Here is a 288,358-nt window from a genome sequence, read left to right as displayed (position 1 = left end):
TGTAGCCATGTATGGAAGTGAAACATGGACGATAAATAGTTTGGACAAGAAGAGAATAGAAGCTTTTGAAATGTGGTGCTACAGAAGAATGCTGAAGATTAGATGGGTATATCACATAACTACTGATGAAGTATTGAATAGAATAGGGGAGTAGAGGAGTATGTGGCACAACTTGACAAAAAGAAGGGACCGGTTAGTAGGACATGTTCTGAGGCATCAATGGATCACAAATTTACCATTGGAGGGCAGTGTGGACAGTAAAAATCGTAGAGGGAGACCAAGAGATGAATTCACTAAGGAGATTCAGAAGGATGTGGGTTGCAGTAAGTACTGGGAGATGAAGAGGCTTGCACAGGGTAGGGTAGTATGGAGAGCTGCATCAAACCAGTCTCAGGACTGAAGACCACAACAACAACAACACATGACAACAACCAGCTATCCACCAGAATGAATTGGAACCACCAAATTGTGCCAAGAACAAAGTTGACAAGCGAGTGGGACAATATGAGGCTGAGCACAATATGCTTGATTTCAATCATTCCTTCTCTACCCAAGACATATGGATCCTCTCCTCCACCATCGGGTGGGCATTATCTTTGCAAAACATTCTTCACTCCTGTAACCCTCCTGCCCTGAATTTCTATTAACACACTGTGCCCCCACCTTCCACCCAACAGTTTCCACCTTATCTGTCCTACACTCCCCTCTCAACTCGTGTTTCCACATCACATTCATTATGAGTTGCTCCCAACCAGCTCCAGCAACTGTGAATCACATGCTAGTCCTTGCACCTGTCCCCCCCCCCCCCCCCTCCTGGATTCCCAACCAGCTAACCAGCAACCTCCCTCCAAGCCACTAGCTACCCATCCCCAACCCTCTTCCTGCCTCCTCTCTCTATCCACGCCATCCTAGTCCACCTGATAAACTTAATACCAGCATTGATCTTCCTGCCAGTACGGGAGGAGGTATGTGTGTGTGCGTGTGTGTGTGTTTGTGTGTGTGTGTGTGTGTGTGTGTGTGTGTGTGTGTGTGTGTGTGTGTGTGTGTGTGTGTGTGTGTGTTATGTCTGAACACTTTAGCTAATATTCGGAAAAATTTCAAACTGTGTTTTATAACTGGCAGGGAATGAAAACAGAGAGCAGAAATTTGGCAAAAAAATAACATAAACAGCCTTAAAAACACTTTCATTTGGTTTGTTCTTTGTTTACATTCTGGAATGAGTTATTTCATTAAAAATATACACATTTTTTAAAGATTTGTGAAGATTAAATACCTTTTGGTTTGGACTTATTATTTTGTTAGGTTAACACTGAATAGGCATTCACTCTTCATCTTTAAAAATTCTTTGAGGTTTGTCTTGCTCTTGCCAGGTGGATTGATTTGGCATACTGGGATTTATACTGGCAAAAGTATCTTTTCAATAGCAAATTATCTGTTTACTGCAATGTCACAAATGGGAAGGCAATGATCAATTTTAATGCATGAAAGGGATACAATCCCTCTTGAGGAGACACTGCCTTAAAGTAGATACTGCCAATGCAGGTAAGAGGGTTTGTGTGTTTCATTGGATCAGAGGGCCATACCAGCAGTAGTGTGGCTAATGGTAGGGTCTCCCATGCCGGATAGGCCTCTTGCAGAGGAGCCAGATGAAGTATGTCTCACCACATCTCATCTTTTCCTTTATCTGATCCCGAGCTATCTTTTCTTGACATGGGTAGATAGTGTAGTGGGGAACTCAGCCATAGTTAAGGCAGTCTCTCTAGGGAAGCAAAACCCTGATGAAATATCCTGGTACTCCAGGTTGGTCGTACAGCAGGTGGTGGGGAGGGAGGGGGTAGTTGGCAGTGTCATCCCACCCCAGAAACAACAGGCTTTGCTATGTTCCCAAACAAACAAAAAATCTGAAACAGCATTGATTCTGGTTAAGAACAAGGAATCTGATTTGTTGAACATGGAATGTACAGTGGTCAGATGGAAGAACTGAGAATATAATTAAATAAATTGGAGTACCAAAAATTCATATCCTGGGTAAACAAAAAAGAATGGATTTGGACAAGAAGTAATTGGAGACTATATTCTGGTTTGGAGTGGAGTGGAAAAAACCGAAAGAGCAAAATTGGAGTAGCAGTTCTTAGAAGAAGAAAATTGAAACAAGGGATAATCAATTGGAAGAAAGTGAATAAACAGATAATCAATGTAACAATGAAAATTCATGGAATAAAACTGGAATGAACTGAGCTATATGGCCCTAACAGAGATGTACCTAATTGGAAGAAGAGGGACGTCTTCGATGACTTACAAAAAGTGGTTAATGAATGACCAAAAGGTTGTGAATTGTTAGTCATGGGGACTTGAATCGATGGATTAGAAAAAAATTAACTGCCAATGCACCAGTGGCCTCACCAGTGGCAAGACGGGTTCCCATCAGACACCAAAACTTAGCACTGTCAGGCTTGGCAATCACTTGGGTGGCTCACCATTCAACTCTACCAGGGACTGTAGACTAGCAGGGTGCACTCAGCCCTTGTGATACCAATCGAGGAGCTATTTAATTGAGAGGTAGTGACACTTATCTCGAAAACTGACATGGCTGGGAGAGCAGTGTGCTGACCAGTTGGATAATCTTGTATGGACAACGTTTTTAACCCTCAACAAATAAGTGAGAAAGCATATTCTAAGGGTCACATTTGTGGATTGGGAAAAAGTATATGATTCTGCACCCATAAATGTACTATGGAAGCAATGAGCTATATAAGTGTAGAAGTGCAACAAATATTCCTAATTAAGAGAATATACTGCCAATTATATGAAATAGTAAAGTGAAAGTTGAGTGGGATATTGCAAACATGGAAAGGACTTAGAACTGTAGTATGTTGGTGTCCCTGTTTAAAATATACCTGCAGTGTATATTGAAATGGTGTAATCAGTCATGTAGAGGTATGAGAATTCCTTTTGAGCCTGGTACTATCTGCTCATTATTATTTGCCAATGAGCAAGTACTGATGGCACAAAGCAGAGAGGATGTCAAATTTAGGATAAAGAAGTTAATGGAAGCATTTGAACAAGATGGACTTAGAATAAACACAAGCAAAACAAAATATCTAGTAGTGGGCAGGGATGGAAGGGATATAGTACTGCCACGAGGAACTATTAAAACTGTAAAGCAGTTTAAGTACTTAGGATCAATTATCTATTCTTCAGGAAGCTGTGAAACAGACATGGAGATTGGAACCAGTAGGCAAGAGGAGCAATAAAAAAGCTAAATGGAGGTCTGTGGAGCCACGCAATATCAAAAGAAACAAAGAAGAGGATTCTGCAGAGAGAAGAGGGAAGTATACTAATATATGGTGCAGAAGCATGGATTCTGGGGGAGTGGAAGAGAAGTAGAGTACAGGCAACAGAGAGGAGAAGAAATAAGAAAATTTTGGAGATAATTGATATGGCACAACCAGTCACATACAGAATTGAGAATAGAGCTCTTCAATGGTATGGTCATGTGCAGAGAATGGAGCAAGGATGATGGTCAAAAACAATTCTACAATGGCCGCTGCTGGGAAGGAGGTTGCATGGGTGGCCATGAGTAACATGGAGACTGGAAGTAGTTGGAATTATGGAAAAGGAGATCTGAAAGAGGAAGACTGCCATGATCATGAAAACTGTCAATGGCAATACAGGACAACTGGTGAAGAGTGGATGAGCTCCTAGCAACAAAAATAGCAAGTAAGAGGGATATGATTACTACAGGCAGCTACAGTTAAAAGTGTGGACTATAAGCGGTGTGCTGCAGAGTTAGAAGCAAGTGTTATGTCATAGTTTGACAATTGGAAATCTGCAAAACTCAGTCAGTGGGAGTTAGGAAAAATAACATTTTTTTCATTAACACTATCTCCAAATTCAGTTTCTACAATGGTCCTACATTTTTCACCCTGTGTCTTGATTACATCCCCACACTATGCACAGGACATTCTTATCAGGCCAACATCTACACATACTACCTGACAGGTCATTCGTTAACAGTTTTCACCCAACACTACATGACAAAAAAAACAGGGAAAACTGATATTCTCCTTGAAAGGATCATCTCATACCCTGTAATATAACCAACACATATTTGTACATCTGTATATGAAACTACTCAATTCCGGAAAAGCAATTTGTGAATTCATAACTAAATGACTTCGTTACTTCAACAACAGCAATGTGGAAAAAGACAGATCACTGCTTACTGTAAAGAGGACACGTTAAGTTGCAGGCTTACATAAAGCATTTGGCCACAGCCTTCATCAGTAAAAGAGAAATACACATCATACACACTCAAAATCAAGCACACCACACATGACTGCCAATTCCAGCATCTTTGGACAGAATGCAACTATCACATAGGATGCCAGCCTCAGTCTGGCGGGGCAGGGTAGGGGAAGGGGTAGTAGTGTACAGGTAGGGAGAAAGATGAACCTGTCCGGTGTTAATGTAGAAGGAAATTTCAGTACTTTTAGATTTTAGAATGCAGTTTTGTTTAAGTCACTATTTTATTCTTCAGAATGGGCCTAATGCTTTTTTTGTAATATATAAATTCCTCTTGTGTTTCTCCTGTAAGAGTTTTCCTACAATGTAATTCCATACTGTAATTATGGTTGAAAAAGACCATGGTTCAGTGAGTACAGGAAATGTTTATTGACATAATGTGCAAGTTATTTCTTAGTAAATATTATAGCACTTAGTTTATCCTCAAGGATATCTTCACTCTGGATCTATGGAATGAAAAGTTAATACATCTAACTGAATGAGGAGGACATCAGTAAATATAGGAAACATAAGGAAATACTTGAAAGAGGCATATTTATTTCAACATATAATACAATACACTGGCTCATACAGAATGAGAAAATGATAAATCTAAAAAGTAATTTTCATTATGTTCCCTAATAAACAAAGGAAGGACACACAGACATATTTATAGATGAAACAAGATTGGACCAATGTAAAACTTTTTGTAATTGTGTTAGACAATGTGCTCCAATGGAGACTAAATGTAGACATATGTAAATTAATACTTGTTCCATAGATCATGAAATGTTTTATACATTATAAAAATGTGTATGTGTGAAATTTGGTACACATACTACTCATTTTCTGAAAAAAGTATTGTGGGGGCCAGAACCACCTAGCTCCATAGGGGTGAGGGTGAGATTGAAAGCAGTTGGTAACATTTGACACCTAGACTGCCCTGCACCAGTGGTGTGTTGTGTGAGTGTAAGATAACTAACCTGATTTTTGTCATTCCTTCTTCTTTGCCTGTTTGGTAGCACACTAGTCTGTAGTCATCAAACAGAAAACCTTATGAACAGTAGATGGAGTTTATTTGATAATGTGTGCCACACTTCAGTCTGTAATTGCATTTTGAACACATTTTAAAATTTTATGTCAAACTGTTGAGACAATGGTGAGTTTCTTAGCTATGCAACACAAGTAGCACATAAATCAGGTTATGGCATCTAGCAATAGTCCATAGCAGATTTATTAGATTAATTATACTGTATTATTGAAGCACTGATTTTAGAAACGTTCTCCAATTCTCAATAGTTGCTGTACAAGTCATAAATACAAAATTGTTGAGTGTGGCTCAGAACACAGCTCACGTTTACATCAAGCATCACTGTAAACACAGTGTCTTGTAGAAATCCACCCACACAATTTACAGATAATCGTTTCATTCAGTCCAGTCTTTAATGAAGATTACAATATGCAACAATCAGTCATACCATTGAAATGATGGTCAAACCTCTATGTTTCTATTTTCTTTTCAATGGCACTTAAATATTTCATTCACTTTGCAATGTAATGTGCTCAATGAAATAAAAAAGTTTATGTGGGTGTTGTAAATCAGTAATGAATAATACTTAAGCTCTACTAGTTGTTCTGGAGATTTTGCTAAGCACAGAATTCACATTTTAGGTCTATACAGCATGTAATACAAAATAAGCTCAAGATATGCTGCGAAACTTTTCACAACATTTCATTTCATAGAGCAACACTGATGTTTCACCACAGAAGTGAAAATAACAGTGAGACCCACCTCTGATAACTCAGTTACTTATATACATATCATGGCAGTTGGAACATTGTTTATAGTGTTGATTTTATAGGTTACAATTAAAATTCAGCACATCTTATTAATTTAACATACAGTTGGATATATTACAATTGCTACCATTCAATCAAAACAGACCATTCAGTCAAAAAAAAGAAGATATCACATGAATTTACATGAAAAATGCAAGAAAAACAATGCTTTTTTTGTTTTTGTCAATTACACTATAAATGTCTGCAGCTCATGGTCTCGCGGTAGTGTTCTCACTTCCCGAGCACGGGGTTCCGGGTTCGATTCCCAGTGGGGTCAGAGATTTTCACCTGTCCCAAGATAACTGGTTGTTGTTGTGTCGTCTTCATCATCATCATTCATTGCCACTATGGTTGGAGGAAGGCAATGGCAAACCACCTCCAGTAGGACCTTGCCTAGTTCGGCAGTGCAGGTCTCCCGCATCGATCTCCTACACTCTGTCAAGGAGTATGGGACTTTATCATCATCATCCTCATCACACTATAAATAAATTAGGTGCAGGATTCCTATTATACTTTAAGCTTGACTGAATAGATATTTCTATCAGTATTACCAGAAGCTCTGATGTTTAAACAGAATGTATGTTTTAGTCATTTGTTTATAGTTTCTGACTGTCAGTAAGTTATACAGTTTCATAATTATTATGAAAATTAGTGAATATCATTTAATAAGTAGCTCATACAGATAAACAGTAGCTGTCCACAAGATACGTTAAACTTTGTTTGAGGTATTTTGGCTCATAATTGAAGATGAGCAACCTCTAAGGACATGATTTCATGATCTACTAATAAAAATATAATGTGAGAATTTCAGATTTTCCTACCAGTTGACCGAGTTCTATAGAGCTGGTGCATTGCTATTTCAAGATCATATACTTTACATATCACTCACAAGCTAGGGATTACTGGTATGAACATTGTGTGTATAATATAATTATATATTCTTACTGAAGTTTAGGTGATTACACATCCTAATTGAACTAGAAGTTGTTTTAGCATATGGTACGAAACCATGCAGTATGCTATCTAAACTGATCTGCTGTCTTTCATTAACAGCCCCCACCCCCTTGCCCTTGAAGCATACTGGACATCTACAGAATGGGAAAAACACTTCCGGGCAATCCATGAAACAGGTAACAGCTAATAAGTAAATACTGTAGTGTAGAGAATACAACTTTGACATAGCATATACAGATGAAGCAAAATATGAAGTATTATACAGTTAACCTACAGTGTATGTTGCTTAGATTCAGACAAATTTCAATTTGAATTTCCTGCCATATTGTAGTTCCACCAGAGTTCATGATTGACATTCTTGAAAGCCATAGGCATCTAGTAAACAGTCAGAACTTCATAATGGCCAAGATGTTTGGACAAGTGTGGAGTTCAACCAAAGAGCTGTGATTATTAAAAGTCTTTGTACTGGGCATTAAACCACTGAAATAGCTTGAGTCTTCAGGTACCCAAAATCAACTGTTTACAATATTGTGGCCAAGTATAATGCTTCAGAGAAGTCTGGGAAAGGTTCCACTAACCCAGTGAGGAAACCTCATTTGAGGAAATGCATGTGACAAACTGTGGTGGCCATCAAAAAATCTCAGGTGCTGATTTTGGAGGATCCAGGGCAATCACTGAGAAAATTGGCATCGGTATTGAATGTCAAGAAGCAAACAGCATGTCAGATGGCAGAGGACTTCATACTAGCCATTTAGTTCAAACTTGGCTCTCAGATGATGTTGACATGTTTTGGTCAAAGGAGTTCTGGCCCCCGATACCCTGCATTTGAACCCACTCAATTACTGTGTTTGGAACCAGTAAGGTGAGGTACCCAACTGTTGCATTTGTGCACCACGATCACTATCAAAGCAGCATTCTTGAATATGGATAATGCTGTTTTAAAGAGTTCATGCAATCACATTCTATCGGCTGTACAGCCGACAGATTCAATCGGCTGTACTGAGCTGAGGTAAGTACTGGCCAGCCCCTCTATCTCTTTGTTAGTGAAAATCCTTTTACATTTAATTAGCTGTTTCTTTCAAGAGTAACAGATTTAAGCACCACATCCTGTATAATGAATATCTTAGTATTACAAGGAACATACAAATAAAACTAGACATGTATGGTATTGTCCTTCAACAACCATTCTCTCCCTTCGCTTCTAACATATTATATGTTTTACAGTCCTGGAAAAATCACAATTTCTGTCAACCCAAGCACTAACATAGATCAACATATCTCTTTATACATGATTAACAACACAATAAATGAAAAACTAAGGTAGGAAAAATACCAAAAATACATAAAAATTAAATGAACCTCAGTGTCTTCAACAATCCTATACAGAAAAAAGATAATATGAACTCAGTAATGTTAATGCATTTCATTCAAAATTTTGTGTTTATCCCAACAATTATCAGTCTCATACGTAGTGAAGTAAGAAGTGTTATACTGTCTAATGCAATGGTAAGTGCCATTTTCAGTGTTAATAATTCAATAACATTCCATCTGGTCTTTATAACATAGCTTTTTTTGTCATAAATTCTTTTTCAATAAATATGCTTATTCAAATATAGTATGCAGACAAACTATACACATTCCACAAACTGCATACATTTTGCTTCCACTTCTATTGTCCTTTAAAACAACAGTATAGTGACCAACACATCCAGTATTAATATTCTGTGGTGATAGGAAACATATTCTGAAAGACTTGGTTAGTATCCACACTGAATAAAAATGACTTGTACAAATATCCCAATGTAGTACGGATTGCAACCCTCTGATAAAAGGTAAATTAGCAATCATACTTCCTGTATCAGCTTCACATAATTGTATACAAAATTGTATCTGCCATTTATGAAGTGCAAAAATAGTAATTGCATAGCTTAGTCATGTGTTAACTTTCGTACTGAGGTTTCTTTTTTTTATGAGTGGTGTTAGATGCAATAAAAAATTGTAATATCTGAATTTTAAGTTAGTATACTGTGTGTGTGAAAAAGAACTCCCTAGTTTTAATGTGTCCTAGAATCTGTACAAAGTGACATACACTATTCTAGTTTGTGGTGCTTGATTCTTCAACTCTCCAAGTTTGGCTCCCCTGTAGTTGGCAGGTTTGCTTGACCTAGCGATGGCGTTTTTTTTTTCCTCTGTTCCCTCTGCTCATTCCAGGCATGAATGCAGTACAGTGCTGAGCAACTCAGCAACAATGTGTACTCTGCAATAGATAGTGCAGTGTGTTATTTGGCTTGTAAAAACTGAGTCAGTTATAGCAGTGCAACAATCAGTGTGGTGATGAGCTACCCATAGCAAAAACTATCCATCATTCACTACAGTCTTTCAAGGAAACCCGTAGTGTCTAAAAGAAAATCACCATGTAGGCTGAGAACCTCTGAGCCATGTGAACCATGTTTCATGTGTTCAAAGCCTGAAGAAGTCATTGGCCAGACTTAGTCTACAATTATGAGTGCCTAAAGGTACTGTGTATGATGTGTGTGAAAATCTTTAAGTTATGCTCCTACAAATTGCAACTGTTACACGAATTAAAACTTACTGATAAAATCGAAAGGTATGGATCCCACACTGAAGTCTGCTAACATTAAACAAAACTTGAAGAAATTCTCTTTCATGATGTGTACTCATTGATGTAATTTTTCATTAATTTCCTCATTAAATTTATACTTAAAACTAGGAAGTTCTTTTTCAAACAGCCTGTATATTATGAACCTCAGATACATTTCTGACTGACAGTCATACTGCTTATTGTCTTTTGTAATGATGAGTCAAAGCAGTTCATTCATGTTTCCCACAGACCATAACAATATCCTCCATTTACAAGGTGCACAATTGTAACCTGTTAGTTCAGTCATGTATTCTGATCTCTCAGTGTAAAGTAACAAAATCAGTGCGACTATTTTTTGTCAGTTAATCATATCATATCATAGTGTGACAAGGTTAATAAAAAATTGTATAATAATTCATTAAGTATGTAGTACTGCAAGTGGATATACTTATGCTTTCATATATGCCAGTACAAGTTGTGCACACCGTCATTCAACTAAGAGAATCTGTGTGCAATTCATACAATGAATCTAGGCTACACAAAAATCCCTCCAACAATTAATGACAGATTTATTCAAAAATGGTTCAAATGGCTCTGAGTACTTTGGGACTTAACTTCTGAAGTCATCAGTCGCATAGAACTTAGAACTAGTTAAACCTTACTAACCTAAGGACATCACACACATCTATGCCCGAGGCAGGATTCGAACCTGTGACCGTAGTGTTCAGGCGGTTCCAGACTTCAGTGCCTAGAACTGCCCAGCCACTGTGGCTGGCGCAGATTTATTGATTGCAGCCATAGGAGACATTGAAAAATGCTGGACTTGTTCATTCATTCTGCAGTTAAAATCATGTGACATGTTGGGAATCAAACATTAGAGTTAACTTGTAACTATGCACAAAACTCTTTTTACATGCATGGTTGATACAAAATATAAAAACCATAATCAAACAATAATGAAACAGAACACACATATTACAAAAAACACAGCTATTCTGGTGTCTGGTGCAGTGTTTGTAAACACACACACATGGTATACACAACACATTACTTTGCAACAACATGATGTTGCCACAATATGGGTCATGAAAGTCATGAAAGTTTACAAAAACTTAAGGTAGCAAATCACCTACTACTTTCCCGTCACTCATAATCAATACAGTGACAGGTATATTAGGCTGGTGCACAAATTCACATCATTTTTGTTTTGCATGTTGGTGTTAAGGCTGATACAGATTAATTTATTGATTGTCATTTTTTATTTGTAGTTCACTGTTCCTGTTTGAGTTTAAAATTGTCATTTTATCTTTTGGAGAGTGATTGGAGCTGTGGATCCTAGAAAACTGAGTGCCAAGTGGAGAAATCTCAACATTTTTGACATATTCTTCCATTTTTTGAGTTCAATAGAGGAGTGAAAGCAACAGAAGCAGTCAGAAACATTTGCACTGCATATGGGGGTAATGTCATTGGGCTGAGCATGTCAATAAAATGGTTTTCTCATTTTAAGGAGGATCATTTTGACATTAATGACTCTCACACTCAGGAAGACCTTTGGCTTCTGATGAAGACCACTTAAACACATTAAAGTACAAAGATCTACATCAGAGTACTTGAGAACTGGCAAATGTGATGAACTGTGATTATTCTAACATTGTGCAACATTTGCATGTAATGGGGAAATTTCAAAACCTAGGTGAATGGGTACTGCACGCTCTAAGCCAAAATAAAAAAAAAAAACAGCAGGTGGCCTTATGTGCACCTCTGCTTGCTCATCATCAATTGGCTTGTGAACAATACTGACCATTGCTATCTTGTACCATTACTGGTGATGAGAAATGGTGTCTTTATGCTAATGTAAGGAAAAGAAAGGAATGCTTGAGTCAAAACGAATCAGAACTCCCCATTCAAAGACCAATGTGCACCCACAAAACATAATTTCATGCATCTGGTGGAACAGCAACACTGTGATGTACAACAGATTTCTTCCCTGAGGTGTAATCATCACTGCTGACATTGTCAACAACCCTGAGATGCCCTGCAAATGCAGTCCATGAACAACCATCAGGAAAATTGGCCGAAGTGATGCTACTCCATTATAATGCCCATCCTCATTCTTGAACAATAGGAAGTTCAGGATAGAATGTAACAAAGCTATGAAAAGGATAGTTACTACTCATCATATAGAAGAGATGCTGGGTCGCAGGTAGCCACAACACAAAGACTGCCACAAAATAAGCTTTCAGCCAACAAGGCCATTGTCAAAATAGAGAACACACACACACACACACACACACACACACACACACACACACACACACACACCGGGCCACAGTCTCTGGCAGCTGAAGCCACACTATGAACAGCAGCATGTGATGGGAGAGGCATCCAGGTAAGGGTAAGGAAGAGGCTGGGGTGGAATAGCAGGGTAAGGATGGGAGACCATTAAGTGCTGCTTGGAGAGCACACAGGGATGAGATAGAGAGCTAGAGAGAGGATAGGGCAGCTAGGCACAGTCAGAAGGTTAGATGGAGGGTGGGGGAGAGATGGGGAGGGGGAGGGGGGAGGTATCATAAAAGGAGAGAAGTAAAGAGACTGGGTGTGTGGGTGGAATAGAGGGCTGCGTAGTGCTGGAAAGGGAACAGGGAAGGGGTTAGATGGGTAAGGAAAATGACTAATGAAGGTTGAGGCCAGGAAGGTTATGGTAACGAAGGATATAATGCAGGGAGAGTTCCCACCTGCACCAGTCAGGAAAGCTGATGTTGGTGGGAATGATCCACATGGCACCAGCTGTGAACCAATCAGTTAAATGAAGGACATTGTGTTGGGCAATGTGCTCATCAACAGGGTGGTCTAGTTGATTTTTGGCCACAGCTTGTCAGTGGCCATTCATGCAGACAGACAGTTTGTTGGTTGTCATGCCCACATAGAATGCAGCACAGTCATTGCTGCCTTGCTTTTAGATCACATGACTGGTTTCACAGGTAGCTCTGCCTTTGATGGGATTGGTGATGTTTGTGACTGACTGGAATGTTTAGTGGTGGTAGGATGTAGGGTCTATTACAGGGATATGAGCCACGAGGCAAGGGGTTGGGAGAAGTGGTTGTCTATGGATGAATGAGGATATTGTGTAGGTTTGGTGTGCAGTGGAATATCTTGGTGTGGGGGGGGGGGGGAGAGGGGGGGGGAGGTTGGTGGATAGGACATTTGTCATTTCAGGAGACGACGAGAGGTGTGAAACCCTGGTGGAGAATGTAATTCAGTTACTCCTGTCCTGGGTGGTGCTGAGTCACAAGGGGAATGCTCTCCTGCCGTTGGATGCTGGGACTTTGGGAGGTGATGGGTGACTGGAAAGATAAGGCACAGGACATATATTTTTGTACAATGCTGGGAAGTAATTATGATCTGTAAAGGCCTCAGTGAGACCCTTGGAGTCTACTGAGAGAGACTAATCATCACTGTGTGATGAAGAAAGCTGGGATCTTTATACTTCCTCTCTTGTTTTGTCATCCACCTCCTTACATTCATTTTTTTCATTTTTGCTATAATCTGCATTTTCATAAAAGAGAAAGGTTAGTCCTGTCTCTTAAGCAAAGCCAGTTCTAATTTTGTGCTTAGTTTTGTGTATGTAATCAATTTCCTAATTTATTTTGACTACTCCTGATTAATATCTTTTGTTATAGGGTGAAATTAGTAATTGTTTTGTGACTTAGATTCTAATAACCATTAGAAAACATATTAGTAAAGCCAGTCCTTAATTAATTCTAAAATAATTACCTGGTTTTTCAAAAGTATTGTTTGCATAATGATATCTGTTAATTTCATTAGTTAAACAAATAATTTGGCCTAACCTTTGTGATAGAAGGAACTATTAAAAAGGAGGAATTTTTTATATATTCAGTTAATTAAATGAGTTTGTTTTAATTGTAATTTCTTTAAATTGAACATCAAACAATGTATAGTTCAGTACTTATTATTGTAAGGATATATAAAGGCCCTATTCTTGATCATGAGACAGTCAGTCCACGGCCGATTTTCAGATGGGAGGTCTTTATCAATTAGAGTAATGCATCAACAGAACAGTGGAATTAGTGTAGCACCAATAGCAAAAGCCAATCGGCAGATGGGTTTCATGGCCACAGTATGGCTTTAGCAAATCAGCAAGTGGGTTCAATGGAAGGAGACATTGAGTACAGGAGCAGCCAATCTTCATGCAGGTGGATGCAACTGACTGGGATAAACAATACTCATCACTGAGAGAATTACAACTTGTAGCAGCTGTGCAGACAATGAATCAAGATGACAGCGGAGCAGGAGTCGAGTGAATAAAAGTAATGTAATTCATAGCAAAAGCCATTTTATATTAAGTGACACATAATAAGTGGCCTTAACAAACAAGAAGTGTGATAGGGGGAGATTAATAACAAAGCTGTGATTAATAACAAAGCTGTAGAGGTTATGTTTTTAAATGAACATAAAGACTTAATGGGAACTGATTCAGTAGATGATAGTGGTTATAAATCAGACATGAATGTAACTTTGAATGATGGGGCAAAAGTCCTACTGTAGATAAGATGGTAAAAACTTCATCTACATTGTGTGGTGATGTGAGCAAAATGGACGAAAACAGTACTGAAGTGGGTGAAATCATTGACACTAATGGGGAGGAATCTAGTAGTGAAAGTCTGCATGGGCAAAAGTTTCTGGTAGACAGAAAATTGGAAGTGATTTAAGGCAAATTATAAGTAGTATGAGTTTGAAAGAAGTTATTACTAGCTTAAAGGATAAGATGAAGAAAAAAAATTAAAAAGAATATTAAGGTAGTAAGCTCTAGACTTTCAGAATTAAATAAGAAGGTTGAGGCCATAGTTAAAGACTGTGATGAAAAGATAAGAAAATTAGTGTATAATACTAATGAGAAATTAATATTAATGAGTGGTAAATGTATAGAAGAGAGAAAGAAACTTTGTGATGACTATAGCATCAGGGTGGATGCTTCCGAGAAACAATTTGAAGATGAAGTAAACGCAGCCAGGAAATTTTGTGCTGAAAATAGAGTTAAGCTTGAGAACCAAATCAATCAGATTAAAAATTATTTAGAAATGGAGGTAAAAACCAAGTGTGCGGCAGTGGTAGAGGGATAAGTGTAAAAAGTAAATAAAGATCCAGAATGAGATTTTCACTCTGCAGCGGAGTGTGCGCTGATATGAAACTTCCTGGCAGATTAAAACTGTGTGCCCGACCGAGACTCGAACTCGGGACCTTTGCCTTTCGCGGGCAAGTGCTCTACCATCTGAGCTACCGAAGCACGACTCACGCCCGGTACTCACAGCTTTACTTCTGCCAGTATCTCGTCTCCTACCTTCCAAACTTTACAGAAGCTCTTCTGCGAACCTTGCAGAACTAGCACTCCTGAAAGAAAGGATATAGCGGAGACATGGCTTAGCCACAGCCTGGATGATGTTTCCAGAATGAGATTTTCACTCTGCAGTGGAGTGTACGCTGATATGAAACTTCCTGGCAGATTAAAACTGTGTGCCCGACCGAGACTCGAACTCGGGACCTTTGCCTTTCGCGGGCAAGTGCTCTACCATCTGAGCTACCGAAGCACGACTCACGCCCGGTACTCACAGCTTTACTTCTGCCAGTATCTCGTCTCCTACCTTCCAAACTTTACAGAAGCTCTTCTGCGAACCTTGCAGAACTAGCACTCCTGAAAGAAAGGATATAGCGGAGACATGGCTTAGCCACAGCCTGGATGATGTTTCCAGAATGAGATTTTCACTCTGCAGCGGAGTGTGCGCTGATATGAAACTTCCTGGCAGATTAAAACTGTGTGCCCGACCGAGACTCGAACTCGGGACCTTTGCCTTTCGCGGGCAAGTGCTCTACCATCTGAGCTACCGAAGCACGACTCACGCCCGGTACTCACAGCTTTACTTCTGCCAGTATCTCGTCTCCTACCTTCCAAACTTTACAGAAGCTCTTCTGCGAACCTTGCAGAACTAGCACTCCTGAAAGAAAGGATATAGCGGAGACATGGCTTAGCCACAGCCTGGATGATGTTTCCAGAATGAGATTTTCACTCTGCAGCGGAGTGTGCGCTGATATGAAACTTCCTGGCAGATTAAAACTGTGTGCCCGACCGAGACTCGAACTCGGGACCTTTGCCTTTCGCGGGCAAGTGCTCTACCATCTGAGCTACCGAAGCACGACTCACGCCCGGTACTCACAGCTTTACTTCTGCCAGTATCTCGTCTCCTACCTTCCAAACTTTACAGAAGTTCTTCTGCGAACCTTGCAGAACTAGCACTCCTGAAAGAAAGGATATAGCGGAGACATGGCTTAGCTGTGGCTCAGATGGTAGAGCACTTGCCCGCGAAAGGCAAAGGTCCCGAGTTCGAGTCTCGGTCGGGCACACAGTTTTAATCTGCCAGGAAGTTTCATATCAGCGCACACTCCGCTGCAGAGTGAAAATCTCATTCTGGAAACATCATCCAGGCTGTGGCTAAGCCATGTCTCCGCTATATCCTTTCTTTCAGGAGTGCTAGTTCTGCAAGGTTCGCAGAAGAGCTTCTGTAAAGTTTGGAAGGTAGGAGACGAGATACTGGCAGAAGTAAAGCTGTGAGTACCGGGCGTGAGTCGTGCTTCGGTAGCTCAGATGGTAGAGCACTTGCCCGCGAAAGGCAAAGGTCGCGAGTTCGAGTCTCGGTCGGGCACACAGTTTTAATCTGCCAGGAAGTTTCATATCAGCGCACACTCCGCTGCAGAGTGAAAATCTCATTCTGGAAACATCATCCAGGCTGTGGCTAAGCCATGTCTCCGCTATATCCTTTCTTTCAGGAGTGCTAGTTCTGCAAGGTTCGCAGAAGAGCTTCTGTAAAGTTTGGAAGGTAGGAGACGAGATACTGGCAGAAGTAAAGCTGTGAGTACCGGGCGTGAGTCGTGCTTCGGTAGCTCAGATGGTAGAGCACTTGCCCGCGAAAGGCAAAGGTCCCGAGTTCGAGTCTCGGTCGGGCACACAGTTTTAATCTGCCAGGAAGTTTCATATCAGCGCACACTCCGCTGCAGAGTGAAAATCTCATTCTGGAAACATCATCCAGGCTGTGGCTAAGCCATGTCTCCGCTATATCCTTTCTTTCAGGAGTGCTAGTTCTGCAAGGTTCGCAGAAGAGCTTCTGTAAAGTTTGGAAGGTAGGAGACGAGATACTGGCAGAAGTAAAGCTGTGAGTACCGGGCGTGAGTCGTGCTTCGGTAGCTCAGATGGTAGAGCACTTGCCCGCGAAAGGCAAAGGTCCCGAGTTCGAGTCTCGGTCGGGCACACAGTTTTAATCTGCCAGGAAGTTTCATATCAGCGCACACTCCGCTGCAGAGTGAAAATCTCATTCTGGAAACATCATCCAGGCTGTGGCTAAGCCATGTCTCCGCTATATCCTTTCTTTCAGGAGTGCTAGTTCTGCAAGGTTCGCAGAAGAGCTTCTGTAAAGTTTGGAAGGTAGGAGACGAGATACTGGCAGAAGTAAAGCTGTGAGTACCGGGCGTGAGTCGTGCTTCGGTAGCTCAGATGGTAGAGCACTTGCCCGTGAAAGGCAAAGGTCCCGAGTTCGAGTCTCGGTCGGGCACACAGTTTTAATCTGCCAGGAAGTTTCATATCAGCGCACACTCCGCTGCAGAGTGAAAATCTCATTCTGGAAACATCATCCAGGCTGTGGCTAAGCCATGTCTCCGCTATATCCTTTCTTTCAGGAGTGCTAGTTCTGCAAGGTTCGCAGAAGAGCTTCTGTAAAGTTTGGAAGGTAGGAGACGAGATACTGGCAGAAGTAAAGCTGTGAGTACCGGGCGTGAGTCGTGCTTCGGTAGCTCAGATGGTAGAGCACTTGCCCGCGAAAGGCAAAGGTCCCGAGTTCGAGTCTCGGTCGGGCACACAGTTTTAATCTGCCAGGAAGTTTCATATCAGCGCACACTCCGCTGCAGAGTGAAAATCTCATTCTGGAAACATCATCCAGGCTGTGGCTAAGCCATGTCTCCGCTATATCCTTTCTTTCAGGAGTGCTAGTTCTGCAAGGTTCGCAGAAGAGCTTCTGTAAAGTTTGGAAGGTAGGAGACGAGATACTGGCAGAAGTAAAGCTGTGAGTACCGGGCGTGAGTCGTGCTTCGGTAGCTCAGATGGTAGAGCACTTGCCCGCGAAAGGCAAAGGTCCCGAGTTCGAGTCTCGGTCGGGGACACAGTTTTAATCTGCCAGGAAGTTTCATATCAGCGCACACTCCGCTGCAGAGTGAAAATCTCATTCTGGAAACATCATCCAGGCTGTGGCTAAGCCATGTCTCCGCTATATCCTTTCTTTCAGGAGTGCTAGTTCTGCAAGGTTCGCAGAAGAGCTTCTGTAAAGTTTGGAAGGTAGGAGACGAGATACTGGCAGAAGTAAAGCTGTGAGTACCGGGCGTGAGTCGTGCTTCGGTAGCTCAGATGGTAGAGCACTTGCCCGTGAAAGGCAAAGGTCCCGAGTTCGAGTCTCGGTCGGGCACACAGTTTTAATCTGCCAGGAAGTTTCATATCAGCGCACACTCCGCTGCAGAGTGAAAATCTCATTCTGGAAACATCATCCAGGCTGTGGCTAAGCCATGTCTCCGCTATATCCTTTCTTTCAGGAGTGCTAGTTCTGCAAGGTTCGCAGAAGAGCTTCTGTAAAGTTTGGAAGGTAGGAGACGAGATACTGGCAGAAGTAAAGCTGTGAGTACCGGGCGTGAGTCGTGCTTCGGTAGCTCAGATGGTAGAGCACTTGCCCGCGAAAGGCAAAGGTCCCGAGTTCGAGTCTCGGTCGGGCACACAGTTTTAATCTGCCAGGAAGTTTCATATCAGCGCACACTCCGCTGCAGAGTGAAAATCTCATTCTGGAAACATCATCCAGGCTGTGGCTAAGCCATGTCTCCGCTATATCCTTTCTTTCAGGAGTGCTAGTTCTGCAAGGTTCGCAGAAGAGCTTCTGTAAAGTTTGGAAGGTAGGAGACGAGATACTGGCAGAAGTAAAGCTGTGAGTACCGGGCGTGAGTCGTGCTTCGGTAGCTCAGATGGTAGAGCACTTGCCCGCGAAAGGCAAAGGTCCCGAGTTCGAGTCTCGGTCGGGCACACAGTTTTAATCTGCCAGGAAGTTTCATATCAGCGCACACTCCGCTGCAGAGTGAAAATCTCATTCTGGAAACATCATCCAGGCTGTGGCTAAGCCATGTCTCCGCTATATCCTTTCTTTCAGGAGTGCTAGTTCTGCAAGGTTCGCAGAAGAGCTTCTGTAAAGTTTGGAAGGTAGGAGACGAGATACTGGCAGAAGTAAAGCTGTGAGTACCGAGCGTGAGTCGTGCTTCGGTAGCTCAGATGGTAGAGCACTTGCCCGCGAAAGGCAAAGGTCCCGAGTTCGAGTCTCGGTCGGGCACACAGTTTTAATCTGCCAGGAAGTTTCAGTAAATAAAGATGTTGATTCAAAATAATCTAAAAGTCTGTAGTGTTCCAGAAAAGCCCTTCATTTGTTAGTTGTAAGAAATTTAATAATTTTGAACCTTATGGGGAAGTGAATCCACTAGATTTCATTAGGGAATATAATGATGTTCCTGAAACATGTAATGACGAAAAGAAAAAGGTCATTTGTAAGAGATGTTTTGAAAGGGGAAGCTTATGGATGGGCAGTTCAGATAGCTGATAGTTGTACTTCATGGCATATCTTTAAGAAATAGTTGTAGATGAGTATTGGTCCAAAGAGAAGCAGCAGATAGTTTTGAGTGAAGTTTTTGAGGAGAGAGATTTAACTCTAGGAACGGCACTGTGAAGGTTTCTGTCAGCTTTGGATAAATAAACTGAAATATTTGGACAAAGTGCTAGAGAGTGAATCAATAATTATGGGTTTAGAAACTAAGTTGCCTCGGAAAGTTAGAGAATTGCTTTTACCGGCCCCTAGGAGTAATATTAGTGATTTTTTTTAATTATGTTGATAAGTAGTGATCTTTTTAATTATGTTAATAAGTGGAGAGGATGATGCCCTCAGTGGAAGATCATAGGAGGAATTTTGATGACAATAATCAATCAGGGAGAGAATTTCAGGCAAATAGGGTGAACAGAAATAATTACAGTAGAATTCAAAGAATGGTTTGGTGGAGGATAGCCAGAACGGGCATGGAAATTGTAGGAAAAATTCAAGTAACAGAAATGGAGGAAATGGTTTTAATTCTGGATCAAATCATTTAAACTAGATAATGATCCAGTTTTGACTCGCACTAGAGCTGATAGTGCTGAAGAGTCACGTGTATATAAATGTGGTGTAACCACAGGCAAGGGTAGTGTAAATGATAGTAGTAAGACAAGTGTAAATTCTAATTCTAGTGAGATGTTGAATGATGGTGCATGTAGCATCTGTAAAAAGAGAGGAGGAAGTTACTATAATAAAACTAAGTGATGAAACAGAGTGTGTTGCTGTTGCTCAGGATGTCCAAAGTATCAACATGGATGGTAAATTTTTAAGAGGACAAAGGAATTCAGCTGCTTTGCTTTGTGGTCTAATACTGGAAACAAGGATCAACTATGTTCAAAATCGGGTATCTGCCAGTTGTTTGCGTCGTTCTGTCACAATATTTCAATAGTGTACCTCACTATCTTCATCAGGTGCTACCTGAAGATAGTGAGGCACACTAACAAAATATTGTGACAGAATGATGCAAACAACTGGCAGATACCCGATTTTGAACATGTCAACATATCGCCAGGAAAGTTTCAAGATTTACAAGGATCAACTAATTAGCCAAGTATCTGAGGACAATGAAAGTGACAGTGGGTCTGATTCTGACAGTAGTGGTAATGATGATAGCAGTGATGAATCCAGTAGTGATGGGGAGAGGTATTTGAAATTATGATTGATAATGATGGCAATGTGTTAAGTAAAGAAAGAAATAAAGGAGAATAATATTAGGTGTAATGAAGTGTCAGAGTCTGAGAATGGTACTGAGGAAGAGGACCATGCTATCTGTCATTTGACTGTGTTTGATAATTGTTTTGGTAAGGAGGATGATAGTTTTTTCAGGGAAAGGATTAATGAGGATTTGTTGCATCAAGGTCACATGGTAAGTAAAAAGGACATGTGGGATCCTGTAATGGAAGTGTACAAAGTATACATGTTAAGTGTTTAATGGACAATGGTAGTGATATGAATGGCATTTTGTAATCATTCTTTGAGTCTATTAAGAACACCGAGGGTATAGGAGTGATGCATGTTGATGGAATAAAAATTTTTGGTACTACTGGTAAGCTATCAAAGCGTGTGGAACAAGAGGTACTATTAACTGTGGGATTGGCAGGACAGCTGTTGGAGTGCAATTTCTTGGTGATTCAAAATCTCAGCATTGATTTAATATTTGGGACTAATTTCTTGTGCAAATGGTGTATAAATATTGATTTTGCTTGTGGTAAGTTTAGTTTTAAGTGCAACAGAAGTAGATACAAAGTATAATTTTTGGAAGGTATGGACAAGAGTGTGCAAACTGAATTAGATTTGCCTTTAAGTGTTTTGGCCACTGGCCAGGTTACTGAGGAAGAAGAGGAGGAGAGAGTAAGATTGGAAATAATAAAGAGAGTTGAGGATATTGAAGGTATTACAAATAATCAAAGGTAGGAATTAAAAGATATTCTCCAGAGCAACTGTTAGGCATTTTCATACAGGCCAGGGTTGCTAAAAGATATTGACTGCAAATTAAAATTTAAGGATCATAAACCATTTTTCAAGAAACATTATATTATTCTGTTTCAAAAAAAGGAAGCAATGAGAAAAGAAATCAAAGTGATGGTCTCATGGAGGATTATTGAAAGATCAACCAGCAGGTATAATAACCCACTTTTGGTTGTAATGACGAAGAAGAACGTTGGTGTCAGGTTAGTTCTCGGTGCCAGGAAGTTAAATGAATAGTAGTAGAAGAGAGTGAGAGACCAGCTAACATTGATGAAATTTTGCAAAAGTTCCATGGATTTGAATTTCTAACTTCTTTTGATATGACTTGTGACTATTAGAATATCAGTTTGGCCAAGGAATCTAGACCATGTACTGTATTTTTCCATGAAGGGTAATGTTACCAATACTGTATTATGCCATTTGGTCTGAACTTGTCTGTGTGTGTGTTTATTAGAGCTATTGATAGGGTGCTAGGTGAGATATTAACCAATGAAATCATGGTATATGTAGATGATATCCTAGTAGAGAGTGCAGAATGGTTCAAGTACTGTAAGATTCTGAACGAAGTACTAAGGGGAGGTATGAAACTAGAATTAAGTAAATCTGAAATTGTAAAGAAGGAATTTCCATTTTCGGCTCACAGGATTAATGAGGAAGATAAACAACCTGAAGCAGAAAAGCTTGCTGGTATTGTGAATATCCCACCACCAAAGAACAAGAAGGATCTTAAAGTTTTGTTTGGCTTGTTTGGCTTCTAATGAAAGTTCATATCAGATCAGTCATTTAACTGTCCTCGCCTTCATAATTTGTTGAAAAAAATGTGGTGTGGAATTGAACAGAGGAGTGTGAAGTGGCATTTCAGAGTTTGAAAAAGGAATTGATAAACAATAAGATGTTAGGACATCCAGATATTTCACTGCTCTTCTATGTGAGTACTGATGCAAGTTTTTGTGGTTTGGGGATAGAAATTTTCCAGTTAGTACCTCCTGAGATAGGGTTTGAATACATAACTATTGCTTTTGCTAGAAGAACATTACAGCCACTTTAAATATTTGCTTTCACATAATACCATAGTGTAAATGTATCATGAGGCTTTGAGTTACCTTCAGGAGTGCAGGCTCAAACACACTAGGTTAACTGGATGCACTTTGTATTTGTAACAATTGGATTTGAAGGTAAGATATGTAAAAGGAGAAGACAATATTATGGCTGATGCATTATCTAGCATGACAGCAGGGAAGAACGACACTGGCAGTAGTGAGAACCATGACAAACAAGTAATGTTGTTTTATTTGCTGGGAGTGAAGGATAAGAAACTTATTAGGAAAATTTGTAAGCAAATGAGAAAGGAGCAGAATTGGGATCCAAATTTAAGGTTCATTAAGCAGTAATACAATTCAAACAACATGCCAAAGGTAAAACAGTACTATACTACACATAAAGGGTTGTTGTTCAGGAGGAAAAATTTGAATGAGCAGGACTGGAAGTTAGGGTTTCCTGACCAACACTTTGATAAATTTATTGACTACTTGCATGAGAGTTATGGACATTATGGGACCAGGAAAACAGTAGCTAAGATACAGGAGACAGTAATATTTAACAACTTGTTAAGAAGGGTTAAGCAGAGACTAGAAAAGTGAGAAAAATGTCAGAGAGTGAAGACAACTGGTGCCATCAAAAGGCTTAATGCATTCTATTCTTCCTAGCGAACGTAAAGAGCTTATAGCATTTGATCTTCTATGAATTTTGCCTGCATCCACAGGAGGTTTTTGTTGTTTTGGAGACATTCTCAAAATATGTAAAATTGTAACTGATTAAGACAACAAATATTAATACTGTAATTGAGAAGACGACATCTGAAAAGTTTTGCAATAAAGGGGCACCAAAATCATTTCTGTCTGACAATGGTCCATAGTTTGTTTTTGAGAGGTTTGAACACTGTGGCAATACACAAGATAAAACACACAATGATTTTCACCTATTTCCACAAGGCAACATGAGTGAAAGGGTTATGAAGGAGACTAATGGACTGTGCAGGACTTATTGTAGTAAGAAATACACTGCTTGGGTGGGTCATATTGGACATTCTGAAAATATCAACAACTTATGGAACAAATCAACATGATATGCCCTATGTGAGTTTATGTTCAACAAGAGACTCAGCAACATCATCAGAAAAGACATGGATTGCCCTCAGATAAGTGAAGGATAAAAAGAAAAATCTAGAATAGTAAATGATGAGATAACGAAATTTTTCCATTTGTACATGGCCCTCCCAGAGTGGTACCTATTGCCCATGACAACTCTTATAAATTGGCTTACACAAAGACTGACAGAATTTTTGAATCAAAGAAAATTGTTGACCTGAAACCCTATGTATCACCAACTAGATGTTTGAATATCAACCCAAGACAGTTCAAAACTTTTCTGGGTTTGGGGTAGTATTTATTTTGTTAGGAGAATGGTGTGTGCATTTAAACAGAAGTAAGACCTACAAACAAGTAGGGGGTTCAACATTCTGTGTTGGATTCTTTAACTGATTACCCCAATTGTTTGTCCCATTTTTAGTGTTCCCTGAGGCAGTGAAACTCTTCTCCTATCCTGTCTGTAGTTTATAAGTGAATCAGAGACATTCTGTCTTCGACCTTCATGTGATTTTGTACAGGAGGATACTTTGGTAAGTAAATTGGTGTTATGGTTAAAGAATTTCTCTCAAAGAGGTAATGTAAACAGAAAATGAAAGGTGTTAGCATATGTGGAGGAGAAGGTGCAGATTATTTAAAAATTATAATTGAGATATCTCTCCCCCATGAACCATGGACCTTGTCATTGGTGGGGAGGCTTGTGTGCCTCAGTGATACTGATAGCTGTACCGCAGGTGTGACCACAATAAGGGGTATCTATTGAGAGGCCAGACAAACGTGTGGTTCCTGAAGAGGGGCAGCAGCCTTTTCCGTACTTGCAGGGGCAACAGTCTGGATGATTGGCTGATCTCGCCTTGTAACACTAACCAAAATAGCCTTTCTGTGCTGGTACTGTGAACGGCTGAAAGCAAGAGGAAACTACAGCCATAATTTTTCCCAAGGGCATGCCGCTTTATTGTATGGTTAAATGATGACAGCGTCCTCTTGGGTAAAATATTCCGGAGGTAAAATAGACCCTTATTCAGATCTCTGGCTGGGGACTACTCAGGAGGATGTTGTTATCAGGAGAAAGAAAACTGGTGTTCTACGGATCGGAGTGTGGAATGTCAGATCCCTTAATCAGGCACGTGGGTTACAAAATTTAAAAAGGGAAATGGATAGGTTAAAGTTAGATATAGAGGGAACTAGTGAAGTTCAGTGGCAGGAGGAACAAGAGTTCTGGTCACGTGAACACAGGGTTGTAAATACAAAATCAAATAGGGGTAATGCAGGAGTAGGTTTAATAATGAATAAAAAAATAGAAGTGTGGGTAAGCTATTACAAACAGCATAGTGAATGCATTATTGTGGCCAAGATAGACACGAAGCCCATGCCTACTAAAGTACTACAAGTTTATATGCCAACTAGCTCTTCAGATGATGAAGAAATTGATGAAATGTATGATGAGATGAAAGAAATTATTCAGATAGTGAAGGGAGATGAAAATTTAATAGTCATGGGTGACTGGAACCCATTAGTAGGAAAAGAAAGAGAAGGAAATGTAGTAGGTGAATATGGAATGAGAGTAAGGAATTAAAGAGGAATTTTGCAGAGACCATAACTCGATTGTAGCTAACACTTGGTTCATGAATCATAAAAGAACGTTGTATACATGGAAGAAGCCTGTACATACTGGAAGGTCTCAGACAGATTATATAATGGTAAGACAGAGATTTAGGAACCAGGCTTTAAATCATAAGACATTTCCAGGTGCAGATGTGGACTCTGACCACAATCTATTGGTTATGAACTATAAATTAAAACTGAAGAAACTGCAAAAAGGTAGAAATTTGAGGAGATTGTAGAGAGCTCCAGGGAGACTATTAAGCAACAATTGATGAGAATGGGGGAAAGATGAAATATTGAAGGTAACAGAGGATCAAGTAGGTAAAAAGACAAGGGTTATTAGAAATCCTTGGGTAACAGAAGAGATATTGAATTTAATTGATGAAAGGAGACAATATAAAAATGTAGTAAATGACTCAGGCAAAAAGAAATACAAACATCTCAAACATGAGATCAACAGGAAATGCAAAATGGCTAAGCAGGCATGGCTAGAGAACAAATGTAAGAATGTAGAGAATTATATCACTAGGGGTAAGATAGATACTGCCTACAGGAAACTTAAAGAGACCTTAAGAGAAAAGAGAACTACTTTCATGAATATCAAGAGCTCAGATGGAAACCCAGTTCTAAGCAAAGAAGGGAAAGCAGAAAGGTGGAAGGTTCTATACAAGGGTATAGAAATGGAATAGAATGTAGATGAAGATGAAACAGGAGATATGTTACTGTCAGAAGAGCTTGACAGAGCACTGAAAGACCTAAGTCGAAGCAATCCCCCGGGAGTAAAAAATATTCCATTAGAACAACTGATAGCCTTGGAAGAGACAGACCTAGCAAAACTCTACCATCTTGTGAGCAAGATGTATGAGACAGGCAAAATACCATCAGAGTTAAAGAAGAATATAATAATTCCAGTCCCAAAGAAACCAGGTATTGAGAGATGTGAAAATTACCAAACAGTTTAATAAGCCACAGCTGCAAAATACTAACATGAATTCTATACTGACAAATGGAAAAAAACTGGTAGTAGCTGAACTTGGGGAAGTTTGGATTCCTTAGAAATGTTGGAACACATGAGGCAATACTGACCATAGAACTTATCTCAGAAAACAGATTAAGGAAAGGCAAACCTATGTTTCTAGCATTTGTAGACTTAGAGTAAGCTTTTGACAACATTGACTGGAATACTCTCTTTCAAATTCTGAAGGTGGCAGGGGTAAAATACAGGGAGCGAAAGGCTATTTACAATTTGTACAGAAACCAGATGGCAGTTATAAGAGTCCAGGGGCATGAAAGGAAAGCAATGGTTGGGAAGGGAGTGACACAGGGTTGTAGTCTATCCCTGTTGTTATTCAATCTGTATATTGAGCAAGCAGTAAAGGAAACAAAAGAAAAATTCGGAGTAGGAATTAAAATCATGGAGAATAAATAAAAACTTGCCAGTGACATTGTAATTCTGTCAGAGACAGCAAAGGACCTGGAAGAGCAACTGAATGGAATGGATAGTGTCTTGAAAGGAAGGTATAAGATGAACATCAACAAAAGCAAAACAAATATAATGGAATGTATTCAAATTAAGTCAGGTGATGCTGAGGGAATTAGATTAGGGAATGAGACACTTAAAGTAGTAAAGGAATTTTGCTATTTGGGGAGCCAAATAACTAATGATGGTCGAAGTAGAGAAGATGTAAAATGTAGAGTGTCAATGGCAAGCCAAGTGTTTCTGAAGAAGAGAATTTTGTTAGCATCGAGAATAGATTTAAGTGTTAGGAAGTTGTTTGTGAAAGTATTTGTATGGAGTGTAGCCCTGTATGGAAGTAAAACATGGATGATAAATAGTTTGGACAAGAAGAGAATAGAAGCTTTTGAAATGTGGTGCTACAGAAGAATGCTGAAGATTAGGTGGGTAGATCACATAACTAATGAGGAAGTACTGAATAGGATTGTGGAGACGAGAAGTTTGTGGCACAACTTGCCTAGAAGAAGGGATCGGTTGGTAGGACATGTTCTGAGGCATCAAGGGATCACCAATTTGGTATTGGAGGGCAGCGTGAAGGGTAAAAATCATAGAGGGAGACCAAGAGATGAATACACCAAACAGATACAGAAGGATGTAGGTTGCATTAGCTACTGGGAGATGAAGAAGCTTGCACAGGATAGAGTAACATGGAAAACTGCATCAAACCAGTCTCAGGACTGATGACCACAACAACAACAAATTTAAGATGTAAACACAAATTAAGAAATAACTTCAGGCCTAGAGGAAATACTAGACAAGCACCTTGTGATCTAAAAACACTGTTTCACAGAAGGCAGATTTGTAAAATTCTGCTACAGCTGTCGGTATATTTGAAACAAAATATTTAGTTAAAAACTACTGACCAAATTTGCCTACTTAGTGAGCTTCAAGTCAATCTTTATGTTCGTTCATATATAGCATTAACAGATCTTACAGTGTCATAAAAGGAACAGGACATCAGAGACAACTCCAGCAGCATCAGAATTTCATAAACCACACTAAAATGCTTCATTTCACTCTAATTGCACATTTCCATGTCAGGATGCACTCTGAAGTACCTGATATTCAGCTTTTCTATTTGGTTTTCATGATACCAGTTTTCTTGGCGGTCCACTACTGTATTCTCATGTTTGGTTCTTTATTATGGTATAATGTCATTCGTTCCAGAAAATGAAAATTTTCACTTGAAGTTGAAATTAGTTGAAAGTAGCCAATAGTGCAGAATGAAACACTTTGTATTGAATAAACTAACTGTCTCAGCGGAAAAAAATTAATAGAAGCAAATTTCTCAACATAACTGTTCAAAATAGTTTCATTAACACGTAAGTGGTTGATTGCTAATAACTTGGAAATAATATAAAATCAGAAAATTGAAACTAATATCTTTTTTGGTGTTTCATGTGTATGAGAATGTATATTAATTCACTTGATGGCTTCTGGTCACAGAAATCTGTTTTGTCTTCGTTTGACGTGGGAGCTGTAAATGAAGAGACCAGCAATATCACAAAACATGTACAGGGTCACGTGGAGAAGGACTCCCCCCCCCCCCCCCCCCCACACTATAGCTCAGCTTGCTCTGCACGTATGCAGATCTGGCGCTTGGGCACACCAGAAAAATTTTTCCGGGTTGCATCTGGCTACTTGCTGCTACTGCTCATATGGCAAACAGCCACACTTCAAGTAGCCAGAAACAGGACAAGGCACTGCTCATATGAGAATTCAGCTCTGCGCATATGCACAAGCGTACTGGCATCTGCTCAAACAAACCTATAGACACCACCATAATGGTGAATCGAAACTGAAATTCAGTTAGCCAGTGAGAGGATGACAATGATTGACACCATTTTTGATGAGACAGCAGCCAGCCAAAAGAGCTGTGCAGTAAACAATGCTGTGATTGGACGCAGTAGTTGGAAGGAGGAGTAACAAGAAAACAGTAGTTGTTGATGACAGCAACAACCAATGCTGAGACAATACATGGTAAAAGTGTTTCGTATTAAGTGCTCATCTGATATTGACCAAATGAGTGACAGAAAGGGTCACAGTGATTGCATGAGTGAAGAGAACTGTAAGAAAATAATCGATGTGTTGACAGAAATGGATAAATGGAGGGAAAGAATTAACATTAACATTTGTAGCAAAAGTGATCTTGACAATTTTAGGCTTAAATGGAAGAAAGTTCTGGCAGTATTAGCAACAGTTTTGATAATATGAGTAATAAATTAGATTCAGAGCTAGTTAGCACACAGAATAAAATTGTTGAATTGGAGCAACATTTGAGATTACCATTAGATATGAGGTAGAAGTTTGGGTTGGTTACACCAAACAATACTCCCATTTTCCAATAGTTCATTTATTAAACTCTTTACACAAGCAAGGCTTACACAGAACTAACTTGGCTGCACTGCATAAAGATAATGTTTAGCTTAGTTCAAAGACGATATTCAGATTGATTCTGGTGTCAACCTCATCAGCGCCACATAGCCCCCCCTCCTCCCCTGCAGTATGGAGTACTCTTGAGAAGTGGTGGGGAGTGGGGGGAGGTGACTATGGCGTCGGCAGGGGTGGTCTGTGGAAGCTGGACCACAATCAGCTCGATAGTGTCGTCGGGGAGCAATGTTGGTAGATGTAATGAAGGAAGGTTTGGCCACCGAACCTGGAAGTCATTGAAGTGCGCCGGGCGTCGTACTGGGTGTGCTGGACATGCGGCGACAGGTGGGTAGAACAGAGCAACGGCGATGATGTCTCCAGAGGGCGTGGCGAACATACGAAGCATGTCCAGGTCGGCATCGAGCGAGAGGGGAACACATTTCACCAGGTGGCACGGAATGGAGGAGGTTGTGTCATGAGCACTGGATGAAGGGAAACACACGAAGAACAGTGTATCATCAAGTAGTATTATAGAGATGTCATGGATTATGTCCGGGGGACAGGCACAAACATCTCGAGCGAGGGCACGTTCAAGATGGGCGGGGGGGGGGGGGGGGGTGAGAAAGCCTGACAAGGCGAAGCAGGCGACGGGAGCGAGGTCGAAGGAACCGGCGAAGGGTCCGGCGGAAAAGGCATGATCGTAGGTAAGTTCGATGTGGGGAGCATGTGGTCATTCGACGCAGTACGTGAGACAGGAGTAGAGGGCGAGGTCGGAGAAGATATCGATGATTGGAGCTGGAAGTCTCTCGATTGAGTGTGTAAGTCCGACGTGGAGGGAGTGGGCAGAGTGTTGTGAGCATGACAGTGAGTGGCGTGGTAGTGGCCTGAAGGGGGGTAGAAGTGGGCTCGACATGAGCAGGCTTGAGTCTATTGGGAGAGACTGTAACAGCTGAATCTTTTATCTGGATGTCATAGGTGTTGGCCGAGCGCTAGAGAACTCGATACGGGCCGGTATATGGAGGTTGGAGTGGAGCATAGACAGTGCCGGGGGGTCTCATCCGAGATGTGGAGGAGGCCCTACCGGCTGCGATAGAGAGCACTGGGTGCACCCGACTGCAAATTGTTGCTCATGTTGGCACCAATGACTCTTGCCGTCTGGGTTCAGAGGTCATCCTCAGTTCGTACAGGCGGTTGTCGGAGTTGGTGAAGGCGGAAAGCCTCGCTCGCGGGGTGGAATCAGAGCTAACTATTTGTAGTATCGTTCCGAGAACCGATCGCGGTCCTCTGGTTTGGAGCCGAGTGGAAGGCTTAAACCAGAGGCTCAGACGATTCTGCGGAGAGCTGGGGTGCAAATTTCTCGACCTCCGCTATCGGGTGGAGAAATGTAGGGTTCCCCTGAATAGGTCAGGCGTGCACTACACGCCGGAAGCGGCTACGAGGGTAGCGGAGTACGTGTGGAGTGCACATGGGGTTTTTTTAGGTTAGAGAATTCCCTCCCTAGGCCCGACAAGACGCCTCCTGAGACGCGGCAAGGCAGGAGTAGGCAAAATGCAACAAGGAATAACAATATTAATGTGCTAATAGTAAACTGCAGGAACGTCTATAGAAAGGTCCCAGAACTGCTCTCATTAATAAACGGTCACAACGCCCATATAGTACTAGGAACAGAAAGTTGGCTGAAACCAGACGTAAACAGTAATGAAATCCTAAACTCTGATTGGAATGTATACCGCAGAGATAAGCTGGAGAGTGAAGGGGGAGGCGTGTTTATAGCGATAAGAAGTGCAATAGTATCGAAGGAAATTGACGGAGATTCGAATTGTGAAATGATTTGGGTGAAGGTCACGGTTAAAGCAGGCTCAGACATGGTAATTGGATGTCTCCATAGGCCCCCGGGCTCAGCAGCTGTTGTGGCTCAGCACCTGAAGAATAATTTGGAAAATATTTCGAGTAGATTTCCCCACCATGTTATAGTTCTGGGTGGAGATTTTAATTTGCCGGATATAGACTGGGAAACTCAAACGTTCATAACGGGTGGCAGGGACAAAGAATCCAGTGAAATATTTTTAAGTGATTTATCTGAAAACCACCTTGAGCAGTTAAACAGAAAACCGACTCGTGGCGATAACATATTAGACCTTCTGGTGACAAACAGACCCGAACTATTTGAATCAGTTAATGCAGAACAGGGAATCAGCGATCATAAAGTGGTTACTGCATCGATGATTTCAGCCGTAAATAGAAATATTAAAAAAGGTAGGAAGATTTTTCTGTTTAGCAAAAGTGACAAAAAGCAGATTACAGAGTACCTGACGGCTCAACACAAAAGTTTTGTCTCAAGTGCAGATAGTGTTGAGGATCAGTGGACAAAGCTCAAAACCATGGTACAATATGCGTTAGATGAGTATGTGCCAAGCAAGATCGTGAGAGATGGGAAAGAGCCACCGTGGTACAACAACCGAGTTAGAAAACTTCTGCGGAAGCAAAGGGAACTTCACAGCAAACATAAACATAGCCAAAGCCTTGCAGACAAACAAAAATTACGCGAAGCTAAATGTAGTGTGAGGAGGGCTATGCGAGAGGCTTTCAATGAATTCGAAAGTAAAGTTATATGTACTGACTTGGCAGAAAATCCTAAGAAATTTTGGTCCTATGTCAAAGCGGTAGGTGGATCAAAACAAAATGTCCAGACACTCTGTGACCAAAATGGTACTGAAACAGAGGATGACAGACTAAAGGCCGAAATACTAAATGTCTTCTTCCAAAGCTGTTTCACAGAGGAAGATTGCACTGTGTTTCCTTCTCTAGATTGTCGCACAGTTGACAAAATGGTAGATATCGAAGTAGACGACAGGGAGATAGAGAAACAATTAAAATCGCTCAAAAGAGGAAAGGCCGCTGGTCCTGATGGGATACCAGTTCGATTTTACACAGAGTACGCGAGGAACTTGCCCCCCTTCTTGCAGCGGTGTACCGTAGGTCTCTAGAAGAGCGAAACGTTCCAAAGGATTGGATAAGGGCACAGGTCATCCACGTTTTCAATAAGGGACGTCGAACACATGTGCACAACTATAGACCTATATCTCTAACGTCGATCAGTTGTAGAATTTTGGAACACGTATTATGTTCGAGAATAATGTGTTTTCTGGAGACTAGAAATCTACTCTGTAGGAATCAGCATGGGTTTCGAAAAAGACGGTCGTGTGAAACCCAGCTCGCGCTATTCGTCCACGAGACTCAGAGGGCCATAGACACGGGTTCACAAGTAGATGCTGTGTTTCTTGACTTCCGCAAGGCGTTCGATACAGTTCCCCACAGTCGTTTAATGAACAAAGTAAGAGCATACGGACTATCAGATCAATTGTGTGATTGGATTGAGGAGTTCCTAGATAACAGAACGCAGCATGTCATTCTCAATGGAGAGAAGTCTTCCGAAGTATTGACACGTAATCAGCATGGCTTCAGAAAACATCGCTCTTGTGCAACGCAGCTAGCTCTTTATTCGCACGAAGTAATGGCCGCTATCGACAGGGGATCTCAAGTTGATTCCGTATTTCTAGATTTCCGGAAAGCTTTTGACACCGTTCCTCATAAGCGACTTCTAATCAAGCTGCGGAGCTATGGGGTATCGTCTCAGTTGTGCGACTGGATTCGTGATTTCCTGTCAGGAAGGTCGCACTTCGTAGTAATAGACGGCAAATCATCGAGTAAAACTGAAGTGATATCAGGTGTTCCCCAGGGAAGCGTCCTGGGACCTCTACTGTTCCTGATCTATATAAATGACCTGGGTGACAATCTGAGCAGTTCTCTTAGACTGTTCGCAGATGATGCTGTAATTTACCGTCTGGTAAGGTCATCCGAAGACCAGTACCAGTTGCAAAGCGATTTAGAAAAGATTGCTGTATGGTGTGTCAGGTGGCAGTTGACGCTAAATAACGAAAAGTGTGAGATGATCCACATGAGTTCCAAAAGAAATCCGTTGGAATTCGATTACTCGATAAATAGTACAATTCTCAAGGCTGTCAATTCAACTAAGTACCTGGGTGTTAAAATTACGAACAACTTCAGTTGGAAGGACCACATAGATAATATTGTCGGGAAGGCGAGCCAAAGGTTGCATTTCATTGGCAGGACACTTAGAAGATGCAACAAGTCCACTAAAGAGACAGCTTACACTACACTCGTTCGTCCTCTGTTAGAATATTGCTGCGCGGTGTGGGATCCTTACCAGGTGGGATTGACGGAGGACATCGAAAGGGTGCAAAAAAGGGCAGCTCGTTTTGTATTATCACGTTATAGGGGAGAGAGTGTGGCAGATATGATACACGAGTTGGGATGGAAGTCATTACAGCATAGACGTTTTTCGTCGCGGCGAGACCTTTTTACGAAATTTCAGTCACCAACTTTCTCTTCCGAATGCGAAAATATTTTGTTGAGCCCAACATACATAGGTAGGAATGATCATCAAAATAAAATAAGAGAAATCAGAGCTCGAACAGAAAGGTTTAGGTGTTCCTTTTTCCCGCTCGCTATTCGGGAGTGGAATAGTAGAGAGATAGTATGATTGTGGTTCGATGAACCCTCTGCCAAGCACTTAAATGTGAATTGCAGTGTAGTCATGTAGATGTAGATGAAGTAAGAGTGATTTCAGGTGTGCCGCAGGGGAGTGTCATAGGACCGTTGCTATTCACAATATACATAAATGACCTGGTGGATGACATCGGAAGTTCACTGAGGCTTTTTGCAGATGATGCTGTGGTGTATCGAGAGGTTGCAACAATGGAAAATTGTACTGAAATGCAGGAGGATCTGCAGCGAATTGACGCATGGTGCACGGAATGGCAATTGAATCTCAATGTAGACAAGTGTAATGTGATGCGAATACATAGAAAGATAGGTCCCTTACCATTTAGCTAGAAAATAGCAGGTGAGCAACTGGAAGCAGTTAATTCCATAAATTATCTGGGAGTACGCATTAGGAGTGATTTAAAATGGAATGATCATATAAAGTTGATCGTCGGTAAAGCAGATGCCAGACTGAGATTCATTGGAAGAATCCTAAGGAAATGCAATCCGACAACAAAGGAAGTAGGTTACAGTACGCTTGTTCGCCCAATGCTTGAATACTGCTCAGCAGTGTGGGATCCGCACCAGGTAGGGTTGATAGAAGAGATAGAGAAGATCCAACGGAGAGCAGCGCGCTTCGTTACAGGATCATTTAGTAATTGCGAAAGGGTTACGGAGATGATAGATAAACTCCAGTGGAAGACTCTGCAGGAGAGACGCTCAGTAGCTCGGTACGGGCTTTTGTTAAAGTTTCGAGAACATACCTTCACCGAAGAGTCAAGCAGTATATTGCTCCCTCCTACGTATATCTCGCGAAGAGACCATGAGGATAAAATCAGAGAGATTAGAGCCCACACAGAAGCATACCGACAATCCTTCTTTCCACGTACAATACGAGACTGGAATAGAAGGGAGAACTGATAGAGGTACTCAGGGTACCCTCCGCCACACACCGTCAGGTGGCTTGCGGAGTACGGATGTAGATGTAGATGTAGATGTCATCTCGGAGCATGACGTACTCGCAATTGTCCAGAGATTTCGGGACGTGAACCTTAGGGTGGGAATGGCTGGCGGGCAGAGGGATGTAGAGGTTGATGAAGTGGCGTCTGACACAGTCCATAAAGGAAGGTAAGCCAGACTGAGGGAGAGAAGAGAAAGTGCTCACAAGTTCGCCAGGGAGAATAATGTTCTGGCCGTATACGAACTGGGCTGTTGTGCCTCTGAGGTCTTCCTTATAGATTGCACAAATGCCGAGTAGCACAAGGGGAAGGGCCTCTGTCCATAGAGAGCCATGGCATCGAAGAGCTGCCTTGAAAGTACGGTGCCAATGCTCAAGTAGCCCGCTACTTTGCGGGTGATATGCTGTTGTATGGATGCGCTGGATGCTGCAAATGTTACAAATTTCATTGAACAGGGCTGACTCAAATTGTCTGCCCTGGTCAGTCGTGATGATAGCTGGACATGCGAAACGTGATACCCATGACTCGACGATAGCTCAAGCAACAGTTTCTGTCGTAGTATTGGGGAGGATGACAGCCTCGACCTAGCGAGTTGTTCGGTGGATAGACGAGAGAACATAACGAAAGCCATTAGAGGGGTGGTGAGGGCCGACAATGTCAATATGAATATGCTGGAAACGCCCAAGAGGGATCGAAAAGGCGCTGATGGGGGACTGAAGTGTGCATGTGTACTTTTCAGCGTTTGCACGCGACGCAGGAGCGTGCCCATTGCTGGCAGTCCTTGTTGACATTTCTCCACACAAAGCGCTCCGCTACGAGGCTGGCGGATGCACGAACACCGAAGTGGGCTAAATTATGCAGTGCGTTGTAGACAGCTCGACGGAGCATGATTGGGATGAGGGGGCGTAACGTCCCCGTACTGTTGTCGCACCAGATCTCACCGGAAATGCTAGGGAACGTGGTGCCGACGAAGTAGAGTCTGAAACCAGGTTTTGTGTCTCCTCGTCGGCGGGTTGGAGGTTAGGTAGATCAGAGAGGTCTAAGAGCGAATGAACGGCGTCGAATCGTGAAAGGAAATCAGCAACTATATTGTCAGCACCCTTTATGTGTCTGACATTGGTGGTGAACTGAGATATGAAGTCCATGTATCTGAAGCGGCGAGGAGGCGTGTCAACTGGCGGGTTTGTAATGGCCGCAGCCAGGTGTTTGTGGTCTGTTAAAACATAGAAAGAACTTCCCTCAAAATCAGTCTTAAAATGCTTGATCGCTTCGTAGACCGAGAGCAACTCCCTGTCAAACGCGGAATATTTCTGTAGTGCATTGGTGAGCTTGCGCGAGAAGAACTGCAGAGGCGAAGTTTGGCCATCGACTGTCTGGCTAAGGACAGCGCCGATGGCAGTATCTCTTGAGTCTGTGGTGATGAAAAGCTGCGCATTGGGATGAGGATGCGCGATGGTGCAGGCCTCGGCAAGAAGATTTTTGAGGACACTGAAAGAGGCAGTCATGGAACGGGCCAAGGTCCAGAAGTCTTGGTGCCTGCCAAGGCATCTGTCAGTGGAGCCTGAATCTCGGCAGCCCAAGGTAGATGTCGGCCATAATAATTAGCCATCCCCAGAAAGCACCGGAGCTCTTTGAATGACGATGGTCTGGGTAGGTTTAGTATTGTTTGTACTTTCTCAGAGGGCGGTGAAATGCCGTCGACAGAGACCCGAAAACCAAGAAAAGTGACAGCGGGTTGATGTAGCTGCAATTTGTCCTGGTTGGTCTTGATGCCTGCTGCCGCGAGAGTGTTCATAACAGTTTGCACATGTCGAATGTTGTCCTCGACGGAGGAGCTGGACACAAGAATGTCATCAAGAAATTTTAGTTCCAATAGCACTTCGTTGATGAAGCGTTGCCAGGTCTGGATTGCGTTTTTCGGCCTGAAGGGTATGAATCGAAACTGAAATAACCCGATTGGGATGGTGATTGCTGTCTTCTCCATGTCTTCAGGAGCCATGGGGATCTGGTGGTAGGCCCATTTGCAATGAATGACAGAGAACGTGGTCGAACTGGCGAGGGAACTGGTAAAGTCGGCAATGTTGGGTATGTGGTAGGTGTCCATAATTTTTCGTGCATTTAGTCGACGGTAGTCTTCGCATATGCGCCAGGACCCGTCTTTCTTGGGTGTCATATGAATTGGCGTAGAGCAGCTACTGGCAGAGGGTTCAATGACGCCGGAGCTTAGAAGTTCAGAAATCTGCTTTTTAAAATCGGAGAGGCGCTAGGGAAAAAGTCGACGTGATTTACTGGAGATCGGGCGACCTGGCGTGAGGCGAAGCTTGTGAACCGTGCCGTTGGTGACTACAGAAATGTTTCCGGCGGCATGGGAGGCGGCTTTTTTTAAAATGAGTGGCGGGCGGGGCAGGTGAGGAGTGGTCATGGTGTTCGGAGCCACTCGCCGGATCCGACGGATTCCGAGGCGCGAAGTGTCCCAGGAGTCAATGTGACAAGATGGCCGCCGGCCCGAAGCAGTGGCACCGTGGTCGGGTGAGCTCGGTAGAGCTCATGTAGCATTTGTGAGTCCATTGTCCGAGGGTGCGGCCTGTGGCACCACAGTCGCAGACGAAGCGCTAATTGTCCGAGGGTGCGGCCTGTGGCACGACAGTCGCAGACGAAGCACTATGTGCGACTGCGTTGTTTGTGTTGTCAGTGATGGTCGCACGGCGGCGCGCAGAAGCCGAAGTTGCATAGTTTGAGGTGCTGTCCGCGAGGGGAGTGGTAGAAGCTGCCAGTTCGGGAACACATGACACTCATTGCGCATGTGCACTCGTGTCCATCCGAGTGTCAAATGCTGCCGTGTTAGGGGGTGTGGTCCTGTGGAACTATCAGTACACGTTATGGTAGACTTGATAGCACAGTTGTGAGGGGTAGCGGGAGGTAAGCTCACGGAGACTCAATTGCTGGGACTACAAGCAGATCCGGTGCATTTACTGACCTTGCTTTGTCCTTGCTGCAGTGTCTGTAATTCTTTTGCTGCGTCGGAGAGCTGGAGATGAGTTACATGGAGCCAGAGGGAGAGCGTAAGTGAGCGACGTTTTCGAGCTCGACAAGGCACTTACGTGTGGTTTCTTATAATGTCGTCGACAGAGACGAGCATGTACGGATGAGATGAGCCTGGATCGATTTATCATGGGGGGTTTGCTCGACAGAGCACAGGGGAAGGGAGTCTTTGACAGGTGATCAAACATAGTGTTTCGCACTAGGTCCGTTGAAAGTTTGTGGTGTCGCAAGAAGTCAATGCCAGGTATAGGTTCGTCAATTTTGCACACTAAAAGAGTCCACTCGAGTTTACAATTTGCAGAGAGTGAAACGACGTGTGAAGTTGAACCCGAGCATTGTAGTTTAGTTGAATTCATGACTTGTGGTGAAGTATGATGAGGGCAGATGTTCGATAATGCTAAGGACTTGGGCAGCAGTGAAACATTGGCGCCTGTATCCACTAGGACAAGGTATCCCGACAAAATGTCTTTAATGTAAAGTTGTCCACAATTATCCGGTTGTTCCCAGACAGAATGTAGCACTAGGGGGGGAGGGGGGCTGTCATGTTGTGCGCAGGAGGCATTTGGAAAGTATCAGGGTGGCTGCAGTTCCGTGCCGCCTCACCAAACCGTGCGTGGAAGTAACAGCCGAGGTTCAGTGGTCGCAGCAGGTTCAGTTGCAGGGGGAGGTGTGACCGTATTGCTCACAAACCCTGCCTCACAGACATACTACATTTACCCCACCCTCCAAAACTCACTCCCATTACCATACAGAATCCATTACTGAAATAGACCTGAAACACAGTCATGAATCTTTCCTCCAAAAACATTACTCCCATAGAAATATCAGTTGTTTCCCAAGGTCTCACCTTTTGTCCAATTCCCAGATTCAGTCATGCAGGGCTTGTTAAAGACCTCACCTTCTCCCAGTCCCTACAGTGGAAACACATTCTTCCCACCAAACCTGCCAATCAGGCATAAGCAGTGTGAACCCTGCCTGACTCCGTTCACTCCTCCATCCAACCATGATCCACCCCCACTGCCCTCAAATCACCTCCTATTAACTTTCTAGAATTTCTTAATCTCAAACTCTGCCTCACCATCATTTCCCAAATCCCTCAACATGCAGACAAACCTTACACCCACAGAAAGAATCGCAATCCACCAGCTAAAAACTCATCTCGACCTTATAACCCTACCTGCTGACAAAGGCTCCGCCACTGTTGTCTTGAACCACAAGGATTATGTGACAGGTTCATCCACCTACAAACCCTGCCACAGTGACCCCATTCCAGAAACCCAGCACGATCTCCAGTCTCTTGTCAAATCCCAAGAAACTCCCCTGGGAGTCAACCTCTCTCCTCACCCCAACCATTCCCCACACTCCCATCTTCTACCTGCTTCCTAAAGTTCATAAACCAATCCACCCAGGACACTCAATGTGGATGGTTACTGTGCTCCCTCTGAGAGAATCTCTTCTCTTGTAGATCAACACATTTAGCCTATTACCTGCAACCTACCCTCCTATACAAAAAATACTAACCATTTCCTCCACCAACTGTCCACAGGTCCCGTTCCTTTACCACACAGTGCTCTGCTTATCACTAGTGATGGCACCTCCCTTTACACTAACATCCCTAATGCTCATGGCCTTACCACCATTGAACACTACCTTTCTCATTGCCAAATGGAATCCAAATCAACAACATTAGTCATAGTCGCCATGACCAACTACACTCCTGGAAATGTAAAAAAGAACACATTGACACCGGTGTGTCAGACCCACCATACTTGCTCCGGACACTGCGAGAGGGCTGTACAAGCAATGATCACATGCACGGCACAGTGGACACACCAGGAACCGTGGTGTTGGCCGTCGAATGGCGCTAGCTGCGCAGCATTTGTGCACCGCCGCCGTCAGTGTTAGTCAGTTTGCCATGGCATACGGAGCTCCATCGCAGTCTTTAACACTGGTAGCATGCCGCGACAGCGTGGACGTGAACCGCATGTGCAGTTGATGGACTTTGAGCGAGGGCGTATAGTGGGCATGCGGGAGGCCTGGTGGACGTACCACCGAATTGCTCAACACGTGGGACGTGAGGTTTCCACAGTACATCGATGTTGTCGCCAGTGGTCGGCGGAAGGTGCACGTGCCCGTCGACCTGGGACCAGACCGCAGCGATGCACGGATGCACGCCAAGACCGTAGGATCCTAAGCAGTGCCGTAGGGGACCGCACCGCCACTTCCCAGCAAATTAGGAACACTGTTGCTCCTGGGGTATCGGCGAGGACCATTCGCAACCGTCTCCATGAAGCTGGGCTACGGTCCCGCACACCGTTAGGCCGTCTTCCGCTCACGCCCCAACATCGTGCAGCCCGCCTCCAGTGGTGTCGCGACAGGTGTGAATGGAGGGACGAATGGAGACGTGTCGTCTTCAGCGATGAGAGTCGCTTCTGCCTTGGTGCCAATGATGGTCGTATGCGTGTTTGGCACCGTGCAGGTGAGCGCCACAATCAGGACTGCATACGACCGAGGCACACAGGGCCAACACCCGGCATCATGGTGTGGGGAGAGATCTCCTACACTGGCCGTACACCTCTGGTGATCGTCGAGGGGACACTGAATAGTGCACGGTACATCCAAACCGTCATCGAACCCATCATTCTACCATTCCTAGACTGGCAAGGAAACTTGCTGTTCCAACAGGACAATGCACGTCCGCATGTATCCCGTGTCACCCAACGTGCTCTAGAAGGTGTAAGTCAACTACCATGGCCAGCAAGATCTCCGGATCTGTCCCCCATTTAGCATGTTTGGGACTGTATGAAGCGTCGTCTCACGCGGTCTGCACGTCCAGCACGAACGCTGGTCCAACTGAGGCGCCAGGTGGAAATGGCATGGCAAGCTGTTCCACAGGACTACATCCAGCATCTCTACGATCGTCTCCATGGGAGAATAGCAGCCTGCATTGCTGCAAAAGGTGGATATACACTGTACTAGTGCCGACATTGTGCATGCTCTGTTGCCTGTGTCTATGTACCTGTGGTTCTGTCAGTGTGATCATGTGAGGTATCTAACCCCAGGAATGTGTCAATAAAGTTTCCCCTTCCTGGGACAATGAATTCACGGTGTTCTTGTATCAATATCCAGGAGTGTACATCCTCATCCATAGTTACTTATCCTATGAAGGCATTTCTTTCTAAACATTCAGAATTCTAAACCCCCTGGTCATTGATGACATCTTCATGATCTGGATAGAGGATCAGACACCCTATCCACATTCCTCCAGAACCTCAACACCTTCTTCCCACATCTGCTTCACCTGGTCCTACTCAACCCAACAAGCCACCTTCCCCAATGTTGACCTCCACCTAAAGAATGACTATGTCACTACCTCTGCCCATATCAGATCTAATAAGCACCAGCAATACCTCCACTTCAACAGCTGACAACCTTTCCATACCAAGAAGTCCCTTCCATACAACCTAGCCACCTGTGGCCACCGCATCTACAATTGTGACATTCACCTGCTTTATTTCTTCGTTGATAGGCCTCAGAGTTGATGTACTGCATTGTTATACTGGCTGAAAAATGGGTGGTGGAAGTTCAATACTGACTACTGTAAATGCCGTAGCTGACAGTTGCAAAGTTGCATTTCACAGTCCTTTACTTTCAGTTCACAACCCCCAATATTGCACAGTTATATGGCCAGTTCACTATTGGTTAACTTTTGTTAAGCCTCATTAATAGTTTGCAGGTGAACATCAGCACACTGCTACAACAGTTTGCTGTTGAACATCCATGAGCAGTAAATACCTAACCAAACAGTTCAATATTTCTCAAATAAATTGAACAGACACAAATGGCCTATTGGTGTTACACTAATTCCACTGTTCAGTTGACGCAATTACTCTAATTGATACAGACCTCCTGTCTGAAAATCTGCTCTGGACTGACTGTCTTGTGACCAAAAATCAGGCCTTTATATATTCTCCCAATAATAAGTACTGAAACTACACTTTGTCTGATGGTTCATTTACAGAAATTACAATTAGAACAGAACTCATTCACTTAACTGAATATGTCAAAAATTTCTCCTCTTTACTAGTTCCTTCTATCACAAAGGTTAGGCTGAATTAATTGTTTAAATAATGAAATTAACTGATATAGTTACACAAACAGTACTTTTGACAAACCAGGTAATTATTTTGAAATTAAGGGATGCCTTTGCTAATATGTTTTCTAGTGGTGGCAAATAAATACTAAAAGAATCCTAGCATTTCTTATTCCAAATGTTTATGACTGGTACATAATTTATATTTGTTTATAAGTTAACAATAGAATCTAAGTCTTGAAAAAATTACTAACTTTACCCTATAACAAAAGATATTAACCAGAAATAGTAAAAATAAATGAGGAAATTGATTCCATACACAAAACCGAGCACTAAATTGGACCTGGTGGTATATTTCGTAAGAAAGATGGCCAACCATTTATGCTCATGTATGTTAAAGGGAATTAGACAAAAATGAAAAAAAAACGAATATTAGGAGGCAGATGCCAAAACAAGAGAGGAAGTCACATTATCCCTCTCCCCCCCCCCCCCCCCCCCCCAAAAAAAAAAAATTGGGTTGACCAGACAGCTATTGCAAAGAGCTAACAGGCAATTCAATGACTACCAGTGACCCCAGAAAGTGGGATTCACATTCTACACACAAAAGAATAGTAAATAAGAAATCTCCTTATCAAAATCTACAGTACACATGTTTTTCAAATTTTTACTTATTTGAACTGGACTTTTGAAAATCCCCATACAACATATTTACATATAGTGTATTGTCCAATGGCACAAAATATCCACAAGTTATATTTTCAATAAAAATGAGGTATCTTCATTGTAAGTGATGTCCTTCTTGAATAAACAAGGTTACATTCTAAGGTCTGTATCCCTTTTACAAGTCCTGTCTTGCTTCAAAGAACAAATGAACATGGGTTGCAAAAAGTTAAATTGCTCTCTGCCTTGCAGTTCATTTTTAGACAGCAATTTCATTTTTTCAATGTTCAGTATTTTGCACAAGCACTTTCACTATTTTAATGAGCATTAACACACTTTCTCACCAATTTGTCCACATCTTCAACAGGTCCAAGTGGCAGTTAGTAAGGAAATGCACTGCTATTAGTTCCCTTGGAGGTGGTTCTCTTCCACCACCGTACATGAAAAATTAGACAAAATATCATATTTTAGTACACTTACTTCTACTTCTAATTAAGTATAAGGAAAAAATGTTTCACAAAAATGGCAAATGATAGTCATTACTTCACAAATAAATACATTACATAGTTCTCATAAAATCACAATAATTAGCACTAAAATTGACTATAGTACAAAAGGTTGGGTGACAAGTAAAAATTTAAAGTGAAGTACACATTACACTACAACACATTATTCTGCATATGTTGTCTCAGACTGGTTAAACTTGAAAGAATTGGGTTTCTTTCCCATTTGCAAAATCTCTAAAATGCAAGTCCTGGTTTGAAATTCACACCATTTATGGACTCATATCTTAATGTCCAAAATATGTACATTACCTCTAACTAAAGCTCAAGATGTGCAGTAGCATAGATTTACGAATCATTGCATTATAAAAAAAGAAGAGAGTCACCATCACATAACTAAATTACTACTCAGATCAAAATTAAGGGGAAGGAAGTTTTACCAAATAATTGCTGTACTTCTCCACTCAGCTCTTAGTACTACCCTCATTTGACCAGAAATTTAAATCCTCACAAAATGTTACCAAACATGGAGAGCTGCATCAAACCAGTCTCTAGACTGAAGACCACAACAATAACAATTAACTTTTGAAAGAATCAGCTCATGCGTGAAATTAGTATGATTGGATGCAGCAAAGGAGGCAATATGCAATAAAAACCAGCTCGAATACTAGGCCTTAACATTAATTGTGGTATAACAGAAGTGTTTGTGTTCAGTGCGATCAGTATATAGAGAAAACTACTTACCTATAAAAGTGTGTCATGGTACAACCTCTTCTAACATTACGAAAATACAACTTTAAACATAGTTGGCTGGAGTAATGTGTGTGGAAAGAATAAGCAGTATTTACATGTTTATCACCCTCCAGGCTAGAATCTCAAGAAATTTGATGGAATGAAGTAAAATAATAGTTTTTCTGAGTGATAATTTTGTCTGCTCAGTAATGAGAGCTAATTTGCCTTAGCATAAGGATCTGTTAGTGTTGAATTTTTTTTCAGTAGAATCAATTTTTGCATTGGATAACCAGAACAGGTGTTTATTTATTTATTTATTTATTAGATAATGAAATAATTATGAAATAATAAAATAATTAGCTTCTTCATCTCCCAGTACCTACTGCAAACTACATCCTTCTGAATCTGTTCAGTGTATTCATCTATTGGTCTACCTCTACAATTTTGACCCTTCACACTGCCCTCCAATACTAAATAGGTGACTCCTTGATGCCTCAGAACATGTGCTACCAACTGATCCCTTATACTAGTCAAGTTGTGCCACAAATTTTTCTTCTCGCCAATTCTATTCAATACCTCCTCATTAGTTATGTGATCTACCCATCTAATCTTTATCATTCTTCTGTAGCATCACATTTCGAAAGCTTCTATTCTGCTCTTGTCTAAACTATTTATCATCCACATTTCACTTCCATACATGACTACATTCCATAAAATACTTTCGGAAATGACTTCCTAACACTTAAATCTATACTTGATGTTAACAAATTTCTCTTCTTCAGAAACGCTTTCCTTGCCATTGCCAGACTACATTTTAAATCCTCTTTACTTCAACCATCATCAGTTATTTTGCTCCCCCAAATAGAAAATCTAATTTACTACTTTGAGTGTCTCATTTCCTAAACTAATTCCCACAGCATCAACCTGATTTAATTTGACTACATTCCATTATCCTCGTTTTGCTTTTGTTGATGTTCATCTTATATCCTCCTTTCAAGACACTGTCCATTCCATTCACTTGCTCTTCCAGGTCCTTTGCTGTCTCTGACAGAATTAAAATGTCACTGGCAAGTTTTTATTTATTCTCCATGATTTTAATTCCTACTCCAAATTTTTATTTTGTTTCGTTTACTGCTTGCTCAATATACAGATTGAATAACAACAGGGATAGACTACAACCCTGTGTCACTCCCTTCCCAACCACTGCTTCCATTTCATGGTCATCGACTCTTATAACTGCCATCTGGTTTCTGCACAAATTGTAAATACCCTTTTGCTCCCTGTGTTTAACCCTCCCACCTTCAGTATTCCAGTCAATGTTGTCAAAAGCTTGCTCTTAGTCTACAAATGCTAGAAACATAGGTTTGCCTTTCCTTAATATATTTTCTGAGATAATTTCTATGGTCAGTATTGCCTCACATGTTCAAACATTTCTAAGAAATCCAAACTTCCCCAAGTTCAGCTTCTACCAGTTTTTCCATTCATCTGTAAAGAATTCATTTTAGTATTTTGCAGCTGTGGCTTATTAAATTGTTTGGTAATTTTCACATCTATCAATACCTGCTTTCTTTGGGAATGGAATTATTATATTCTTCTTGAACTCTGATGGTATTTCACCTGTCTCATACATCTTGCTCACAAGATGGTAGAGTTTTGTTAGGCCTGGCTCTTCCAAGGCTATCAGTAGTTCTAATGGAACTGTCCATTCCATTCAACTGCTCTTCCAAGTCCTTTGCTGTCTCTGACAGAATAACAATGTCATCGGCAAACCTCAAAGTTTTTATTTCTGCTCTGTGGGTTCCTTCACTGCTTGCTCAATATAGAGATTGAATAACATCAAGGAGAGGCTACAACCCTGTCTCACTCCCTTCCCAACCACTGTTTCCCTTTGATGTCCCTCGACTCTTATAACTGCCATCTGGTTTCTGTACAAATTGGAAATAGCTTTTCGCTCCCTGTATTTTACCCCTGTCACCTTCAGAGTTTGGAAGAGAGTATTCCAGTCAACATTGTCAAAAGCTTTCTCTAAGTCTACAAATGCTAGAAACGTAGGTTTGCCTTTCCTTAATCTAGCTTCTAAGGTAAGTCGTAGGGTCAGTATTGCCTCACGTGTTCCGATATTTCTAAGGAATCCAAACTGATCTTCCCCGAGGTCAGCTTTTACCAGTTTTTCCATTCGTCTGTAAAGAATTTGCGTTAGTATTTTGCAGCCATGACTTATTAAACTGATAGTTCGGAAATTTCACATCTGTCAACACCTGCTTTCTTTGGGATTGGAATTATTATATTCTTCTTAAAGTCTGAGGGTATTTCGCCTGTCTCATACATTTTGCTCACCAGATGGTAGAGTTTTGTCAGGACTGGCTCTCCCAAGGCTGTCAGTAGTCCTAATGGAATGTTGACTACTCCCGAGGCCTTGTTTCGACTCAGGTCTTTCAGTGCTCTGTCAAACTCTTCACGCAGTATCATATCTCCCATTTAATTTTCATCTACATCCTCTTCCATTTCCATAATATTGTCCTCCAGTACATTGCCCTTGTATAGACCCTCTATATACTCCTTCCACCTTTTTGCTTTCCCTTCTTTGCTTAGAACTGGGATTCCATCTGAACTCTTGATATTCATACAAGTGGTTCTCTGTTCTCCAAAGGTCTCTTTAATTTTACTGCAGGCTGTATCTATCTTACCCCTAGTGAGATAAGCCTCAACATCCTTACATTTGTCCTCTAGCCATCCCTGCTTGCACTTCCTGTCGATGTCCTTTTTCAGACGTTTGTATTCCTTTTTGCCTGCTTCATTTACTGCATTTTTATACTTTCTCCTTTTATCAATTAAATTCAGTATTTACTCTGTTACCCAAGGATTTCTACTAGCCCTTGTCTTTTTACCTACTTGATCCTCTGCTGCCTTCACTACTTCATCCCTCAAAGCTACCCATTCTTCTTCTACTGTATTTCTTTCCCCCATTCTTGTCAATTGTTCCCTTATGCTCTCCCTGAAACTCTGTACAACCTCTGGTTTAGTCAGTTTATCCAGGTCCCATTTCCTTAAATTACCACCTTTTTCTAGTTTCTTCAGTTTTAATCTACTGTTCATAACCAACAGATTGTGGTCAGAGTCCACATCTGCCCCTGGAAATGTCTTACAATTTAAAACCTGGTTCCTAAATCTCTGACTTACCATTATATAATCTATCTGAAACGTGTCAGTATCTCCAGGCTTCTTCCATGTATACAGCCTTCTTTCATTATTCTTGAACCAAGTGTTAGCTATGATTAAGTTATGCTCTGTGCAAAATTCTACCAGGCGGCTTCCCCTAAGTTATGGTCTGTGCACAATTCTTACAGGCGGCTTCCCTTTTCATTTCTTAGCCCCAATCCATATTCACCTACTATGTTTCCTTCTCTCCGTTTTCCTACTGACGAATTCCAGTCACCCATGACTATCAAATTTTCGTCTCCCTGCACTATCTGAATAACTTCTTTTATTTCATCATACATTTCTTCAATTTCTTCATCATCTGCAGAGCTAGTCACCATATTAACTTGTACTACTGTTGTAGGCATGGGCTTTGTATCTATCTGGGACACAATAATGCGTTCACTATGCTGTTTTGTAGTAGCTTAGCCGCATTCCTATTTTCCTATTCATTATTAAACCTACTCCTGCGTTATCCCTATTTGATTTTGTGTTTATAACCCTGTAGTCACTTGACCAGAAGTCTTGTTCCTCTTGCCACCGAACTTCACTAATTCCCACTATATCTACCTTTAACCTATCCATTTCCCTTTTTAAATTTTCTAACCTACCTGCCCGATTAAGGGATCTAACATTACAAGCTCCAGTTTTCTTTCTCCTGATAACGATGCCCTCCTGAGCAGTCCCTGCCTGGAGATCTGAATGGGGGACTATTTTACCTCTGGAATATTTTACCGAAGAGGACGCTATCATCATTTAATCATACAGAAAAGCTTCATGCCCTCGGGAAGAAAAATTACGGCTGTAGTTTCCCCTTGCTTTCAGCCATTCGCAGTACCAGCACAGCAAGGCCGTTTTGCTTAGTGTTACAAGGCCAGATCAGTCAATCATCCAGACTGTTGCCCCTGCAACTACTGAAAAGTCTGCTGTCCCTCTTCAGGAACCACACGTTTGTCTGGCGTCTCAACAGATACCCCTCCGTTGTGGTTGCACCTACGGTACGGCTATCTGTATCGCTGAGACACACAAGCCTCCCAACCAATGGCAAGGTCCATGGTTCATGGGGCAGGATCTTAAATTTATACAATGCTAAATTGTAGAATGGCAGCATATCATGTTTTATCGTTTTAACTCCAAACATGGCTTTATATTTATTCCTAGAGTATAAAATAAACTGTCAGTTGCACAGTTTCTTTGTCTCACCGACAACCTTGTTAATTTTTTACACATCTTGAAGTAGTCATGAAATTTATTGTCCTTTATTCTGGTGTAAGCTACACAAGAACCAATGTCTTTTTCTTTTTCTTTCTCTTTTTTTCAAGTTATTTATATTCTATCTTACTAGCTTTTTGCAATGCTGTGTAGATGTTAACCTGATTGGAAATTCTACATAACAATATTGCAGAGTACGAATTAAAAAAAAAAGGAAATCTGTCAAAGTCATCACATAGCAAAATGCTATGGTACTTTGAGCTTAGGAGTCTAGTTTTAAATGAATAATACACCAAGAACTGCTTCCTTATTTGCATTCCTTATCTGGGTACAGTTGATAAAACAATTGCGCCAGCTACAACTCTCTAGGTCCTCTCAACAACATACCACAGGGCTTCACATGGTCATGTGATGCCTCACCATGCACAGAATTCCACACAGAAATGCGATGAAAAGCATATAAGCAGAGCAAGCACCATGCACAGGATGCCTACGTTATCATAGCTGTGCATGCGCAGTACAGCCTGTTGTCTGGAGCTGTCTGGAAACTGCTCAAGTGAACCTTATTCATTATTTGTTGATGTAGTGTTTCAGTTAACCTTTGTAATTAGCATTCTGTACACTATTCCATTCACTGTCTAACCACAGTGTTGTTTCACTTGTATCACATGAGATATTTATGTTGTTCACTGCCACTATAACCCCCCCCCCCCCCCCCCCCGCGCCCTCCCTCCCCATTGTTACATTTGATGTAGGCCACAAACCCCCCCCCAATGCCACATTTGATCTAGGCTTCACTGACTGCAGATTCACAGATTCTGCTACATCCTTAAATGTGTAAGTTTATCTTGACTGTTTCAGACTGGAGCAGTTCCCCACCTACAAAGGCAGTGCTGGAAGAAAACCAACCTGATTTTTTCCTCCCTTTAATTGGTCTCTTCAGTAGCACACTGATCTGTTCTCATGAAACTGAAGACCTTAGTGAATAGTAGATGCTGTTTATTTAATAATAACCCACAATAACATTCAAATTTGTACAGTACACCAATGGAAGTTAGTTTGAAATTAGAACCAGCACAACACGCAAGCCATGCTATTATGTACAGGGACATGGTGAGCACTTTCTTGCATATTACCTTAGGAATTAACCAAAAAAGATGTCCACCAACAAGGAATTAAGATTTTTTATGGCCTCGCCAGAAAAAGAAGACCAAGCAGACACTAGTGGTAAAAGTGAACAGGCAAGAAAGAAGGTCCTATGTCAACATGAAGAGAAAATAACAGAGCCAAAGAAAGTAGCAAATACCTTCAACGCTATTTTACAAAAATCAAACGTAAGTGGGCAACGAATCAGTAAGATTATGCCAAGTAACCAAAATACAACAACATCACCACTTAAGATCAGCAGCTCTGATACCTCATTCTATCTGTAACCAACAAATTAAGAAGAAATCATGACCATCATAAAAACACTAAAAACAAAACAGTTCTCAGGAGTACTGGGTATACTGTGGTGGTATGCCACATAATGTGGAAACATAATATTGAAGAATTTCACAAATTTAAGAAAACTTATGTCATAACGAAATAAATATTATTGCAGGAAAATAACAAAGACTATGTAATCAACTAATATTATCTGTGAAGGTTATTGTAATCTCTGTTCCTTTTGCCATACGGGAGTAGCCGAGCGGTCTAAGGTGCTGCAGTCATGGACTATACAGCTGGTCTCGGCAAAGGTTCGAGTCCTCCCTCAGGCATGGGTGTGCACGTTTGTCCTTAGGATAGTTTAGGTTATGTAGTGTGTAAACTTAGGGGCTGATGGCCTTAGCAGTTGAGTCTCATAAGATTTCACACACATTTGAACATTTTCTGTTCCTTTTGAAAAAGGATCGACATACTTCTCTTTTGTTTCTCGGTTGTATAAGAGGCAATTTGTGCCGAGGCACAAAAACGTGTAAGTTTCATGTAATATTTAGACTAAATATAATTAAATATTGCTTAAATGTGTCAGTAATGTTTTACTGTAACAACTCCTCTATATTAACGATTTATAAAAATTTTATAAGGGAACACTGGCAAAGAAGTCAACACCATTGTTCTAAATGATAACGGCCTAGAATCATAATAAATATTGTAATATTTGCTAATTTTCACAAATAATTAAAAATAAATCTAAATGTCGGAGATTTCTCATGTTTAGTGGTTCTTCTTCTGAAACAGTAAAATCATGTAGGGCCCCTGTGAACACACAGAAGTGGCGAAACATGATGTGACATCAACTTGACTAATGTCTGAAGTACTACTGGAGGGAATTGACACAATGAGCCCTGCAGGGCTGTCCATAAATCCGTAAGAGCATGAGGAGATGGAGATCTCCTCTGATCAGCACATTGTAAGGCATCCCAGATATGCTCCATAATGCTCATGTCTGGGGAGTCTGGTGGCCAGCGGAAGTGTTTAAACCCAGAAGAGTGTTCCTGGAGCCACTCTGTAGCTATTCTGGATATATGAGGTGTCGCAATGTCCTGCTGGAATTGCCTGTCAGAATGCACAACGGACATGAATGGATGCAAGTGATCAGAAAGGATGCTTTCATATGTGTCACCTGTCCGAGTTGTATCCAGACATTCCAGGGGTTCCATATCACTCCAACTGCACATGTCCCACAGCATTACAGAGTCTCCACCAGCTTGAACAGTCTCCTGCTGACATGCAGAGTTCATGGATTCATGAGTTTGTCTCCAAACCCGTACAAGTCCATCTGCTCGATATAACTTGAAACAAGACTTGTCTGACCAGGCAACAAGTTTCCAGTTATTAGCAGTCCAATGTTGGTGTTGATGGGCCCAAGGTGTAAAGCTTTGTGTTGTTCAGTCATCAAGGATACACAATGTGCCTTTGGCTCCAAAAGCTCATTTCGATGATATTTCATTGAATTATACACACTCTGTCGTTTGTTGTTTCTTTGGTGCTCCGGTGTATATGAAACCATAGTACTCATACAGCAGTATGCGACTGAAAATTTCACACTCTTCCTCAAAAATGAAGAAGCACACACTCACAACACAAGCAAAAAATGGTCCCATATGCGCCATAGAAAAATTATTCTTTGGAAAATTTGAGTTCTGCACCTTGGAAAAAAGATATTCAGGATACTACCAAGTAACATACAATAAATAAGCAACATAGCAGGGTTCAAAGCTGCAGTAAACTTGTATCTAATTGATCACTGCTTCTACAGTCTGAAAGAGTATCTTGATAAATAATAATGTGTCAGTGTGACTGATAATGTACCAGCCTTATCCATTGACATCATAGTAACATTGTAACCACTGAACAAATACAAATAATATGCCAATAATACATAGTGTAACTGCTGGAGATTAGTAATGTTAAAATGATAAAAACAGTGTTGTGTTAAATGATGTCCAACATCTTATGTACATTCTATGTAGTAACAAGGTATCGTGGACAAATAAATAAATAAATAGATCACTGCCAGATATAACTTATAGTATAAATTATTGGAATAGATTTTAAAATTTTTACATTGATACCCACCTTAAGTATGTTTTGCAAGTACTGAAATACTTGGGTCAAACAAAAGTTTTGAAGTTAAGATATGGAAGGGATAAAAATATTGATTCTTAGATTGTTTTGTAGATGCAGATTGTAAGTATACATGAGGCTGTCACTGAGATTAAATTAATCCTGGATATTTTGAACTTTTTTGATGCAACATCTGATGAGTCTTTTGAAATACACGAAGACAACTCAAGAACAGTCAGTATTGCTAGATATGGTAACCTTCTATAAATTCGAAGTATATTGAAGTACACTACTGTTTTGTGAATGAATGTTGTATGAATGAAATTATAGACATTTGTAAAATAAAACCATGTCACACATTTTTACCAAATTTTTGAGCAAGTATAGATTTGTAAAATTTCGAGAAATGTTGGGTGTAATTTGATTTGCAATATAGATGTAAGGAATCGTGTTCGAACGTGGTATATTTATATCGAGAGTATTAAAAATATCGAGAAACTTCTCAACTATGAGTATATTCACTGAAGCGCCAAAGAAATTAGTTTAGGCGTGCGTATTTAAACACAGAGATGTAAACAGGCAGAACACGGGACTACGGCCGGCAACGCCTATATAAGAAGGCAAGTGTCTGGCGCAGTTGTTACATCGGTTAGCCTACTGCTGCTACAATGGCGGACTATCAAGATTTAAGTGAGTCTGAACGTTGTGTTATAGTCGGCGCACGAGCGATGGGACACAGCATCCCCGTGGTAGCAATGAAGTGGGGATTTTCTGGTACGACTCTTTCACGAGTGTACCGTGAATATCAGGAGTCGGCTAAAAATCAAATCTCCGACATCGTCGCGGCCACAAAAGGATTCTGCAAGAACGGGGCCAACGGCGACTGAAGAGAATCATTCAACGTGACAGATATGCAAGCGTTCCGCAGATTGCTGCAGATTTCAACGCTCGGCCATCAACAACTGTCAGTGTGCGAACCATTCAACGAAACATCATCGATATGGGCTATCGAAGCTGAAAGCCCACTCATGTACCTTTGATGACTGCACGATACAAAGCTTTACGCCCCGCATGGACCTGTCGACACTGACATTGGACTGTTGATGACTGGAAACATGTTGCGTGCTTGGACGAGTCTTATTTCAAATGTTTCGAGCGGAGGAACGTGTACGTGTACATCATGAACCCATGGACCCGGCAGGAGACTGTTCAAGCTGGTGGAGGCTCTGTAATAGCGTAGGAGTCTGCAGTTCGAATGAAACGGGTCCTCTGATACGTCTAGATACGACTCTAACAGGTAAGACGTACGCAAGCATCTTGTCTGATCACTTGCATCCATTCAAGTCCGTTGTGCATTCCGTCGGACTCGGGCAATTTCAGCAAGACAATGCGACACACCTCACGACCAGAATTGCTACAGAGTGGCTCAAGGAACACTCCTCTGAGTTTAAACACTTCCGCTGACCACCAATCTCCCCAGAAATGAACATTATTGAGCATATCTGGGATGCCCTGCAATGTGCTGTTCAGAAGATATCTCCACCTCCTCGTACTCTTACCGATTTATGGACAGCCCTGCAGGATTCGTGCTGTCATTTCCCTCCAGCACTACTTCAGAACTTAGTCTAGTAAATGCCACGCCATGTTGCGGCACTTCTGCGTTCTTGTGGGGGTCCTGCATGATATTAGGCAGATGTACCAGTTTCTTTGGCTCTTCAGTGTATAATGTTTATGGCACCACAATTAATTCAGTGGGAGTGTTCACGGTGTAAATATTGATAAACATCGTGTTTATCTTGTCGTTTATAAATATTCTTAACGCAATGTTGCGCAGTAGGCGACGTCCTTGATGGAACGTCTAGTGGGATCATTCTCAACCTGACTGGGCGACCTTGGTTACAGTCTCTCATCTAGCGGACAGACCTGACCTAAGGTACTATTGGACAGCGTGAGGTCCGTCTACCGCAAGCGGTTGCATACCTACAGGCTCATTGGATCATCCTCCAGTTGCAAATAAACACCCAGGCACACTTGATAGTGGCACATCCCACGGCGCATCTCCCGTCGGTGAAACACTGGTCGTCCACAATTTCTCGTCAAACAAAAGCCTTCCGTGGCTGAGAATATCCCACTCCAGATGATTCCACCTCAGAAAAATCTGAGGTAGTCTCTATGAACCGAACACAGGTCTTTCGCATCTGTTGCTAGCGATACAATCAGCTACACTGATTATGGTGTAATGAAATGTACAATTGGAGGACTGAATGGTGCGAAGTTGTGTTTAACGATGTATAAGATTACGTTATTTACATCCCGTCTTACTTGCATACTTCGCAAAATATCTTACAATGAATTTACTCTGTCTGCCGCTATCATTTCCCCTCTTTCCCGCTTGAGTCACGAACTGTGCGCAGGAAGTGCGATTGCTGGTAAACCTCCGTGTGAGCTCCAATCGCTCACATAATATTTTACCGTGTTTTTACTCGAGATGTATGTGAAGTGGAGCAATATATTGTTTGATGCTTCTAGGATGCTCACGGAATGTTAACAGAAAGTATGCCGTGATGTATAACACCTTTCTTGAGGGACTGGACACTGAGACTTGAGTTGGCATGCTCATGACACGTTCGAGTTTACTAAACAAATCCGTGATGAAACGTTCTGCTCTTCTATGGATTTTCCCTTTCTGTTCTATCTGACGGGGGACCCTGACTCGCAAGCAATATCTAAGTAATCGCCAAACGAGGATTTTGTGAACCTTCTGAGGATTATTCCGATTCATATCAGTCTGCACCTGCCTTTCTTACGAATAGTTTTATATGGTTGTTCCAGTTTGAAATGGTAGGTATGCATTTTCCTGGAAATTCATGATGCCTGTGATTGCTTCCAGTTATGGTTGACAATTGTGTACACTTACTGTAGCAATAACAGGGTTATTGTCCAACTTAAATCTCACACCATTGTAAATATGCGTGATACAGACTATATTAGTGTCAGTAAAGCTGAGAAACAGCTGAAACCACTAAAACCGAACAAAGCCCCAATGCCCGGTAGAATCCTCGTCAGATTCTATACCGAATTTGTGGCTGTGTTCGCCCCTCTTTTAATCATAATTTACTGCAGACACACCTCACGACCAGAATTGCTACAGAGTGGCTCAAGGAACACTCTTCTAAGTTTAAACACTTCCGCTGACCAACAATCTCCCCAGAAATGAACGTTATTGAGCATATCTGGGATGCCCTGCAATGTGCTGTTCAGAAGATATCTCCACCTCCTCGTACTCTTACCGATTTATGGACAGCCCTGCAGGATTCGTGCTGTCATTTCCCTCCAGCACTACTTCAGACCTTAGTCTAGTAAATGCCACGTCATGTTGAGGCACTTCTGCGTTCTTGTGGGGGTCCTGCATGATATTAGGCAGATGTACCAGTTTCTTTGGCTCTTCAGTGTATGATGTTTATGGCACCACAATTAATTCAGTGGGAGTGTTCACGGTGTAAATATTGAAAAACATCGTGTTTATCTTGTCGTTTACAAATATTCTTAACGCAATGTTGCGCAGTAGGCGACGTCCTTGATGGAACGTCTAGTGGGATCATTCTCAACCTGACTGGGCGACCTTGGTTACAGTCTCTCATCTAGCGGACAGACCTGACCGAAGGTACTATTGGACAGCGTGAGGTCCGTCTACCGCAAGCGGTTGCATACCTACAGGCTCATTGGATCATCCTCCAGTTGCAAATAAACACCCCGGCACACTTGATAGTGGCACATCCCACAGCGCATCTCCCGTCGGTGAAACACTGGTCGTCCACAATTTCTCGTCAAACAAAAGCCTTCCGTGGCTGAGAATATCCCACTCCAGATAATTCCACATCAGAAAATCCTGAGGTGGTCTCTATGAACCGAACACAGGACAAAAAACTACTTCTAGTAGGTGGAAGAAAGCACCGTCCACGTCCGTCCACAAGAAGGGTAACTGAAGTGACCAACAAAACTACCGTCCAGTATCTCCGATATCCATTTGCTGTACAACCTTAGAACGTATTCTGAGCTCAAATTTAATGAGGTATCTCGAACAGAATGACCTCCTTAATGCCAACCAGTATGGATTCCTAAAACAATCATCCAGTGAAACCCAACACGCATTTTTCCCACATGTTATCATGAAAGCCATGGAACAAGGCACTCAGGCAGATGCAGTGTTTCTCGATTTACCAGAAGCACTTGACTCAGTACGGCAGCTATGCTTAGTATCAAAAGTACGATGGTACGGGCTATCAAGGGAAATTGTGACTGGATTGATTATTTTTTAGTGATGAGCACACGGCACGTTATTTTCAATGGGGAGTCATCTATAGAAGTAAAGATAATAACGCTTTTTGCCCCAGGGAGTTTGTTGGGACACTTGCTGTTCATGTTGTATAGTAATGGTTTTGCATAAAATATTAATAGTGATAACAGAAATTTTGCAGATGATGCAGTTTTCTATAATGAAATTTTGTCCGAAAGAAGCTTCACCAATATTAAGGCGAATCTTAATAAGATTTCAAAGTTCTGCAAAAATGGGCAACTTGCTTTTAATTTTCAGAAATGGTAATCTGCGCGCTTCACAAACCGTAAAAAATAGTATCCTATGATTATAGTATCAACGAGTCAAAACTGGAATCGGTAAACTCATATAAATACCTGGGTGTATCATTCTGCAGTGATCTGAAATGGAAAGAACAATAAGGCTCATTTGGAGCTAAGGAACGTGGCAGATTTCGGTTAATTGGTGCAGTACTTGGGAAATACAACCGTCCTACAAAGGATATTGCTTACAAATCACTCATACCACCCATGCTAAAATATTTCTCACATGTGTGGGACGTGTATCAAGCAGGACTAACGGAGGTTATTGAACGTATACAAATAAGGGCAGCACGAATGGCCACAGGTTTGTCTGACCCTTGGGAGAGGGTCACAGAGATGCTAAAGAAACGGAAACTTACAAAGTTCCTAGAACCAAATTTAAATGATGTATCTAGGACTACACTACAGCTCCCTACATACCGCTCCAATATGGATCGCGAGGACAAGATTAGAGTATTAGAAGAGAGCCATTTAATCAGTTATTCTTCCCGCGCCTCATGCGTTAATGGAACAGGAAGAAGCCCTAATAACTGGTTCAATGGGAAGTACCCTCTGCCATGCACTTTACAATGGTTTACAGAGTATGGATGTAGATGTTTCCTGCTATTTATGCACAATACATAACATTTGTTTATGTGGAGGGTTACCTGAGAATCCCTATATCAAGTATCGGTGTTCTGCAGGTCTTTGCCGGCCGGTGTGGTCGAGTGGTTCTAGGCGCTTCAGTCTGGAACCGCGCGATCGCTACGGTCGCAGGTTCGAATCCCGCCTCGGGCATGTATGTGTGTGATGTCCTTAGGTTGGTTGGGTTTAAGTAGTTCTAAGTTCTAGGAAACTAATGACCTCAGTCCCATAGTGCTCAGCGCCATTTGAACTACTTTTTTTGCAGGTCTTTCAGCATTTCACTACATTGTCCACCATTGTGAATTCTCTATAAACCCTCTTGTGGTACGTCCGAAATTAGTTTTACTTAGTTAAGGACGAGGTGCTGTGTCTATTGGCTAAGAACTCCACAGTCCAGTCACAAACCTGATATGATACTTCGTATGTCCGTATTTTGTTCATTAGGTGATACTGCGGACCTTTACTGAACACCTTCTGGAAGTGAAGAAACGCGGCATCAACTTAGGCACCGGCATCTCCTTCCTTCTGGATCTCACTGACGAACGAAGCGAGCTGGTTTCACACGACCGTTGTTTTTGGAACCCATGTTAGTTCCCATAGAGGATATTTTCGGTCTCTAGAAAGATCATAACAAGGAAGCATACAACTTGTTCCAAAATTATATACCATTCCGGCATCATGACGTTATCCAGGTCGATTGCAAGGGTAGCATTGACCATGAAAGAGGCAATAGTTGGAATGTGTGAGGACCAACTCAGGGCATCATAGTGTTCTCCATAACCTGAATTTGGGGAACACTATACAAAGCGTATGTAACAGCAAAAACATTGGCTATTGGCAATCAAGCTAAAGTACTGTACAGCAATGGTAGTAATGGAATACAATATTCCAGTTTTTCCGTTTACATCGAGAACATGCAGAAGAGGAAGCAACGCTTCAAAAATTAATTTAAATTGGTCGTGTGGTATTGTAGACTATTTCAACAAGGTACAAATACTTTTATGCAAGTGGGCATAACCAGCCGACACAAAACTACCTCACCTGGAATATACATGAGACAGAAGAAATACGCTCAGATTTCAAGTAGAATGTAATAATTCATAGTGCACGTAAGACAGGTGGGAGCATATCACTAAATCATCAGCTTAGTAACTCATAGTTGCAAGATGCTGATACGTATTATTTGCAGAAGAACGGAAAAAATTGGTAGAAAATTACCACGAGGAATATCAGTATGGGTTCCGGAGAAATAAATTAAGAAAAGACGACTGAAGAGAGACAACACTACAATTATAGTATTCGTATCTGTAGATTTAGGGTAATCTTTCGACAGCGTTGTGTGAAACACACACTTTCAAGTTCTAAAGATAGTAGGGGTGAAACACATAGAGTAAAAGAGTTGTCTACGAATTCAGACAGGCATGTAGCCTACTCCCGACATTATTCAACCTGTACATCGAGCAAGGAGTAAAGGAGACCAAACACAAGTTTGGAAAAGGAATTAAATATTAAGCAGAAGAAATTAAAACTCGTAAGAGCAGTTGAACAGAATGGACAGAATTGAAAAGAGGGTTATTTATTTATTACTTACTTATTTATTAAAATTAAGATATGAACCCATCACCTTGGTAACTATGGTGGGTCATTTGTTACTAAGAACTATTAGCAAAGCTACAGAAATGGTCTCTTGTCTTTTCCTTCAGCCTCTCTCTGTGCTGTTATTTGTCCTCTCTTTATTTACTTAACTGCTTGCTAATTAGAAAAAAGAAATATGATTCATAAAATTTGGAAACAGAAAGTAAGTATCACTAAGTTCAAGAAGAAAATAATAGACGACAGGAGAGATTTATTTAGAAAAAGAGATCCCTTTACTTGGCTATTTCATGTGGAGGACTTTGGTTAACTCTTCGTGTGTGTCTGTGTGTGTGTGTGAGAGAGAGAGAGGGAGAGAGAGAGAGAGATTAGCTCTATGTGGTTTCTGCATGAGGTATGACACTCTTATTTGTTACTGGAATTCCTTTCTCAATTTGCCCCTGCTGTAAGTGGGAGAGGGTCTTCAAAATGGTAACCTCAAACCTCATCACATACAAGAGCACTTCTTGTCTATGTGTGCATTATTGTTTGTATAGTGAAGTCTTACACTGAATACCTGTTTAATTATGTGCAATATTAAAAAGTTTACATATTTTAGAGTTCGCATTGTGTACAGTTTACATGTAACATAGTTACGTCGTTAAAGAAAATGAACCAAAGAAAATGAAAATAAAGAAAACTTCGTACAAAAAAGAAAATTTGTTGTTTTATTTCTTATTACTAACTTGTTTCTACTTCCGTGCGTGTACTTCTCGCAATGTTATTGCGGTCATGTGATCTGTTACTATGCTGTGTGTCTATCTGTAATTAGTGATACTGGTGTGTTCGTGTTATAGCGTGTATGTTGGTAGGGAGAATAGCTGTAGCTATCTCTGGGGTCTCTGTCGTCTCTCCTCGTAGGAGTCTGAATTAATTGCGCCAACTATTATTGTTCCCTAGCAGGTCACTCATACACCTGCTGATCTCCTATCCCAGCCATCGACAATAGGTATTTCGTTGCTTCGTAAAGAATTGATTATAGGGATAGCAAGGAAGTGCACGCAACTACTGGGAGGGAATTAGTTGCGTTGGTTCTGTGTCAGAAGGCACTCTCCCAGTTCGCCCCTTGACAGGTTTCCTCGGAAGGATGGTAGTGACCTGTGGCCACCAGTGGGCGCAGTGAAAGAAGACTCAGAATTAGTTATTTATATCCATACCCCCCCCCCCCCCCCCCCAAGAACCATGGACCTTGCCGTTGGTGGGGACGCTTGCGCGCCTCAGCGATACAGACATCCGTACCGTAGGTGCAACCACAACGGAGGGGTATCTGTTGAGAGGCCAGACAAACGTGTGGTTCCTGAAGAGGGGCAGCAGCCTTTTCAGTAGTTGCAGGGGCAACAGTCTGGATGATTGAATGATCTGGCCTTGTAACACTAACCAAAACAGCCTTGCTGTGCTGCTACTGCGAACGGCTGAAAGCAAGGGGAAACTAAGGCCGTTATTTTTCCCGAGGGCATGGAGCTTTACTGTATGATTAAATTAAGATGGCGCCCTCTTGGGTAAAATATTCCGGAGGTAAAATAGTCCCCCATTCGGATCTCCGGGTGGGGATTACTCAAGAGGACGTCGTTATTACGAGAAAGAAAACTGGCGTTTTACGGATCGGAGCTTGGAATGTCAGATCCCTTAATCGGGCAGGTAGGTTAGAAAATTTAAAAAGAGAAATGGAAAGGCTAAAGTTAGATATAGTGAAAATTAGTGAAGTTCGGTGGCAGCAAGAACAATACTTCTGGTCAGGTGAATACAGGGTTATAAATACCAAATCAAATAGGGGTAATGCAGGAGTCGGTTTAATAATGAATAAAAAATAGGAGTGCGGGTAAGCTACTACAAACAGCATAGTGAATGCATTATTGTGGCCAAGATAGACAGGAAGCCTACGACTACTACAGTAGTACAAGTTTATATGCCAACTAGCTCTGCAGATGAAGAAGAAAAAGAAGAAATGTATGATGACATAAAAGAAATTATTCAGCTAGTGAAGGGAGACGAAAATTTAATAGTCATGGGTGACTGGAATTCGGTAGTACGAAAAGGGAGAGAAGGAAACGTAGTAGGTGAATATGGATTGGGGGAGAGAAAAGAAAGAGGAAGCTGAATGATAAAATTTTGCACAGAGCACAACTTAATCATAGCTAACACTTGGTTCAAGAATCATAAAAGAAGGTTGTATACATGGAAGAAGTCTGGAGATACTGATAGGTTTCAGATAGATTACATAATGGTAAGACAGAGATTTAGGAACCAGGTTTTAAATTGTAAGACATTTCCATGGGCAGATGTGGACTTTGTGGACAATGTATTGGCTATGAACTGTAGATTAAAACTGAAGAAACTGCAAAAAGGTGGGAATTTAAAGTGATGAGACCTGGATAAACTGAAAGAACCAGAAGTTGTACAGAGTTTCAGGGAGAGCATAAGGAAACAATTGACAGGAATGGGGGAAAGAAATACAGTAGAAGAAGATTGGGTAGCTTTGAGAGATGAAGTAGTGAAGGCAGCAGTGGACCTAGTAGGTAAAAAGACAAGGGCTAGTAGAAATCTTTGGGTAACAAAAGAAATACTGAATTTAATTGATGAAAGGAGAAAATATAAAAATTGCAGTAAATGCAGCAGGCAAAAAGGAATACAAACGTCTCAAAAATGAGATTGACAGTAAGTGCAAAATGGCTAAGCAGGGATGGCTAGAGGACAAATGTAAGGATGTAGAGGGTCATCTCACTAGGAGTAAGATAGATACTGCCTACAGGAAAATTAAAGAGACCTTTGGAGAACAGAGAACCATTTGAATGAATATCAAAAGCTCAGATGGAAACCCAGTTCTAAGCAAAGAAGGGAAAGCAGAAAGGTGGAGGGAGCACATAGAGGGCCTATGCAAGGGCAATGTACTTGAGGACAATATTATAGGAATGGAAGAGGATGTAGATGAAGATCAAATGGGAGATATGATACAGGGTGAAGAGTTTGACAAAGCACTGAAAGAGCTAAGTCGAAACAAGGCCCCAGGAGCTGACAACATTCCATTAGAACTACTGACAATCTTGGAAGAGCCAGTCCTGACAAAACTCTACCATCTGGTGAGCAAGACGTATGAGACAGGCGAAATACCCCCAGACTTTAAGAAGAATATAATAATTCCGATCCCAAAGAAAGCAGGTGCTGACAGATGTGAAAATTACTGAAGAATCAGTTTAATAAGTCACGGACACAAAATACTAACGCGTATTCTCTGCAGACGAATGGAAAAACTGGTAGAAGCCGAACTCGGGGAAGATCAGTTTGGATTCCGTAGAAATTTTGGAACACGTGAGGCAATACTGACCCTACGACTTATCTTAGAAGCTAGATTAAAGAAAGGCAAATCTACTTTTCTAGCATCTGTAGACTTAGAGAAAGCTTTTGACAATGTTGACTGGAATACTCTCTTTCAAATTCTGAAGGTGGCAGGGGTAAAATACAGGGAGCGAAAAGCTATTTACAATTTGTACAGAAACCAGATGGCAGTTATAAGAGTCGAGGGGCACGAAACGAAAGCAGTGGTTGGGAAGGGAGTGAGATAGGGTTGTCGCCTATCCCAGATGTTATTCAATCTGTATATTGAGAAAGCAGTGAAGGAAACAAAAGAAAAAATCAGAATAGGTATTAAAATCCACGGAGAAGAAATAAAAACTTTAAGGTTAGCCTATGAGACTGTAATTCTGTCAGAGACAGCAAAGGATTTGGAAGAGCAGTTGAACGGAATGGACAGCGTCATGAAAGGAGGGTATAAGATGAACATCAACAAAAGCAAAACGAGGATAATGGAATGTAGTCGAATTAAGTCTGGTGATGCTGAGAGAATTAGATTAGGAAATGAGACACTTAAAGTAGTGAAGGAGTTTTACTATTTGGGGAGCAAAATAACTGATGATGGTCGAAGTAGAGAGGATATCAAATGTATACTGGCAATGGCAAGGAAAGCGTTTCTGAAGAAGAGAAATTTGTTAACATCGCGTATTGATTTAAGTGTCAGGAAGTCGTTTCTGAAAGTATTTGTATGGAGCATAGCCATGTATGGAAGCGAAACATGGACGATAACTACTTTGGACAAGAAGAGAATAGAAGCTTTCGAAATGTGCTGCTACAGAAAAATGCTGAAGATTAGATGGGCAAACCAAATAACTAATGAGGAGATATTGAATAGGGATGGGGAGAAGAGAAGTTTGTGGCACAACTTAACTAGAAGAAGGGATCGGTTGGTAGGACATGTTCTGAGACATCAAGGGATCATCAATTTAGTATTGGAGGGCATCGTGGAGGGTAAAAATTGTAGAGGGAGACCAAGAGATGAATACACTAAACCGATTCAGAAGGATGTAGGTTGCAGTAGGCACTGGGAGATGAAGAAGTTTCCACAGGATAGAGTTGCATGGAGAGCTGCATCAAACCAGTCTCAGGACTGAAGACCACTGAAGACCACAACAACAACAACATCTATAAAAATACAGGTAGCGTCTTGACTCGTGGTTGGCATCGTCGGTCAATGCCCGTTGAGTAATTTCGCCTTAAATGGCCTTAAACTTGCTCAACGCAGCTGACACCATACACTTTCTCCACCCGGCTGCTGCACTGGCACCGCTTGCGGTGGCCCCGGCTCTGGCTGTACCGTGGCACCATGGCAGTGAGTGATGGCAGCATGTGTACTGAATTGTTACTATGCTGTGTGTTCATCTGTATTTTGTGATATTGGTGTGTTCATGCTGTAGCGTGTGTATTGGTTGGGAGAAAGGCTGTAGCACCAACTTGGGAGGTACTCTGTCCCCTCCCGCTCACCGCCCTTCTTTGTCATCCGTTATACCACGATGGTAGTTGCCGTGTAACCATGAAGTTTGACGATATTAAACTGCCACCCAGGTAGGCCCTATTCAGTCCTCCGGAATGTCAGAAACGCTAGTGTCCTGACTCTGATGAGACAGAATGACCTCCAGGTCCTCCCATCAGGGACAGAGGCAGAATATGGTATTGAGCTCCGCAACTGGTGATTATGGCGAGGTAAGCCATCTCTCCCAGTAGCGGCTGTTGTCCGTAGAGTGCATGAAATCTACAACAGACTTGTGTCAGACGTCACTTCGGTGCAATCAGGTAATTGAGTGCGAACGTCATGTACGCCGTCGATCCATCTAACCAACTGCCTTATGAGCTAAGCAGCTGGGGTATTTATGGAGCGAAGTAGTGGCTAATGTTCACCCGACATCATGCGTCATGACTGCCTAGGACTTACTATTATGAAGGTATAAGCGGTTTCCGTTGTGCTGTACTTGTTTAACGAGTTTGTTCTAGCATAGAACTGTTTTTTAAGAGCTCTTGGTACCGTTTGTTGCAGTCGCTTTAGCCTTTCGTTTGTCACATATGAAGGTGACACGAGCCTGTTTGGCTGCTCCGACCCACCACACTGTGCTGAAGTCTGCTTCCTGGCTCACCAGAAACACGGATATTGTTTCTTGCCTTGGCCCAATCTTATTGGAGAAGTGTTTGCATTGCGGCTATCTCGATTTGACATTGCTGTAATGTAGCGAGATAGCTTCGCTCGTGGACTTCACTGCCCTGTAGAAGGTTGGCAAGCAACATGCCCCTAAAAAAAAAAAAAAAAAAAAAAAAAAAAAAAAAAAAAAAAAAAGATCGGAATTTTTTGGAAAAACAAAAGAAATCTTAATCTTTAACATAATAATCTTGACTTAGTTACAAAATTTTTTATCAACTTAAATTATGTTACATTTTCTCTTCCCCTTTCTGGTACATCCCACTCCAGAGGAATCTTATGTTTGGGCTTTAACTCTGCTTTCGTTATTTTACTCTTGAGTAAAAGATAAACTGCAGAAATGACTGCTAGTACTGCGATTATGCTACTCTGATGCTACCTGCGTTCTCCTTTGGCCCACGGTGATATTCCTGAACATGTTTCAACATTCGATTGGCAGAAATTTGTCCCTTTTCTACATCAGTCAGTTTCTCTCTGCTCTGTAATACTGTAGCATCTACTGAGTAATTTAGAAAGGAAATATTCTGAATAGGTAAAACGCTGAAGTGATTTTCTGGCCAGTACAATGTCGGTTGTACACTAGTAATTACTTTAATACCCATGATGGTTGGTGGTAGGTGATAGTCTACTCCTGCTATATCGCATTTAGTTCCGTTGATTACTATACGGCTAAGCTGTAATTCTACTCTTGTCATTCCTATAAAAGTCTTCTTTATATAACAGTTCACTATTACCGTTTACGGCTTCTATACAGCATAAATCCAATGACTTACGAGTCGCTGAAAATGTGTCCATAACCTCACAACTACCTTCTTACAATCTGGTGCATTCATATTTCCCAAGAATAATTGTACTTTACACGATCGGTTATCTGTTTGAACTACACGTGCGGGACAAATAGCAGTAGTTAGATTAATACACATACCAAGATCTTCCACTGATAGAACTACGTGCACTTTGCCTCGTTTAATACAAGTAATCCTTCATTAACCAAAGATTTAATCCATCTGTTAATACGACTCCATCAAACTGAATATGCAGGAATCGTTTAACACTCACTATATTTCATCTAGGCGTCTCATCTCCTAGAGGAAATAATCTGTATGTACTTCCTTCCTCTTTTTTAAAAACATGTGGGGTTACAGCAAAAAATCTATTACCTATATTCCTAAGTATATTGCATGTACGACATCTAGGCGTCATCCTCGCCATCACCTAGAGGAAATAATTTGTATGTACTCCCTTCCTCCTTAAAAAAGTAGGAATACAACAAAAATGCCTTTATTACCTGTATTCTTAAATATACTGCATGAATCGATGAAAAAAAAAAGAAAAAATCCTACTATTACCCATGTATCTCTATCGCCGCAACTATGTATTCATCGGTCTCAACCTATAAAGACTATTCTGCGATATTTATTTACTCTTTTGCTTCTTAATTCCAATATGTGGCATCTCCGCTGATACTTGAGGAAGGAAATCTATCGCCCATTGAAAAGCTTTAATTTTATTTATATGACTGTGGAAGTTCGTCCTGGTAATTGTAACTTTACATTTACAGGCTTTCTTACCTCGACCCCTTGGCAAGGACCCTGAAACTTCGCCAAAAACTTTTTTGTCTTACCCTTGCGAGTGTAAGTGTTTTTAAGTAATACCCATTGTCCTACCCAATACTGAGATAAATTCCTCTTACTTAAGCCCACACGCTCTTGACATTTTAACGCTTTTATATTAGCCCATTTTATCTTTTGCAGGACTTCCTTTAGAGTTTTTGCGAATACCTTAACGGTCCACCATATTTTCTACACTTTGGATGTATCACATCAAACGGAGAAGGCATTTTACGTCCAAGTACCGCCTCATAAGGTGATAACCCTGCTCTGTGTGAATTTTTGAATTGTAGATGCAAGTTACAAAATCTAAATATACATCCCAGGCTAGGTGTTGAGAATTAATGTAATGGCTTAGCGTATGACATATAGTCCAATGAACTCTTTCTGTATGACCATTTGCCTGTGGGTGGAAAAGATTTGTACATAATTTACCAACTTTCAGTAAGTGACACAACTGCTTAATGAGGTCGGATATAAAATTTGTGTCCTGGTCCATAATAATCATTTGTGGCATCCAAAATTTAAGTATTCAATAATTTACCATAACGTGAGCTACTGTGCTTGCTTTCAGATCAGGTACTGCTACTATTGCTAGATATGTTCAGAAGTGATCGATAATTGTTAACACATACTTGGTACCCTACTGATTAATGTAAAATGGCATCAAAATATCGGTTCCTATCATTTGGAATGTATAGCCACACTGTGGTAGTCTTTGTTGTTGCATCTTTTGATAGCATAAACTAGCACATTGTGCACATGGAGTACAGTTCTTGATGTACTGTTGCATATCAGTGCATCTTGGCCTCCACCAGAAGCTTTCTGATACTCTTATATCTCTTGTTCTCTTACTCCCATGACCTGATAACATAAGATCTTGTGCTTGCCGCAGTACTTCTGTCTGCAAAGCTGCTGGAACTACAGCACGTGGTCCACACTTGGTTGATCTGCACAAAACCCCATGTTGTGTGACAAACTGTGGCTGTCTTCAATACACTTGACAATCTCTATCGTTTGCTTGTGCTTCCTTCGGATTTTTTAGATTAGATCCAGAGACTTTCAATGCTCCAATCTTCCTACTAAGTGTGTCTACATTTTTTGTGTGTAACACCTGGTTTGTGAATCACATCATATTGAAATTCACTTTGTTTCAAAGCCCACCTTGTTAGATGACTTGAAGGATCTTTTAGGGCTAGTAGCCACTTTAAATCTGCGTGGTCAGTAATCACTGTGAACATACATCCATATAGACGACATCTAAAATAAGAAATACCACATATTAATGGTAACATCTCCTTTTCAATGGAGAGTAATTTTGTTCGGCCTTATTAAAACCAATAAAATTCATATACAACTGTGTGTTCTTTCACATCAATGATTTTGATTCGCCCTTAAGGCCGCGCCCAAAGCTATACCACTTGCATCACATGACAATGTGAATTCTTTGCTGAAATCTGGAAAAATCAAAACTGGATCTGAAATTAATATATCTTTTCAATTTTGAAATGCTGTCTGACACTCATGTGTCCGTTACCTTTGCACAGTAATTTTGTTACTGGTTGTGCCATTTGAGCAAACCCTTCACATATTTCCTACAGTTATTTGCTAATACAAGGAGAGATTGTAATTGTTTAACTGCCTAAGGTACCGGAAACTCGTGTACCACTGACGTAAGGCATGGATCTGTCCTTACTCCATCTTGGATTATTACATGCTCCAGATAGTTTACTTGTGACTGTGCAAAGTGATACCAATGTTAAGCCTAAGTCGAGCATTTCTCAGTCTGTCAAATACCATCTCCAAATGCTGTACAAGCCCTTCGAGGTTTTCTGCGAGTATAATTATATCATTGTTTGGTTTTAAATATCTGAGGACTCCATCTAATAAACGTTGCAATGTAGCTGGTGGGTTTCTCAGCCTAAAAATTATCCTACAATATTCATAGCGATCAGAAGTTGTGGTAAATGCAGTTTTGTGTCTATCCTCAGGGTGTACGACAATTTGATGATATCCACTTCTTAAAACTAGAGCTGAAAAGAAATTGCACTAACCCAAATTATCTAGCATGTCAGTAATATTAGGGATTGGGTATGCATCTGTTACTGTTTCTTTCATTTAAGAATCGGTAGTTGCAATAAAACCAAGATTTCTTTGTTCCATTTAGTGACTTTTTACCCACAATCATGATACTCGCTGACCATGGACTATTACTCTCTATGTTCTATAATCCCATATCATAGCTGCTGATTCGCCATTTCCTCTACAAAAAACTGTAAACGCTTAGGTAGCCGACACTGTTTTCTAAATACTGGCAGATGATTGCCTGTTGGTGTTCTATGTTGCGTGATTGGTGTAGCAGATAACACTCCTTATGGATTGAACAAATCCTTCTACCATATTAACAGTGGTTCTATTAATGCCTTATGTTTAGCTTGAAGGCAACGCAGGAATATCGCAATTCGCTCTGTTGTACCATGTACCCTGGAGCCCTCAATATCTTCCTTTCCGAGAACCTCCAACATGGCTATCAGTAATCGCTTTGGAAGACTCACTTCATCACCCACAAAATTATCGAGGCTTAATGGCACCATAACCTGACCATTAACATTCCTTGTACGCGTTATACATCTATGTACATAACAATGGTGCTCCAACAAGTAGAGTTACCAGACGTCCGCATTTACACGGACATGTCCTCATTTTCGACGTGAAATGTAGCGTCCGCACACATTTTTGCGATTTCTGTTAGCGTCCGCATTTTTTGGTTTTTGGAATGAAGATCTTTTCATTTTTGTTTTCCTGTCGTATCGTCAACAATTTATGTACATTTTACTCATTGAATTGCATCATTTGTTGCCGGCCGGGGTGGCCGAGCGGTTCTAGGTGGTACAGTCTGGAACCGTGTGAACGCTACGGTCGCAGGTTCGAATCCTGCCTCGGGCATGGATGTGTGTGATGTCCTTAGGTTAGTTAGGTTTAAGTAGTTATAAGTTCTAGGGGACTAATCACCTCAGAAATTAAGTCCCATAGTGCTCAGAGCCATTTGAACCATTTGAACCCATCATTTGTTACTAGCTTAAATTCGATCTGTTACACTCAAAAAATCGAAAATACCTATTTGTGTTGCATACAAATTATGTATCTTTCACCTTCGAGATAGCTGCTTAGACCATAGGTAGTATCTATGGTCAAAGCATAGCTGTGGTTGTCTGTGTGCTGTTTATTTTTGTGTGACAAACGTGTTTTTAGCGAACTTGTTGATCATCCAGCTGCATCTTTACTTTCCATATGCATCTTATTGGGTAAGTTTCGTTAATTTAAAAATATAGCTTATGGCACTGAATTATAGTTAAGTTTTGAATGTGAAGACTTTTTCATGGTTTAGCTGAACAATACGTTTTGATCATTCTTTGTTTAACTTTTGTTTAAGATAATTTCTCATCATGCCAAAGAGGAAGTGTACCTTTACGGATAAACTCAGAGAAAAATATCCGAGCTTTCGTCCTGGAAGAGTTCAATGGGAAGCAGAATGTATGGTTTGTTGCCTAAGGACCTATGTATCTATAGCAAATCACGGCACCAGCGATCTGGAGGTGCATATGAAAACAGAAAAACATAAGAAGTGTGTTACATGTGCAAGTTCGTCAGGTAAAGTGAGTAATTTTTTTACAAAACCAATTGCTGAACTGGACATCAAGTAAGTGCTGCTGAAGGAAGTCTTGCTTACTATACTGTGTTTCACCACAGCAGTTACAAATCTATGGACTGTACCAGCGGACTGTTGAGAGAAATTTTCCATGACTCGTCTACATCATCAAAAATCTCGTGTGGACGTACCAAAGCTGAAGTAATAGCGAATTCAGTTATAGCACCTCATTCACTAGAATGCATCATGAAAGATCTGGAGTGCATTCCTTTTGTTGGTGTCTCGACAGATGCTAGCAACCATGGGAATACTAGAACGATCCCCATTGTAGTTCATTACTTTGATCACAGGAATGGAGGACTGCAAATTAAACTTCTAAATATAGAAAGTAGACCAAATGAAACTGCAGAAACTATTTCAATATATATCACTGATATGCTTAACTAGTTTAAAATTGAGGACAAACGTGTGGCGTTTGGTGCTGATAATTGCAACACAGTGTTTGGTGGCATTAAAAGATGTGATGGAAGTAATGTATTTGCTAATCTAAAGAAAGTACTTAACAAGGTATTGGTTGGAGTGAGATGTCCTGCTCTTGTTCTTAATAACTGCATTCAGCACAGAACTGACCTCCTTCAAATTGACTTACAAGGATTAATAATGAAAATATATAATCATTTTTCGATATACACTGTCCGTGTAGAGTCACTAAATAAATTTTGTGATTTTGTCGAAATAAAGTACCAACAGCATCTCAGTCATAGCAAGACTCGATGGCTGTCACTATTTCCAGCCATTTAGAGATTTACAGAGATGTTTCCCGCTCTGAAATCCTTCTTTCTGTCACAAAACAAACCTCCAACAGTGCTAAAGAATATTTTTATGGACCCTATTGATGAGCTATATCTATGGCATATCCAGTCTTCAGTTGCAATTTTACGTAATTATATAAGTATCTTAGAAAAGGAAGAAACCTTCCTTATCGATGTCATGAATGTACTGTATTCGTGGTGTTCTTCAGCACAGAAAAGATGAAAATTTTATACCTTTCAGTGTGAAAGAAAGATTGTTTCAAATGGAATATGATGGTTATGCTTTGAAGGTGCAGGATTTTAAGTGCCATGTTGGTACCCTCTGTGAAGAATCTTTGGAGTACCTGAATATGTGGATGGAACCATTTTGCGAATTTTCTTGTTTTAAGTGGCTCGATTTTTCAGATATATCGTGGTCTTACGTGGAAGAATCAATCAAATTTTTGTTGAATGAATATATTAAAATTGACGATGTTTTAAGTGGCTCGATTTTTCAGATATATCGTGGTCTTACGTGGAAGAATCAATCAAATTTTTGTTGAATGAATATATTAAAATTGACGATGCTTTGATCAGTTTCCCAGTTTAAAAAAAAAAAAAAATTCATAGCCACTTATGATGGAAAATCAGAACCGGCCCATAAGAAGTGGTGAAGTATTTTGAGTCGTGTAGCAGTGAGGAACAGTTTAGTGAGTTAATAAAAAATGCACAATTCTTCTTTGCGTTGCCAGCCCATAATGCTTGTGTGGAGAGGTTGTTCTCCTTAATAGAGGCACAGTGGAAAAAGGAGAGAAATAGACTCACTACTGACACTGTAAAGGGGATTGCAGTGGTGAAATTTAATTTCAGAAATCTGAATTGCAAGAACTTTTTTAAATATTTGTGTCAAGAAAGGAACTTTTAAAAAAGATTCAATCAAATGAAAAGTACGTAGGTGTGTGAGATGTGTGTAATGTTTTTATTTTTTGCTTCTGTAATAAACTTAAGAAATAGAAAATGTCCTCTTTTTTCATCCTAAAATATGGAAAATGTCCTCTTTTTGACATTACGAAATATGGTAACCCTACTTAAAAGATGTCATTACTTTTGGTGGTTTTACGAAGCACACTAAACCCCGTGGAATGTTATAGCCGACTGGTACCCTGATTAGCTTTTCTGTACCTACTGGTACTCTGTCAAGGAAAACAACTTTTAATGCAATTATACACAGTTTATTCTATGTCCCGTTGTTATGGGTGCACCTTATGATAAAAAACATTTGCAATTGTTGTTCCCATCAAGTTCAATTGTCCGGTGCAAAACGTTGATTCTAGCATGACGCCTAGTCAGAAAATCTAAACCAAGAGTGGCAGCGACGCTTTGTGTATTGCCATATTGCGTGCAACCTACTCGTGTACCTTGGCTGTTGTATAGTCTGTTCTTATCCATGAGATCCAGACTGACAACCGGTACGTGCACCCCTGTAGCTCCAAAAATTCATATTGTTTCCCTTTCAAACAAGCCACCAGCGAACAATCCGCCTCTGAATGCGCAATGAATACACTTTTATTTAATGGAACGCTTCTCAGCGAAAGGAAGATTCTAGCTGCCGTTTACCGATCGCTTTTTTACCATTATAGTTAGATTGTTTCCTTGACCTGCACTCCTGAGAAGCTGCGGCTGGCGACACTGCGCTTTAAAATGACTCTTCCTTCCGCGGCTAAAACATTCTTTGTTCGACTCAAACATTTTCTGATCACTCCGAAACTTAGTAGCACTATCTTTTTCTGGCAGACAGTTAGCTACTTGTAGCGCTGCTGTCACATCTTGCGGATTTTCCATTCTCACGCAGCGAGAAAATTCTGGAGAACTCCATCTTAGGAACTCATCCAGCGCCATGCAAGCAGTATTTCGTTTTCTGTACCGTTGCTTTAAGCCATTTTCCAAGTCTGTAAATGTGGTTACTTTACTTAAAAGCTCATGATACGTGATGCACCTTTTAGCATCATCCGACAAGCTCAGTTTGGCCATCTGCAATGATGTATGTTCAGACCAGTTGGACAAGCTCCCTATAGTTAACACATCCTGAATAAAATTAGTGACACCCTCCGATTTTTTGCCAGAAAAAAGGGAAATAAGACTAGTGGCTACAGGATCCACGGATGGAGAAGGTACTGCCAGTTTTGATTTAACTTCACTACGAACTGATTGTAAAGGATCTCCTATTTGATTACGTAACAGCTGTGCCTTTTGCTCGTTCTGTTCTTTTAATAATTTAACCTGTCAGAGCTGGTACCGTGTCTGCTATAGTACCTGCTCACGAATGTGACATATTTGCGCGGTTTCCTTTTCTATCACGTTGTTGTTGTGGTCTTCAGTCCAGAGACTGGTTTGATGCAGCTCTCCATGCTACTCTATCCTGTGCAAGCTTCTGCATCTCCCAGTACCTCTTTCAACCTACATCCTTCTGAATCTGTTTAGTGTATTCATCTCTTGCTCTCCCTGTACCATTTTGTAGTCAGAGTCCACATCTACCCCTGGAAATGTCTTACAATTGAAATCCTGGTTCCTAAATCTCTGTCCATTATATAGTCTATCTGATACCTTCTAATATCTCCAGGATTCTTCAATGTACACAACTTTCTTTTATGATTCTTGAGCGAAGTGTTAGCTATGATTAAGATATGCTCTGTGAAAAATTCTACCAGACGGCTTCCTCTTTCATTTCTTACCCCCAATCCATATTCACCTACTACATTTCCTTCTCTCCCTTTTCCTACTCTCGAATTCCAGTCACCCATGACTATTAAATTTTCGTCTCCCTTCACTAACTGAATAATTTATTTTATCTCATCATACATTTCATCAATTTCTTCATCATCTGCAGAGCTAGTTGGCATTTAAACTTGTACTACTGTGCAAGGCGTGGGCTTCGTGTCTATCTTGGCCACAATAAGGCGTTCACTGTGCTGTTAGTAGTAGCTTATCCGAGCTCCAATTTTTTTATTCATTATTAAACCTACTCCTGCATTACCCCTATTTGATTTTGTATTTATAACCCTGTATTAACCTGACCAAAAGTCTTGTTCCTCCTGCCACCGAACTTCATTAACTCCCACTATATCTAACTTTAACCTATCCATTTCCCATTTTAAATTTTCCAACCTACCTAGCCGATTAAGGGATCTGACATTCCATGCTCCGATGCGTTGGAACACCAGTTTTCTTTCTCCTGATAACAACGCCCTCCTGAGCAGTCCCTGCCTGGTGATCCGAATGGGGGACTATTTTACCTCCGTAATATTTTACCCAAGAGGACGCTATCATCATTTAATCATACAGAAAAGCCGCATGCCCTCGGGAAGAAAAATTACGGCTGTAGTTTCCCCTTGCTTTCAGCCGTTTGCAGTACCAGCACAGCAAGGCCGTTTTGCTTAGTGTTACAAGGCCAGATCAGTCAATCTTCCAGACATTTGCCCTTGCAACTACTGAAAAGGCTGCTGCCCCTCTTCAGGACCCACACGTTTGTCTGGCCTCTCAACAGATACCCCTCCTTGGTAGTTACACCTATGGTACGGCCATCTGTATCGCTGAGGCACGCAAGCCTCCCTACCAACGGCAAGGTCCATGGTTCATAGGTTACTAGTAGTGGTGAAATGCCTCAATAGTTGTTGATATCCGTTCTGTCACCTTTTTTGAGCAGGTGGTGGATAAGTGCACACTTCCAATCATCAGGTTATTCTTCTATTGACCAAATTTCTTTGATAACTTCCGTGAGCTCCTCATGTGATTTAGGGTCTAAATTTTTCAGTAGTTCTGCTAATATGTTGTGATCACCAGCCGCTTTGTTGTTTCTGATGTGGATGTGCTTGAGGATTTCTTCTGTTGAGGGTGCTATTGAGCCTTGGTTGGAGTGTGCCGGTTTAATAAGTGGGAGTCTTTCTGTGGGTTCTGGACTATTTAATAAATCGGCGAAGTAAACTATGAGTTCTTTGCAGTTTTCTTCATTAGTAACTACTAATTTTCGACTTTGCTTTTTAAAGTAGGGATTTTGTGCCGTGTATCCTCATATCCTATTTGCAAATATCCTGTAGGAATCTCTTATATTGTAATTCCGAAAGTCACTCTCCAGTTGTTCCAGTTGTTCGTTTAGGTTTCTTCTCTTGGTTTGTCTGATGGTTTTGGCTGTTCATTTCTGTACCTTGAAGAAATGTTGTTGTGTTTCTGGCGTTTTCTTGCTGCTGTATTTGTGGAAGGCCAATGTGAGTGCTTTAAGGGCGTTTTCACAGTTGTCGTTCCATCATGCATGTTTTTCCTTTTTTCTCAGCAGTAGTAGTTCCTGGGCTTTACGAATAATCTTGTTTTTCAGTTCTTCCCATGTGTTTGCTTCTTCTTTTTCCCACTCGTCCGTTATGATTGTTTTGTGGAGACTGTTTGCGTCGAATCTCTGCAGGTGCGATTTCTTGGGATTGTACTTTTGTGGAGCGAATTTTACTTTGACTCGTGTAAGGTAGTAGTCTGAATCAATACTGGCATCTCTTCGGACTTATACATCATGAATTTCTCTTTGCTGTGTGTGGACGATCGCTACATGGTCAATCTGGAATTCCCCAAGTTCTTGAATAGGAGAGTGCCAAGTTTTTTGCTTTCTGGGATGCTTTCGTAAAGATGTCGACATTATCTTCAGGTTGAATTGTTGGCAGAGATCAACTGTTCGCCTTCCATTTTTGGTGGTAAATTTGTGCGCAGGATATCTGCCTATAGTCTTCCTGTGTACTTTTTCTCTGCCCAGTTGTGCATTAAAGTCACCAAGGAGTAAGATGGTGTTCTTCTTAGGGATCTTCGCCATAGTCTCCTCCAGTTAGTTTCAGATATTCTCCACTTCGGTAGGATTTTTCTTGTTGGTTGGGGCGTGAGCGCTGACAAGTGTATAATTTTTGTTGGCGCACTGTATGCGTGCCGTCACGAGTCTGTTGTTGACGGGAGTGACTTCCTTGACAGAGTTTATGATCTTCTTGTGTGAAAGCATCACCATTCCCAGCAAGGGGGTACATTTGCCAGTTTGTCTATCAGTTTTGCTCTTGAATATGCAGTAGTTACCAGAATCTGTGGTATCATCGTCAGTATACCGTGTTTCCTGTAGTGCTAGTAATAGGACTTTTTGTCAGTCGAGTTCTGTAGTAAGACTGAGTAGCTTTCCAGTTTGTATTAGTTTATTTATACTTAGTGTGCCAATGAATGTTGGTATTTTAGGGGATAGTTTGCCAGAGAACTCCGACTTTCTCTGAGTTCGTGGTTGCCCGGGTCCCCCACAATCCGAATGCCGGGTTGCCGCCTGGCGATTGGTGGATTAGTTACCATCAATGCCGCGTGGGACTAGCCGAGCGGTCTAGGGGCGCTGCAGTCACGAACTGTGAGGCAGGTCCCGGCGGAGGTTCGCGTCCTCCCTCGGGCATGGATGTGTGTGTTTGTCCTTAGGATAATTTAGGTTAAGTAGTGTGTAAGCTTAGGGACTGGTGGCCTTAGCAGTTAAGTCCCATAACATTTCACACACATTTGAAGATTTTTTTTTGTTACCACCAATGGTAATGCTGTTGTTGCTCTCACGAACCGCTTATTGTTAAATTTTGCCCAGGTAGGCTGGTAGTGTAGAAACAGGGATTCTTAGTTCCTGGAGTAGTTTCTACAGCTGCACCCACTGGATGAACAGGCACTGACCAAATTGGTTTCCACAACAGACGCCGCTTGGATTTTAAGGGGAGGATTCTTCCGCCTTCTCTGCCTTCGCCATCAAAGCCGTTGATCCCATTCACCTGTACCCTGGTAAGGGGCCCTTACAAGGTATTACCAGCCGGGCCAGCTGGACGAAGGTTTTATTACGAGGTGTTACTCCTCCCCCTCTTCCTGTCTCGATCGGGCTTGGGACGAACTTTGGTGGAGTTTATATGCATATACAGAATACTGTCACTGCTATTTTTTTAGATATCTTTGCCATCGACGATAATGTACGTTCACTGTATCAAGCTTTGGTTGTTTGAAGGCTCGTTGACAGTTAAATAACGTGACTTTCACGTGAAGGGTAGTAACGAATATTGAATCAAACTTCGTTAAAATACATTTGAACACAAAAAAAGATGCACCACGAAGGAATTATACGAATATGGCGGAAATCTGTGCTGTGATGTACATTTGAACACAAAAAAAGATGCACCACGAAGGAATTATACGAATATGGCGGAAATCTGTGCTGTGATGTACATGTACCGACTAACAAATAGTTAATAGATGTCTGTCCTCGGTGGCTGCGTGGTCAGCGCGACAGACTGTCAATCCTAAGGGCCCGGGTTCGATTCCCGGCTGGGTCGGAGATTTTCTTCTGTCAGGGACTGGGTGTTGTGTTGTCCTAATCTTCATTATTTCATCCCCAACGACGCGCAAGTCGCCGAAGTGGCGTGAAATCGAAACACTTGGCCACGGCGAACGGTGTGTCCTACGGGAGGCCCTAGTCACACGACGTTTACAAATTTCAGAAAAATTCAGTGATATATTCAAGAGGCAGATCTTTGCAAATAGAGCAAGTCAATAACGCGTTGGTACAACTCTGGCCATTATGGAAACAGTTATGCAGCTTGGCGTTGATTGATAAGGTTGTTGAATGTTTCCTGATGAATATCGTGCCAAATTCCGTCCAAGTGGTGCGTTAGATAGTGAAGATCCCGAGTTGGCTGGAGGGCCCTGCCCGTAATGCGGCAAACGATCTCAACTGGGCGCAGACCCGGCAACCTTGCTGGCAAAGGCAGACTTTGGCAAGCGCGAAGACAAGCAGTAGGAACTGTCGCCATTTGCGGACGCATTATTTTACTGAAACGTAAATTTAGATTGCCACGAAGTGCAAGAAAATGAGGCGTAGGATATGGTCGACGAACCGCTGTGCTGTAAGCGTGCCGTCGATGACACCCAAAAGGACCCTGCTGTGAATTGAAATGGCACCCCAGATCATCACTACTGGTTGTCAGGCTGTAAGGCGGGAGACAATCGGGTTGGTAACCCACTGCCCTCCGGGGTGTCACCAGACACACCTTCAGCCTGAAATCTCGTTAATTGGAGTTGTGTTGTCTTCAGTGATGACTCCCGCTTCTAACTCACCTCCGATGATCAGCGCTTTGCCTATAGACAATGTGAGCACAATTTCCCGATGCATTCATCTTTAACACATAAATTCACCAACCAATTCAATATGATATCAAAGTGTTAGCTATAGCACCTGACAGACACTTGACAATTAACAATGAAAGTATCATAAAAGTACAAAACACGAGATTCCGTACCATTAAATCTTACTACACTGACCGCGAAAACAGCAAGAGGAAGTCTATGTTCTTAAAAAATCTTTTGTTTCTGAAAGAAAAACGAATGTGGCTTTTACACAGACATTGGTTTTACCTTTCATAGTTATAGTCTCTGAATTTTCTTTAACACTTGCTAATTAAACATTCAAATTACATACTATGCGTAACACAATAGTTTTTAATAGGTTGAAAGTTCTTCACATTTTTCAGATTTATTTAATGGGCGGCTTGCTAAACTTGTATAAGTCTAAAATGCTGAATCTTCATAGCGTTTCATGATATCTGAAGCACTAGGAGCCAAAACCTAAGACGGGCATAATCATTCCTTAGCCCACTAGTTAATTCTTATAAACATAAATTACTTAAACGAGTTTTTCCTCGTTTCTGTATGTACAACACGTTAATTATTTCAGAAAAATTAATATTTTATGTCCATACACTTTCTACATAGGTTTATAAGTCTAGTCTTCATATTTGTTCAACGAATCATTGTAAGATGTCATTCTTGAAGATTTCCAAACGTATTGAGAATTTCATGAAGTTTCGGCATTGCAGCCGGATGACATCGACATCTTGCCACGATGTTTAAGCCGATACTCATCCAGCCGTCTTCAAGTGAGTGTTTCACACCTAGTTTTTTTCTGTCCGTTCTTTACTAAATTCCATTCCCCATCTCGGGTGGGCCGGCAGCTGAATAGGTGTTGCTCTTCAACTGAGAGACAGTAAGTACATAACAGGAAGACATTTAAAACAATGGATAGAAGAAAACATGGCGGAACATAGATATAAAAAGGAGGAACATTATGGGACAGAGCTTACAGAAGGGGGTGACTATAAAAATGGAGGTAAAAATTTAAAGAAGTATATTATACAAAAACCACACACTGTAACGGTTAAAAGGACACAAGATGAAGTACGGAAGGAGGATAAAGTCAACCACACAACTAAAACTATAGCACTTGGCGCAACTGTAGATTGACACCGAACACAACACACATAGCACACTGATGATGCAGAAACAAACTGAGTGGATCTGTCAGGGGTAATGATACGAGGGAGAAGGGAAAATGGGAGGAAGGGGTGGTGCTAGAGGGGAGGAGAGAAGTGGAGACAGGGTGAGGCACGTCGAAGGGCCTGGAGAGGACAGGAGAAGAAAGCAACCGAGGAGGGAGTGAAGAGACACAGTAGGGGGGGGGGGAAGAGGTGAAACCACTCTGGGGGAAGGTGGGGAGGGGAAGAGAGGATGCCCTGGGGAGGGAGGGGGAACAAGGTAGGCAGGGTAGGTGTAACAGTGAAGTTCCTCATCCAGGATGAGGAGGTGCTGGAAATTGCCCTGATGCAGGAGATGAAGAGTGTTGAGGTGGAGAGAGGGGGGATACATCGACAGAGGAGCAACAATGGGTGGGGGTGGAGAAGAAGGAGGACACCAGGGGGTAGAGGGGTGGATGAGATCAAGCCTGTGGACACTGTAAAGGATGAAGAGAAGTTGGAGGAAAAGGAGGGGGGGGGGGATGAGGTCGTGCAGGAGCCATGTGAGGGATGGAAGGCGGATACAGAACTCAAGGTGGAGCGCATGGCATTCAAAGATTTGGATGGACTTATAAAATGGAAATTTGTGGTAAGGTCTTGTGGGACCAAACTGCTGAGGTCACCAGTCCCTAATCCTATACACTGCTTAATCTAACTTATGCTATGGACACACACCCCTGCCTGGGGGAGGACTCGAACCTTCGACAGCGGGAGCTGCCCGGACTGTGACAAGGCACCTCAGACCACGCGGCTACCCAACGAGCCCAATGGCCTTATAAAAAAAGGGGGTGGGGCTGGAGATCCAGGAAATACTGACATAACAGAGGATAGGATGGATGAGGGGTTTGTAGGTATGGAGGATGGTGGAAGGATGCAATCCCCATGTCCAGCTGGACAGGAGTTTCAGGAAGTGGAGCCAGGTATGGTCTTTCTGCTGGATGGTCAGGAAATGAGAGTTCCAGGTGAGGTGGCGGTCGAGGGTGAGGCCAAGGTATCTCAGAGTGGGGGTGAGCTGATGGGACAACAATAAATCGTTAGGTAAAAATCATGGAGACAGTAGGAGTGGGTGGTGTGGCCTATGTAGATTGCCTGGGTCTTGGTGGGGTTGAGAGAAAGGAACCACTGGTAGCACCAAGTGGTGAACTGGTCAAGGTGGGTTTGGAGGATGCATTGGGGCCGTTGAAGGGTAGGATAGAGAGCCAGGAATGTGGTGTCATCGGCATACCAGAGGAGGTGTACAGGTGGGGGTGGCTTGGGTATATCAGCAAAGTACAAGAGATATAGGAGAGGGGAGAGGACAGAGCCTCAGGGGATGCCGGCGGTGGTATAAAAGATAGAAGAGTTGATATTGTAGTGGGTGACATAGGAAGGACGATGTGAGAGTAAGGAGGCGACCAGATGGACAAAATTGATAGGCAGAGTGTACGTTTGGAGTTTAAAGAGGAGACTGGGATACCGTACGCAGTCGTAAGTATTCTGGAGGTCGAGGGAAAGAAAAATGGCAGAGTGACGGGAGTTTAGTTGGAGGGATAGAAGGTGGACGAGATTAAGGTTGGGTCTTCGGTGGAGAAGGAGAGTTGGAAGCTACATTGGGTAAGGGGGAGTAGGTAGTGCTGATTAAGGTGGCTAAGGATGTGAGGGAGAGGATGGATTCGAAGGCCTCACTGAATACGGAGGTGAGGGAAATGGGACGATAGGAAGAGGCAGTGGAAGGTTTGTTGGGAAGGGCGCGGGAAGTCTTCCACAGGTCGTGATAAAAGTCGGCGGAGGTTACACCTGGTGCAGGTTGCGAAATTTATACTGAAAATTAGCATGGGGGCACATGCGCAACGGCATCTTATCGCTGCAGTGTCCTCTTCTAATGTTGCTACATCTGAGTTGCACTGGTCATGCTTAATGGTGATATTGCATGAATGTCGTCTGTCGGAATGCAGGTTTGTGGAGTTAAAAATCAGGTGTCAGCATGGTAAAAATCAGCCCAGGATCTACGATACCGCGGCAAACACTTGATAGTGGTGCACCCTCCCCCCTCCCACTCGAGCGTTTGAGATAGGACGTCAAAATTTAAAAAAAGAAAAAGATTTTTAGAAATTATTTTTATTTTGTAGAGCACATCTTTCTGAAGAGGCTGATATGAAAAGCATATATACCCGGTGAAATGCACGACATGGGGTCCTAAGTGTGCCAAAGTGCAGCGTTACGTCTCTTCACATAGCATGGAATTCGAGCTTCTGGACAGTACCTCTCGTGCTCCAAGGCGGCCGGCTTCACATCCTACAATTAATACTTGGTGGGCTTATTTACGACCGTGAGAATAAGAACTCTTCAGAAAATTTGTACTCGTGGTTGCCTGTTAGCTAATAACTTTCTGTTCTGCGTGACATAAAATTGAATATTGGAAACATAAAACCAGTAAAGGCAAGAGACGATCAAACCACTACACATTTCTTCAAACCTTAGGTCCCAGAATTTTTTCTATGTAACCTTATACAGCATTACACCCTCGTGCTTTCCCTTCTGCGAAAGAATCTGTTACCTCCTCAAAGTACGTGAAACATTTTGCTACATGAAAACCCAAAATGTTGTTGTCTAATACTGAAAAAGCTGTTACTACGAATATTACCAAAGACTGGTGTTCAAATGGGCCTGAGCACTATGGGATTTATCATCTGAGGTCCCGTAGAACTTAGAACTACTTAAACCTAACTAACCTGAGGACGACACACACAACCATGCCCGAGAGAGGACTCGAACCTCCAACTGGGGAGGTCACTGTGTGCTAGATAAAATGAAATAGTCCTTTCTAATACAGCACGCCAAATAAACGAGACTGTTTTGGCACAAATGGTCATTTTTATCTGCTTCATTTGCATAAATAAAACGACAGAATATAACTGACGAAGTATCAATATCAAATGCCTATTAGGCCTGCTATAAGAAAAAAGTTTCATGTTAGGAAACAATTCCACATTTCGTTCATACGCTCCTGTTTCTCAAGCATGAAATCGGAAAGTAGTAGTGGTATTAAAAATTTTATATACATCTACATCTACATCTACATCCATACTCCGCAAGCCACCAGACAGTGTGTGGCGGAGTGTACCCTGAGTACCTCTATCGGTTCTCCCATCTATTCCAGTCTCGTATTGTACGTGGAAAGAAGGATTGTCGGTATGCTTCTGTGTGGGCTCTAATCTCTCTGATTTTATCCTCATTGTCTCTTCGCGAGATATACGTAGGAGGGAGCAATATACTGCTTCATTCTTCGGTGAAGGTATGTTCTCGAAACTTTAACAAAAGCCCGTACCGAGCTACTGAGCGTCTCTTCTGCAGAGTCTTCCACTGGAGTTTATCTATCATCTCCGTAACGCTTTCGCGATTACTAAATGATCCTGTAACGAAGCGCGCTGCTCTCCGTTGGATCTTCTCTATCTCTTCTATCAACCCTATCTGGTGCGGATCCTACACTGCTGAGCAGTATTCAAGCAGTGGGCGCACAAGCGTAGTGTAACCTACTTCCTTTGTTGTCGGATTGCATTTCCTTAGGATTCTTCCAATGAATCTCAGTCTGGCATCTGCTTTACCGACGATCAGCTTTATATGTTCATTCCATTTTAAATCACTCCTAATGCGTACTCCCAGATAATTTATGGAATTAACTGCTTCCAGTTGCTCACCTGCTATTTTGTAGCTAAATGATAAGGGACCTATCTTTCTATGTATTCGCATCACATTACACTTGTCTACATTGAGATTCAATTGCCATTCCGTGCACCATGCGTCAATTCACTGCAGATCCACCTGCATTTCAGTACAATTTTCCATTGTTGCAACCTCTCCATACACCACAGCATCATCTGCAAAAAGTCTCAGTGAACTTCCGATGTCATCCACCAGGTCATTTATGTATATTGTGAATAGCAACGGTCCTATGACACTCCCCTGCGGCACACCTGAAATCACTCTTACTTCGGAAGACTTCTCTACATTGCGAATGACATGCTGCGTTCTGTTATCTAGGAACTCTTCAATCCAATCACACAATTGATCTGATAGTCCGTATGCTCTTACTTTGTTCATTAAACGACTGTGGGGAACTGTGTCAAACGCCTTGCGGAAGTCAAGAAAGAGCGGCATCTACCTGTGAACCCGTGTCTAAGGCCCTCTGAGTCCGTGGACGAATAGCGCGAGCTGGGTTTCACACGACCATCTTATTCGAAACCCATGCTGATTCCTACAGAGTAGATTTCTAGTCTCCAGAAAAGACATTATACTCGAACATAATTTGGAATCGTCATATTATTCCATATAATTTGCGTGATGTCCCCGTTCATTTTCCTTCCTCGTTCTAACAAACAATCTTGTCATCACTAATTATTTAACTATTCCTCCTACAGTCAAAACTTATTCTCCGGTTAAAATCGCTAACCCTGCCAGAATCACAGGTTCAGTCATGACGCGTTTATTCTCCGGTTAGGTGTTATTGAGTGTTCGTACAACGCGCCTTCCACGCTATTCCGAGGACAGGATTTAAGCGGCTGCTGTAGAACTGGCCATTAGTGGTGTAGCGATCTGTTAAAAATTATCTGTCAACGGTTCATTTTCTTGCATACGCCATGAAGGCAATACGTTAATTTTTGACCTGTTATTCTTGATAGTCGTTTATTTCCACTCCAGTAGTTTGAACCTTATGCAGCATTACAGCTAAGTCTTAGGATAAAATTAAAACCATATGGTCAGTCGTAAAGGAAGTGGCTGGTCTGCAGAGACAGGTCGAGGATATAGAATAAGTGCGTAGTGGGAATGTCCGTGTTACTGATAAGTCGCATGTATGTAAAGTATTTAATAATCACTTTCTGAATATAACAGCTGAAGTGAATGGAAACCTAGTCCCAACAAGGCATCATATAGCGCTCTTAGAAAAAAGTGTTCCGAGACTGTCACCTGAAATGCTCCTCCATGATACTGACAAGAGGGAGATTGAGTTAATAATTAAATCACTATAGACCAAGGACTCTCATGGATATGACGGGGTATCTAGCAGAATACTGAAGTATTGTTCTATGTATGTTAGCCCAGTACTTAGCCATATCTGTAACTTTTCCTTTAGGAGTGGTCGGTTTCCTGACCGATTAAAGTACTCGGTAGTGAAGCCACTTTATAAAAAGGGAGACAGGGATAATATTGACAATTATAGACCTATTTCTATGCAATCGGTGTTTGCTAAAGTTATCGAGAAGGTTGTATATACAAGGTTACTGGAGCACTTAAATTCACATAATTTGCTGTCAAATGTTCAGTTTGGTTTTAGAAATGGTTTAACAACTGTGTGGTTTTGGACGGATTAAATAAAAGGTTGCGAACGCAAGGTGTTTTCTTTGATTTAACGAAGGCTTTTGACTGTGTTGACCACAAAATATTACTGCAGAAGTTGGACCATTATGGAGTAAGGGGAGTAGCTCACAATTGGTTCGCCTCTTACTATAAGAACAGAAAGCAGAAGGTAATTCTCCGCAATATTGAGAGTGGTAGTGATGTTCAGTCGCAATGGGGCACTGTTAAGTGGGGCGTTCCCCAAGGGTCGGTGCTGGGGCCACTGCTGTTTCTTATTTATATAAATGATATGCCTTCTAGTATTACAGGTGATTCAAAAATATTTCTGTTCGCTGATGACACCAGTTTGGTAGTGAAGGATCTTGTGTGTAATATTGAAACAGTATCAAATAATGTAGTACATGAAATAAGTTCATGGCTTGTGGAAAATAATTTGATGCTAAATCACAGTAAGACTCAGTTTTTACAGTTTCTAACTCACAATTCAACAAGAACCGATATTTTGATCCGACAGAATGGGCGTATTATAGGCGAAACGGAACAGTTCAAGTTCCCAGGTGTTCGGATAGATAGTAAGCTGTTGTGGAAAGCCCATATCGAGGATCTTGTTCAGAAACTAAATGCTGCTTTATTTACCATTAGAACAGTATCTGAAATAAGCGACACTTCAACAGGAAATAGTAGTCTACTTCGCATATTTTCATACGCTTATGTCGAAAGGTATTATTTTTTGGGGTAATTCTTCTGATTCAAAAAGGGTATTTTCGGCTCAAAAACGGGCTGTTCGAGCTATATGTGGTGTAAGTTCGAGAACCTCTTGTCGACCCCTATTCAATAGTCTGGGAATTCTGACATTGGCCTCACAGTATATATTTTCTTTAATGTCGTTTGTTGTTAGCAATATTATTTATTTATTTATTTTAGCCTATTCCCAAGAGTTAGCAGCTTTCACTCAGTTAATACTAGGCAGAAAACCAATCTGCATGTGGAATGCACTTCCTTGACTCTTGTGCAGAAAGGAGTGCAGTATTCTGATGCATCCATTTTCAATAAGCTACCTCAAGAACTCAAAAATCTTAGCAGTAGCCCAAACTCTTTTAAGTCTAAACTGAATAGTTTCGTCATGGCTCACTCCTTCTATTCTGTCGAGGAGCTCCTGGAAGAGCTGAAAAATTAAGCATATTCCAGTGTTACATTGTTGATTTTCTTTATTTAAACGTACGGCTTGTCACCTGAATATGTTTTTTTATATTTCATTTTATCTGTTTCTAATATCGTGTTATATTTCATGTATTGACTCGTTCCATGACCATGGAGACTTCTCATTAATTTGGCCCCACGGAACAATAAATAAATAAATAAAATAAAAAACCTATGGATTGCGCTAATAATTATAACAATGCTCATCATTCACACACCCAATCAACGACTTAAGCAAACAGCGATTGGCATTCACCTGTTCGGGTTTATTTGGCTCAGCTCGTATAGCCCCATCACGAACACTAGGCACGCATTCAAAAATTAACGTATGAGTCGTTCACAAATCAACTTAGAATGCGTTCAAAAATGTTCGAAAACCAAGGGATGCGTTTCAAAATCATACGAACAATAGATAGACTAACGTGCGCCGGCTGCTAGGCGTTTTTTCAAACAAAGTTTTTTCCTTCAATGATATGAATTTGGTGCTCCTCGAATTTGCCGCCCGAGATACATACACCAAATTCCCCTCCCCCCCCCCTTTCAGATTCGGGCCTGGTAAAATTCTGTCGTTAGGCATGCCATTAGGCTTCAATTTTTTTTTTTTTTCATTCTGAAGATATTAATGGAATTAGTGGGTCCACGCCTTATCCAGCCGAAAGTCGACATCACAATTAATAAGATCTTCCGGCAAAAGTATTTCCGCAGATTCCTTCAAAACTGCATTCTGGAAGGAATTCGCCGGGGCCAAGGTTTCCTTGGCAGAATACTCCATAAAATGTCCTGTGGAGATATAACGCTCTGCTACGGTAGACTTACAGTAACGCCAGTGCGGCAAAGCCTATATTTGTCAGACCACGTTCACCGAACGTGTAAGTAGCGTTGAACATGATCGTCACACGCTCCATTCGCAGCCCAGTAACGTTGACATAGTCAAGCGTTGCATCTCCACCGGACATTCTATGGATTATTCTGCTACGGAAATCTTGGGCCAGGTGAGATCCTTCTGGAATTCAGTTAACACGGAATCTCTGCAAACATGTTTAGCTGACATCTTGTTAACGGTGATGGCGGGTTTCAGCCGGATGATGCACATAACTCAGTGATACATTTAACACCTTCGGAAGGAGAATACTTCACGCCTAATCACACGTCTAGCGACAGTTAATAATATTGTGTTGACTCGCGAATTTTAAGTGAGGCGCCTTGCCGTGGTTCGCGCGCCTCCCTGTATCGGAGGTTCGAATCCTCCCTCGGACATGATGTGTGTGTGTTGTCGTTTGCGTAAGTTAGTTTAAGTTATATATGACCTCAGCAGTTTGGTCCCATAGAACTTACAACAAATTCCCAAAAATTTACGAGAATTCTAAGGGCAATAATCGAAGACAGCTCTAATCCAACAGACCACGATGTAACGGTAATATATGCGCATATATCTTTTACCTCTTCTTTTAAGAGTGTGAGATCAACTGAGGAAAAGACTATACAGCCAAATTTCTGTGACGCACGAGATTTCACTTTCTGGAAATAACTATCCTGGCTCTTTATTTTCGCGACCCTGAAAGTTTGGAACATCGCCAATTTTATTCGAACTGGGGAGTCGGACTTCGTTTATTACGTGAAAAGCAGGTTCTTGGTCATTAGTACAATTTATATTTGTCTCGGTGAAAAGCCCGCAATGTCAGCTAAGCAAAAACCGCCCAAGCCGGTTATTCCTGTTCAAAAATAAGACTCACGCGCAGTTCCAACACAAAACCTGTCTGTAACATGAATGCACTTAGTAGTGCCAAACAAAAGAAAATGACACGATGTTTGAACAAAAATGAGTGATTATTCTCACTTAAAAACATTCTACTTACATAAATAAAGTCGTTTTGATAGATCGTAGCTAGGCGGTGGAAAGGTAAAGAAGAAAGTGAGAAGTGAAGTATGTCAGATAAAAGGCGCATAACTTCATTATTCAACGTATTGCTGCAAATTTTAAGCGTTATGATTTTATGTGTCATATACATGAGTCTTTTGGCCGGCCGAAGTGGCCGAGCGGGTTCGAATCCTGCCTCGGGCATGGATATGTGTGATGTAATTAGGTTAGTTAGGTTTAAGTAGTTCTAAGTTCTAGGAGATTGATGACCACAGCAGTTAAGTCCCATAGTGCTCAGAGCCATTTTTGAACCATGAATCCTTTCTTCATCATAAATAATACACTTCATAATGAGACAATTATACACTCATGTGACAAAAGTCATGGGGATAGCGATATGCACATATACAAATGGTTGTAGTATAGTCTACACAAGGGTGGTGAGGTAGCAGGGCTGTCATTTGTACTCAGGTGATTCATGTGAAAAGGTTTCCGACGTGATTATGGCTGCACGACGGAAATTAACAGACTTTGAACTAGGGATGGTAGTTGCAGCTAGACGCATGGGGCATTACATTTCGGAAAACTTCAGGGAATTCAGTATTCTGAGATTCACAGTGAGAAGAGTGTGCCGAGAATACTAAATTTAGGGCATTATCTCTCACCTCAGACAACGCAGTGGCCGACGGTCTCCACTTAACTACCGAGAACAGCACCGTTTGCATAGAGTTCTCAGTGTTAACAGACGATCAGCACAGCGTGAAATAACCGCAGAAATCAACGTGGGAAGTACGACGAACGTAAAAGTTAGGTCAGTGCGGCCAAATCTGGCGTTAATGGGCTGTGGCAGCAGACGACCGACGCGAGTTGGAGCCTACACACCAGAAAACCGTGGTCTGGTCAGATGAGTGCGGTTTCAGTTGGTAAAAGTTGGTAGTAGGGTTCGAGTAAGGCTCAGAACCCACGAAGGCATCAACTCAAGTTGTCAACAAGGCACTTTGCACGCTGGGGGTGGCTCCATGATGATGTGGGCTGTGTTTACATGTAATGGACTGGGTCTACTGGGCCAACTGAAGTGATCATTGACTCGAAATGGTTATGTTCTACTATTTGGAGACAATTTGTAGCCATTCATTGACTTCATGTTCCCAGACAACGATGGAATTGTTATGGATGACAATGTGCCACGTGGTTTGTGACTGGTTTGAAGAAAATTCTGGACAGTTCCAGATGGCCCGACATGAATCACATCTAACGCTTGAGAGACATAATCGAGAGGACATATCGTCTCACAGTCCTGCAACGGCAACACTTTTGGAACTACGGTGGGCTATACGGGCAGCATGGCTGAATATTTCCGCAGGGGACTTCCATTGCACGTCGAATTGCTGTACTTCGTTGGGAAAAAGGAGGTCTCACACGATATTATATAATATGACTTTTGTCACCTCATTGTATAAGATCCTGGAAATAAAAATTTTTCTAAAAGAGAAAAAAAAGAAAAATGTTAATATGTCGTTATAATCTCAATGCCAATGGTACCACGTTTTTATTAGGTCGCTTTCTTGTCTGTCTGTATGTTGGATACAAATTTTGCAGTTAATTTTAAACTAACTTCCCCATGAGCTAGAGACTTCAATGGTTCAAATGGTTCTAATGGCTCTGAGCACTATGGGACTTAACATCTATGGTCATCAGCCCCCTAGAACTTAGAACTACTTAAACCTAACTAACCGAAGGACATCACACAACACCCAGTCATCACGAGGCAGAGAAAATCCCTGACCCCGCCGGGAATCGAACCCGGGCGCGGGAAGCGAGAACGCCACCACATGACCACGAGTTGCGGACTTCAGTCGTTCAACATAGGTCATAACTGGATGACATCCAATGTTAACTCGCTCTTTTGTGTCATATGAGGTGGACAGTACTTTGTGTACGACAGCCTTTTCCGCCTTCTCCTGTTCAAGTTGCGAATGGTTCACAGGTAGAACAATTGCTGGTGAGACTCCGTGTGAAGTAGAATATCTCTAATTTTTACCTTCTCGGTCTTCCTGTGAAATGTATGTAGGAGGAAGCAACATATTGGTAGAATCAACTCAAGATAAACTGAAATAAATGTGAAAATTTCCACGTGTCTCTCTTATAATTTCATCAAAATCTTTTAATTAGTTTAAAAAATGATTTTTAAATATAAAACTTTTTAAATCGGACTAAAAACAATAAAATAATTTCTCCTAGCCCCATATAGCTTCCTAACCCCATATACATAGTCCTGAAAATTTGATACTGCGAATTTTTGGTAGCTATTAAAATGTTTCTGAGACTTAAAACGAAATACTTAAGGCGCATGCAATGCATAAATGGTGTAAGAAAAGATCGCCTCCTTACTATTACGCTTCTTAGTTGTTGATACGTGAATGGTCACCTCCTTACTATCTCTTGCATCCGCTCTAACTTTTACGTTTTAAATATTACAAGTATTTTCATAACTATCAAAAATTTGCACTCACAAATTTTCATGATTATTTTTATGATATTGGGAATTTATATAGGGTAGGGAGGATTATTTTATACTTTTCATTCATATTTAAAAAGGTGCTGTATTAAAAATTCATTTCTATTTAAATAATTATTTTGTATAAAATTAGAGACGTGTACCAGTAGCCTCCGGTGCGAAACACTCACCTGAAGATAGCCGAATGGTTATGAACCGAAATATCGAGGCAAGATGTAGAATCCAGAAACTTTACGGAATATACTGCGCGACAAGGGATGCTTTTACTGAATCGTACAATGAAGTCTATTCCTGTTCCACCTACGACTGGAGCGTGGGGAGAGTGACCGCATCCACGCCTCTGTGACGGCCTAATCACAACTGCTCGATCCCTACGGTACTGTTACGTGGCGGGCTGAAGAACATCCCTGGATTCTGTGCTGAAAGACTGGTCTTGGAGTTCTCCAAGCACGTGCAGCGTCTCGCTTCGATTTCTGACGGTTAAGATTTTTCAACATTCTGTCAGACTCTCTCATTAGTCAAACAAGCTTTTTACTAACCATAGTCTATTGTTAATAGTGCCAAACTGGATAGCCATGTATGACTAATTTAATATTTTTATTTTGGACAAAGTACACTCAGCTTTTGCAACAGTCGTACATGTAGCCAGTGCCAGGGTAACTCGACATCAGCTTTACTAAGTCTTGTACACCATATATTCTTTGTATCTGTATCTAAAACATATTCTTATAGATATTTTGTGTTCTGGAAAGAAAACAGAATTGACATGAGAAAATGCCACTGGAAGCGTTAAGTGCTTCGTTTTTAATACGAATATGTTCTTTACAGGCAGATGTGAGAAAAGGTTATACGCGTTTATAACGAACATCGTTCTTCAGAACCAGGTATTTAGTTGCGAACAAATGTTGTCAATAATAGGATAAAAAACGTTTCATCGAGTTCAGTTACCGGCTTTGAGAGCCTATCGCTCTCTGAAGCTCTATTTTACTGCTTCATTTCGTTGGTTCGGCAATTTACTCTCCATAGTTCGGCGGTTTACACACTATAGTTCGGCAGTTTACACTCGGTTCTCCATTTTTCATTCGTATTAAATCTTTAGTAAACAAGTTTGTCGCATTTTTCTTTGATGCTACTTATTTTTTACAGCAACCGATCGAGGTGGCGTAGTGGTACGACATTGGACTTGCATTCGAGGAAAACGTCGGAATCATTCATCTGATAAGGATACAGCCACATTCATTAACCATCCTTCCCCTACCCGAGTTTGAGCTCCGCCTATACTGACCTCGTCATAGGTGAAAAATTAAACCCTAATCTTCCATTTTTATTTTTGACAGTGCCGTTCTTAAGAAGCCATGTGCAGCTGCAGCGTCCGTCTCTCAGATTGTGAAGCATCACTCATTATTTATTTATTTCTTCTTGTTTCTCCTCAATTAATAAATGATGTGATAATGCATAATAACAGACAGTATGTTTATTTATAAGAAAACGAAAGTATCTAGCGAAAGGTAATAGTTGTTAAACATGCAAAGAATCTGTTTCAGACATCGATACTTTCAGTAACTGCATACGTGGTGAATGTAAAGCCACTGAGAAAAAATTGAAGGACGAGTAGTCTTTTGCCTCTTGTTCTTAGGAGCTCAAGTTGAGTAGATTGAATTTCTGTAGTTCTTAAATTTTTGGTCGATAAATGCTATTTAAGTGTACCTATTGTGTCGACTCCATCACTGATTCAAGCTACTACCTTGTGGCGTAGTCATTTATTACATTTACTTTGTGATTTTTGTATGTTTAAGGGAAAACGCCAGCGAGGATTTCGGTGGATTGTTCGGACACGAACGATCGATCATTATTTATTTTTCTTTTGAAGTTCCAGAACCCCCTGAGATATTTAATCCGATCATTTTTCTGCTGTCTATATTCTATAGACGGTATTAGGCGAGTCTGATCAGTTACAGTTTCCTAAAAATGATGCCTGTCACCCTTCTACTGATTTGATACAACAAAAATGACAGAGAAGAGAAATATAAGGGTACACTACAATAAGGTAATCCGGCCAACAGAACTAAAGGAATTTCGATATGCTGTACTTAGCAAGGTCACCAATATTACACTATAATTGTTAAATTAATTTCGCACCTTTGAGAAACCTATATAATCGCCTCATTACTGAGATACGAGGTAACGCCACAACCATAACACCTTAAATGGTACATTAATTCTTTCTAGTTGTTTATATTAAATCTAAAAATGATAATTCACTGTTTAAGGTCAATTCCAGAATAAGTTCGCTACATTTCTTACTTTTACAAATTACTTTTGCCATGAATGTCTCTTTATGAGTATAGACAGTTTCTTATCAACCACCCTAATGCATGGCTTTGGTGTCTAGCGTTATCTTATAAGAACTCAGGAAGAAATTTTTGAATCCCACGACAATAGCATGTAACGATCAAAACTTTGTAGATGATCTCAAATACTTATCAGAGTGGGGCTGTTTCCTCATTAGCATCTTAGCGCCTACAGCGTCTTTAAGAACTACATTTAAACGTTGATGCAATTCTGTTTTGCTCATCACTGTGTAGACCATTCATGACGGATGCTTCATGAAAGTCTTGACCGAAACATTTACTGACTTCTGGCCCTTTTCGTTCCATCTATTCAGGTAACTATTTTTCGTATCCTAATGCAGATTGCTATTTCATCTGGATAAGGAAGGTAAATGATTCGCATGTCTTTACGTCAGAAAGATTTATAAATGTATTTCATTACTGTAACATAATGAAAGACGTCTTTTGGTGATCGGTTTTACTAAATTTTTCGGTTTTACCTCCCTCCGTGCCTCAATATATGAAAACGGAATCCATGTAGGATCGGTTTGTTGACCCTTTGACCGTTTGTCTGTATGTCTGTCGGAATGTCAAGAACCCTTTTTCTCAGGAACTAGAAGACGGACTGTGGCCGATCGGCGGTGTAAAAATTTTAAGCTTCTAAGTCAGTGCAGTAAAAAGATACGATCGTTTATGTCACATACGCAGATAAGCCACCTGCTTAATAACGTGTTGTACACCTTTGGGACGCGATGTAGCACTGTTTTGCATGATATGGGTTCAACAAGTCGCTGGTAGGCTTATGGCAGGTATATGGCATCACATGTCTACGCGCAGGTCACACTATTCCCGTAAATTACGGGCCGGTGGTTTGTGGATGTGAAGCTGGCTCCAGATAGTGTCCCAGATGTGTTACGTTGTGTTCAGACGTCAACATCAGTTCAGTATCATACTCTTTACGCCACTGTAGCACTTGGATGGCCCTGTGAGATGAACAGTTGTGCTGCTGGAAGATGCCACCGCCGTTGGGGAAGACTTTAAGCATGAAGCGATGCAGGTGGTTTGCTATAATCATCACGTGCTCCAAAGCCGTCATTGTGCCTTCGATTACTACCACAGGTCCCAGGGAAGCTCAGGTGAATGTCTCTCATAGCATAATTCTGTCGCCACAGCCCTGTGTCCATGGTACGGTGCATGTTTCGAACAACCGTTTGCCTGTCATGACCATCGATCTAATGTAACAATAAACGTGATTCATTCGACATTTGTCAAAGTCGCTCGTATCAGAGGATTTCCCCATTTGCGACCAGTGTCGTCACTAGAATGATTCGCCATTCGTCTTTGCTCCGTTCATATGCTTTCCTCGGAGCATTACGGGCCCGAAAGGCCACCAGGCGTTATTCAATCTCGTGCTGCAGAGTGGTCACAATGTTGCGGCTCGTCAGTGTACTTTGATACGCGGAAACTCTCTTCAAAATCTACAAGGGGTATCACCCGTCCACCTAGAATCATGAAATTTGGCAGGAAGCAAGGTTTAACGTCACAAGTAAACGAAAAATCTAGTAATTGTTAATTTGTAATGGTATAACAAGAAAAATACTTGTTGTAATTTTTTATGTGTTTAATTGTTTGTCTGCCCGTCTGTTTAGACCAGGGCCGGCCAGAAATTCTGCACGCGTGCGGTGCTCTTGCACATGTGCAACTTCCGGGTCACAGCGTGCACGCCGCAGCCGTCAGCGTTCATGTAGTGCATGTTTCTACTCACAGAAGTCGCTCCTCTGTTACACATAATGCGTTATCGACACCTCGTATGTGTATCACAACCTGGGCTGTAACTGTAAGATCTGTTGCTTCATCGAGCGCAACAGAGAAAGCGACAAAGTATTTAGCCTTATTTATTAGCTGCCTGTGCAGATCGCCGCCCATAGCACTGATACGTCTTGTCACTGTTTGTTTGGATCGACTGATTTCTTGAAACCTGCGAACGTTCGTGGAACACACAAGTTCTGCAGCATCAGCTAGACACCCTTTCACAAACTCCCCTTTGGAAAAGTGTTTCTTAATGCGATTTTTAAACTTACTCGCAGTGAAGATTTAATGTGGTTGTCATTCTGCAAAATTGAAAACAGTACATTGTACAGCGTACAGTAAAACAGACATAAATGTAACACAAGAAACTAAGAGTTCAAGAAGTATCAGTTACTTTGACGTACAGTAAAATCGAGTTGATGTGTCTCATCCATTTTCTGAAGGACTTGCCGTTCTTTACTGTTGAGTACACTACACTCGTCTTTGTGATATGTACTGTGATGTCTTTCAATTGAAAACTTACGCTGGACGCCTATTATTCGGCGGCACAGCAAACACTGTGAGTTTTCACCAACGACTACAAAAAAAGAATTGCAGTTCCCAGTCATTTTTAAATGACTGACAACATAGATCTCCCGTCCTTTGCTTTTTCACAGTACTTGGCATTTCTCAGTACTGCTCTGTTAAGGTCACGGTCACCAAGGGTAAACGAGACTGGATATGTTGTGCTCTTGCTTGTACCACAGGGAAGTGGAGCCGCCGCCGTTCATTTAGGACACATGTCTAATAACAGATGTCGCTGTCGTTCGCTGTCGCACACGTGCGCACATGTGCAGCACTTCTGCACGTCTGCACACTGTGCAGCGTTTGGCCGGCCCTGGTTTAGACCCTTTTTCTCTGGAACAATTGACGTACCAAGTACAAATTTATGTCACATATTAAGGGTTATCAAATGAATTCTCAATTGTGAATAAGGTCTACCATCAGCTGTAGAATCGAATGACAACAATGAAATTTGTATCGGACCGGGACTCGAACACGGATTTCCTGGTTATCGCGAGCAGTCGCCTTACCTTTTTTTAAATCTCATTTGTCCTTTATTGTTCGTTCTGTTTGTTCAGAGTGGACGTACGGTGATACTTGTTCAAGCTCATCATTGATCCATTAACTCAGTTTTTTTAAAGGGCAGCTAACCCTTTGAATGAACACGATGAGCTACCGTAGCGGCTCCTTTTGGCTATCCGTGCATGACTCACTGCCAAACTTCCATATGTCGTCAACGAAGCGTTTACGACCTGTACTCGTACATCCTTTATGTATATTCCCGTACAGGTCAGACGTTGTATTTGAAAGTCGCTTGCCCGGTATCGGCTGATAAATACGATGTTGCAGTGCCTGTGTTATTGTGAGTACGATGAAAAGTTCCTTTGGGCATGCATGCGTTTCCAAAAGATCTTTGCATCGTTATCAGAATAACACAAGCACTGCAATATCGTATTAAGGTTGATGGTCACTTGGTGGTGTAAAAATTTTGAGTTTCTAAGTCAATTCAGTCAAAAGATACGGTTATTTGTGTCAAGCATTTTGATACTCGAAAGCTCACTCGTCGAAACCTGTAGGGTACTTCCCATTGATCTAGAATCATAAAATTTAGTAAGATGCGATGTTTCACAGTACAAGTAAAGGGAAAAATCCAATTTCTTTTTCTTTTTTTGCAGTTACATCAAACGAAACTGACGAAAAATGATGGAAGAAAGTTGGGAGTATAACAAAAGGGTGACAATGGTTTCTATGGACATAGAAAAGGCACATGCGTCAGTTAACAGGGAAAGACTCTGGGAAGAAATGAAGAAGATAGGTATAGAAGATGGATACATTAATTTAATAAAGACAGTATACAGAGGACACAATTGTAGAATTAGAACACCACTGGAAAACTCTGAATATTTCGAAATAAGACAAGGACTTAAGCAAGGAAGTATTCCATCTCCTGCGCTTTTTAATGTTGAGATGGAGGGAATGAGTAGGGCAGCGAAAAATATAGTAAAAGAAAAAGGCAAAAAGATGATTTTTGCAGATGATATGGTAATATGGGGTGATAAAAAACTTGATGTGTGGAAGGAAATAATGAAAAGGTATGGATTGAAAATAAATAAAGATAAGAATGAAGTAATGGTATCTGGAAGAGAGAATGGGATCAACGGAAATATTACCTTGAATGGAGAACCCCTCAAAGTGGTAGAAAGTTTCAGTTATTTAGGGAGTGAAATATCTAGGGATGGAAGAATAACTAGCGAAATTAATAGGAGGTTACAGAAGTAAGGCAATTTCTACCAAACAATAAAACACCTGATTTGGAATAAGGAAGTTTCAGAAAAAGCAAAACTCCTTATGTATAAGAATTATTACTTCCCTGTTGTCACCTATGATGGAGAAACATGGACGATGACAGAAAAGCACTGGAGGAGACTATAAGCACGAGGAATGAAATTTCTCAGAGCAGTTAAGTGAAAAACAAGAACGGACAGAGTAAGGAATGTAGAGATTAGAAAGGACCTTAAACAAGAAAGTATGAGGGAAGAAATTGAAAAAAAAAAAAAGAGATTAAGATGGTATGGAAATGTTAAGATGATGCATGGCAGAGACTCCCCAAAATTGTGGCAGAACTAAAGATGGATAGGAAAAGACCTAGAAGGCACCCAAGAACACGATGGAAAATGGGAGTGAGAATATCTGTGGAAAGGAGCGGTGTGACCTGGCAGCAAGTGGAGGAAGAAAAGTGGTGGGAGGACCGAGCCAAATGGAGAGGACTCGTCATCACCCAGGCTCGGCAGTAACTGAAGCGGGATCCGGATATAGATAGGTCAAAAGAAAAACTACATCTACATCTACATTTATACTCCGCAAGCCACCCGACAGTGTGTGGCGGAGGGCACTTTTCGTGCCGCTGTCATTATCTGCATTTCCTATTCCAGTCGCGGATGGTGCGCGGGAAGAACGACTGCCGGAAAGCCTCCGTGCGCGCTCGAATCTCCCTAGTTTTACTTTCGTGATCTCGTCGGGAGGTATAAGTGGGGGGAAGCAATATTTTCTATACCTCATCCAGGAACGCACACTCTCGAAACCTGGACAGCAAGCTACACCACGATGCAGATCGCCTCTCTTGCAGAGTCTGCCACTTGAGTTTGCTAAACATCTCCATAACGCTATCACGCTTACCAGATAACCCTGTGACGAAACGCGCCGCTCTTCTTTGGGTCTTCTCTATCTCCTCTGTCAACTCGACCTGGTACGGATCCCACACTGATGAGCAATACTCAAGTATAGGTCGAACGAGTGTTTTGTGAGCCACCTCCTTTGTTGATGGGCTACATTTTCCAAGGACTCTCCCAATGAATCTCAGCCTGGCACTCGCCTTACCAACAATTAATCTTATATGATCATTCCACTTCAAATCGTTCCGTACGCATACTCCCAGATATTTTACAGAAGTAACTGCTACCAGTGTTTGCTCCGCTATCATACAATCATACAATAAAGGATCCTTCTTTCAATGTCATCTTTTCTTATCAGACTTCAAACTTGAAATTAAAAAATTCTCGAACTTCTTCGAATCCCTGGGACAGACATCTTGCCACGATCAGTGTCGAGGCAAAAATCGTCAGCATCCTAGATTTCCGGAACGGACTAACTGTCTGTAGACGTAATTAAGTTTGTACGGAGCTCTCACTGCGCGAGTCCTACTCGCACATAGCCAGTTTTTAAAATTTTACTCATCACACACTCGGGGGGAACTGGCCCAGTCGTTTCGGCGCAGTTACGTCCCTGTTATTAGCTCTGGATAATTTCCTCAATCGTCCGGTCGTTATTTTCTTCGTGTACTGTTAAGAGTACAACATACCACGTTGTGACGCAATTCCCTACGGGTAACGGTCGTCTGCAGCGGCCCACGCACTTACATAGCATCAGTTTAGGACAAGGCGCTCGGTGAGCAACACTAATCTGTCCGTCCCCAGTCAGAAGAATCTTAAGAAAACTGAACTGCAGCAAGAACGCGGAACAGCAGTAGCAGTCAGAAGGTAAGCCATCAATGAACAAACCTCTGAGTTCCTCCTATCCGTGGCTTAGAAAATTAAGACGTCAACTCGAATGCACCTGCCTGCGGACGCATAACATAAATTCTCACAGGCATGTATATTTAATGAATACGGAGATCTTCCACACTGCAGTTATATTCAGTGTAATTTGACTTTGCAGACCATTCCTCCAGACTGTTTATCAAGGTCTGTCTGAGGACATTTGTGCTGGAGAAGCACGAATTTTATAAATCTTTCAACCACCGCAAAATCGGTATACTACGAGTTAGACATTCTCCCGAAGCTTGCGTGCAAATTGAGATCTTTATTCATTCATATTGTTTGAAGTGGAGTGAGTGGTCATGCTGTCTTGAAGCACACGTTTTATATGCATGTTTCATTAAAAAAAAAGCATTTTTTAAGAATTTCTAACGGTTACCTCAAACATTAAAATGTCTAATGAAATGTTCTTGGGCTTCCACCCAAGCGGTAGCTTTGAAATTCGGCGCCGTTCCGATGAGCGTCACTCTCATCATTTTCTTCTCCAGAAACTGATGACAGCGACAGACAGTTCATCGAAACGTCGCGGAATTTCAGCGGAACCGCTCATATGGAAGCCCGAGAAGATTTCAGCAGCAGTGTACCCCAGGAAAGCCCACATTCACATATTAAACTGTATTATTGTCAGCAAACTAATTTGCCTGCTAAATCACAGGTGAATTATAAACGGAATGAAATGTGATTTGAAATCGTTTTTATGCTTACGCGTTATTAAATAATATCAGCGATATCGTCTTTGTGCCAGAGCATTTCGTATTCCCAATCCCAGCACAGTGCGCCTATGTTTCATGGTTCCTAGTCTATCCAGTTCGGAACCAGTGGGCGTCACTGGATTTAGAGAAGCTAATATGCTGATTCTTCTCGCTGCCAACTTCAGCGTCAAATGTTGCTGTACGCAGTAGGGCTCTTTAGAGCAGAGCAGTCATTGCCTATGCTGTGTCTCATTTCGTTAGTAAGCAATTTACAGCATTAAGTACAATTTTCTTACGCCACTGTGTAAACTTTGATCTCTCACAGTAAGTATTATTCGTTCTCTGTATAAAGACTCTTGTATCTAAGCTACCGCGAATAGCTGTTTCGATCGAACTCGAAAATCTGTGTGTAAATCCGGACAGATATTAACTCGTTTACAGTCGCTGTCAATCATAACTATCAATACTGTATGTAAAGAGCACCCTCATTGGAGTTATCAACACTTAGTTACTTTCATGTTCCACGGATCATTTTGCGCGATAAATCGTAACGAAGCGGAATGAGTCATTTTACTTTCCCATCGCAAATTACTTCGTGCACATGCTTACATGCTAGACTTTTTTTTTTTAAAAAAAAGAACAACTTTATACGGATGTGAGTTACAAATTCCTTTCCCACACACCAACTTTTATAAAGTAGAGTAATAGAAATTCTTCTGCGGAATGGAGAGAGTTGCCATGAATAAACTCTCTGTTTTTTTTCTTTTCTTTCTCAAATTTTACTTTTCTGTCTGTCAGATATTTTATATCACTGAGTAAGTGGTGAAAGGTTTTTCCTGCAGAATTGTACAACCCTTTTTGAGCTAAAGACAACATTTACGTGCAGTAACGAATGTAATTTTTTCGTCTGGTATTGTAATAATCTACATCATTGTTACTTTTGAACCGCAATGGGTTATTTATAGCAGAGGGAATAAAAATACCGCGACGTGTGAAAACACACTTGACCACTTAGAAAAAAAAATCCTGAGTTAATAACGACTATCAAAACGGATACAGTGATTAGTGATCGGCCGATGTGGCCGAGCGGTTCTAGGCGCTTCAGTCTGGAATCGCGCGACCGCTACGGTCGCAGGTTCAAATCCTGCCACGGGCATGGATATGTGTGATGTCCTTAGGTTAGTTAGGTTTAAGTAGTTCTAAGGTCTAGAGGACTGATGACCTCAGATGTTAAGTCCCATAGTGCTCAGAGCCATTTGAACCATTTGAACAGGGATTAGTGAACACAGAGCTGTCGTAGCGAGACTGAATATTGTAACCCCCAAACCTCCAAAAATAAAAGAAAAATATATCCATTCAGAAAAGCAGATAAAAATTCACTTGATGCCTTCCTGAGAGACAATCTCCACTCCTTCCAAATTAACAATATGTGTAGACCAGATGTGGCTTAAATTCAAAGAAATAGCATCGGCAGCAGTTGAGAGATTTATACCAAATAAATTAACAAACGACGGAGATGATCCTCCTTGGTACATAAAACGCGTCAGAGGACGGTTGCAGAAACAACGAAACAAACATGCCAAATTTAAACAGACGCAAAATCCCCATTACTGGAGATGTTTACAGAAACTCGAAATGTAGCGCGGACTTCAATGCAAGATGCGTATAATAGATTCCACAAGGAAACTGTCTCGGAACCTAAATGAAAATCTAAAGACATTCTGGACATATGTGAAGTATGTTAGCGCCAAGACACAATCAATGCCTTCTGGGTGCAAGAGCAACGGAGACAGTGCTGCCAAAACAGAGATACAGAACACAGCCTTCCGAAACTCCTTCACCAAAGAAGACGAAGTAAATATTCCAGAATTCGAATCAAGAACAGCTACCAATATGAGTAACTTAGAAGTAGATAACCTCGTAATAGTGAAGAAACTTAAATCACTTAATATAAGCAAGTCTTCTGGTCCAGACTGTATACCAATTAAGATCCTCTCAGAGTGTGCTAACGAAATAGCTCCATTCTTAGCTATCATATAAAACCGTTCGGTCGACGAAACATCCGTACCCAGAGACTGTAAAGTTGCGCAGATCACACCAGTATTCACTAAAGGTACTATGAGTACTCCACTAAATTACAGACCCATATCATTAACGTCGATATGCAGCAGGATTTTGAAACATATATTGGGTTCGAACATCATGAATTACCTCGAAGAAAAATGTCTATTGACACATGGTCAACATGGATTTGGAAAACATCGTTCTTGTGAAACACAACTAGCTCTTTACGCGCATAAAGTCTTGAGTGCTATTGACAAGCGGTTTCCGACTGATTCCGTATTTCTGGATTTCCGGAAGGCTTCTGTCACTGTAATACACAAGCGGCTTGTAGTGAACTTGAGTGCTTACGGAATATCCACTAAGTGATGTGACTGGATTCCTGATTTTCTGACAGTGGGGCCACATTTCGCAGTAATTGACGTAAAGTCATCGAGTAAAACAGAAATTACTTGTGGCGTTCCTCAAGGTAGTGTTATAGGCTTTTTGCTGTTCCTTATCTATGTAAACGATTTGGGAGATAATCTGAGCAGCCGTCTTAGGTTGTTTGCAGATGACGCTTTTGTTTATCGACTAATAAAGCCATCAGAAGATCAAAACAAATTGTAAAACGATTTAGAAGAGATATCTGTATGGTGCAAAAATTATCAGTTGACCCTAAATAACGAAAAGTTTGAGGACATCTACATGAGTGCTAAAAGGATCCGTTAAACTTCGGTTACACGAAGGATCACTCAAATCTAAATGCCGCAAACTCAACTAAATACCTAGGAATTAGAATTACGAACAACTTAAATTGTAAGCAACACATAGAAAACGTTGTGGGCAAGGCTAACTAAAGACTGCGTTTTATTGCCGGACAGTTGGATAATGTAACATATCTACTAAGCAGACTGCCTACACTACGCTTCTGCGTTCTCTTTTAGAATACTGCTGCGCGGTGTGGGACCCTTACCAGATAGGACTGACGGAGTACATCGAGAAAGTTCTAAGAAGGGCAGCACGTTTTGTACTATCGCGAAATATAGGAGAGAGTCACTGAAATGACACAGGATTGGGGTAGACATCATTAAAACAAACGCGTTTTTCGTTGCGGAGGAATCTTCTCATGAGATTCCAATCACCAACTTTCTCCTTCGAACTAATGGAAATCAGAGCTCGCACGGATAGATATAGGTGTTCGTTCTTTCCGCTCGCTATATGATATTGTAACAATAGAGAATTGTGAAGATAGTTCGATGAGCCCTCTGCCAGGCACTCAAATGTGATTTGCAGACTATCTATGTAGATGAAGATGTAGAAGCAGTAGTCGGAATGCCAAATTCCTACACTAAATGATCGTGTGTGAGCGCCATATATTATTCCTACAGCATGTTTTTGAACAAGAAAGTCTTTCTTTTCAAAGGTGAGTTACCCAAGAACATTATTCCATATGACGTTATTGGATGAAAATATGCAAAATATGTCGACTTACTGATCTGTTTATCCCCAAGATTTCAAATGTCTCTTAGAGCAAATGTGTGTGAAATAAGTCTTTTTATGAGTTCCAAAATGTGATTTTTCCAGTTTAACTTCTGATCTAAATTTTGAACTTTCACCCCATTTAATATTTCTTCACCACATGTTACACTTATCATTAATATAATACGTCTAGCTATCCAGAATTGAATGATCTGTGTTTTTTAAAACTGAGAGTAAAACAACTTGCTCAAAACCAGTCAATGATACTTTTAAGAACTTTGTTTACTATTTCTTCTGTTTCTGTATGCATACTTGGATATATTACAATGCTAACGTCATCTACAAAAAAACTATTTGTGCTTTTTGCATATTATACGGATGTTTGTTTACATATATGATGAACAATAGTGGACCTAAGTTTGAGTCCGGGGGAGCCTCATACGTGACCTTCTCCGAGTCAGAATTACGTCCCCATACTACATTGGTTGAATTACTAAGTACAACTTATCCATTCGTTAGCTACATCATCAATCCAATAAAAGTTCAATTTGTCTAGGAGATTACTATGATTCGCACAGTCATATGTGTTATATAGGTCGCAGAAAATACTAACCAGCGCTGTTTTTTTTAATGCTTGGAAAGTCTGGTGAGTGAACATGTAAATGGCATTCTCAGCAGAGCAACTCTTCTGAAATCCAAACTATGCTTTTTTGAGGATATTATTGTTGTTCAGGTGAGATATTATTCCAGAATGCATCAACTCCTTAAAAATTATTAAATGATGTCGGCAGTGAAACAGGTCAGTAGTTGTTGACATTTCTCATATCATATTTCTTACAAACAGTGGTTTGACTACAGTGTCCTTTTCTGTAGAAAAATACCTTGAGTTAGTGATGCATTACATATTTCAGATAAGACAGACTTATTATATGGGAAAAATCATTAGTACCACCATCAAAACCTGATGAACTTTTATTTTTCTTGTTACTCAATCGTCCAATATTTTCGTGAAATAGGCTAACCTTACTTTTCTATGCATTCTTCAACATTTTGTTGGAGCTCTTCTGTTATTTTGACCGCAGGTTCGAATCCTACCTCGGGCATGGATGTCTGTCATGTCCTTAGGTTAGTTAGGTTTAAGTAGTTCTAATTTCTAGGGAACTGATGACCACAGATGTTAAGCCTCATAGTGCTCAGAGGCACTTGAACCATTTTGTTACTTTGACCTGAAAACGGGGTATCTGAAACCTGATAAATTAAAACCATTTCAAAATTCACTATGTGTAATATTTCTGTGATCTTTAACTCTGTCTTCTTTCGTTTAGTGATATACAGACGCACTAAACACAGCGTCACCTGCCAGTTAAAACTGGCTACATGATTCACATTTTTTAAGTCAGAAAGACTTCCAAAACAAACTTCGATTGTTTTAATATTGTCATATACTGCACTTTAGTGATTATTTTACATATTTTTCCTCGTTTTTTTTCTTTTATTTGGCTCTGTTTCCCCGCCTGGTCATGTACGCTCCCGTATCAAATGGTCAAATGGCTCTGAGCACTATCCGACTGAACTTCTAAGGTCATAAGTCGCCTAGAACTTAGAACTAATTAAACCGAACTAACCTAAGGACATAACACACGTCCATGCCCGAGGCAGGATTCGAACCTGCGACCATAGCGGTCCCTCAGTTTCAGACTGTAGCTCCTAGAACCGGCCCCCGTTTCCACACACACCAAAAAAAAGGTTTGCATCACCTCGGTTCCGAGGGTTGCGGAACCTGTACAGAAAATTGAAACAGAGATCAACATAAATATCATTTCCGCCCTTTTTATTGCTCATGAATACCACATATTGCATATAGTACCACCATACACCCACACCTTCGGAGGTGGTGGTGCAGATTGCTGTACACACCGGTACCGCTAAAACCCAGTTGCACGTCCTCTTGCATTGATGCATGCCTGTAATTGTGGAATACTATCCACAGTCCATCAAGGCACTGTTGGTCCAGAATGCCCCACTCCGCCACGGCGATTCGGCGTAGATCCCTCAGATTGGCTGGTGGGTCACGTCGTCCCTTTTCAATCTATTCCAGACATGTTCGATAGCCTTTAATGTCTGGAGAATATGCTGGTCACTCTAGTCGAGCGATGTCATTGTCCTGAAGGAAGTAATTCACAAGATGTGCACGATGGGGGCGCGAATTTTCGTCCATGAAGACGAATGCCTCGCCAATATGCTGCCGATATGGTTGCACTATCAGTCGGAGGATGGCATTCACGTATCGTATAGCCGTTACTGCGCCTTCCATGACCACCAGCAGCGTACGACGGCCCCACATAATGCCACCCCAGAACAGCAGGGAACATCCAGCTTGATGCTCTTGCTGGACAGTGTGTCTAAGGTGTTCACTCTAACCGGGTAGCCTCCAAACACGTCTCCGTCGGTTTGCTGATTGAAGGCACATGTGACACTCATCGGTGAAGAGAACGTAACGCCAATCCTGAGTGGTCCTTTTGGCAAGTTGTTGGGTTCATCTGTACTGCGCTGCATGGTGTTGCTGCAGAGAAAGACCTCGCCATGGACGTCGGGAGTGAAGTTACGCATCATGCAGCATATTACGCAGTTTGAGTCGTAACGTGACGTCCTGTGGCTGCACGAAAAGCATTATTCAACATGGTGGCGTTGCTGTCGGGGTACCTACGAGCTATAATTCGGAGGTAGCGGTTATCCAATGCAGTAGTAGCCCTTGGGTGGCATGAGCGAAGCATCGACATTTCCTGTCTCTCTGTATCTCTTCCATGTCCGAACAACATTCGTTTAGTTCACTCCGAGACGCCTGGACACTTCCCTTGTTGAGAGCCCTTCCTGGCACAAAGTAACAATGCAGACGCCATCGAACCGCGTCTAGCATGGTTGAACTACAGACAAAACGATCCATGTACCTCCTTCCTGGTGGAATGACTGGAACTGATCGGCTGTCGGACCCCCTCCGTCTAATAGGCTCTGCTCATGTATGGTTGTTTACATATTTGGGTGGGTTTAGTGACATCTCTGTACATTAAAAGGGACTGTGTCAGTGATACAACATCCACAGTGAACGTCTGTCTTTAGGAGTTCTGGGGACTGGGGTGATGCAAAACTTTTTTTGATTTGTGTATTATAAATTGAATTATTAGGAAATGTTTGATGAAACTATGTTATATGTAGCCTTGTACGAAAAAAAATGGATGCTAAATAGCTCAGACAAAAGAAATCATAAATTTTTGTAATGTGACGCTACAGGAGAATGCTGAGAATTTGTTTGCTAGATCGAAGGACTAATGAAAAAGGCGCTGAATCGAATCGGAAATAAAAGAAATTTGTGGCACAAGCAGAGTAGAAGAAGGAATCAGTTGGTAGGTCAAATTCTGAGGCATCAAGGAATCGTCGATTTGGCAATAGAGGGGAATGTGCTGGGTGGAACTTACAGAGAGAAACAACGGCTTCAAAGCCGTACGCAGGTTGAAACAGATGAAAGCTGCAGTAGTTATGGAGTGAAGAAGAAGAGGTTTGCACTGAACAGACTAGCGTGGAGAGCAGCAACAAACCGTTCTCAGCACTGAAGACCACAAAAACAACAAAGAAAACTTCCCGTCCGTGGTGCTTATGGCTGACAGTTGTACCGTCTGCCGCCGCAAGGGAATTTTAATGTCTGCCAGTAAGTGGTCTTCGCACGGGCCAGCAGTTTCACTGTTTAACTGTACTTCGCAAGTACCGCAAGCGGCGCCTAAAGCTAAGGAGCCCCGTGTTGAAAGTGTGGGAACAGGTTCGATTATCCATACGGCCTCGAAATACCAAAAGTTTGTCAGGTAGATGAGTGGTCGTTCGAAGAGAGAGATTTACGTCATCATGGCGCACTTTGCCCCCAATACGGCTTCTCACTAAAGTCGTACCAGTTAAATTAATTCTAGATAAATAAAACACGACAGTATAGTAGCACAAATAACATCCAGGCAGAATGACCTCCACAGAACCCAATGACGTCAATGCAAATTAGATATCCAGACGCTGGACGCGAACTACCACCGGCTCCAGCCGGCCAGACAACTAATTCAAATTAAGCTGTGCATACCGAATGACGTCAACAAGACAAAATAATGTAACACATATGTAAAGTGGGCGCGCCTGCTATACAAGGCAAACAGGCATCACCCAGCTGAGAACGGCAATCGTTAAACAACATGGATTCCAGCAACTGTACGCCGTTGTTATTTGGACAGTTGTAGCGGAAACACAGCTTCCCTCACGCAGCGTTTTGGACAACAGACAAAGATCACACTTAAAATACGTATGACTTGGTTTAAAGAGAAAGCGTTTTTAAACAAGCACAGACTAAAACCATAGACTGGACGAAAAATAATCAAATTTCATCGACCCTGAGACATATTAAAGAAAGATGCGATGAGCGATATCATGTGCAACATGAATAGTAAGCACGACAGCCGAAAATTGTAATGGAGTGTAAATATTACAGTACGATGTTGAGAAGTGAATCAATTGAAGACCCTGTAACCTAACCACATTTCTCGTATATTAAAGACACATGTACCTGGAGTTCTGTAATTTGCAGAAAAGGCGTCAATTCCAAATAATTTGCGACGACAGAATGCTGATAAGTGTACTAATGAAAGTTATGATGCCAATGAAACACGATGCCCTAGTAACGATCGAAAACACAAATTATGTGTAATTGTCTAAAATGGCCGGCCCCTGGTGGCCGAGCGGGTCTAGGCGCTCAGTCTGGAACCGCGTGACCGCTACGGTCTCAGGTTCGAATCCTGCTTCTGACATGGATGTGTGTGATGTTCTTAGGTTAGTTAGGTTTAAGTAGTTCTAAGTTCTAGGGGACTGATGACCTGAGATGTTAAGTCCCATAGTGCTCAGACCCATTTGAGCAATTTTGTAAAATGATTTCAATTATCTAACGTGAATGTTATAATTTACGAACATGAAATTTAGCATACAAGTAGTTGTTGATGAAATAATACTGTCAGCACACCGTTTAATGACAGAAGTTATTAACCTAATTATGTTCGCTCGAAACAGAATTTAAGAAACAATTACTGAAATTTATGTAAGCGACGACGGTCAGTTCACTCGTGAGAGCACAGATGAAGATACAAGTTCTTATAAAATGCCTGAAAGCTAACCAGTTCGACACCGAATGCCGGCCGGTGTGGCCGAGCGATTCTAGACGCTTCAGTCTGGAACCGCGCGGCCGCTACCGTCGCAGGTTCGAATCCTGCTTCTGACATGGATGTGTGTGCTGTCATTAGGTTAGTTAGGTTTAAGTAGTTCTAAGTTGTAGGGGACTGATGACCTCACCGAATATTTTACACCTGCTCAAACTCAAAAGTAACTTACTAAGTGAAACACGTGAGGCGATGATAACTGAGACATTTTACTTCACTATAATTTTCACTGTCTCACTAAGCAATTCTTCCTAATATACAAAGTGCGTCACCAGAAATGTAACACCTGAACATTGATTACGTCACAATTAGCAATAACAGGAACAGACAACGGCGAATGTATAAAAGCCAAGACTCCACCGTGTAGTTATAATTAAGGTCCAGTGTGGGCTGTGATTATTGTATGGCTGTGAAAATTCATAGATACCCTAAAGCATAAATGTGCAACAGATTTACTCTTGGAAAAACGTGGATTGCTGTTGTTGCGACCAGGTGCAAATATGGCACTGCCCACTGTTCGTATGACAGCATGACAACCACACCTTCACTTGACAAGCTATAACATGAGGCTATCGAGAAGAGAGAACGTGCGCTGTTAGTGAAACTGTTTTATGTGAGCGCCAGCAATTTCAGTGCTCAACTGGGAGAGTACCGGCGATTGAAAGATTTGATCTTCGTTGATCCATAGTTGAAATGGAGGACAGTGGAACGTCAGCTGGTAGGCCTATGGTTCAAATGGCTCTGAGCACTATGGGACTTAGCTAAGATCATCACTCCCCTAGAACTTAGAACTACTTAAACCTAACTAACCTGAGGACATCACACACATCCATGCCCGAGGCAGGATACGAACATGCGACCGTAGCGGTCGCGTGGTTCCAGACTATAGCGCCCAGACCGCTCGTCCACCTCGGCCGGCTCAGCTGGTATAAATTTATATTAAAAGTTAATAAATTCCTCCAGCTGTATTTAAGGTGTCGATTTTATTTTGGCAACTAGTTTCAACGTTGTAACAACGTCATCTTCAGGCCCTATGTGTTGACATGTTGACCCAACGACTTCGTCAGTTACGACTACAGTGAGCACAGGACCATCTGGTTTCGACCGTCGATCAATGGAAACGTGTCGACTCTTCGGGCGAATCACATTTTTGCCTCCACAAACGCCGCCATCGAGATGAACTGATGCTCGAAACGTGCGGCTCTCATGGGCACATGTTGGTGGGAGCAGTGTTATGCTGCGGGAGACATTCTCCTGCGCTTGCATGAGATCTGCGGTAGTAATCGAAGACACGCTGACAGCTGCCAACCGCCTGCATCCCTTAACGCTTGATGTCGTCCTCGACGGCGATGTCATATTTCGGCAGTGTAACTGTCCGTGTCTCGGAGCCAGAACCGTGATACAGTGTTTTGATGAACACTATAGTGAACTCACTTTAACGTATCGGCGACCAAATTCGACTGATGTAAATCCTATGCAACCCATCTCGGTCGCTATCATGTGCCATCACCGGGTAAACTAGCGGCCCGATATTTACGCGAATTACATGACGTGTGCGTAGACATCTAATGCGAAATACTTCCACAAACTTACCAACAAACTGTCGGATCCCTGACATATTTCGTTCCGTAGACGGACAAACAAGCGATTAAGCAGGCGGTCATAGTGTTTTGCCTCAGCCGGCCTCTGTGACCGAGCGTTCTAGGCGCTTCAGTCCGGAACCGCAGGTTCTAATCCTGCCTTGGGTATGGATGTGTGTGATATCCTTAGGTTAATTAGGTTTAAGTAGTTCTAAGTCTAGGGGACTGATGACCTCAGATTTTAAGTCCCATAGTGCTTAGAGCCATTTTTTGTTTTGCCTCATCCATGCAAGTGTGGACTAGACATTTGCGAAACAATAGGTCTGAATGTTTCGCTTCTGGTTGTATTTTTGCTTTAATACTCTCATAACAGAAGGGGCTGTACTTGGTTATTTGATCATACCATCTACATGTGTGTCCCACTGAAGATTCTGCTGTATCCAAGGACCCAAAAATTTTATACGACACTGATTTATCATTGTTTGACCACATAGTTCACTGTGAGGAGGTAATGGAGTTCTATTGTGGACTGAGTGTCTATCCTGAGCAACAGTTTTCTACTTCGTACAAGATTATAATTAGTGTTATTTCAAGTCCATTTTCAATAGCTGCTACGATACTTACATGTGCAACCTATTTTATCGTATATATAATACGATGTGTATGAACGCTACACTTATTGCATAAACAAGGCCCCGAAAATATAGGACGATTTCGACAAAACGTAAATACTAAACCTCCTACCAAAGCAACTGGTATAAGGCGTCGCTTTCAAAACGAGATAAACACAGGAACAGAGGAAGGGGTGTCGAAAGTCGGGAACCTCTTTGCAGGACAAAGAGCTGACCACTGCTGGCGTCACAGATCTGAGCCATTAGTACCAAAACGGTGAATGTGTTTAGGCATTCAGACCTGTGTTGACAGTGGAACCTATTACATTGAGCGCATACCTAAATAGTACAAAGAGTGGTGTCGTAAGACGAAATGGAAATTAGGGTTTAACGCTAGGCGATGATGAAGTCTTTATAGAGACTGAACATAGGCTCAGAGAGCACAAGAGTTGCAGAGAAAAGAGGCTGTGTAGTTTTCCAGGTAGCCCTGGTCGACATTTGTCTTGAGCGATTTAAGAAACTACGGAGAATTTAAGCTTATCAACTAATGAGAGAGGGGGAATTAATATTTCGTCTGATAATGTGAGTGAGCGGTAGACATCCCTCATCATGCAGAAACGATTCGTGCGCCCGTGCAATATTTCTGCATCCATTCACGCGGAAAATAAAGATGAAAACAGCCCGTCCTAGCACTGGGCATCATTTTTCTAAAACAGCTGCACTGTCCGCCAGACAAATTTCTCTGAACGGAGAGCATAAAAACCGTTTATTCATTATTTTATTTAGACGTTCGATAAGGTTTCAGCGTTTCGCTACTGCTCTTTACCAAATACACAGACGAAATTGTACGGTAATGGAATACGAAACTATTCAATTTCACATACGTTTTTAACCAACAAGATTGTATAATGACGGTGCTATTTGCAGACAGTCAAGTTCTAATCTCTGGCAGTGAAGATGGACTGTATAAAGCTCCCTACTAACTGCACAGAGTATGTCAGCTGCATAACTTGCCATTATCAATACAACAACATCCATGGCTTGATGTGTAAAATCTCAGCAAGAGCAAAAATAATGATTAAAAATTTTAGGAACAATGCTAACGTACAGAGGAGGTCTAGATTAAAAATACAAAATTGAAAAGTTCTGTAATGTAAACGGTTATATTAGAAATCTCTCCAAAATAAATTAAGAGCAGAAACTTATGGTATATTTTGTTAAGTTGTGTACGATAACAACACTGTTGTATGAGAGTTAGTGTTGGATAACGAAGAAAAGATAAAATAAAAATAGAGGTCAATGAAATGAATTTCCTCAAGAACACAAAAGGATGTGGCAGTCAAATGGAAACGAAACAGAGGAGAAGAAAACTACGTTCGCTGTTTATTATTTCAAAAGCTATCGCCATAGCTATAACTACATTTATCCTACCCGTAAGACCAGACGTTCAGTGACTTCATGGAAAACTTTTTGCCATTGCCTACGGAACCTTGATCGTATCCATGCGTGCGCCTCTTCGTCCGAAGCAAACCGACGGCCACGAATTTTTTTTCGCGGCTCCAAAAATATGGAAAATATGGAAAACGCGTAGACATCGGGACTGTATGACGAATGTGAAGGGCTTCTCAGTGGAACTTCTGCATCGTAGTCCAAACAGTCTCGGCACCATGTAGGCTGGCATTTTCTTGGCAGGTTGTTTCGACCAGGCTGCAAGTTCTGGTGGGAAGCCGTTATTCATCCTCCACACAGTCCCAAACTCTCCCCGTGCAATTTCAGTATTTATGGAGACTCGAAGAAAGACATTCGTTGCCGTCGAAGAGGTGCACGTAGGCAGCGGTTAACATTTTTCCATCAAGTCATTGAACATCTATAGTGGGGTAAATATACGAGTATTAGTCGCTATGGCTTTTATATCTGGAATAATAAACAGTTTACTTACTTTTTTCATCTGTTTGGTACTCCCTTGACTGTCCCTTACAGGTACTAGGAAGGAAAAAAAAGATACAAATGGCTCTGAGCACTATGGGACATTAAGGTTATCAGTCCTCTAGAACTTAGAGCTACATAAACCTAACTAACCTAAGTACATCACACACATCCATGCCCGATCCAGGATTCGAACCTACGACCGTAGCGGTTGCGCGGTTCAAGACCGTAGCGCCTAGAACCGCTCGGCCACCCCGGCCGGCTACTGGGAAGGAATTTGAAACATTTACTATAAAAGAAAAGACTGATGATGGAAGGAAAACATGGATATCCCACCTAGTGCGAATGGAGGAGTCGAGATTACCACTACATTCTTTGGCACTATACTCCGCGAGGTAAAACATGCATTGGAGAACAGCAAAAACCGAATGTAGCTGCAATAGGCTGAGCAAAGCGTAACGTATGACAGAAGAAGAAGACCACGATCGTCAGCGGAAATTTGTCCAGGGGGAGAGCAGGGGTGGAGGGCAAGACTCCGCAACCATAAGTTAGCCATACAATTGTTTCAATGCTTTCAGCCACGCAATGCTACACCTGGCTAAACGAGAAGTTCAGCTGAATCACGGGAAATCACTTCTACAAGTCTGTGACAATTCTGAGATAAATAAGGGTCTATATTTCAGATTACAGATTACAGAGCACAATGACGAACACCTATGTATGTGACACGCAAAACATACCCGAAAAGAAGTCGCACAAATAACAGATCAGTGTTCAACTTAAAATACGATGGACGCCAAGTTGCGCCTTCCTCGTGTTGTCTGCAGATAGGTACATGGAATCGGAATAGCCTCTACAGAACTGAACATTCGTAGCGTCCAGCAGCCAAAAGCACTGATCTTAACAGTGTAGACAGCTCAAGGAGAAAATAAATATGCAACTATTACAAAAAGTTTCATAGCGACATGACGATGCAAAATTTAGTGCAGACTAAACACTGTTTCTCAAATGACTTGTGGAATAGGCAGCTCTGAAGAAGAGCGCAGAATCCACGCCTTCCGTGACCAGGCAGGCTTACGGGGAGAATACGACAAATGCCATAACCCGATTTCCCAGAATCGTCGCTCAGTGCAACAAAATGAGCGAGCACGTGTCTCTTCTTACCCGTAATTACTCGAATATTTCTGAGAAATTGACGGTCAAAGTTTTCGAGGTAGTTTCCACGTACTTTACGTGCCTTTTACAGCGCGCTGCCCTCACGCTCAAGGGTGGCACAGTGGTTAGCATTGCGGCTATTTTTAATTTTACGCCCCTTGTTCGAAAACCGATTATTACTTTTTTGTTTTCCATTTGTATATCCATTACTATACGAATGTTGTCCAGTGTATAGTTGGCCTTATTCGTCTACTAACTATATAACGGATGAATGAATTAAAAGAAAACGAACGAGAAAATTATTTGAAATTGTTCTCGATGAAATCCGGGTAGTGTATCCGTGTTCATGATGTATGCGAAACCAAGGAAGTACCCCTTTTTGTAAATGAGTGAATCAGTTTACTGCCAGTTGGAAAAAGATGGCAAAAAGAGAACCCACATTACACAACAATTATATATCATGTATCTGCTAAGATTATCTTAAGTACAAGTTATAAGAAATCAAGGATTTTATTTTTTGTATATTTGTTGACCTTGGCTTTTTTAGCCATAATGTTTCACGACGTTACATGTATACAGGATCACGACAGATGTCTCTAACTCCTTTTTAATAGAAATTAATTAAAAAAGTTATGTTCTTGTGTATAAATAGCAATTTTTTAATTTTTCTTGTGTTTTTACTCTTGCGAGTTATCGCCATGTATCTAGATTTTAATATTTAACACACGTAAGAAATAAGATTACAAAGACTGAATGCAGTTGTACAATATCAATTCTTCTGCATTTTCTATTTACAAATTCCTGAATAACGTTGTGAGTATCTATGTTACGTAAAGTTTTCCCTTCCGTCAATATTACATTCGAGTTGGACAATCTTTCAAGTAATTTTTCATTAATTATAATTCACAAAAGATCTTTCTGTGCTTGCTGATGTGACTGACATCGTTATTAAAATTCGTCATGGAATTTTGCTATTAGGGTACATATCTATTAAATTATTTAAAAGTATAATTTCCAGAATTTTTATCTCGCCATTATCGAAACCTTTAAAAAGGGACTGATATGACAAAATTTCTTTGCAAAAACCTGAAGCATCTATATCTGACAAAGAACCGTTCCCAGAAAGTCTTTCCTTTACATGACTGCACTTAATCTCAAGCTGAGTTTCACTAATAAATTAAAAAAAATGTTGTTGTGACTAAATAATGAATCAAATCTTTCTTTTACTGACATTAGAGCCTGGTCTTAAATGAAAAAGTAGACATTAACCTCGAAAGAGGTTTTGGTGTCCATTTGAGGTGTCTGGTCTTCATGTTCATAACCAAAAGTTTTCATAAGTTTTCGGCGCCTGGGGGTGCTGCAAGTTTCAAACTCAGTGTCTGTTTCTAATTTTGCAGCAATTTCTCTGGCATTATTTACCGCTTTCTCAAATTTTTCGTCAGTCAGACAGCCGATCAAAAAGTTTTTATATCTGCTGAGTCTTCTAAGGGGACATGCATGTTCTCATTAATAGACTGAAGAATTTTACTAACACACTTTACTTTTGTCAGTACACCATTCCATACATAAAGTGGGCAAATAAGTGAAAACGCACAGACGGTAATTTAAAGTAGCTGCGCTTCAACAATTAGATTTAGGCTATAGCCGGCACACCGTACATAAAAAGCCCGCGGATTCAGCTCCCACAATCGCTTTGGCAAACCATTATTTCTATCGGAATTCTTGAAACACTGTCGTAGCCCTCCGCCCTTAAATTACTTATATCCAGATTATGTATTGGTAGCTCCTTCTGTAATAAAATGAGTGAAACCGGATACAGCAGCATCAAAAATTGGACAAAGTGCTAAGAAGTGCTCTCTTATCTCCAACAGTCGTAAGTGTTTGGTGAAACTGATGATCCAATTATAACACTAATTTGTTCCACATTGAATAATCGGGAGTACAGTCAAGTATAATTGAAAAATATTTATTAGTTCGGCATAAATTGAAAATCTGACTTTGGGTTTGGGTTTCAAGTACAGAAATTATTTCATTTTGAATTCTGTCTGCGAGATATGTCGCCATATTCGCGAGACTTCTATCATGCATCACGCGTCTCTTGTGTTCGTTAGTATTTGGATCGAATTTCCCATATCCATTGTTCCACTCAAATAATTTTCTACTCTTTCCAAGAAACGCCATGTTTTGTGAACTCAAAAATTGAATCGCATACATAAACCATTTAATAACATTGTACCAGCGCTTCTTTTCAGCGTCTACAAGTTTATGATGCGCGCTGTCGACAGTTGCTTAGTTTTTAAAAGACTTATTCAGCGCAGTCCATTTTTATAATGACTGAAATGTGAAGAACTTTTGCGTCCCAGTTCAAATATAATGCTAAATGTTTCCAGTCACTGATCCCTCACAAAATTGATTATTTTTGTTTCAGAGAGCTTACACCAAAAGCAGAAAACAGCAATTTTCGAATCTGAATGGAGTAGCCATTCTCTGTGATACTTCTCGCCGTTCCTAAATGCCCTTCCTAATAGTAAGTTGATAACCTTTGATCTGAAGTGTCACACAGATAATCATGCTTTCTGATTTGTTTGGCTGGTTTTTCTATTAAATACCGCACTATTTCAGAATTTAAAACTGCAGTCCGAAGTCCAGAATCATCTTTAGAAATACTTGGTATCAATCTTGGTATGCTTTAGACAATGGTCTTTGCTGTGGCGTTTGTGTGCTTGTACTACCCGCGTACATCATTTTCACGACGTTGACATCTTAGTTATCGTCTTCGTCAGCAGTCAGAAAATCTGAAATATTAAAAAACAATTTTTCTCTATACTTTTTAAATAATTCATTGCGGTGAAGTTGATAGGACCAAAAAATGTGGCCCCGTACCAAGTGTGACAAAATATTTTTGAACAATTTACGAAAAAACCACTCTAGCTCTTATCTGAAGATTGGATCTAAATTGTTAGACCCATTCTTACTGAGTATTTTAAGAAAGACAAAGAAACAGAAAGTATTTACAGCACTCATAACGTATGCGTGACAGACCAAAGCTGATAAATGGCGAAGGGGCTCCACCCGCATTTGAGAAAACCGCTTTCAATCCCCAGACCAGCCACAAAATTTGGCTTATCCGTGGTTTTCTCTGTTATTTTAAGCAAATGTGGTGATGGGACAATGAAACGGCTACGCACACTCCTTCTTTTACAATAAACACTTCTGCAAGACATACTGATGTCCATGTCGTGTGAATATGAACATCCCATCTCTAGTCGTTGAAGGTGTTCTGTTTTTTTTTGAACATGAGTGTATTTATTCAGTTTATCAGTACAATGCTGCTGTAAGACGCAGTGGACCAGCAGCTATAATATAAACAGCACACAGAGTAAAAGGTTTTGTGAAAGCGTTTTATAGATAGCTCATATTCGTGTGTTATACATATATGATATCAATTTATTTCTCAATTAACATACACAACACGACTTCACCATACTAGTATGCCCCTAGACTAGGCTTGTCCTACCTAGCTGGGACCTCGTCGGGAATGCTCTGAATGGGGGAGTAAAAATGAAGTAATTTTTTTAAAAATATAATTACTTTTTATTTATAACACTATTATATGGATCTTGTTGCTGCAGAAGTAGTTGGTACACCATATTTTTCGGAATATTTCAGCATTTTCATTAAGTCCTTTTTTCCCTTTTACGTAAATATAAACTCCATACAAGTGAGTTTGTAGTTAAACTGGCACTGTAAGATTGAACCCAAAGTCTCTGGCAGCAGTCGATTTCTTTCATCAGTCCACTGGGCCGACACCAGCGAAAATGCTCTTTCCACAGTGACGTCCTATGCGGGAATAGAAAACAAACACTCGCATAACACATCTGTGTTCAGGATCTTCAGTTCCCTTAAGAAAGTAAATCCACCTTTGATCTAAACAGTTGTTCAGATACATATATTCCTGGAAACAATTGTCGCCTGACATATTCACGCCATTTTTATTCAGGTATACAATAGTGTTTCCAATCATCACTCAAAGTGAGGTTTCAGATAGCGTCATCCAATTCAATACTTCATATTTATTAAAAGAAATAACCCATTTCTCTAAGTAATAAAATGTATGGAAAACAGGGTGATTTTTTCCACCGTGTAAAAACTCTAGGGACTGATAGATGAGTGGATACGAAACAAAAGAGGTCTAATGATGTCAGGAAATGAATGGTTTCCAAGTTACACACAATTTATTCAGTAATACTTTGTTACAGAGACTGTGGTCTAATAAGCTCTGTACCATGCAGCCACAGTTACAATATGATACTGTTCCTCATAGTCACTTCTCTTGCTGACTCACCTTGTAGTGGATGTGATACAGCGTTGTACACAATGGTTCCGTATAAGAATCGAGAGCTTTCCGACATGCTGTTAGTTACGAAAAGGTAAATGGCATCGGGCGGCGAGCACCAAGGTTGTATCAGGAGACCCATCACCTCCGACAAAAACCTCAGCATTCAATGTTTGCCACAGTGTTTCTCTTTTGTCCGAGAGAGGGTCGTTTCAGGACGCAGGGTATTATGAAGGACATACCCGAAATGTTCGGACATCAGATTTGGAGGAAGATATGATTAACACTGTGGAAGGCGACCCCTATGTCAGTACCAGGCAGTTAGTCCGCCAGTATGGGGTAAGCCAGACGACCGTGCAGAACATTTTCCATGAGAATTGTTGCTACCCTTATTACTTACAGCGCTTGCAAGGCTTAACCAGAGACAGACTTTCCACATCGGGAGCAGTTTGTCACTGGTTTCTTCAGCAGGCAACCACGATTGCGGGATCTGTATTATCCATTCTATTCACCCTTACACGGAGTGGTATCATCAGCTTTCGTAACAGTCACCTCATGGTAGGGTGACAACGAATCATCAGCATCAGTGCAGTTGGAATTTGTGGGCCGGTATAATTAGCGACCGTGTGTTGGAACCAGTTTTCCTTCCACGTCGCCTAACAGGCCGGAACTATCGGCGTTTTTTGCTGGTGACTCTGTCTCCCTTGCTGGAAGAAGTACCATTGATGATTCGAATGGTTTTGTAGCTACTACATGACGGTGCCATAGCTCACTTCGCCGTTAACGTCCGGACGCATCTCAGTCGTGTCTTCCCTGGTCGGTGGATGGGGCTAGGATGTCCAATTGCACGACCTGCTCGTTCACCGGATCTCAACCCGTGCGATTTTTGGTTATGGGGGTAATCTCAAAAGTATTGTGTATGCAGAGCCGAATCCAGATGTGGAGACACTGGAGCAGTGTATTGATGCTGCCTTTGGCAAGGTTCGGATGCAGCCTCCCCCATGTAAACGTGTGAGACAGAACATGCTACGGCGCACTGAGCCACGTGGAAACAACTTTCAACACATACTGTAACTGTGGCTACATGGTACGCGCGTATTAGACTGCAGTCTCTGTAAAAATGTATAACGGAATAAATGGTCTCTAGCACGGAAACTGTGCATTTCTGGACATAAGTTCATTAGATCTTATTTTTCCGTATCCTCTCATCGATCAGTCCCTAGAGTTTTTACATGGTGGAAAGAAGAGCCCTGTAGAAAGCAATTGTCTCTTCTTCAAATTTCGAAATCAGATTAATTGTTTCTCGGTTAGGATTATCGTTCTTTAATTTGCTCAAATTAATTTCGGTTTGCATGCCAATAAAATAGGTAGTCTTCCATCCATTCAGACGTCTCTAAGTGTGGATTAATGTATTTCTTATTTCAATTGTCGAGACTTTAATCATTTCCACATTTTTATATATTTTTCAAATAGAGCCAAGTTCGACTGGAAACATGAAGTAAATATTAATGACCGAATACTGAAAAAAAACTGAAGTTATTTTAGGTGGCCCCTAAGCGGAGTCAAAAAATTGTTGCAGTGAAACCAAGAGTTTAAGATTTCTCTCACTTGCAAGCATTGACGATAGCCATCTTGTTTTTGAGTGAGATAAAACAGTCTGATAATGGACGTCAACTCTTTCAGCTTCTCTGTCCTTACCATGTATAATGAGAAATAATTACTTATTTCCATGACGATTATTTCAGTGACGACAGTTAAAAGACTCATGGTGCGCTTGATATCTTGATATACGAGTAGTATTGTGGAGAATATGCACAGGGCATCCAATTCCTTCTACATTTTTTTCCAAGTTCTTCTTTAATTTGGTGAAACTCATTCCGCTGGCCGTGTCGATGAAGCCTCCGAAGTTAATACTCATACTGTCTCTACAAAAAGCGATTAATTTGTCTAATGGGATTTGCAGCTGTCTTAAAGTGTCTAGACAAATCTTTCCAATTGTCTCCAATGTTTCGTTACTCAGCGAATCAAACTACAACACCTTCTGATGGATTCCTTCAGTTTCAGTTAAGTATTAACCAACAAGAGGGAACATCTTTTCAGCCTTTTGGTTCGATGTGTCGGTGCCAATGCCATAAAATGAAACTTCTTGTAACTGTTTCATGCATTCGGACACAGTGTGTGGTGCGAGAGCATTTTTAACAATCGCTATAGCTTTGGTCCTGGCTGTAGACTGCTTTGCGACGACTTTGGAGTCAGGATACACTGCGGAATTCAGTTTTACGGTACAGTCGAGAGAACTGAAGGATTGATGATGCTTGACAACTTTATAATCTGTTATCAGTTCTGCAGCGAAAACGAGCAGACCTCCCTGGGCATCTTCTTTCATCATGTATGTAGAAATGGGCTTTGATATCGATGCTACCACGAATCTATTAGTATAATTCTTCGTAGAAACGTGATGCCTCACATCTGCCTTACTTTCGTGAATTACTGAGATAAAACAGCTACAAATCTCACACAACGCTTCCTGATCCGTACAGCCTTTGTTGACAAAAGACCACTCATTTGAGTTATCATCCGAAAAGTGGCACTTCCTCTTTCCATTCTTAGGCATTTGCGTAAGCTATGATAAGACGGTAAACAGTCGACAATAACAGTTCAGTCATCGAAGTACACGTCATTATACTTCACGCTCCATATATCCGCAGTAAACACTTGAAATATTACTCTCTAGCCCTTGTTTAGAAAGAATTGTCTTATCAGATCGCTATTCAAATGCGACCTGCCCGATTCTTCCCGTACTGCTGGAGAAGTCTGGTGTTTTCTGGAATGGTTCAAAAATGGTTCAAATGGCTCTGAGCAATATGGGACTCAACTGCTGGGGCTATTAGTCCCCTAGAACTTAGAACTACTTAAACCTAACTAACCTAAGGACATCGCACAATACCCAGTCATCACGAGGCAGAGAAAATCCCTGACCCCGCCGGGAATCGAACCCGGTTTTCTGGAATGATGGCGCTAGATCTAGAAGGTGCTTGCATCGTCGATACAGGATACGCAACATGCAACGCTTTCCCTGAGAGGATCTTGTCAACTAAACTTGTTGACATAGATAAAACTCACTGTGACTGCATTTACACGTTGCGCAAACAGATGGCGTTCAGTACTTGACCCAAACTCGTAATAGTGTTTCGCAAAGTCGGGACAAAATTGGGCCTCGTCGTGACAAAAAGGTCCATAATGGTGATGGTCCCGATATATCGCGACATATGGCAAACCTGTCCTAGACCTGCAATTAAACTGCGCGAGTCACCAAAAAGCCAGCCATTATATTAATTATCTCGAGTCATCACAAATCGATTCTCTTACTCAATAAATAACTAACCAATCATACCCTACGTACAATAACAAACTAAAAAGTACAATGTATTTTCCCTGTTTTGTTTAGTAAAAAAGGGGTCGTACCAGTGCTGTACAAATAAAACTGTGAACTGCCTTGTCTCTAAATTTAATCCAGAAAAATCACCCGTAACATCAGCAGAAGCCAAATAATTGGTTTTGCGAGTTTTTACCTGTTTGAATTTCTGTTTGCGTGGACACCATCAGCGAACTATTAAATCGAAACTGGAAAAGGCATTGCTTCGAGATTACCATAAGAAACAGTTTGTTTAATCAAATTTTGTTGCGTGAAAGCTGTGATCTAAGATGAGCGGTGCAGCTGAAACGCATTCAATTAATAATTGTTTTCATATGACAAAATATCGTGAGTTTAGCCACACATAAATACATTTTATTGAAAACACTGGTAATTTTAAAGAAGGTAGTCAAGGCAATATACACCGATCAAGGTATAGCGTTTTATGTGTCCTAGATTTTCACTTAGTTTAGGAACTTTTTGGTTTTAAATTAAAAACTGTGAATGCCATAGTACTGTTCACACGTAGCTCACTACACTTATTAATTTATACCACAAAACCGCCAAATCTAAGTGGAACACGTGGACATGTAACTCACCTTACCCCGTTACATTATATGTATCGCTTTGATCGCATTCTTCAAGAACACACAAAAAAAAATGGATATGAGCATATGGCATCGTTGTCCGGGAGGCCCCATCCGGGAAATTCGGCCGCCAAGTGGAAGTTTTATTTCAGTCGACTCCACATTGGGTGACTTGCTCGCCGGTGATGAGGATGAATGATGATGAGGACAACGAAACACCCAGTCCCCGAGTGGAGAAAATCTCCAACCCGGCCGGGAAACGAACCCGGGTCGCTTGCATGGGAGGCGAGCACGTTACCACCCAGATAAGCTGGCACAGATTCCCAAAAACAGTAAAGGACAGTAAAAATGCAATCCCTTAATGTTAGAAGAACACTACGAGACCAATCGTTTCATTGTGCTTGTATTTACGCCTGGTTGATTGAGAGGATCGAAGAGAGCTCCCGCCAACGTTTCGTGAGAGTAATTAAAACTTAAACAGTACAGCTACATTATCATGAAACAGAGTAAACACTTATCACTGAATAGAGTAATTTTTGATGTCTCCACAACATGGTTTATGATTCCCAAAGGATTTGAAAAATTGTTTGGAAGTGGATGGTGAAGTTTTATGATAATTACTAGTTTTTGTTGAATTTCTATCTTGTTCCTCTTCTCTTTTTTTTCTTCGCGTGATTTTTGTGGCCTGATAAGTTCTTTTTCTTATCTTAATCGCACATTTTCATTGATTAGTGAGAACCCACAATTCAATTACACTTATTGGAGGTTTAGCCAGTCTGGCGGTGGCTGCGTTCACACCAAGGGTGCCTGGTTCAACTTCACCCTTTCTCCAATTTTTATTAAATAATATGATCTGACTTCTGTTGTCGACCACCGAAGCTGTGCGCATTTGAAACGCGCAAAACGGCCACCAGTGGCTTCAGTGTCGGAAACATTTGGAACCTGCCGGAACGCCTCTTACCCATTGCTCTGAAGCGTTAGAGCCTACAGTGCAGCAGTTTTCATTTAATATCATATTTATTATCACAAACAACGTCATGTGAGCGTAACTGTCTCAGTTCGTCAGTCATCTCAAGAGCATGCAGTTGGTTCTAACATTAATGTTCAGAAATCAGTATTACTAGGGTTTGAAATTTATAGCACAGGAACTGATCAGTGCAAGACACGCACACCCGTGATTTGGCAGTACTGGAAAACAAACAAGATGACATTCCCAACAAATGGTTGATCATCTCCTGTCGCTCACTGAAAGAAATGGGAAATGAATTCTAGCCTAAGTCTTGTAACAATTTCAGTTGTATCTTCGTCGTGCCGAAGTAAATCATAGCGATAACCACTGTTCGTTTTTCTGATGATACGTAACGTGACGAATGCAATAATCACTGGGGAATAAACGTATTGAAAAAAACACAGATTGTAATAGTATTTTGTTGCTGGGGTGAAGGAAGTAACTAGAGGGGCACCTGAGACCTGTGAGTGAAGACGTGCACAGGGAGATGCTGTCATAACCCAGGCTCGATGCTGTCAACCCGCATTAGGGTACTGCTCGACGCTAAGCACTTCTTGTACCGATCGACTGCTGCTGTTCAGATTTCGCACGCCAGCAGGGTAAATTTGTGAACACGTATTATAGAGATGTTCCTATTCATATGAGGTACTCAGTAGTAGCAAGTAAAACAACACTACACAACAGCTTCGCCACGGAAGTGCGGTGCTACAACTGGTCGGTCAGTGGCGTTGGAAACAATGGTAATTAAGTAGTCCGTAAAGAACCGACGTGCGGGCCCACTGGACAACTATTCTTGCAACAGTTGTAATACGTGTACATAGAAATAGTGCATTTTTAACTTGATATTACATACAGTACACAGGAATAATGATTGATTATACCCCTACGCGAATCATGCCATTCGCAGATATTTCATTTCATTAAAAGGAGTCGGCAGTTTTAGCCAGCCACAGTCGGGGGCACCTCGTGGCGTCCGTGAATACTAGGTGCCTGCGTGCCCAGCACACACAGCACGGGTGACTGTTGAGTAACAACAATATTTTGGCGTCATTCACATATTTAATTTGAAATGTAATTTGTCTGATAAATATTCAATGTAGAACAAACTGTGCACTGCCTAATTGCAACAGTCTGCAGTATCAAAATACACAGGTATCCAAAATTAAAGCAGCAAACCGAAATTTTGCAACGTTGCGTGCGTTTTGTCACAAAGCATCATAAAAAGAGGTTAGTAAAGTAGGAACAATATAAAGAATACAGAACGTAAACCACTGCAAGATGCATAACGGTGGACAAAAATGTTCTTCCTTTTCTCTTCAACTTAACGGATATACACTCACATTCCAACAACTGGTTAATACTCTCAGTGTGGGTTATGCCCACCTCTGGCAGCAACACAGGCCTAACAAATGACAAAGCATGCTGTGAACGATGTCATCAGTCTCATGTTGAGGCAATAACGCCCATTCTTTCTGCAGCGCTGCTCGCAACTCTTGAAGAGTGGTTGGTGGATGCAACATCTCTCTCTAGTGCATCCCAGACATGCTCCATGGGATTCACATAGGACGATCGAATAGGCCACACCATGCATGCAATATCTTCCGTTTCCAGAAAAACGTCAACCACCTGTGCTGTATGAGATACAGTATTACTGCCCAACAATACGAAGTCTAGGCCCGCAGTACCTCGCAAAAACCGCACATGATGTCCAAAGATCTCGTCACTGTACCTGAGAGTAGTTAAACCTTACAGATTTAACCGTACAGTTTCATGAAGAGGTGTTCGGGTGGTCAACATAATCACTGCCCACACTATTAGAGATTATCCTCGATATCAGTCTCTTTAAACAATGGTTGACTCCCGAAATCGTGTTCCACGTTCGCTCCAGATGCGAATCTGTCAAGTATCACTCTTCAGAGCAAATCGGGACTCGTCTGTAAAACGAACACTCGTCCACTGTTCGACCGTCCGGGTGGCATCTTGACAGTGCCACACTAGACGTCCGTTCTATGAAGACGCGTCAGAGGTACAAATACAGCTGGTCTCCTACAATAAAGGCCACTCTGTTGAGCATTAGTGCACCGTTGACCTGTCGCCAAGTCGGATGCCAGTTGCCCTGCAGTACTACGGCGATACCGTCGCGCCCTTACAGCCAGATAACGGTTCTCTCTTTCTGAGATTACACGTCGTCAGCCCCTTCCTGATCTTCGGGATACAGTTTCGATCTCTATAAACTGTCTCTATATCCGAAAAACAACACAACTATTCACATTAAGCCATCGGGCTTCCATTCCTCCGACGCAGAGAGCCTCTTAGGCGTCTTCTGTGTGCCATACTGCACCGTCTGTGACTGTGTACTGAGCGATTGCCGATGTGGAACTATCCGGCAAACATTATCCAGTTTGATACGTGTCCTGACGTCATCGTTGGCGTGATTGTCCATTGATTGGAATGCCATCTTCCGCGCAGAACACAATCGTACGGACATCTGCCGACAGTTTGTATGAATATATCATGAATTAGACACAGGGCAGGGAAATGCTCCGACGTAGCTTCAATTTTGGACACTAGTGTATATTGACTGTATCGTCGTCGTAAAAGTTTGAAATAATTTTCAGGTTCTGTAAATATCTTACGGTAAAATTTTAGTTGGTAATACCGAGTGTGAGAGTTTGCGCGAAGAAGAGCACTCGCCAAGGAAGAGGCAATAAGAGCAACAGGCCAGTAAATAAATGAAATGAAATGATGGTATGGTTTTTATGGCCGGGAGTCCTTACCTGGGAAAGTTCGGGCGCCGAGTGGCAAGTCTTTTCGGTTTACGCCACAATGGGTGGCTTGCGTGTCGATGACGAGAGCAACACAACACTCTGATCTCGACAGGAGAAAATCACTCATCTAAGGAGGCGGACAATACAAACACAGCAACCATAACATAAGTGTATACCAGTGCCGGGAAAAGGAGAAACTTGAAACAACAAAAAAGCACTTGCACAAACCATTGTCTTCGTTTAGAGTGGCCATGACTCCCAACCTCCAAATACGTGGCAACTAACATTTCGACGTTCGGATGACAGGGCGTCTGTAACCGTCTACTGGCTTTCGAGAGAAGACTAACTGCACCAGATACACTCTCTGAAGCATTCGCTCAGATCCCACAGGCGTATTTCATTGGTCTACATACGAGGTCTGTTCAAAAAGTTCCGGAACTTCGTCCATAAAATGTTTCTAGGGTTTCCTGTTACTCATTGTGCATAGTCCCCTTCGAAATACTCTCTTCCACAATTGTTACACCGTAGAAAACGCCGTTTCCACTTCCCGAAGCATTTTTGGTACGCCTCTTGCTGGATCGCGCGAACCGCCGTCTGCGAATTTTCTTTTATCTCGTCTATCGTTGCAAATCTTCGTCTTTCAACGGGGTTTTCAGCTTTGAAAATAAAAAAGTAAAAAATCAGCAGGAGGCAGGTCTGGAGAGCACGGAGGATGAGGCAGCACAGTGATTTCGTTTTTTGTGCAGTAGTCACGCACCAAAAGGGAGTAATGTGCTGGTGCGTTATCGTGATGCAAGAGCCATGAATTGTCTCACGACATTCCAGGCCGTTTCCTTCTCATATTTTCTCGCAGGCGTCGCAATACGTCCCGGTAGTACCATTGATTAACAGTTTGTCCCTGTGGCACTAATTCTTCAAGTTAAAGAAAACTATCAGCATTTGACTTGAACTGACGAGCTTTTTTTGGTATCGAAGAACCTTTCCCGACCCACTAAGAAGACTGACTCTTGATCTCAACATCGCAACCGTAGACCCACTTCTCATCACTTTTTTTTTTTTTTTTTTTTGAGTCATCTGTCTCCTGACTGGTTTGATGCCACCCGCCACGAATTTCTCTCCTGTGCCAACCTCTTCATCTTAGAGGAGCACTTGTAACCCACGTTCTCAATTATCTGCTGGATGTATTCCAATAATCTAGTACTGTGAAAGTCATTTCCTGATGTCTTAACAGATGTCCTATCATCCTGTACCTTCTCCTTGTCAGTGTTTCCCACATGTTCCTTTCCGCTCCGAGTCTAAGCAGAACCTCCTCGTTCCCTACCTTCTCAGTCCACCTAATTTTCAACACTCATCTGTGGCACTACATCTCAAATACTTCGATCCTCTTCTGTTCCGGTTTTCCCACAGTCCATGTTTCGCTACCAGACAATGCTGAGCTCAAGACGTACATTTTCAAAAATTTCTTCCTCAAATAAAGGGGTATGTTTGACGCTACTAGACTTCTCTTGGACAGAAATGCTCTTTTGGCAGTGCCAGTCTGCTAGCTATTTCTCTACAGTTCAATTCTCGAACCACGTTCGGGAAAAACAGACACTTAATCTTTCTGTGCCATCTCTGATTTCTCCACTTTTATTATGATGATCATTTCTCCATATGTTGATGAGCAGCAATAAAATATTTTTACACCATGACGAGAAAGTTGGTGACTGAAATTTCAGAAGAGAAGATCCTGCCGCAACGAAAAAGACCTTTATTATAAGGACTGCCACACCAAATAGCGTTTGAAACCAGTGGCACTCTATCCACTATTTCGCGAAAATATAAAACCAGCTGTATTTCTTTGAACTTTTTTGGTGTCCTCCGTCTACATCTATATACATACTCTTCAATCCACCATACGGTGCGCGGTGGAGGGCACCTCGTACCACAACTAGCATCTTCTCTCCCTGTTCCACTTCCAAACAGAACGAGGGAAAAATGACTGCCTATATGCCTGTGTACGAGCCCTCATCTCTCTTATCTTATCTTTGTGGTCTTTCCGCGAAATGGAAGTTGGTGGCAGTAAAATTGTACTGCAATCAGCCTCAAATGCTGGTTCTCTAAATTTCCTCAGTAGCGATTCACGAAAAGAACGCCTCCTTTCCTCTAGAGACTCCCACCCGAGTTCCTGAAGCATTTCCGTAACACTCACGTGATGATCAAACAAATCTAACAGCCTGCCTCTGAATTGCTTCTATGTCCTCCCTCAATCTGACCTGATAGGGATCCCAAACGCTCGAGCAGTACTCAAGAATAGCTCGTATTAGTGTTTTATAAGCGGTCTCCTTTACAGATGAACCACATCTTCCCAAAATTCTACCAGTGAACCGAAGACGACTATCCACCTTCCCCACAACTGCTATTATATGCTTGTCTCACTTCATATCGCTCTGCAATGTTACGCCCAAATATTTAATCGACGTGACTGTTTCAAGCGCTACACTACTAATGGAGTATTCAAACATTACAGGATTCTTTTACCTATTCATCTACATTAATTTACATTTATCTATATTTAGAGTTAGCTGCCGTTCTTTACACCAACCACAAATCCTGTCCAAGTCATCTTGTATCCTCCGACAGTCACTCAATGACGACACCTTTCCGTACACCATAGCATCATCAGCAAACGGCCGCACATTGCTATCCACCCTATACTTCCCCAAACGGCAGTATGTTTGTACGATCCTCCTGCGTGAAAGATTTCTCAAATGCTAAATTTAAAATTTCAGCTTTCGTTTTGCTGTCTTCCGTTGCCAGGCCAGACTGATCAGTGAGTGACTGGATGGAAGCCTTCGACCCGCTTACCGATCTTACGTAAGACCAGAATTTCCTTGGGTTTTCAGCAAGATCTTTTGCTAAGGTATGACGGTGGTAGTGGTTAAATGCTTCGTGCATCGCTCTTTTTACAGCAGCACGAATCTCTATTAACTTTTGCCTGTCCTCATTCTCCCGATCTTTCTTAGACCGCGAGTGCAACTGCCTTTGCTTCCTAAGCATTCTCCGAATTGCGCTGTTAAACCACGGTGGGATTTTTCCGTCCGTAACCCACTTTTTCGGCACATACTTGTCCAATGCGTTATTTACAATGTGTTTAAAATTTGCCCATAATTCTTCCACGTCCATCGTACCGGAAGTAAATGAAGTCGATTCATTTACAAAGTGGGATGCTAACAACTGCTTATCTGCTCTCTCTAGTAAGAATACTCTCCTAGCCTTCTTGACCGACTTTTTAACTTTCGTAACCATAGTCGTAACGACAACATCGTGATCACTAATCCCTGTCTCAACACTGACACCGTCCATGAGGTCTCGTCTGTTAGTGGCTACCAGATCTAAAATATTTCCATTACGCGTTGGCTGTCGATTTAGCTGCTCAAGACAGTTTTCGGATAATGTGTTCCAAAATAATTCACACGACGGCTTGTCTGTACCACCTGTAATGAATCCATAGACATCCCAGTCTATACTAGGTAGGTTGAAGTCGCCTCCGACTAATATAGCATGATCCGGGTACTTCTGCGATACAGAATGTAGACTCCCTTTGAATGATTCTAGAACTGTCACGGTGGAACCTGGTGGCCGGTAATAACACCCCACAATTAACTTTATTTCCTCTAGACTTGTTAAACGTGTCCAGATAACTTCACAATCACACTCTACTTCGACCTCAGTAGACACAATGTTTCTGGCAACTGCAATGAAGACACCACCTCCTACGGTGTCTAATGTCTTTCCGATTCACGTTCCAACCCTCACTAAATATTTCAGAACTTCATATTTCAGGGTTCAGCCAGGTCTCAGTCCCGAGAATAATTTGCGCGCCGCACGCTTCCTGGAGGGCAGTAAATTCACGAACTTTATTCCGAACACTCTTCGTCAATCGTATCTGATGCTGATCCCACGCCAGACAGCAGTACTCCACAAGAGGACGGACAAGCGTATTGTAAACAGGCTCTTTAGCAGACCTGCTCTAGGTGCTCTGCCAACGAATCACAGTCTTCTGTTCGCTTTCCTTTCGACGTTATCTATGTGTCGTTCCAAGTTATTTTATTCGTAATTGTAAATTTAAGTATTTAGTTGAATTTATAGCCTTTAGATTTGTGTGATTTATCGTATAACTGCAATTTAGCGGGTTCCTTTTCTTCCTAATGTACATGAATTCACACTTTTCATAATTTAGAGTAAACTGCCAATTTTCGCACCATACAGATATCTTGTCTAAATCATTTTGGAGTTGGATTTAGTTATCTGATGACTTTACAAGACGGTAAATAACACCATCATCTGTAGACAACCTGAGAGTGCCGCTCAGATTGTCACCTAAATCGTTTGCGTACAGCATGAACATCACAGGGCCCATAAACACTTCCTTGGGGAACTCCAGATGTTACTTTCGTTTTATCCGATGGCTTTCCGTCAGATACTACGAACTGTGACCTTTCTGACAGGAAATCACGAATCCAGTCACACAACTGCGGCTGTTCTCCATAGGCACGCAATTTGATTACAATTCGCTTGTGAGGAACTCTGCCAAAAGCCTTCTAGAATTCTAAAAATATCGAATCAATATGACACTCCCTGCCGATAATACTCATTAGTTCGTGAGATTAAAGAGCGAATTGTGTTTCACAAGAACGTTATTTTCCGAATACAACTTGGCTGTTTGTGAAAATCGTTTTATTTTATTTATTTATTTACACGTAAAGTTCCGTGGGACCAAATTGAGCAGGAAATCTCCAAGGTCATGGAACGTGTCAGTACATGAAATTACAACATAAAAGTAATAACAGATAAAAATAAATGTTTCTGAACCCGAAAAAAGTCAGTCCATAAGTTTAAGTAAACGCAATCAATAATACAATAAGAAACAGCTTATTTTTTCAAGGAACTCCTCCTCAGAATAAAAGGAGTGACCCAAGAGGAATCTCTGCAACTTCGATTTGAAAGCGAGTGGATTACTAATAAGATTTTTGAATTCGAGTGGTAGCTTATTGAAAATGGATGCAGCAGTATGCTACACACCTTTCTGCGCAAGAGTTGAGGAAGTCTGATTCAAATGCAGGTTTGATTTCTGCCTAATATTAACAGAGTGAAAGCTGCTTTTTCTTGGGCATAAGCTTCTGTAAAGTTTGGAAGGTAGGAGGCGGGGTACTGGCAGAAGTAAAACTGTGAGGAGGGGCTGTGAGTCGTGCTTGGGCAGCTCAGTTGGTAGAGCACTTGCCCGCGAAAGGCAAAGGTCCCGAGTTCGAGTCTCGATCTGGCACACAGTTTTTATCTACCAGGAAGTTTCATATCAGCGCACACTCCGCTACAGAGTGAAATTCTCATTCTGTAGTCATTGGATGTCACCTGAGTAAAGAATCTACTACAGATATTTCAACCCTTTTAAATCTGCCCAAGACGACTGTTGGTGATGTACTTGCAAAAGTGGAAACGTGAAGGAACAGCAAGAGTTAAACAAAGACCAGGCAGACCTCATGTACCAACGGCCATGGACCGTCGAACATTGCGAAGGATGGTTGTAAAAAGTCGGATGAAGACAGCGGAAACAACCACTCGTGAGTTACAAAGTGCTACCAGCAGACCAATTAGCCTCACTATGGAGTCAAGAGGAATGGAGTACAATGATCGGGCAGGTCTTAATAATCCACACATTTCTGTAATCGGAGCTAACACCCAAATCATCAGATACCAGACATTCAGATCTGTACCAAATGTTGTTGTTGTTGTAGCTGTTGTGCTCTTCAGTCCAGAGACTGGTTTGATGCAGCTCTCCATGCTACTGTATACTATGCAAGCTTCATCTCCAAGCACCTACTGCAACCTGCATCCTTCTGAATCTGCTAAGTGTATTCATCTCTTGGACACCCTCTACAATTTTTACCCTTCTCGTTGCCCTCCAATAGTAAATTTATGTTCCCTTGATGCCTCAGAATATGTCCTACAAACCGATCCCTTCTTCTAGTCAAGTTGTGCCACAAATTCCTCTTCTCCCTAATTCCATTCAGTACCTCCTCATCAGTTACGTGATCTACCCATGTAATCTTCCCCATTCTCCTGTAGCGCCAATTCTGAAAGCTTCTATTCCCTTCTTTTCTAAACTATGTATCGTCCATGTTTCACTTCCATACTTGCAGCAAAGACTAACTGACATGTCTATACTCGATGTTAACAAATTTGTCTTCTTCAGAAACGCTTTCGTTGCCATTGCCAGTCTACGTTTTATATGCTCTCTACTTTGAACATCATCAGTGATATTGCTCTCCAAATAGCAAAACTCATCTATTACTTTAAGTGTCTCATTTCCTAATCTAATTCCGTCAGCATAATCTGATTTAATTCGAGCACATTCCTTTATTTTCGGTTTGCTTATGCTCAAAAATGTGTATGAAATCTTATGGGACTTATCTGTCTCTAAGCTTACACACTACTTAACCTAAATTATCCTAGGGACAAACACACACACACCTATGCCCGATGGCGGACTCGAACCTCCTCCGGGACCAGCCGCACAGCCTATGACTGCAGCGCCTTAGACCGTTCGGCTAATCCCGCGCGGCTTTGCTTTTGTTGATGTTCATCTTATATCCTAGTTTCGAGACACTGTCAATTTCATTCAACTGCTCTTCTAGGTCGTTTGCTGTCTCTGACAGAATTACGATCTCATCGGAAAACCTCAAAGTTTTTATTTCTTCTCCATAGATTTTGATTCCTACTCCAAATTTTTCTTTTGTTTTCTTTACTGTTTGCTCAATATACAGATTGAATAACATCCGGGATAGGCTACAACCCTGTCTCACTCTCTTCCCAACCACTGCTTCTCTTTCATGCTCCTCGAATCTCATAACTGCCATCTGGCTTCTGTACAAATTGGAACTAGCCTTTCGCTCCCTGTATTTTACCCCTGTTACCTTCAGAATTTGAAAGAGAATATTCCCGTAAACATTGTCAAAAGCTTTCTCTAATTCTACAAAAGCTAGAAACGTAGATTTGCCTTTCCTTACTCTTTCTTCTAAGATAAGTCGTAGGGTCAGAATTGCCTTACGTGTTACAAGATTTCTACAGAATCCAAACTGATCCTCCCCGTGGTCTGCTTTTACCAGTTTTTCCATTCGTCTGTAAAGAATTCGTGTAAGTATTTTGCATTCGTGACTTATTAAACTGATAGTTCGGTAATTTCCACACCCGTCAACAGCTTCTTTCTTTGGGATTGGGATTATTATATTCTTCTTGAAGTCTGAGGGTATGTCGCCTGTCTTACACATCTTCCTCACCATATGGAAGACTTTTGTCAGGACTGGCTCTCCCAAGGTTATCAGTAGTTGTAATGGAATGTTGTGTACAACAGCAACCAAACGTTGTATGTTGACAGAACATGAAACAAAACACCGATTTAGTTCGCGACGTGTGCTGTCGTCCAGTAGAACACACGTAAACGGTAATTAAAGGCATCGCCAGAGCTACGGAGCACAGGAAAAAAGTATCTGTGGATCTCGTGTTGGTGAGAAGATAGAGCGTCAAACACCACTGATAACATTTTTTTAAACTGTTTACGCGTGAAACTGTTATATGGGAGAGAATTTTCCTGGCATGTAAAAGGACTTTTCGGTGTCTGTAGCAAGTTCTTATTTTCGCTTCGTTAATTGAACGATATGTACTTATTATTGATCTTATTATTTTTTTTTGCTAGTAGTTCCGCATGTTTGACGCAGTTGTTTCTTTATTTTTCTGTTCTGACAGTATAGTCTGTGAAACTACAAACGTATTCTATAGGTTTACTACTTTTAAAGAAACAAAACGAAAGTAGACTGCCTAGAGAACACTGCTGTAAACTCCAAACAGCCCTTTTACATAAACATGTTTTCCCATAAAACAGTTTCACTTTATACAATAAAAAAAATTTCGTCATAGTATTTTGGACCTAAGACGTTTGGTGTGCTCCGTAGTTCTCGTGTTAGTTCTAATTAAATTTTACGCCATTTTTGCTGGACGACAGCATTTAGTACGAACTAAATAGGAGTTTTAGTTAATACCCTATTGACATACAACGTTTGGTACCGAACTGAGTGTTTAACATCTGTACGTTTGGGTGTAAGCTACACGTGAGGTGGTGTGATGAGCGATGTCACTAACAGTGGATGATTGAAAACGAGGTATTTGGAGTGATGACTCACGATAAATCCCGTGTCAATGCAATGGAAGATTTGAGTTTGGCGAATGCCTGGAGAAAGTTATGTGCGATCATGTTTAGTGCCGTAAGTGAAATACGGAGCAGGCTGTGGTGAAGTATGGGTACTTTTTTTTATTCTTTTCATGCTTAGGGCGTGGTACCCTTATTGTTCTTAAGAAAATGCTAAAAGTGTATGGATATCAACACAATTTACAGCAATTCGTTCTACGTAAAATAGAGGAAAGTTCATAGACGATGACAGTGCAGCCCATCATAAATCAGCATCTATGAGGCAATGGTTTGTGGACAATACCATTTCTTAAATGGAATGGCCTGCTCAGAGTCCCAACGTGAACTTAATGGTATACCTCTGGGGCGAGTTAGATCGTCAGCTTCACCCCATACTCCACAGTCCAACATCACCACCTTCCGTAGTTTCGGCCCTTGAGGAAGAATAGGCCGCCATTTCTCCACAGACATTTGGCCACCTTACTGAAAATGTGCCCAATAGAATTCAACGCGTCATAAAGTTGAAGGATCTTTCAATAAGTAATGCAACACATTTTTTTGTCGGACAATTTTGAAAAAATGGGGAATTTGTTGAAGGACATCGTGGAAAAATTTTCTTCAGCCAAAATAGTTTAATGAAGTTCTGATACATGTAGCCTTCAAAATGGCGGCTGCAGCGGTGATGCGCTGGAAGCAGAGACCTGTCACTGAGATTCTTTTGGTGGGAACTCAGAGCATCGCAGAGATTCATAGACGCTTACACAATGTCTACGGGAGACATGACAGTGAACAAAAGCACAGTGCCTCACTGGGAGAGGTGTCTGTCATTATCGCAACAAGTTGGTGAAAACCTGTCCGATGTCCCATGTGCCGGTCGCCGCACACAGCTGTGATTCCTGCAATGTTGGAACGTGTGGACACTCTCATTCGCGGTGACCGACGGATCACATACACATGGCTACTCAGCTGGGCGCCGCCTGAAACAAGACTATAAACAGCAACGAGGAACCATCTGTGCACAATTGCTTGCGTGTTCCAACGTTGGTCGTGACAATTTTCTGTTGAACATCGGCATAGGCGATGATACATGCATTTATCACCTCGAACGGGAATCAGAACGGCAATCCTTCGAGTGAAGCCACACCACCTCTCCTCCAAAGTAAAAGTCCAAACCGCATCCTCAGCCAGTACATACGCTATTGGCACTTAATATTGCTACACCACGAAGAAATGCAGATGATAAACGCATATTCATTGGACAAATATATTATACTAGAACTGACATGTGATTACATTTTCACGCAATTTGGGTGCATAGATCCTGAGAAATCAGTACCCGGAACAACCACCTCTGGCCGTAATAACGAACTAGATACACCTGGGCATTGAGTCAAAAAGAGCTTGGATGGCGTGTGCAGGTACAGCTGCTCATGCAGCTTCAACATGATACCACAGTTCATCAAGAGTAGTGACTGGCGTATTGTAACGAGCCAACTGCTCGGCCACCATTGACCAGATGTTTTCAATTTGTGAGAGATCTGGAGAATGTGCTCGCCATGGCAGCAGTCGAACATTTTCTGTATCTAGAAAGGCTTGTACAGGACCTGCAACATGCGCTCGTGCATTATCTTGTTGAAATGTAGGGTTTCGCAGGGCTCGATTTAAGGGTTGAGCCACGGGTCGTAACACATCTGAAATATAACGTCCACTGTTCAAAGTGCCGTCAATACGAACAAGAGGTGACCGAGACGTGTAACCAATGGCACCCCATACCATCACGCCGGGTGATACGCCGGTATGGCGATGACGAATACACGGTTCCAATGTGCGTTTACCGCGATGTCGCCAAACACGGATCCTGTAAACGGAACCTAGATTCATCCGAAAAAATGACTTTTTGCCATTCGTGCACCCAGGTTCGTCGTTGAGTACACCATCTCAGGCGCTCCTGTCTGTGATCTTGCGTCAAGGGTAACCACAGCCACGGTCTCCGAGCTGATATTCGATGCTGCTGCAAACGTCGTCGAACTGTTCGTGCAGATGTTGTCTTGCAAACGCCCCATCTGTTGACTCAGGGATCGAGACGTGGCTGCACGATCCGTTACAGCCATGCGGATAAGATGCTTGTAATCTCGACTGCTAGTGATACGAGGCCGTTGAGATCCACCAGGGCGTTCCGTATTACCCTCCTGGACCCACCGCTTGCACATTCTGCTAACAGTCATTGGATGTCGTGATACGACAACCGCAATCGCGATAGCCTACAATCCGACTTTTATCAAAGTCGGAAACGTGATGGTATGCATTTCTCCTCCTTACACGAAGCATCACAACAACGTTTCACCAGGCAACGCAGGTGAACTGCTGTTTGTGTATGAGAAATCGGTTGGAAACTTTCCTCATGTCAGCGCGTTGTTGGTGTCGCCAACCTTGTGTGAATGCTCTGAAAAGATAATCATTTGCATACCACAGCATCTTCTTCCTGTCGGTTAAATTTCGCGTCTGTAGCACGTCATCTTCATGGTGTAGCAATTTTAATGGCGTGTAGTGTATATACACCTAGCATTTGTTGCGGAATTCGTCACAAAAGTCCGTGGCTCAAAGCGGCAAGTCTTTAGTGGGCCAAACAACATATAAAGTATCTAACTGGAACCGTGCAATGCAGCCCAGCGAGTCGCGACTTCGTCTATCTTCACATTATTTATGAAAACCACAGGAAAACTATGGAGTATGGCTAGACGGTTATATGAGCCCTGTTTCGACGAATATGGATCAGTACCTTACCGCCAACGCTGTCTCGCTAGGTAGAAACACTATAAGAGCAAGATGGATGTCACAAGTGCTATCTGGGAAATACTTATTTATTTTATTTACACGTCAAGTTCCATAGGACCAAATTGAGGAGCGAATCTCCAAGGTCATGGAACGTGTCAGTGCAACGCCACAAAAGTGAGCATGATCGCTCCGTATTTAAAAGCAATTTTATCCACGAGGGAAAACCGCTCAGCTGAAATAACACGATAACATAAACATTTTTTTTTTCAAATTATTATTCCGTGAACTGCATGTACCACATTACAAAAATTTTACGAGATGGGACCCATATTTCACAGAGAACTCCGTTTACTTCCTCAGAATGATTATCGCGATAATCATAAGAAAGCTTACATTGTTAAAGTTTTTACTATTTCTTTGTTATTTTAGTAGCTGTCTTCTCCTCTTTAACTGTTACATATAAAAGTATATTACCTTTAAATTAGTCACCTCAACATTAACTTTGTGGTAACTGGGCACACAGTTGACAAAGGCGGGTAGGACATAGTCCATGCTAAGCACAAAAGGAAGAAATTGGAATTATATGCGGAATTAATACAAGTACGCCTTCCAGTCATTTATTTCAACAATGCACATCCTCGCAGTACATTAATTGACTCATGAAATTTGTTGCCAGCCATCCATCGCTGTTTGAGAGAATAGGTATTCACCAGCACAACACTAGAAGGGAAAAATGATATCCAATTTCTTACAGTCAATCTGATTTTGGCACAGTTAGCAGTGCAATATTCACTCATTAAACGATTTAATAATTTAATCATTGAAATAAAATGTCTAGCATAGAGCAGATGTGTTTTCAAATTAGGTTGAAGCTACTTCTGTTGGGTAATGCTCGTTGCGTCCGTGACACTCCCTGAGTCACATGTGCTACTTCGGTCGAGCGAAATGGTGACCATTTAAGGGAGATGAGATCTGTTGGCTGGGTACGGGTCTCTGCAACCATAAGCTCTGAGCGTGCTTCAGCGCCCACCGTGCGGCGAGGCGGAGGAAAGCTGTGTATCACAAGGAACCTTGGCTCATCCGCCCGGATCGTGAGGATGGTAAAAACCGCTGTAATAAAAGTCTCACGCTCAAGGTGTGCTCTGCGCCGATATGATTAACGGCTTTCAAGGTGCTACAGCCATTAGCGGACATCCTCTATGCAACCTACCGCATCTTACTTGTACAGGGCGTATCTGCGTAAACGGGGCCCTGTCTGGGTGGACAGTTGTTGCATTTGTGGGGCGCCTATGAAGCCTGCCTGCTACAGTGGGATGCCAAATTAATATACTCACCATGAACTTCACGAAGTTTTGACCTTAGTTTCGAAGTACTCTACGCTAAACAGCGATTTCTGAATCGTATTGTTTCTACAGTATTGTAGAACAGTAAATCAGCCCACATTGTTTGACAACAATTTATTCCCATTCAATAATGTATTCAGACAATTAATTCTGTATTTGCTAAGATACTGAATAATTGTGGCTGTCAGAAGTACCTTTGTGGAATGGAATATAGCGTATTGTAACCAGAAGATCCTGGAGTGGACAACATTCCGTCAGAACTACTGCTAGCTTTGGGAGAGCCAACCATAACAAAACTATTCGACCTGGTATGCAAGATGCATGAGACAGGCGAATACTCTCAGACTTCAGGCAGGATTTAATAATTACAGTTCCAAAGAAAGCAGCCGCTGACAGTTGTGAATATTACCGAATTATCAGTTTAATAAATCATAGTCGCAAGATACTGACACGAATTCCTTACTAAAGAATGGAAAAACTGGTAGAAGCTGATCTCGGGGAAGATCAGTTTGGACTCCGGAGAAATGTAGGAACACACGAGGCAATACTGACCCCACGACTTATCTTAGAAGATAGTTAAGGAAAGGCAAACTTAAGTTTACAGCATTTGTAGACAGAGAAAGCTTTTGACAATGTTGTCTGGAATACTCTCTTCAAAATTCGGAAGGTATCAAGGCTAAAACACAGGGAGCGAAAGGATGTTTACAACTTGTACGGAAACCAGACGACAGTTATAAAAGTCGAGAGGCCTGAAAGGGAGTCATTGGGTGAGAAGGGAGGGAGACAGGGTTGTAACCTATCCCTTATGATATTCAGTCTGTACTCTGAGCAAGCAGTAAAGGAAAAGATAGGTAAATCTGGAGTAGGAATTAAAGTTCATTATATTGCTTGTATTTGACCATGTAAATACCAAGCTGAAGCTCCACAGACCACTAGAATTGTGAACATTGGCACTTCTGAACATGGGCATGCGCAGTGCTCTCTTCTTTGACTCTGAAATTATTTGGGCCGGGCGATCTTTTTCCCTCTCATTGTACGTATTTTTGTGTATATTTATGCATTTTAAAGGATAAAATAAATGTGTCCGTTAATGTTCAGTCTTTTCCGTTACGTACTATACAGTATATTGCGAAGTTTATTTTCGTTCGAGAATAACATGTCGTTTTCCAACAAAACAAACATGTGACTTATGAATGCAAGGCCATATTGCTCAAAAAGTAGGCATTTCCTTAAAAGGGGATCTTCATCACTCGAAATGAGCATGATGTATGAGTTTCACTATATACCACTCATACAGTTGAAACACGCACCTTGTTAGATGTAATTAGTTTTTGTACGTGGCCAAAAGTGGCGGTTTCAATCAACAAAGTACCATTTCGCAGACTCTTCACTGATTTCAGGGGAATTTTAATACGATGTGGAATGAGGACACGTTAACAAAAGTACCCTCTCTCATTTTAACAATAACGAATACATTTTGACACGTTTGTGACCTGTTGCTAAAACTGATCCTTATTTTTGTAGGAGTGTGCTACCCTCACGAGTTATGTTGCTGGGCTGGATGTGAGTGGGACATCCCGTCCACTGGGAGTGGCTATTATACTCACTGAATGGACACCTCTAGTTTCATTATGCCACTTTATTCCGCCAATTTTAAGAAATTCATTTTTTATATCCCTACTATCACTTTTCTGAGAATTTATTAAAGTATTTTAAAGTAAAAATTATTTAAAACGCAAAATTTTACTGAACGTTATGAAGATAAACAGTTAAATATTTGATGTAACCTCCTTAGAGAGGGATCAAATCTTAAATTCTACTTGTCATATTCATATTGCATTTCTGCGATATGTTCTCCAATGCACGTGTCCTGTGCGACGCCACGCTCTGACAAGTTTTTCCAGCAGCTTGGTCTTGTTTGAGGGTATATCTCCCTTCGCAATTTCCCTCTTCAGTCATTGCCAAACATTTTCAATGGAGTTCACGTCTGGGGAGTTCCCTGACCAGTCCAAGACAAGAATTCCAGTCTCATTTAAATATTTAGTCACATATTTTGCCTTTTGGCGTGGTACAGAATCGTACGTAAAGATGTAACTATTGTCGGGAACATTCATTGGCCTGGGAAAGAAGTCGAGTTCCCAGTAGTGAATCGTACTGATCTTGACGCACCGTCCCTTTCACAATATAAAGTCGTCCACTTCCTTTGCTACGTATTATAGACCAAACTATTGCTGATAGAGGATGCTTCACTCGTTGAACTATGCAATCTTGGTGGAATTTTTCATGGCTTCTGCGTCTCACAAATTCCGTTTTGTCTAGAAGAATTTGGATGTTTATTTCTTCAGCGACGTGAACGCGAAATGAAATCATGACACATTATGATTCCTCTATTATCATATAAAAGGAGTAGGGTGATATTATAATTTATTTTCCTTATTCAAGTCATCCACTGTCCATTTTTTGTACTTTTCGGCTAATTCTATTCGTTTTTGTTTTATCACTGGAGTAATTTCCTGTTTCTTGGTTGGACGATGACATCACAGCCCCATTTCATTGAAGCTTCGCTACAGAGCACGGGTACATAAAGGCACTCGAGAATCCTCGAACATGTTCTGAATCACCCGTACCGGGTTTCTTCAGGTTTCCACTACCATTCGTCTTATTTATCTGTTTATTCTAGGGGATGGAGCGCGTTTTCGCCGCGTTTACCTGTCCACTGCATTCGACACTTACAGTACTTTTCCAGTTTGTTGCTTATATATCGGAACGTGGATTATAAAATTCCTTAGATATGGCAGTATCTGGGCTCACTAATTTGACAATGTGAGAAAAAAGTCAATATAATGGCCTTCTTTCCGTGGAATAAGGTCAATACCTTTACCAGTTACTGAAAACGGTTACAGTGAAACTACTTTCAGAAATAAAGAACTCATTAAAGGTTAATACACAAAATACATTGCATAAAATTTTTTACGAATTATGTAGCGTTTGATAATAATTGTGATAGAAGAAGAAACAGGAGTCGATTTAAAAGAAATAGGGTATCCATTATTAGGATCAGAATTAAGAGAGGTTTGGAGAACTTAAGATCAAATAAGGAGGAAGGGATGGATAACATTCCACCCAGAAGTTCTGAAATCATTGAGGGAAATGTCAACAAATCGACTATTCACGTTGGTGTGTAGAAGGTACGAGACTGGCGATATACCATCAGATCTTCGGAAAAATATCATCCACACAGTTCTGAAGACTGCAAAAGCTGACAGGTACGAGAATTATCGCACAATCAGCATAACAGCTCATACATGCAAGTTGCTGACAAGAATAATATACAGAAGAATGGAAAAGAAAATTGAGAATGTGTTAGATGACGATCAGGTTGATTTTATGAAAGGTGAAGGCACTAGAGAGACAATTCTGACGTTGCGGTTGTTAATGGAAGCAAGACTAAAGAAAATCAAAGCACGTTCATAAGAGTTGTCGACCTGGAAAAAGCATTTGGCAACTTAAAAGTTGCAAGTTCTTCGAAATCCTGAGAAAAATAGGGGTAAGTTATAGGGAGAGACGGGTAATATACAATATGTACAAGAGCCAAGAGGAAATAATAACATTGGACGTCCAGGAAGGGAAATCAATTGCTAAATCCAAAATCACTTGATAATTAAATAAAATTACTGCAAAAAGAACGTTTAGTTACCAACACTTACTTATAACACAAAGAAAGTGAATAAACAAGCAAGAGGAAATAATAAGATTGGACGTCCAGGAAGGAAGGATTAAAAAGGGTGTAAGACAGGGACATAGTCTTTCACCCCTACTGATAAAAAGCAATGATGGAAATAAAAGAAAGATTCAAGTGTGGAATCAAAATTCATGGTGAAAGAATATCAATGATACGATTGGCTGATGCTATGGCGAAAGTGAAGAAAAATTACTTTATCTGCTGAATGTAATGAACAGTATAATGAGACCAGAATATGGATTGAGACTAAATCTAAGAAAGACGAATGTAATGAGCAGCAGCGGAAATGTGTACAGCGAGGAACTTACCAGGACTGATGCTCAGGAAGTAGATGAAGTAAAGGAATTCTGCTATCTAGGCACCAAAATAACCAACGACGGACGGAGCAAGGAGGACATCAAAAGCAGGCTAGCATCGGCAATAAGGGCATTCCTGGCCAATAGATGTCTACTAGTATCAAACGTAGGCCTCAATTTGAGGAAGAAATTTCTGAGAACGTACGTTTGGGGCACAGCATTGTATGATAGTGAAGCATGGAGTGTGGTAAAACCGTAAGAGAAGAGAATCGAAGCATTTGAGATGTGGTGCTGCAGACGAATGTTGAAAATTAGGTGGACAGGTGAGGTAGGGAATGAGAAGGTTCTGCGCAGAATCGGAGAGGAAATGAAATGTGGAAAACACTGCCAAGAAGAAGGGATAGGATGTAGGACATGTGTTCGCGGTTCTAGGTGCGCAGTCCGGAGCCGTGCGACTGCTACGGTGTCAGGTTCGAATCCTGCCTCGGGCATGTATGTGTGTGATGTCCTTAGGTTAGTTAGGTTTAAGTAGTTCTAAGTTCTAGGGGACTGATGACCACAGCAGTTGAGTCCCATAGGACATGTGCTAGGACGTCAGGAAATGACTTCCACGGTACTAGAAGGAGCTGCAGACGGCAAAAACTGTAGAGGAAGACAGAGATTGGAATACATCCAGCAAATAACTGAGGACGTAGGTTGCAGATGTTGCCTTGATATGAAGAGGGTGGCACAGGAGAGGAATTTGTGGCGGGCCGCATCGAACCAATCATGTGACTGATCACTCAAAAAAAAAAAAATCCTCAAAGTTATTCTCATCAGTAACGTCTAATGTATCATTTACACACAATGATGTTTCTGCAAAAAGCTTATAGTTAATAATTTGAATAGAGTACTTGGAAAAGAAAAGTCTTCAATTCCACTGTTGACTGTTTGACACAGTTTTGTAAAATGTCTACCACATGAACTGGATTGATGTGATGCATGTTGGCTTCTGAAAATCAAAAGTTTATAATATACTTACGTGAATTCTTTTAGAAAGAAGAATAAATATATTAACAGTACTTTAATAATTACGTCGCTATTATATTTTAAACATAGCTGAATATGTAACAGCATGGACCCAGAATGATATAGTATGTGTAAGTACGCACTAGTGAACTACGGTTAGTTCCTTCTGCACGACAACAGGAGTGGAAACTGCCCGAATGAACGTGCCGTAAAGGCACACATTGGAGTGGTATAGTTGCACGGAACAAGGACATATGGTTCACAAATCATACATCCTTATAGTACGAAAATAATGCATTTCCGGACCAAAGGCCTACCACGAGCTCTTCCGAGAGAGCTCTTTCCGGAAAGAGTCGGACAGCATATTCCTTCCTCCGTCATAGATCTCGGAAATAACCACGACGAGAAAGTTCGATAAATTAGAAACAGCTAATACAGAGTCTCACCGAGAATAATTCTTCCCACACGCCATTCGCGAGTGGACCAGGGAAGGGGACATCAGTTATTGGTATGAGAAGTACCCTCTGCCACACACTGTTAGGTGGCTTGCGCAGTATGTTGTAGATGCTGATGGATATTGAAGCCTTTCGGCTAGAGAGTGCATTAGTTCGACGGGCAAGTAGCGATCGCCGTAATCAGTTTCTGAAGTCCATTAACAATCGACATCGGCCACTGTACAACAGGAATCAGTGAAGATCTCTGGGAAATAGATGTCATGTCCGTTAGCCACCATATGGGACAATTTTGCCTGAAAGTCACACCAGTCGAGATAACATAGACCATGGCGTGGTAGTTTTACGATATAACATCGTCCGTGCGTCCAGTTGCAGCTTGCCAGACCTATTGAGAAGCTGTGGCAAGGAGACGAACTCAACTCCAGCCACGAAGAGGCCTATAACCTTACCCTGTCACTTAGGGAACTGGACACAGCGCTCTCTACAACTGATGGCTCCTGTCCTGCCCAGGACTTAATACATTATGGCATGCTACTACAACTTTACCACGAATCTAAAGTCCTCGAATTTTTTAATGAAATGTGCAGTAATGGTCAATATCTAGACCTCTAAAGGAAGTCAGTAATGATTCTACTTTTTCAACCAGTGGAGGACCGCACACACACTAGCAGCTATCGTTGTGTCGCTCACAGCAGCTGTGTATGAAGGAAACTAGAGCGGATGATTGACTCCTCCGCTGTATGGACTCTAAAGATCCCAGATATCTTGTAAGTCACTTTGTTTTTCGATAATGAAAAGGCGTACGAAACTATGTTGAGACAGAATGAATCAGGTAATTTGAAAATATAAACCTGGATGTTAATGAAACGTCCTGAACGTAGTTCGTCTTTAAATTTACCAAAAAGTTGTTAAATTTATAGCCTTGCAAACGGTATCTAATTAGAACAATAACACACTGCCAGAAAAAATCCAGCACCTTGAAGGAGTAGGTAATTTTATTGACAGGTGAGATGACATGACAGGTGAGTCATCAATGTACATCACTGCGCAAGCTATAATGAATGAAGGTTTACGGTAATTTATGGAGATAACCGAAATGAGCAGTGTCATCTTGTCTTTCCGTAATGTCTTAAATAAATTTCAGTTAGATGTTATGCGCTTCATGTTTTCCAGATCTTTAGGTTACATATTACTGCTTTTGCTCTGTTCCTCCAACTTGGTACAAAACATAGTAATAACTTTCCATATTTCTCTGAATTTGTTTGTACTAAGAAAACTAGTTATCTTATAGATTCCAATTTACATAAATTACCAAAAAGGGCACGGATTTTAGGTAACTGTCCACAGATCAGTTGCTTTATTATTCTCTAAAGTTATTTAGTAAGTAAATGGACCTAATCATTCATAAATAAAATCATATGGTAGAAAAAGCCAAATTTTCGTTGTCTTAAGCATGGGGTGTATTAGAAATTTTAAAAATTGTATTTTTCTGTTATTTAAAGCGAACTATGCGAGTAAATTTATACTTATATTTTCGTAAACTTCAAAAGATATAGCTTTGTGTAGATTATTCACTAGTGTAAAGAAGAAAAGGAATTTAGAGTGTTTTTTGCATCATTAGTGTTCTGGGACATTCGAGGAAGCCATATTCTAACATACGGAACTAATCATGCGCCACAGTAGTCAGTTGGTGTACAGTTGCTGTTGGGGCAACACCTAACGCTTAGTTTGTGCGCGAAGCGCTTGTTCTTCGTCTCAAATAATGTTTGGCAACAAACATGTGGGAATATTGCGTCTTGTTCTTATATACAGGATCTGTGAATTGTGGTTGACAAGAAAAATCAGCAATTATGAAGCAGCTCTCTTTAGTAAGAAAAGAATTTTCTTTGTGACGTTTTGGTACGCTAACAAAAATCGTAAATGCGAAGTAAACCAGCAGATACTGTGATAGAAGGAATCATTCTTTACTATGAACTAGAAAAATCAGGATCTCCTTTTCATCCCTAGGCAATGAAGAAAGAACCATTAACCTGGAACTATTATACAGATGAGTACAAAATCTACTCAGATAATAATTTTATTATGAACTTTATTTGATGTCTACCTCACCGATAATATCAGAAATGTATTGCAGTAGAAGAGTCCATTGCTAGAAGTGTACATATCTTAGTTTCAAGTCTGCAAAAGTGTTTATATTGTTAAAGGCCAAGGGAAAGGAGACATTACAGGGTATATGATAACAAATTCAGGCCACACGAAACACACATGTCTCTGTGAAAGGTACCTAAGTAATCGCAGCGATATACAATGTACCCCCTCTGGCGACTAGGCAGACGTGTATTCTCGCATGCAAACCATCGTAGAGGTGCCGAATGCCATACAGTGATAGATTTTCCCATGCATACAGCTCCATTTGTTGCACTACCCAACTATTCCTGCACGCCCTTGAGAACGAGTAAGTTTCCATTTCCTCGTGTCCCGTATGTATTCCATTGGCAAGAGATCTGGTGATCTTGGTGCCCAGGGCAGTTACTGCACACCACGAAGAGCACGTTGCGTCACAGTATCCGGATGTAGACGTGCATTGTCCTGCTGAAACAGCACGTCACCTTCCTGTCGAAGAAATGGCAACAGCACATGTATAACAACCTGTGCAATGTAGGCACCCTGAAAAACACCGAATTTTACCACGCGTTGTAACTGATGACCCTCCATACCATGAAGCCTGAACTGGGATCAGTGTGTCGTGGGCAAATGCATTCTGGAGTAGGTAGACGACCAGGTCTACGCCATATTATAGAGTTACGTCCAGTCAGCTACTTCACGACATTTCGCCAGCCGACTCTTTCACGACACGATGCATAGCGGTGTCGTGTCAGCGGTATTCTGACCAGAGGCACCCGTGAGCTCAGTCCTGGCTGCAAGCAAAAAGTTCCCACTGGCCACTAATGACACAACAGGTGTCCAGATTTCGCCCCTGAAGTTCGATCTGCCACCACTCCTCGCTGAAACAGTCGGTTCAAAAAATGGTTCAAATGGAGCTGAGCATTATGGGACTTAACATCTGTGGTCATCAGTCCCCTAGAACCTAGAACAACTTAAACCTAACTAACCTAAGGACACCACACACATCAATGCCCGAGGCAGGATTCGAACCTGCGACAGTAGCGTTCACGCGGATCCAGACTGAAGCGCCTACAACCGCACGGCCACACCGGCCGGCGAAACAGTCGGTCTTGACGCTCCTCTTTACTACGCGGACGTCCACAATCTGGTCTGCAGCTGTGGGGACGCTGTTGACAGCAGGGACACACCACCGATGCATTGTGCCCAACACGTGCAGCAGTCCCTAAATACGGCCATCCAGCTTCCCGCATGCCAGCAGTGCGACCCCGTTCAAATGGCTGAAGCTGTTCAACAGAAGTAAACGCTCGTCTGTGGGGAATGGTTGCATCCTACAGTGAATACTGTGAACGCCGGTCATCTCTAAATTCAACACAGTTACTATCCGCCGAGTCGCAGCAGAGGGTGCACAGACAGACCTCCTGAGCACCATCTGATCCTCGATGACCGTGACAAAGGAATCAATAAGACTGCAACCCCTCAGGATGCACATGTTATTCCCACGTCCCGCTGAGCACAATCATTGAGGGTACTGACTTCCGGCGATTTCTTCTTGATACGGCAGAACTCTTGCAAACACCTATTGCAATATGACACTGTAAGATTTTAAGTTTGAACATTGACTCAAAATACTGCACGGATAACTGTCGTCCTGAATTAAGCCTTGTTTCATAGAATCGGCATGTGCATAGTAAATGTTATTGCAATTTCTAACCCGTAATGGATAAAAATCCTTTTGCGAGCTGATACGGTGGGGGAAGTGAATTCCTGTGAAGTTGTTTGTGCAACTGTATTCATCGTAGGAACTGCAACATGTGACCTCACCTATAATATTGAGAACATTCTATGAAGGACAAGAGTAGAAGCGCTTCTTAATGATGCGCTCTTGGCCATAACAAATAGGATACATTTCCACGGTGTAATTCTGTACATGCGTATAAGCAGGTGAGGGACACGTCGGAATAACAGACAAAGCATAGTAGGTAACTTTTCCATGGTTTAACATTGACTATATGAATGAAATTAAACTATTTACATCTTAATGTCAATCAAACTCGTTATTTTAGTGTTTATCGTAAGCCTACTTCAATAAATGTAATCATTTCCTATAATGCACAACAAAAAAGCCTTCTTTGAAAATGGAATGTGTGTGAAATCCTATGGGACTTGACTGCTAATGTCATCAGTCCCTAAGCTTACACACTACTTAACCTAAATTATCCTAAGGACAAATACACACGCCCATGCCCGAGGGAGGACTCGAACCTCCTCCGGGACCAGCCGCACAGTCCATGACTGCAGCGCCTTAGACCGCTCGGCTAGCCTTCCTTCAGGCAGTGATTAGCGGTGTACGCCAGTTACGTGTAAATGCTAATGAAGCTAATAAAGAACTAAATGTGTTCTATGTGTTACAATGTGATTGAATCTAATGGCGTCACTTACGGTTACAAAGTACGCACGTCTGACTTAATGTAAGAAACAGGTAGCGCCTCAGGCTACACGTCGTGAAAAAATCTTGTTAGCGTACAGAGTTGTGTTCGTTGATTCCACTTTTTTTATGGCTAACTTTCCAAGCTCCTTTCTTCTTTCCTCTTTTTATGCTATTACTTTTTACTCGTCTTTACCTTAGATTCTATGAAAATCTTACATATGCGTCTATTTCTGTATTTTGTTTTATTCTCAAAGCATTGTACTTACGTCATTACTATTGGTATGCCATTATTATTTGCTTCCCCCTGTCCACCTTCCCTCTCCCTACATGCCCTCCCCGTAACCCCCACACTCTACTTCTCCCGTTTCTCTTATTTAAGCACTGCCCCTTCACAAGTCTCACCAGTCTGTCTGTATTCTCCTACAAACACGTAAGTTCAGTTTACGTATGTCGCTTTCTGAAACTGTGCATGAGTTTCTGTGTAACATTATTCATTTTACAATGATGTTTGCAGTCGAGTTGTTAGGCCACGGTACTTATTTTACTATCCTTGTACTGACAATTTTATAAGAAGCGATCAAAAAGGTTCCCGCCCGAAAGTTGTACAGTCCAGAATCGTTATGCCAATCAGGCACAATCGTCTTGAGCATTGAGGTAATCATACCGTTGCCAAACCAGGTTGAATATATCACTTTGGTAAGACACTGTGTCATGCTGCTTGAACAAATCTTATAACTGCCTGCTGCACATGCTCGTCCGACAGGAATCATCGACCCTTCAAGACATTTTTTAAGGGACAAAAGGCGTGATAATAGTATGACAAGAGATCAGGAATATAGGGCGGATGCTCTAGTGTCTCCCACTTGAACAGACAGACCGCACGGAACTTGCCGCACCATTCCATTATGGTGGTTTTCGACAGACGCGTTGCCTCATTTACACTCTTCATTCTCCGATTGATGCCTGTCGGTTTTTGCCCTTCGGCGTCAAGAAAAGAGTACCAGTACGTTGGTCTTGTTTGAAGGCAAGTGGTAATAATTTCGCCATAGTTCACGTTTATGGATTTACTGCAAACACGTAAGAAAGACAAGAATGCCACTGCCCTTGCCTAGATGTCGGAGCTTATATACTTGCATCGGAGTGGTACTACTTGCATATGCGCTGTAACAACGCCCTCAGATAGTAACTTTTTGATCGCCCCTTATACATTGTTACTTTATTTTTTATATAACTTACACCGGTGTACTTCGTTTGTTTTTAACTGTGTTCGGATAACTACTCGAAATGGCATTGTTCAGATGGTTCAGATGGCTCTGAGCACTATGGGACTCAACTGCTGTGGTCATCAGTCCCCTAGAACTTAGAACTACTTAAACCTAACTAACCTAAGGACATCACACACATCCATGCCCGAGGCAGGATTCGAACCTGAGACCGTAGCAGTCGCACGGTTCCGGACTGCGCGCCTAGAACCGCGAGACCACCGCGGAATGGCATTGTTGGACGAAGCCCGAACAGATAGTCAAAAGCAAAAATACATCACGTAAATGTATGCAGCTGAAGATACACGCTACTAGAAACAAGTGTAGAGTAAACGTGGGCTTTAACACTCAGATCGTAAGAGCTATGAGTACTTATTCATCTCCGTAACTGCGAAACACATCTCATCTACGGCAAGCTCTCTGCTTCCCACATTTTGAGAAGTCTCAACACATGATTATACAGCCAACAGGTTGCAAGTTACTGTTTGGTGCATTGACCTAGGTTTCGACACCTACTAAAGATGTCTTCATCAGAATGAAATTTTCATAAACCGTAAAATTACATTGCGGTTTATGAAAATATCAGCCAGCCGATGTGGCCGGGCGGTTCTAGGCACTTCAGTCTGGAACCGCACGACCACTACGGTCGCAGGTTCGAATCCTGCCTCGGGCATGGATGTGCGTGATGTCCTTAGGTTAGTTAGGTTTAAGTACTTTTAAGTTCTAGGGGACTGATGACCTCAGATGTTAAGTCCCATAGTGTTCAGAGCCATTTGAACCTTTTTTTTTCCTTGAAAATTTCATTCTCATAAAAACACCCTTACTAGGTGTCGAAGCTCAAGGTCAATGCACCAAACAGTAATTTGCAACCGGTAAGCTGTATAATCCTACGTTGAAACTACATTACTGGCCATTAAAATTGCTACACCGCTACCCTTGACGCTAGATCACAGACAGGAGCGCCTGAGATGTTGTACTCAACGACGAACCTGGGTGCACGAGTGGCAAAACGTCATTTTTTCGGATGAATCCAGATTCTGTTTACAGAATAATGGTGGCCGCATCCGTGTTTGGCAACATCGCGGTGAACGCGTGTATTCGTTATCGCCATACTGGCGTATCACCCGGCGAGATGGTATGGGGTGCCATTGGTTACGCGTCTCGGTCACCTCTTGTTCGCATTGACGGCACTTTGAACAGTGGACGTTACATTTCAGATGTGTTACGACCCGTGGCTCTACCCTCCATTCGATCCCTGCGAAACGCTACATTTCAGCAAAATAATGCACGACCGCATGTTGCAGGTCCTGTACGGGCCTTTCTGGATACAGAAAATGTTCGACTGCTGCCCTGGCCAGCACTTTCTCCAGATCTCTCACCAATTGAAAACGTCTGGTCAATGGTGGCCGAGCAATGGCTCGTCACAATACGCCAGTCACTACGCTTGATGAACTGTGGTAAGCTGCATGGTCAGCTGTACCTGTACTGGGTACTGATTTCTCAGGATCTATGCACCCAAATTGCGTGAAAATGTAACAACATGTCAGTTCTAGTATAATATATGTCTCCAATGAATACCCATTTATCATCTCTATTTCTTCCTGGTGAAGCAATTTTAATGGCCAGTAGTGTAGTACATGGTTGCTGAGTAGCAGCCATGTTTAAAACTGTAGTTTCGAGAAGTGGTAGTATGGATAAAAACAAGGAAACGATCCCCACTAAACATGGTCTCTAATGTGCACACTTTCAGAGTTATGAGCGCTTCTTCATTGCGCTACTGTGAAACACATCTCTTATACTGAAGATATGCTCCTAGCTTTTATAATACGCACTTTAGAGCCCATGTTTACTGGACTTTTTTTTCATGTTCCGGTGCGTACTGTCTTCTCACAAAACATTGAATGCAATGAGCTTGGAGTACAAAAGATTTGCTTCACAGTATCGAAGATGAAAAACTATTGAGTTTTGGAGCCCATGTTTACTGAAACACTTTTGCTTCAAATATCTTGTACTTTCAACTGTATGCCTTCACATCATTACTTATGATACACCTTGTATAAGTGCAGCAGGGGCTGTTTTACGATCCTAATCACATTAGTTGCTCAAGAATCTCAAGATAGTTTCACTCTTGACAGAGTTGTAACAATCTGTTTACTCAGGACTACGTTTTTGGAACATAGTATACACTGATGGGCCCCAACTTGGCGGCGCTACTGGTTGTTCTATCGCTTTTCCCGACCATGTCCTCAAAATTTATCTGCCCAATGAGTCGAAAGTATTTGACGCTTATCTCTACCTGATTCCTAAGGCTATATATCAAGTGATCAGGTTGGAAATCCATGATATGCTCCTGTTCACTCAATGTTCCGCAGACCATCCGCCATGTGCAGCCAGCAGATAAAGTACCCCAGGACGCCTTTCTCCAGTTGCCTTTAGACATATCAGTCTGCTGGGTACGAGGACGCACGGGAATTCGTGGGAATGAATTTGCCGATGCCGCTGCCAACAAATCCTAACGAATGTAATCCAAAGTGCTATTCCTCTGCGGGCCATCCGTGGTTACCCGGAACGTTCGTAATCTGTCTGAGGCAGGAAGAGTGGCTGGGCATGATGGCTAACAAGTTGAATTCAATAAAAGGGGCTATGAGGCTGTGGTACACCTCCATCCTTCCAATTAGAAACGATGATGTTTGCTTGATACGTTTTCGGATGGGACGCAGCCCATCGAGGCATACCTTCCTTCTCAAACACGAAGAAGCGCCGGATCGTCATGATTGTGACGTGCTGCCTGCAGGTCGCCACATTTTATCTGAATATATACTGATGGCAAAAAAATCGCAACAGCAAGAAGGGGCAGTGTGACATAAACGAAAGTTGGTAGGGGTATTTCTACACCTGAAAGATAAGGCATTTTCAAATTCCGCGCCAGTCGCGTAAGAGTGGCGCTACTGGTGCCACTATGAGGATGCAAATCAGGTTTGCTTAAAGTACGAGCTGCAACGGTCGTGAGCGTTGAGTACCTTGGGCATGTTGAGTTGACGTTAGTCAAGAATGCTTTTAAGGCGACAAAAACACCATTATCAGCACCTCACTGAGTTCGATCGAACTCGTGCAATAGGGCTACAAGCAGCTGAATGTTCCTTCTACGCTACTGCAGAAAAAAATGATCAGGAATGTACCCGTTGTACATGACTGCTGACAGTGGTGGTCACGGGGATGTACGGGGTCGCAAGATGACCTGGCTCGGGATGGTCTCGTGGCACTTCCGAGTGGGAAGACGATCGGGTTGGGCGTGAGGCTCTAGCGCATCTCCATCCTTAGCGTCAATCTTACCAGGAGTAGCACCACCCACAGTGGCACAAGGCACGGTTACAAGTCGGTTACTGCAAGGACAGCTCCGAGCAAGACGCCCTGCAGCGTGCATTCCACTGACCACAAACCACCGCTGTTTGTGGCTTCAGTGGTGTCAAGAGAGATCTCATTGGAAGGCAGGGTGGAGGTCTGTTAAGTTTTCTGATGAAAGCTGGTTCTGCCTCGGTGCCAGTGATGGCTGCGTGTTGGCTAGGACGAGACCAGATGAAGGCCTTCAACCAACTTGTTGAGTACTAAACACACTAGACCTGCAGCTAGAATTATAGTCTAGAGTGCAATTTCGTATGACAGCATGGGAACTCTCGCGGTTATTCCCCACATCCTGACTGTAAATTTGTACATCAGTCTGGTGATTGACCTGTTGTGCTGCCATTCATAAACAGCATTCCAACAGGAGAACGATCGCCCTAATACCGCTGTTGTTATCCTACATGCTCTACAGAGTATTGATTCATTGCCATGGCTCTCTCGATCAGCTGATCGGTATCCAATCGAGCACATATGGGAAATCACCGGACGACAGCTCTAGCGTCATCCACAAACAGCACTAACTGCCCCTGTATTGACCGACCAAGTGCTCAAGGCATGAAACTCCATTCAACAAATTGACAGCCACGCGGGGTTAGCCGAGCAGTCTATGGCGCTGCAGTCATGGACTGTGTGGCTGGTTCCAGCGGAGGTTCGAGTCCTCCTTCGCGCATGGGTGTGTGTGTTTGTCCTCAGGATAATTTAGGTATTAGTAGTGTGTAAGCTTAGGGACTGATGACCTTAGCTATTAAGTCACATAAGATTTCCCACACATTTGAACATTTGAACAAATTGACATCTATCGCTGTACAACACAATGATTGCACGACTGCATGTTTGCATTCAATATTGTGACGGTTACACTTATTATTAAAGGAACAGCATTTCACATTTGCAATGGCTTGTCTCGAGCTTAAATTAAATTGTGGTCTTCCAATGTTAATCATTTAAATATGTCACCTAGGCAACTTATTCCCGAAATTTCATGAATTATTTTTTGGTGCTGTTTATAAAATACCTTCCCCTCAGTTTTAGTAACTATGATATGAATGCAGCATGTATTGTAAGATACTGCGTTTTCTCTAAGCCGCTGGGCAGGAGATTTTAGTGTGTGTCGAGGGTGGGTGGCTCATGTTAGTTATCGGATAACTATCATTTCCGGACTTTTATCGTTCTGTTGCTTTTCTGGTCTGCTAACAATGTTACAGTGATAGGCCTTAAGGCAATTTTCAGTTTTGCGCCATTAAGACTGACATGTGTGCTAATGCGAGAACGTGTGAGAAACAGCAAATGTGATATTATTTTTAAAAATATAGCATCGTCCCCTTCCCCCTTCCCATGAACCATGGACCTTCCGTTGGTGGAGAAGCTTGCGTGTAGATAGCTACAAGGTAGGTGCAACCACAACGGAGGGTCTCTGTTGAGCGGCCAGATAAACGTGTGGTTCCTGAAGAGGGGCAGCAGCCTTTTCAGTAGTTTCAGAGCCAACAACCTCGATGATTCACTGATCTGACCTTGTAACATTAACCAAAACGGCATTGCTGTGCTGGTACTGAGAGCGGCTGGAAGCAAGGAGAAACTACAGCCGTAACTTTTCCCGAGGGCATGCAGCTTTTGTGTATGTTTAAATGAAGATGGCGTCCTCTTGGGTAAAATATTTCAGAGGTAAAATAGTCCCCCATTCGGATCTCCGGGCGGAGACTACTCAGGAGGACGTCGTTATCAGTAGAAACAAAACTGACTTTCTACGGATCGGAGCATGAATTATCAGATCCCTTAACCGGGCAGGTAGGTTAGAAAATTTAAAAAGGGAAATGGATAGGTTAATTTTAGATATAGTGGGAATTAGTGAAATTCGGTGGAAGAACGAACAAGACTTCTGTTCACGTGAATACAGGGCTATAAATACAAAATCAAATAGGGGTAATGCAGGAGTAGGTCTTATAATGAACAAAAAATAGGAGCGCGTGTACGTTACTACGAACAGCAAAGCGAACGCATTATTATGGCCAAAATAGACACGAATCCCACACCTACCAAGGTAGTACAAGTTGATATGCCAACTACCTCCGCAGATGACGAAGAGAGTGAAGAAATATATGATGGTATTAAAAAAATCATTCATATAGTGAGGGGAGACGAAAATTGAATAGCCATGAGAGACTGTAATTCGATAGTAGGAAAAGGAAGAGAAGGAAAAGTAGTAAGTTGATATGCAATGGGGATAAGGAATGAAAGAGGATCCGCCTGGTAGAATTTTGCACAGACCATAACTTAATCATAGCTAACACTTGGTTCAAGAATCATGAAAGAAGGTTGTATACATGGACTTGTCCTGGAGAGACTGGAAGGTTTCAGAAAGATTATATAATGGTAAGAAAGAGATTCAGGAACCAGGTTTTAAATTGCAAGACATTTCCAGGGGCAGATGTGACTCGGGCCATAATTTATTGTTTATGAACTGTAGACTAAAATTGAAGAAACTGTAAAAGGGCAGGATTTTAAGGAGATGGGACCTTGATAAACTGAATGAACCAGATGTTGTAGAGAGTTTCAGAGAAAGCATGAGGGAACAATTGACAAGAACTGGGGAAAGAAATTCAGTAGAAAAAAATGGGTAACTTTGAGGGATGGAATAGTGAAGGCAGCAGAGACCAAGAGGATCAAGACGAGGGCTAGTAGAAATCCTTCGGTAACAAAAGAGATATTGAATCAAATTGATGAAAGGAGAAAATATAAACATGTGGTAAATGAAGCACGCATAAAAGGAATACAAACGTCTCAAAAATGAGATAGACAGGAAGTGCAAAATGGATAAGCAGGGAGGGCTAGAGGACAAATGTAGATATGTAGAGGCATATACCACTCGGAATAAGAGAGACACTGCCTACAGGAAAATTAAAGAGACCTTTGGTGGAAAGTAAAGCACTTGTATGAATATCAAGAGCTCATATGGAAAGCAGTTCTAAGCAAAGAAGGGAAAGCAGAAAGGTGGAAGGAGTATACAGAGGGTCCGCACAAGGGTGATGTACTGGAGAGCAATATTATGGAAATGGAAGCAGAAGTAGATGAAGATGAAATGGGAGATATGATACTGCATGACGAGTTTGACAGAGCACTGAAAGACCTAAGTCCAAATAAGCCCTGGGACTAGGCAACATTCCATTAGAACTACTGATAACCTACAGGAATCCAGTCCTGACAAAACTCTACCATCTGGTGAGCAAGATGTATGAGATAGGCGAAATACCCTCAGAGTTCGAGAAGAATATAATAATTCCAATCCCAATGAAGGCACGTGATGATAGGTGTGAAAATCACTGAACTATCACTGTCATAAGTCATCGTTGCAAATTACTAACATGAATTATTTACGGATGAATGGAAATACGTAGTAGCTGACCTTGCGGAAGATCAGTTTGGATTCTATAGAAATGTTGGAACACGTGAGGCAATACTGACCCTGTGACTTGTCTTAAAAGATAGATTAAGGAAAGGCAAACCTACATTTCTAGCATTTGTAGTGTAGCGGTACCACCGTTTAAGATGGGAAAAGGTTAGCTTTGGTGCAATATTTCGGAGCACATAAGTTACAGCCAGGAGCGTGTCTGTTGACAGTACGTTACACTATCAACGTTTGCGAAGTAGAGTTGAGACCACAGGGCCGTAGACCCGCAGAAAAGAGTAAATGCAGCGGTTTGCATGGCGCAAGTTATAGGCAGAAGGGTCCCAATGGCCAACCCAGGTGTTATGAGTACATGACGCTGCGCGTTAGAGAAAAACAGAGATGCACAGCCGTGTATTAATAGGCGATGGTTCACTAACAAGGCATTCAAGTGTGACAGCTCTCCTGGATGGCAGGGTGTGTCACACCACTGGCTACACACAGCAGTAGATGGGGCTAAAGCGTCCCAGTCCACGGCAGGTCGCTGGTTCGACCCTCTGAGGCCAACGTGGGGTCCATGGCCAGCCAGGAGCGGGCCACACCACGGCTCACTACTGTGGGCAGTCTTTTTGGCTCCCGACACACGCCAGAGGCATCCCGAGTTGAGGGATGCAGATTCGGACGGCGGATCGTGGGCACTTGTTGTCACCACTATCTTAGCCACGCTGGCAAGGAAGCATGCTGTGGGCCACATTGCAGCTCCCCCACGACTGGCGATGAGGCAACAGGGATGGAGACCGCTGAGTCAATTGCCAGCACCTCCTGACATCACACGTCTCCGGCCATCCTGATTTAGGTTTTCTGTGATTTCCCTAAAATCGTTTCAGGCAAATGCCGGGATGGTTCCTTTGAAAGGGCACGGCCGATTTCCTTCCCAATCCTTCCCTGGCCCGAGCTTCCGCTCCGTCTCTAATGACCTCGATGTCGACGGGACGTTAAACACTAACCACCACCACCACCTAACATCACAACTCCGTGGCCGTACAAGGCTGACACACAACAGTGTGTTGCATGGGTCGCTGAGACAGCCATTCCGTGCCAAGCCATTTCACAGACGTCGAAGTGGTGTCCTCAGAATTGTGGGACCTGGTGACGCAGACCGAGAGGAATGGAGACACTATAGCTGTAAATAATAAATCAGTTGGGAGATTCGGATGAGTTTTAATTCGGCGCTCCTGAAAGCCCATCCTTGTCCAACATCCCCTCTACATTTGGTGTCAGAATAGCGGGCGTCGTCTGTACAGTACAACTTTCGAGCCCATTGCCTGCATTACAGTCACAAAATGTGGTGAGTGTTGACCAATTTTTCTTTTTGGGTGTTGGACGTTTTCTTTCATTTTTTGTTTGTGTTTTGAGTATGGCTCCTGGCAGGCCATTTTAGATGTTTTGTGTAGGCATATCACTTTTTTTGTCAGAGTAAGTGTTAGTGTGTTTGGGGCAGTAAGACGATGTTTCTCATGGCATTTGATTACTTTTGTATAGGTGTGTGATGATATGGAGCTGTAGGAAGTCAGGTTACTCTTGCACTTTACCGTTTGCTCCCTTTATTTACCCCCTCTGGATACAATGACCTTAGATGCTCTCACAGATCTTATCGACCAACTCCCCCGCCCATTTCTCCTCCTGGGAGACTTCAATGCCCATAATGTCCTATGGGGCTCCACTTCTCTTTGCGCTCGAGGTCGAATTTTGGAGAGCCTCCTAACATCTCAAGTGTTGTGCATCCTCAACACAGGCACTCCGACTCATTTCTCTCCTGCTACAGGGTCATTCTCAGCCATTGACCTATCTTTCTGCTCTCCAACCCTCACCGGCTGTGTTCACTGGGAGGTCATTGACGACCTTCATTCCAGCGATCACTTCCCTATCCGCATTCATCTCCTGGATGGTGTATTGCTGGAGCAGCGGCCACCATCGTGGATAATTAGAGGGCTAACTGGCCACTGTTCACTCGGTTGGCTGTCTTTGACCGCCACAATAGCATCCAAGAATGGGTGGATCACATCACGCTTGTGATCCATCATGCTGCTGACCTGTCCATTCCACAGTCTTCTGGCACTCTTAAGCGGCGCCTTGTGCCTTGGTGGACAGAAGAGTGCTGTTCAGCCATCCGGGACAGGCGTGCGGCTCTTCGCCGATTTAAATGCCGTCCAACAGAGGTCAATCTTACCGTCTTTCGAATCGCGAGAGCCAGGGCACGCCGTGTCATTAAAGAGAGCAAGAGAAGGTCATGGCAGGCGTTCCTGGACTCCATCAACCGTTCCACTTGTTCCACAAAAGTATGGGAAGCCATCCGGCGGATTTCCGGTAAACATAGCCGTCTACCAATAGCTGCTGTCCTGAACCAGGGGTGCCTCCAAACGACACCCAGAGCTATTGCTCAGACGCTGGCAGAGCATTTTGCACACAGTACTGCCACTGCAAATCAGGATCCAGCGTTTCGTCGCTACAGTGCGACTGTCGAAAGAGCGAACTTGGACTTTCGGTCGAACAGTTCTGAGGCGTACAACTCCCCTTTCTCCATGTGGGAGCTTGAATCGGCTCTTAGTGAGACTTCTGACACTGCACCAGGTTACGACCGCATCCGGTACTCCATGCTTCGACATCTGCCAGCGGCGTCAAAGGAAATCCTCCTCGAATGTTTTAATCTCATATGGAAGACAGGAGTGTTCCCCACCTCGTGGCGGGAGGCAATCCTCATCCCTCTCCTCAAACCGGGAAAGGACCGCACATGTCCCAGTAGTTATCGTAGTATATCCTTGACAAGCTGTGTCGGTAAGACCCTGGAACGGATGGTTAACCGGCGTCTGGTCTGGCTCTTAGAGACCAGACAGCTCCTTAGCCGCTTTCAGTGTGGATTCCGAAAATTTCGGTCCACGGTCGACAACCTGACCCTCCTAGAGACGGCTATTCAGCAGGCTTTTCTCCGTCAGCATCACTGTATTGGTGTCTTCTTTGATATCAGTAAGGCATATGATACTACTTGGAGATACTGTATTCTTGCACAACTGCATCAATGGGGCTTTCGTGGCCGCCTCCCGATTTTCATTCGGTCTTTCCTATCTCGGCGGTTTTTTCGGACCCGCGTTGGTAACACACTGTCTGATCGCTTTGAGCAAAAGAACGGTGTCCCACAGGGCAGCGTTTTAAGCGTTACCCTCTTTGCCATAGCCATCAACAGTATAACGTCTACAGTGAGGAGTCCAGTACAGTGCTCCTTATTTGTGGACGACTTTGCTGTTTTCTGTTCCTCCTCCAGTGTTGCAAACGTGAGCCGTCAGTTGCAGCTAACAGTGCGGTGGTTAGAGGAGTGGGATGCAAAGAAGGGTTTTCGGTTTTCTGCCGATAAGTGTGTTTGTGTTCATTTTAATCGTTCTCGTCGTCTTTTTACTTAGCCTGCCTTTTATATGGGGGATACTGTCCTACATTTTAGAGACACAGTGCGGTTTCTGGGCCTAATTTTTGACTCCAGGTTGTCATGGCTGCCACACCTACGTGACTTGAAAGCCAGAACCCTGAAGGCACTCAACATCCTCAAGTGCTCAGCCACAGGTCTTGGGGAGCGGACAGGGCACGTCTCCTTCAGTTTTACCGAGCTTTCGTGCGTTCACGGTTGGACTATGGGTGCACAGTATATGGGTCAGCGAGGCCTTCTTATTTGCAGATCCTTGACGCTGTTCACCATGCTGGGATTCGACTGGCCACGGGTGCTTATCGGACCAGTCCCATACCCAGCCTCTGTGCTGAGGCTGGGGAACCTCCACTTACCATCCGGCGGCAGCTCCTGCTGGTCCACCAGGCTTGTAAGTTTCTTGCAGCTCCCAGCTCGCCTGCTCACCATCTTGTTGCTCATCCACCTCTGGACCGCCTTTTTTCCCGCTGTCCCCGGGCTACGTTGCCGTTTGGGATCCGTGTGCAACGTGTACTAGAGTCCCTCGGTGAGGAGTCTGTACAACCCCAAATCCAGGGTTTTAACCGCCTGCCACCCTGGTTACTGAAGAGGCCCGGAGTGATTTTAGATTTATTGCAGTACAAGAGAGATTGCACTCCTTCCACCGTTTTTAATGCAGCATTTTCTGCCATTTTATCTGAGTACCACGACTATGTAGCTGTTTTTACGGATGGGTCGAAACAAGGGGATTCTGTTGGTTGCTCAGTTGTTTTTCCAGATCGTGTCTTCAAGGTCCGCCTGCCTCTGACTTTCGCTGTCATTGATGCAGAATCGTCTGCGATCTTGCGGGCACTGGAGCACATGAGACATTCTTCCTCTCCTAAATTTCTTGTCTGTTCCGATTCACTCAGTGCCCTTCACTTATTGCAACGTTTGTATCCGGCAGACAAAACTGTCCAGACCATCCAGGATGCCATCCTCCGACTACAGCGACTGGGGAAGGTTGTAGCTTTCTGCTGGGTTCCGGGGCATGTCGGCATTGCTGGGAATGAAAGGGCAGATCTCGCAGCCAAGGAGGCGTGTCTCGCCCCACACGTATCTCAGTGTGATATCCCCTTGCACGCACTCACCTCACTGTTGAGCTCACGGGTTATGCGTCGGTGGGAGGATGAGTGGCTGGAGGTGACTGACAATAAGCTCCGTATAGTCAAGCCCACAACGCGTGTGTGGTGTACTTCCTTTCAGCCCCATCGACGGGACGAGGCTCTCCTCACTCGGCTTCGAATAGGCCACAGCCCTATGACGCATGGCTACCTGCTCCGGCGAGAGGACCCTCCAATGTGTGGTGCTTGCGGCGTCCAGGTCGCTGTGCGCCACGTTTTATTTTCTGACCAGCGGGCCGCAGCTGACTTGCCAGCGGACCTGCCATCTCTTTTAGGCAACACTCGGACGAATGTGGCTAAAGTTTTAAAGTTCTGTGCCATGTCAAATGTTTTTACAAAGATTTTAGGGAGAGGATTTTAATTTGCTCACTGTGTGACAAGCTAGCCCATATTTTATGTAAGTGGGCAGCCAATAACAATTTCCTGTGACATTCTTGTTGCTATGTTTCCTCTTTCCTTAGGTTTTACTTTCTTATGTAACATTTTCCTTCTTTTCCTGCTTTCTTTGAGAGTGTGCTTTAGTTTTTTTAGGTCTGTCCACGTTCGTTCCTTTTAATGTGTGTCAGAGCGCTGATGACCTCGATGTTGAGTGCCCATTAGCCCCAACACACCACGAGAAGTGAATTAACAGCTAGAAGTGAACAGGAAACCGCATCGGATCAGTCGTTCTTGCCTAGGGTGCCACAGCGGGAGATTGATCCAGTTGCCACGAGTTTGATTATTACTTTTTCTGGCAAGGCATCTGTGGATGTGCGTTCGTCTGTGGAGGACTTGTAAACTTCAGCTGGCTGGTCTGATGAACGTTTGTTACATGTAGCCAAGATTAGATCAACAGGTGAAGCAAAGACATATGTAAGGTGTTCCGAGGCCTTAAGGAAATAGTTGAAGGAGGTCTTTTACAGAGGTACAAGAAACAGAATAGCGCTCGGTACTTCAGGGAGAGTTTGAGTATAGTGACGAAGAGGCAGGGGGAGACGGTAGATAAGTTTTCGGACAGGATAAGAGAAATTAACGAGTATAGTTGCGAGTTAGGTCAGAGCGATAAGGCGAATGGTGTTCTGTTGCAGGAGGCTGAGCAAAGGGCACTTGATGTATTTTTGAGGGGGTTACCAGCGCAAATGTCGCGGAAAGTGCGTGAAGGGACTCCGAAAGATTTGTATTCGGCCATTCAGCTGGCAGTTCAACGTGAGGAAATAGACGTGGCAATGGGGGAACCTGATAGACAAGCAGTGTTTACAGAGCATATAAAATGTTATAAGTGGAGTTGTATGGGTCATGTGCCGAGGCAATGTACCCACTCAACGGGGAACAGAGGAAGGAGTGGAAATCAGCAGCTTGGAGGATGGAGAAATGGAGTTAATAGAGGTGGACAATCGTTAAACGCCAGAGGGGGCCCAAGACCCACCTAAGGGAGCTCCCGCTTAATTTCAATACTACAAAAGCGTATGCAGCGGTGGAATGTTCAGTGGTAGGATCTATAGGAACTAAAAAACTTAAGATTTTGTTGGACACAGGGGCACAAGTGTCAGTGGCTACTAAGAGTTTAATAGGACGAAGAAAGTCAGACCCACCACGTTATAGGTTGCGTGGAGTGGGGGATAAGGAGGTCACACCTTTGGGGCCAGTGACAGCTGACTTTCGCATAGGAAAAGTCCGATTTGATGCATGTTTGGATGTAGTACCACGGGTAAGCGAGGGCTACAACATGATCCTAGGTGTAGATTTCTTGCATCAACATCATGCCAAAAGTGACCTTGTACAATTTACTGTGGAACTTGGTGGAATGTTATTGCAGCCAGGGGGAACTTGTCGATGGTGAGCTGTCACGAGGGGCGTTCAACGTAATGAACAATTTAAATGAGCTGCGTACATTAGCATTAAGGCCTAATTCTCATGAGTGTGTGTCTAATGGCACTGGGAAGTCGCTTTGGGTAAGTGTAGAGTCAAGTCTACCTGTGGGTACGGTATGTGTTATTGTACCATTGGAGGATAATGAAGTTTTGGATTCATTAGGTTGTTTTGTGAAATGTAGTATTGTATGCGTACAAGTGGGAAACAGTGGGCGAAAAGTCCCCGTGAACGTGGATAATTTTAGCGCTTTAGACGCGAATTTGGGAAACGGAGTTTTAGTAGGTAATTTGGATGTACCAGATGACGAAGACTGGTGTTCGAGAGGTAGGCGTAGCGATCAACCACTGACTGCCGATAGAACTGCATTGCCTAAAGAAGTTAAGCATTTGAAAGGAGAAAAAAAGAGAACATGGAAATTTAAGGATTTGTTTTTTCCTTGATGGCAATTACCAGTAACTCCATTAGTTCAACGTAGGGTACCAACAGGGAACGAAGCACCTGTTTACCGTAAACCACACAGAATACCAAAGTATTTGGAGCTAATTGTGGAGGATTTCATTGATCAGTAGCTTGCAGGCGCTATATAGAGCATAGTAATAGTTGCTGGGGAGCGGGCACACTTTGTGCCTAAAAAATCTATGGATGGAACTAAGAAATACAGGTTCTGGTGTGACTACTGACACCTCACTAACAAGACAGTAATGGACGCACACTCCATTCCAAACATATCGGAGACTTTGGATCACTTAGGACAGTGCCAGTACTTTTCTACGATGGATATGACATGTGCTTACCATCAGTTAGAGGTGGCTCCAGAGGATAGTCTAAAAACTGCTTTCTCTAATCCGAGAGGCCATTGCCAGTACATCAGAGTGCCATTCGGTTTGAAATACGCTCCGGCAACATTTCAGAGGTTGCTAGACAGTGTGTTGAGCGGTTTGAAAACACGGCAGTTTCTTGTCTATTTGAATGACATTATAGTGTTTTCAAGTAGTATCGAGCAGCAATTATAGCGGTTAAGGGAAGTCTCTATGGCCGGCCGCGGTGGTCTCGCTGTTCTAGGCGTGCAGTCCGGAGCCGTGCGACTGCTACGGTCGCAGGTTCGAATCCTGCCTCGGGCATGGATGTGTGTGATGTCCTTAGGTTAGTTAGGTTTAAGTAGTTCTGTTCTAGGGGACTAATGACCACAGCAGTTGAGTCCCATAGTGCTCAGAGCCATTTGAACCATTTTTTTTTGAAGTCTCTATGAGGTTAAGAGCAGCTCGTTTGACTTTGAGCCTGTAGAAGTGTCATTTTCCATTGGAAGAAGTGGAATATTTAGGTCATGTTCTCAGTAAGGACGGAGTGAGAACAGTTCCGAGGATGGTACAGGCTGTAAGGGACTTTCGGGAGCCGAAAATAGTTAAGTAAGTGCAATGATTCGTCGAAATTTGCAGTTTCTATCGGAAGTTCGTGAATGGTTTTGCAGATTTAGCACAGCCATTGACGCTGTTGTCTCGGAAGGGTGTGAAATTTGAGACGACAGCAGAGTGTCAGAAAACGTTTGACAAACTGAAAGAACTGTTAACATCAAGTCCGGTTCTTGTGTTTCCAGATTTTGAAAAGGAATTTATTCTAGCATGCGGTGCATCGAATAAAACATTAGGGTGTGTTCTTAGTCAGGAAATTGATGGGAAAGAACAGCCCGTAGCCTATGTGTCTAGGCAGTTGAATGCAGCAGAGAGGAATTACTCAACAACTGAGAGGGAGATGCTTAGCATAATCTATAGAATCACATATTTTAATTGTTATTCATATGGAAGAAGATTTCAGGTAGTGACAGATCATGTTCCATTGATGCGGTTGTTAGGGTTGAAGGATCCGTCCACTAGAATCGCTAGGTGGGCTATGAGGATTAGTGAATTCTACTACGAGGTGGTGCACAAGCCTAAGAAGAAGCACGGTAATGTGGATGCACTGAGTAGAAAGGTGGCAAAAGTAGAAGTCATAGGTTATGACCCAGCAGTATGTCAAGAATTACAGGACACTGACAATGATTGTAAAGTATATCAGACACAGCCACAATTTAATATGTGCGACGGTCTTCTGTGCAGGGAAACGAAGTTAGGGCCAAGGGTAGTAGTGCCACCGAAACAGAGATGAAGCTTTAAAACAAGCACATGATCACGTATTACCTGATCATAGTGGGAGTAGAGCAACGAATAGGAGAGGTATTGGCGGAGAGATAGGACAGTAAATGTGGATCAGTATGTTAAGAATTGTATACCATGTGCGGAGACAGCAGATTTGAATTGGAAATGGGTACAGCTACAACAATTGCCAGAAGCGACATGTCCGTTTGCTGTGTTGAGAATTGATGTCTTAGGAACTTTCAGTCGATCACCATCGAGGAATAGATTCGTTCTGACAATATTAGGTCATTTTTCGAGGTACGTGGAGATGGTGGCAATGCCAAATCAACAGGCAGCAATGGTCGTGGAAGCATTAGTAAGTAACTAGATTTTGAAGTTGGTGTACTAGAGGCAATAATTACTGAACAAGGGACCAACTTCATGTTGGATTTCATGAAGCAGTTGTGTAAATTGTTGAACGTAAAGAAGCTGAGGATGAGTGCGTTGCATTCACAGGCCTATAGAACGACAGAACAGGTACACAGAACAATTGGGAAGTTGCTGAGTTTTTATGTGGGTTCTCATCACCGTCAGTGGGACGAGTATTTGAAGCATATTGTATGCGCGTACAAGGCAAAAGTCAATGCCAACAGCAGTTTGTCTCTTATGAGGTAGTGTACGGGCGAAAAATGCCGTCACCGTTTGGTTTAGTGAAGCTACAGAAAGGAAGGAACAGTGAATCTATACGTCAATTCACAAGGACAATTCGCGATGGTCGGAAACGGGTACAAAGGTGAATACAAAGGCTTTAGAAAGGCAGGAAGATACAGTGAAGCGGAAAAGGAAGTTTACCACGGTATAGAGTAGGGCAATAGGTAATGCTATCCAGCCCCTATACGCCAAAAGGGAAAACGAAGAAGTTCGTCACAACGTATGAAGAGCCATATCAAGTAGTTGAAACCACATCCCCCATTAATGTTAAGCTTCAGCTGATGATGAGAACAACGATAGTACACATTGGGTGGTTGCAGCCATTTAAGGATTGTCCGGATGTGATTCCAGGCATGTCACAGGAAGGGAAGAGGAAGAAAGAGAGAGTGAAGAGAGGTGTTCAGTGCAGAGTAAACCAGAAAGACAGAGTACAGCATGATGTGCCGTATGCTTTGCAATCCAGAAAGTAGTGAGTTATTTATAGTTTATTTTGTTTCCTTGTTATGTGTCACTGGGTTTGCATTGATTAATTATTCATTGTATTTTCATATGTTGTATGTGTTTTCGAGAACTGTGAGCCTGTTGGGCACAGCAGTCTTTTTGAAGAGGAAGGGTGATGGTGATCTCTGTCCTCAGGCCACTGAAAAGGGGATCGTTGAGCAAGTTTGTAGAACTAAAAACTGAGGAGATATTTCTGATCGCGGCATTAACAGCCAGTACGCCGAGATGACAACGAAGAAATTACGGAGCTGCTGTAGAGGGAAAGTAACGGTATGTTCAGCCAGGGTGATAAGCACCAATCTGGACACGTGCAGGTGCAGTTATTTTTAGCCAGGAGGGAAGAAATAGACTGTCCAAGGGACATCATGGAGCCAAAATTGATCTTGCAATGGGTCCAGATGCATTGGATCTTCTCCACCTAGAAAAACTAATAGTAGTAGCAAGTTGTTTTGAGCTGGGAATATTTGCCGAAGCGAAACGTATAGAGCTCGAGGGGAGGAGAATCTTAATCAATGGAACTGCGTGTAACATAATAGGACCAACCTTCCAACTGCCAGCGTCAATTTCAGGAGTCAGGCAACTGAATGTTACACAGCCACATCAGTACTGAGCAGTAGCAACTTAAGAGTTTTGCCAAAGCAGAATCTGACCTTGTTAAATCAAACACTGGAGTCAGGTCTGTTGAGATCTGTAAACCAGTTCATTTCAGGCAAGAGGGGCGCAAATCAGCTGAAGAGCTTGTGCAGCATGTCGCTCAATATAAGCAAAGGCAACGACAAGTAACAATCATCTTGAGCACCTCTGTAGCAAGTGTCATCGCAGTCTCAACTTTCTTGTGTGTTGTTTTTATTCTGATCATTCGGAGAGCCAATTCCAAGAAGGAACTGACGGTACTCCAAATCCCAGTGGATTGGATACCGAAGGCATCACACGGATACGTAAGGGGTCGATCGAGCATTAAGTGGAGTGGTCATCCAGTAAGGAATTTTTATGTTTTGTCCCATGTCATGTATTTTAAGAGGACTAGACCACATCTAAGTTTCCTAATACACTACTAGCCGTTAAAATTGCTACACCACAGATGCGAAATTTAACCGCAGGAAGAAGATGTTGTGATATGCAAATGGTTAGCTTTTCAGAGCATTGACACAAGGTTGGTGCCGGTGGCGACACCTACAACGTGCTGACATGAGGAACGTTTCCAGCCGATTTCTCATACACAAACAGCAGTTGACCGGCGTTGACTGGTGAAACGTTGTTGTGATGCCTCGTGTAAGGAGGAGAAATGCGTACCATCACGTTTCCGTCTTTGATAAAGGTCGTATTGTAGCCTATTGCAGTTGTGGTTTACCGAATCGCGACATTGCTGTTCGCGTTGGTCGAGATCCAATGACAGTTAGAAAAATATGGCATCGGTGGGTTCAGTGAGGGTAATACGGAACGCCGTGATGGATCCCAATGGCCTCGTATCACTGGCAGTCGAGATGACATGCATCTTATCCGCATGGCTGTAACGGATCGTGCAGCCACGTGTCGATCCCTGAGTCAACAGATGGAGACGTTTGCAAGTCAACAACCACCTGCACAAACAGTTCGACGACGTTTGCAGCAGCATGGACTATCAGCTCGGAGACCATGGCTGCGGTTACCCTTGATGCTGCGCCTGCAATGGTGTACTCAACGACGAACCTGGGTGCATGAATTGCACAACGTCATTTTTTCGGATGAATCCAGGTTTTGTTTACAGCATCATGATGATCACATCCATGTTTGGCGACATCGTGGTGAACGCACATTGGAAGCATGTATTCGTCATCGCCATACTGACGTATGACCTGGCGTGATGGTATGGGGTGCCGTTGGTTACACATCTCGGTCACCTCTTGTTCGCATTGACGGCACTTTGAACAGTGGACGTTACATTTCAGATGGTTTACGACCCGTGGCTCTACCCTTCATTCGATTCCTACAAAACCCTACATTTCAGCAGGATAATGCACGACCACATGTTACAGGTTCTGGATACAGAAAATGTTCGACTGCTGCCCTGGCCAGCACATTCTCCAGATCTCTCACCAACTGAAAACGTCTGGTCAATGGTGGCCGAGCAATGGCTAGTCACAATACGCCAGTCACTACTCTTGATGAACTGGGGTATCGTGTTTAATCTGCATGGGCAACTGTACCTGTACACGCCATCCAAGCTCTGTTTGACTCAATGCCGAGGCGTATCAAAGCCGTTATTGCGGCCAGAGGTGGTTGTTCTGGGTACTGATTTCTCAGGATCTATGCAACCAAATTGCGTGAAAATGTAATCACATGCCAGTTGTAGTATAATATATTTGTCCAATGAATACCCGTTTATCATCTTCATTTCTTCTTGGTGTAGCAATTTTAATGGCAAGTAGTGTAGTAGTAGTAAATATGTGAGAAGTATGTGCCGACCCAAAAAAGATTAAGAGTAGTTCGAGGTCGACCCGGGGACTGGGTCTCTCTGAAGGGGGAAATAATGTACTGGAACCTCTGTTTAAGATCGGAAAAGGTTAGATTCGGTGCAATATTTCAGAGTGGCAAGTTACAGCCAGTAGTGGGCCTGTTGACAGTATGTTACACCTCCAGCGGTTGCAAAATAGAATGGAGGCTACATGGCCATAGACCCGATAAAAAGAGTAAATGCGATGGTTTGCATGGTGCATGTTACATGCAGAAGGTGCCCTCTGGCCAACCCAGGTGTTATGAGTACATGACTCAGAGCAAAACAGAGGCGCACAGCTGCATATAAATTAGAACCATTCACTAACAAGTCCTCCAAGTGTGACAGCTCTACTGGATTGCGGGGCATGTCACACTACAGGCTACACACAGTAGCAGATGAGGCGCCAGCATTCCAGTCCACAGCACGTCGCTGGTTAGATCTCTGAGGCGAATGTGGGGTTGGCATCCAGCCAGCAGCGGGCCACGCCTCAGCTCACTACTGTGGCCAGTCACGTTGGCTTCCAACAAACGCAGGAGGCATCCCGAGATGAGGGCCGCAGATTCGGACGCCGGATCGCGGGCGCTTCTTGTCTTATCTTGTCTTAACCACGTTGGCGAGGAAGAACACTACAGGCCACATTGCAGCTCCCCCATGAGCAGCGCTGAGTCAGCAGGGATGAAGACCGCTGAATCGATTGCCAGCGCCTCTTGACATTGTCACAACTCTGCAGCCGTACAAGGTCGACACACAGCAGTGCGCTGCACGGGTCACTGAGGCAGCTTTTCCACGCCAAGCCATTTCGCAGACAGCGAAGTGGTATCCTCAGCATTGCGGGATCTGGTGACGCAGACCGAGAGGAATGGGGGCACTGTAGCTGGAAATAATAAATCAATTGGGAAACTCGGACGAGTTTTAATACAGCGCATCCTGACAGCCCGTCATTGTCCAACATTCACCCTACAGTATACTTACAGATTGCTTTTGATAGTGTTGATTGGAAAATTCTCTTTCCAGTTCTGAAGGTGGCAGGGCTCAAATACATGGAACGAAAGGCTACTTAGAATTTGTACAGAAACCAGATGGCAGTTGTAAGAGTTGAGGGGCATGAAAGGGAAGCAGCGGTTGGGAATGGAGTGAGACAGAGTTGTAATGCATCCCTGATGTTATTTAATAAGTATATTGAGCAAGTAGTAAAGGAAACAGAAGAAAAGTGTGGAGTAGGAATTAAAATTCACAGAGAAGAAGTAAAAACGTTGATGTTTGCCAATGATTTTGTAATTCTGCCAGAGACAGAAAGGGCTTGGAAGAGCAGCTGAACAGAATGGACAGTGTCTTAAAAGGAGAATATAAGATGAACATCAACAAAAGTATAACGAGGATAGTGAAACGTACTCGAATTAAATTAGAGGGAATTAGATTAGGAAATGAGACACTGAAAGTAGTAAAGGAGTTTTGCTATTTGGGGAGCAAAATAACTGGTGATGGTCGAAGTAGAGAGGATATAAAATGTAGACTGGCAATCGCAAGGAAAGCGTTTCTGAAGAAGAGAAATTTGTTGACATCGATTATAGATTTAAGTGTCAGGAAGTCGTTTCTGAAAGTATTTGTATGGAGTGTAGCCATGTATGGAAGTGAAACATGGACAATAAATAGTTTGGACAAGAAGAGAATAGAAGCTTTGGAAATATGGTGCTACAGAAGAATGCTGAAGGTTATATGGGGAGACAACGTAAATAATGAGGAGGTACTTACAAGTAATCTACCTGGCTAATAAAAGAAGAAAAATTAACTTCAATGAAGAAATTGAAATATGAAAATCTGTTGTATCTTTTTTTTATTTATTTATAAAAGTCATTCCAACTGTGAGTAAAATTTACATTATTGATTTTTATATAAAATGTACTACATTGCTTCTATTTAATAATCACAGACAGTACTTCGCTCATTCACGCTAAACAATTTCGGTTTTGTTTAGTCATACAGAAGCTTAAACTAGAATTAGTACTTTCAGAACCTGTAAGCAAATTTTAATTTTGATCGCAGATAAAACTTCTGTGTGTAATCAGAGTTGTCATTCGGCAAAATTGCGGATACAGAGCTGCTTTTGTACAAGATAGAAGCGAAAAACTATTGGCGCCACATCTATAAATGCGAAAATCGAAATAACAGCAAGCTGAGTAGGAAATTAAGTACACGCAGCCAGCGATATAGAACATAATACAACTCGCAAAGTGTAGTAAGCAAACAAAATTTTTATTTTGCACAGAGCGGCTGCATCCTTCTATTTGCTGTCGATATTTTAAGAGATGTACTTGCTGAAGATTCAGATATTTATTACGCTAACTGAGCATGGATGAAGGCACGAAACGCGTATAAAAACAAGTAAAAATACTTCGTTGACGCAGTTGTCAGACCAGTTCCCGTCAGATGAGCGAAGTTAAGCGGTGTCGCTCAGGACTGTCACTTGGATGGGTGGCCATCCGGTTTGCGGAGCGCCGGCGTGCTGACCACATGCCCCTCCATATTCTCATCAAGTGATGCCCATGGACGGAGGATGACACGGCGGCCGGTCGGTACCATTGGGCCTTCATGGCCTGTTCGGGTGGAGATTAGTTTTAAAAATACGTGAAGAAGTGGCTGCTTGCTAAATTTCTTAAGGTAATTTGATCCATAGCCAGAGAGCTAAAGCACTAATAAAATGGATAAATTAAATGCGATCTTATCGATATTCTGACATGTCTACATTTTGTATGTTTTAACCACATTCATGTCATGTAGGATTTGCGAGGGTGCCGATAACCACGATGTTGACCGCCCTAAACAAACAACAGCAAAGTTGACATCTCGTGGAAATCCGGTTTTCTGCCGGATATCAGCGTCTTCCAATCACGATATTTCGACGTCATTACTTGACGTCTTCATCAGGTGTTCTCTGAGTCTCAGGGTCCGACACACAGTTTTAAACTGCCAGCAAGTTTCAAAGGCGTTTCTTCTTAACAACTGTTTCCACACCACAGACTAGTTCTTTAATAGAAATAATTTGTCAATTACAAACCTGTAACAGGCCAGCATATACTCCAGTATTGTAAGATTTTGTTCGACTGACACGCTCGACGTCATAACAATTATCGCGAATAATATGTACGGAACATGGAACTAAGAAACCACCTAAGTAACTACATGTAGTAAAACGAGAATATCGTCAGTCGCTTGATGTAGTTCAGGAAACCCACAGAGAGCCTAAAGTCTAAGAACAGGACGAGGATTCCTTACAGGCACAAGGCTGGTTGGCGATTATCTGAAGGCAATATAACAGAAAAAAGTACACAATGCACAGACTTGTTGTCTTCAAAGAACCGCTGATTACGTTGCAGGTTTCATTTTGTACTTGGCCCTACCTCTCCATGGTAGCGAGATCTATACCTGTCGGCAACTGTTGTGTTAGAAGCGGAAGTCATTAAAGAAGATTAATACCAGACTTTCCACATGAATGACTGCCAATTATTTCCGGCCCATCATGTAAAGATCTGCGTGACCTACTAGACTCGTTTCAGAACAGATGCCGGCAAGAGAAATCTCAACAGCTACGCCTGGCGACACCGAAACTGAAACTTCATACAGCGTCGATGTTTCGTTAGCTATAATCGCGCTTTCTTCGAGGTAGGTGCTGACGCTCATTGGTTAAGCGCTCACAGACCAGCAGTCTCCTTGCTTGTCCTTGGGAATAACAGGCCTGCTGCTCGGTATATAACCGTGCTGAGGTGCCTACCCCACTCATTGTCACATCCCAGGTAACAGCGCTTACTTGCGGCATCCGTGACTGAGGTCAGTAACAACCAGTACATCTAACGTTGTGCTTGTTTCTGAAGTATTTCCGGCGTATATCTTATGCATTGTCTTTCAGTAATGTATAAATATATTTCTTTTTATGTTCAGCCTTGAGCGGACACTATTTTTTTTTTTTTTTACTCAGAATTGTTACGTTGAAATTACAGCATCTTCAGAAGTTTCCTTTTATTTCGTTTCTAACAAATAACACGAAAAATTACTTTTAACTGTCTGTACAGTCAGAATTTCAGTTTTTAATTAAAGCATTTGTACAGATTGTAAAAAGTAGTCTTTCCTGTTATTTGATAGAGAGCAGATAAATAACCCACTGAAGATTATGTAACTTCAGAGAAACATGTCTGGGTACAAAAGAAGAAGAAAATGTGTTTGTTCAATGTGGAACTTCTCCAAAAACAAACTTATGCCACTAGGGAGAAACACAACCTCAAGATGAATCATGCTTATAAATTTGTTTCTGTATACGCAACGAAATTCCTCAAACCGCTGTATGGAGCACGATGGAGGGTGTTAGGTAGCATAGCCATTACAAAGCAATAATGACTTTCGGATACTTCTTCTCACATCCCTATCTCTGTTATCCCCTCTTGACGAAGGATAAAGTTGAAAATGGTCTTGCTGTCAAAATCGAATACCGACATACCGATTACGGCAACTAACAGTTTAAGACCCCCGAAAATATCTCTAACTTTTTCCAAAAAAATAAACCGGCCCGTTTGTCTCAAGAACACAGTTGAACCGTTACAGCAGTGCTTGATGCTTAAATACAGAAATAATAATAAAATCTCACACAGCACTGTTGCTTATCATTTCCTTTGCCCTCTCGCAGCTTTTATCTGGGAATCTACTACTACCCGAAAATCTTTTTTCTCTCTTCCACTTATCCTAATTTATATTGCTTCGTAACGTCGCCAAGTGACTGAGTCAAGATGCCACAGACAAACTGCGATCAAGTACTATTGGGTTTTACTTATGTTTATTTATGACAGTTTACTAATAACAACACATCCGAAATATTACACTGCACTGGTTTCCATTTCCTGTGATATCATTTGATGTGAAGACAACATCGTCAGAGAACTATGACCTGTATGTGACCGTCAAACATACAGGGTGACAGTTCTTGAACCATACGAAATAAAATCGTCATAACGTCTCAACGGTTTGCGTTCGGACATTCAAACTGCATGGTTGGCCGCGGGGCATGACGGGAATTAGTATGCGCAAGCGCACTCACTTTGTTGTTGTCGGCCATTTGCACGTGAAAATGTCACGGTATAGCTCATTTGGAGGAATGAGAATGCGCATTTCGCAATCGAGAAGTCGCTACACACTCAACGGGTGACTGTTTGGTGTGCAATGACCAGTCACGGAATAATAGGTACGATATTCCTCGGTGACTATCGAACGGTAAGTGCAGGTTTTGGAAGGTGATTTAATCCACATTATCCAAGATGACCCTGACTTCGACAAGATGTGGTTCATGTAAGAAGGAACTCGACCCCATCGAAGCAGGAGAGAGTTTTATGTCCTGGAAGAGCACTTTGCGGACCACATGCTGGCTCTGGGGTACCCAAAGGCCACCGCCATGAGCCTCGATTGGCCGCCATATTCTCCGGATCCTTTTGGTGGGTCTGTATTAAAGACAAGATGCACAGCAATACCCCAAAATCATTGCTGAGATGAAAACAGCCTTTCAGAAGGTCATCGACAGGATAGATGTCTCGACACTTCTTTGGGTCATGCAGAATTTCGCTATTCGTCTGCGCCACATCGTCACCAATGATGGCAGGCATATCGAACATGCCATAAACTAATCCTAATATATGTAGTAATGTTGACATGTTGAATAAAAACCCACCACGTTAACCGATAGCGCTAATGCGCTGCTTCGTGGACTCGGGTAGGCGCGCCGGCCCCAGATCGAATCCGCCCGGCGTATTAACGACGACGGCTGGTGTGCCCGCCGGCCTGGATGTGGTTTTTAGGCGGTTTTCCACATCCCCCTAGGTGAATACCTCAGTTACATGGCTCACAGACATCTGAACACTTTCGCATTATTCCATGGGTTACACTAGTCATGGTCATGTACCCTATTTCTAATGCTTTACGAGAGAGAACATATTCATAGTACATTTGTGTTTCGATTAGTGGCGCGTTCGTATGTGTCTTAGCCACAACACCTCTCTGATCCTTTGTTCTAGCCCAACTTATATCGTGCTTGCAGTCTCGTTGCTCGGGATTTCTTACTGCCATTTAACTAGTCCGTAATCTGCGCAGTTGTCTATGTCGTGTTGTGAGTTAATTATTGCGAGGGCCCGAGAGTGTATCAGAAAGGAGCATCGAAGCATCGATTAACTGTGTTTATTCAAGTGCCGGCTAAAATGCCAGGTATCCAAACTAAAAAAGTATATACAGATATTGTGTAGCTTCTGCGATGGTAGTTCTCGTGCTGCTGTTGAAGAATACCGTCGGCGCTTTCCGACATGTCGAATTACTGTTCAGAGTTTTCAATTGAAACTTTATAAGACGCATGTCGTACATGTGCAGATGTGAAAAACCTGATAATGTTTTGAATAATGCCGAACATAAGTAAGAATGCACGATTAAATGAGTTATATTTAGGAAACTATTCTGATTAGTGCATATGTCCATATGAAGTTCGCTGCTTTGAACGATCGTTCCTGTCATATCTCTGAATATTGACCATTCCAGTATAACGTGAGGTATTTGAAGCTGGATATCCAGTGGCTCTCAGCACTATGGGACTTAACATCTATGGTCATCAGTGCCCTAGAACTTAGAACTCCTTAATCCTAACTAACCTAAGGACACCACACAACACCCAGTCATCACGAGGCAGAGAAAATCCCTGACCCCGCCAGGTATCGAACACGGGAACCCGGGCGCGGAAAGTGAGAACGCTACCACACGACCACGAGCATCGGACTCCATGCTCAGAGTCCTCTTAACGAGTGGGCCCAATTACTGTACTGACTCGTCTGTTTCGAGTCGTAATTTTCGTTTACAAGTCAGTGCCAAAATATCGAGTTATCTGCTGAGCAGTTTGGCTTGTGAATGATAAAAGCGAAGTTATGAGGGACTATTCTTTTTATGAGAAAATCTAAAATAAAATGTAGGAACAAGCAATGAAGCAATGATATTAGGGTTTATTAATCAGGAAAACACAATTCATAGTGGAAGTTCTTGCCACATGTCATATAGTAAATTCTATGTGCTCTTGAGAACTGAAAGAATGGGAGAAGTGTCGACCAAACATTTCAGATCAAATACATTTATGTGCTCGAGAAAATATATCCCTACAAACTCATCAAACGATATGTATAATGCAGTAAATAGCGCCTTTTTGTTTTATCCTTTATTTCTTTTTCTTGTTATGTGCCAGATGACAACGAAAATAATTTTCCTCGTCAAATAATTTTTACTTTTTCACAGTTGAAATAATTTTTATTAACACTTGTTTATCTGTCTGTGTTCTTATTTATGCATAGTGTAGGCTTTCTTTTCTTTCAATTTCTAAATACCTATTTGCATTTGAGATATTTCGTCTCTCTTGTAGGGGAAAACTAGAAGAAAAAAATACCAGAATCTTGTGGAACTTTTCTGTGTCTGACGAAAACACTGCAAACAATACTATAAAGACTGAGAAGGGACAAAAGCACAACATGAATTTCTATAAATGAGTGAGTTCAACCAGAATAGTTAACATTCAGTATGAGCAGATGTTACCAGAGTCCCTAGTTTCTCTGCACTCACAGTATGCAGAGTACTGGGAAATTAGAACTCCACAGTCAGCACAATCTGCGGACGACATAGGCACACTCATGTCGTGGTTGCTGATTTACATAAAGGCACAAAATGCGCATTCATAGATACCTGTAACTTTAAGTTCTGTACAGCTGTTACTACTGTACATATTTTACTTTCAGAAAAAAGAATCAACATATGTTTTTGTGAAGAATGACTGTAGTCCCATCATAATGTTAGTGAGATACACAAGAAAATCCCTACATTAGCTCCTGACTTTACCCTTCATATTCAGACAAAAATGTAGTGGGATATATATATATATATATATATATATATATATATATATATATATATATCAGTCAGATCGAGTGTCCTCTAGCGCCTGACACGTATTGCATCGCCCACTGTCATATGCCTGCCTGCACCATGATTTCTGCCTGGGGCACAGCCATGCAGCAGCACAGCTTGGAGTACTGATTACTCTTCCTATTTTGCTGCCTTGTTGATACACATCGTTGAAGTGAATATCCTGCAAAACTAATTTCAGAGCGCTTTATCGAATGTCCACAAAAAACATTTTATTTTCAAGGAGAGACATTCCGATTTCTTTTGTCATTGCTGGGCTTCACACGAAACACTTGATGAATAGTATTTTGACTTTATCTTAACTATACCTACACACTGCAAAAAAGAAATTGGAAATATTTGACAAAATATGTTCGACTAGCGACCTAATGCACTGGGAATGCTGTGATTTTATTATTAAAGAACTCAGTGGCAGTGACGTTTTCCCTGCAGCTTAACCCCATATGCATTTGACACATATATCACAGACACCTCTTCCTTCCCCCCTCTCCATGTCCACCTACTGCTCCCACGTCTCTCCATCCACTTTGTTATCCCATCTCTATCTATCTCCACCTCTTCCCTCCTTTTGTCCATATCCTCCTCCCTCTCGCTTTGTATATTTCCCCTTTCCCCTCTTCGTTTCCTACCTGCCCACTACCTCACTACCCATTCCACCTGCCTCCTACATCACCCTCTCCTTCTTCCCCTCTGTGTCTATCTCTCTTGTCCCCTCTCTCGACAATCTCTTATTCCCCCTTCCCTATGTCTTTGTCCTCCACTTTTCTCTCGATGTCCATCTCCTCCTTACTCTTTGTGTCCATCTCCTCCACCAGCCTCTCTGTATCCATCTACTCCTCCCCCTCTTTCTGTCCATAGCCCACTCTGTACCACTTATCACTCTATTCGTCACCTCCTGCCCCTTTTCTCTCTCTGTACATCCTCTTTCTGTCCATCTCTGACTTCCAGCAGCAACGCTCACCTACAAATGTAGCCCCTGAAAAGCAGATCGATAAATCAGCCTGATACTAGTCCCACAACATGCATATTTTGCAGGCTGCAAAGCAGGTTGATAAAACAATAAAGTGGACTGGTACTACTCTAAGAAAACTTCTTACATGTTGGAGGCTGGGAAGTCGTAACTTGTGCCTAACATGTAAGATACCCTGCAGGGCATGTCGATCCTACTCCTACACAGCATAACTAATCACACAGGGCAGCCTATATGGCAGGAGCTCAGATAATACACCTTTGCCTGTATCCCTGCTCCTATTGGAGATAGGAGGTTATAAACTCCACAGTGCTGGTAGTCATGAAGTTTGCTGTTTGTGTGCCAAATTTGGTTGAAACAAACTGATGGCTTTCGTCCACACATATATGCATACGTACATACATTTTACTTTATATACTGGGTGGTTATAATTAAACTTACCCTATTTGACACAGGATTGTAGCCTCTCCCCGATGCTATTCAATCTGTATATTGAGCAAGCAGTAAAGGAAACAAAAGAAAAATTCGGAGTAGGTATTAAAGTATATGGAGAGGAAATAAAAACTTTGAGATTCGCCGATGACATTGTAAGTCTGTCAGAGACAGCAAAGGACTTGGAAGAGCAGTTGAACGGAATGGACAGTGTCTTGAAAGGTGGGTGTAAGATGAACATCAACAAAAGCAAAACGAGGACAATGGAATGTAGTCGAATTAAGTCTGGTGATGCTGAGGGAATTAGATAATGAAATGAGACACTTAAAATAGTAAAGGAGTTTTGCTATTTAGGGAGCAAAATAACTGATGAAGGTCGAAGTAGAGAGGATATGAAATGTAGACTGGCAATGGCGAGGAAAGCGTTTCTGAAGAAGAGAAATTTGTTAACATCGAGTATTGATTTAAGTGTCAGGAAGTCATTTCTGAAAGTATTTGTATGGAGTGTAGCCATGTGTGGAAGTGAAACATGTACGATAAATAGTTTAGACAAGAAGAGAATAAAAGCTTTCGAAACGTGGTGCTACAGAAGAATGCTGAAGATTAGATGGGTAGATCACATAACTAATGAGAAGGTATTGAATAGAGTTGGGGAGGAGAAGGGATCGGTTGGTATGACATGTTCTGAGGCATCAAGGGATCACCAATTTAGTACTGGATTGCAGCGTGGAGGGTAAAAATCGTAGATGGAGACCAAGAGATGAATACACTAAGTCGATTCAGAGGGATGTAGGCTGCAGTAGGTACTGGGAGATGAAGAGGCTTGCACAGGATAGAGTAACATTGAGAGCTGCATCAAACCAGTCTCAGGACTGAAGACCACAACATCAACAACACGGAAACTATCGTACGAGGACCAAACTTGGTAGCATTAATATTGAGGACATGGGGAAGAGAAATAATGCAGAACCAGGTCAATTGGACCACTTTTAACGTGCTACTACGCTACATCATACTATTACATACTGTAGCACTACTGATAGAAAATGGGCTCAATATGGTGCGCATCAGTGTCCAAAAGAGTCTGAAAGAGCAGGATTGCGTTCTGCACAGCAGAACGAAGCATATCCATAGGTATGCTGGCTACCTGTCTTCATATGCTGCGCTTCAGATCTGCACATGTGTGAATGTTCCCCTGGTAAGCCCTGTCCTACAGGCAGCCCCACAGACAGAAATCACAGGGAGTGATTTCAAGTGATCGTGCTGGCCAATCATTTGGAAACTATCGGCTGATAAATCGATCGTTTCCAAACATGTTTCGGAGAAGCAGGTGAACTTCAAGAGCGATGTGCTGTAGGGCCCCATCTTGCATGGAAACCGTTGAGTTCAATGCGTCTCTCTGCTGCAGGGCAGGTATTAAATGCTGGCGAAGCACATTGCTGTTCAAATGGCTCTGAGCACTATGGGACTTAACAGCTGAGGTCATCAGTCCCCTAGAACTTAGAACTACTTAAACCTAAGGACATCACAGACATCCATGCCCGAGGCAGGATTCGAACCTGCGACCGTAGCAGTCGCGCGGTTCCGGACTGCGCGCCTAGAACCGCGAGACCACCGTGGCCGGCGCACATTGCTGTAACGCTGGCCAGTCACACTACACGTCTGTTGTCCTTGAGCGCCACCTGTTCATAAACGATTGGACCAATGATGAACGCAGCCGTGAAGCCACGCCATACTGTGACATGTTCACCATACAGAGGAAATTCATGCACAGTGACTGGAGGTGAATATCCTCACACTCGGAAATTCTGTGTGGTCACCTCACCCATCAGAGAAAAGCAAGCTTCGTCTGTCAATAGGATGGCACAGAGCAAGCCCTCGTCAACTTCACTTCTTACGAGAAAGTCGATAGCGAAGTCAACAGATCGTTGTGCGTCCTGTGGTGCAAGCTGCTGTACGATATGGATCTTGCACAGATACCATTTGAGAATGTTTTGAAACATCTTCCGTACAGTGGACCACGGGATATTCAACTGTCGTGACACAGCACTCCCATTGCCTGACATTCAGGAATTGCGCGCTGCGTTGTCTGCCCTAGCAACAGTGATTTCATCAACCGCCTATGGTGCAACCGTCTTCGGCCTCTTCCCAGAGCGACGGCCAGTTCTCCACTTGTTTCGAACTTCTTCATCACGCTCTGCACAGCATATAGAGAAAGAGGACCCTTCCGTAATCCTTCCACACAGCGATATTCTCGAAGTGCAGCTGGAGCATTACTATTGTTTTGATAATAAAGCTAAACCCATAATGCAATGTTCCTTTTGTCCAAGCTCAACAAGTGCACTGCGACCGGTCAGATGTGTGAGACCATGAGTCACACTAGTTCCACTTGTTGTCACAACTGACAAAGGAATGTTGACAGCTTTGCAGACTGGAGCAGAGACCATCCTCTCATATTCCATATATGCCTATGCTCAGCGGGTGATTGGTCTGGAAGTCGGATTGGTGTACGTCTTCGACAGCACGTTGTGTAGTGCGAGGTGTGTATTTCACAGGATTTGTAGATTTGACCAGCTGCTGACGGGTATGTGGTTTAAAAAAAAGTTCGCCGCGATAGCTGAGTGGTCAGCGCAGCAGACTGACATGGGAAGAGGCCCGGATTCGATTCCCGGCTGGGTCGGAGATTTTCTCCGCTCAAGGGCTGAGTATTGTGTTGTCTTCATCATCATCATATCATCCCCATCGACACACAAGTCACCGAAGTGGCGTCAACTAAAAAGGCTTCCACCAGGTGACCGATCTACCCGACGGGAGGCCCTTGCCATACGACATTTCCATTTGTCAAAAAAAAGCTAAACAGCGAGATACAGCTTTGAAATGGGCGCACATTCAGCTGCAGAGCGAAAAATTCATTCTGGAAACAATTCTACGGTATGTGACTAAGCCACGTGTCCACAACACCGGTTCTTCCAGGAGAGCTAGTCAGCATAAGTTCTATGAAGTTTGGAAGGTGGTACTGGAGGAAGTGAATCTGTGTGGGTGAGCCGTGTGTGTGAAATCTGATGGGACTTAACTGCTGAGGTCACCAGTCCCTAAACGTACACACTACTTAACCTAAGGATTCAAAATTGTGCAAATGGCTCTGAGCACTATGGAACTTAACATCTATGGTCATCGGTCCCCTAGAACTTAGAACTACTTAAACCTAACTAACCTAAGGACAGCACACAACACCCCGTCATCACGAGGCAGAGAAAATCCCTGACCCCGCCGAGAATCGAACCCGGGAACCCGGGCATGGGAAGCGAGAACGCTACCGCACGACCACGAGCTGCGGACTATCCTAAGGACAAACACACACATCCATGCCAGAGGGAGGACTCGAACCACCGCTGGCACCAGCCGCAAGTCCATGATTGTAGCGCCTAGACCGCTCGGCTAATCCCGCGGGGCTTGAGTCGTGTGTCGTGCTTGGATAGCTCAGTTGGTAGAGCACTTACCCGTTAGTGAAGTTCCCAGGTTCGAGGCCCCCATAACGCCCCCTTTCCCCCTCCCAAAATGATCCTCTCTGAATACCAAAGTTTTGCTTCGTCAGTCTAACTACATAACTGTATACTGAGTGCGCATTACTAGCGCAAAAAAAGAGTAACGCACATCTTTCATGGGCTGTGCTCGTTCTCTCGTTCTAAACACTTGTTGAGAGATGCAAACGAACGGTAGTGAGCAATGGCGAATTGTCTGCGAATACTTGTTCGCCTCCATATGCTCAGGTGTAAACCGAGCTTAAGTGTTAATCTGCGATAAAGAGGTTAGCACAGGAGAAGATGTAGTGGATGGCCGTATCAATGTCTCCCAATCCTCTCCCGCCCACCCCCATTCAAATAAAAGGTACAAACTGTGCTCATTAAGTAGAAACACGTAGGTGTAGCGTAGCGGAACGGTTGTGTTTACGTTGAGTAGCGGTGTTGCAGGTGGAGATGGAGGACCCGGGGCTGTACGCGAGACACGGCGCCAAGGTGTTCGAGACGGCGGGCGCCTTCCTGGACGAGCTGTGGCCGCGGCTCACGTGGCCGGACCCGCCGCTGCCAGCCCTCGACATCGGTTGCGGCACCGGCGAGGTCAGCCGGCAGGTAACTCAGCCGCCGTGGCGCTCGGAAACTTTTACTTCTTTGTTGGCTCTACAGTCCTTGACGAACCTTGGCCCCCTGTTTCAACTGACTCCATTCTTTTCTGTCCATCGCCTTCCTTCTCCAATTTCTTATTCCCATTGCCTTTAGATCTTCTTCAATATCGTCCAGCCACCTTTCCTTGGGTCTGCCTCTTCTCCTCCTCCCGTCAGGTTTTGCCATGAAAATTTCTTGACACTCCGAGTTTCTGGCATTCTCTGTACATTTCTTGCCCATCCTATACTTCCCTGCTTAATTTTAACAACAATATCCATCTGTCCAAAACGTGTTTGTAGTTCTTCCTTTGTCATTACTCTCCAGCCATCTTCCTCTCTCATTGCTCCAATAATCCTTCTCAGTATCTTTAATTCCCATCTCAATAACCAGTTCTCCACCTTTAATACCTTCTGAGGCATACATTACTATAGGTCTTAATATGGTCGTATATATTTTGATTCCTACTAACATTCCTGGAGTTAAATACCTTCTGCAAGGCAAAATAGCAACGATTTATTTATTTTTATTTATTTATTTATTTATTTATTGTTCCGTGGGACCAAATTAAGGAGAAGTCTCCACGGTCATGGAACGATAGTAGAAACAGATAAAATGAAATATAAAAAACATATTCAGGCGACAAGTCGTAAGTTTAAATAAAGAAAATCAACAATGTAACACTGGAATTTGCTTAATTTTTTAGCTCTTCCAGGAGCTCCTTGAGAGAATAGAAGGAGTGAGCCATGACGAAACTCTTCAGTTTAGACTTAAAAGAGTTTGGGTTACTGCTAAGATTTTTGAGTTCTTGTGGTAGCTTATTGAAAATGGATGCAGCAGAATACTGCACTCCTTCCTGCACAAGAGTCAAGGAAGTATATTCCACATACAGATTTGATTTCTGCCTAGTATTAACTGAGTGAAAGCTGCTAACTGTTGGGAATAGGCTAATATTGCTAACAACAAACGTCATTAAAGAAAATATATACTATGAGGGCAATGTCAGAATTCCCAGACAACTGAATAGGGATCGACAAGAGGTTCTCGAACTTACACCACATATAACTCGAACAGCCCGTTTTTGAACTAAAAATACCCTTTTTGAATTAGAAGAATTACCCCAAAAAATAATACCATACGACATAATCCTTTTCGTGTTGAAATGTCACTTATTTCAGATAATGTTCTAATGGTAAAAAAAGCAGCATTTAGTTTCTGAACAAGATCCTGGACATGGGCTTTCCACAACAGCTTACTATCTATCCGGACGCCTAGGAACTTGAACTGTTCCGTCTCGCTTATAATATGCCCATTCTGTCTGATCAAAATATCGGTTCTTGTTGAATTGTGAGTTAGAAACTGTAAAAACTGAGTCTTACTGTAATTTACCATCAAATTATTTTCCACAAGCCACGAACTCATTTCATGAACTACATTATTTGATACTGTTTCAATATTACACACAAGATCCTTCACTACCAAGCTGGTTTCATCAGCAAACAGAAATATTTTTGAATCACCTGTAATACTAGAAGGCATATCATTTATATAACTAAGAAACAACAGTGGCCCCAGCACCGACCCTTGGGGAACGCCCCACTTAACAGTGCCCCATTGGGACTGAACATCACTACCACTCTCAACATTGCGGAGAATTACCTTCTGTTTTCTGTTCTTAAAGTAAGAGGCAAACCAATTGTAAGCTACTTCCCTTACTCCATAATGGTCCAACTTCTGCAGTAATATTTTGTGGTCAACACAGTCAAAAGCCTTCGTTAAATCAAAGAAAACACCTAGCGTTCGCAACCTTTTATTTAATCCGTCCAAAACCTCACAGAGACAAGAGAATATAGCATTTTCAGTTGTTAAACCATTTCTAAAACCAAACTGAACATTTGACAGCAAATTATGTGAATTTAAATGCTCCAGTAACCTTGTATATACAATCTTCTGGATAACTTCAGCAAACACCGATGGCATAGAAATAGGTCTATAATTGTCAATATTATCCCTGTCTCCCTTTTTATAAAGTGACTTCACTACCGAGTACTTTAATCGGTCAGGAAACAGACCACTCCTAAAGGAAAAGTTACAGATATGGCTAACATACATAGAACAATAAGTCAGTATTCTGCTAGATACCCCGTCATATCCATGAGAATTCTTGGTCTTTAGTGATTTAATTATTAACTCAATCTCCGTCTTGTCAGTATCATGGAGGAGCATTTCAGGTAACAGTCTCGGAACACTTTTTTCTAAGAGCGCTATATGATTCCTTGTTGGGACTACATTCAGAAAGTGATTATCAAATACTGTAAATATATGCGACTTATCAGTAACACGGACATTCCCACTACGCACTGGTTATATCCTCGACCTGTCTCTGCAGACCAGCCACTTCCTTTACGACTAACCAATATGGTTTTAATTTTATGCTAAGACTTAGCTATTCTATCTGCATACCACATACTTTTTGCCTTCCTAATAACATTTTTAAGCACCTTCCAATACTGTTTGTAATGGGCTGCTGCATTTAGATTCTGACTGTTTCTAACGTTTTGATATAATTGCCACTTTGTTCTACAAGATATTCTTATCCCTCTAGTCAGCCACCAAGGCTGCCTGTTTGTGCTAGTACCCTGTTTTGAACGTTCTTTGAACATCTTGCCACTCTTGTTCCTTGATAAGGTTTGCAAAGGTCTCTACAGCAACTCGATCAGCTTTCCTAAACAGCTGATGACTATATTTAACACGTGTTGTAGCACAAAAATCTTTTAGAGTTAAAATTTGTGCATCATGATCTGAAAGGCCATTCACCTTTTTGCTAACAGAATTTCCTTCTAGTAATGAGGAACGAACAAAAATGTTGTCTGTGGTTGTTCTACTGTTCCCTTGCACTCTCGTTGGAAAGAATACGGTTTGCATAAGATTATATGAATTAAGGAGGTCTACCAGCATCCTTTTCCTTGCACAATCACTTATACAATTAATATTGAAGTCACCACATATAACTAACTTTTTGTATTTCCTATGAAGTGAACCAAGAACCTCCTCTAGCTTTAGAAAAAATGTTGTGAAATCGGAGTCTGGGGATCAATAAATATCAACATTTAGAAGTTTAGCTCCATTAAATTTAACCACACCTGCACAACATTCAAACACCTTTTCAGTGCAGTACTTTGAAACATGAATTGACTCAAATGGGATGCCGTTTCTCACATACATGGCTACTCCCCCACACCGCAAATAGCTCCTCGAAAAGCTGCCAGCCAACCTGTATCCTTGTAAAGGAAGTCTCTGAATTATCTCCTTACTTAAGAAGATATGCCAATTTCCACTTGGTATCAATGGTTCAAATGGCTCTGAACACTATGGGACTTAACGTCTGAGGTCATCAGTCCCCTAGAACTTAGAACTACTTAAACCTAACTAACCTAAGGACATGACACACATCCATGCCCGAGGCAGGATTCGAATCTGCAACCGTAGCGGTCACGCGGTTCCAGACTGTAGCGCCTAGAACCGCTCGGTCACCCCGGATGGCTACTTGATATCCTTTCTTGAATTTCTACTGCTACTTTATTGTCCTCCGTTATTACAGAACATAAATATTCAAATGTTTCCACTCTTTCATAGTCTTTCCCATTCATTACTATTGAATTCTTTTGTCCGTTTATATTGGGCTCCCCCACCACCATATACTTTGTTTTGTTTAAGTTTACTTCTAAACCTACTCCTCTTGCTGCTTCCTTTAACGTATCGTAGTTCCCCTTCCGTGCCCTTATATTCCTTGCCATTAATACTACGTCATGCGCATATGCTACCACTCGAACTTACCGATTTTGTTCCTCCTGGGTTTATCGGCTGTAAACACTAGGAGTAAACGGTTCACAAGCACCAGCCACACTGACTAGAGTACCTCGTGATTTCTCACACTTCCACAAAAATTATACAACCTGATCAAAAGTATATGGACACGTCAAACATTCTGGCCGATTAAAACTGTGCGCCGGACCGAGAGTCGAACTCGGGACCTTTGCTCTCACGGGCAAGTGCTCTACCATCTGAGCTACCCAAGCACGAATCACACCCACTCCTCACAGCTGTACTTCTGCCAGTACCTCGTCACCTACTTTCCAAACTTTACAGAAGCTCTCCTGCGAACCTTGCAGAACTAGCACTCTTGAAAGAAAGGCTATTGCAGAAACATGGCTTAGCTTCAGCCTTGGGGATGATTCCAGAATAAGAGCACTTGCCCGGGATAGGCAAAGTTCTCGAGTTCGAGTCTCGGTTCGGCAAAAAGTTTTAATCTGCCAGGAAGTTTCATATCAGTGCACACTCCACTGCTCAGTGAAAATCTCATTCTTTACGGGCACCTATTAGTGGACATTAACATGGGGATGTGTCTACTCTTCTCCTTTATGACGGATTTAATTCTGTTGGAGACATTTTCGGTGAAGTGTGTAAATGTCTGCGGAGGAGTGACAGCAGATTGTTCCTCAAGAGTAGAAACATGGCTATGTAGTGATGTTGGACACGGGGCTATGAAGCAAAGTCTACGTTCTAACTCAGTCCATGTATGTTCCAATGGGTTATCGTCAGGGATCTGGCCAGGCGATTCCATTTTAGGAATGTTATTGTCCACAAACCATTGCGTCACAGATACTGCTTTATGACGGGGTACATTTTTATACCGATACAAACGATCACGTCTCCGGACTGTTCCTGTTCTGTACTCAGTACACAGTTCTGTAAAATGACGAGTTTCTTTGCGTGGCCATCCTCAAAAACGCTTTCTTTTGCAGCACTGTGTTTCATTTTTCCAGACGCGTTTCGCCTTTTTCTCACTTTAAGGCATTCTCACTTTTGTTTTGATATGTATTACTCGTCGATTATAAAACAGTTTACTGCTCGCTTTTTATGTAAACAAGTTATTACTTACGGCTCTTCCTGCTTTTAGCTGGCATTAGTGTCTCCTCTCACCTGGTCACTTGGAGGTCACATTACCGCTCTATTTACGAAACATAAAACACGTACACGTTTCCAGAATGAGATTTTCACTCTGCAGCGGAATGTACGCTGATATCAAACTTCCTGACAGATTAAAACTGTGCGCCGGACCGAGACTCGAACACGGGCCTTTGCCTTTCGCGGGCAAGTCCTCCTTTCTTCCAGGAGTGCTAGTTCTGCAACGTTCGCAGAAAAGCTTCTGTGAAATTTGGAATGTAGGAGAGGAGGTACTGCCAGAATTAAAGGTGTGAGGACGCGTCGTCAGTTGTGCTTGGGTAGCTCAGTTGGTCAGTCTGCCGCCGGCAGTGCTGCGAGGCGGTCACGCGCCAGAGCGGTGCGGGCGAGGCGCGCACGGTGTGTTTGTGTTTACTTCGGCCGCTGTAAGTGCCGTTTTCCCTTCTAGACCACCATGGCGCACAACTATCGCAAGAAGACATTACGTTTCAACTTTTGTTCCGACTTTGCCCGACCCAAGGCCCTGGAGATAGAACGGTTTAATCGCGATGAAGTTAAGATACCACCAACGGATCTAATTGGTATCCACTTGTCGATAGTTAGCAGTACCGTCTACGTCAAAATGATCAACGATGCGGCGTGCGACAAGGTGCTTCAAGAGGCAAAACGTGGACTGCGCTTCTGCCATTCCGACGGCAACGTCGGACCCGTTACCGTCGATCACGCAGGTCTCGGCACACGGACGATAAGGATCTTCGAACTGCCGTTCGAACTACCTGCAGACGTCGTCATCGAGGCGCTTCGTCCCTATGACAACGTTCTGGAACATGTTGCCGAACGATGGGTACATTTCAGACCTATCCCGTTTTAAACGGTGTTAGACAGGTCCGCATCGAGTTGCAGAAACACGTGCCTTCTTATCTACGTATCGGAGGCTGCCGTGCCATTATAATGTACGACGGCCAACCTCGAACCTGTTCCGGTTGCGGGAAAGAAGGTCACCTACGGTCTGAATGCATTCAACGACGTGTCGTGCAGCTCCCGTTGTCGGAAGCGTCCGTCACACACACGATGACCGCCATACCGGTCACTTACGCTGCGGCTCTTGCCACGTCTACAGTTTCGTCCAGTCCGTAGCCCGGTCCTTCCAATCGGCACGTCCCACCGTCCCAGTCACCTATGGACGGTGCGGACGCCCCACCTGACGACCTTGCCGCCGAACAGGCTCCCGCACCGGACGCTGAGGAGAACAGTACTTCTTCACAACACCTGTTTGACAATTTCATTGTACCCACCGACGCATTCGAACCAGGTCGACGCTCTTCCTTGCCGTCGTCCGACACTGAGGAACACGTGCGAAAACAACGCTCGCCACGTAGGCGCAAACGCCGTCGCCGTTCACCCACGGGCTCTCAAAGCGTCGCCACCCGCGACGGCGAAGACGACACCCAACCAGCCCACATTTCCATGCAGAGGTCGGCGGACAACTTTCACGATGCTCAAGACATTTCGCAGGACGGGACCACTATGGAGGTCGCCACGCACAATGTAACGATCGTTGCGCCGGTTGAGACGCCTGTCTCCCCGCCGACAACTCCAGATCTCTCTCACCACGACTCAATTCCCATGGACATTGGACGGACCCATGGCACAGGAGCATGGGCCGACGAGATTGAGGAAGATACGCCCCCTCCTCCGGATGAGTTGCCTCTGCCGGACAAGGCTGCCTGTTAACATCAAAAGCGAGGCCCTGCAGCTGATGGGACGGGACTTCTTGTCGGTACCCTCCTCTTACTTCACTTGGTGATGGTAGATGCGCGTCCACCACCACTGAAACAAACGTATCGGTTTGCCACGCTGAACATCAACATGATCGGCACTGTACCCAAGCTGCAACTCCTATGTGACAGGCTTCAGGCCTCTGACGTCGACGTCGCCCTTCTTCAGGAAGTACGCGTTGCCACACTACCACCAGTCTACGGCTACGACTCATACACGTCCACATGTGATCAATCAGGGCGTGGAGTGGCTTTCTACATACGCAAAGGAATCCCACTCAAGGACACGACAATCCTTCCCTGTGGAAGAGGCATGGCTGTTACCATCTTCGACACGCGAGTCATCAATATCTACGCTCCGTCTGGCTCCACGAACCGTCGGCAGCGGTCCACTTTCTTCGGACATGACATGGCGCCCCTGTTTTCTGGACGCTATGATCGCCTTATCGTGGGAGGCGATTTCAACTGTGTCCTCCATCCGCAGGACCAAATGCCTGGTTATTCGCCATGCCCGGCGCTTCTCACCTTAGTGGAAGATTTTCATCTAGTGGACGTTTGGGAGAAAATTCATGGCAGTACCCCCGGTTTCACCCATTATACAGCACATTCTGCGAGCAGACTGGACCGGTTATATATCTCTGCCCACCTTGGCAATGGCGTCGCCCAAGCTGAACAGTGGCCCCTTGCATTTTCGGACCACTGCGCCGTCATTTGCTCCCTGGCTCTACCACCTCAGTCAGTGTGGCGCAGCAGAGGTTACTGGAAGCTTAATACCTCCCTCCTTAATGATCCACACTGCCGACAATGTATTGCCACTACGTGGGCGTCTTGCGAAAGACGCCTTCCGCAGTACACATCCACGTTCCATTGGTGGCTCAAATGTGCCAAACCTGCGATCAGAAAGGCCTTCATACAATGTGGCAAGGAAGCAGCAGCATGGCATCGAGACACCACAAATTTGTACTACGCCGTCCTCCGTGAGCTCGATGCGCTCCCTCCATCACCTGACACCCATAGGGAATGACAACGTACTAAAGCTCGTCTCCTCTCTCTTCAACGTGCACGACTGCATGGTGTCGTGGTGCGTTCCCGACGACAAGACCTCCTCCACGACGAAACCCCATCCACAATCCATGCCGCATCCGACCATAGTCGTTGACGTCGACTTTTCGTCTCCAACATCACGACCTCCGATGGTGTTCACCACACAACACAGGCGGCGGTGGTGTCTGCCTTTGCTGAACATTATCGCCAATTTTATGATGATGAACAGATGGTGACGCCCATTCCTGATGATCTCCGTCCTTCCCCTGATCGGACCCTCACCGTAGCGGAGTCAACGTCCATGATGTCTGCAATCACCGCAGAAGAGGTAGTAGATGCGATCAACAGAGGGGCCAAGAACAAATCACCAGGACCAGATGGTTTCCCAGTGGAGTTTTACCGAGCATTCATCACGTTGATGCTTCCTCGCTGGACGGAAATGATTCAGGAACTCTTTACTCCATCCTTCCCAATTCCACCTGAATTCGTCACTGGCATTCATCTACCCGTGCCTAAACCGAAGGGAGGGCCTCATGTCTCTGCATATCGCCCCCTTACACTACTGAATGCAGACTATAAAATCTATGCACGCCTCTTAGCAGCGCGCATGCGCACCGTCTTACCTACGGTCATATCACCTGAGCAGACTGCACGTGGTTGTGGGGCCACCTTACAAACAGCCCTAGGAGAATGCCGTGACCTCATTGCACTGGCGTCGGTTTGTCGCCTTCGTGCAGCACTGGTATCCGTCGATTTCACGAGTGCCTTTGATCGCGTTCGACACCCATTCCTCCTCATGGTGGCGACACGTATGGGGTTCCCATTACTTTTTGTCGATGCCATTCGCCGGTTACTACTTCCCGCCTTCTCGATGGTACAAGTCAATGGGAGGCTTGTAGGACCGATTCCTATACGCCGCTCTGTACGTCAAGGATGCCCTATGTCTACTTTACTATATGCCATTGCACTTGATCCCCTCATCACTGGACTTACTTCTAGACTGCAGGGCCTCACTTTGCGTGACTACACCTTTCACTGTAGGGCTTATGCGGACGATCTCCTCTTTCTCACCTGCTCCTCCACGGAACTCAATGACGCCATCCAATGAATCCACCAGTATGGACGTCTTTCTGGTAGCATTCTTAATGTCCGTAAATCGACTATGATGCACATTGGGCGCGGCCTCCCGGCTATGGTGCCGAACCCACTCCCAGTCAGTACCACCCTTCGTTACTTGGGTATCGAATTTACGAGCTCCACACACCGCACAATGGCACTGGCATACCGGCGGCTTTTGCAGTCGATTCGGCACCATGTCCGCGGTCAAGTGCACCGTAACTTAAACCAACTCCAACGTGTGTCCTATGTCAACATGTATGTAGCCCCTAAACTGGTACACGTCGCCCAGATCCTCCCAATTCCGTTACTCTTTGGCCGCCGCATCCAATCAGCCTTTGGATATTTTGTGTCAGCAGGGGCACTTTTCAAAGTCCGCTACAACACTTTAACATTGCCTCCTGCAAAAGGTGGCCTCGGACTCGTCAACGTGCGGGCACGATCTTCTGCACTCTTTGTCCACACTCTGTTGCGGCACTAGCAGGGGACGGTTCCGTCCTTAACACGTAGTCTCTTAGATATCCTCCGACCAGCTTCTCTCGATCCACCGATCAATTTGACACCTATTTCTCAATTATTGTACCACGTCGCCTATTGTTTCATAGAACTCAGCTACGTTCGGGCCGATCTTCCAGTCGCCCGTCCTCCCCGTACAAAAGATTATTATCGTTTGTTTATGCTGGCCAACCCTTGCGACCCCATGGTGCTACGGCATCCTGACATTAACTGGCGCATTGTTTGGGGGTGTGTGCATGCACCCTTTTTACCGTCGTCTGTGTCTGCACTGTGGTATGTTTTAGTTAATGGAAAATTCCCGACTAACAGTCGACTTTATCGCGTAGGACTGGCCACCTCCCCACTCTGCCCTGACTGTCAGCTCGAAGACACCGACGAGCACCGTCTTACCTGCCCCCTGAAACAAAACGTATGGCTCCTCATCCAAAGAATGGTGGGCTTTTACCTCCGTGCCCCGCCAACGACGGTAACCCCGGATTTCCTGTTGTTGCCCCAGACATTTCACTACCCTCTTGCTAAGCACCATACTCTCATCTGGTTTCGAGGACTGGCTTTAGAATACCTCTTTCAAAATGGTCAACATACAGTCCTTGACTTCTGGTACAAAGTTGTGACCTCGCATAGCACCCTCACCCGAAAACCGTCTTACCGACAAACTTTTGCCGGTTATCTCCGCAGCGTCTTTCTTGACCCCCCTCAAAGCTGGGGTGTACCATGCATACCTGTCACATGATGCAACACCCTTATCCACGTTCCCATGCATCGACAAAAAAACAAAAAAGAAATTTAAAAAAAAGCAAGAAGACAGAATATTTTATACTTTGTTGCATTTAATGTTTTTCTTTTTAATGTATTTATTTATTTATTTGCTTAATTAACAGTCATTTGTGTATGTTTAAATGGAGTGGTACCTTGAAGAACTCTTGCATAGTGAATATATATGTACTTTTAGTTTCTTCAATACAAATTATTACAAAAAAAGAAACAAAAAAGGATGTTAAAAAAAAGTTGGTAGAGCACTTGCCCGCGAAAGGCAAAGGTCCCGAGTTCGAGTCTAGGTCCGGCACGCAGTTTTAATCTGTCAGGAAGTTACGTACACGTTTATTTGTGTTTCTTTCCACTTTTTATTTTGTTTGCACTTTTTGTTTTGATGCATTCTGAGTCTTCCGAGACACAGAATATTTGATGTCAGATACAAAGAACTCATGAGAGCCTAGAAGTATAGGACAAACCACTCCACATTTGCAGAACACCTAAGAGAACACAATCACAAACCAACCACTAGAGAACAACACATGAAAATAATTAGAATCAACAATAAAAAAACACCTCCTAACTCTGAAAGAAAATTATCACATACAGAAAACCAAAGCAGAAGAGAAAACCCTGTTGAATTATCAAGTACTTATAACTAATTGTTTACACTACTAGATAAAATAATAGAGTAACAATACAACAGAGGATTATAATAATAACACCTCCCAACTCTCTTTCCACCCACTTGTCTATGAACCCCTCCACAAGACATTTAAACCAAGATAAATCTGTGCATATTTAGTCTGTCTCTATCTCTCTCTCTCTCTCTCTCTCTCTCTCTCTCTCTCTCTCTCATTCATTCACTCATACTCACTCACTCTCTCTCTCTCTCTCTCTCTCTCTCTCTCTCTCTCTCTCTCTCTCACACACACACACACACACACACACACACACACAGAGTATTATAATCTACGAATAATACATATCAAAACAAAAGTGCATCATAGTTGTATCATTATAGAACTCACTGATGATGCCTTAAAGTGTAAAAAGACGAAACGCTTCTGGGAAAATAAAACACAGTGTAGCAAGGCAAGGCATTTTTATTTACAAAACAAATACTGCTGTAAAATTAGTTCATATCCTTCCGCATTTAGAGGTTTTTAAGAGCAATAAAGCTATGACGGCCTAATCACGAAATGCATACTCATACCGTAACAAAACCTCCGCTGTATTTCACTGTTAACTCTTTACGTGAGGGTACCTCACGCTCTCCAAGCATTCTCCAAACCTAGACTCTTCCATTGGATTGCCACAGGAATAGCGTTATTCATGACCCAGAATCATTCGTTTCAAGTCATCCACTACCCAATGACATCACTCTTTGCAAAACCCCAAACGTTGCTCCGTATCCACGCGGCTCCCCCCGTCGGAGGATCGAGTCCCCCCTCGGGCATGAGTGTGTGTTTTGTCCTTAGTGTAAGTTAGTTTCAGTTAGATTAAATAGTGCGTAAGCTTAGGGACCGATGACCTCAGCAGTTTGGTCCCATAAGATCTTACCACAAATTTCCAAAAATTTCGAGCAGTACTGATTTTAGAAATTTAAGGCTTATGACGAATTTCTCGAGCACTGTGTTTCATTGCTTTTACTGCAGTGCAGTATCTGAGACACTCCATTCTTTTTAACTTTCTAAGCACACTCGATGTGCTAGCTGGACTGCTGATTGCGCTTTGAAGCTGACGAGAGACTCTTTCCACTGATTTAAAGCGACTTTTTACGACCAGCCTATGCAAAGCACGATGACCCTGTCGGTCAATACGTGAGGTCGGCATGCCGCTCGTTTATCTATGGTTGTTTCTTCATGTTTCCACTTCACAGTCACATCTCCAACATTTCGAGCTGGGCAGCTTTAGAAGCGTTGTGATGTCCATGGTGGATTTGTTATTCGCTGACATAAAACGGCTAGTTCACGTTCGAATCACTGAGCTGTCCTAACGGAACCGCTGTGCCATTAGTTCTTCTGTACTGACAACACTATACTCCCCGCCTCCGTATATGCTAGCGCGTACTATTCTCCTGATGTCTAGTGGTCAATGCGGCATTACATAGCATTGTCCGGAAACATTTCATCAGATACTGAATCTATTTTTCGCTACAGCTAAATTTGTGATACTCTTAACAAAGGTGATTGACAAGTCACTCTCAAATCATTCTGAATGAGAAACGCACAGCAATTGCATAATGTTACACAACATTTATGTAATGAACCGATAATCGGTTTTAGACTGTTATGAAGTCATCAGGTACAAAGATGGCCGTGAATTGTGTAGATTTTAAACTAGGTAATCCAAAGAGTCTCATAGTTGACTGGGAAAGAAGATAGTTAATAACCTTACATATAACACTAAAGTGAGAATAATTACTTCGATACAAATGTGAAGAAGATGGGCTAAATACAACTGACCCAGAAAATATATACAATAAGACTGACGCACGATTGACTTTTGTTAATGAACATCACAGGAGATACCGAAAGTGGCCGCCGTTGAAGTCGACGCGACACCGTGGTCGGTTTATCAAACTGAGACACGCGTAGTAGCTCTGTAGCAGAAATAGCGTTTTCAGTGTTCTACCGTAGCTGTTCCAGTGTGTGTGAGTATTATTTGAGTACATCTGACCCTTCAGTTTCACCCCCAGATAAAAATCATAGGGACATAGACCAGGCGATCGAGGTTACTAGGAGATATCTCTGCCTCTGGCGATTTCCCCTTGCTCACCGAACATCTCATGCAGTCGTGACAGGGTTATCAAGATAGTATGTCCAATTGCTCCGTCTCGTTGAAAATATCCATACATTCGTTCATCTTCTGTGAGTTGATCCAGATATGGATTGCACAGTTTCTGGACATAGCGGTTATCACTAACTATTACCTGAAAGAAGCGTTTAAGATGCAGATACTAGGCATATCGCAAAAAAATATCTACCTTGAGATTTTGTAACGGCTCTTCGACGTATTGCGTGGATTTTCCGATGCGTAATGGCGCATGTTCTACGACCTCATCAACACCAGTAGGCTGAACCAGGACTCATCTGAAGAAATGAGGAACAGAGAATCCAAAAGCGTGATTCCACTTGACTCAGACATGTAATAGCAACCGATTGGTGCATCGAAATCGCGGTTTCAATCGTTTTCTGTGATGGACAGTTCTCCTGCTCATCGACATTAGTGGCTTTATTTTGCCTATCCTGTAAAAACTATTTAGCTCAGATAAATGTGTGTGATAATTTCCACCCAAAATTAAACAAACAACATCAACCTATGGTTTTACTCTTGCCTTGGTAGACTTTATACTGCGTAGAACAAGGAAAACAACAGTTCTCCATTATTTTTTGCCCTGCGTTCGACACACACCTCACATAAATGCACACAGTTCCAGTTTCAAAAAATGGTTCAAATGGCTCTGAGCTCTATGGGACTTAACTGCTGAGATCATCAGTCCCCTGGAACTTAGAACTACTTAAACCTAACTAACCTAAGGACATCACACATATCCATGCCCGAGGCAGGATTTGAACCTTCGACCGTAGCGGTCACGCGGTTCCAGACTGTAGCACCCAGAACCGCACGGGCACTCCGGCCAGCGTTCCAGTTCCAGGAAAACTCCCTCCGAATTTAGAGAGGAAGCTTTACTCTTAGGTGTACAACATTACGGAACACATTTTATAATAGTTATAACGACAGCAAATCAGCTTCGAATATACAAAACCACTTGTAACTGTGCAAATTCTGCGATGGCCAGCTTAGCAGGGCCATATCCACCTACATGATGGACCACCAAAGAAGTTGGAGACTTAGAAAATGACATTCTACCTTTGCAGACCACCTGCTTAATGAAGACCACAGTTACAATGTGCAGCATGAAGGCCTACATATATACAAAACGAGAAGAAGATGAACTGTCATGAGATAATGGGAATGAATTAACATATTTCTATTTCGCGAACATGGTACTGAATGATTAGAGAGAGTTTTACTAACCATTTTTAACTGCAGATGCTGCAAACAAGTCCAACCAAACTACTTTGTAAATTACTCTTCTACTTATATGGCCCATACTTTACTTTACTTCAGTTACTTTTTTCAGTTTCCCTTTAATTCTACTACATATAGTTATTGTTGTTTCACTTACCAGGCTACTTTCACCATGTATCTCACTTTTAATATAATACTTATCTAAAACAGTACTGCCTTTCACAGTCTTGTCTTCGTAACAAGTCGCTAAAGATTACTGAATGTTCATCAGTTTGCTTTTTCGTCTCTGAACAGTTGCTGGACTTTGTTATCTAAACCATTAATTCAAATGTCATATATTTTATTTGAACTAAATTGTTTTTACTCCACTATTTTTATAGAAATAATTTTTCTTAATTTAGTCTTGTATTCGACGTTAATATCTGTCGTTTTTGACTCTCTGAAGGCACCTAATTCACAATCTTTGATATGAAAAAATTCGCAGTTACAAATATCTTAGTGCCCGATGACGGCCTAAAAGCCGGAAATCAGTTAGTTAAAAATTTTTGTAGAAGTTTAGACATGGCCTCTTGCTTTCCATTCATAATGTATAACATATTTTACCATGAGCCAAAGGAAGCTAATGAACCCTAACTCTCAAGTGTTTCACTTCAAACAGTTAACATAGCACCATCACACATTAAGATAAAAAAACCGTAGTAGGTGTATTGTTTGAATGATAATCTGATGGTTATTGTTCTAGCTGTTAGTCGTTACAGGCGAATGGAACACTGGGAGGTAGCTACTACTTAGAGGACATTAGTGCATTTCATTGCCCAATGGTGAGCAGCCGGTGTGGCTTTCATGCTATGCGCATGAGCCAGAAACGTATCTGGATGCTTGGTGATGGCTTGTTGTCGCTTCTCCCGCTCAGAGTGGACCACTTTTTATGATTACACTGATCTACTGAAAGCCGCATTTTTCAGTTGAAGGAACAGTATACACCGTTTGTGGAAGACAATTCGTCCCTAAACACAGATTTAATATCAGACTTTTTGTGCGAACCATAGTTCGCATATAATAATTGTTTTTGTAGATGCCAGTCTATTGTGTGCGTCTGGCAAAATGACAGCTGTCGTATTAAGCCTTTCAAAAGTAAATAGCAAAAAGCTTTGTCGATATGTAAAGGAATCGAAGAAACAAGTGACATAAGAGTAAATAAAAGTACATAATCATACCAAAAAATGGTTCCTTCCCGATTACCTACGACATTTTGCCTGAAAAACATCGCTTCATTTGGACCAGAAGGAGTAGGACGATAATGCGGTTCTCTATTTGCCTTGATAACGCCTCTTCCACTTGAGAAATGCCCTAGTGGAACCGTTCTTCTCGTTTGTCTCTAAAAACGTAAAAGTTACGAGGCCCAAATGATCATTCAAGAAATATAATTCAAGTGACATCTTACAATCCATTAGTTGGTATTATGTCAGTAGTTCTTGGGCAATATCGTTATAGTTCTCTGCCCTGTGGCTGCCTTCCAAAGTTCTTGCAGACACTCCTAGATGACAGTCATGCCTTTTTTTTCAATATGACTCAACAAATTGAGGAAATGTTATTCGGACATTAAATCAATAACTTTGCGGGCCTACAAAATTCTCTCCTTTAATTTTTGATTAACTGATCCTAGAAAACGTCTCTAGCAAGTACATGAATACACTTGAAGTTTTGTCCACGTATTTCACAAGGACTTTAATAAGACAGTATTTAACGTGCAGTAGATCTAGACACACATTTTTGTGGTTAATAAAGAGGACGTTCACTATATTCTTCTGCCCAGCTGGGAGTTCATTACGAAAAGGTCACTTTTTCTCTAATAGCGTTTTTCTCTGTGTCTTCTGTCTCACTCGCATAGAAATCAGCCGTCTTTGTGTACCGAAGCTCAACGCCGAGAAGAATTGTAGTCACCTAGTTATCTTCTCATACTTGATAAGTATGAGCAGCAGTTTAAAGTTCTCATATGTGTTTTTCAAATTAACAGCATATGGAACAGGAAGAGGAAGAAACTAGTTCCCTTTGTAGAGAAACGCTTCTTTCACATTAACTTTGCTGAAATCTATGAAATAATGACTAAGAGTCTCCATAACGTACTCGATATCTTTTGCTAGATCTAGTTTTATCAATTGAGGGTGATGGTCGGTAATTCTTTGGACATATTTCGATTATTTTGCCATAGTTGAATCTGAAGAAGATTATAGAGAGCAACAGAATAATAACCCATCTTCAAGGATTCCGATAAAGGCTGGCGTATCACAAGATTAGCCGAGAGATCTAAGGGCGCTACAGTCATGGACTGTGCGGCTGGTCCCGGCGGAGGTTCGAGTCCTCCATCGGGCATGGATGTGTGTCTTTGTGTAGGCCTAGGGACTGATGTCCTTAGCAGTTCAGTCCCAAAAGATTTCACACACACACACACACACACACACACACACACATAATCATTCATCACCCACGAACTAGAAAGGAAAACCAGTCAATTTCTCAGACCTTATCGCTTACATTCACAGGCAAAGCAATGAACGAGCTTGCTGAAGAAGTCAAAGTGCCTCACATTTGGTGTAGCAACATAAAATTCCACAGTAGGAGTCTATTCCTGTCTCTTCCCCGGACTGGAATACAACAAAACTAGCCCCAGGCGTTTCTTTACGTTTCATTGCCGAATTCATATTATTTGTAGTAACTTCCTTTGATTTTGGTTACACCTCTTTTGCGATGACCAGAAACACACGCTGGCCTAAACACTTTCTCTTAATTGAACTGTAGAATAAATTTTTATTCGCTGATATGCGTCTCAGAATCCGTGAACTCCCGTTTCTCGCGGCAGGTGATAGCGGGACGGCTTCCCAGAGGCGTGAGGCTCATCGCGACGGACGTGAGCCCGGCCATGCTGAAGCACGCCGAGAAGCACAACGCACTTCCAGGCGTCATACAGTATGACGTGTACGACGCGGCATCTCGCAACCTGGAGCAGACTCGGGCGTGGGAGCATGCACCTTACGGGAAAATATTCACTGTGTACTCAATGCACTGGATACCAGACAACAGGTGAGCCAGTCTCGTGTCATCTTCAATCAATGAGATGTGTCATTTTATCTACACTCATGAGCATCTCAGAGAGAGCGACAGAGACAGAGAGAGAGAGAGCGTTCCCGCTGCCGGGATCTGGTTCCGCTGGGGGAGGGGTGGGAGGGTTATGGGATATCGGTCGTAATGCCCCAACCTCAAGAAGCAAAAGTACTTCACTAATCCCTGATGTAAACAAATTGTTGTGATAGTACTAAAACATTTTAACTATTTCATTTTTATTATTATTAAAATCGCAGGCATCTAAGGAACTTCACAAGTCGTTGTGATGGTATGATGACATGTTTGAGCGGGGATGGGGCGATACCCACTGAAAATCTCCACCCACCTTAAATGAGCCCTGCATCCGCGCTTGCCTGCTGCCAGGCGGATGGATTGGTTCAACGAGATAGAGATGTCCACAGGATTATGTTGCCTATCGCCGCGTCACTCAAATCCAGGATGAGTGAGACGTGCAATGTTACAACATTTGATCAAGAGCGTATCATGGATGCACTGTAAACTGTCGGCTTCGAGTGGGAAATGTGTGTAAATACACCACAGGGGAAGGAGCGCTTTCATTGACACCTTTTGTGCCACCTCCTCATCCTTTTTTCTGTCAATTCTGAGCGATGGTGTGTCTGAAATGTTTTCCTCGACCATACATAAGAAAACAGAATGATTTGATGTCTTGATGGTCCGGTTCTGACCTCAACCGCAGAGACTTCAAGAGAAGGTATGAGATGTCGGTAAAGGGGATGTGACGACCTTCCCATTGTGTGCCACGTTCAAGGGTGGCGTTGGTCAAAATCGTGATGAAATTTGGTGCCAATGTGACACCATTAACCCACATTACACCCGACATGAACTTCTCAGGTGTGACCTTTTTTCCTCAAGTGTTGACACTTTGCTTTGGGAAGACTGTAGGCATCCTCGAACCAAATTTCTAACTTTTGCGTCGTAATGGGAGAAAATGACGAAGTTTCAAAAATGTGACACTAACTGTGTCGCGTAGTGTATTTACAGTGACCACCCAAACCCGCTCACCGATAAATACTGTAACTTTGGGAAACCCTTACATCGGATCGAACCCATGAATGTATCACCCAAAGGTGTATCTCCAGGAAGTTCATCGCTCCACGCGCGGCTTGGTGGGAAAGGATGGTTGGTTCAGTACACCGATTCCTAAGGAAGCTGGACGACGAGAGACTTCAAACGGTTATGAGCATCGAAGCTGGACGCAACTCGCTCGAGATCTGTCTCCCAGAGTGATGACGAAGTGCTCGCGTCAGCGCGCTTTCTGATAGTGGGGGGATTTACTACGTTACTGAGAGAGAATGAGCTCTCAAAGTCAACTGACTTACTAAAAGAATTCAAGTGTCAGCAGAGACTAACAGAAGAGTTATAGACTAGTTGGAGAAAACATTACTTACCGTTACCCAGGAGCTTTTATCAATTCAGAACGTAGCCAAAGAGGCAAAATCAGAGTCGGCAACATCGTTCTTCTTCAAGAAAATGTCTTGAGCCCACATTGTGGAAAAAGTCAAGCGTAAAGGACTTACACGGCTTTGGACGGAGATTATCAGACTGCTGTCTTCACTATTCCGGTGCGGAGAGAAATTACCAGGCCAGTCCAACCGGCTGTATCATTGGAGGTCGTCCAGCAAGTGGAGATTGTCGTTGCGCATTAAGTAGAATTATGTGTCATAATATCTTTGTACGTCTCACTCTGTTTCCCTTTGCTGAAAATACTTATCTACTTGGGGCTACATCGAAAAGGGATATTTAGCTTTAAGCTTAGCTGCTTCTTTACAGATATTTTCTTACAGAATGTTAGCTACTGACTCGTGATCATCTGTCTCATGTTTTGCGAAGTGAATTAAAATAGTCTCATAGAACTCTGAATCTCGATTTCTCGGAAACGCTTGAGGAACTCAGTGTACGAGAGCAGGATTTATCACACCTTTGTATGTACTATGGGCGGGCGAGCCTCGCCCGGTTAGCCGTGTCGTCTAACGCACTGCTTTCCGGGCAGGAAGGCGCGTCGGTCCCCAGCAAAAGTCCCCTGGCGGATTAGTGTCGATGGCCGGTGTTCCGGCCAGTCTGTGGATGGCTTTAAGGCGGTTTTCCATCTGCCTTGGCGAATGTTACGTTGGCGATTTCTGCGCAAACACAATCTCCACGTGCGCGTACACCATAATTACTCTACCACGCAAACATTGGGGTTACACTCGTCTGGTGTGAGACGTTCTTGGGGGAGGGGGGGGGGGGGTCCATTGGGGACCGAACCGCATACTAATCCTGGGTTCGGTGTGGGTCGGCAGTGGGGTGAGTGGACTGCTGTAGCCTGTTGTGGCGTTGTGAACCACTGAGGGCTACGGCGGGGACGAAGCCTCTCCGTCGTTTTCCATACAGTACAATAGTCGGCCCAAAGACAGGAAACTGGATGGCCACTTCGGTATATTCTTGTGAATAGTTCGACATAGATAGGTGTGAAGTGAACATGGCACGGTATGGTGAGTTAACGGACTTCAAACGTGGAATGACAATCGGGCAAGACGAGTGGATCAAAACTTGAGGGAGACATTGAGCAGTGTCTGGATTTTTGGTGTGACAAAAGGAGTATTTCCACACGCTTAAACCGCCCCAAATGCAGATGACAAGCTTTTAGGGAACACACTCCGCGTTCCCTTCGCAGGGCCGCTGCGGGTGGTCGACTGTCTACTATTGAGTCATTCGTCGCTGGGGTGTTTCGGTAGGAAGAGTCACGAATCCGTAGATGTTTCAGGTTTCATTACTCATTTCTTTTCAAATACACATATGGCATAAGCCTGAACACAGTCAGTATTAATATATTTTGGCACTGTTAACATCACAATGCAAAATGCTAAACAATACCTGGACGATTTAAAGCGTGCACAATTGAAGTCAATTGCCAATCAAGAAACAAATGCAAAACACAAGCTCATTAAAACTTAGTATCAGTTTCCTTGTCACAGCTTCGAAATTTAGCATAATAATCAAACATTTTTTGAAATATCTAGCTAAATACAATTATTAAAATCTTTAGAAGCTCAGATTCTCGTAGGACCTCCCGTAGTTCAAAAATGTCAGCCATGCTCCGACATGTCCACTATGGCTTTCACATAAAAAATATGAATATGTTCGGGCTACTGTCATACACGATATAGTGCCAAAGACGTCGATCAAACTTTCAATAGCATTCTGTTTCTTTATCCATCTCTAACAAAGCCAAAGCAGATAAACATTTATATAGCAACCTGAAAAAACCTGGCTTAATACCACAATGAAGAAATGTAAATGTGTTAATCGTCTTCCGTCTCGCAGTAGCTGATCTGTAATCTACACGGCAGATGTCTCGTTTATGCATTAAAATTTAAACCACTTTTAAGTCAAACCCCACTTAATAATACAGCTTACAAATCACAAGTCTATATATAAAACTAATCCAGGGAAATTCCTTTTTTAAGGTTCCGTACCTTAATCGGTAAAACGGAATCCTTGTACGTTCACTTTGTTGTCCGTCTGTCTGTCTGTCGAACTGTTCAAAACCCAGCTCCTCAGTAATGGGTAGACGTATAAAGCTGAAATTTATGTAACGTGCTAAGGTCTTTAGCCAATTGGCGGTGTAATGAAGGTAATCTTCTAAGTCAGTGCAATGAAAAGATACGCGTATTTATGTCACATATATTGATAATCACAAACTCACTCATCAAAACCTGTAGGGTACTTCCCGTTCGTCAACAAACATTAAATTTGGCAAGAAGCAAGGTTTCACTGTACAAGTAAAGGAAAAAATCCGATAATGTTTAATTTGTAACTATACCACACAAAGAACTAATTCTTTTGTCGTTTGTTATCCATCTTGAAACCTGAAATTAAAGTATTCGGGAAAACCTTGGAATCCCTGGGTCCGACATCTTCCCAGTATCAATGGCGATAACAGGCAGAAATGGTCGTCATCCTAATTATAGACTAACTACATATATACATAATTAAGATTGTACGGAACCCTCGGTGGGCCAGTTCTGTTCTTACCTGAGCAATTATTTTTAAAAAATGAAAAAAAAAACAGTTCGTTAAATACCCAGTGCATCCACACGCAGTTAATGCCACACAACTGCACATACAGGTCAAAATGTGTCCAAGGGCAAATGTATTCGCTAATTTAGGAAGACAAAATAACCGCACAATCGTAACAGGCTATGCTAGATAACGTGCTAGGCAGAAATCAGTCCTATCTCTGAAGTTATGTCCTGGAAGGAAACCAAAATTTCCGATATCAGGTAGCAGTCCACACCAAGTGTCTACTATTCGTCAGTACCGGTAGTATGGATACATCAAACTTCTGACAGCAACAGTCAATATCCGTTATTCGGAATGGAGTTCAAAACACCGAGCTCACTCAAAAAATCTGTGTACAATCACATTTTAGTACCCTGTAATTCTGCCCCACCACGTTAACACAACAACCACAAGTACCGCCCACCATAACGTCTTCCTCCGGCTTCAAATGTAATAAATTGTGCAGTCAGTGTAGTATGACTTAAAGGTTCTTCTTCCGTACACGGACCAGCCACGTTAACTGCAGCATGAACATTCGTTACGGCTATTTAAAAAAATGGTTCAAATGGCTCTGAGCACTATCGGACTTAACTTCTGAGGTCATCAGTCCCCTAGAACTTAGAACTACTTAAACCTAACTAACCGAAGGACATCACACACATCCATGCCCGAGGCAGAATTCGAATCTGCGACCGTAGCGGTCGCGTGGTTCCAGACTGTAGCGCCTAGAACCGCTCGGTCACTCTGGTCGGCGTTACGGCTACACGAAGTTTCAATTGCTGCCCTCAAGCAGAGTTGCATAGTGGTCTGCAGCAAAATAACTGCCTCTTTTCACAGACCTATGATCACTATTTCTCGGAGCACTGTTCAAAGATCACAAACATGTGCAAGTACTTGCAGATTAAGATGAAGAGTTTAATTTGTTGCCTCTAACTATGTTGTCACTGTAAACGTCGTTTGCTCGTTACTTGCTGTAGTCTAGGCGTTGGCAGGAACGTAGCCAGATGCAAAACTGCCATCCTGTCCGTGTGTCGGTCTCTTTCAAGACAAGCCGCAGACGGTGGCGCAGACAACTTCTGTGAGCGTGTCGTCATACTTCCGTCTCACTGGTGTGGCCAGCGATGCTCCGATAGCAAGGAGCATCTTTGTGGTGTCGGTAGCAGGTGCCAGCTACGCCTATCGACTACAGTACATGCTGTTTCGTATCATCATTGTATCTGTCATGTCTCAAACAAGAATCAGTGCTTCACCTGAACGTTTCTTATACACTGAAGAGCCAACGAACGTGTCTAATATCGTGTAGGGCTCCCGAGAGCACGCAGAAGTGACGCAGCACGATATGGCATGGACTCGACGAATGGTGTAGAGTGCTGGAGGGAACTGACTCCATTAATACTACAGGGCTGTCCATAAATCCGTAAGAGTACGACGTGATGCAGATCTCTACTGAAGACCACGCTGCAAGACATCTCAGATATGCTCAATAATGATCATGTCTGGGGGTTTGGTGGGCAGAGGATGTTCAGACTCAGAAGAGTGTTCCTGGAGCCACTCCGTAGCAATTCTGGACGTATGGGATGCCACGTTGTCCTTCTGTAATTGCCCAAGTCCGTCGGAATGTACAATGCACATGAGTGGATGCAGGTGATCAGACAGGATGCGTGTACCTGTCAGATTCGTATTTAGACCTATCAGGGGTCCCATATCACTCCAACTGCAAACGCCCCACACCATTACAGACCCTCCATCAGCTTCAACATTCCCCTGCTGACACGCAGGGTCCATGAACGTATGAAGTTGTCTCCATACTCGTAAACGTCCATCCGCTCAATACAATTTGAAACGAGCCTCGTTCGACCAAGCAACATGTTTCCAGTCATCAACAGCCCAACGTCGGTGTGGACGGGTCCAGGAGAGGCGTAAATATTTGCGTCGTGCAGCCATCAAGGGTACACAAGTGTCCCTTCGGCTCCGAAATCCCTTATCGATGATGTTTCGTTGAATGGCTCGCACGCTGACACTTGTTGATGGCCCAGAATTGAAATCTGCAGCAGTCTGCAGAAGGGTTGCACTTCTGTCACGTTGAACGATTCTCTTCAGTCACCGTTGGTCTCTAACTTGCAGGATCTTTTTTCGGGCGCAGCGATATCGGAAATGTTTTGCCGGATTTCTGATATTCACCATACACTAGCGAAATGTTCGTACGGGAAAGTGACCATTCATAGCCACCACGGTGACGCTGTGTCCCATTGCTCGTGCGCCAACTACACTCCTGGAAATGGAAAAAAGAACACATTGACACCGGTGTGTCAGACCCACCATACTTGATCCGGACACTGCGAGAGGGCTGTACAAGCAATGATCACACGCACGGCACAGCGGACACACCAGGAACCGCGGTGTTGGCCGTCGAATGGCGCTAGCTGCGCAGCATTTGTGCACCGCCGCCGTCAGTGTCAGCCAGTTTGCCGTGGCATACGGAGCTCCATCGCAGTCTTTAACACTGGTAGCATGCCGCGACAGCGTGGACGTGAACCCTATGTGCAGTTGACGGACTTTGAGCGAGGGCGTATAGTGGGCATGAGGGAGGCCGGATGGACGTACCGCCGAATTGCTCAACACGTGGGGCGTGAGGTCTCCCCAGTACATCGATGTTGTCACCAGTGGTCGGCGGAAGGTGCACGTGCCCGTCGACCTGGGACCGGACCGCAGCGACGCACGGATGCACGCCAAGACCGTAGGATCCGACGCAGTGCCGTAGGGGACCGCACCGCCACTTCCCAGCAAATTAGGGACACTGTTGCTCCTGGGGTATCGACGATGACCATTCGCAACCGTCTCCATGAAGCTGGGCTACGGTCCCGCACACCGTTAGGCCGTCTTCCGCTCACGCCCCAACATCGTGCAGCCCGCCTCCAGTGGTGTCACGACAGGCGTGAATGGAGGGACGAATGGAGACGTGTCGTCTTCAGCGATGAGAGTCGCTTCTGCCTGGTGCCAATGATGGTTGTATGCGTGTTTGGCGCCGTGCAGGTGAGCGCCACAATCAGGACTGCATACGACCGAGGCACACAGGGCCAACACCCGGCATCATGGTGTGGGGAGCGATCTCCTACACTGGCCGTACACCTCTGGTGATCGTCGAGGGGACACTGAATAGTGCATGGTACATCCAAACCGTCATCGAACCCATTGTTCTACCATTCCTAGACCGGCAAGGGTACTTGCTGTTCCAACAGGACAATGCACGTCCGCATGTATCCCGTGCCACCCAACGTGCTCTAGAAGGTGTAAGTCAACTACCCTGGCCAGCAATATCTCCGGATCTGTCCCCCATTGAGCATGTTTGGGACTGGATGAAGCGTCATCTCACGCGGTCTGCACGTCCAGCACGAACGCTGGTCCAACTGAGGCACCAGGTGGAAATGGCATGGCAAGCCGTTCCACAGGACTACATCCAGCATCTCTACGATCGTCTCCATGGGAGAATAGCAGCCTGCATTGCTACGAAAGGTGGATATACACTGTACTAGTGCCGACATTGTGCATGCTCTGTTGCCTGTGTCTATGTGCCTGTGGTTCTGTCAGTGTGATCATGTGATGTATCTGACCCCAGGAATGTGTCAATAAAGTTTCCCCTTCCTGGGACAATGAATTCACGGTGTTCTTATTTCAATTTCCAGGAGTGTATAACACCACGTTCAAACCCACTTAAATCTTAACCTGACATTGTAACAGTAATAACCGATCTAACAACTGCGCCAAACACTCGTCTTATATAGGCACTTCCGGCCGCAGGGCCGTCTTCTGCCTGTTTACATACCTCTGTATTTGAATACGCATGCCTATACCAGTTTCTTTAGCTCTTCAGCCTACAGAGGATGTAAATGTTTTGGACCTGTGAATTAGAAAACACCGAATAGTGACACTCTTTACACATGCGAATAACTTTTATTGAAGTTAGGCGCTATGTATATAAAAGTCTTCTCAATTGGGCTAATTGTCGCTGTTTTGGACCATACGGGAGTCACGTGGGGCGCACCCGTTTCTGACTATTGGTCAACTCCTAACGTCAGCTCGGAGTCACGCTGTTATTTATATTGCTATGTCTGTCATTATTAGTTGTAAAGAAACAGGAGGCACCATTTCGTACGGAGAACAGTACAACTCACAAAGAGATGTAGCAACTTATGACGGCAGGCGTTAACTGTGACGTGAGCATCCTTAAACAAAAGTTAATACAAAAGAATGATAATCCTCTTCACCGAATCGATTCAGTTGGGCGCGAAGTTTTCTCACTGTAAGAGAAATAATTGAACAAAAATACACGATAAACAGTATAAACACCCAGTGCTTAGTGGACAAAGATTAATAACATGATTATAGGGAAACGGACGACCACCTGAACACGCACTATGGACCCATGCGACCAAGAACAAGGCGATTATACCAATATTTGCTTCGCAACCAATGAGTCCTGTGGTTGTATACAATGGTGCAATGTGAATACGTCACAGTTGCAAGAGAGACCGACGCAGAGCAATGTCGTCCACTCGGGACTTTTGACGGTTTTCCAAACTCCAGTTATGAAATAATCTAATCAGTATACTGCTAATTGTTAGTGTGCTTGGGTGAAGATGTGCACCGCAGGAACTTTCTGTAATCACAGACGAAGTATACAATCCAGCACTTTCCAAATATAGCGCGAATTCTGAAGGGCCAATAAAACATTACAGAGCACTTTGCAAGTAACTGAGAAGAATACTTCCTGCGTAAAATGTGTCCGTGGACAACACGATGCTAGCGATAATCTGAAGCGCCAAAGAAACTGGTACAAATAGAGAGGTGTGTAAACAGGCAGAATACCGTGCTGCCGTCGGCAATGCCTATATAAAGTAAACAAGTGTCTGGCGCAGTTGTTAGATCGGTTACTGCTACTACAATGGCAGGTTATTAAGTTTTAAGTGAGTTTGAACGGAGTGTCATAGTCGGCGCACGAGCGATGGGACACAGGAAGCGATGAAGTGGGCACTTTCTCATACGACCATTTCACAAGTGTACCGTGAATATCAGAAATCCGGTAAAACATCAAATCTCCGTCATCGCTGCGCCCGGAAAAACATCCTGCAAGAACGGGGCTAACGAGGACTGAAGAGAATCTTTCAACATGACAGAAGTGTAACCCTTCCACAAATTGCTGCCAATTTCAATGCTGGGCCATCAACAAGTGTCAGCGTGCGAAGCATTCAATGAAACATCATCGATAAGAGCTTTCGGAACCGAAGGCCAACTCGTGTACCCTTGATGACTGCACGTCAGAAAGTTTTACGCCTCGCCTGGGCCCGACAATCCCGACATTAGGCTGTTGATGACTGGAAACATGGAGTCTGGTCGGACGAGTCTCGTTTCAAATTGTGTCAATCGAATGGACGTGTACGGGTATGGAGACAACCCCATGAATCCATAAACTCTGCGTGTCAGCAGGGACTGTTCGAGCTAGCAGATGCTCTGTAATGGTGTGGGGCAAGTGGAATTGGAGTGATATGGGACCTCTGATACGTCTAGATACGACTCTTGACAGGTTACACGTAGGTAAGCATCCTGTCTGATCACCTGCATCCATTCATGTCCACTCTCCATCTCGACGGACTTGGGCAATTCCAGCAGAACAATGCGACACCCCACACGTCCAGAATTTCTACAGAGTGCCTCCAGGAACACTCTTCTGAGTTTAAACATTTCCTCTGGCCACCAAACTCCACAGACAGGAACTTTTTTGGGCATATCTGGGGTGTCTTGCAACGTGCTCTTCAGAAGAGAACTCCACCCCCCTCTTATCCTTGAGGATTTATGGACAGCCCTGTAGGATTCATGGTGTCAATTATCTCCAACACTACTTCATATATTAGTCGAGTCCATGCTACGTCGTGTTGCAGGAATTCTGCGCGATACTAGGCAGGTGTACCAGTTTTCCTGGATGTTCGGTGTAACACAAGGTCGAGAGGAAAACGATGATTGGGATTTAATAATAGGGAAACAAGTCGACTATTCTAGGCGACTTGTTTCATAAGTAGGAAAGTGCGCAGCTTGCCAGACCACTGTTTTTACAAAGTATCTTGTTTCTGACACTTGCGATTCCTGGCTGGCTGCCATGTTGTTTATTAATGGTGCGGTTGATTGCTTTGCTACGTCAGCCAGAGTTAACCTACGACAGTGATAACTTTGGCGATGGCGCCGCGTGCAACGGTTTCTGACAAGCAGATACTTAAACTCAGTCTACTGTTAGCTGGTATTTTAAAGCTCGTGTTCATTATGATCACTTTTAGGACAGTTAATTACAGAAACAATGTATTATTTCTATCCTTTTACAAACATCAAAATATTCAATGTTAAATTCAAGCAGACGTAATGTGCAACGACCAAACATAGCTACAAGTACACTTTAGCGTCGTAATGCGCTCTTAAATCAGCGTTATCAGCTCATTGAACTATTTCCTCAGTAAATATTTTCAAAAATATCTTGATTTAGGTTATTTCAAAATATATCGTTACACAAACACATTTATGTTATGTTCAACATATCGAACATACTTATAGCACAGAACAACGTGCACACTACCGCCACGTAATCAGCCTGTGTGCAAAAGCAATCAGAACTGAACATATTTCACAACAAGCTATATTTTCCTTTTTTACATTGTTGTAAGAGTAAACAAAACTGTGAAATGCACCATCAGGCATCTTATTCTTCTGCGTGGCCGTCGACTCCGGGAAGATTACATCCACCGACGCAAATTCCTCGTGCAGCGGTGAAAACCGCCGTCTCGCCTCCTACTTAGTCTATTGATTGTGTAGTTCATGGAACGAAGAAAGAAAAACATTTTGTAGTCTTTTCTCAATTTAAACTTCTACTAGTACATTTTCATTAACTAGCGCTAAGGTAGAACGGGTTGTAGCATTGCAGGTTTTTCCCTCAGAGATCAAGAACATATCTACCTTAGACGCCGACTAGCAAATTTGGTGAAGCGAAAGAATACAAGAACTCTTTGTTCTCAATATCATTATTGTACTTCTCTTACCTACATTCATTCCGTCTGTATACGCAAATAGACATATGGTGTAATGCAATCGAGCCAGTGATACAATAATAATCTTATGCTACCAGGCGGTATCGCAAACTTTTTCTTATATAAAAATGACTTCGGATAAATACATCTTCATAAAACTAATTATTTCATATTCATTCATATTTTACGTATTTGAATTAATTTTGAAGTAGTTTGCCGCGCGGGATTAGCCGAGCTGTCATAGGCGCTGCAGTCATAGATAGTGCGGCTAGTCCGGGCGGAGGTTCGAGTCCTCCCTCGGGCTTGGGTGTGTGTGTTTGTCATTAGGCAGATTTAGGTTAAGTATTGTGTAAGCTTGGGGACTGATGACCTTAGCAGTTAATTCCCATAAGATTTCACACACATTTTTGGAGAAGTTTACTTAAAATTGTGTAAATTCGTTTATTAAGTTTTTTAAAGATGCACCAGCGGGTAGGATTGTCAGACTTGTAAACTCTTTGGTTTACAAGTTACATCTCTGTTGTTCGTTGTATACAGTCTCGGGGGGAGGTTAGCTGTAAATGGACAGTTTTGATAGCATGCCGGCCGCTGTGGCCGAGTGGTTCTAGGCACTTCAGTCTGCAACCGCGCTGATGCTACGGTCGCACGTTCGAATCCTGCCTCGGGCATGGATGTGTGTGATGTCCGTAGGTTAGTTAGGTTTTAGTAGTTCTAAGTCTAGGGGACCGATGACCTCAGATGTTAAGTCACATGGTGCTTGGATCCATTTGAACCATTTTTTGATAACATGTTTTTGAATTGATGGTGTGCTTCTGTAAAACTGCTGAAGGCAGAAGTATTTTGTGCTAATTTTTCAGAGTGCGAAATACTGCCGAATAGAAACAGTTTAAAGTTCACGAACTTTACTTCATTCAGTAAGTTTTAGAAGACACCTGAATTTTGCAGTCCTTCCGTCAGTTAATTTTCGTCGAACTAGATCAGTGTATCGTGCCGTTACGGAAGACAATGGGACCGTCAACTAGAAAATCAGCTAATTAATACTCTATAAATTCATATGCTTCGATGCATCTTACTCCAAAACAATGCCTAACGCTTGTTTTGAAGTCAGGTCTTTCAATGTGTAACCGTGAAGTGACGGATTACAATAGTTATCCCGCCTCTCAAATTTAGCAACGTCCTGGAGTTTTGTGGGGAATATAAATACCACCTTGTTCATAATACCCACTAATATTATCACTCTGTGCTGTTTACTTGTATACTGTGTGTGTTTATTGTACTTTATCTCGCAAGCTAAAAGTAACCACACAGAGTAACAACTGTCCTTATTTTAGATATTAATAACGTCCTCTTTTCAAGCTACATCCTCTGGAAGACCTCTCTGACCCACGTTTTGGATAAAACACATGAATGCGGATGTCCAGATACAGGACTCTACTGAGGGTTTCCCCAGAATCTCTCTCGTGGAGAATCGAGCCTATATGACATTTAGGGCAGATCTGTCAAACCACACAGCAACTGAGGTGCCCCGCGATATCACGCCATTTTCACCCCAATATGTATAGTGGAATTTTAGGGAACTCCATCCTTCTGAGGATCGGTGAACTCGCAGCGTAGTGTAGCGTTACACTTAGTGGCGGGATACCACAGGGAATTTAAGATCTCTGGAAATTCCCTTTAGAACATGGGTTGGCACGGGCTTAAAGAAGAAAGATAGGGTAACGCTGTACGACACAGTTAACGACATGGGCAAAAGATGTCCTTTCCCCAAGTGCACCTCGAATCACTGAGTGCGGTAAAGCTGTGGAACAAACAAACCTGATGGTCATTATCACAGAATGGGCTGAGAGACTGCTGCTGGCCGGTAGATGGTCGTCATTAAAACTACAGTGTCCGCATCCAGTTGTTGACGGTCCTTGCAAGGGCAATGCTATTGCAGTGATGCTCCAGGTACTGATGATTATGCTACTGACGGTGCCGGCTTTTGCGGCGCTGAGGTTCAAAGTCAAGGTGTACTCACGAGGGTCCGGGCGCAGGTGCTGGCGATGCCATCGGTAGAGGTGGTAGGCCGAAACTGTTAAGTATTTCTGAAAAACAAAACAACAGCGTAGAACCCTCATGCGATAAAATTCTATACACTCATACAGGGAAAGAGGGAGAGATAAAAAAATGTTCAAATATGTGTGAAATCTTATGGGACTTAACTGCTAAGGTTATCAGTCCCTAAGCTTACACACTACTTAACCTAAATTATCCTTAGGACAAACACACAAACACATGCCCAAGGGAGGACTCGAACCTCCGCCGGGACCAGCCGCAGAAACCATGATTGCAGCTCCTCAGACCGCTCGGCTAATCCCGCGCGCTAGGAGGGGGGGAGACAGAGGGGGGGGGGGAGGGACTGACGCATAAAAATTCATCCTCTGCTTGGACTGATATTCTTCCTTACCCATTAATTATTAATGCATGAACTTAGCACGGATACAAGAAAGACTACAAAAGCAATCATACAACTTGCTTTAGAACGAAATATCTGCAGCCGTGAGCAGTGGACTAACTGCCATGTATGGTCTAGTGACACCACAGACTGGTCTGTTGGTTCAGTTACTCCTTGTGTACCAGCACTGCATCCATCTGTTAAAACCTATCTGCCCTTACCTGGTAGTCATTCGTTCTGACGCTGCGCTTCAAGGGGGCTAGAGTACCTAAGCTCTGCGTTGCCAAAAACAACTTGGGGTGAGATTGTACACCAGCAATTAAGTGTCACACGAATCCGGTAAAAACGCATAATGTTGTCGCGGCCATGTGTCCTCGTATTAAGTTGCCGTACATTAGCAACAATGTAAACACAAAGATGAATGTACCGTTCACCATAATACGTGCAGCCTTCACTGTAGCCAATAATTTCTAGTCTCCAGTAAATTTGGCTGTCTATCGACCCCAGTCCGAAGCAAAGCATATTGTTGCCACGTGGGACTTTACAAGCAAAATGCCAGGATGATTCTGAAAGTGCTCAAGCGCGCAATGTTCTTCAATACAATAAAAATAGCACCCACAGTCGCGACCAAAAGGCAATCTGCGATTATCCAACACAACACTGAGCAATCTGACAGCCAGATATTGAGCGTAGACCCACTTCTAGGTACCAACGTGAGATATGACGCCATAAAACTAGAACTTTGTAACTATTACCACAGTCAAAAGTTCAACTTGTAAACACCAGCTAAAGCTTATTGCGTCATTTAGTTTGAGCTGCCGTTAACTACAGATCCGTTCTCAGTCAGCCCTAGTCTCGATCTACCTAGAACAAGGACCGGCGACCCCAACTTTTTAGCCGACTGTGACGTCAGATATATCAGTTTTCAGAAAATATATATTTTTGATATTTCGATGCTCCACAAATGTTCCTACTGCATAAGCTCATTCTGAACCCTGCTTATAATAATTTAGCGCTCCCAGGATTAGCTGCAAAAAGTACACTCATTGTGACTTTTCATGCTTTCCCGACGGATCTGCTGCAAACACTCTTCTCGGGTTTGCCGCCGGATTGTATTGTGTAACTCGCACAATATTTCGTCGATGCAACTGCCCGACATCATCAGGTGGTGGTACCTGCTGTTATCAGTGCTGCAAGGTGCTACCTTCCAGAATTTCAAACCAGAACAGTTGTTAGCATGAGAGACATAAAAGTAGATATATTACGTGTTGCGAAACAACTCCAATCACTTAAGAAAGGCAAGTCTTCCGGTCCAGATGGTATACCAATCAGGTTCCTTTCAGAGTATACAGCAACAATAGCGCCTTTCTTAGCAATCGTACACTCCTGGAAACTGAAATAAGAACACCGTGAATTCATTGTCCCAGGAATGGGAAACTTTATTTACACATTCCTGGGGTCAGATACATCACATGATCACACTGACAGAACCACAGGCACATAGACACAGGCAACAGAGCATGCACAATGTTGGCACTAGTACAGTGTATATCCACCTTTCGCAACAATGCAGGCTGCTATTCTCCCATGGAGACGATCGTAGAGATGCTGGATGTAGTCCTGTGGAACGGCTTGCCATGCCGTTCCACCTGGCGCCTCAGTTGGACCAACGTTCGTGCTGGACGTGCAGACCGCGTGAGACGACGCTTCATCCAGTCCCAAACATGCTCAATGGGGGACAGATCCGGAGATCTTGCTGGCCAGGGTAGTTGACTTACACCTTCTAGAGCACGTTGGGTGGCACGGGATACATGCGGACGTGCATTGTCCTGTTGGAACAGCATGTTCCCTTGCCGGTATAGGAATGGTAGAACGATGGGTTCGATGACGGTTTGGATGTACCGTGCACTATTCAGTGTCCCCTCGACGATCACCAGAGGTGTACGGCCAGTGTAGGAGGTCGCTCCCCACACCTTGATGCCGGTTGTTGGCCCTGTGTGCCTCGGTCGTATGCAGTCCTGATTGTGGCGCTCACCTGCACGGCGCCAAACACGCATACGACCATCATTGGCACCAAGGCAGAAGCGACTCTCATCGCTGAAGACGACACGTCTCCATTCGTCCCTCCATTCACGCCTGTCGCGACACCACTGGAGGCGGGCTGCACGATGTTGGGGCGTGAGCGGAAGACGGCCTAACGGTGTGCGGGACCGTAGCCCAGCTTCATGGAGACGGTTGCGAATGGTCCTCGCCGATACCCCAGGAGCAACAGTGTCCCTAATTTGCTGGGAAGTGGCGGTGGGGCCCCCTACGGCACTGCGTAGGATCCTACGGTCTTGGCGTGCATCCGTGCGTCGCTGCGGTCAGGTCCCAGGTCGACGGGCACGTGCACCTTCCGCCGACCACTGGCGACAACATCGATGGACTGGGGAGACCTCACGCCCCACGTGTTGAGCAATTCGGCGGTACGTCCACCCGGCCTCCCGCATGCCCACTATACGCCCTCGCTCAAAGTCCGTCAACTGCACATACGGTTCACGTCCATGCTGTCGCGGCATGATACCAGTGTTAAAGACTGCGATGGAGCTCCGTATGCCACGGCAAACTGGCTGACACTGACGGCGGCGGTGCACAAATGCTGCGCAGCTAGCGCCATTCGACGGCCAACACAGCGGTTTCTGGTGTGTCCGCTGTGCCGTGCGTGTAATCATTGCTTGTACAGCCCTCTCGCAGTGTCAGGAGCAAGTATGGTGGGTCTGGCAGACCGGTGTCAATGTGTTCTTTTTTCCATTTCCAGGAGTGTATACATCCGCTCACTTGACGAAAGGTCTGTTCCTAAAGACTGGAAAGCAGAACAGGTCACAGTAACATTCAGGGAAGGAAATAGTAGTAATCCATATCACTGACTTCACTGACTGATTTTTGAGCATATACTGCACTCGAACATTATGAATCACCTTGACGAAAATGACTTATTGATACATAACCAACACGGATTCAGAAAATATCGTGCTTGTGCAACACAGCTAGCCCTTTATTCCCATGAACTAAAGAGTGCTGTCGACAAGGGATGTCAGATCGATTCCATATTCCTAGTTTTCCAGAAGGCTTTTGATACCGTTCCTCACAAGCGACTATTAGTCAAATTGCTTGCATATGGAGTATCGTCTCAGTTGTGTGGTTTCGTGATTTCCTCTCAGAGAGGTCACAGTTCGTAGTGATAGACGGTAAATCATCGAGTAGAACAGAAGTGATATCTGGCGTTCCGCAAGGTAGTGCCATAGGCCCTCTGCTGTTCCTGATTTACGTAAATGATCTAGGTGATAATCTGAGCAGCCCCCTTAGATTGTTTGCAGATGACTCTGTGATTTACCGTCTAGTAAAATCATCAGACGATCAATTCCAATTACAAAATTATCCAGAGAGAATTTGAGTATGGTGCGAAAAGTGGCAATTGGCGCTATACAAAGAAACGCGCGAGGTCATCCACATGGGTACTGAAAGAAATGCGATAAATTTTAGTTATACGATAAATTGCACAAATCTAAGGGCTGTTAATTCATCTAAATACCTAGGAATTACAATGACGAGCAACTTAAATTTGAAAGACCACATAGATAATATTGAGGGAAGGTGAAACAAAGACTGCGCTTTGTTGGCAGAACACTTAGAAGATGCAACAAACCTAAATTACGCTTATCAGTCCCCTGCTGGAATATTGCTGCGCGGTGTGGGATCCTTACCAGGTAGGATTGACTGAGGAGATCGAAAAAGTGCAAAGAAGGGCAGCCCGTTTCGTGTGTGTGAAATCTTATGGGACTTAACTGCTAAGGTCATCGGTCCCTAGCCTTACACACTACTTAACCTAAATTATCCTAAGGACAAACACACACACCCATGCCCGAGGGAGGACTCGAACGTCCGCCAGGACCAGCCGCACAGTCCATGACTGCAGCGCCTCAGACCGCACGGCTAATCAAGGGCGGCGCCCGTTTCGTGTTTAATAGTGATGAGAGTATCACTGATATGATACGCGAGTTGGGGTGGCAGTCACTGAAACAAAGGCGGTTTTCTTTGCGGTGAGATCTATTTACGAAATCACCAACTTCTCTTCCGGAAACGAAAATATTTTGTTGACACCCACCTACATAGGAGGAAATGATCATCATAATAAAATAAGAGAAATCAGAGTTCGAACGGAAAGATTTAGGTGTTCCTTTTTCCTAAGTGCCATTCGAGAGTGAAATGGTAGAAAAGTAGCATGAAAATTTGTTCTGCCAGGCACGTAAGTGTGAGTTGCAGAGGAACCATGTAGATGTAGATGTAGATGCTATATAAACGGCATGACCAGCGTCAGGCGTCGAGTGATCACTGTGAAGTAACAAAGAGGTGCTGCGTGCTCGTGTAAGGGTCGCTATATTGTACACCAGGCACATTGTTACCCCTTCACAGCTTCGTCTGCCGTCCGAGAACAAGCAATGGACTCCTCACAAGATTTTGCATCATCCCCCATTGTTGGTTGGAGACTAGCAGTAAACGGCTATGTTTGGAGTAGTTTCGTGACCGGGAAGCATGGATTGTTTTATCAATGGCATCGTATTGCGTTCAGCAATAAATCGGGGCTTTGTATTACCTAGGGAGAGGACCAGTTCTTCCAAGGTTTCGGAGAATCACAGCAGCGTTCCGGCGTGGGAAGCCACATGATATGACTTCAGGTTACGGATGGTAGTGATTGAGAGAACTCTGGCGGCACAATGGTACTTCACAGATATCCTGCGTCCTCAAGTCTTATCTCTGATGTGACGTTATCATAGCATAATTTTTCTATAGGAAACTGCTCGTCCACACTTCGCACGTTCTCTATGACGTGTCACAGTGATTCTGAGGTCCTCCGGCGGTCAGCAAGATCACCAGATGCGTTTCCGACAGAACATGTGTGATACCAGCTCAGATGTTAACTTCATTGTAGTACCAGAGTGAAGGACAACTAGGACCATTTACAACTGTTGTGCACCAGCTCACTTCAGGAGAGGAGAAAATGGCCTTATGACACTCTACGCAACTGAATCGGTTCATGCATCCAGGCCAGAGGGAGTGCAACATCTTACAGATAATTGGGTGCATACTACAAGTTCTTTGGAAATTTGACCCAGTTTTGTAATTACTACGGTAACATCAAATATCCTCTCAACATGTGTAGTTCAATTTGTTTCCTGGTTGATTTCTATGTGATTTACTCTCTTTGGAAGACAGTGCAAAAGGAAATTGGTATTTATGCGATGTGAAGTAAAGGAGGGGGGGGGGGGGGGTGAGGGAAGGAAGGGAAAGGGGAGGAACTAATGATATCAGCTGCATCAGCGATGAATGAAAATGTGTACCGGACTAAAACTCGAACCTGGGATCTCCTACTAACTAGACAGTTGCGTTAACCACTGCGCCTTACAGAGACAGCTTTCATCGCAAATGCGCGAACTGTCTCGGCACGATGCCTAGGTGACCCACATTCCCACCTAGCGCCACATCTTAAACATGTCCACCGTGCTCCATAACTTTAGATTTCCGTTGGTGGTCGAACGTAAATGTGCATCTGCACTAAAGGTATTGAATAATTGCTCATCAAGGCGAATCAGTTACATGAATGCGTGGTATCTGTTCTTTCGGACATATCTGAAAGAACAGGCAACATGTATTCATCCAACTTACGAGTAAGTTAGAAGTACCAGGCTACCCTGTTCTTCAGAAGCGGTTATCTGCTGCGGTAAAAACGCAGCTGTAGTGTCATCCATTAGGAGCCTTGGCGTCGTCAGGACAGAACAGTTTGCTACTGTTGGTGTACCCACCACAGCAAGTGCTGCAGCTGGTTCAACGCCTTATGGCGACAGTGCTGGTGCTGTTGATCCAAGGGATAGGCTGGTGGTAAGATTCAGCCATTTGTGACACACGGACATGGCACAATTCAAAGCTTACCCACAGGAAAGCACAGTCACCGTAATGATCAAATCTGATTTTTTTTTTTTTTTCAGCAGCGGCCACCGATACGCGTCCCTGTACAGGTAATAAAGGTCCTTCTTGAATCAGTTTCACAGTTTTCTCAATAATAAGCAATTTGTGTTGTTCACATGGTGCGGTGCACATAATTTAAATATTTTATCCGGCTTCTCATACATAGGAGCCAACATACCAGCCATACCGTCACGTTAAAAGCCATTCTTTCCGCGTTACGGATCCTTTCATTCAACTGTTCAGTTTCGATAGTCGAAATCAGATAGGTATATTTGTAGTATTTGAATGTCAATAGTTAATACAATATATAATAAACATAGCAAATTAAAAAGGAAAAATATATTTATGTAGGTCCCCTATAGCCTTACTGCACTCTAACAACCTTAAGTTGTGGAAGCGACTCGTTTGTTGCACGAAGTCCTTTTTTCCTGTCGAAGACTCGGTTCCAATGCCACAAATGTTTGTCTCAAATAAACATAAAGCATATGCAGAAAAATGACTTCATATCAGAAATTAAAAAGCTTCAGAGTTGTGCAGTCAGATCTTGGTACCACCTCAATGCAATGCCGAGAATACCAGCTTGCTTTAAATGTAAACTCGTGCACTTCACAAAACGCACAAATGTGGTATCTGCTATTTCAGCATGAATGAGTCACGATTGGAATTAGTCATCCCACACAAACACGTTGGTGAAGTAAGTTATATGGATAAGAAAGGGAATGGTCACAGGAGCCTCTGTCATAGACAATGCAACAAACCAGATGATAGACTTCGGTTCATTGGTGGAATACTGGGAAAATGGAAAGAATCTACATAGAAGACTGCTTTCATAGCACTCGTACTACATATTCTAGAATGTTTCTCAATATTGAGAGACCCATACCGAATACGTAGAACCAACAGGGGACGTTGAACATATTCAAAGAAGTACAGCACGAATAGTCACAGGTTTGTCTGATCCATGTGAGAATATTACGGTTGCAGAAAAAGTGAACAGGCAGTCATTTTAAAATAGAAACATACAATCCCATGAAAGTCTCTTAACAAAGTTCCAAGAATCAGTGTGGCATCTAGAAGTATACTGCAACCTCCTACACGTCACTCTCGTAGGTAACGCGAATAAAGAGTACACATGCAGTCTCTGATCAAAGGTATCCGGACAACTGCTAGTGAACATTAACATGGGGTCAGTCCACCAACCGCCTTTATGACGGCTCTAAACTCTGCTGGAAACACTTTCAATGGGGTGACTGAATGTCTGCTAAGGAAAGGTAGCCCATGCTTCCTAAAGTGCCAAAAACAGAGAAGGTAATGATATTGCACGCTGAGATCTGGAGCAAACGTTCTAAATCATTCTAAAGGTGTTCCATTGGATTCAGGGCTGGATCCTGAGCAGATCATTTTACTTCAGAAATGTTACTGTCCTCAGACCGTCGCTTCACCGTAGCTGATTTATGACAGAACACATTCTCATGCTGATACAGACCATCATCGTCTCCGAACTGTTCCTCTGCTGTACGCAGTATATATTGCTGTGAAATGCCTTCGTATCCCTCCCCACTCAGCGTTTTCTTAGGCGCTGTAAAGAGGCCGCATTCTGACCACATAAACTACCGCCATACCGTCACACCATCTCATCTGCACTTCACTGTTGGCACTACTCATGAGTTGTCACAAGGTGTCACATGAACCGTCACATGTAAGTAGGCTGTTTAGTTTGTTTTTTTTTTTATTTTTTTTACAAAGGATATAATGTAACTCAGTAGTTAAATCTTCACGTGTTTGTTCAAGTGTGGTGTCTAACTTCCGAAGGTTTTGTTCCATTGTGTCTAACTTTTGAAGATTCTGTCCCATTTGTTTCTGATTTTGTTCAAGCGTTGTGTCTAACTTTTGAAGATTTTGTTCCATTGTGTCTAACTTTTGAAGCTTTTGCTGTGTTTGTCTCTGATTTTGTTCCATTGTGTCTAACTTTTGAAGCTTTTGCTGTGTTTGTCTCTGATTTTGTTCCATTGTGTCTAACTTTTGAAGCTTTTGTCCCATTTGTTGCATTAATTGTAATAACAATGCACTGGTGTCTGAAACATGTTCCTTAGTGCTATTTGGCAATGCATTTGAACCGGCAATATTCGAATTTTGAAAAGCAGAAAATGTGTCTTGATTTATTTGAGAAAACGGTGAGGACGCTAAATCTGAATCTACAGTATTTGCAAGATTGTGTCCTGTCATTTCGGAATCCTGAGGCGAGCTGTTGCCGACCGATCGATCGATAATGCTTCCCTGTTCACTAATTGTTTCACTGCCTACACCATTATTTGCAACTCGCTCTATTTCCCTATGCGCTATTACCAAATTACTACTTTCAACATTAGTGAATTCATTACATGGTGACGTTAACACACTGCTTTCGTCTTCACTGTCATTTCTCAGTCTACTTTGGAGCCTAGTATTACGTTTCTCACACGCCATTATTGTCACAATATTTCACACGACAACACAAAAAAGCACAATTTGAAAAGCAAAAATAAGAGAACACATTAACATATCACTGAAAATAATATCTAGTTAATTGCAAGCGCAGCTGCGAAATACTTGGTGCAACTCTACATGCATGCCACAACTGTTGTACTGTACAATAATGAAAGACTACAACTACAAAGGAAATTCTCTCTATGATTACGCGCTAGCAATAAACAAAGGCTACACTAACTACACAAACTACAAGAAAAAAAAATCAGAAGATTCCAGTGAGGTATCCTTGGCTAAGGGTCGACATATGAAACGTCCCCTTCAAAAATTGTGCATGACTGGTCTATGTGATACGTCCTCTTTGAACAATCGTACAAGACTGTGCTTAAACTGACACACAATATCTTTAGCGCAACGCAATCTGACTTCCAAAAATCCCTACAAACGAATGGCCCAGACTAACATTAATCTATACCTTTCACAAATCACATACCTCAGAAAAATCTTCGTTATTCGAACTACTGCAATACAGCGAGCGCCACTACTGCCAGCTAACTAAAAGAATCAAACTACGGAAGGCACTAACTACTGATAGGTATAGTTAGAAAATGAAAGATTTTAAAAGAGAACAAACAGTGTATTTACCTTAATAGTCAAAATATATATGGTAGTTCATGACATCCAGTCTTACAAATTACAAAACTCCGCCATTTCTCTCCTCACATCCACCACTGCTGGCGGCTCGCCTCCAACTGCGCAACGCTACGCGCTGTTAGCATCCAGCTGCCGCTGCCCGACACTACAATGGCGAGTATTACAACAATGCCAACAAGCCACAGACTGCACACGGCACAGCCAGTGATTTTCATACAGAGCGCTACGTGTCGGCGGCGTTACCAATAAAAAAAAACTAAACAGCCTACTTACACTCGGAGTCAATCGTTTCCAGTCATCAACTGTTCAGTGGCGGAGCTTATTTCGCCACCACAACCGTCGCTTAAAAGTGAATGCTAAAATGTGTGGCTTGCGAGGAGTTGTTGACGCTTGTACCACATTCTTTTTAACTTCCTACGCGCAGACGTTGTGCTAGATGGACTTGTAGTAACTCTTTTGAATTCAGGAGTGATTCCATCCACTGATTTCATACGATATTTTGCAACCACCCTCTGGAATGCTCGACAGTTCGCGCCCGTCACTGCATAAGGTCTGCCTATTCTTGTTAGCTGTGGTTGTTTCTCCCAGTTTCCGCTTCACACTCCCATCAACAGACGATTTGGTCAGCCTCAGAAAGGTTGAAATGTCCCCGATTGATTTGTTACTCAGCTGATATCCAATGATTATTCCACGTTAGAAGTAACTGAGCTCTTCCACCCAACACTTTGTGCTGATACCGCTTCTCTACTGACAACACAATAATCCCCGTCCCATTGAATACCTTTGTCCGCCTCTCATGATATCTAGTGTTCGATTCCGCATTACATAAGGGTGTCCTGATATTTCTAAGCATGTAGAGTATTACCGCGCGCGCCGGCCAGAGTGGCCGATCGGTTCTAGGCGCTACAGTCTGGAACCGCGCGACCGCTACGTTCGCAGTTTCGAATCCTGCCTCGGGCATAGATGTGTGTGACGTCCGTAGGTTAGTTAGGTTTAAGTAGTTCTAAGTTCTAGGGGACTGATGACCTCAGCTGTTGAGTCCCATAGTGCTCAGAGCCATTTATTACCGCGCGCGCAGATGCAGGAAAACACTCCATCTACCCGCGTTCTACACGCGAATGGAACTGGAAGAAACCCTAACATCTTTTACAGTGGAAAGTAACCACCGCCGTGCACTCCACAGTGGTTTTCACAGTGTAGATGTAGATACAGTTTGGATTTAATGCAATGTGGACCCGAGAATTGGAAAGATTATTGGATGTAATGATAAAAAATTTATTTACACCAATTACGCTAAAAGAAGAGCTGTATTTTTTTTTTCAGGCAAGCGATACTGAACATGTACAAGCTACTGGCGTCTGGAGGAGAAGCTGTATTCGTCATGATGGCAACAAGTCCTTTCCTCGCACACGATATCGTGGGAAAAGATCCCAGGTGGAGCAAATACATGCAGGTAAGTTCACTGATAATTTGCTCAGAAACGTAAAAGAAATTTTGAAGAATGTGTAGTGTGACTATACACTTACAACTTTCTAATATTTTATAATAATGGTTAATTTCGTGTAAGTTCTGATTCTTATTATGTTGTAAACAATTAGGAAACCTCGCAATCTTCACAACATAGAAACAATCGGACGTATTACAAAAAAAGTGTATAAAATTGTGAATAACTAAAAAAGTAATCAAAATACATGTACACTGGTCAGCCACAATATTATGACCACCTACCCAGTAGCTGGTGCGTCCATATTTGCGACGGATAACAGCGGCGACGCGTGTTTGCATGGAAGCAGTGAGGCCTTGGTAAGTCGCTGGGGGGAGTTCGCACCAATCTGCACACACAAGTCATCTAAGTCCCGTAAATTTCGGGAAGGTGGATGATTAGCTCTGACGTCGCATTCAATCACATCCCAGATGTGTTCCATCTGGTTCAGATCTGGCGAGTTTTGGAGTCAGCACATCAATAGGAACTCGCCACTGTGTTCCTTGAAACATTCCACCAGGCTCCTGGCCTTGTGACATGGCGCGTTATCTCGCTAAAAAATGCCAGCGCCGTCAGGAAACATGTTCGCCATGAAGGGGTGTACATGGTCTGCAACCAGTGCGCGATACTCCTTAGTCGTCATGGATCGAGCCATGACGAGCGCCACTGTACCCATTGATGCCCATCTGAATGTACCCCAGAGCATAATGGAGCCGCCGCCAGCTTGTCTCCGATCCGCAGCACAGGTGCCAAGGAGCTGTTGCCCTGGAAGACAACGGATTCGCGCCCTCCTATCGGCATGATGAAGGTATCGGGCTCATCAGAACGTGCAACGCTTTGACGCTGCTCCGATGTCAAGTGCCGATCGTAACGTGTCCATTTCAGTCGTAGTTGCCGATGTCGTGTTGTTAACATTGGTACATACATGGGTCGTCCGCTGCAAAGGCCCATCGTTACAAGTGTTCGGTGCAGTATGTGCTCAGACACTCTTGTACTCTGCCCAGTATTAAAGTCTGATGTTAGGTCCAAAAAATGGCTCTGATCACTTTGGGACTTAACTTCTGAGGTCATCAGTCCCCTAGAACTTAGAACTACTTAAACGTAACTAACCTAAGGACATCACACGCATCCATGCCCGAGGCAAGATTCGAACCTGCGACCGTAGCGGTCGCGCGGTTACAGACTGTAGCTGATGTTAGGTCCGCCTCAGTTCGCCGCCTTTCCTTTTTTACCAGTCCGAGCAACCTCCGACGTCCGACATCTGTAACGAGGGATGGCCGCCCAACGCCACGACGTCTGGACGTTGTTTCACCTTGGTTTTCCCCACGTGTTGAAGACACTCACGACAGCACTCCTCGATTACCCGACAAGTCGTGCACTTTGCAAAATGCTCGTGCCAAGCCTCCGGGCCATCACAATCTGCCCTCGGTCAAATTCAGATCACGTCCCTTCCCCTTCTACACACGGATAGCACACTCACTGATACTACATACACTATGCATGTGTCTGGCGAAATCATTCCTCGCCAGTTGACGCTGCTGTCGCCTGCACAGGTTTATATCGATAGTAGGTCGGTGGTCAAAATGTCCTGGCTAATCAGTGCATAATTACATTGATAATCATATACTAGAGATTGACAAAAAGTAAAGCAACTTTTTAGAAAAGGAATATTTATTCTAAATGATAGAAAACTGAAACATAGATTATTTTTCTACATAACCTCCCTGCACTTCTACGCACTTCGTCCAACGTTTCATAAGTTTTTTGATTCGGTCGAAAAAAAAGGTTTTTGGTTGCACCTGTAACCAATTTTCCATCGCATCAATGACTTCTGCATCGGTTGAAAAACTTTTTCCCCTGGGCGCTTCCTTCAGTGGTTCAAACATATGGAAATCGCTTGTAGCCAGGTCTCGACTGTATAGCGGGTATTCCAGCAATTCGAATCCCAACTCCTTTATTGTTTCGGCCGTCCCTTTGGCAGAATGTGATCGAGCATTATCTTGCTTCAGGATGACACCTTCTCGCAGTTTTCTGCAAAGTTTGGATCTGATTGCAGGTTTCAGTGCAGGCCGCTGTGGCCGGGCGGTTCTAGGCGCTTCAGTCCGGAACCGCGCTACTGCTACGGACGCAGGTTGTAATCCTGCCTCGGGCACGGATATGTGTGATGTCCTTAGGTTAGTTAGGTTTAAGTAGTTCTAAGTCTATGGGACTGATGACCTCAGATGTTAGGTCCCATAATGCTTACAGCCATTGAACCTGTTGCAGGTTTTAGTGTAGTTCGCAACACATCACAATAGTTTCAAATGTTGACAGGGTGATATGAAAAGATACTACATCTTCCTTGTCCCAGAATATGGTTAGCATAATCTTGTCAGCTGATGGTTGACGTTTAAATTTCTTAACTTCTGCTGATGATGGGTGTTTCCAAACGATGCTCGCAGCCTTACTCTTCGGTTTGTGATGATTCACCCTCGTGTCGTTTACAGTAACGATTTTCTGTAAAAATCCATCTCCCTCGCGACGATAACGGGCCAAATGTTTAAGACATATGTCCATCATTTGCGCCTTATGCTGCGCTGACAACTTTGTCGGTATCCATTTGTACACAGATTCCGAAAATCTAACCTGTCGTGCAAGATACAATACGCTAAACATGACTGATATGTAAAGCATTGGCGATTTTGCCCACTGTAATTCATCTGTTTTCCATCACCGTACCCTCGACGGCTTCCAAATTGTCCTCAGTTGTTGACGTCGATGGCCTGCACGATCTTTCCTCGTCACATAGGGAAGTTCTTCCCCGTTTGAAGCGCTCTATACATTCGTTCATCTTGCTTCGCGATAAACAGCTATCACCCTTCCGCGCTTGCATTCGACGAATAATTTCCGCACGTTCAACACCTTCAGCAAACGAAAAGCTAGTAACTGCCCTCTTTTCCTCCTTGGTGCAGATCGACAATAGAGCTGCCATGTTTCACAGTCTGCTACAATACGACTAACGCGAAAATAAGAATGACAGCTTGTGTAGAATTGCAGATGACAATATTTCAGCATTGGATACTAGCAGTGTTTTTGACTTCCCTTGTATAGTACCATGTTTCACAGTGGTATCCACTAACACCATTTTATACATTTCTTTCGTGTTCTTCAACAGGTTCATTTGAGAATACTGTACTGGTGATGATAAAGAAAAATAAAAAACAGAAGAACAGTAATAGAAACACTCCTATAAAAACGCTTTGTCAAAAAATGATTCAAATGGCTCTGAGCACTACGGGACTTAATATCTGACGTCATCAGTCCCCTAGAACTTAGAACTACTTAAACCTAACTAACCTAAGGACGTCACACACACCCATGCCCGAGGAAGGATTCGAACCTGCGTCCGTAGCGGTCGCACGGTTCCAGACTGAAGCGCCTAGAACCGCTCGGCCACAACGGCCGGCAACGCTTAGTCAACATAGCAAAAAGCAGCTGACTATTATATAATGGGTGATTATAATTAAAGTTAAACTTTCTATACGTTCTAGAAATAACACCACTGGTCAGATTGATGTCAAATTTGCAACGGAATATTATCGGTGAAGGAGGGAAATGCATGACAGAAGAAAAAAACAGTGTGAAACTTGATCTATGGATGGCGCTGTATGTGTCAGAATATGTAAATGAAAACATCTGAGATGCGCAAGACCCACTGAAGTTGCTTTAAATTCGCCGGGTGCACGGCTTTTTCTCCTTTCGCGTCTGCGATATTCGCCATGACTGTGTCAATGTAGCATCGCGCCTTTCTTGTAAAGCTGTACTAAAAAATGATGATTGTGCACACGTCGCTCTGCAGAAGTTCCGGACACTAGAGAGTTTTTTCCCATCCGATGTGATATGGCCTTGCCGTGGTGGATGGGCTTACGTAACTAACAGTATCACACCTGTACACCCATGCACACTGAGAAGTACAGTTTGTTGAATGTCAAACGTACTCCTTAGGCATTGTTGTATGATTAATTTGTCATTTGTAGCATCGTACCCAGGATTCATCGCGGTCCTCTGGTCTGGAGCAGAGTGGAAGGTCTAAACCAGAGGCTCAGAGGGCTCTGCAACGGTATCGGATGCGAATGTGCACGTGGGGCTTTTTTAGGTTAGAGAACCCCTCGCCTTGGAGCAAACATCATTTGCCTTTTAAATCTGCTACAGCGACCTCAGTGAATCTTGGTACTCGCAGGGATTTTAGTAAACTGCAGGAGCATCCAACGAAAGATCCCAGGATTAGTATCGCTTATTGAAGGTCATAATGCACAGATAGTATTGGGAACAGAAATCTGGTTGAAGCCAGACGTCAATGACAACGAAATCCTAAGTTTAGACTGGAATGTTTATCGTAAGGATAGGTTAGTCGCCAATGGTGGCGACGTGTTTACTGCAGTAAAAATTCGATAAAATCTATCGAGGTTATCACGGATTCCGAATGTGAATTAATCTGGATGATATTGAGTATTTAAGAACGGTCAAAAATGGTGATCGGATGCTTTTATAGAGCACCTGAGTCAGCATCTGTAGTTGTAGAGCGCTTCACACAGAGCTATCAGAATATCATTAGTAATTTTCCTGATCATGCTGTTGTAATAGGGGGTGACTGCAACTTGCCAGGTATAGATTGAGAGTGTTATGCCACCAAAAAGTGGTGCCAAAGACAGGGAATCGTGTGGCATTGTTTTGGATGAAGATACACTCCTGGAAATTGAAATAAGAACACCGTGAATTCATTGTCCCAGGAAGGGGAAGCTTTATTGACACATTCCTGGGGTCAGATACATCACATGATCACACTGACAGAACCACAGGCAAAAAAAGAACCACAGGCACATAGACACAGGCAACAGAGCATGCACAATGTCGGCACTAGTACAGTGTATATCCACCTTTCGCAGCAATGCAGGCTGCTATTCTCCCATGGAGACGATCGTAGAGATACTGGATGTAGTCCTGGGGAACGGCTTGCCATGCCATTTCCACCTGGCGCCTCAGTTGGACCAGCGTTCGTGCTGAACGTGCAGACCGCGTGAGACGACGCTTCATCCAGTCCCAAACATGCTCAACGGGGGACAGATCCGGAGATCTTGCTGGCCAGGGTCGTTGACTTACACCTTCTAGAGCACGTTGGGTGGCACGGGATACATGCGGACGTGCATTGTCCTGTTGGAACAGCAAGTTCCCTTGCCGGCCTAGGAATGGTAGAACGATGGGTTCGATGACGGTTTGGATGTACCGTGCACTATTCAGTGTCCCCTCGACGATCACCAGAGGTGTACGGCCAGTGTAGGAGATCGCTCCCCACACCATGATGCCGGGTGTTGGCCCTGTGTGCCTCGGTCGTATGCAGTCCTGATTGTGGCACTCACCTGCACGGCGCCAAACACGCATACGACCATCATTGGCACCAAGGCAGAAGCGACTCTCATCGCTGAAGACGACACGTCTCCATTCGTCCCTCCATTCACGCCTGTCGCGACACCACTGGGGGCGGGCTGCACGATGTTGGGGCGTGAGCGGAAGACGGCCTAACGGTGGGGGGACCGTAGCCCAGCTTCATGGAGACGGTTGCGAATGGTCCTCGCCGATACCCCAGGAGCAACAGTGTCCCTAATTTGCTGGGAAGTGGCGGTGGGGCCCCCTACGGCACTGCGTAGGATCCTACGGTCTTGGCGTGCATCCGTGCGTCGCTGCCGTCCGGTCCCAGGTCGACGGGCACGTGCACCTTCCGCCGACCACTGGCGACAACATCGATGTACTGTGGAGACCTCACGCCCCACGTGTTGAGTAATTCGGCGGTACGTCCACCCGGCCTCCCGCATGCCTACTATACGCCCTCGCTCAAAGTCCGTCAACTGCAGATACAGTTCACGTCCACGCTGTCGCGGCATGCTACCAGTGTTAAAGACTGCGATGGAGCTCCGTATGCCACAGCAAACTGGCTGACACTGACGGCGGCGGTGCACAAATGCTGCGCAGCTAGCGCCATTCGACGGCCAACACCGCGGTTCCTGGTGTGTCCACTGTGCCGTGCGTGTGATCATTGCTTGTACAGCCCTCTCGCAGTGGCCGGAGCAAGTATGGTGGGTATGACACACCGGTGTCAATGTGTTCTTTTTTCCATTTCCAGGAGTGTAGTTAACTTGAGCAGATAGAGAACCAACTCGTGGGGGTAACGTCGTAGACCTCCTGGGAACAAACAGACCTGAACGTATCGAATTAGTTAACAACGAGGAAGGTATCAGTGATCATAATGCTGTGACAGCATCTATGACGACAGGTACTACAAGGAATGTTAAGAAAGGTATGAAGAAATATTGGCTCAGCAAGGGTGACAGGATGCAAGTTTCAGAATATTTCAGCAGTCAGCATCAAATACTCGGTGATGAGGTCGCAGATGTGGATATCAAATGAAAAAAATTCAAAGGCATCGTTCAATATGCCCTAGACTTGTACGTTCCGAGTAAGGTTTTAAAGGATGAGAAAGATCCACTATGGTTTAATAGCAGTGTTAGAAAAGCGCTACGTAAACAAGGAGCACTTCATCTCAGATTCAAGAGAAGTAAAAACCTGGTTGACAAACAAAAGCTGAACAAAGAGAAAATGAGCGTAAGGAGAGCTATGAGAGAAACGTTCAATGATTTCGAAAGTAAGACGTTGTCAACCGACCTGAGTAAATACCCTAAGAGATTTAGGTCATATGTGAAAGCAGTAAGTGGGTCAAAATCATATACTCACTCTCAGCGACCACGCCGGCACAGAAACGGAAGATAACAGAGAGAAGACGGAAATAGTGAATTAGGTCTTCCGAAGCTGTTTCACCGCGGAGGTTCGTAACACTATCCCTGCTTTCAATCCTGGTGCGAACCTCAAAATGGCAGATATTGAGATAACCGATCGCGGTATTGAAAAGCAGCTACAATCGCTTAGTAGTGGAAAGGCTTCACGACCAGATTATCTATAAGATTCTATAAAGATTATGCGAATGAACTTGCTCCCCTTCTAGTAGTAATTCATCGTGGATCGCTTGAGCAACGAAAGGTACCTAACGACTGGAAAAAAGCACAGGTCATTCCCGTTTTTAAGAAAGGCCGTAAGACAGATTGACACAATTACAGACCTCTATCGTTGACTTCGATCTGTTGCAGAATTATGGAACATGTTTTATGCTCAAGAATTATAACATTCTTGGAAAATGAACAGCTCCTTTATAAAAATCTACCCGGATTCCGCAAACAGAGATCCTGCGAAACTCATCCCGCTCTGTTCCTCCATCAGATCCACAGCGCTGTGGACAACGGCGCTCAGTCCGATGCCGTATTCCTTAATTCCAGTAAGGCATTTGACACCATTCCGCTTTGCCGTTTAATGAAAACAATACGAGGTTACGGAGTATCGGAGCAGACCTGCGACTGGATTCAAGACTTTGTTGCAGATGGAACTCAGCACGTCGCTCTAATCGGAACTAAATCGACAGATGTAAAGGTAATATCCAGAGTACCACACGAAAGTGTGATAGGACCTTTGCTCTTCACAATGTATATAAATGATCTAGTAGAAAGCGTAGGATGCTCTTTAACGCTATTCGCAGATGTTGCAGTTGTTTATCACAAAGTAGCAACCCCAGAAGATAGTAAGAATTTGCAGAACGACCTGCAAAGAATTGATGAATGGTGCAGACTCTGGCAGTTGACCCTGAACGTAAATAAATGTAGCATACTGGGCATACATAGGAAAAGAAGTCCACTACTGTACAGCTACACTATTGATGACAAAAAGCTGGAGACATCTGCCCTAAATATCTATGCGTAACCATCCAGGACGACCTTAAGTGGAATGACCATATAAAACAGATAGTGGGAAAAGCAGACACAAGACTCAGATTCATCGGAAGAATCTTAAGGAATCGTAACTCATCCACGAAAGAGGTGGCTCATAAGGCGCTTGTTCGCCCAATTATTGAGTATTCTTCATCTATCTGGGATCCCTATCAGATAGGACAGATAGAGGAGATAGAGAAGATCCAACGAAGAGCGGCGCGTTTCGTCACGGGATCGTTTTAGCTGGCGAGAGAGCGTTACGGAGATGCTAAACAAACTCCACTGGCAGACGTTACAAGAGAGACGTTGCGCATCACGGAGAGATTTACTGTTGAAATTTCGGGACAGCACTTTTCAGGAGGAGTCAGACAACATATTAGTTCCCCCCACATACATTTCGCGTTTTGACCACGAGGAGAAATTTCGAGAAATTAGAGCCAATACAGAGGCTTAACGACAATAATTCTTCCCAGGCAATATTCGCGAGTGCAACAGGGTTGGAGGAATCAGACAGTGGCACCGAAAGTACCCTCCGCCACATAGCATTATGTGGCTTGCGAAGTATGATGTAGATATAGAAGCTATTATTTTAGGCTACTGTACCAAACTTTTCTAATACCTGCTTATTCTACGCAGTCATTTACGAAAAGTATTTCACTGCTAGTTTCATCAATTAGATCTTCGCTGTTCAAGTCTGAAAATTAATTATGTGTTACCAGAAAATATACATAAACATTCTGCGCTGTTACCTTTTGGTTACACCCATCATTATAGTTAGTGTTACTTTTTGAAATTTAAATTATATTTGTACTACTCTCTTTCTGCTGTGTATCTCAGGAGACAGTAATATATAAAACGTGTTTCAGTAGCAAGGAAACAATGTTATTTCAGTACTACAGTAACCATTAAACTATTTAGTTATATAAATGGTCTCTCAATCACTTTCAGTAGCCCATCGCGATTTTACCATCTTATATGATCTTCTAACAACACACCCATAAAACGTTACGAAAGATGTCTGTTCAATATTGTCACGTAGAAAAGATGTAATTAGATGAATGACGAGCACTAACTTTACTTAACGAAGGTTTATTCAGCACTTGCACATACAAGAGCGCGGAGCGAACTGCCTCCGGCCTGAACACATACAGTATATATACAGCTACAGAACATTCCAGTACAATGTTTCTTGAGATGTGTGGATACTTCTAGAATGTACTCGAACAGAATACAGAAATTAAAAATGTACAGTCCAGGGAAGTTTTGACCTCACGACTCTCCGGGCAACAGTTTCGTATCATATCCACTACACTACATTGCTACTGAGCAACTGCTGCGACAATGTTAGAAATCCATGATTATGTTGCTTCTTGTATTTGTCCTTATCTGTTATGTTGACCAATGATGTTTCTCTAATTTAACGTTTGTCCTAAATTATCTTATATCTTCTTGTATTATCACACTAACTTTTAGTTTTCATCTTCCGAAAGCTGTCTCGTGTAAAAGTAGCATCAAAGAAGCATTTCCTCAATTACTTATTGGATGTTTTCCAGAGCCTGCTTTCCTTAAAGATTTTACTCTCTGCTGCTCCCTCTACTACCTTTACGTCTTAACACATATTCTGTCATTATATCACTTCATCTTGTCGGTGTTTTTCATATATTTTTTGCAAATTCAGCGAAGAACCGCATCATTCAGCATCTTATCAGCCAGCCCGCTTACCAACATCCTTTTATAGGAGTAGACCTGCTGTGTTATAGGAATAGCGTCTTTGACTAATCAGAACGTCTGGGATCCCGACTTCGAATCCAGTTGATTGTGAATCCAATCGTCAACAGTGGCGACCGAAGACTTCCGGCATAAGAGGTCACCCTCGTTCTACCAACGGCCTAGTCAAAGAGGGCGGAGCATCAACAGAGTTTCAGGTCAACTTCTTGCCCTTGAAGTGGGAAACAACCTCTAAAAGACGGAAGAATGAGTAGTTATCAACGGCATGAAGATGCAAAAGCAACTAAAACCACTTCACCCACAATGTGTATCAACAGAACATGTGGCCAGTAACTGAAAAAAAAGTGTCATGATGTTCACTCCATTGGCAGAGGATTCTTGGTTATTCGTCTATTCGACGTCCCAGGAAGAGATAGCCAATGAGTAGGTTACGCGAGAAAAAGATTCAGTGACCTAGTACTAGACAAGTGACAGTTTTATTACTGTTTAAAAAAGACTCGTACTTGCATCTTCGACCGCCATGAAAGGAGTGAGGGATTAATAACCAGGAAGTTAAGTCAGTTTATATTCACTTTCATCATTTAAGTGGGAAATGAAGCAGATAACTGTTGATTCTGCATAGGTCATTAAAGACTTTACTTGAATGGATTATTTTAACTCTGGTCATAACGAAATTAATTACAAAATATCTAGAAAATACGTATGTATGGTGAAAAAAGTGTCAATTGACCCAGCACAATAAAAAGTGCAAGGTCTCCACATGAGTAGATACTAAAAGCAACTCCGTTACATGTTTGTTACACAGTAAATAGCACGAATTTAAAGGTTGGCGATTCAACAAATACCTACAGATTACAATTATGAAAAACTTAAACTGGAATCATCACCTATGAAATGTTGTGGGGAAGGCGAAACACAGACTGCTTTTTATTGGCAGAACGTTTATGAAGTAATGTATTTTCACTATATTACAATTACCAACGTTCACCTCTGAATGTAGAAGTAATTTATTGACTCCCACATAAAAAGGGAGATATTACCATCAGACCATCGTGATGGACTACGAGAGATCAGATCCCGAATGGAAAGAATTGTGTATTAATTTTCTCTCGTTCTGTTAGAAAGTGGAACGGTCGAGAAATAGTCTGAAAGTGGTTCTCGAAACCTCTGCCAAATTGAATTGCAGAGTAATCATGTAGATGTCAATGACAGAATGTGGGAACATAACTGTAGTTTCAAACGGGGCCTTGGGCAAGTTGAGAACGGGTAATTGTTTGCTAAGGTAGGATTTTATTCGGTAATAGGAGACAGGAGGACTTTATCGTCTAGCTTCAAGCCATTATTGCCGAAGAGCATTAATAACCATATGCTTACAGCCATGCTGCAGAAGATAACGACATTTTGCCTACGGTATTATGTTGTGAAGTCGCCTTTTTGTGTCAGACCGTGTACTGAATTCTGTTCTAGTGAACTGTGTATAGCAAATAACACGATTAATAAGGAAGATAGAGATTTTCAAATATTTCAAGAGCTACAGACTAGCAGTTCAGGTCTGAGCTGATTCAGGAAATGGAGATAGCTGACAGGCATTGCTCTTTATCAAGAAAGAATGATGTCAGATTCAGAGAGAACCACTGTATTCATAACCGTCGTTGGAACTCTTCTTCCCTGAACTACTGGTTTCTGACTAGAACCTCGGCGTTGTCTTAGAACGCCTTTGTTGACAAATGAAGAAATAGCATAGAACTACGTAATTTTCGTGGTTGTAAAATCCATATTTCGGACCTTAAACCACGATGAAAGGGTTTTTCTCTATAGTTTCTCACTTTCTGCAATATGTTTCCATGGACATTTTCCTTTTTCTTCCTTTTTTGCGTCATTACAATAGTAGATCAATCCAACCCCATCACACATCTACGTTTTGTTTTGATACTTTTTTATATAGTGGTTTCCCACTGGTTCTTTTATCCCTTAGTTCGTTCAGAGCATCACCACTTAAACTCCTACGTTTATTCATTACATTTCAAGCAATACAAAATTAGTCGACATTTTAATACTTTCAGTTTCCTGCTTTACTGTTTTTATACAACTCTGTTCTTCTGCTGTCATGAATTTTCACTAGCACAGCACTATGAATATGATTACTGATTTACTCCACGTTATATTTTGTAATATGTTACCAGCCAGTGAATGATGTTATTGACAACTGTCTAATGTGTTTTTGTGACATCTGTGGTCTCCTCTCTCTCTCTCTCTCTCTCTCCCCCCCCCCTCTCTCTCTCTCTCTCTCTCTCTCTCTCTCTCTCTCTGTGTGTGTGTGTGTGTGTGTGTGTGTGTGTGTGTGTGCGCGCGTTTGTGTGTGTGTGTGTGGATTGGTATATATTTCTGTATAGTTAGGTGTATGTATGCATACTTTTCCATTTTTTCAGTTTTATTTGTTTTATCAGTTTAGTAAAGAGTTCGAGCTTATACTAGTATGTGTCTAGTCGTTTATCACCTGTTTATTCTCTGCACTAGCTTTCTGGATATGGTTGTTTTTCTGAATTGGGATAAGGAATTTGTTACGGGCATTTGACTTGATGATTTTCATGTCTTGTTCCATGTTGCTGGAAAAACGTCATGGTTCTTTAAGTGGTCTGTGAGTATGAAATGGCTTGTTTCATACTTCCAACATCTGATATATTCTTTTTAACGTGTTTAAAATTCTTACATGTCATGTTTATAAATACTGCACTACAGTTTTAGCGTTCAAGTTTGCATATTCCCGAACTCTGGATTTTGTCCCTCTTCATTATTGGTTGCCTTAAGTTTGAAGGGTTTGCTTAGCTTTATGTGCTGTATTGTGTCCCAATTTCTTAAATACGTTTGCCAGTCTGTGTGTTTGTGCAAGTCAGCCTGCCACATCCTTTGGTTGGTGTTGCCACTATGAATGAGTGCTGCGTGTGTTTGTGAGTCAGAGGCTTCTTAGTTTTCCTGCATTCTGGATGTGCTGTGTTGGCTTTTCAAGTGTGTTGTGATTTCTTGATTGTGTCTGTGTATTTTTGTGTGTCATACTCGTTGTCCCTGTCTGGTTGTATCAGGATTTTTTTCCATAATTTTTCTTGTTGAGTGGAATCCTGTTTATTCTCAATCCCATGTGGCTTAGTCTGCTAGTTTCTGGTTGTGGGTACGGGTTGATATATTGATATGGAATGTTTTACTGTGTATGTGGCTGTTGATTTTCTGTATACGTTGAAAGTTTTTTCATGTTTCTTATAATTCCTATAAGAAGTAAATTTATTTAGTCTTCTTTTTCGTGTGTGAACTTTATGTTCTGATGCGCTTCATCGATTTCTGATAAGGAACCCCTTGAGTGCCACGTCGCAAAAGGCGGAGGCCGTGCAACCACAATATTGGTTGTTAATGGCAACAGGGGACTGGACTGGAGATACCCTATGCTGAGCACAGCATGATTCTACGGAGAGAAGTTGAACTCAATAGTCGACGAGTACTCACAACTGTACTACAGTGCTAGTGGTCTTGATACAAAGCAGAGCAACAGCGACAATAAACAAAGCAAACATTGCATAATATTTACAACAGTCATTGTGGCTGATATTTCGTCAGAAAGGAACCAAGGAATTTCGCAGAGTGGAAAATAAGTGGCAGATGCAATGTTGGCGTTTCTGCAAAATGAGTCAAGGGAATATGTGGTGTCGTATATGCTCGATCAAGAAGTGGCAGATGCAATGTTGGCGTTTCTGCAAAATGAGTCAAGGGAATGTGTGGTGTCGTATATGCTCGATCATGCGGGCAATATACATGGCGAATGCCATGACGACGATACGTGCGTAAGAAGTGAAAATGATATTGAAACAGGTGTCGAGCCATGTATTACATCAACCTTGCAGGACAGGGAGCCACAAATCTCGTCTGCATCTGAAACGCGCGATTTGTAACTCCCAAGGAGTTCGCCTTCGATCTTGATGGTGCGAGCCTTTGTCATCACTGTGGAGTACCATTTTTCTTTCGGTTCATGGTACAAGGCAATGGTTTGTTTTGAACATTTCTTGACCGTCGACTATGTTCCTGTTGTGATGTGTAATACATACATCCCATAGAAAATGCTCCTGGACACTCATTTTCTATCGCCCTCCTGATGCACATGGTAGTCATTAGCATCTAATATACTTTGTGTATTAATCAATAGTACAATACTTTACAGTGAACCTTACATAAGATTGAGCTTGCGACCACACAGTCAAGGGGATCCTTGTGAGTAGATTTCATCTGTTTCTTCTTTAGGCTCATTTTCCAGGTAAATTATACCATCTACATATCTGGGCCAATACGTGATTTTAAATCTTTCTTCAGTGACTGTCGTTTCAAATATTTGGTTTACTAAATGAGTGATAAAATGTTAGTTAATATTCTTGATTGCAGATAATATTAATCTTCATACTTGAAGTAGTTTTGTCAAGTGATCATTTTGAGTTTACTTGTTATTCCTGACATTGCTTCTGTAGTGTGGCTGCCGTGTGATTTGACACTTAGCTCTATCATTTCGATTGTGTCCATGATGGGGACGGAAGTGTACATGTTTCCAATGTCAAATGAGAGCAGTAATCCTGTGTGTGGTGTATACACCTTCTGCATATGTTCTATTGTGTTATGTCTCCTTTTTCACTGTTTATTAATTTCTGTTTTATAATGTTTTGAGAGTACTTATTGGAAATATTTGGCCAGGTGGTACGTTGGAGCTTTCCTGAAATTTATAACTGGTTTATGGACATCTTGTATTTAGCTACTTTTGTTTGGCTGTTAAGTATTGGTTCTCGTGGGTTCTTCTGAGTTACGTTGTATTTCCGTTTGTCTGAGTGTGCATGTTGAATATTTGAAGAGTCTTTCTTACATTTGCCTGGAGTGGTGTTATTGAGTCCGATTTCCATGATCGTAGACGTTGGTATTTATGTATTCCTTGGTTTTTGTGGTTTATTGTTCTTTATTCATGACTAATGTTTCATTGACTTTGTCTGTCTCAGTTGCTGTAAAGTTATTGATCATTGTCTTTTGCTTCATTGTTTGCATACTGACTCCTATATGTGATTGTTCCTAATGCGATTTGTTGCGTTTGTTGTAGTATGCTCAGTATTTGGCAAAAATATGCAAAGCAAAAAACGAAGTAAATGAACGTTCATATTCATAGTGCTGCGCCAGTGAAAATTCGAATCTCGTAAAACAGAAGAATCGCTGTGAAAGCAGAACAAGAACACATACAGAGCAGCACCTATGAACACTGTAAGCGAAAATTTGGAGTACAGTTCCGTTATAGAGAATCAGAATTTGCCAGAGCTTTTTCTAAGCTGACTTTACAACGTCTAATATGTAAAATAAAATAGTAGGCGGTACATGCATATCATGATAAAATTCTTTGATTCGCTTACGCACAGACTAACCTAACATGAAAACTGTCAATATAATTCAATTAATTTTCAATTTTGTAACAGATAAAACTACTCAGTTCTGTCCTTAGCCAAACAGATTCTGACATGTTCCAGATTCCTGATGAAATCAATTTGAAGCAACGTTTACAAGCTCATCCAACACAATGTGGTCTTCTACCCACGCCACGTCCCATATTTGAAATGATATTATCGGGGAGGAAGGAGGGAGGGGGAGTGAGGGAACCATATAAAGAGATACATGGGACTCTTAAGAGTTGTGACTGCATGTCAGTACCAAGACTCTGCTGTTTCGATGTTAATGTAGTTTCATAATTGTTAATTCCAATTTATTAGATGTTAGTATGCACATGGTTTGTATTCAGTAATTAAGAAGCAGCAAAGTACACAAATATCGTCACTGTTTATACGACAAGCATTTCAAACCTAAACCGATTCAGTTGCTACTAGCACTCTGCTTTCAAAACACTGATTTCACTCTGGCTAGAAGGATTTGGAAAATGACCACATCAAAATCACTAAAGATCATATGTAACGTTGTACAGGATAATTGCTGCTTCTTATGAACCACTTTAAACTCGACCATTACTTCCATACTACAGCTTATTATCATCTTTCTCGTACTTATTTCCAATTAATATTCCTCTTCTAATCACATTTATACTGCTTACAGGTGGTCTTCACTAATTTCACGTTTTATATTACCTAATATTCCAAGTAATTCTGTCCCTCAAAATTCCGTCTGCCACTACTAGACTCAGCGGTCCACTAATTCACTGACTACATGAAAACACACCAGCGCTCAAATCGTAAAACTGGTGTTGTCAGCATTACAGTTTCAAACGAATGTACGTGTGCCAAACAACTTGGTGTCAGGCTGATGTGACAAGCTTGACACAAGGAACACTTTAGAGGGAGAAAGGCAGATGGCTTTCTACGTAGCTTATAGGAGTTACCATGTGTTGTCACTTTTTCTTCAATGACTGTTGGATGCTATGAAAAGGGTCTGCTGGTAGCAACAGGCCACACAGTTGACGACCATAAAATGTCCCCAATTCTGTTGCAGGATGTTGAGCTGTTCCTGTCGCCGTACCACTATTCCAAGGACCCAACAGCAGACTTCCTGCAGCTGTTGCGGGACGCAGGTTTCGAAGTCGTTTACCGGATTTCAGAACCCAGAAGCATTGATTACGACACTAAAAAAGACTGTAAAGGTAAGAGTTTAATGTGTGTACGAAAGTGTTTAATTCAAACATGAAATCCTTATGTGAATGTGACAATGTGTTGAATGTGCTATGTAGTGTTTGAGGTACCATAAATACACATGTAGAATACATAATGGATTTTGACTGCCTATTTACCAACTAATAACTCGATGTACACCTTCGTTAATTTCAGTACTTGTCCAGAAATTATTATTTCCCTCTAGAGACAAGATACTGTCCAGCTCTTTGAACAGACAACCTGTCTTATGACAATGTCCATTAACCAGTGCACAAAAACGAAGAATCTGCAGCGTCCATACCTACTTATGAAACGCAGTAATCAATCTAAAATGACGATATAATATCTGTCTCCCTGTGCTGGAATCACGAATTGTGAGAGCATAAGGGCTGTGACTACGTGACATATGGAAGGTTTGATCGGTGATGGAGGCGTGCTAGGATAAATGATTCAAATGGCTCTGGGCACTATGGAACTTAACATCTGAGGTCATCAGTCCCCTAGAACTTGGTGCTTAAACCTAACTAACCTAAGGACATCACACACTTCCATAGCCGAGGCAGGATTCGAACCTGGGACCGTAGCAGTAGCGCGGTTCCGGACTGAAGCGCTTAGAACTGCTGGGCCACCGCGGCCGGCGTGCTGGGATAGCTGATGTTGTTATGGTGATTGCTTCCGATAAGCCTCAATTCCGGGCTCGAGTCCCACAAATTTTCATGTCGCAAACAGCCGATCTCATTGTACACTGAGGTGACAAAAGTCTTATGGTAGCGATGTGCACATATACAGATGGCGATATTATCGCGACGCAAGATATAAAAGGGCACTGCATCGGCGGAACTGTCATTTGTACTCAGGTGATTCATATGAAAAGGTTTCCGTCGTGATTATGGCTGCACGACGAGAATTAACAGATTCTGAATGCGCAATGTTAGATGGAGCTAGACGCATGAAACACTAAATTTCCGAAATCATTAGGGAATTCAATATTCCGAGATCCACAGTGTCAAGAGTGTGCCGATGATACTAAACTTCAGGCATTACCTCTCACCACAGAAAACGCAGGGGCCGACAACGTCCTTCACTTAACGACCTAAAGCAGCGACATTTGCGTAGAGTTGGCAGTGGTAACAGACAAGCAGTTCCGTGTGAAATACACCCAGAAATCAATGTGCGACGTAGGGCGAACGTATCTGTTAAGACAGTGCGGCGAAATTTGGCGTTAATAGGCCATGGCAACAGACGAGCGACGTGAGATTGTAAAAACATTGTATATTCATTTTTATAATATCACATAGCAAATATCAACCAATAAAAGCATTTCCACAAGCATGATAAAGTTCAAAAATCAATGAGTAAATGGTTTCATCAAAGAGTAAACTTTTTTCCCTAATTAAAGTAACATTCTTGAAATGTGTATCTTGCACAGTACTCATTCCCAAGTAGTCCATATTCTCCCTGAGGGTTTCTATGAAATTTCATCGAAATCTGTTCTGTGAGTTAGTAATAATAAAGTTAAATGTCATGCACAATGCGGCAGTTTTTGAATACATTGCAGTGTTTATGACGCCATATATCCTGACGTATGTGTCGTACAGTCATAAAATTTTGCACGTACATTCTGGGGTTTATGCCATTATTGTATTCAAAATGTTATGCAAATACATTGAGTAAAAAAGAAGTAATAAATTAAAGGTTCATGTCTGATCCGAAAATGAACAGCGAAAGAGTAGTAAGCTATATACTTTTTTCCTTTCATTATTTTGTAGGAGTTGTCAACGACAAAAAGTTTCTTAAAGGCTTTACATTATGTTTATAGTTTGTTGTAAGTGCTCTAGTTCTCAATTACTGGATGAATAAAATCTAGGCATTCGCTTGTCGTGTCCTACACTACTTTTCCACCCCTTTGATATGCAGGGGTTCTTACCCCCACAGCAATTCTTTCGAGACAGTAAGTGAAATGTCTTCGTTGAAATCGGTCCATTGGTTTCGGAGAAGATGTGGAACATACATTTTTATATGTATGGATACATTTTTTTCCGTGATTCGATTTTGTTGCAATAAAGCTTGTACATGGTCCCAAGCTACATTGACATTACCAGTGAAAATCTCGTAGAAATTGGTGTCGTAGTTTTGGAGACTGACTTGTTGAAAGACAAACAATAAGGCACGAATGTTTACATGTTTGCTATTAGTACTCGTATAGTACAGATGTTACCGTTGACTTCTTTACATGCTTCCAATACTAATCTTATGAATCATGCAAGATTAACTTTATTTAACACTATTTCATTACTAATGTTTGTCTAGTATGCAGAGCAACACCGTTACAGTACTGTTTCTAACAACGCATCAAAGGAAAGAACAATAACCTTTAAAAATTCTAGTAACAAAAATACTATATCACATTTGAAAAGGTAACACGATATTAAATACCGTAAACGATCGAAAAATAAAATAACGATATAATTCGTTGCAAACTGCAATAATGCGAACTGCTGAGAAACTCTAAAACTTGATTTAGTACCGGTACCTTTAAAGATACAATGACTCCATATGTACAGCGCGTTGTAAATAAATTCCTCAGGATGTTTTACGTGAAAACTCTTAAAGCTTTTTATGTACATCAAACGTTATAACATTCTACATCTTTATTCTTCATGTCTACCGATTAGCAGCCCTCTGCCGATAGAGGGCTCCGAATTGTAGCGTCTAACGTGACGGTCTATTACCTAACTATGACGGCGCGGAACAAACAGCGTGCCGAAATGGAGTTTCGAATTCCACGACTCCGTCCACTCAGACGCAACCTCTGCCAGTCTATGCACGAGCTCTGTGACATCTGCAACAATCCGACGCCTTGGTTTTACCGTCATATCATTCTCCATAAAGTCCCGACTTGGCCCCATCCGATTTTCATCTGTTCCCAGAACATACAGAACACCTTCGATGGCTTCACTTTGATAGCGATGAAGCGGTGCAACTAGAGGTCAGCTTGTGCCTCTGTCGACAAAGTCAGACATTCCATAGTAGCGGTCTCAACAAACTGGTCTCTCGTTGGGAAAAATTTTTTTGTCGCCAGAGTGACAATGTTGAGAAAAAATATTTAGCCACGAAGAATAAAGGTGTTGAATGCTGATAAGATTTGTTTTATTTTAAAAACTTTAAGAATTTTCATGTAAAAAATTCGGAGACATTACTTTTCAGCATGGAGTCGTCAATGAGGCATAACGAACTTCAGTTTTATGACGTGTATTTACACAGTTAATAGTTTCACTCTTTCCTGCTTTAACACAAATGCCTTTTGTGCTAATGACGAGGTGCTGGCAGTCCTGAGCAGAGGATGGTACTGTCATCCATTTTGGTAGTCCACACAATTCCCTCATACAATGGTTGAAACACTGAAGGACGAAGGTATCATTTGCACTATCTGTCATTAGGACCATATGTAGAAAGAACTGGTACAGTATAGTAGAGAAAATAATTGAAAGAAATACGCAATGAGACGAACAGTAAAGACTTATTCAAAGAAATGAAAATTAATGGAAACCCTCAGCTGCCAACAGGTGTTGTTGATATACCTCAATGGGGCCAGCTGAAAATGTGTGCCCCGATCGGGACTCGAACCGGGGGTCTCCTGATTACATAGTAAACGCTGTATCCATCTGAGTCACCGAGGGCGGGAATCGTCACTTTTGTTAGTTTCACATCAAAGTAAAAGTGCAAAGTCCATATATTTTGTGTTACGCGTGGTTGCGTATGTGTGAGGCGTGTGTGGGGCATTGTATTATATCAAAAGTCCTCTACTCACCTTGCCTTGCAATCCTTAGTCACATGCGAACGCAGAGACGTTCATTGTTACATATAGGGAAATTTAGAGATCATTCTAACACTTTTGTGATGTGCGTAGGTCGGGCAGCATTAGTTATTTGTGGCTGATGTAAATCATGCTGTCACAGTGTTTCCCTCTGTACTACCTCCCTTCACTCTGCTCACCGACAGATACTGCCATGCATTTTAAATTTTCCTGCACAAGCGCAGTAAGTTGCGATGAAAGGTTCGTCAGATACTGCAATATGTTTCAGAGCAGAATTCTTATCTCAGAGTACACCACCAAGTAACAGCAGTTTTGGTCCAAATAGTATATGTGTCTGACACAGTTCCCGCGTTACATACAGAGACTCAACTGTTGGAAACAGACATCTATGTGTGATTATGAAACTTTTATTGTGCTCTTACATGGATTAAAATACGCTGCATGCCTACCCATGACCTAGCATCCTCTTCCCTAAAATTTTCTTGCTGTCTATATGTAGTAAATAGCAGACTTTTTTTTCTTTATTTCAGGTATCTTGACCTCTGTCAACCCATTCTTGAGTCGCATACCCGCGCACGAGAAGGAAGACTTCATGAACGCAGTATGGGAAGCCAACCTAAAGCAAAAGTCAATTACCATACGTCGTGACGAAGATACTGGGAAAATGAAGTTTTCTTACAACTTCCCTTGTATCCTCTGCGTCGCGAGGAAGCCGTAGACGCATCTTAAATTAGCAGTTGATGTTGCAGCATACGAAAGTTATTGGAGTCAAAGTAATATCAAGCACAAATCTGTATTGTGAAATAAATTGATCATAACCTATGCAATTGTTCGGTTATTTGCTGCCATGTTTAATCTCTCACCTGTAGGCCTACTTCAGCAGAGTTTTAAATCGGTGTCTGTGATTTACAATATCTAAAGTTTCTATCGTTACAGTGATACACTCCTCAAATTCAGTTGTATCTTTGTATATCATTAAAAGTTGCAGCTTCATTTTATAGCATGTTAACAGCGTAACGTCGCCCAAAAGCGCCGGTAAACATTTTAGGGTATCTTCTCGTAAAATCGAGAAAGGGACCACACAAGGTAGAGACTGAAGTATCACTCGCTGTCTTGATACGTCATGAACTAAGAGAGGCTTCTTTGTATATAATCTTTGGGTATCGAGAAAAATTGACAGTAAATGTGAAAATAAAGCCATGAATACATAACAAGAACGAACATACGGTTTAAAGACATCTTTCTTTTATGGGAAACTTGCAGGCGCTATTAACGAGACCGTTATACATTTATTTGGTTTCCCTAGAAATAAGATGTTTTAAGAACTAACACAGTTGGTAGTTGTCGCGATACCTTGTAGACAGCATTATGTTAAATTAAAATATTAAACGTTATACACCTATACAATTTTAGATAGCAGAAACTATTATGCTTTATAAAATTTGACAGGTATCGACGTTGTGTATTTGTATTTTTATGAGTGTTGTGAATGCAATTTAGCCACTGCAGTATATTTAATTAGCGAGAGAACAACAGTAAGACACTAAAAATCAGCAAAGTTATAAATACTGTTATACTCTTTCTGGGCACTTCGTGTTAGCTGTTTATCAGCAGATGGCATGATTTACCTCTCTAAGCTATAGGTTGTCTACTTGTACACAGGGAACATCAGATCGACTGCAGCAGGGCAGCATAATTGCACCAAGGACGCCACTAGGAAAGAGCAGGTCAAAAAGATCCCAGCCATCCCAGAATGAATTTATCACGGCCATAATAACATGGTAAACCAACAAGGGAATTCACATCACAACATGTTCCCCGGGGCATTGGTTCTCCGGAGGAATAAAGACCACCATAACTACACTTTGACATAAACCAAAAGACCGAGAAGACGACCGAGGGCAAGGCACGACATCTAACGCCACATCACTGGCTCGGGAAGCTACAATTCCTCTTGCATCCTCATCTACTTTCTATTAGATACCACTGTATAATAATACGAAAGCGTAAGAACCAAAACTTAAAGGAAGGCTATTGTAACAAGAGGTACAACTATACAACTGTTGCACTGTAGACTGCTCAAAGCTGAACAGCTAGATTTGCGATCTGCAAAGGATGGAAACTTCAAGGAGAATCCTCAAAGAAGACGACTATCTTGCCAAATCCTATTGCATAAGTGTAGAGGATCTATGTTTCAGGAAGACCATACAAACGCATTGCTGCCACAATCTTGTGTCTTACCCGGGGCTCTCGAAATTAAGATTAGAGAAATTATGACATGTACGGAAGCAAATAGACAGTCATTCATCGGGCGCTCAATACCAGGGGCGTAACCACAGTATTGAAAGCTCCGGAGCGTGCAGCTACAGCCTTTCACCACACCTAAACAGTTACGCTATTTTCTGTGCCATTTTCGGATAAGGAAATGAATTGCTAGCCGTGTTAGGAATACTCTAATCGGACGTCCGATAAATACAGCGTGTATCAAAAAGAATCATCCCATTTTTAAAAAAACCATAACTATTATGTTATTTGAGATTATTTGAGATATGTGCGTGAACAACGTACTGTTGGAAAGAACAAATTCTTTAGTTTTACATGGTTCCCGCTAGGTAGCAGCAGTATGCGCCCACTTCCGTTCTAGCAAAAATGGTGTCGGGACAACAGAAAGTGTTTTGTGTTCTACGTTTTGCGCGGAGCGGTTCGGTAATAACTGGTCAGCGTTAGTTTGGTATAACGTATGGTGTGGATCCTCCTGCAGCACAGAGCATTAGATGATGGCATGAACAACTCCGAAAAACAGGTTGTTTGTGTAAAAACAAATCGCCGGGCCGTCCCCAAGTGTCTGATACAGATGTCGAATGTATCCGTCATAGTTTCATAAGAAGTCCGCAGAAATCCGTTAGCCGTGCAACTCGACAGCTCAGCATGCCCCCAATGTCCATCTGGCGTGTGTTGCGTCAACGTTTACACATGAAATCATACAAAATTCAGCTACTGCAAGCTCTTCGTGAAGGTGACAAACAACAACGTGTCGAGTTCTGTAATTTCGTTCTTGGTAAGACGGAGGAGAACAGTTTTCTTCCACACTTAGTGTTTCGTAATGTGGCAATATTCCATTTAAATGGAAAGGTGAACCATCCGAATGGAATGTGTAGCACGGAACAAACACATGACGCTGTACAAGATGAGACGGACTCTCCAAAATTTAATGTGTTTTGTGCAGTTTCACGGGAAAAGCTGTATGGTCCATTTTTCTTTGCCAAGAACACTGTTGCAGGAAGCACGTATCTCGATATGCTTGAGAAATTTCTTTTTCCCACAGTTGGAGACTGATTCGAACGACTTCATTTACTAACAGAACGGGGCTCTGGCATCTGGAAGTGCGGGAATTTTTAAATCAAAGGATTACTGAACGATGGATCGATCGCACTGGACCACATGATTATTCTTTACATTACTGGCCTCCAAGGTCACTGGACCTGACTGTATGTGATTATTTCTTGTGGGAGTTTCTAATAGACTATTTCTGTGCCTCCGTTACCAGCAATAATGAATGAAGTGAGACATCGCATAACAGCCGCTGTGGAAGCTGTAACTCGATACATTCTCGCTGCAGTGTGAGAACAGTTTGAATACCGCATTAACATAGGCCATGCATCTCAAAGGGGGCAGTCCGCAGCTAGTGGACAGCGTTGCTGCCTCAGGATCGTGGGGTCCTGGGTTCGATTTCCGGCCGGGTTGGCGATTTTCTGTGCCCAGGGACTGGGTGTTTGTGTTGTCATCATGTCATCACCATCGTCATCATTCATGACAGTGGCTAATTGGACTGTGTAAAAATTGGAACTTTTTATGGGAGCTGCTGACCGCGCAGTAGAGCGCTCCACAAACCAAACATCATCATCATCATCATCATCATCAAAGGGGCATATTGAACACCTATAAAAAGCTATGAAAAAAAACTTTTTCAGTCTCCCGTTCATCAAAAAACAAAATTCATTGTATATGTTTATTAGTTTCAGAAATATACATGTGCCTGATTGGATGATTGTTTTTTATGCACCCTGTATATCTATACAACACTGTATCTCTTTCGCCCACTTGCCTTGTTAAAGAGTTAATCCGAATATCCCCTATTCTTTGTTTTATCTGGTACAGGATCACTACTTTAATACGCAACCATCAACACTATACACCAGCATGCTACATGTATCGTATTATTGTGCATATGCGTCCTTGCCACAGAATACTTGTACCTAGAATGGTACGAAACGACGTTCACTAATTGGATCACAGACCCTGTTTGAAGAAACAGTCTCCACCTTAACTGTAGGTGAACTAATGAACAAATCGTCTACGCCGGATGTAGAACTTCGGCGCATACCACTACTGGTAGCTGTGTTGTTTTTTGCTTTAATCACGTCACTCCGTTTCACACGTGCAAGTAAACCAAAGTTAATCACAATTCACAATGAATACAGCCTTACAAGACGTTATGCTGGGCTAAGATTATTCGATTCCAAGACTGTTTTAACTGAGGCAGCTGCAATCATACTCTGCAGCACTTGAGTACCAGCCGCGCCAACTTCTAAATGTAATGCACGCTCGTACTGCTTCCATAAGAGCAAAACGTTAACCCTGTGCTAACAGTTTTCCTATTAATACATAGCAGGGCTTTTCCATGCTATCGCCCCTACAGTCCAACTATTTCAATGAACGTGGTTACTTTGACTTCATCCTTTTCTATGCTCAACTCCTAAGATAAATGACGTGTATATTGCGCATCAACACATACAAAGTTCATCTAATAATTTTTTTACGGTATTCAAGAATGTTAGCATATACACGAGAGATTAATCCACTCGTAACATTCAATCTCCTAACAAATAACACACAAAGCCCGTCTTGGGACTAAATAATTTAGTAACAAATAATATCTGCCGTTCGCAACTTTAGTACACAGGTCTTAAATGACGGTCAGTCATATACTTTTAGACCTCACAGGATTATACCCCTATCAATTCATTTCACATAACTTACCGACCAGCGGAGTAAATACTCACGAAATCCTGTACCATTGAAGTTCTTCAAAACTCAAGCCCGATATTTTTCTTCCACTCTTCCTATAGCAATTCAACGTTAAAAATTCTCGTTTAAAGATTACACATCTTTTCTCTGAAGTCAGTTTAGAATTTATTTAAATTCACGCCATCGATACAGTGCTTACGGATTGACTACTGGTAATCTCTGTCTTTGCTATCATTACTAAATATTTCGTACTAGTAACTGCTGAAAATATTATTTTCTGTTACTAATATGCCAGCTACTCCTGATCTTTCCTTCCGAATGATATTATACTTCTTCTTTTGACTAGTCTTAACAACTTTGTTTCTTTCCTAATTAATAACCTCGTTTTAATATCTTTGATTATTCCACAAGCTTCAAAAATTCAGTCTAGCAAACTTCTCTGATCTAATAATTATTCTTTATTAAAATTATTACTTTCTTTAACCATTTATTTTTCTCTTCCTTTGCATCAAAGGGCAGTAGATGGGTTTCAATTTATTAATATGTCGGGATATAGTATTCTTTCACTTTCAACAACAATATTTCATTTCTCTTTAATACAGTCATACGATGGTACGTTACGAGATCTGGCAACTCCCTGAAAAGCGGACTAAATATCTGAAAAATAAATAAAAATAACCACAACCACCACCACTTAAACTCTGGCGTTTAGCGGGTTAGGGTACAAAGTCATTTAAGGCGTTGGACCAATAAAGCGCGCAAATTAAAAATGTTACCTTAAACCACTCGCAATTTTCTATTCACAGTGGATGGGTCAACTGTATTTGCTCAATGAAATGGTTCCGTAGAAACTTGTGCAATTCCAGAGAGTATGAAATTAAACCTTCAAATCTGAGTCGCAACGTTAAATCAATTACCAAGTGCTGTTACCATATAATGTTCCATTCGCGTGTACGCAGGGGTCGTCAACATAACATACAACGGAGTTACAATCTCAAACATTTCCTACAAACCCACAAGAATACCACAGCGTATTCAAAAGCTTCGACTCAACTAATTTTGAGCGAGCTAGACAGACGCACTGCTTTTATTACTTCGGAATAGTCGGCTCTCCGATCCGTTTCAAATGTCACCAAACAAATCAATTTAACCTTATCAAAGGCCAATAGATGTTTCAGTGCATCAACTATTACCGAATTAAATCGTAGGGCATTAACCTCAAATTAACTTTCAGCAGACTCACATCTCGACACTCAAACTTCCGATACACGTTCGCGTAAATAACCGCTCTCGCGGAAAATCTATAATATCGCCCTATACTGACATGCTCTTTGCTATCCAGTGAGCCGCGGGTCTCACATTGCTTTACCGGACGCGCAATACTGAATTCAACAGATCGTTGGCGCACTACCACAGTCCTTGCGGCCAACTCCCGTCTGTCTATCACTACTTCCGAACGATTGACTCTCAAGCCAAAACTGAACCGTCCATCTCTCAACCTCAGACCGTACTGACCAGAAGCCCTACGTTCATTTCATTCGGAACCATTTTCCAAGCAAATGAACAGCGTTCCACTCAGCCATAAACAATCAAGTTATTATCATTTGCAGTCGCCCGCTGATGCTGCTGAGGACAGCTGTGAGGTTGTTTGTTCCGTTACACTACATTGTCGCCATCACTACAACATTAACAAGAACCCATATAAGAAACCCATAACTGAGACATCTGTATGTAACACACTTATCAGTAGACCGTGGATCTTTAGGTTAAAACCTATTCCTTTCCTGAGTTCCTCTATCTACATCTACATCTACATCCATACTCCGCAAGCCACCTGACGGTGTGTGGCGGAGGGTACCCTGAGTACCTCTATCGGTTCTCCCTTCTATTCCAGTCTCGTATTGTACGTGGAAAGAAGGATTGTCGGTATGCTTCTGTGTGGGCTCTAATTTCTCTGATTTTATCCTCATCGTCTCTTCGCGAGATATACGTAGGAGGGAGCAATATACTGCTTGACTCTCTGTGAAGGTATGTTCTCAAAACTTTAACAAAAGCCCGTACCGAGCTACTGAGCGTCTCTCCTGCAGAGTCTTCCACTGGAGTTTATCTATCATCTCCGTAACGCTTTCGCTATTACTAAATGATCCTGTAACGAAGCGCGCTGCTCTCCGTTGGATCTTCTCTATCTCTTCTATCAACCCTACCTGGTGCGGATCCCACACTGCTGAGCAGTATTCAAGCATTGAGCGAACAAGCGTACTGTAACCTACTTCCTTTGTTGTCGGATTGCATTTCCTTAGGATTCTTCCAATGACTCTCAGTCTGGCATCTGCTTTACCGACGATCAACTTTATATGATCATTCCATTTTAAATCACTCCTAATCCGTACTCCCAGATAATTTATGGAATTAACTGCTTCCAGTTGCTGACCTGCTATTTTCTAGCTAAATGGTAAGGGACCTATCTTTCTATGTATTCGCATCACATTACACTTGTCTACATTGAGATTCAATTGCCATTCCGTGCACCATGCGTCAATTCGCTGCAGATCCTCCTGCATTTCAGTACAATTTTCCATTGTTGCAACCTCTCGATACACCACAGCATCATCTGCAAAAAGCCTCAGTGAACTTCCAATGTCATCCACCAGGTCATTTATGTATATTGTGAATAGCAACGGTCCTATGACACTCCCCTGCGGCACACCTGAAATCACTCTTACTTCGGAAGACTTCTCTCCATTGAGAATGACATGCTGCGTTCTGTTATCTAGGAACTCCTCAATCCAATCACACAATTGATCTGATAGTCCGTATGCTCTTACTTTGTTCATTAAACGACTGTGGGGAACTGTTTAGAACGCCTTGCGGAAGTCAAGAAACACGGCATCTACCTGTGAACCCGTGTCTAAGGCCCTCTGAGTCTCGTGGACGAATAGCGCGAGCTGGGTTTCACACGACCGTCTTTTTCGAAACCCATGCTGATTCCTACAGAGTAGATTTCTAGTCTCCAGAAAAGACATTATACTCGAACATAATACGTGTTCCAAAATTCTACAACTGATCGACGTTAGAGATATAGGTCTATAGTTCTGCACATCTGTTCGACGTCCCTTCTTGAAAACGGGGATGACCTGTGCCCTTTTCCAATCCTTTGGAACGCTTCGCTCTTCTAGAGACCTACGGTACACCGCTGCAAGAAGGGGGGCAAGTTCCTTCGCGTACTCTGTATAAAATCGAACTGGTATCCCATCAGGACCAGCGGCCTTTCCTCTTTTGAGCGATTTTAATTGTTTCTCTATCCCTCTGTCGTCTACTTCGATATCTACCATTTTGTCAACTGTGCGACAATCTAGAGAAGGAAGCACAGTGCAGTCTTCCTGTGTGAAACAGCTTTGGAAGAAGACATTTAGTATTTCGGCCTTTAGTCTGTCATCCTCTGTTTCAGTACCATTTTGGTCACAGAGTGTCTGGACATTTTGTTTTGATCCACCTACCGCTTTGACATAGGACCAAAATTTCATAGGATTTTCTGCCAAGTCAGTACATAGAACTTTACTTTCGAATTCATTGAAAGCCTCTCGCATAGCCCTCCTCACACTGCATTTCGCTTCGCGTAATTTTTGTTTGTCTGCAAGGCTTTGGCTATGTTTATGTTTGCTGTGAAGTTCCCTTTGCTTCCGCAGCAGTTTTCTAACTCGGTTGTTGTACCACGGTGGCTCTTTCCCATCTCTTACGATCTTGCTTGGCACATACTCATCTAACGCATATTGTACCATGGTTTTGAACTTTGTCCACTGATCCTCAACACTATCTGTTCCTAGTTGCAAATAAACTTATACTTATGCGTTTCATGACTAATTAAAACCGAAACCGTTACCTTCATAGCACCTAATATAACCTATTTCAATGTTAAGGCCTCTTTTTGCCTACTTCAACTTTAAAATCCTAAAAGGCACCTATTTCTTCTATTTTTAAAAGATTAGACTTGCATCGAAGAATCATAGGTAGAAGCACTGAAATCGATATCTGGGAAAAAAATCTGTAGCTCGTAGAATCACAAGGAAAGATATTCGTAGGCCTTGAATCGACCTCAGATGAAAAAAGAAGATAAACACACATAAAAAAGGATAGTTGAAATTGCCTAACAAGTGTCGTAAAAAAGAAAAAAAATTTTGACTTTTCTCCTGAGTTATACAGCGACTCTCGTTGTAGAAAAGCGAGGTCATTGTTGAATTTTTGTTATCCACCCGCCAAACTGAACTCTAGCGGCTGTAACGAAAACACGCATCTGGAGCTCATCTAACGGTCTTAAGGCTGTGTTCACAATGGCACCGACAACGGTCGCCAGAGATCTACGTCAGAAGTCGCCAGACAATATCGGCCGGCAGCGTGGTCATGGTGCGTCCGATGTCCTTTGTCAGTTTTTGGCAGGGTCAAGGAGGCTAGGCTAGACTAGGTTAGGTTAGGTTAGGTCAGAAGCTATTGTAGGTATGAAGTAGGTTTGATTTTAACCTCTTAGATCCGACGCGTCTGTGCTTGGATACGAGTGCTGCATAGTGGCTTCTGCTGTTAAAGAGACGCCGAATACTTATGAACGAGCTTTCCTGCCTCGTACTATACTCTCTGTCCTCTTTATCGGAATAAGCAGAAAGTTTTACGAATATATGAGATGACTGGAGAAACGTTCTATTACATACTCGAGATAATTCGTGTTGACCTTCAAAAGCAAGTTATAAACACTCTGTTTCGCTGTGCAGACGTACGTCAATTAACCTTCAATGACTGTCATTTAGCGCAAGAGCGAAAGACAAGCAAAATACGTAGCATAAGACACTCTGAAAATACAAAGCTCTTAAAAGTGGAAATACACACTGTACACCACATTTGCAAACCACGTCGTATTAACAGAATCACTCCCCTGCTGGCATAAAGCGCCAGTAAGCAGTAATAATGATTTATAGACAACTAATGACAACCTACCGCAAGAAAGATCCAGTACAGTTGTTTTTGGCATATAAGATACGTTTGCACTAGAATTTGAGGTTATAATTTGTGCTTAAAATTTCCAATTCAGATTTTACCTATCTGAAGTTTCGAATAAACCTGCGATTTCAGTGCATAGTTTATGAACCATAACCTGACTGTGATATTTTCATCCTCAGGATGCCACAAACTCTCTCTTTCTTGCCAACCTCCATATTTCGTGTGCGGGAACGTCGGTCGATTTGACCAAAGAAAACAAACTGATTTGAATTTCACCGATTGTCGTCCGATGTCTGTACATTCGGGAAATAAGATCGTCTATAGTGTGACGGCGCACATAGTGGCGCACTGATTTGTAAAGATCGGCATTCTCTGACCGATGTCGGTCGTCAGCGGAATCCACCGATATCGAAGCCACTGCGACCGCACCCTACCGCCTGACCAGACACAACGCGGCCTTGTGCTCCGACATGTGGCCTTGAGCTGCAACGACTAGGCAGTATCTATGACGTGTTCGTTATTGTGTGGTGTCGGTCTCACAGAAAGCAGCTCTGACGCACCGCCAACCAGCATGTCTCAGAATAGGGATTCACCGCAGGTCGGACAGCTGTTTGCATTTGCTGGCGCACGTGCCAGCTTCAGTGCGAGGCAGCTCTGTCCCACTGCGCTGCACATGCAACGTCCTAAATGGGGTTTCGGCGGATTACAGAGCGTGACGCTTGTTGGCCGCTCTCCCCTAGTGGCGCTGCTTGTCACTTATCGCTCCGGCCATCCGCTCTGACGTGTGTCGCTGATGCAAGCCGCATTCTGTCTGGCCAGGCCTTTACAGCATTGCCAGTCAACGGTAATTTCAAATGTTTATAAAAATTCCCACATCTGCATTTGTAGTCTAGAGTATGTAGGAGTACTTTCCAAAAGAGAATTCTAGTCAGCTGTTATGAACAAACTAACGTTACAATAAATTTTGAAGAAAATATTATTTTACTTCAAGCTTTTGGAAAAAGCAGAACCACTGACCTATCCGGACTGAAAAAATATATGAACACTCTCAGAATGTATATATCTACACCATAAATATTTTGTCGTGAAAACATAAAAGTGTACCAAGATAAACAATAAAATACCGTAAGTGGAGTGAACCTATCCCGCTTGTGCAAGAAAACTGTCGTCGCTGATGAATTTGCGTTCTGCTGGTCCTTGTAGGGACTTCAAACTAGAAAGCTGTTACGAAAACTATAAAATTAATTCTGGTAACATCTGAGAAATCATTATTTTAACGAGTCACCTAGAGGGTGACAGTTTCACAGGTCTGCAAAAAACTGTTTTTTGTCAGCTGCTTGAGATATTTTTTACTGAATTATATGTTTCAGAATGCGCTAATTTCAGAAGTGATGTCCATTGTTTTCTATCAAATAAGGTTTTTTGCAAATTAAAACACAAAAAATGGTAAAAGCACTCGTTCATTCAAAATTATCAAACGTATTATTTTTTTACGAGCAATGAAACATTATTTTGAGACATATAGTAACAATATTACACTTATTCATGTTTTTTATGAAACCTTTTCTTCTTTTCCTTGATACTTCGCCGAGTCCTTTTCCGATTTCCATCTTTAGCTTCCCGCTTAAGCATCCAACAGTGGTCAGCAAGCATAGTGACATCCCATCTTCCTTGGTACCGTCTCTCGACATCACGGATGTCCTGGTGAAACCGCTCCCCCTGTTCTTCACTGTAAGCTCCCAGGTTTTTAGGAAAACTGTCTATGTGGGAGTGTAAAAAATTGACCTTCAAGTTCATCTTGCAGCCTTGAGCTTCGTATGCTGTTAGCATCTGGTGAACAATAGTTTTTTCGTGAGGATTATTAGTATTTCCCAAAAACTTTCGCACTACATCCTTGAACGATGCCCAAGCTTCTTTTTCCTTCTCATTCATACTTTCCACAAAGAGAGTGTCGGTTAAAAGTTTTCTTATGTCGGGCCAGTGAAAACTCCCTCTTTCATCTTTGCTTCTGACAGCTTCAAAAATTTTGTACATAGATATTTAAAACATTCCCCATCCCTTTGCAGTGATTTTACAAATTGTTTCATAAACCCCAATTTTATATGGAGAGGGGGCAACAAAGCAGTACTGATAGCATTTTTCTCTCCAGTTTCTCGGGGTGGCTAATCACTTTTAGTCCAGTGCTGTTCTCTGGTTCTACTATCCCACAAGCATAAGAAGCATGGACATTTAGTATAGCCTGCTTCCTGACCCAAAAGCATCGTGAGTATTTTGAAGTCCCCACAAACCATCCATTCATGGTCCTGATATTTGATTTTTTCCAGGATAATGGCCAAATCGTTCTAGTTTTCGTCCATATGCACAAAATGTCCCATCGGAGGCGACGCAAATTTATTTCCATTTCTCAATAATACTACTTTAAGAGTAGTTTTGGATGAATCAATGAATAGGCGCCATTCAGATGAGTCATACTGCCTATCAAAGCAATGCATGACTCCTTCCACAGCTTTGCAAAAAACTAAATTTCCTTCTTATGAGAAAAACTGGGGAAATTCTTCTTCTCGGTGTCTGTACCATGAAAATGAGGTGCCACATGATAAAAGGTTTTTATTTTTTAATCTGGAACCTAACTGTTATGCTGCGTCTTTTGAAAGACCTAAATCTCTTACTAGATCATTGAGCTCACTTTGAGAAAATAGTTGAGGCCTTTCATCTTCGTCTGAAGAAAAATCTGTGCTTGATTCACTCTGAGGAGGTAATGTAACTTCGTCCTCCAACTCACTCGGGTATTCATCCAAACTGGAAGGTGGCTGTGGGATAGGTATTTCAGAGCTATGGGGCACTGGACGTATACCTTAGTCACGGTTAGGATAACTTACGCTTCTTTTGTTTTTTAATTGAATCCCTTTACGTCAACTGCACAGAAGTAGCTATCAGTAGTTTTTTTGCTCAGGCCATACAATAGGAATTCGAAATCGAAATGCATTTTTCTTAACCTTAAACCACAAATGAAGATCTTCTTCACATCTTGCGATGCCCATGGTTTATCTTGATCACCAAGTTTTAATTTACAGTAAGCAAAATAAACTTTCCCCACAAAATCTCTTATGTTTCTCTGTTGACTTTTAATAGCGTATTCACCACGGATACAACAAAAACTGTTTGGATAAATAACACAATCTCTTGTAGCCATGGCTAGACAGAAACAACAGCACTGTTCAGTTGAATAGCAATATGTCTACTGAGAATTTCTCTTCATTTCATGCGAGATACAAATCACTTGACTTGTCAAAACACGGTAAAACTGAACAATAAGACTGTTTGCATCTGCTTCTGGCGCCCAGGAGTTCACGGTAAGACCTGCAAGTAGTAACAAAGAATAGTTAACATTGTAATTTTTAAAAAATTTAAGTTTATTTTATCAATTATAATTGATATAATTTTTAATAATTATTAAATTAAAAAACACATAGGTTTATTACTAATGAACATAAATACTGCAATATTCATAAAAACCTATGTGATAGAATTTTTTGAATGTTTTTCCCGTTTTTGGGAGGTCACAATTATTAGAAAATGTTGAAAAATCCTATGCAGTTCTTTAGTCGCAGACCTGTGTTATTGACCTACGTGAAAAAAAAAATACTCACAAACTATGGCATGCACATACTTTATTCAACATGTATGCGTCACTACATATATCAGGATTAGGTTATGACATTTTCGATATGCATGCCACCATTGGCGATGATGTGGCGCAGACGAATAGAGAAATTCTGCAGGACGCGCTGAAGTGTCGGAACATCGATGCTGTCGATTACCTCCTGAATGGCTGTTTTCAGCTGAGTATTGGTTTTAGGGTTATTGCTGTACACCTTCTCTTTAATATAGCCCCACAAAAAGTATGCAGATCCGGAGAATAATGGCGGCCAGTCGAAGCCTAAGCCCCTGGCCTCTTGGTACCCCAGCGCCAGAATGTGGTCCCTAAAGTGACTCTCCAAGATATCAAACACTCTTCTACTTCGATGGCGTCGAGCTCCATGTTGCATGAACCACATCTTGTCGAAATCAGGGTCACTTTGGATAATGGGGATAAAATCACCTTCCAAAGCCTTCACGTACCGTTCGGTAGTCACCGTGCCATCAAGGAATATCGCACCGATTATTCCGTGACTGGACATTGCACACAATGCAGTCTCCCGTTGAGGGTGACGGGACTTCTCGACTGTGAAATGCGGATTCTCAGTCCTCAAATGCGCCAATTTTGCTTATTGCAGAACCCAACCAGGTGAAATTGGGCCTCGTCACTAAAACAAACAACAATGGGCATACTATTTCCCATTATGCCACGCGGCCAACAGTGCAGTTTGAACGTCCTAACGCAAACCGTTCAGAAGTTATGACGATTTTACGTCATAAAGTTCAATAATTGTCACCCTGTATGAACGCAATTTATTTGCGAGATCGTCTATCCAAGGCAGGATTTTAGTTACTGCAACTCATCTTAACAGAACTGTGAATATTTCTAGCTCGCGAAATTTTCAATTTGCAGCTGCTGCAAAGCCTTCAGTATTACCCCGACCAAGCAAAGTGCTGAAATACGCTATACAAAATAAGCTGTAGGTACGTTTAGACGAATATTTCCATTGAAGTCGAGCGAAGTATACTGTATCTGTGTGGTTGGGTTGAGTAGTTTGGGGGAGGAGACCAGACACCGAGGTCATCGGTCTCATCGGATTAGGGAAGGACGGGGAAGGAATTCGGCCGTGCCCTTTCAAAGGAACCATCCCGGTATTTGCCTGGAGCGATTTAGGGAAATTGCGGAAAATCTAAATCAGGATGGCCGGACGCGAGATTGAACCATCGTCCTCCCGAATGCGAGTTCAGTGTGCTCGCCACTGCGCCAACTCGCTCGGTCTACTGTTATGGTTTTGTGGAACACAGGATTTATCGAAGCATACTACAAGAACCGTTATCCTCAGCACGCAACGAGTGCACTGTACACAGAACTTCGTTCTTGCTGCTGTGTTGTTGTAATGGTGGTCTTCAGTCCTGAGACTGGTTTGATGCAGCTCTCCATGCTACTGTATCCTGTGCAAGCTTCTTTAACTCCCAATGCGTACTGCAGCCTACATCCTTCTGAATCTGTTAAGTGTATTCATATCTTGGTCTCCCTCTACGATTTTTACCCTCCACGCTGCCCTCCAATACTAAATTTGTGATCCCTTGATGCCTCAGAATATGTCCTACCAACCGATCCCTTCATCTGTCAAGTTGTGCCACGAACTCCTCTTCTCCCCAATTCTATTCAATACTTCCTCATTAGTTACGTAATCTTCCCTCCTGCTGTAATGTCCCTGTATTCCATAAACATTTTCGACGTTCGCTCCACTTTCTGAATCAAAAACCAGGTGAATGTAGAAGACAAAAAACAGCGGCCTCCGATCCAGAATAGTTAAATTTATCAAGAGATCAATCTGTATTTCTTTATCCATCAGATACCACTCTCTTTCGTAGTAACTAAGTACAGTTCTGCGCCCTAACTTTTTGCCAAAATCATCCAGGTCTGTATATTTCCTTTTTATTTACGTTCCCTTCTTCGAGAATCACATGTGCTCGCATGTGGAAACCAGTGGGAAAGTCTTCAGTACGTTTGATACTACAATATTAGTTTGTCCTCCTTTACGCACACCGCTTGGTGCATGCCCATGCTCCTGCATTACACTCACTACAAACAGAAATCAATGCACCTTTCCACGAAAGACTGATATCACACGTGAGCAAGAGTACTGCACGGGAGCGCTGAACATTCAGCTGGCGGTGACCTCCATCGTTTCTGCAGTGCCTCGAATGTGGCAACAGTGCTGTGAAGCGAACAAATGAGAGTGCTTGGCGCCTGACTACGTCAACCAGCGCGTACGACCTTCACTTGTCTATTTTGGTGGCGGCAACTATTAAACAGTGTAACGCTGGTGTACAAGGTAGAACATGTTCATTGTTCAAAATCTGTTCTAGTTTCAGTGCGCGAATGGTTCGACAGAAGAAAATGCCGAAAACTGCTGGTTGAAAGTCTAGTCGCTTGACAGTGGCTGACAGAGTTTCCGCTCTATACGACAGATGGGAAAATTATATTCTGCCAGGTTTGCAACAAAGAAGTCAGCTGTTATATTTTTATGCGTCGTAGTTTTTCTTGTCATTTCGGGATTGCGAATTTCTTCTCACATCTTTCGGCACCAGGGCATTTGCGAGGCAGTTTATTGTGCAAATATCCTTTAAAATAACACTAACAGACACCGGGACTTAATCGTTTTATTAGCACTTCTAATTTGCCAAATTCGATTTTGATATGAAGGAAGCAATGTGAAAATGTCATATCTACAGTACAAAGCATACATGTTTTTAAAATGACGCACATTTTTTATGGAAATTTTGAGTTATAACAAAAATCTATTCAGTGAGAGGATAGTTTTAAACAAAAATTTGTAAACTGGGCTGTATATTGTTCTAACGTTTTTAATTTTTATAAACGCAAGCCACAAAAGAATGCCGGGCAGATGCAGTGTTACATAAGGCAAATGTTGAACAAACATTAAAATTGAAACAATCTGATGAATCCACCAAAAGAAATCAGTTCTGCAGTGACTTGCATCACGCCATTATGAGAGCAATCATCCATTTTCTAAAACCAGAAAGTCCTATTTTCAAAGGTTTTCTTGCGAAGGTTTGCCACAACTGGACCCAGCGGGCTACCCAATGCTACGCCATTTGTCTGATTGTAATACTGGCCGTTGTACACGAAATAGGAGGACGTAAGAGTGTGCCTAAATAGCTCGACCAAATCACTTACAAAGTACTGCGAAGACACAAGATCAAATCAATCTTCAGGCCTCCAACGAAAATCTGTCAATTACTGAGACAAGTTAAAGACGCAGTAGGTCTCAGAACACCTGGAGTCTACGAAATACCTTGTGAGTGTGGCCAGAAATACATCGGACAAACAGTACGCACTGTGGAACTACGCAGGAAAGAACGTCAGCGGTATTATCGCCTACGCTATCCAGATAAATCTGCGTTATCCCAGCATGCGTTAGAAAACGGTCACAACATAAAATTTGACGATACCTCCGTCGTGGCTCGCACTAACAGCTTCTGGGTCAGTTTAATCAATGAAGCTATTGAAATAAAAATTGCCGCAAACACCCTGAGTAGAGACGGTGGTCTCTAGCTCAGCGCTACGCGGGATCCAGCGATCGCGCGGTTGAAGAGGGCACATCGAACACCGACTCGAAACATGCCAATATAGGGCAATGTCAAGGGCACCAGTGACGTCAGAGGTGCAGCTAGCGTATATAAGAGCGCATCAACAGCCCACCGGCAGTCATAACACTTGACAATGGCCAAGGAGTGCTTGGATGAAAGCTCATCTAGTTTTAAGCAAGTGACGCCGTTGGAAACCCGACCACATTTTATTCTATTATGTCATTTATATTTAAAAATAGTTGGGTGTAGAAACTACTCATGTTGATGTAAATTTGACAGTTGTAATAAATGGCCACGCTAAAGAACAATCTAAGAAATAGGTGTTATGTAAAAGCCAGCGTGCTTTTGTTTGAAACGAAAGTGGCTCTGGGGAGTGGAAAAGGTGGCAAGGGTGAATTAGCGAACTGCCTAGAGCGAGCGCAGAAAGTAAGTCACACAGTCTGTAGGCAGCAGTGATTGAGGCAACACCCTTGTGGAGCACGAGAAGCTTTGCGTACATATTTGCACGAAAATGCCTCTGATGAAGAATGCAAACGGCTTACGGCATAGCTGCGAGTTGTTGGGCTACTGTATGCAAAACTGAACGACGCCAAGAAAAGAAATTGAGGCCGTACAACCTACAGGCCGTACTGGCATTCGCTTCCGAGCGCTAAGCGGCAAGAGTTTCGGCTCAGCTCTCCGCAACCTCGGTTGCAAACCCCCCCAGCTTGGCTTTCCCGTTCTTTGGTACGCTGTTTCAGTGCCAAGGGCTCCTTCACGTCGGAATACCCCGCGCACTGTTAAGTCGCTCTCTTCCTCCCGCGCTCTCTTGGGCCGCGCATTGCACTTCGTGCAGACAGGTCTCCCCTCTTCTGTAGGTACACAATACAGGGTGTTACAAAAAGGTACGGCCAGACTTTCAGGAAGCATTCCTCACACGCAAAGAAGGAAAATATGTTATGTGGACATGTGTACGGAAACGCTTACTTTCCATGTTAGAACTCATTTTATTACTTCTCTTCAAATCACATTAATCATGGAATGGAAACACACAGCAACAGAACGTACCAGCGTGACTTCAAACACTTTGTTACAGGAAATGTTCAAAATGTTCTCCGTTAGCGAGGATACATGCATCCACCTTCCGTCGCATGGAATCCCTGATGCGCTGATGCAGCCCTGGAGAATGGTGTATTGTATCACAGCCGTCCGCAATACGAGCACGAAGAGTCTTTACATTTGGTACCGGGGTTGCGCAGACAAGAGCTTTCAAATGCCTCCATAAATGAAGGTCAGGAGAGCGTGGAGGCCATGGAATTGATCGGCCTCTACCAATCCATCGGTCACCGAATCTGTTGTTGAGAAGCGTACGAACACTTCGACTGAAATATGCAGGAGCTCCATCGTGCATGAACCACGTGTTGTGTCGTACTTGTAAAGGCACATGTTCCAGCAGCACAGGTAGAGTATCCCTTACTCCATTGAACGTAGGTGGAAGAATATGGGGACAAATCAAGACATCACCTACAATACCTGCCCAAATGTTCACAGAAAATCTGTGTTGATGACGTGATTGCACAATTGTGTGCAGATTCTCGTCAGCCCACACATGTTGATTGTGAAAATTTACAATTTGATCACGTTGGAATGAAGCCTCATCTGTAAAGAGAACATCTGCACTGAAATGAAGATTGACGCATTGTTGGATGAACCATTCGCAGACGTGTACCCGTGGAGGCCAATCAGCTGCTGATAGTGCCTGCACACGCCGTACATGGTACGGGAACAACTGGTTCTCCCGTAGCACTCTCCATACAGTGACGTGGTCAACGGTACTTTGTACAGCAGCATCTTCTCTGACGCTGACATTAGGGTTATCGTCAACTGCACGAAGAATTGCCTCGTTCATTCGTTCATTGCAGGTGTCCTCGTTGTCCTAGGTCTTCCCCAGTAGCGAGTTATAGGCTGGAATGTTCCGTGCTCCCTAAGACGCCGATCAATTGCTTCGACAGTCTTTCTGTCGGGACACCTCCGTTCTGGAAATCTGTCTCGATACAAACGTACCGCGCCACTGCTATTGCCCCGTGCTAATCCATACACCAAATGAGCATGTGCAACTCCGCATTTGTAAACTTTGCACTGACTGCAAAAGCACGTTCGTGATGAACACTAACCTGTTGATGATACGTACTGATGTGCTTCATGCTTGTACTGTAGAGCAATGAGTCGCATGTCAACACAAGCAGCGAAGTCATTACCTTCCTCCAATTGGGCCAACTGGCGGTGAATCGAGGAAGTACAGTACATACTGACGAAACTAAAATGAGCTCTAACATGGAAATTAAGCGTTTCCGGACACATGTCTACATAACATCTTTTCTTTATTTGTGTGTGAGGAATGTTTCCTGAAAGTTTGGCCGTACCTTTTTGTAACACCCTGTATATTGCACTCTCGCCGAAAAAGCAAAAGTTGGCGTTTTCGAAAAGAGCAAAGTTGTCGTACACCCCCCGCCCCCTTGAACCTATCCAAATAAAACATCCTTATGCAGGAAACGTGTCCGACGGCTGATCCCGCCAGCATCTCCGCCCCACTCTCCGTGTTCCAAGAGTCAGTGGCTTCGAAGTATCAGCACGCCGCCGAGCAGCTAAAGCTGATCGAGTTGCTGATGGAGGGTGAACACACACGAACCCCGATACACGCACCACACACACAAGCGCCTGCCACAAACACACCAGATATGATCTCGCTTTCACTTCTGGCGTCCGAGGCTCCGTTAGAGCCGGAGCCGGACCCGACAGAAGACGCAAACAACTCTGAAGAAGGACCGTGGCAGCAGGTCGGTCTACGACACAAACCCCCTAAAACACACAAACAAGTGAGCCCACAAACTCACGAGGCAACCGCCGTGTGCTGCTGCCAACTCCACCTACAACGCAAAATAGCAACACCAGCAACACAGGGAAAAACCCTGTTACTGCAGCGCACACAAACACACAAGCAGCTGCGCAGAATCTGAACAAGTCCTCGGCTGGCTTCCCACCAGTCATTGTACACAACTATGGAGCCTTAGTCTCCTAAACAAATAATTTAATAACAAACACAACCCCACAACATTATACTCCAAACTCACCGGGGACCGCGCCGCACAGTACGTGGCGAACAAATCACACTACAAGAATCTGCTGGACATTCTTAAAGAAAGAAAGATAGAACACTTCACGTACAGGGTAGTCTTGGAAACTACCAAGCAGTACGTGATCAAGGTGGTACACTCTCGAACCCAGATCGAGACAGTATACGAGGAACTCACCGCCCTCGTATGGGAGTGCATTCGTGTAAGTCGAATGGCTTGAGCTCGACACAGTAAAATCATCACGTAACTACATGGTCAAGCTGGCCGCGACCTGGTGAATTTAAATTATTTCTTCACATGGTAGTCAATGTAGAGGTTTACAACACGTCGCACCCCCCCCCCCCCCCCCCACAACAATGCGACAACTCCCAGCGCTTTGCGCACTCGGGTATCCGTCCGATGCGGTCTCGCTCCCCGTTGCCGCAAATGCGCTGGTGGTCACACAGCACCACGCAAATGCGTTAACTGTCGTGCGGCCATTCCGGCCGTCTAGAGGGGGTGTATTGCGTAAAAAGAAGCTCTGAGGCGTAAAGTAGCAAAACACACAGAATCTACCGCCTTCACAGCTCCTAAACCGCCTCCGCCCCCATTAAGGAGTGGAATATCCTTTGCTGGAATGGTAGCTGGCAGCCCCAGCAGCGAGGGCGGTCGGATGAACCTTGGAGCTGCGCACATGTACAACAAATATCCCCAGCAACAGACACAACGAAGACATACAACATCCAACGCCACACAAGCTCCGGGTACGCCACACAACACAAGTAACAACACTACCCTATCCCAGAGAAGATGGCCTGCAGCCCACCACAGACCGCAGAAGACGAACCTACACAGGGGGAGCCACGACGCCAGAGAACGAGAAGGGAAACAATCGGAACAGGAGAGACACGAACACACCACAACAAGTACACAGACAACGTGACACCAACGAACCGGGACAGGGGAAACACGACCACTCCACAACAAATACGCAGACAACAGCACACCAGTATGCATGTACATAATTCGGACCACAACACAACGACCCACACAGTACACTAACTCGCCAAAGAGACCACTCAGGCGCCCTCAACTATCACTCAAACAGCTGACAAACAAGCCAGCCCACACCAGACGCCAATACAACTACCAGCGCCGCCAACACAACCAACAACCCACAGGCCGACACTCCCAACATTACCTCAACACTGCGACGAATAACGGAGTCATTATTCCTCGAACTCACGACCACCGTAGTAGTCATGAAGACTATGGGGTGTGTCTTCACAACTCTTCATGCAGTTCATGTCGGGCTCGCTCAACTGGACTCCCATACAAATTATTATCACACCACTGTTTACACCAATACATGGATAACACGCAACACCAGCCCCGAAACGCAAACGCCAAGACAAACTCACAGACCCTGTTTTGAAATGTCAACGGGGTCGCAAACAAAAGAGCCTAAACGGTTGCCTTCATGGAGTGAAAGAGTATCAGAATCTCCCTAGTGAACGAAACACTGCTTACGCCTCACAAACAGCTAAACGTCCCACGCTATTGCGTTTATGATACCGACCGATTGGAAGGCAGTAATGGAGTCGGCAATTATCATAAACAAAGACATAGAGCACACGAACATCGAGCTCCCTGTCCTTGAGAGACTAGAGGCCACGGCCGTCAGGGTCATGTTCAAAGGAGCCAACACCGCACTCGTATCGCTGCACAATCCTCCTAGAAACATAATAAAACGCGGTATCAGCACAGTTCTCAACATAGCAGCGGGGGTAATTGCCGATGCAGATCTAAACGCAAAACACCCGGACTGGAACTAACGAATACATACCTCCAACGGCAAGAAACTATATGAACATGCACTAGGCCGAAATTACATTATACTTGGGCGGACGTTCCCACGTACGTGCCTGCGCAGGCCCCACCCATACCAGACGTGTTAGACACAGCCCTCATCAAGGGCATCACATGCACACATAACCGTACGGTTGTAAACGATCTGGACTCAGACCACATGCCTGTAACAAAACACACGAAAGAAAAACTGCAGGACACAGAACCACGCAGGATACTGAGCAACAAGCCAGCGAATTGGACCCTGTTCGATGAAAAGCTTGATAGTCGTATTCGGGACACCCACTAAATTAACAACACGCAACAAATTGATGAGGCGGTGGAGGCTCTTACTACTGCCGCCCAAAGCGCAATGACTGATCCCATTCCAAGTGTAACACCAAAACAACAGTCGACGGCCCTGCCCCACGAAATCCTGGGCCTTATCTAAATGAGGAACAGCCTCAGGAGATACTGTCAACGTAACAGGCGCCCGTTCTACAGACTCCAGGGTATAATACGGGCCCAAAATAGAAATATTTCGAAACGAACAATGGGAGGAGAAACGCGCAGGGCTGGATACCAGACGTCCTGGTGTGTTGAAGGTAGCCAGACACTTCACCAGGGAGAAACATCACATTCCCACTCTACAAGAACCAGACGGCCCAACTAACTCCGCCATGGAGAAGGCAGAGCTTATGGCCACAACACTTGCAGCGCCATTCATGCCGAGTCTGGCTCCTTCAGATCCAGTATTCACACTTGAAACGGACCAGGAGGTTACACGACTTGTAGCCCAGCGCTCGCTCGGCGAAATCAAACGCACTAATTGCTCGGGCTATCAAGCATACCAATGCTAGGAAAACCCCTGGGCCTGATGGCATTCACATCCGTGTCCTCTAGGAGCTCACGGATTGTTGTTGCAGTGGTCTTCAGTCCTGAGACTGGTTTGATGCAGCTCTCCATGCTACTCTATCCTGTGCAAGTTTCTTCATCTCCCAGTATCTACTGCAACCTACATCCTTTTGAATCTGCTTAGTGTATTTATCTCTTGGTCTCCCTCTACGACTTTTACCCTTCACGCTGCCCTCCAATGCTAAATTTGTGATCCTTTGATGCCTCAGAACGTATCCTACCAACCGGTCCCTTCTTCTTGCCAAGTTGTGCCACAAACTCCTCTTCTCCCCAATTCTATTCAATACTTCCTCATTAGTTATGTGATCTATCTATCTAATCTTCGGCATTCTTCTGTAGCACCACATTTCGAAAGCTTCTATTCTCTTCCTGCCCAAACTATTTATCGTCCATGTTTCACTTCCATACATGGCTACACTCCATACAAATACTTTCAGTAACGACTTCCTGACACTTAAATCTATACTCGATGTTAACAAATTTCTCTTCTTCAGAAACGTTTTCCTTGCCATTGCCAGTCTACATTTTATATCTCCTCTGCTTCGACCAGCATCAGTTATTTTGCTCTCCAAATAGCAAAACTCATTTACTACTTAAAGTGTCTCATTTTCTAATCTAATTCCCTCTACATCACCCGACTTAATTCGACTACATTGAAATATCTTCGTTTTGCTTTTGTTGATGTTCATCTTATATCCTCCTTTACAGACACTGTCCATTCCGTTCAACTGCTCTTCCAAGTCCTTTGCCGTCTCCGACAGAATTACAATGTCATCGGCGAACCTCAACGTTTTTATTTCTTCTCCATGGACTTCAATACCTACTCCGAATTTTTCTTTTGTTTCCTTTACTGCTTGCTCAATATACAGATTGAATAACATCGGGGAGAGGCTACAACCCTGTCTCACTCCCTTTCCAACCACTGCTTCCCTTTCATGCCCCTCGACTCTTATAACTGACATCTGGTTTCTGTGCAAATTGTAAATAGCCTTTCGCTCCCTGTATTTTACCCCTGCCACCTTTAGAATTTGAAGGAGAGTATTCCAGGCAACATTGTCAGAAGCTTTCTCTAAGTCTACAAAAGCTAGAAACGTAGGTTTACCTTTCCTTAATCTTTCTTCTAAGATAAGTAAGTCGTAAAGGTTAGTATTGCCTCACGTGTTCCAATATTTCTACGGAATCCAAACTGATCATCCCCGAGCTCAGGGATACAGCGCTAGAATACTTTGCACACATAACGAATGCCATCTGAAAACACCAACACTTCCCTGACATTTTGGAAGTTGCCAAGGTCCTGATGTTCCGGAAACCGGGGAAAGAACACTCCCGCCCACATAATTACCGACCCATCGGTCTGCTGTGCTCGCTCAGCAAGATTGTTGAGAAGGTAATGCTAAAACGCATCACTAGACACTGTATCGCCAACGACACCCTAAGACCGGAGCAATAACGCACAAATCCTCCGCGTAGTCTACATATAATGCACAGCAACAACGCGGACAAAGCCACAGGGGCCGTGTTCCTGGACATCGAAAAAGCTTTCGATCGTCTCTGGCACAACGAACTACGCGAAGCTGTGGGAGTGTAGCCGCTATAATTGTTAGCCACTCTCAAGTCCACAGCTACCAGAAAAGATTTTTTTTTGTTTTTTACTTTTACACAACTTAAACCATTAACTTAAACTTTGAATAATCATTCTCGAACTTTAAAGAAACTGGTTCACCCTGTTATTTCATCCTAATCATACACCCATAAAGGGTTCCTTCCGGGTGTTTGAGTAATCCGAGTATCCTATTTTACAGATTTATAAAGTGCCAAGTTGATATAAAAAGGCACCATTTAAATTGTTTTTGTGGAAATAATGAGAAGTTTTCTTAACAATTGCAAAGTGTTATAGTCAAATCATACAATGTAGAATTTCACGGCCGGTATTGTCTTCACTTAAAACTTCCAGGTTGATAGGCCGTGGTTGAAATATAAAACTCTCCCCTGACGTTTCGTCTCTGACTGCGGGAAATATCCTCTGAGGTACAGCGATATCAGGGGAGAGTTTTATATTTCGATCACGGCCTATCAGCCTGTAAGTTTTAAGTATTAGTAAAAGTTTGCTAACGTAAAATTAAATCAGAGTGAAGCCAAGGTAGTAGAATCTGCTAAATGACTACACAGTGTTAGTTCAAAGAGTAATAGTCTTTGAAAGTAAATTCCAGTAAGAAAGAGAGTTACTTGAAGTGTAATGTGCAGTATAAAATGTGTGTGCTTTAGTATATAAGTATTTTAGTATTTGAATTTGTTGAATACGGAAAGTGCTCTTCTAAAGGTCCCCCCAGGAAATTTTTTTAGCTTCCTCGAAGTTATCTACTGGTTTTTTTCTCTTTTAAAAAGTAATTTATAAAGGTGTAACAGTTAAAAAGAAATTCCAAAGGCTAAATCAACTTTTTTACGTGCAGTAATAATTATTTGAAGAAGCAACTAAAACATTTGCAAGAAAGTAGGCAAAATTCATACTTCTGCTTTTTCAATACTTAACTATTTCATTGCCTGGATAGGCTGCCGACCGTTAGTAAACCACTAAATGAACTTGGAACTGATTTGCATTAGCTTCAACATAATATTATTCATACTGCGTTTCTTTCTAATCGCTTGGTAAGATCTTAGGAAAAGAATTGAATAATCGGATTTACTTATTTATTATACATAACGCACGACCAAACCCTACTGATTAGCTTTTTCTATTAACAGGACTATCCTCTAATAGTGCACATTATTTGGAAACTAAACTAAGTTTGGTAAGAGGGGTATATATGGCAACATAGAGACATGGATTTCTGTTATTTAGGTAAAAACAAACTAAATTACAAGAGTAGTGGTAGGCTTATAACACCTAGGTATAAAAATGAATTAGGTAAGAAAATATTTCATTTTTATACTTCAGTAAAACGAGAAATGTAACATTAACAATATTTTCTCTGCTGTATCTGTAACTGAGACATCTATGTGTCACCTATATCTTTCTATGTGCACTATATCACCAGATGTATCCGCTTACCTGTTAGTGGACACTGATATGGGAGGGTTTCATCCTTCGCCTTTATTGCTGCATGAACTCTGTTGGGGACACTTCCAATAAGGTGCCTTAGTGGCTGTGGAGGAATGACAGCTCGTTTTTCCTCAAGAGCTGAAACCAGACAAGGTAGTAATGTTGGACCTGGTATCTCGAGCGACAACGAAGTCTGAAGTGATCCCAGAGTGTTCCATTAGGTTCAGGTCAGGTCCCTTTTGAGGTCAGTCTATTTCAGGATCGTTATTATCCACAAAACAATATGGCAAGTGGCTCTCTCTAGCAATTCGACAAACCCAAACTCATTCATAGGATTGACGCAGGGTATAGCGCGATTCATCTGTGCGCAACACTCGTTTCCAGTCATCCACCGCCCAGTGGTGTCTCCTTAAAAATATGGTTCAAATGGCTCTGAGCACTGAGGTCACCAATAGCCTAGAACGTAGAACTACTTAAACCTAACTAACCTAAGGACATCACACACCTCCATGCCTGAGGCAGGATTCGAACCTGCGACCGTAGCTGTCGCTCGGTCTACTTAAAACATCATCTTAAGTGGCGCTTAACACTGACTATAGAAATGCGTGGTCTATGAGTAGCTGCTCGGCCATCGTAGCCTATTCTTTTTAATTCCTTGCTCACTATCACTGTGTAAGCTGGACAGCTGATACCACTGTGGAATTCACGAGGAAGTCTTTCCATGGACATATGATTTTTTACAGGTATGTTCCACAACGTTCGACCGTCCACGTCTGTCAGTACGTGTAGCCTGCCTGATCTTGGCTCAGCCGTGGTTGTTCCTTCGCGTTTCCACTTCGCAGTCTCACCATTAACAGTCGACTTGGGCAGCTTTGGAAGGACCGTAATGTCCCTGATGGATCTGCTACTCAGGTGGAAAAAAAATGAAATGATCTTGTGGCATTGTTGGCCAGGAGGCCCCAACCAGGGAAGTTCGGTCGCTGAGGGCAAGTCTTATTTTAGTCGACGCCATATTGGGTGACTTGATTGCCGGTGATGAGGATGAAATGATGGTGAGAACAACGACTGGTTATAACACTCTTGTGGTAGACAAATTAAACCAAAAAGTATGTAAACAATACAGAAAATATCACATGACAGACACAATTCTTCATCCAACACATAACAACACAAAACACAAATAATGACCACATGCAAGACACAACACAGCAACGACATACACACAAAGCGAACTGGCACATACTGATCTACAACAACAAAATTATTCCTAGAATAGGCAACATATTAAACATATTAAAGAAACAGGAACTCGAAATAGGATGCAAGGGAGAGAACACAACACAGAAAAAGATCAGAACACAAGAAACACCAACCACAGATAAATTTAACAGCTAAGGAATATATGAACTCACATGCACAGCTGCCAGTCAGCATACATAGGACAGACATGCAGGAACTTCAAAACCAGATATTCAGAACATGTCAGAAATTTAAAAAGCAACAGCTCCCGTAGCACCTTTGGTGACCACCTAAGAGCCCACAATCACCAACCAACTGCAATAGACACAGACGTAAAAATATTAAAATCCAGCCACAACCTTTACAGCAAACCGACCATTGAGGAAAACTTCCACATATAGAAGGCAATAGCAGAAGGAAAACAGGTCATAAATGAATACACTACACTCTGCAAGGGCACACTACTTAACACATTAAAGGAACTTTATAGAAAAGACAACACAAACAGCTAAAAAATCTACCCACATACGCAGACACACACATATATGCTATGCTCTGCAATGGCTCGTCAATTTTTCACACTAAGGTAACACCACTTCAAAGACAACACTAACAGCTAAGAAGCGTACAGAACACACACACACACACACACACACACACACAGATAAAGTGTAAACAAAATTCAAATTGACGAAATAAATCTCGGGTGAACAGCCTGGTATGAGTGTGCATAGGACACAATATTTCAGCAACTGGCCACGTTGCCATCATCAGGTGCTGACCGGGGGAGGGCCGGCGCCATGTATATATAGGACAATCTCCCTCCCGCTCCTCCCTCAGGCGCTTCCTATGAGTCGGTGCGGTCAGGTACAGCGTCCGTCCTCCCGCCGTCTGGAGGCTGCGTCCTAGGTCTTCTCGTTCAGGAGGGTCTGCCTGAGCCGCTCTCGTTATTCTTCCCTCCTCCCCAGAATTCGATATACTTTGGGAAATACCATTTTTCTTCTTAATCCGGGTGATCGCGGGCTCCCACGCCTTGCTTAGGATGTAACCGCTGTCACGATTTAGTTGTGGCTCCCTTACTATGATCTTTATGGCTTCTTTGCTGACACAGTCCCAGTATTTGGAAGTCTGTATCAGGACTTTGGTTTGGTCATAATCCATGCCGTGGAGTTCAGACAGGCAATGCTCAGCGAGGCCGACTTACTGGGCTGTTGCAATTTAGTGTGCCGTTGATGTTCTCGGCATCGGTCCTCAATGGTACGAATGGTCTGCCCTATGTATACACTAACGCATTGGCAAGGTATCTGATAAACCCCTGATTTACATAGACCAAGGTTGTCCTTGACACTACCAAGATGGCTCTTGGTTTTGCTTGGAGGACGGAAGATGGTTTCCACTTGGTGTTTACATAAAATGCGTCCAGTTTTTCCTTATAAGGACCCACAAAACGGAATAATAGCCAAGGCCGCCTCCTCCTGAGGTTCATCCTCAGTTTCCGCCGTTGCTGCACGTGTGCGATGTAGAGCCTTCCGTAGTTCAAAAATGGTTCAAATGGCTCTGAGCACTATGGGACTCAACTGCTGTGGTCATTAGTCCCCTAGATCTTAGAACTACTTAAACCTAACTAACCTAAGGACATCACACACATCCATGCCCGAGGCAGGATTCGAACCTGCGACCGTAGCAGTCGCACGGTTCCGGACTGCGCGCCTAGAACCGCGAGACCACCAAGGCCGGCCTTCCGTAGTTGCCCTTCCTTGTAACCGTTCCTCCGAAACACGGTCTTCAGATGGTCCAATTCTTGTTGGAGAATGTCCCTGTCGGAGATGGTGTGAGCTCTGTGTACAAGAGCTTTGAGCATGCCATTCTGTTGTGCTGGGTGGTGGCAGCTATCTGCAAGTGGGTACAAATCGGTGAGCGGCGTCTTCCTATACACGCTGTGGCCCAAAGTGCCGTCAGCTCGTCTTCTAATCAAAACACCTATGAAAGGGAGCATCCCATCCATTTCGATCTCCATGGTGAACTTAATATTCACGTGTCTGGAGCTGAGATGTGTGAGGAAGTCTGCCAGTTTATCTCCTCCAGGTGGCCAGACAACTAAGGTATCATCCACATATCTAAAGAAACAGGTGGGTTTTAGGTGTGCTGATTCAAGAGCTTGCTCCTCGAAATGTTCCATGTTCATGTTTGCGACAACGGATGAGAGTGGACTCCCCATGGCTACTCCTTCTGTCGGCTCGTAGTATTCACCGTCAAATAAGAAGTACGTCGATGTCAGAACATGTCTGACAAGGTTGGTGGTCTCTTCGTCAAATTTCTGGGTAATGAGTTCCAAGGATTCTTGTAACGGAACTTTAGTGAATACAGATACCACGTCGAAGCTTACCAGTATATCAGATTCCTTAAGCGCAAGGTTGTTGATGCGTCCCAGCACATCCACGGAGTTACGGATATGGCGTGTACATCTCCCAACGTATGGGCTAAGCAGATGACTGAGGTGCTTGGCGAGAAGGTACGTTGGGGCAGCAATATTGCTGACAATGGGACGTAACGGAATCGATTCTTTGTGCACCTTCGGCAGTCCGTAAAGTCTAGTAGGAATAACAGCCCTCGGGCGTAGCGTCTTGGTAATCTCGTCAGGGAAGCCGCAATCCTTGAGAAACTCCAAAGCCTTCCTCTCGATCCTCTTGGTAGGATCGGTGTCAACCTTTCGGTATGCGCTGGCACCAAGTAGGCCCCGCATCTTTTCAGCATAATCCTGTCGGGATAGGATCACTGTTGCGTTGCTGTTGTCTGCAGGTAATATTACTATCTCTGGATCTTCTCTTAGCTCCCGTATGGCGGCCCTCTCCCTCTAGGAGATGTTCTCTTTCACCAGCTTTGTTTTGGTAGGAGCTCTGCAGGTTTCACGACGAACTTCTTCAGGAGCTTCAGGTAGAAGTCGAGCAGCTGTTCGTTCCTCTGTGCTAATGATGTGAGCAATGGGTACATCTTTAGGAGTTGGGACGAAATTCAATCCTTTCTTAAGAACTGAAATAGCCTCATCATCCAGTTCCTTGTTAGTGAGATTGATGATGGTCTTTCCGCTGCCATCAGAAGGTTTTTTTCTCCGATATACATTCAAACTTGGATGCCTGTCGTTCAGCTGACTTCCTCTGGGTTGAGTCCGCTGTGGCCCATGTGTAACCATCAACCCAATCCCACGTCAGGGGTTGAAGCACTTGGCCAGCTGTAGATGTAACTGTAGGAGTTCTTTGTTGGCAGTGTCCAAGCGCCACCGTGTGAAGCGAACTCTCTCGCGTACCAAAGCTAGGCTGACACGTTTCTGGATTCTTCTGGCCACCGCTGAGTCGATGTGATGCTTGACCTTAGCAAAGTTCGGTACCAAACGTTCTTCTCGGCACTTCATAAGAAAAACAAAAGAACTCAGTAGACGACTTCTCCGATGATGCAGCTTGTCGATCCTTTTCATGCTGCGATACATCTCTTTTTCCCGTAGAGGTATGTGATGTGATTCTTCATTTTCTCCAGGCGTATTTTTTGACGAAATAAATCTCGGGTGAACAGCCTGGTATGAGTGGATTAAGAAGAAAAAGGATATTTCCCAGAGTGTGCTGACTTCGGGGGAGGAGGGAAGAATAACGAGATCGGCGCCGGCAGACCCTCCTGAACGAGAAGACCTAACTCGCAGCGCCCAGACGGCGGGAGAACGGACACTGTACCTGGACCCCCGACTCATAGGAAGCGCCTGAGGGAGGAGCGGGAGGGAGAGTGTCCTACATACAGGGTGAAAAGTATTTAAACCGACAAACTCTGGGACGTTGTAGGGGACATCAAAACAAATATTTTTCCCTAGTGTCATTTTTTCCTGTGAGGATTAGTTAAACCGGTGGAGGCCGTACCACTCTCGTCAGTTGTTAGAGGCCGTATTACGATCTTCAGTTGTTAGAGGGCGTATTAAGCTCTTCAGTTGTAGGCAACTGCTGTCCACCAGCGTAGTAGTGCATTGTCTCTGTTTACTAATGGAGCGATACACCTGGAGTGAGTACACTGATATGGTTGGTGCGTACTACGCAGCGCATCACAACGGACGAGCTCCAGAGCGGGTTTATATCCTAATGGCCGTATCCCGCATCATACGACCTTTGCTACTGTGTACCAACGTCTCCATGAGACCGGGTCATTTAGCAGATTACCTGGACAGGGACACCGTCGCACGGTAAGAACGCTGCAATTTGAGGAAGTTGTCTTGCAGCATGTGGAGCGGGATCCTTCAATCAGTGCGGTTTTTGGTTAATGTGTGGGTCAGTGCTGTTGGGGACTGTTTAATTGGGCCGTATCTGCTACCTACGCCATTAAATGGCAGGCATTACTACAATTTTCTCGCCAGAGCTTTGCCAGATTTGCTGGAAGACGTCCCTCTCCCTAAAAGTCAACGCATGTGATTCCAACATGACGGGTCGCCGGCACATTTCGGTCGTCGTGTGCGTCGATTCCTGGACCGACTGCTCCCAGAAAGGTGGATTGGCAAAGGTGGTCCTGTACCATGGCCTGCTCGATCCCCAGATATGTTCCCTCTGGACTTTTTTGTGTGGGGCTAGATGTGAAACCCTGTTTACACAACTCATGTTGCATAAGAAGAGGATCTGGTTGCCCGGATATTAGCAGCAGCAGGAACAACTACTGAGGTTTTTGCCCGTGTCAGACAGTACATTATCCGACGGTGTAACCTTTGTTTACGTGTCAATGGAGGCATTTTTGAAAACCTACTGTAATTGAAATTGAGTTGTGTTAATGTGTTGTCTCTTGGTCACAAAAAATATGGAAAAGCGTTTGTTCGTTTAATTATTTTGCAACCAGAGAAATCTTCCTCTACTGGTTTAAATACTCCTCATGAGTAAAAAGAACATAAGGGAAAAATATTTGTTTTGATGTCCCATACAACCTCCCAGAGTTTGTCGTTTAAATACTTTTTACCCTGCATACATGGAGCCGGCCCACCGCCGGCCAGTACATCAGCGCACCTGACGATGGTAACGTGGTCGTTTGTCGAAATATTGTGTCCTATGCACACTCATACCAGGCTGTTCACCCGAAGTTTAAAAAATACGCCTGGAGAAATTGAAGAATCACATAAAAATTCAAATTTGGCGCCAAAGTCACTGGTGAACAAATGAATACTGTCTGGGCTGGGACACAAAACAACCACGATTATAGTGTGTTTTGGTGAAGTGTAAAGTGCTCTTCACGACCAATTTTCTGAAAAATGTTATATTTACGTGTGCTTCACAACATCTCATGCTGAGAAGAAAGGGTTTGCCATACGAAAACGTAGATAAAAACGAATATATGCGTGAAATATCGCGACAAACCAAATTACGTTTATAGCGTAAAATGATAGGGTGACTCCCAACAAACATCGTTTAGTTGCAGATGACAAGCTACCAGTACTACATAATATACAAGTGGTCCTGCAAAACGATGCAAACCGAATGTAAAGGTATTAACTAACATAAACAAACAGGTGTTTGAACTACGTACTACTGTAATTTTGTAAAAATTTAGTAAAAATGTTCACATTACAGATTAAATAAAATAGGAACCCACTGCTGATAACACAGAAATGCTGAAACATGTTTTCAAACTTAAAAAAAAAACGTTGTTTTGCGTAACTGGCGGACCTTACATCCAACTATTTAATAAAACTTATTCCTGATCATTTACACAAATAATCATTTAAAGTATGTCTAATAGCTAACTGTTGGTAGTTATTACATGGGATGATTAGGTGAGAAACTAAATAACTGATGCCACCTTTATACTACGTGTAGCTTGTTGAGTATTTTTACCTGTGATACTTTTGCATATCTATATTTTATAAATAGTTTTTAACTTTTCGTATACAGATTGGATTTCAAATTTTGAAAGTCTCTTCGGGTTTGCTGCCGGATCCTAAAATCAACTTGATTCGATATTTCGGCGATCCAACTGGTCGCTATCTTCAGGAAAATGCTGCTTCTGCTGATGAGTCCGCTGAGAACTGACGCCAGGTTGCAAATCGACGTCCTATATAGGCATCGTTCAGTACAAGGCGCATGTGCCGCCCATCATAATTTCTGCCTTCCAAGACAGAGATGTGGCGCCGCCCTTAGTGAAACACTGCTGGCAACGTGTGCGTTGTTGTCATCAGTCTACTGACTGGTTTGATGCGTCCCGCCACGAATTCCTCCCCTGTGCTAACCTCTTCATCTCAGAGTAGCACTTGCAACCTACGTCCTCAATTACTTGCTTGACGTATTCCAATCTCTGTCTTCCTCTACAGTTTTTGCCCTCTACAGCTCCCTCTAGTACCATGGAAGTCATTCCCTCACGTCTCAGCAGATGTCCTATCATCCTGTCCCTTCTCCTTATCAGTGTTTTCCACATATTCCTTTCCTCTGCGATTCTGCGTAGAACTTCCTCATTCCTTACCTTATCAGTCCACCTAATTTTCAATATTCGTCTATAGCACCACATCTCAAATGCTTCGATTCTCTTCTGTTCCGGTTTTCCCACAGTCCATGTTTCACTACCATACAATGCTGGCAACGATATATCGCAATCAAGCCGCACCGAAGAACGTTCAGTTTTGATGCCAGATAATACAGGATTTCACGTCTTGCTAAGAGGAAACCGATTGTCTCTGTTGATTGAATTATCAGCCAACCTAATTTCAATCGCCTCTTTATAGACACTGTACCAAAAACTGGAAATGTTGGCAACTACCACAGTTTCATCAAATTTCATACTGCGTTCCTCATTTAGGCAGTGTTCTGGTACTGCCGATTTTTCCGGCTGTTGTAGCCTCGTATGACGACGATGTTCCACACACCTGTCATGCACTGTGCGAATCGAACGGCCAATGTAAGCTTTCCCACATTGACACGGAATTTTGTACACACCGGGTTTCCTAAGCCCCAAATCATCTTTCATATAGCCGAGCAGAGCCTTAATTTTAGAAGGTGGACAGAACACACTCTTAATGTTAAAATTCCTTAAAATACGTCCAATCTTAAACGATAAGCCTCCAGCATAAGGAAGAAAGGGCACAGATCGACGTTCCTCTTCATACACCTCATACACCGGAGATGGCCCAAACTCCATAGCCCGACGAATCTGCTTGTCGGTGTATCCAGTTTCCTTAAAAACAGCCATCAAATGCTCAAGTTCTTGGGTTAAGCTGTCTGCGTCGGAAATGGTATATGCTCTCCGTACCAGAGTCCTAAGGACGCCACTGCGTTGGTGTAGTGGATGACAACTCTTAGGATGCAGATACCAATCTCTGTCGGCTTTCGGTGAACACTGTGTCCCAAAGTACCATCTGGATTATTATAAACCATAACGTCTAAAAACGTAAGCATCCCATCATCATCCCATCAGTTCTCAGCGGGACTCATCAGCAGAAGCAGCATTTTCCTGAAGATGGGGACCAGTTGGATCGCCGGAATATCGAGTCAAGTTGATTTTAGGATCCGGCAGCAAACCCGAAGAGACTTTCAGGACTTATTACGCTTGATTTCAAATTAATTATCGTGTTTGGTGATATCAGTTTCCATCGAATATTTCTTATGATTTGATGACTCCAAAGATTGAATTATTAATAATTTCTCTTCTGCAATGTAATCGTGATTAAAACAGTTGTAACTTTGATTTAATTGTTAATAATTTCTATTGTGCAATGTAATCATGATTAAAACAGTTGTAACTTCTTAGTACTTACGGTAGAATTATGCAGAAAATAGTAATGAGCTCGTCTCGACACCGCAATTATAACTGTGGATTTGAATTTATCGTGTTATTTTTGCAGGGCCTGTAGCGCAGTTTCCATATAAGTGCTATACCTACTTTGTTCCAAGATCATTGCAATCGCCATAGGTTTTCTTTAAACATCTCGGCACTGCCTGTGTGGACCCGCCAGGGAAAAACGTTAGTCCGGCGGTCACTGCTTAACGGAGGCCAGCTGACGCCCTCTCCGCCATCTCGTGCTCTACGAGCTGACAGCTCGTGCTGGTAGCGATTTTTTTCTGCAGGTCGATTTGATAGCCTTTCATTAGTACCGCGATATATCCATACTGTCCTCCATATTACACTGCACCTCCGTATTTCATTTCTCAAAGGCTTCTGTTCTGCTGTTGTCTGTACTGCTTAGCGTCCACGTTTCTCTTCCATGCAATGGTACACACCAGAGATAGTTTCAGAGAAACACATCCCAATATATTAATTTTTATTCGAAGTTAACGGGTCACTTTTTAGGAAATGCTTTTCGTCCTGTAATTCAGGGTTTCCCGGCGAGGTGTTGTTAAGTTAAACAATCGCGCCTTCGTGGGACGACATTTGAGCTGCGTGACTCGCAGTCTTCTTGTCTGATACTGATTCCGGTATGGAACGAGTACCGATTCCAATGTGGAACGAGTCCGGTATTTATGTCTATGATGTGTTAGGCCGACCACCGGCAGCTGCACTTGGTTGGCGCACATCACGAACAGAGCGCCTGATGCGGCGCGGACCGCAAACGGAACGCTTAGCACAACACAGGCTTAGCAGGGAATGGGGGCACCAAGCCGTCATGAGTACGTTGGGGCAGTATTATTAGAAGTCTTGAAGGCGTTCGATGGCGTGTGGCATAACGACCTCCTGTTCAAACGTCCTGACCAGGGGGTACCGGTGTTACATGTGTCCCACTCAAATCGTACCTCAGTAAAAGAACATTCCACGTCAGAGCCTATGGAGGCGTCCCGACAGCGCTACAAATAAGGACGGGAGTATCACAGGTGTCCGTACTGTATACACCCCCGATACTCCAAAAATCCCGAGAGCTGATCTGGCGTTATGTGACGATGACACTGTGCTGCTTGCGCGCAGTTAGGTGTACACATTATGAGACGTCGCCTACAGCAAGTTTGCCACAGGCTTGAACCTTGGGCCACCAAGTGGTGAAGAGCCAGGCTTTAAGCATAACGAGAAAGAAGCTGCCAGTAAACTTAGTGCCGATTCACATCATGGGAAGCCCCATCCATTGGTCGCGAACCAGAAGCACCTAGGCTTGCCCTTCGATGGACACATAACGTGGAGACCGCACGTCAGAGAGGTCTGGGAGAAAGCATTGGGGAATATGGAAACGATCTACCACCTACTAAACTCCATTCCGAATCTACTGACACACTGTGGAGTAACATTGTGTTTGACCCATATACGGAATTTCTAGAATACGCCGCTGTGGTGTGGGGCAATGCAACCAATAAACATATTGACTCAGTACAGTAGGTACAAAATAAAGCTTTACACCTTGCACTACACATCCCAAGGCTAGAACTCAGCTCCAGAGAAGTGCATGAGATGGCAGGCGTACCATTTCTACGATATCTATGTAAACAGACTGCTCTCCAATTTTACGCATTGGTGCAGCTGTCAGAGAATAGTTTCATCTCCAACCTGTGCAACCAGTTCCACTGTCTACCGACCAATCGCTGGCCGGTCACGCTACTTGAACAGCAATGCTCTGGTAAGTAGCAAGAGCAGTTGCACAAAAGTGGATGACTACAAAAGAAGACAAACAAACAAACGCGATGTCTGAACTTCCCAACCCAAAATTACACGCAGGCTAAGCATTATGAATGATCAAACTACTAGAAACGAGGTCCAGAGACCTTTAAAAATCAAGAGGGAGAGGTCTGGTTCCACACTGGACTTAGTATCAGACAGCACCTGAAGAAGACCGCGAATCACGCAGTTGAAATATCGTGCAAGAACGACGCAAATAACCGGCAGAAATCCGATTGTTCAACATGCTTTTCGTGCTGCTAGCAGTCGCCATTTCATTTCACCTCTTCAGCCCACAGGTTCACTTACATTGCATTTCGAAAACGAAACATCCAGTACTGTTAATGAAAGACGGCACTGACTGGAACTGCTCCGTAGCAAAGCGGCGCCGCACGATACGGCTCTATCTACCACACCGCAATTTAAACGCAGCCATGCCACATTATATTGCTTATTTTGTATGTAAGTCGTTGTGCAGTCTCCGAGGAAAAAGGACGAAAGTGAAATGGATGTGATAATTATTTCTTTGTTATGTGAGGAAGAAGACTGTAAATTTGTGTGTGTGAACGAGGTTGACCTTGGAAAGAACAGCTACTCGGGAATCTCTTCACGTACATATTTAGTAACAAAACTGGAAACAAGTACCTTGAATATACCTTGCCCAAAATAATTATCAGGCACGAGAATTCGATTGTCTCAAGTGATTGTTGGAAACTAAACTTTTCCATTAAAAACATATTTGATAAGGCATCCTGGTACACAGTCAGATGACCAATCGAAAAAAGTGTAGGGCTACAGACGTAACAGACCTAACAGAGCCGGAAGTGTTTCAGAAAACGCTTTTAGAATATTGTGCCAAAAATTTAAGACTGTCTCAGTCTTGCACAGTTTTCTCACACACAATACAGTGTTGCTCGACAAAGAAGTGACTGAAGAGATACAATTACGAGAGCCTCCACACATACCAGCCAATTTCGTAAATAGTGCTTTCCAGATACGGGATAGATTCAAAGAATATTTCAGTTCCCGTAAGTTAGTTTGTGGCCAAGATAGACACGAAGCCAACGTCTACTACAGTAATACAAGTTTATATGCCAACTAGCTCTGCAGATGACGAAGAAATTGATGAAATGTATGAGGAGATAAAATAAATTATTCAGATAGAGAAAGGAGACAAAAATTTAATAGTCATGGGTGATAGGTGACTGGAATTCGAGAGAAGGAAAAGGGAGAGAAGGAAACATAGTAGGTAAATATGGATTGGGGCTAAGAAATGAAAGAAGAAGCTGCCTGGTAGAATTTTGTGCAGAGCATAAATTAATCATAGCTAACACTTGGTTCAACAATCACGAAAGAAGGTTGTATACATGGAAGAACCCTGGAGAGACTAAAAGGTACCAGATAAATTAAATAATGGTAAGACAGAGATTTAGGAACCAGGTTTTAAACATTTCCAGGGGCAGATGTAGACGCTGACCAAAATCTATTGGTTATGAACTGTAGATTAACTGCTAAAAGGTGGGAATTTAAGGAGATGGGACGTGGCTAAACTGAAAGAACCAGTGGTTGTACAGAGTTTCAGGGAGAGCATAAGGGAACAATTGACAGGAATGGGGGAAAGAAATACAGTAGAAGAAGAATGGGTAGCTTTGAGGGATGAAATAGTGAAGGCAGCAGAGGATCAAATAGGTAAAAAGACGAGGGCCAGTAAAATCCCTTGGGTAACAGAAGAAATATTGATTTTAATTGATGAAAGAAAAAAATATAAAAATGCAGTAAATGAAGCAGGCAAAAGGGAACACAAACGTCTCAAAAATGAGGAAGCGCAAAATGGCTAAGCAGTGATGGCTGGAGGACAAATGAAAGGATGTAGAGGCTTATCTCACTAGGGGTAAGATAGATACTGCCTACAGGAAAATTAGAGAGACCTTTGGAAAAAGGAGAACCACTTGCATGAATATCAAGAGCAATGACGGAAACCCAGTTCTAAGCAAAGAAGGGAAAGCAGAAAGGTGGAAGGAGTATATAGAGGGTCTATACAAGGGCGATGTACTTGAGGACAATATTATGGAAATGGAAGAGGATGAAGATGAAATGGGAGATATGATACTGCGTGAAGAGCTTGACAGAGCACTGAAAGACCTGAGTCGAAACAAGGCCCCAGGAGTAGACAACATTCCATTAGAACTACTGACAGCCTTTTGAGAGCCAGTCCTGACAAAACTCTACCATATGGTGAGCAAGATGTATGAGTCAGGTGAAATACCCTCAGACTTCAAGAAGAATATAATAATTCCAATCCCAAAGAAAGCAGATGTTGACAGATGTGAAAATTACTGAACTATCAGTTTAATAAGTCACAGCTAAAAAATACTAACGCGAATTCTTTACAGACGAATGGAAAACTGATAGAAGCTGACCTCGGGGAAGATCAGTTTGGATTCCGTAGAAATTTTGGAATACGTGAGGCAATACTGACCCTACGACTTATCTTAGAAGACAGATTAAGGAAGGGCAAACCTACGTTTCTAGCATTTGTAGACTTAGAGAAAGCTTTTGACAATGTTTATTGGAATACTCTCTTTCAAATTCTGAAGGTGACACGGGTAAAATACAGGGAGCGAAAGGCTATTTACAATTTGTACAGAAACCAGATGGCAGTTATAAGTGGCGAGGGGTATGAAAGGGAAGCAGTGGTTGGGAAGGGAGTGAGACAGGGTTGGAGCCTATCCCCGTTGTTATTCAATCTGTATGTTGAGCAAGAAATAAAGGAAACAAAAGAACACTTCGGAGTAGGTATTAAAATCCATGGAGAAGAAATAAAAACTTTAAGGTTCGCTGATGACGTTGTAATTCTGTCAGAGACGGCAAAGGACTTGGAAGAACAGTTGAACGGAATGGACAGTGTCTTGAAAGGAGGGTATAAGATGAACATCAAAAAAAGCAAAACAAGGATAATGGAATGTAGTCGAATTCAATCGGGTGATGCTGAGGGAATTAGATTAGGAAATGAGACGATTAAAGTAGTAGATGAGTTTTGCTATTTGGAGAGCAAAATAACTGATGCTGGTCGAAGTAGAGAGGATATAAAATGTAGGCTCGCAATGGCAAGGAAAGCGTTTCTGAAGAAGAGAAATTTCTTAACATCGAGTATAGATTGAAGTATAAGGAAGTCGTTTCTGAAAGTATTTGTATGGAGTGTAGCCATGTATGGAAGTGAAACATGGACGATAAATAGTTTAGACAAGAAGAGAATAGAAGCTTTCGAAATGTGGTGCTACAGAAGAATGCTGAATATTAGATGGGTAGATTACATAACTAATGAGGAGGTATTGAATAGAATTCTGGAGAAGAGGAGCTTGTGGCACAACTTGACTACAAAAACGGATCGGTTGGTAGGACATGTTCTGAGACATCGAGCGATCACCAGTTTAGTATTGGAGGGCAGCGTGGAGGGTAAAAATCGCAGAGGGAGACCAAGAGATGAATACACTAAGCAGATTCAGAAGGATGTAGGCTGCAGTAGGTACTGGGAGATGAAGAAGCTTGCACAGGATAGAGTAGCATGGAGAGCTGCATCAAACCAATCCCAGGACTGAAGACCACAACAACAACAAAAGTTAGTTTGGTCTGGCAAAACGACATGGTAAACGGGGGATGTCGTGGAAGAGAAAATAAGAGGTAAAAATAATGTAATAAAAGCGGGAAGCAATAAAAAAAGCAAAGACCTAATGGTCAGTATCACAAAACAAAACAAAATCTTAGTTTCTAGGTATTTGCACATTATGTTGACTCACATTTCCTTGACTTTTTTTTTTTTTTTTTACAAATATTGCTTTTCGTCGTAATGGTCATTTTGGAGGTCCTAGACCTCTGGATATCCACTCATACATACAATAAATTTACTTTCCCTCGTCTGTCGCCAATTAGCTAAAGAAACTTACATTTCGCACATCAAAGGAGCAACGGTTTGCATGACGTGCAGTGTCGCAGTACTTGCTACAACGCACTAGCGATAACGGAACACGCTAAAGCGCACTGCACGCTACGGTCGGCCAGTTGGTCAACTTTGCATCGCACTGTCGTGACACTCAGTTCCACTGCCGCGTTCTGTCTCATACGATTTCGTATAAACAATATGTGGTTGCGTCGTGGCGCGCCGCCCTTCTGCACTGCAGTTCCGTTTAGTGCGAGCGGACCTTTTAAGGCCTGTCACCGAACCTCAATTCTCTTCCCAAATTTATCCTGATCTTCTCCTTCCCAGCTTGCTCGCTGCTCAGATTGTACAATTTCGGGGATAGCCAACAACCGTGTCTCACTCTTGTCAACTATTGGCTGCCTTTCACGTGTTTCTACTCATAGTGGCACTCTATTTTCTAAACTAGTTTTAGAGAGTCTTTGTTCCTTACATTGTAACCTCCCTACCTTCAGAATTTCAAAGAGTGTTTGTTTTCCTTGCGAGGATTCTATATCCTCCCACGTTGACATATTTGTCATTCTTTGTGACATTTATTGTTAAAAACACTAAACATGAAGCAAACTAATTCACTCTGGTGGCCGTCCGATATCTCACAGGGAATTGCAACTCCAATCATTTACATGCCTACTGATGATGTGTACGTGTACGATGTTACTTTGAATTGAACCTTGTGTTGTGGCTGCTTCAAATTTTCGTTAGCCAGTGTTTGTACACTCCTGTCCATTAAATCGTCAACACCGTGGAGACGCAGGTATCAACGTCAAACTGGCCTAAAGTGTACTGCGTGTTTGGATGTGCAAATGATTAGCATTTCGGCGCGACTCCATGAAGGAAGTAGGAGCAGCGCCAACTACAATCTGTATGTAATGAAAGATAATGCATGAAGGTTCTGTTTTAGAAAGTCGATTTTAAAAGTAGTTTGTGTTGTGTACTGCCTGGTTCAAATGGTTCAAATGGCTCTAAGCACTATGAGACTTAACTGCTGAGGTCATCAGTCCCCTAGAACTTAGAACTACTTAAACCTAACTAACGTAAGGACATCACACACATTCATGCCCGAGGCAGGATTCGAACCTGCGACTGTAGAGCCTAGAACCGCTCGGACACTCTTGCCGGCTGTACTGCCTGGTATACAACGGCAAACAGAGGTGGGCTACAGAGTAGTGTAGCAGCTGTCGTCGTAGGAACCTGGATAGGAGCTCAACTAATTAGCGAATACATAAATACAGTAAATAGAAGTTTTATTTAATTTGTAGCTTACTCCAAGTGTTGCAAAGAAACGTTGCAAAAGAACAAAGATCAGTAAAGTCCAGCCATTGAAAAAGAGCGTCGTGCAGTCTGAGGCTCCCACCAATGCACGAGCATACTGTCGAACGCTGACTAAGGCAGAAGGCTGGGCCGAGTAGCTGCCGCAGACCATACTGTATCGCGGCGGCGGAGGGCGCTCGTAGAGCTGCTGAAGGCATACCTCAGCGGCGCCCATCATTGGATCCACTGGGTCTCCGTGCGAACACTATCGCCATCCAATCTCTGTTGGTGTTCGCCCCTCGTGGCTGAGTAGTCAGCGCGACGGAATGTCATACCTAACGGCCCGGGTTCGATCCCCGGCTGGGTCGGAGATTTTCTCCTCTCAGGGACTGGGTGTTGTGTTGTCCTTATCATCATCATTTCATCCCTATCGGGACGCAAGTCGCTGGAAGAGGCGTCAACTCGAAAAACTTGCACCAGGCGAACGGTCTACAAGACGGGAGGCCCTAGCCACACGGCATTTCCATGTCCATTGATTTGCTTCATCGCAGATTAAGTATTGCGTTGTTGCAGCTACCGCTGGTTTATCCGAGTCCAGCATTTGCCCGCAGACAATGCGCTATGGTTAGAGTCTACGTGCTTGGCAAAATGGCCATATCTAAACCTGGCACCGAGCCAACTTCCGAGCATAATGCGCCACAGATGACGGAGGTGAAAGATGGCTGCAGGAATGTGTACGGGTGAATAAACGTGCAACTGTTGAGCGACTGTCCGCCCGGATGAATCAAGGGGCTACCAGCAATGTCTCCTCAGCGGCCGTTGGGCGAACGTTGCTACTTATGGGCTTCCACAACAGGCGCCTGGTTCATGCACCCACGCTGACTGCTGTTCATCGACCACGACGTCTGAATGACACATGCCAGTACCGTCCACTCCTTTCCATACGAATCACGTTTTATGCTCCATCGTACACATGGCCGTTGGTGCGTAAGCCGTGAGACGTTATAAAGCAAACACCCTGCAATCATCGTCAGAGGGGTCTAGTCCTGCGGGCGGTCCATGGGTTATCTCGTCATTCTGGAAGCCACAACGTATCAACTGCAAGGATACATCTATCCTATGGGACTATTTCTAGCCTTACATGCGATTTGTTTTTCCTCGGCAGGGTGGCGAGTACCAGCAGGACAACGCAACTTGCCACGCAACTCGCAGTGTGCGTGAACCACGTGGAAGAGCACCAGGATGACTCTACCGTACTTTCTTGGCCCCCAAACTCCTCGGATTTAAACGCAATCCATAATCTCTTTGATCACGTCAATAGAGCTGTTCGAGCCTTGGATCCTCAACCGAGAGACCTGGCGCAGCTGGCCATTCCACTGGAGTGGGCGTGGCTCTACATCCCTGTCGGTCCCTTCTAGAACATCAGTGCAAGTCTCGCTGTTGCCCGCGCTTCAAACGGTGGTTATTCGGGCTCTTGACAGGTGATCACAGTGTCCCTGAAGAGTGTATTATTGTTTTATAGGGGGTCGATTAGACGAGATGTTCCGGGGTTTCATATTAAGAAGGGGGTACGTAACGCTCTAAATCCAAAGAAAGCATTGAATTTCGCTGATTTGCGGATAAATAGTCCTGTAAATAAAGTTTGAAGGAAGTGGAGAGGTTGAGTTTTAATCCAGAAACTGAGGACAATATCAAAAGAAACTACAAACTTTACGAACACGATGATTACGGTATTTTAAATATTATATTTACCTTCTAAAAGTGTTAAGGTCATTACAGTAGCTATTCTCTATATTTCACTTAATGCATATCTTTAACTGCTTCGGGGAGCGAGGATTTAATTTTTTTTCTTACACTATCGCTCTACCAGCATCTCAAGGTATTATTCCGAAAGAAACAATACAGTATAAAGTAACCCCTATCCTTGTCTGCATGTTTATAAAACTCTGAAAATGATACCAGTTTTTTAACATACAAGACTTTTGGAGAGATCGATAAAAAATAAGCAGTGGGTGGAAAAGGAACTAATAATACGCCCGTAATGACATTTTGTATTTTTTTATTTGACTTGGAAAAACGTACAGAACTTTGAACGTTCTGGAACCGTACCAAATATTTGACCTAAGCTGTAAAAAAATTCATTAAAAAAAAAAACTCCGGAATATCTAAATAACCCAATCAAGACAAGATCATCGTGGCATGCGAAACCATCACCATAAAAATTAAATGGATTCATTAGAATACAACTTTTAAAGGTTAAACTTGATAACTGTAAACAGCGTGTGTCAAAATCTCTCGCTAGCAGTATGAAAGCAAGTACTTCTACATTCCGATTACAGTGTCGCCCATTTACTCAGATCTGTAACGGCCATAGCTACCCTACATCTGTACTCTGCTAACCACCGTGAGATACATGGCAGAGTGTATGTCCCATTGTACCAGTTGTTAGGGTTTCGTCCAGAACTATTCACTAGCGTGAGAAGAATGATTGTTTGAATGCCTTTGTGCGTGCAGTAATTATTTATTATCTTATCCTCATGCTCCCTATGTGTGCGATACGTAGGGGGTTGTAGTAAATTTCTAGAGTAACCATTTAAAACCTGTTCTTGACACTTTGTTGATAGACTTTCTCGTGATAGTTTAGCCTATATTCAGGAGCCTTCCAGTTTAGTTCCTCCAGTATCTCTGAGAAACTCTCCCACGGATCAAGCTGACCTTCTCTGTATATATTCAATATCCCCTGTTCGTCCAACTTGGTACGGGTCCCACATACTTGAGCAATATTCTAGAACCAGTCGCACGAGTGATCTGTTGGCAATCTCCTTTGTAGACTGATTCCCCTTCCTCAGCATTTTGCTAATAAACCGAAATCTTCCACTGGCTTTAGCCAATACTGAACGTATGTGATCATTCCATTTCATATCCCAAGAAAGTATTACACCCAGATATTTGTATGAGTTGGCCGCTACCACCAATGACTCATTGATATTATAATCATGGGACACTACGTTTTTTTCGTTTTGTGAAGTGCAAAATTTTACATTTCTGAACATTTAGAGCAAGTTGCCAATCTCAGCATCACGCTCAAATTTTATCAAGACCTGCCTGAATATCTATGCAGCTCCTTTGAGATAGTACTTCATTTTAGATAACTGTATCATGTGCAAAGGGCCTGATTTTACTATTAATATTGTCTGCAAAGTCATTACCATACAATATGAACAGCCAGGGTCCCAGCACACTTCCCTGAAGCACACACAAAACTACTTCTACGTCTGACGATGTCTCTCTATCCAAGATAAGATGCTATGTCCTCCCTACCAAAAAGTCCTCAATCCAGTCACCAATTTCACTTGATACCCCATATGATTGTACTTTCGAAAGTAAGCATAGGTGCGGTACTGAGTCAAATGCTTTACGGAAAACAAGAAATATTGCGTCTACCTGGTTTCCTTGAGCCAAAGCTTTCAGTATGTCATGTGAGAAAAGTATGATGGGTTTCACATGATCGATGTTTTCGAAAACCATGTTAGTTGGCATTGAGGAAGTCATTCTATTTTAGATATCTCATTAAGTTCGCGTTCAGATTATAAGATTCTACAACGAATCGATGTCAAGGATATTGGACGGTAGTTTTATGGATCATCTCTACTACCCTTCCAGTCGGATGCGACCTGTGCCTTTTTTCAAGAACCGGCCTCCGTGTTTTTTTTTGTTTTTTTTCTTTTTTTTAGGCATCTACGATAGATTATACTTCAAAGAGGGGCTAACTCAGCAGCCAAGTACAGTATACAGCCTGACATGAATTCCGTCGGGGTCTGGAGCTTTGTTCAGTTTTAACGATTACAACTGTTTCTCAATGCCCTGACACTGACACTAACACTTATTTCATTCGTGTTTTCGGTGGTACGAGGATTTAATTGGGACTGTTCTATTGCA

The 288,358-nt window shown here is 42.7% G+C and overlaps 1 protein-coding gene across 3 annotated transcripts; it reads left to right on the top strand.

Moving 5' to 3' along the window:
- The first annotated feature begins 97,427 nt into the window (after positions 1-97,427).
- Positions 97,428-243,027, top strand: LOC126335148 (juvenile hormone acid O-methyltransferase-like). 3 transcript variants are annotated; one of them, XM_049998116.1, is made up of 6 exons: positions 97,428-97,501; positions 180,458-180,616; positions 197,717-197,937; positions 221,989-222,118; positions 238,231-238,391; positions 242,736-243,027. In XM_049998116.1, the coding sequence occupies exons 2-6, from the start codon at positions 180,464-180,466 to the stop codon at positions 242,851-242,853; spliced, it is 783 nt and encodes a 260-aa protein (XP_049854073.1). In that variant the 5' UTR covers positions 97,428-97,501; positions 180,458-180,463; the 3' UTR covers positions 242,854-243,027. The 3 variants fall into 3 exon arrangements, with proteins under 3 accessions (XP_049854073.1, XP_049854071.1, XP_049854072.1); XM_049998114.1 differs by having other exon boundaries at positions 97,432-97,501; positions 238,231-238,378; XM_049998115.1 differs by lacking the exon at positions 97,428-97,501 and adding an exon at positions 170,871-170,926 and having other exon boundaries at positions 238,231-238,378.
- The last annotated feature ends 45,331 nt before the right edge of the window (positions 243,028-288,358 follow it).

This window comes from Schistocerca gregaria, chromosome 2, assembly GCF_023897955.1.
Source record: "Schistocerca gregaria isolate iqSchGreg1 chromosome 2, iqSchGreg1.2, whole genome shotgun sequence".
Classification (NCBI taxonomy): domain Eukaryota; kingdom Metazoa; phylum Arthropoda; class Insecta; order Orthoptera; family Acrididae; genus Schistocerca; species Schistocerca gregaria.
The sequence above is the reverse complement of the archived record's forward strand: the minus strand, read 5'-3'. Positions and strand labels throughout refer to the sequence as shown.

Bases quoted from the DNA above. Each gene is read 5' to 3' on its own strand.
- LOC126335148 (XM_049998114.1), top strand. From the start codon at position 180,464: ATGGAGGACCCGGGGCTGTACGCGAGACACGGCGCCAAGGTGTTCGAG. The intron at 197,938-221,988 runs GTGAGCCAGTCT...TTTTTTTTTCAG, and splicing joins CACTGGATACCAGACAACAG to GCAAGCGATACTGAACATGT. The intron at 238,379-242,735 runs GTAAGAGTTTAA...TCTTTATTTCAG, and splicing joins CACTAAAAAAGACTGTAAAG to GTATCTTGACCTCTGTCAAC.